This window comes from Perissodus microlepis, chromosome 12, assembly GCF_051167445.1.
Source record: "Perissodus microlepis isolate ML-2025 ecotype Zambia chromosome 12, ASM5116744v1, whole genome shotgun sequence".
NCBI lineage: Eukaryota > Metazoa > Chordata > Actinopteri > Cichliformes > Cichlidae > Perissodus > Perissodus microlepis.
This window is the reverse complement of record NC_140472.1, coordinates 18,601,387-18,803,627: the sequence shown is the minus strand read 5'-3', so window position 1 is coordinate 18,803,627 and position 202,241 is coordinate 18,601,387. Positions and strand designations below refer to the sequence as shown.

General features: G+C 40.7%; 19 protein-coding genes, 1 long non-coding RNA gene and 1 other non-coding gene across 30 annotated transcripts; 8 read left to right on the top strand and 13 right to left on the bottom strand.

The window, feature by feature from the left end:
• Positions 1-12,341: 12,341 nt before the first annotated feature.
• Positions 12,342-15,026, top strand: ficd (FIC domain protein adenylyltransferase). The gene is made up of 2 exons (XM_084946188.1): positions 12,342-12,941; positions 13,484-15,026. Exons 1-2 carry the CDS (start codon positions 12,671-12,673, stop codon positions 14,563-14,565), a joined length of 1,353 nt encoding a protein of 450 aa, XP_084802314.1. The 5' UTR covers positions 12,342-12,670; the 3' UTR covers positions 14,566-15,026.
• A 7-nt stretch (positions 15,027-15,033) lies between these two features.
• Positions 15,034-26,991, bottom strand: sart3 (spliceosome associated factor 3, U4/U6 recycling protein). Its single transcript, XM_084946185.1, has 19 exons — positions 26,703-26,991; positions 25,252-25,378; positions 25,056-25,160; positions 24,787-24,971; positions 23,393-23,498; positions 22,912-23,036; positions 22,659-22,814; positions 22,390-22,528; positions 21,332-21,439; positions 21,138-21,215; positions 20,993-21,051; positions 20,550-20,659; positions 18,780-18,892; positions 18,596-18,672; positions 18,335-18,506; positions 17,781-18,241; positions 17,409-17,561; positions 17,106-17,293; positions 15,034-16,985 (listed from the first exon to the last, which is right to left on the bottom strand). Exons 1-19 carry the CDS (start codon positions 26,901-26,903, stop codon positions 16,799-16,801), a joined length of 2,850 nt encoding a protein of 949 aa, XP_084802311.1. The 5' UTR covers positions 26,904-26,991; the 3' UTR covers positions 15,034-16,798.
• A 27-nt stretch (positions 26,992-27,018) lies between these two features.
• On the top strand, positions 27,019-30,919 carry iscua (iron-sulfur cluster assembly enzyme a). The gene is made up of 5 exons (XM_084946189.1): positions 27,019-27,225; positions 27,392-27,505; positions 27,586-27,696; positions 27,806-27,884; positions 30,365-30,919. Exons 1-5 carry the CDS (start codon positions 27,124-27,126, stop codon positions 30,451-30,453), a joined length of 495 nt encoding a protein of 164 aa, XP_084802315.1. The 5' UTR covers positions 27,019-27,123; the 3' UTR covers positions 30,454-30,919.
• Positions 30,916-32,309, bottom strand: tmem119a (transmembrane protein 119a). The gene has a single exon (XM_084946186.1). It carries the CDS (start codon positions 32,307-32,309, stop codon positions 30,945-30,947), a length of 1,365 nt encoding a protein of 454 aa, XP_084802312.1. The 3' UTR covers positions 30,916-30,944.
• Positions 32,310-35,277: 2,968 nt separating this feature from the next.
• Positions 35,278-41,935, bottom strand: LOC146376159 (uncharacterized). The gene is made up of 2 exons (XM_084945666.1): positions 40,366-41,935; positions 35,278-38,438 (listed from the first exon to the last, which is right to left on the bottom strand). The coding sequence occupies exon 2, from the start codon at positions 38,422-38,424 to the stop codon at positions 37,663-37,665; it is 762 nt and encodes a 253-aa protein (XP_084801792.1). The 5' UTR covers positions 38,425-38,438; positions 40,366-41,935; the 3' UTR covers positions 35,278-37,662.
• Positions 41,936-42,030: 95 nt separating this feature from the next.
• Positions 42,031-81,915, bottom strand: LOC146376158 (coronin-1C-A). 2 transcript variants are annotated; one of them, XM_084945663.1, is made up of 13 exons: positions 81,863-81,915; positions 80,616-80,703; positions 75,609-77,586; positions 61,049-61,245; positions 51,560-51,682; positions 48,825-48,954; positions 48,539-48,720; positions 47,072-47,191; positions 46,627-46,731; positions 46,364-46,509; positions 46,101-46,158; positions 45,735-45,977; positions 42,031-44,619 (listed from the first exon to the last, which is right to left on the bottom strand). In XM_084945663.1, exons 3-13 carry the CDS (start codon positions 77,578-77,580, stop codon positions 44,500-44,502), a joined length of 3,396 nt encoding a protein of 1,131 aa, XP_084801789.1. In that variant the 5' UTR covers positions 77,581-77,586; positions 80,616-80,703; positions 81,863-81,915; the 3' UTR covers positions 42,031-44,499. The 2 variants fall into 2 exon arrangements, with proteins under 2 accessions (XP_084801789.1, XP_084801790.1); XM_084945664.1 differs by lacking the exons at positions 75,609-77,586; positions 80,616-80,703; positions 81,863-81,915 and adding an exon at positions 74,278-74,422.
• A 2,032-nt stretch (positions 81,916-83,947) lies between these two features.
• Positions 83,948-104,219, bottom strand: ssh1a (slingshot protein phosphatase 1a). 2 transcript variants are annotated; one of them, XM_084947494.1, is made up of 15 exons: positions 104,119-104,219; positions 102,117-102,154; positions 94,704-94,804; positions 92,587-92,651; positions 91,950-92,071; positions 91,463-91,531; positions 91,227-91,292; positions 90,750-90,944; positions 90,548-90,641; positions 89,503-89,631; positions 89,259-89,305; positions 88,993-89,139; positions 87,481-87,681; positions 86,711-87,383; positions 83,948-86,601 (listed from the first exon to the last, which is right to left on the bottom strand). In XM_084947494.1, exons 1-15 carry the CDS (start codon positions 104,197-104,199, stop codon positions 85,495-85,497), a joined length of 3,135 nt encoding a protein of 1,044 aa, XP_084803620.1. In that variant the 5' UTR covers positions 104,200-104,219; the 3' UTR covers positions 83,948-85,494. The 2 variants fall into 2 exon arrangements, with proteins under 2 accessions (XP_084803620.1, XP_084803621.1); XM_084947495.1 differs by lacking the exons at positions 102,117-102,154; positions 104,119-104,219 and adding an exon at positions 96,941-97,210.
• On the top strand, positions 103,342-116,929 carry LOC146376156 (D-amino-acid oxidase-like). Of its 3 annotated transcripts, none has more exons than XM_084947502.1 (12): positions 103,342-103,445; positions 104,955-105,716; positions 106,242-106,437; positions 106,534-106,648; positions 110,996-111,072; positions 111,527-111,592; positions 111,956-112,010; positions 112,566-112,670; positions 112,754-112,836; positions 113,110-113,227; positions 113,469-113,567; positions 113,650-116,929. In XM_084947502.1, the coding sequence occupies exons 3-12, from the start codon at positions 106,244-106,246 to the stop codon at positions 113,773-113,775; spliced, it is 1,038 nt and encodes a 345-aa protein (XP_084803628.1). In that variant the 5' UTR covers positions 103,342-103,445; positions 104,955-105,716; positions 106,242-106,243; the 3' UTR covers positions 113,776-116,929. The 3 variants fall into 3 exon arrangements, with proteins under 3 accessions (XP_084803628.1, XP_084803626.1, XP_084803627.1); XM_084947500.1 differs by having other exon boundaries at positions 106,237-106,437; XM_084947501.1 differs by lacking the exon at positions 103,342-103,445 and adding an exon at positions 104,158-104,246 and having other exon boundaries at positions 106,237-106,437.
• On the bottom strand, positions 114,110-120,390 carry svopa (SV2 related protein a). Its single transcript, XM_084947496.1, has 16 exons — positions 120,274-120,390; positions 118,994-119,151; positions 118,798-118,883; positions 118,608-118,706; positions 118,110-118,181; positions 117,821-117,945; positions 117,661-117,724; positions 117,456-117,581; positions 117,225-117,353; positions 117,041-117,114; positions 116,852-116,928; positions 116,624-116,728; positions 116,227-116,338; positions 116,055-116,136; positions 115,859-115,948; positions 114,110-115,767 (listed from the first exon to the last, which is right to left on the bottom strand). The coding sequence occupies exons 1-16, from the start codon at positions 120,318-120,320 to the stop codon at positions 115,555-115,557; spliced, it is 1,659 nt and encodes a 552-aa protein (XP_084803622.1). The 5' UTR covers positions 120,321-120,390; the 3' UTR covers positions 114,110-115,554.
• An 8-nt stretch (positions 120,391-120,398) lies between these two features.
• On the top strand, positions 120,399-128,855 carry usp30 (ubiquitin specific peptidase 30). 2 transcript variants are annotated; one of them, XM_084947497.1, is made up of 14 exons: positions 120,399-120,485; positions 122,084-122,240; positions 123,342-123,451; positions 123,543-123,716; positions 123,810-123,913; positions 124,238-124,336; positions 124,561-124,606; positions 124,692-124,786; positions 124,887-124,946; positions 125,035-125,121; positions 125,310-125,390; positions 125,522-125,744; positions 125,863-125,971; positions 126,981-128,855. In XM_084947497.1, the coding sequence occupies exons 2-14, from the start codon at positions 122,170-122,172 to the stop codon at positions 127,231-127,233; spliced, it is 1,512 nt and encodes a 503-aa protein (XP_084803623.1). In that variant the 5' UTR covers positions 120,399-120,485; positions 122,084-122,169; the 3' UTR covers positions 127,234-128,855. The 2 variants fall into 2 exon arrangements, with proteins under 2 accessions (XP_084803623.1, XP_084803625.1); XM_084947499.1 differs by lacking the exons at positions 120,399-120,485; positions 122,084-122,240 and adding an exon at positions 122,298-122,517.
• Positions 128,856-129,858: 1,003 nt separating this feature from the next.
• alkbh2 (alkB homolog 2, alpha-ketoglutarate dependent dioxygenase) lies at positions 129,859-132,939 on the bottom strand. Of its 2 annotated transcripts, none has more exons than XM_084947504.1 (4): positions 132,705-132,939; positions 130,738-131,034; positions 130,466-130,664; positions 129,859-130,382 (listed from the first exon to the last, which is right to left on the bottom strand). In XM_084947504.1, exons 2-4 carry the CDS (start codon positions 131,015-131,017, stop codon positions 130,046-130,048), a joined length of 816 nt encoding a protein of 271 aa, XP_084803630.1. In that variant the 5' UTR covers positions 131,018-131,034; positions 132,705-132,939; the 3' UTR covers positions 129,859-130,045. The 2 variants fall into 2 exon arrangements, with proteins under 2 accessions (XP_084803630.1, XP_084803631.1); XM_084947505.1 differs by lacking the exon at positions 132,705-132,939 and adding an exon at positions 131,513-132,243.
• Positions 132,325-136,013, top strand: unga (uracil DNA glycosylase a). Its single transcript, XM_084947503.1, has 7 exons — positions 132,325-132,603; positions 132,934-133,134; positions 133,218-133,313; positions 133,832-133,929; positions 134,109-134,197; positions 134,332-134,510; positions 134,587-136,013. Exons 1-7 carry the CDS (start codon positions 132,379-132,381, stop codon positions 134,725-134,727), a joined length of 1,029 nt encoding a protein of 342 aa, XP_084803629.1. The 5' UTR covers positions 132,325-132,378; the 3' UTR covers positions 134,728-136,013.
• Positions 136,014-136,193: 180 nt separating this feature from the next.
• On the top strand, positions 136,194-138,862 carry pxmp2 (peroxisomal membrane protein 2). Its single transcript, XM_084947506.1, has 5 exons — positions 136,194-136,377; positions 136,717-136,839; positions 137,040-137,202; positions 137,975-138,094; positions 138,198-138,862. The coding sequence occupies exons 1-5, from the start codon at positions 136,268-136,270 to the stop codon at positions 138,264-138,266; spliced, it is 585 nt and encodes a 194-aa protein (XP_084803632.1). The 5' UTR covers positions 136,194-136,267; the 3' UTR covers positions 138,267-138,862.
• Positions 138,776-142,364, bottom strand: LOC146376150 (polyubiquitin-like). Its single transcript, XM_084946780.1, has 2 exons — positions 142,352-142,364; positions 138,776-139,257 (listed from the first exon to the last, which is right to left on the bottom strand). Exons 1-2 carry the CDS (start codon positions 142,362-142,364, stop codon positions 138,896-138,898), a joined length of 375 nt encoding a protein of 124 aa, XP_084802906.1. The 3' UTR covers positions 138,776-138,895.
• A 541-nt stretch (positions 142,365-142,905) lies between these two features.
• Positions 142,906-144,521, top strand: LOC146376149 (uncharacterized). The gene is made up of 2 exons (XR_014801765.1): positions 142,906-143,771; positions 143,954-144,521. It is a non-coding gene; the product is annotated as an uncharacterized LOC146376149 (long non-coding RNA).
• A 2,771-nt stretch (positions 144,522-147,292) lies between these two features.
• Positions 147,293-149,230, bottom strand: LOC146376148 (polyubiquitin-like). 2 transcript variants are annotated; one of them, XM_084947242.1, is made up of 2 exons: positions 148,114-149,230; positions 147,293-148,031 (listed from the first exon to the last, which is right to left on the bottom strand). In XM_084947242.1, exon 2 carries the CDS (start codon positions 148,017-148,019, stop codon positions 147,546-147,548), a length of 474 nt encoding a protein of 157 aa, XP_084803368.1. In that variant the 5' UTR covers positions 148,020-148,031; positions 148,114-149,230; the 3' UTR covers positions 147,293-147,545. The 2 variants fall into 2 exon arrangements, with proteins under 2 accessions (XP_084803368.1, XP_084803367.1); XM_084947241.1 differs by having other exon boundaries at positions 147,293-149,024; positions 149,117-149,228.
• A 2,385-nt stretch (positions 149,231-151,615) lies between these two features.
• LOC146376147 (polyubiquitin-like) lies at positions 151,616-152,567 on the bottom strand. The gene is made up of 2 exons (XM_084947236.1): positions 152,455-152,567; positions 151,616-152,361 (listed from the first exon to the last, which is right to left on the bottom strand). Exon 2 carries the CDS (start codon positions 152,347-152,349, stop codon positions 151,885-151,887), a length of 465 nt encoding a protein of 154 aa, XP_084803362.1. The 5' UTR covers positions 152,350-152,361; positions 152,455-152,567; the 3' UTR covers positions 151,616-151,884.
• Positions 152,568-155,186: 2,619 nt separating this feature from the next.
• On the bottom strand, positions 155,187-156,396 carry LOC146376146 (polyubiquitin-like). The gene is made up of 2 exons (XM_084945337.1): positions 156,026-156,396; positions 155,187-155,932 (listed from the first exon to the last, which is right to left on the bottom strand). Exon 2 carries the CDS (start codon positions 155,918-155,920, stop codon positions 155,456-155,458), a length of 465 nt encoding a protein of 154 aa, XP_084801463.1. The 5' UTR covers positions 155,921-155,932; positions 156,026-156,396; the 3' UTR covers positions 155,187-155,455.
• A 1,022-nt stretch (positions 156,397-157,418) lies between these two features.
• On the bottom strand, positions 157,419-161,373 carry gatc (glutamyl-tRNA amidotransferase subunit C). The gene is made up of 5 exons (XM_084945336.1): positions 160,784-161,373; positions 159,393-159,443; positions 158,761-158,930; positions 157,837-157,940; positions 157,419-157,670 (listed from the first exon to the last, which is right to left on the bottom strand). The coding sequence occupies exons 1-5, from the start codon at positions 160,973-160,975 to the stop codon at positions 157,609-157,611; spliced, it is 579 nt and encodes a 192-aa protein (XP_084801462.1). The 5' UTR covers positions 160,976-161,373; the 3' UTR covers positions 157,419-157,608.
• trnak-uuu (transfer RNA lysine (anticodon UUU)) lies at positions 161,357-161,429 on the top strand. The gene has a single exon. It is a non-coding gene; the product is annotated as a tRNA-Lys (tRNA).
• A 1,223-nt stretch (positions 161,430-162,652) lies between these two features.
• sgsm1a (small G protein signaling modulator 1a) lies at positions 162,653-199,340 on the bottom strand. Of its 3 annotated transcripts, XM_084945335.1 has the most exons (26): positions 199,224-199,329; positions 199,040-199,083; positions 187,231-187,306; positions 179,055-179,217; positions 178,614-178,766; positions 178,456-178,523; positions 177,543-177,688; positions 175,730-175,867; positions 175,266-175,390; positions 174,328-174,395; positions 174,081-174,244; positions 173,552-173,687; positions 173,324-173,467; positions 172,702-172,831; positions 172,162-172,226; positions 171,454-171,599; positions 170,908-171,036; positions 170,640-170,822; positions 170,356-170,421; positions 169,070-170,131; positions 168,852-168,976; positions 167,147-167,229; positions 166,899-167,008; positions 166,692-166,788; positions 166,186-166,353; positions 162,653-164,202 (listed from the first exon to the last, which is right to left on the bottom strand). In XM_084945335.1, the coding sequence occupies exons 1-26, from the start codon at positions 199,240-199,242 to the stop codon at positions 164,114-164,116; spliced, it is 3,897 nt and encodes a 1,298-aa protein (XP_084801461.1). In that variant the 5' UTR covers positions 199,243-199,329; the 3' UTR covers positions 162,653-164,113. The 3 variants fall into 3 exon arrangements, 2 of the variants coding, with proteins under 2 accessions (XP_084801461.1, XP_084801460.1); XM_084945334.1 differs by lacking the exon at positions 173,324-173,467 and having other exon boundaries at positions 199,224-199,326; XR_014801778.1 differs by lacking the exons at positions 162,653-164,202; positions 166,899-167,008; positions 167,147-167,229; positions 173,324-173,467 and having other exon boundaries at positions 166,238-166,353; positions 199,224-199,340.
• Between the last annotated feature and the right edge of the window lie 2,901 nt (positions 199,341-202,241).

Genomic DNA, 202,241 nt, shown 5'->3' with positions numbered 1-202,241 from the left:
ATTTTATTGTGTGCAGTTAGCTATGATTTTTAAATTGAGTCCTGATGATGATTTAATGTTTCTGGAAGTATTTTGATTTTCATTACACCCTTCAAACTCTTCTATGGCTTTTTCTTCATCTTCCTCCTTTTGTCATTTATTTTATAAAGAGGTCTATAAATTAAAATCATACTGAGCACAGAGAAAAGAAGAAGTCATCAAAATCAATCAAGTTCAGCCGTAAACTTCCCGTGACAGTGCATGTAAACTTGTCTTTTTATTATTTAAACCGATGTAATTAGTCCAGACAAGCTAAATCTCATCATACTTTATTGATTTTGGTTTATATAGCTACACCAGTCATGAAAGTGGAAATGATCCAGAGCCCTTTAAAATAAACTGAGTTGACGTCAAAAGAAGCTCCACATGCGATTGTTTTTCTTTCCTCTGTGGTTTATGAAGATAAACATCTTCATACATGGAGATCGCCCTCAGGAGGATTACAGCTGGCAGCTTACCAACTGTAGTGTGCACAGATGGACCAACAAGACCCAGAGGTAAATCTTTCCATTAAAAGCCTCTTGTTCATTCAGACCAAAAGAAGAACTCACACAGCTGTCTGTCCTTAAGACAAGAGACTACAGAACCTTCAGCACAAACAGAGAAAAAAGCTCAAAATGCATGAAAAGAAAAGCCTGCTTCCACTTTACTGACCTGTTGCTTTGACCTCTTTGTTTTAAGAGAAAAATACACCTTTCAAGCCGAGCTGATGCCACTTGGCAGGTCAGTCTCTGTGTGACCAGAAGTGGACCATCAGACCCATAAACAGCTTCAGGAAAGTGTCATTTTGTATTGCATCACCATATATTCTGTGACAACAGAACACACTTATGGCGATATAGATGCTGTTTTTTGTTTATTTTAATCTCTAAATGAAGGACTTTGGGTTATTTTCACTATGGGTCACACTGGAAAATGATCATAACATCAGTATACAGTTTACTTACATCCATAATTATGTCTCATGTACAATTTGGTCCAAAAAAAAGTCCTCAACACTGCACTGCTGGGTGCCAGTTTAGTTCAGTGGAAGAGCAGGCGACTATATGACGTACGGCCCGAGTTTAAGTCTGATCCGTGGCCCTGTCATGCATGTCTTCCCTTCTCTCTCCCCACTTTGCTGTCTAGCTACATTGTCTCTATCCAAAAACAAGGCTAAAAGCTGCTGGCAGTCAAATTAATCACAAACAGGTAAAATAGTAGCAGGTAACTGTGGTCATCAGTAAGCTCTAGGTCTGTGTGACTGAAGCCTTAACTAGCTTGTTAGCTTACAGGGGCAAAGGTGCATCTTTTTGGGCATCACAGCTACAACTAAATTAACCAAAACTGATACAAAAATTTGTAAAGTACTAGATTTGCCCCTCACCAGCCCACTCTGTCAGAAATCTTTTGTTTAGCAGATTACAAAGAAATCTGTATGCTGCTCAGTTAGAGACTGTTTTCTTCCCAGTAATGATGCTTGTAATCTCTGTGTCACAACATTGTTCTACTCAAATTGTAAGAGTATATAAGTCACACTATTCTAATCGATATGTGACACAATATAAATTGTTTTCACTAAAGGTCGGCTAAGTAATCACTTGCAAGTTCTAATGCTAAACTTTCTTCAGTTTGCAGCTGGGTTCAAGTCTGTTTGTGCTACGAAGTGTGCAGAAAATGAAGCTCTGGCACTCTGATTCCAAACTGCAGGACTTTAAAATGCGAAGCTGGCGGGAAATGGATGGAAAGGAAGATGCCGCTGGCTGTTTGTTTTTGTTTAATATGATGAAATCAGCCTCCAGATGGGATCCTAGAATGATTACCATATGGGCCCACAGTGATTTATGAGACTCGTTGGCGCTGAATGCCTCGGTAGCTCAGATTCCACCTGCCGTCAACACAGACTGATCACTCTGTCATATGAAGGAGGCAGTGATGTGTACATTTCTTTGAGATGTCAAAGAGTGTGTTAAAGTGAAATAAACCTATTTTATCTACATGGCAAATGACACATTTTCACAGATTCTGATGAGTCTAATAACCATGCAAGCAGATGCAAGTTAATGAATTTTTGACAAAAGTAGCGATAGATAAACTTAATAGCGCTTAACAATAAAAGTCATCTGGTTTTATTTGCCGGGGTTCAGAAAAGAAAACAAATTACAGCCTTCTCTGCAGTGAGCCAACTATCCATATGTTAATTTATTTACTTTATTTCGTTTTCTGCAGAGCAAACAATACACAGACAAAATATTGGGCCACACCTCTTAACCTTTGTGGTGCAGCTAGTCATACGGTCTGCTTTTACCAACATTTTTGAAAGAATGGGTGATTTTAAAGAACTTACTAAACTTGAGAGAGATGCTGTAATAGGATGCTGCTGATGCAACAGGTCAGTTTGTGAAACGTCTTCCCTTCTAGATGTTCCACAATCATCTGTAACTGGTATTAATGCAACGTGGAAGTATTTTGAAACCAGAAATAAGTGTCAGAGTGGGAGTCAAGGACTGCTGAGGTGCATAGTGTGTAAAAGTTTGTTTGCTGGTTCTGTATAACTGTATACTGGGAGCTTCATGGGATAGTTTTCTATGGCTGAGCAGCTCCTCTTTTCTCCCTACACTGTATATTATACAAATCACCTCAGGGCATTATTTACATTTGGATCAAACTCTGACTATACATGAAACATGGTGACAGATCTGATTACTGACTTGTTGGTGATACCAGGGGGCTTTCCTTGGGTGTTACTATTAATGGATTTCAAATGATACACCCACCCTTAAAAACAAAGCCATCCCTACTTGAGCTGTGTAAAGACCTCCACCAAGTGTGTGATTTAGTTTCCCTTGTCACAAAATCATCACCCTGCATTGGAAAATCCTTCTAATATCTAGAAAAGCAGCTAAAGGCAAGCGCCTTCAGGCGAGCGCACAAAATCAAAGGTTGTCATCCAGTAGGATTGTCTTATATTTAATCAGGTTATAAGGTGCTCTAATTTTATTTTGTACCCATCTGTGTATTACCAAAGTAACCAAAACAAGTCACCAGCCAGTCATTTCTTGGTGGGTGAAGGAAATAATGAGCAGCTCATGGTTCCCGAGTCATCACTGTGTGCATTTGACAGAGCTAGTGGCTCGCTCACCCACGCCTCTGAACAACACAGGCCAATGTGGAAGTGCAATAATAAGTGAAATAGCAAGAACTGCCTCAGGGAGGGCCATCGTAATAGCTGTCCCTCAACAGAGACCCAATTATTTTGGTCCCCCGTCTTTCTCGCCAGATCATTCACTCACCTATTGACTCTGCTCAGTTCCTCAAGCTGGTGCAGGACCTGACATGCTGATACATGAAGCTGGTACATAATGCATGACTGTTATCCAAAGGGATATGTTACTGACGAGCAAACAAATATGAGTGTTTAACACAATCAAAGATACCAGCAAGACCATCAGTCAGATGCAAAGACAGAAGACCAATGGTACAGCATTTACACGGCAACATAGCACATTATCTATTTTGTCCAGACATTCATGGAGGGAGCATCTTTGTGAAATTCTTTGCGATTGGAAGAAACAGGACAGGCAGACAAGAATGCAAACTGAATAAATCATGAACGCCGCTTTAGGCAAAATGTCACGAGGAAGATGCACACACACTCTTCACTATTGTATTTACAACTCAGTTATTCAGTAAAATTAATCATCTACAATTCCCTCGGTTACTGTACGGGTACCATGCAAGTTCACTCAGTTAACTCACAGTTTGTGGGGCAGCTTATTCAGAAAGATCATATCAGCAGCAGTATGATACCAGGAAGTGTTTATAGTATTTGCAGCACAGTTAACAACCACACAGAAGAAAAGGGCTGGGTGGAGCAATAACACCTTAAAGAGGCAACCTTACTGTAAATTGTGCAAAATGGTTTTAATGCATGGGTATTGTCATGTATGAGTGTGGCTGAACTACGAAATCCGCTTCGCTGTATTAAGAAAAAAGCATCAGGGACAGAAAAAGAAATGCAAAGCCAGAAAACCAATGCATGTAAAATTTTCTCATATATTGTATTTAGAATTGTTGAACGCTGAATATAATGATGACAGTGCAGCTGATTTCTGTACATTATGCGGTTTGCATGTAAATAAGTGAACAATATAAACAGGGAGTCGTTGTTGTTATAGTTTTAAAAGTGTCATTATTGGTTTCTTGTCTCCTGTGTGAAACCTCTCCACTAAAACCTCAACAGAGACAAAGGCAAAACATTCGTATGAAGTCGAGGGGTCTGTAAAGCTCATTTTCTGCATATGTTTTAGTCTGATTTTCTTCATTTCGTGGAGGTGTTTGTGGACATGTTAAGGGCAGCCAAACACAGCTCTCTGTCCTCTATCTTGTCACCTGAGGGGAAAAACACACATCCTGACCTCCCAAATCGTCTTGCAGAAGCACTTGTCATTCTGCCACCGAGAGTCGATCCTGCAGTGACATGGGTATTTCGGATGCTGACATCTAAGGGCAGTTGTTGCTCTCAGTGTGGCTCTCCTGCACACTCTCATACATATTGAGACCCCCTCATCCCTGCCTGCTGAACCATCCATACTCCAGAGATTGCAAAGAGCGCCACCATCGCTCTCCCCCTCTGACTCCCTAACGAGATCCTCTATCTCTGACACCCAGCTCTGTCACCCAGAACAAAGCCTCGCCTCAGACAGAAAAGCAAGCAGACTGACTGCTCCACAGAGGCTGGATGGAGAAGAGCGAACCGTTAGGGGAAGAGGCACAGTGCTTGTGCTAGAGGGATTTATTTCCTGCCCTGACAGGTTGCTTTTTTTCCAGGTGGGCAGATGGATTTTCTACCTCTAGAAGCACAGTTCTAGCCAGCAGCAGAAAGACAGCGTGTTATTTTAATAGTGTATGACAGGTCATCTCTGGAGTGTACTTTAAGTTAACATGTCAGCTGGTGTGAAGATCATGCTGATGCTCGTAGCAACCTGTGAATAAACAACATTTGTTTTGTTCTGCACAGAGAATAATATGAAAGCTTGTAAAAAAAAAAAAAATGCCGCATAGACATTAAACATTAATTAAAACATTGCTATAAGAGATAAAAGCATATGACAGGAATGCATTAAAGACACCTAACTAATCCCAAAGGCACAAGGCTTTTAAGGCAGTTAATAACAGAATTAGCACTCATCAATGATTTTAACTGCAGACTCGTGTGGTTTTTATCTGCTCTCACAGCTGAGAGGGTTAGCTCATGTCAGCATGTGTCAGATGGGCATAAAGCAAGTCCACAATATGACCTGGAGTGCATTCATCTCATGCCATCATTTATCCTTCATCAGTTACTCATTCTGCCATATTTGGCCTGACTTTTGAGCTAAAGGGGAGTCAAGAAAACCATTTTTGTGAACATTTCAGATGGAGAAAGGGCCAATATGTCACCATTTTGATGCCTGTCTGTGTTGTCGCCAGCTGAACTGAATTCAAGAATGGAGGGAGGTACACTGAAGTCGCTTTAGCCTCTACACATTCTCTTAAGTCTTGATTTAAGGAAAAAAAAAAAGATATAGTTGATTCTACTAGTTGCCCCAGCTTTGTGGGGGATCTTTGACTTTGAAGACTGTAAATAGCATCTTACATACTTGGATTTCCAGGAAGCATCAGCATTTCCTATCACTTAAAGTGTAAAAATGATGAGTGCTACACTCCTTTAATGCAACAGCGAGCACCTTTTCGTGATCATCTTGAATGCTCATGTCTGTCAAATGCTGTCAGTTTATAACTGAGATTTTATGTTATTAATTTTTGGTCTCCATGACAAAGTTATCGATGACATCAGCTTTACATCACTACAGATGTTTAGTTATCATCCAGAGTCAAAGATTACACATTGTTTTCTGAGATTTTGCAGGAATCTGTGTTTAGGTAAACTGTAACATGTTAAATCACTGGCCTGCTTCATGTTAACTTTGATTATTCGAGCCAATTTTGTACATCAGTGTACTGTCACACGAGGTGACAATTTATTGTCACACCTTGTGTCTTACTTGTGCTGCTGTCATACCCAGAGATTCACTTCCAATGGTTGAGTCAATAACTGAAGGGAACTCAGAGAAGATTATTCGCTGCATTCATCAGTAAGGTAAAGAAGTCAATCATCCATGCACTAAAACTGAAATAAATAAATATGGTAAATGGCCTGTATTTGTATAGCGCTTTATTAGTCCCTAAGGACCCCAAAGCGCTTTACACATCCAGTCATCCACCCATTCACACACACATTCACACACTGGTGATGGCAAGCTACATTGTAGCCACAGCCACCCTAATAATTGAGGATCTCTGAATAACAACAAAAGGCAGACACAGACAGACCAACTTGTAGATGTGACAGTAAAGCAAGTGCCAAGAGTGGCTCCAGAGATAAATGAGAACAACCAGATACAGCTCATTTCACAAACCATTCGGAAACGAAGTGTGTTATCCAATGGAATTATTCCAGAGCTAGTGTCTTATTAATTTTAATCCACCGAGAGAAGCAGAGCTCTACTGTCATCACAGAATATATATATATGAAAGCGGCAGGAAGTCTTCAGGTCTGGAAAGGGAAGGTAATTTCTTTGAATGGCCAATAGGAGGCGACTTATTTGATAATAGAAGAAATCTCTGGGAAAATGACCCATTTGTTTTTATTTATACCCTAAATGAATGCATTAGTTATGATCTTGTGACCTCACATGCTCGTTTCATGGTTTATTTAATAAACCAGTAATTTGTTCAATTTGTAAATTATTGTCAGATTTAGAATGAAAACTGAAGACAAAGCAAGGCCAGATAAGGACGTAGCTACGATGACAGTGACAAGCCGCTATTCGTCGTGGGCATGAATGTCATGATCATTTTGGGCTTTAAGTTTTGGAACTGTGTTTTTTCCAGTTTATATATGACTGTACAGCAGACATCTTTATTAAGAACTGGGAGAACAAGTTTGAATTTATTTTGGACTTTTTCTAAAGCACACAGGGTCAAAACAGAAAGGCTCAAATATATGCAAACAGTCACTCATCGTAATAAGTGGTGCTGAAGGTTTGACAATATATCTTACTCTTTAGTGATTGTGATTGACTGAAATTCGTAGTTTCTGTTTGCATAAAAAGGATTTGCTTGACAGTGCTCGTTGGATTAACCAATATACAGTGGCTTGCAAAAGTATTCGGCCCCCTTGAACTTTCCCACATTTTGTCACATTACAGCCACAAACATGAAAAAGTCCTGTTGTGCTCTCAAGAGGACATCTTGCGCCTTCTTTTTCTATTGCTGCCACATTTATGTGAGTTGGGCTAACAGAGCACAGGGACTTTCTTCTCGAAATGATGAGGATTATTTTTTGCAGATATTATGGTTCTGTAGCTAAACTAACTTTTATTCGGTTTCCTTTGTAGTGGACAGCAGGATTTACTACCTTACAGTTTCAATCCGTGCCCATACTTGAGCAAGCACAGGGCACAATGAGATAGCAGGGATTTTACTCAAAATAGTGGAAGGAGAGTCGGTGGCTGTCAGATGTGGTGGAGGAAGAACAGACATTAGAGCAGGAAGATGAAAGCACAAAGGAGGATATACCAGCTTTTGAGGTGGCATGTTATAAGATTTTTCTTTTTTTAATGCAGGGCTCTGAAGTTTTTAGGCAATACAATTTCTAGAAAGGGAAGAAGGAGCCTTTTCACTTGAATTCACACACACGCACAAAAACACACTTCAGTTTAAAATGTAATTTCTTCTTTTATTCTGTTGATTTCTATAATTAATAATATATATGTTAAAGGTGCATTATCTGCTGTCTTTATCAATTACATTTAAATGAGGTTGGGGTTTTCTTTTTTGCATGAAACATGAAATCAGGACAACACTGGCAACAAACCACAGAGACAGCTGCTCCTCTGATTACATCAAACAGGAAATAAGCAACCAGGTTTTAGAAAACATCCTTGAGCACATCAGTGTTCGCGGCATGACTCAGATAACCTATGATCCAAATTTAGTAGTTCCAGGTTATAGCTGATTCAGTAAGTCAGGACAGATTCTTTAAGATTAGGCAGTCCATCAAAGTAACAAATGCACTTGATGTCTTTGATAAGGTTGGAACAAGCCCTTCTGGATGGTGAGTCCTCTCATAAGCACAGTGCAACATGCCACATCATTCTGCTGACACCATGGACGGATGATTTCCTTCACAGGCTGCTGAGTAATCAAAATCCCAACACTTCATTACCCTGGTTTACACTATGCTGCTTACCCATAATGTACTTAGGTGACATCATTTTCTCCCAGCTTAGGCTTCTTAAAAGCTGGAAATGTCCTCCTCCAGGCTTTCACCTTCCTGCTCCACTGTCTGGCCCTCTAAGTATTACTCCACTTGCACCGTGCTGAGAAAACTCCTGTCTTCCACCCTCTGTCATACATCCATTACCTAACAACCCAGGTTTAGTTGAGTGTTAGATGTGGAGAATGGAGAGTGTTCTCTTCATCTAAATGTTTTAATGTTCATAAAAATAAAATTAAAAAATGTCCAGAAATTCACAGAAAAAAGAAACAATATCCATAACATCACTTTATTCTGTAATAAAACAGGACCTGATGTCCATTAACAGGGACAGAAGATAAAAAATAATAATAACTATTCTATTCTACGCTGTAGCATGTTTCTTTCAAAGACAATACTTAAATAATCTAACAATGAAATATAAAAACATTTTTTCTTCTGCGTTTCAGGAAGATATGAGGGTGCGGTGCCTTTTTCTCAGTGAGGCCCGCCCTTCGCTTGTAAGGTCTCATTCTTCAAAACCAAAAAGGCGATGGCCAAAACACCATCTGGGTCTCAAAAAAGGGAGTTGACAAACCACAAGGTGTCACCAGTTACGTCGCTGCGCCGATGTCTGTTAAACCAATATGCAGTTTCGAAGTAAGTGAATATGAAATACGCAGCTGGTAACTGCAGCCATAGACAAAGTAGCTGAACCCTCAGCAGCGTGGTGCTTCTGGGAAGCTCACTTTGAAGTCAGATAACTACAGAAGCTGCTTCACTTAACCCTCGCTGATTGCTGCCAAGGCTGATTGAGGCAGGCTGTGATTTTGGCTCTAGTGATGCTTGTGCTTTAGTACCTTAGATTTTGGCCATGATGCACTATTTGACCATGAGTGAAAAGTGCTCGGAGGGACCTTGTGTGCTTCTCCACAGCCATACTTCACATATTATTGATGGCAGGTTCTTTTGAGCCAAATACCAAAAATACATTTGGTGCAATTAAAGTTAAGTTTAAAAACAAAAAGGTGCCACAGCAGGTGTATTTGCACCAATCACAGCTCATCACTGGGAGAATACTGATTAAATATTTTCCCAAGTTTTCTATCTTTCTTCCTCTCTTTTCTCCAGTCAGACTCTCAGAGAAGACATGGCGACATAAATACACCCTTTACAACTATACCCTCCTATTTGCATTGAGAAGTCTGCATGAATAACACAGGTAAAGAAATAATGCAAGTCAAGCAAGCTCCATTATCCTCCAAGGCGAAATTGCTGTGGGTCAGAACAACAAAGGCTCTGTGGTGGGAAATGATGTTAGTGTGCAGCTGCAGAAAAGGGTGCAGCGAATTCAAAACCTCAGATTTCAGACGGACCTTAGAATGGCTGCTAATTCATAACCTCCCCTGAGATACCTGTGGTGAGAGTGTGTTGCTGCAGAGTTACAGGCTGTGTGTGAATACCAGCTATTTAGAGCTGATAGCCCGCCATGGCCATCTGCTGAAGATATGCCTAATAGTGTTGGCGTTGGCGCGCAGCCAGAAATATATCCTCAGCACCTCAAGCTGTCCACAGCAGGTGGTAATCTCTCTAAAAGCCATTTTACTATAAACAGAGGATGCACATTAAGCTTTAAAAGACATATATAAAGCCTAATAGAATGGCAGTGATGTGAAGGACAAAGAGATAAACAGATGAGAAGGATTACTAAAATGTCACTAGAGAAAGAAGCTGAGGATGTTACTCTTGGTTTATACAAGCATGGGTTCCTTTTTTTGTTATATTCAAAGACTTGGTAGCAATGGCTTTGAATCCTGATCATAGTGATTTTGAGGCCAAGAGCGCTGCTGCAGTCTTTAGAGGATATGCTGGACAGAGACCGAGTTGTTTGCGTAAAAAGCAATGCTGCCCTCATCTGTTTGTTTGGGAGTTTACATTCTGCTGGCAGAAGAAGGGCAAATGGAGGTGAAGTGTGTCTTTTAAATATTGGTCTATTTATTTCCTAGAACCCGAGAAATCCCAGTTTATGGTCACAGGTGGAGGAATTGAAAGTAGCTTCCTGTTATGACCAGAAGCAGTGCAAGAGCTGGCAGTCAGGTTTGGGATTGAAACGGGCAAATCCAGGTGTTAGACTAAAAAGAAACAGTGTAATTACCAAAGAAAACTAGATGTACATCTCCTCATGGTGATTGCATTTTGCTTGATATGCCTGCTTATTATGAGAAGACCCGATGAAGTGGGTGCATTACAAATTTGGAAAGGAGAATTGTTTTATTTTGGGTTTAGAAGAGCTGCAGCTGTACAAACAGATGTATCTAAGACGACTGCTGCTGTGGGGACAAGTACACCCTTACTGGTTCCAAAGCAAAAGGGATAGGTAACAACCAGGTGCTGCTCATCAAATGCATTTGATTCATTTATCTTCGGCAAGTGTGAGCATAAATGCAGAATTTCTGGCAGTTTTATTGCTCTGGAGCATTTAGGTGTGTGTTAACATGATGCTACGATCTTCCCAGGAACATCCAAGCAAATTCATCCCAAATGTCCTTTAGACAGACGAGACAAAAGAGGAGATGTTTTGCTATGTAGAGAGGTGATGATTTGGGTTTGTTTTGCAGCCACAGCACCTGGATACCTTGAAGCCAAAGTAAAATGTGAGGCCATCAGTCAAACAGCTAAAGCTTGGCTGATACTAAATCACGCAACAGGACAATGATCCCAGGCACAGCAGCAAATATACAAGAGAATGGCTGAAAAAAATAATAATCAAGATGTTGCAATGGCCCAGACTAGGTGGTTAAGAGAGCTGTGTATAAACGAATACCACAAACCTCAATGAACTGAAGCAGCACTGTGGAGAAGAATGAGACAAATTTCACCCACAACAAAGTGAGAGACTGATGAAGTCATACAGAAAATGATTACATTGGTTGTTGCTGCTAACAGTGGTTCTACAACCCCATAAATTATAGGGAGTATTTAGTGTTTCACAGGAATGCACCATGATGATGATGATGGTTACAGAGTGCTTTGACAACTTCCTTTTTCACCGGACTGTATGTTGTTTACCCTGACTTGTCAAATCAAAATGATCTTTTGTTGTGTTTATGTCTCAAACACTGCAAAATTGCATGAATGAATATAACCTGAAATTTAAAAAAAAAAAAAAAAAGTTTCATATTTGAACAGAATGAGCTATATTCAGAGTTTGACAGTGAAATACTTAAACTTACTTACTTAAAAAATATATATATTTTTCTAAATGTGGAAAAATGCTGTGCCCGCCCAGATCCTGCAAACATGATCTGTGAAATTACTCTGTTTGCACCTGTAGGTAGATTTGGTCTGCATTAGGTGAGTCTTTCACTCTCATTGGCTTTTAAAATGTAAAAAATATTTACATATTAATAGATTCTGGGTCTTCTGAAGAGAGGACGAGGCACCGATAAGGATGGAAGTGAGTTGTTTTTTTTTCTTTCTTCGATTACAGGTCAAAGCAAAGGAGATTGTATAAGAAGAGCAAGAGGGCACTAAAATATTAAGGGAGAGATCCACAATGATGGTCGAAGTATATACCGCAGGGGGGCGTTTTAAACCCTTATTTTGCAGCAAAGAAATAAACTTTTGTGAATTTTTAAAAATCTAATTTGTGTGGAGATTCTAAACATGTAGCTTGAGATCCCACTGAACACAGAAATGAACGCTAATTTATATAATGCTTTCAAATAACTACAAAATAAGTACCCAGTTGTGTTTCAAGATTTCTCTACAGCCTTGATTTTTGGCAATAGAGGGGCTTTAAATAGGATTTGTTTCTTCTTTTACAAGTTTAAAATACCCCATAACTAAAAAATAAATTAGATTACATTAGATACCTACTGATTACATAATGTCGCTCTTCTCCCTGAAAGGTAAAACTCGGGGAAAAGGTTTCCATGACTCAGCCAATCAGGGACGGCTACGAAACGAGAGTTGTATTGCTGTATTTTCACCCAATCGGCTCTGCCCTTCAATACACTTCGGACCAATGATATTCGAGGATGTTCAAACGTTGAGCCTAAGGAAGTTGGTGATGTGTGTATTATGTGTACAGCTGTTCCGACTCTGACAAAAAGCCAGCCGCCGTTTGGTCGTTAAGTTAGCTTAAGGTTTAGAGCCTCCGTTTGTAGCTAAAGGTAGCTTGCTTCCTAACTTACGGGCGTTAAAAGTTGTCTCGTTTAGTTGATCTCTCGCGGCAGCTGCCATGCTGCTCGTTTTCCTCCTGTTCGCCACCTTTCGGGTCTCCATGCTGGAGTGAAATTAGATGGGGGGCATTACACCAGAAGATGGAGGATTTAACCAGGGGTCCTCATGGCTGCTGTGAAGGTGTGGAGTTACTACAGCGCCCGTGTCCTAGGAGGATGGGGCCCGCTGCTTTGCATCGCCCTCGGCTCACTCGTGGCGCTCCTGATGCCCATGGTTGGGGTGGAGGATCAGTGCTGTGCCTCCCTGAGAGGCATCGCTCTGCTCCGCTGCCAGCTGTGGGGAAGTCCACAGCAGCATCCAGCTGTGCAATCCACCAGCCTCACCGTCCCCTTCACTGCTCTTGATCTGCTGCCTCAGAGGCCCAAGCCGACCAAAGGTACACTCACGTTATTTACTGACTGTGGAGGTCAGCTTAGTGCCATATGCAGAACAATGTTAACCATATGTCGAGAAAGAAGGCCCGTGTGAACTCATCTAGGGCTTAATTTAACAAATTTATAGAGAAAACTGCGTTCCCTTTATCGCTTTCAAGCTCTGATCGTATTGGTTTTTCCTGTATGTTGGGATCTCTGAATGATGGCATTGTGAAGACGTCAGCTTGTAATTCTCCAAATCCTCTGCAAATTGTAGGTATTTTCACACTGTTTTCTAACTGTGAAGACCAGCGAACTGTTAAGGAAAAAAAGGAAGCACATCAACTAAATGTAAAAATAACAAATTTGCGGCTTCAGTGTTGTAAATTGAATATTAGTTCCCTGAATGATTTCTGAAGTTGTTGAAAATTCTAGTTCATCCAAGTGTAATAACGTTTTTTTTTAAATTAATTAACTTATTTATTTATTCATATTTTGTCATGACATGACCTGCTGTTTTACTGCATCTTCACTGCTCACCCTGTCAATCATGTCGTGATTGCAGAGATGGAGCTGGAGGCCAAAGCTGCACTGCAGTTGGCTCAGGAGATGAAGAAACTTGGGAAGAGGGAGAAGGCTCACAAGCTGCTGGTGCATGCACTTAGCATGAACCCAGACTTCGTGGATGCCCTGACGGAGCTGGGGACCATTTTAGAGGAGGAGAAGGATGTCGTCCAGGCAGATCACCTGTACACCAAGGCCCTGGCCATCTCACCGTGCAACGAGAGAGCTCTGGTTAGCCGAGACCGGACCCTTCCCCTGGTGGAAGAGATCGATCAGCGTTACTTCAGCATCATCGACAGTAAAGTGCGCCAGCTTATGTCCATTCCTAAAGGGAACTCTGCATTCCGCCGAGTGATGGAGGAGACCTACTACCACCACATCTACCACACCGTGGCCATCGAAGGCAGCACGCTCACGCTGTCAGAGATTCGTCATATCATTGAGACGCGTTACGCCGTCCCCGGAAAGAGCCTGCAGGAGCAGAACGAGGCGATCGGGGTGGATGCGGCCATGAAGTACATCAACACGACGCTGTTGTCCAGATCAGGAGCCATCACCGTCAACGACATCCTGGAGATCCACCGGCGGGTGCTTGGCTACGTAGACCCCGTGGAGGGAGGGAGGCTGCGCACCAATCAGGTGTTTGTGGGCCACCACATCCCTCCTCACCCTCGGGACCTGCAGAGACACATGCAGGAACTCGTTCAGTGGCTCAACTCCGACGAGGCGCTGCAGCTTCACCCCGTGGAATACGCTGCACTCGCCCACTATAAACTGGTGTACATACACCCATTTGTTGACGGCAACGGACGTACGTCACGGCTGCTCATGAACCTCGTGCTCATGCAAGCGAGATACCCACCAATTACTATCCGCAAGGAACAACGGGCTGAATACTACGCCGCTCTGGACACAGCCAACGAGGGTGATGTGCGGCCCTTCATCCGCTTTATAGCCAAATGTACAGAAATAACTTTGGACACGTTGTTGATTTCTACTACGGAGCACGCCGTAGGGCTGCCAGGAGCAGGCCAGGACCAGACCTGTTTCGACTGCAAGCAGACCATCCCATTCCACAACTGAGCATAGGGTAGGGATACAGGAGCATGGCAACACTGGCATGCAAACATAGATGTCACTTCATTTCAGAGCTCCATCATAAAATGTGAATTCCTTTGTCCACATCATGCCCGTCATTCCCTCCTCACAGTTTGGATTCTGTGCCTGCTGAATTCATCAGCCTGCTTCAGGAAGGTGAACTGAAATTTGCTTTTTGTCGTGTCAGGTTTGCTTTACCACACCCTAATTTTCCTACGCAATGAAAAGTCGCGTTGTGGGAGAGTTTAGGTGTTTTAATTCTCCATCATATTACGAAGAGGAAACAAAACAAGATTTCTGTTGGACTTGAATCTTCAGTTTCAACTGCGGATGTGCACGGTGAACATTTAGTTCTTTGACATAAAGATGATGTCTCCAGACACTGTAATGCACTTTCCTGTATTTTCTTATTTATTTTAAAATAAAAGTGGTTTATAATGAGCAAAGTCGGGCATCATTTGTATGACTTTATTAAAACAAGTTTCAGACCAGAAAAGAAGGGAGGGAAAAGAAACATGACATGATTTCAAAGAATGAAAGTGAAAAAGCACAAAAATAAATACTGAGATTAAACAAACAAAAAATAGCCTTTTATTATTTACCTCTATTCCAAATGTAAAACACTGACTATAGAAATTATACAAACAGCGATGCACATAATACAACCTTTTTAGTATAGACAAAACAGAAGGTGACTTCTACAACTTCAACTTTTTTTTCTCCTTTTTTTTTTTTTTAAATTAGGCCACTGCGGTGAGAGCAATACATACAGCTTGTATTACATGTTTTGAAAACTTAAGATTCATCACAAACTATGCTGACCTTTTTTTTTTTTTTTTTTTTTTTAAACGCGTTTACCGAGTATCATGTACACAAACAGAATTTTATTAATGTGTAAAACAAGACAAGTGGACAGCCGATCGACCCCCTGAAACATGGGATTACTGAAATGGGAACTGCATAGATTCTGACCATCCTCTTGTTTTTCCAGAGAGTGACGTCGACTCTAAAGAAAACCAAACCGCACTTATAAAAACAGCTCGAGTTTATATTCACACTTTTTTTTTTTTTACTACTTCTTTCAATATTAAGTGTTAGAGTGCTGCAAGTGGCTCTTTTTTACTAAATAATCTGCTGTGGTAATTTTCGCTAAGGGTTAACATCAAATAATCTGAAAGCCAATTAAAAATTCGCCAATGTAGACAAAACTAATGACTGAAAACTGTCTGGAAGGACAAAACCTTTCTTCTTTCTGAGTGATAGACTACAGGCTCACGAAGCCCACGTGAAGCCAGGTGTTTCCTGCCATCAAAGCACTTCAGAATCGCCAGCTTCCTGCTTATGTGCACCCTCTTAAATTTCAGGCAGGTACCCTTTGTTCCTCTTTAAACGTGACTGACGTTCTCCACCTGAACAGACGGGCCACGCACGGAAACAAATAAAAAATATAAGCAGGGTTACTTAAAACAGATTTGTGAACACTTTAACTCAAGCATCAGCTGTGTGCTGCAGGACAGCAGCTTTCACACTGTCTTAAAAGGTCTTGTTTTTTTGTTGACGGTAGCTTTAGAGGTCTCTATAGCATAATAATACTGGACATTAGTAGTCGACGGTGACTCAGTGATGATGTTACATAAAAAATAATGAATCAGCTGTACTAGAAGGTCAGGAAATAAAACGATTTCGGCTCCTTAAAAACATCTGGAGAGTGTCTTTTCATCACTAGCACATCCAACATTATGTACACACACCGACTATATTACACCACGTCCAAACTTTTGCATATACCTATTTAAAACAACATTCACAAGTTTGGCTGTCTTGAATATTTAAAAAAATACTCTCCCATATGCTTCTGTTAAAATCCCTTACAGTGCACAACAACAACAACAAAAGAGAAAAACAAAAAAAGGAAACTTTGCAACAATTTTAGATACAGTATATTTACACACAAATATGATACACTTTTAATAAAACATCCTGGCTGCCATCTTCAAAACACACCCATCAAAAACAATCCGAAACGCTCTTTGAAAAGGGCTCGTGATGGGGATTTAAGGCAACCTCGCAGAACGGATGGTGAGAGCATGACCGGGATTAAAGGGACATCAGGTAACCGGTTACGAAAAAGAAAAAAAAATTAATCAAGGACATCCATTTGTAAGGACACAAGATGGCTTTCAGTGTGAAGGCGGTCGTCACGCTCTTGCCTGTCTTCTCACATGTTGAGGAGCATCTTGGCAAAGTCTGAATTTGACAACTGCTTCGGCTCTCCGGCTGCATTTCCTGCTGCGCTGGCTGGCTCTCCGTCCGCAGCGCTCCCGTTCTCCACTTTCCCGGCGGGCACGGATTGTCGGTGCAGGGAACGAGGGAGCATGGAGAGCTGGGTGCGTCCTTTCCCTCTCCTGGAAAAAAAAAAGGAAAACAGTCGAATTTGTTTCCTGTCTTTATTACCAATATATGTCTGGGAATCAGGGAAGAGCAATTGCAAACATTTTGTGGGAGAAACATTTTGGGAAACTTACGCTCCGTACACCTGGCGAGGCATCGCGTCTCCCGTGGGCCTGCTCGACCCAGGCTTATCTATCGTGTTTCTGCGAGGAGGGTTGCTTATAGCAACAGAGATTTTGTTGCCCTCCACTTCTATGCCGTCCATTTTCAGCACTGCCTGAGAGGCCTGGGTTTCATCTGCAAACTCAACATATGCCAGACCCTGCAGAGCCACACAGCATAAGAGGGTTAACACACCAACAACTTCGCCCTGCGTGTGGGTCGAAGGCAGCGATCACTAGCTCGATCATCTCACCGCTGTGCTCTTTATTCCTCACCTTGGGTTTTCCTGAGCGATACGTGACCAAACGAACTTCTTTGACGGTGCCGTGATTTTTGCAGATTTCCGCCAGCTGCTCCTTAGTGCACGAGAACGGCAGTCCAGAGATGAAAATTTTGTGTTTCTCCATCATCGTGTTGTATTTAAACACCTACAAGGACATAAGCGTGAAGATATCACTTTGCACTGCATGCTCCAATCATGTTAGCCAAGCTGGATGAAAAACTAATTGAATTGAGGAATCACAATATTTTAGCCCCTACAATAATAATCTTGGACTGGGTGAAGTGGCATTGATAGCTGTATTAACTAAATAAAAATGATGAGGCGTCTAAGTTCAACACAAATGCAGGAACTGAACCACGCTTACCTTAAAGTCAGGGTTTTTGTTTTTGTCGACACAGGGTGACACAAACACGGGCCTGCCCTCCACGTCCCGTCGGTCCAGCTTCAGGGCTTCAGGGACTGACACTGGGGATTCAAACTGTATATAACCGTAGCCTCTGAAGCTTCCTTTACCAGTAAAGATCGGGCGAATCTGCTTGATTGGACCACAGGTCTCAAACAGCGTCCTGAGTTTCGCCTCTGGCTCCTCCAGGGTGTACGCCAGATTGCTGACGAACACGCTGCTGTTGTCATTTCGAAGCTCCGGGTTGTCTTCGTTCTGCCTGTGGGCAGATGGAGCTGCTGCTGCTGCTCCTTGTGGGGCTTTTTTAGTAGCAGGCGGAGCAGGCTTATATCCAGGGGGCGTGGCCTTTCCAAAGAGTCCAGTCTCTGTCTCCATGTACTCATCTGTGGGTTGGTCAGCATTTCCTCGGTGCCTTTTAGGACCTTGTTATGTCACAGAGAAACAAAAAGTTAGAATCACACTTAGTTTTGGTTAAAAAAAAATAATTAGTCCATCAGCTAAGGAGCCTATTTCACCTGCGTCCTCATTCCATTCATCTTGATAATCGTCCTGTTCTGCTTTCCTCTTCTCCCCAGCTCGCGTTCCCTTCTGGACCTTCTTCTGAGCCTTCTTTTCTACCTTGGCTTTCCGCCGCTGCTCAGCTCTCTCGTCCTCTTGCCGAGCCAGGTTGGCTTCTTTCTCAGCTGCCTAACAGATGGTCAGAACATGGTAACATTAGCCAAAGGCAGCCAAACGATACACCTGGCCAGTGCAGTACTGCTGACAAGAGCTCCTACCTTCGCTCGCTGTTCATTAATCCTGTTCAGCCGGGTCTCTGTCTTCTGCACGGCGAAGTCCCAGTCCTCCAGAGAACCTGTAGGTGGGAACGTGTAGTATAAAGCCATACTGTGTCAAATTCTCCCTTTTCTTAAAAATAATGATTTATAATGAATTTATAATATTTTTTAGTTTGAGGCTCACCTTCCACTCTCTCAAAGCTGAGCAGGACTTCACATACATGCTCTGGGTAGTCTGAGGTGCACTGAACTGCTCTGTGGAGAGCTTTTCGACAGTGAATCGAGTCCCCGTATGACCTGAAGATTAAAAAAAAAGCAAAAACCATCAAGCACACCCATTTTTTTAGTTAGTTAGAAAGTTTTTCCCAGTCAGGCATGTCCCGTCTAACTCGCACACTGAAAATTCCAATTACACTGACATGTACTGCATGTGTGTACTGTGAGTGTGCAGTCAACATGTTGACTGTGAAACGATGTGCAGTCAAATACATTTGGACAAACTGCCGGTAAATTCACTGCTTTCCATTCAAGAAAAGACAAACCCGTGAATGCATTTATTTATTTTACAGTATTGTCCAAAAGTCTTGAGCCACCTTCTTAATATTTTGCTCAGAAATTGAGAAATAGGCACAGCAATTTAATAAAACAATAAAACAACTTGACAGCCTCACATCCACTGAGACCATTTCGGATAAGGCTTCAGTAAACAGTAGATGAGCCAGATCTCTCAGGTCTTTGCTGCATTCGTTCCTACGTCTTCGTGACGTGACTTTCAGATGCTGTTCATCTGCTCTGCGTAGTTTTTTTAAGCCCGACACTTTTTCTGTTGTCATCCACTTGTCCAGTTTCATTGTTTTTTTAAGGGCACACGTGTTGAGATATGCCAAGTTCTAGCTTGTTGGAAATCACCTTGTTTGTCTGTGCAAAATTCTTACTTTGTAACTTTCAAATTGTGTTATATTTGGTTCTTTTCATAGATTGAAATAACGCTTCAACAACAAAAAGACATTCTTCTGAATATGGTCCGCTAAATAGTCTGGACTGAAAATGAGCGAGTGATGGGATAGTGATGGGATTTCCGGCTCTTTTTAGAGAACCGGCTCTTTCGGCTCCCAACCGGCTCTTCAGGTCGTTTTGTTGCTTTAATTAATTTATTATTAACAACAATATAAAATTATGCACAAAAGGAATTACTAGTGTAAAAAAAAAAAAACCCTGTGGTTTTATTTATACATATTTATATATAAATATATACGGTGGCCCCTAGAGACAAAACACGTCCAAGCTCCAAAGCACATTTCTAGCGTTAACTGAACTTTTAAAACAGAGCTACTTAAATTACACAATTGAAAGCATGTGTGTATTGTTTGTGTATTTATACACAGGCACTCATATATATTCAGATAATTTAAAAAATGTTCATTTACCTGTTACTACCACACACCAAATCCGGTCGTTGGTACTTGCTGGCTTATGTAGCCACTAGGTAACAAAAGCTCAACACTGCGCCCAGCATCCTGGAGCACTTCTGTTGTGTTTTGTACGTGTTTTGGAGTTTGTACGTGCTTTGTCTCTAGGGGCCACCGTAAATATACTTGTATTTATTCACTCCACATAAAATGTAATAAAGTGAGAGAAGGAAAAAAAAAAAAACACGACTCCCAATAAGGAGCCGGCTCGCGTCGTTCACGTCAAAGAGTCGGCTCTAAGAGCCGTTTCGTTCGCGACCGACACATCACTAATGTCCAAAGAGAGTCTTTGAAAGACCTTCAGGAAACCCGGAGACTGCTTTACAAATGACTACAAGAAAGTCTGACTCCTTGGTAGCAATATATAAAGAAATGAGTGGTGGGCTTGAGACCTTTGCACAACAATGTAGGGTGTATATATTGTATAATGCACTACTTAGAAGTAAATGAAGACGAGACAAAGACAAAGTCACAGACTCACAAACCTTTCCAGGTTGTAGTACTCGAGCCACATGTTGGCATACTTGGCGTTTCCTTTTGTCATGATGCTGTCCCACAGTTCTCTGGCCTTCTGCATGTTCTTGCAGTGAAGCGCCTGACAAAGAAAAGGAAACATCTATATGACAAACACAATAACTACTGTATCCAAGTTGTCAGTGAGAACGCCTTTACCCTCCATCTCATTACAAAGAGGGTAAAGGTGATTTTTACAAGTGATTCTACTGTGACTCAAACATGTCTGTAGGAAACTGTGGAGCTATATTAACTCTTTATTTAAGACCTAATTTAAATAAAGAAGCTTACTTCTTTTGTTACGTGATTTGACCTGGCTCATTCTACTGTGCTAACTGATTTACTCGCCACAATTCAACAACACTACTACACACTGCACGCTCCTGAAAACGGTTGTCATAGTAACACCGCTTACCTCTATCCGTGCCCAGATCTGCATGATGATACAAGAAGGATCGCCACTTTCACCAAACCCTATAGTGACAAAGGAAGGTGAATAATGTGAAAACTAAACCAGGACGAGAAGACAGCAAAAACAGATGTCGGTGCCGTCTGCTTACGCTCTTCGACATCGTGTTTCATGTAGTCCAGAGATCGAGAGAAGGCTGCTCGTAACTCCTCTAACTCTTTGCTTGACTCTGCAAAAAAAAACAAAAAAAAAAACACAAGGTAACACATCATCAAATAAATTATTTGAGTTGTGTTTTGTTTTTTTCTGACATACAAAACGTTCATGACACAAAACCGCTCTCACCTTTACTGAAATCCACGCGTCTCCTCAAGTAGTCGAGGTACGCCTGCCAAATTTCCACGTAATCGGTAGCCTGAATGAAGCCTGCATTTAGTGCCTTCTCAAAGACGTCTGCGTGGAAGACAAAAGAGAATAATACACATCAGACGACAACATTTCTCTATAAGGTCGTTAGTATTTTCAATAAATTCGAGGTGGTTTTAAAATGAATGAAAGACGAGCACACGTCTTTCATTATCCTTTATAATGCTAATGATTTAATATCAAGGTAAAATTCAGGATGTGTTTGGTTTCATCTGTTGCCTGTTTTATGACTCTTTATGGGCTACAGTGGTAGACATTAACCATAAAAGCCATAATAAATCAGATTAGGATAGTCAGGTTTTTTTCAGAAAACAAAGAAATAACTATACTGCAAGTTAAAATAAAATATTTCCCCACCTCACATCGTAAATATGCTGTATTTTTCAGGGAGCAGGCCATATTATGGACTAATTTTGCCTTTTTGTCATCACATTTAATATAAATGTGATAAGGACTGGTCTCCCTTAGCAACTTCCAAGAAAAAATAAACACAAAAATGTGCAGGCCTACGTGATCTTATAATGATGGAGCCAAGTCCATCCAATCATTTTTTTAAACTCTTACATACTTGGAAGTCAGGCAAGGTTAAGAAAGGTTACATTTTTCCACATTTCATTAGTCATACAGCTCAATCTTTTTAAACTCGAACATAGTTTGTTTATTCTGCTTTGTGGTTTCATTAACTAAGTTAATATTCATCCTGTGTTAGTAATTGCTTCCACAAATACTTGTGAATTCTGTTTATAATAAATGAAATAAACAAAATAATCACTTATAATGAGAACAATTATCTTTTTGTCTCTAAAACCAATGCACATCCATTCAGAATGAACGCAAATTAAATTGTACTGAAAAATCACATCAATCTTTTTCAGTCGTATTTGTTATGAAGAAAAAAAAGGAGTTCAAATAGTTTCAATATTGAAAGCAGCGGGCGCTCTTGCGTGAACAGCTTCGAGCTGTGCTCGTGTTCTTACCTGACACGGTCTGATGGTCGGCTCCGTGCCTCTCCAGAGCAAGCAGGTAGCTCTTCCACAGTCCCATGGTCCAGGGGCAGTTCCTGACTGCACGTTCATGAGTGGAGAGAACCAAGTCTTTGAACTTCAGCTGACGATCCTGACGATCACAGAAAGAAAAATAGTTAAAAATGGTTAAAACAGTCTGAACAAAGAACGAGATGAACAGCAAGGTTTTATACATTAGACGGGGTGTGTGTGTGTGTGTGTGTGTGTGACCAATAACTCACGAGGTATGTGGTGTATTTGGCCCACATGTCTGGCACCAGGCAGTTCTCTGACAGAGCACGCTCAAAGGTTATCTGGATCCGTGCTGGGTCGCCCTCCTTTAGTTCAAAGTCGATGTAGGCCTGATATTCTGCTAACTTGGGAGTTTCTGCTACCATCTGCAGCAAAACAACAGCAGCGTTCACAAAAACGATCAACATCATTTAAAAACATTACAGAGAACGAATGGACATCATATTTAGCAAAGTGCATTACCAGTGCCTCCTCAAACGGTTTGCACTTCTCCATCTGCTGCACAGCTTTCTTGTACTGATGCATAACCGTCTCAGGGACGCCATGTTCGGACCACTCCTCATATTCTGCGTAGGTGCCTTCCATGTCTACAAAGCAGCAGAGCACAGTTATCACAGATTTTACATTTACATCACACCGTCGATAGTCATTTTTCAGTTTATGTTCTACTTTATCTGTTGCTTCATTTAAATTTAGAGGTTCAAATGTTTCAGAAACAGCACGGCTCTCCACTCAGAGAAAAACAACACGATACCAAACCATCCGGTTACCTCTCCAGTAAACTAATGAGGAGTGCACTCGTCACTCTGACACGTTAATTTTATCCTAAAAGCCAGCGTCATCATTTTCTTTAAACTGGGTAATTTCTGACATATGGCTCTCGCAACAGGAATCTGTCTCATTTTACAGCAACCAGTCTGGCCAGAAGACACGTCATGCTTACCCATTAAAGGGATGGCCAACTGTCGGCGAAACAGTGTATGGATTCGCTCGAGCTGGGTCTTCAGCATCTCTTGTTCCTCACGGCTGGGAATCCTGCCAGGGGGAGGCTGAGAGGAAAGCCAGCAGAGAACATGGGTGTTAAAGCACAAGCCATTCGGTTAAACATGGAAAGAATTCAAGTCAGCAATCTGAACTGAAGAAGTGTTATATTTGACATCATTAACATGGAAACAAAATTATTTCCACTAGCTTTTAATTTCTAAGACAATGGTTGAAACAATATGGCATATGTACTAGGGCTGCCACGATTAGTCGACTAGTCACGATTACGTCGACTATCAAAATCGTCGACGACTGATTTAATAGTCGACGCGTCGTTTGAAGCTTTGTAAGATCACAAAAGCCGCAGGAATAAGTAGTAGGATTTAAGAGTGTAATAACGGACTGAAACAGAAGATGGCAGCACTGCATGTACAAGGATGTCAGCTGCCGTTAAATCCCGAAGAAGAAGAAGTAGCTCTGTCCCAGAATTCATAGCGCAGCCCAGCTCAGTTTCCAACAATGGCGGCAGCTACTTAGTTTTACTATTACTCTTATTATTCTTTCTGGGTCACAAAATAAACGTTTAACATATTTTCAGGCGAGAATGTAACTGTGTAAATCTCAAATATCTGCTCAGTTTATCAAGACACCACATACTTTCAAAAGCTCCGACGTTTTCGGAGACGTCTGTTACCCACTAGCTCGATAGCTAGCCGGGGGCAAGGCTCACTAGAGCCCGTGAGAACACCGGACTCCCGGCAAATCGTTTTCAAACCCACCGCCGTCTTTCGCTACTCAGGTTAAACATGATATATAAGTCATTTAGAGAACTTAAAAATGTTATTGTTTCGCTTTTTTTTAGTATTTTATTTGTTCCTGAGTAAATCGGTTTGGCTGAGATTAAAGTTATAGTTTTTACACAGCTGAATAAACGTCAAGCAGACAACAGATTATCAGAAGTGTGAGATGCTCGAGAATATACTCCGATGTCCCGTTGTATTTTAGATAGCAAGGAGTTTATTAAACTTCACCGAAACAATCTGCAAATTTCATTAAAATTTAATAAACTATCATCTTGTCTTTATTTTTAGTTAGCACATACCTTAAACACTTAAAGCTGTAAGCTAATGATAGTTATATGAGAGCAGATGCATGCTGGTGCAATAAGCTGTACGTTTTACATCCAATGGATGCATGATATGATTAGTCGACTAATCGCAAAAATAATCGGTGACTAGTCGACTATGAAAATAATCGTTTGTGGCAGCCCTAATATGTACACAATCAATACAAAAACACAAATATAGCTTATGTGTGAATGATGAACTCTGTCCTAATGACGGGCGCACAAACCTGTACTGTGGACAGGATGGCGTTCTCAAACTCTCTGTACGCCTCCCACACCATCTGTCCCTTGGTCATGTGAAGCCCCACTGCTGTCACCGCCCTCTCAAAGATGGATCTCACCCTGTCGATTCCGCCTGGTGAGCCCATACCGCCGATCGAGTACTGTGCGTACTCAAGCCAGATATCGGGGCCTGTGTGTGTAAAGTTAAATGTTAGGATTGTGTAATTACTAATCATCAGGCCGGAAGGTGGTGGCGATGGTGTTGCGCACTCACAGATATAGTCTTTAACAGCTCTCTCAAACAGCTCATATACTTTCTCTCGGTTTGGCTCCTCCTCAGTCAGACGGATTTCATCCTTGAGCCAATCCAGCCAGATCTCTGGGGGATTAAACAAAACAAGGTTTCAGTTGTAAATAATGCAGAGCCGCTTATTCCTCCAACCCCAGAAGCATGTTAGCCGTGCACCGACCTTCAGTGAGAGGGAAAAGCTCACTCATTTTCTGCCTCGCCTTTCGCAGGCGGAAAAGTTCCCCCTCTTGCTTTAGCAGCTTGATAAGATCCACATGGCAGTTGTAGTCGAAAGCGTTGATGGACAGCTGAGGAGTTACACAAAGATGAAGAAGAAATGAGATCTGTGACAATGCACTTCAGGGGTTTTGTAGGCACAAAATCATAATCGGTTGGCATGTAAAATCTACTTTAAGCTGTTCTTGCATTCACAAGAGGTCGCCACAGCAGGTAGCTCCGCATATTTGATTTGGCCGAATTTTTACCCTTCATGACGCAACCTCTCCCAGGATCGCACCAGGGATCTTTTGATTCTTAGGTGAACACATAAAACAGCTACAATTGGTTTGCATGTAGGAAAAGTGTGTTACCTTATTTAACATATCTCTATGAATTTAAAAATATTTTTATGAAGCTTGTTGGCAGGCCAAGATCTCTTTGGTGAAAATACAAATCTGTTATATGCAAAAAAAATCCCTGCACACAGTGTATACTAAATAATCCATGCTTTCTTTTATGTGTTTACCTCTAATTTATTACCACCACAAAAGAAAATAAAGTTCACTTATAATTCATCTAATGAACCATGAGAGTTCTCTTTAAAGAGTAATAGCATTGTTTTTGTTGTTCTTTATTATTAACAGCTGCAAGACTACAAACTAAAAAACTAAACCCAATCCTTCATGAGAGCATGTGTTTATATTTTGTTGAGTTGTTTGTTGAAAATTCGGGTAGTTTCGTGGGTTGTAGTTTGATCTGTTGGACATTTGTGCTACGTCAGTGAGACTGAATATTTAAAACATATCTCTGTATATAGCACACTACAGTCAGCAGTACCACACACTGATGCTCGCAGAGGGACTCGTGTACAGTCATGCAGTTGGATCTATATTTGAGTGTATTTGTAGGTTGCAGGAGAGCTACACCTACCACACATTCAACTCAGCGCAACACCAGCGACGCTGCAGAAGCACTCTCCGTACTTAAGACTACAGCAGATTCAATGTTATGTGAAGGGGTCAAACCCACTGATCACGTGACGCCCATTAAAGTTAGCACAGCGTGTACTGTTTTTGTTTGTACTGTACTTTCTTTCTAACCCAAACTAAACGCTGGGATCCCACCGTAGACTGAGACTGCAACAAAAAAGGCGCGTGTGACTACGAGGCACGCGAACTATTAGCCTCGCACATTAGCAAGGCAGCTAATCACGACAGCTATATAAATGACGTGGTTGTATATTTAGATGTTTTGGTTAACGAAAGCTACCAACGCCACGTATATTTTCTGCCTTTACTCTACCATGTCATGACGGAGGAGTTCACAGCTTTAATGCTGCCAACCCGATTGTGGCTGGCCGTGTTTACCACCCATTCATTCTCATTAGCCCCTCGGCTAACGCTGGCTAATTACCTGCTCCTCAAGTCGCTGGATCTCGGCTTCATTTTCTTTCTCGTCCTCCGACGAATCGTCCTCCTCGTCTTCGTCTGAATTTTCCACTCCCATGCCTTCCTCCTCTTCTTCGTCCGATTCCATCTCCCTCTCCTCCATCCCTGCATCTTCCTCCTCCATATCTTGCAACTGCGTTTGCTCTGCGTTGCTTGACGCTGCCATGTTGGAAAGCCTATCTGCCTGGTAACAGCCTGCTAGCAGCCAGCGGGACGACGAGAGGCGGAGCCTGTCAACACGGGTCACCGTCTAACCCCGCCCGTGGCCGCTAGTAGGCGCTCTCTGGTTGTGTAAAACCTTCTTCTCTCATTTGTTTGTCAACACAAGCCGTTCGTGCTTCCTCGTGTTCACTCGTTGATTTCCGTTCGCAGTTGGTGCTGGAAACATGGCGAACGTCTGCCTACGAAGCTCCTCGTCCTTGCTGCTGTTTTTCAGCAAGAGGATTTTCAAACCGGAGCTGAGCGCTGTCTGCTTGTACCACAAAAAGGTAACCGAGTGAAAATGCGTCCAAACCCTCTGACGTCACCTTGCTTAGATAGAGTTAGCTGACATTTTTTTGTTGTTGTCACTGGTAACACTGCCCTGTCTGTCAGCTGCTCCACCAACAGATCAGAGATATATATGTTTTCTGATAAGTGTGACCTCTCCCTAAGGTTGTGGACCACTATGAAAACCCGAGAAACGTGGGCTCCCTGGACAAAAACTCCAAAAATGTGGGGACTGGATTGGTGGGTGCACCGGCATGCGGTGATGTTATGAAACTTCAGGTAAGCTGGAAGCCAGCAGCAGAAACCAATGTATTGTCATGTCTTTGAAATTCCGATGTTTGACTCTGTGCTGTTTGCAGATCCAAGTGGATGAAAATGGAAAGATCGTCGATGCAAAGTTCAAAACATTTGGCTGCGGATCGGCCATTGCTTCCAGTTCTCTAGCAACAGAGTGGGTGAAGGGGAAGTCGGTATGTTAAATTACCAAACAAAGCACAGGCAACCAAAAAATGGACCCTAAAAGTGCTGTTTTCTCCGCTTTATTGTAAAGGATCTCATGAATCTGCTTTTACCCTGCAGGTTGACGATGCTCTGAAGATCAAGAACACAGACATTGCCAAAGAACTCTGCCTTCCTCCAGTCAAGCTTCACTGCTCAAGTAAGTTCACAGTCGTTATTAACACCTCTTAAGACATGGGTGTCAGAATATATATCATATATCAAATATAAAGTCTGGGGGGCAGAATCGACCCAGCAAAAACTTCAGTCCGGCCCACTGGAAGACTTTGGAAAATGTGAATTGTATTTTCATTTCAAGTTTTGTAGCTTTTCCTAATAGAAGGATCTCCACTGTGGCCATTCATATTAAACCAAAGTATTTTAGGTCAGTTAATAAAAAGAGACAGTAATTTCTTACCATTTAAGCACAAAGGGTCATGCTGACCGATTTCTTTAATTCAATATGGCAGTATTTCCTAATCGTGTAGAAAACCTGAGAAATATGATTCAAACTGGGTTTTTTTTTCTTACATTAAGCTATCTCAGGGATTAAATATGTAGTTAAACAGCTTAACAACAAAAAAGGGGAGTTTCCCTGGTCCAGCCCACTTAAGATCAAAATGTGCTGTTAAGTGTCCAAAATAGCTTCAGGACCATGCACACCATTTCCCCCCCGCAAACAAATTCTTTCTCTTGCTCTGTTTGAAAGCACATACATTTATGCTTTCAGATCAGGTGTTTCCTGTAATAAATCATATAATTTCAGCTAGGGCTGGGCGATATGACCCAAAATTCATATGTCGATATTTTTTAGCTGGATGGCAATATAAGATATATATCTCGATATTTTTTAAAGCCATAAAGTAAGAACAAAAAGAGAGTTCTTAGTCAAAGCTGTGTCCCAGAGTGTCACACAGGCACTTTTATTAACATACAGCATAGATGTACATGGGGAAAAAAAACTACTCAAAAATAAATTATGAGCATTTAGTAAATAATGCTCCATGAATAAAAGAAAACTATGTTGTTTTTGTGCATAACAAAGCTCACAATTGTGCAGTCAAAATGTAAACTAAAAGATGCTGAGCATAATAACATAGGCAGATTTCACAGGTGCTCTGTTCCCAACTTCTACTGCGTGACTGACAGCCTTGAGTTTGAAATCCGCTTCGTAACCACGTGTCTTAACAGGTGCAATTTATGGTCCTTATACACACACAATACGGTAATATTACGTTGAAGCACACTACGTATTACTCCGCGAGGCTCCTCAGTAGCCATAATGCTCCCGACAATCCATCGAGCGGTGCAGCTCCGTAGCTTACCAAAGTCGTACTAAAACATTTTTTTGACAGATTGCTGAGCGCTGTGTACCACATAAAATCGGTTCGCGGTCATCAAGCACAACCAGAATTCATACATAAGGCGGGCTGTCGATTTTTGAGAAAATGAAAGGATTTTAGGCTGTGCAGATGGCGTTAGCGTGGTTAGCTCGTTAACACGTTGACGCCTTCCAGCCCCACGCACGGGGCGATGCGCAGTAACTCGTTAACGGAGATTTGCCGTGTTCATCTTGTCGCTGCCTGCAGGTGAAGCGATGGGGAGGAGGGGGAGAGACAAAAGTGGACGAAAGAGAGGCAAACTTGTGGCTCCACAACTATAATTATAATGTAACATAGACTGTATCGATATAAAGGATATTGTCACATCTTATATCTCGTATAAAAATATATCGATTTTTTTTTTTTTTTTTTTTTTTTTTAAACTCGATATATCGCCCAGCCCTAATTTCAGCCATGGGGATGATAAAATCCACTGCGTTCTTGCGATACTGGATTTTATGAAAATTTTAGCTGTACCTGTGTTGTCTTTGTGATATTTAACAGTGTTATGAAATTACATGTACAATAAATATATCTCTCAACAGTGTGGGCTCTCTCTGGGTACTCTGGTTTCCTTCCACAGTCCAAACACACGTTACAGTTGTGGTCAGATGTTTACATTCACTCATCATTGGCATGAATCTCGTGGTAATTTGGGGCTTTTAATGGTTTCTTTGAACTGTTGTATTTCCGGGGTGGAATGATTGTACAGGATACATCTTTAATGGCTTGATGAGTTCATAGCAGGCTTGAGCCTCAGCAGTTCCTGAGTTGTTTCTGAACATCTTAAACAATTCCCTCTCATCTAAGGGTGACAGTTTGGGTCTTCTTCCAGACTTTGACAAAAACACAGTTACCAGACCCCGTGTGTATACTTTTAACCCTGTGTGAGAATCAGAGAAAGTCCATAATAAATTCAGTAGAACAGTTCAAAGAAATCATTAAAAGTCCCCTAATACTATGTCAGCCCTCCCCACGATAAGTGTAAACTTCTGACCACATCTATAGGTTAACTGATGATGGTGTGAATAGCTCTGTTTCTATGTCTTAGCCATGCAACAGATTGGCGACCTCTTCATGGTGTAACCCGTCTTTATGGAAGATTGAATGAATGAATGAATGAATGACTGTGTTAATCACACCTACATAATGATTATATGAAATCAAATCACCCAGTTATCATGAACTGAATGCTTTTTGTTTTCCAAATTATGCTCATAGTGGCTCTAAAATCTTCTCTCTTTTTTTTTTTTTTCAGTGCTTGCAGAAGATGCCATAAAAGCAGCACTGTCAGACTACCGGCTAAAGCAACAGGACAAGGAGGAACATGTTAAAGCCAGCAATTAATGTTTTTATTCACTGACTATAATAATAGATTTATCCTATTGTTGGATATCGTGCCTCTCCTAGTGCCAGAGCAGTGCAGACAGGTTGCTGTAATCACATCGCATCGGATCTTGCATCCATTGGGGAATTCTCCACAGGTGTGGGTCCCATATTGTTCAAGTGTTAATAGCGTTTATGGATTCTTTGCTTTTATCACACAATCAGAATTGTTTAATTAACAATGGGTTCATGGTGAAGCTTAACACTTTAATACACAGAGCATTAAAGACATCTTTAAGCAGGGATGTGGGTTTGTAGTTTTATTTTTTTGGCTTTGAGGCTCTTTCTGGCTCACTTGTGAGACAATGTAGGTCCCAGATGAAAGACTTGGTATGAGAATGTCAACAGTTAAAGTTTACATACAAAAAAAAGTTCAGAAAATTTGTATGCGGTGCTTTGCTTACTGTGAATAAACAGATTAAAAGACTTCAGTGTCTGTGTGTGTGTAAATGTCATCCTGCTGATCCTGAATCAGCAGGAGCCACCCTCTGCTGACGCACGAGCACCTTTTTCAGCACGAGCAGCACTGCCAGCATTACGAGAGCCACTAACACACACAGCACAACGAGCAGAGAGACTATCGCTGCAGAGGCCTGCTGAGTGAACGGCTGTGGGACGAGAGTGGGCGCGAGTGCATCTCTATGTGTGGAAAGCAAGAACTGTGTCCCCTCAGCAGGGGTTACGTTACTCTGAGGGTATCGAGCTGTAATGTTGTCTCTGCACCTCTGTTCCTCCTCAGGGAGAGAAGTAGTAGTCTTTAAATGGAAGGGGCTGACTGACTGACTGTTATTTAGGGATAAACACTCCTCATAGGTAAGAGTCTCTAAAGAGTAGTGCAAGACACGCGTCTTGGAAGAGTCTTGATTACTGTTTAGAGCTTCAGAAAGCAGTCCATTAGTGGTTAGTTTTGATATTTTCTCTGCTGGCTGCGCTGTTAGCATCCTCACCTGTGCAGAGCTGAGGTCACGTTCGTGTGTCCTGTCATTTGGCTTCAGGACACGAGGACAGATGGCCACGACAGAGAGATTCAGAAGCAGACGGTGGGCGAGATGATCAGGCTCTGTGCACACAATGTCTGTGGCCATCTTAAGCCTACCACTCAGCAGCCAGCGGTACAGATACAGAATGTCACACTCGCACACCCACAGGTTGTTGGTGAGGTCCACAGATCTGAGACGTGGCAGGCTGTCAAAGGCGCTCTCTGGGACTGACCGTAGGCAGTTGCTGTTGATCTTCAGGACCTGCAGGTTGACCAGGGCAGACAGTGAGGGCAGGTCCAAGGCAGAGATGCAGTTTTCTGAAAGATCTAAGTGGATCAGTGATGGTGGAAGACTCATGGGGAGACTGGTAAGCCTGTTCCCCTTCAGTGTCAGGACCTGCAGCTTGTGGAGACCCTGAAGTGCCCCGGGCTGGATGGCACGAATACGGTTGTCCTCTAAGTCCAGGTGAGTGAGGTTTCCCAGCTGCCTCAGGACACCTGAGGTGATGTAAGTAATGCGGTTTTCTTGCAGCTGCAGGGACTCCAGGCTGGGAGGCAGGCCACGAGGGAAGCGGGCTAGCAGATTGTGACTGAGGCTGAGCTCCTGGAGGCCAGAGAAGGGCCAGAGCTGGTGGTCCACATTACAGAGCTGGTTTCTGGCCACAGATAGAGCTGAGGTACTGAGAGGAACCGAGCGAGGGAGTGACCTCAGGCCTAGTGACTCACACAGAACCAGAAATCCTGGGCAGCAGCACCCAGTAGGACAGGGAGACACTGCAAGGCAGGCTAGAGGACAGATGCAGAGAGCCAGCAGGACACCACATCTGCACCAAAGCATGACTCACTGCAAGAATAATGCAGGAAAGACGAGAAGTTAGATGAATTTAGAGGATGTGGTTCTTCTAAAAGTTCTATAAAGGAAGGGGTATAATGTTATAATATGGCTTAATTAACGGTTAATAAGCAGCTGAAAGATCCCTGGTTTGATCCAGGAAGGACAGACAAATTCCACTGGGGCTGCATCAGGAAGTGCATCTGACATAGAAACTCTGCCAAAACAAACACGTGGAGCCACCTGCTGTGGTAATCCCGTGTGGATAAGGAAACAGCCAAAAGCAGCTTTATTAAAGGTTAATGAACCATTTATTAATACCAGTACTCCACCAGCACACTCTGGTACATATAATGACCTTATGGAAAAGAGCTGCAGAGTGTAAAACCCATTCATGGAATTGCCAAAGCTATTTATAAAGCCACTTCTTACGTCTTAAAACCCCATGATAAGGTGTGACTTGTTATAAAGTGATGCCAAAGAGTGAAAGCTGCCTCACTTACCATTCTTCTTTCTGTGTATTATCTGCTCCTCCAAAGAGACAGGCAGGGGTGCTTTCCCATGCTCCCTACATGATCGACTGTCCCTCTAAAGATAACCGGCGTTGCTGATAATTCCAGGCAGATGCTCATCAAAGTTTAATGACAGCCTTAAGGAGCTCTATTACCTGTTCTTGATCATCTTCTCCATCCGAACTGACCAAGAAGTCCTTTTGTTTGTCAGCTGTTTTATGATGAACAGGCCGAAAATACAAAAGACATTCAGAAAAAAAAAAAAATGGTATGAAAAAAAGGATGTCCTAAATATTCTCCTGTTGGAGCCCAGCTAAGGTGGAGGTTATTAGTGACTTTAGTGAAGATGTGCTACAAGGTTTGCATCTTTCTGGAAGGAAGAGTGAAAGTAAGGGGCTAGCATTTTCTCGAATTATTTAGCACCTCATTGATAAAAGAGCAGGGAATCTGAGCCCGGTGTAAGGCTCTGTCTGGGCTCACGTTTCAGCCACCACATGGTTACACTTGCTTTTCAGCTGGTGCGCTATCATGTCCTGTTTGATCTTTGGCAGTTTGACCTACTTAAGACCTGAAAGGAGTTTTATGTTTGAGGATTAAAAAAACATTCTTATGAATTTTCTACATTTTTTAAACAGATTTCAGATGGCATCATGATTTATCCATGTCACACTGGAAATAAGATATTAAAATACACAACTGAAAGAGTTGCACTGTTCATACAGCATCAATATTTCATTACTTGCTCAAAATATGGAACAAAAGGGATTCGACTTTTTATAATTCTAATGGGAACAAATCAGGGTCCCCAGGATTTGTATAAACAATACATGAGCTCTTGTTTTGTGCCAAAGGGTCCGTATGTATCTGGATTACTGCTATTTAAATATTAAACAATTCTGTACAGTTGCCAGCAAAGGACAAAGGGGGCTCTCGTCATCTCCAGGCTCGAGTACCTTCTTCTGCAGTCCTGCGAGGTGATGGTGCCAGCGGCTTCATCCCGGCCAATCAGAAAGCTCTGGCAGTGTTTTTTTTTCTTTTGCAGATCAGGGGTTTGAACTGTTAAAAGAGAAGACAGCCTATATCATCACAGAGCAGATATCACAGATCTGGCATTTCGGTAATTACCTTAAAATAGTTACCAGTGATTTCTGTGTGGACGCAGGTCAAAATTACAGATTCCCAAGTGGAACATAATGTGCACGTTGAGATTGTCCTCTTTTTTTTCCGAGACCTTCCTCGCCTTTTCTAATTGTAGGTTTCCACAGGGTTGTATCTGTGCTTCATTTGGCGTAGCTTCAGCCATTTACGCTGCTACATTTACGGCACTCAGAGACATCTTTTTTGAAAGCTTTATTAAATATAAGCAAAACAAAACGGTCTTTTTGTAAACAATTCAAGTGTCAAAAAAGAAAGCAACTGTGGTTGAGGTTAGGCGGAAAACAGTATGTCAGCATGACAAAAGCATTGGCACATAATTCAGGCTTAGATTAGATGCTCAAGGTCATTAACTTAACAACAGGACAGAGTAATTTAATCAAAGAAAATCAGATAAGAGAGACAAATATGCATCTGTCAAGCCTATACACGTAAGCTAAACATGCCAACTGTCTATCCTTCTACTCACATTTCAAACTTTTACACTTAAAATAAAAAAAGCATAATTTATCGTATACATAAATGCACTAACTATTTAAAAGAAAAACATTTGTTTTCTACTGCCTACTTTTTTATACATTTGCCCATTGAGAGCAGGTCAAAGGTATTAGCCGAATAAATATGTACAGTCATCGTACAAAGAAAGTGCCTCTTTCAGTTCAAGACAGTTCAGAACAGCATCCTGTGACATATTACAACATGTCATTGATTTAACAAAGACTAAGCTGAAACGCAGAAGCAGTGTGTGAAAACTAAGTCCACCCTTCCATTATGAAGTAAGGGGGTAACTAACAGCCAGGTACTGCTGATCAAATGCATTTGATTAACTAATCATTTGATTAACTAATCATTGATTAACTAATCATTGATTAACTAATCATTGGCAGGTGTGAGCACCTTTATAAAATCAGAGGTTTGTAGGTCTGTGGTATTCAGGTGTGTTGACACAATGCTGAGGATGAAAGACATCAGCAACAGTCATCAGTGTGGGAAAGGTCATAAGGTCATTTCCAAACAAACTGAACTCCATCACTCTACAGTGAGAAATATAATTCACAAGTGTCCCAGCAAATTCACCACAAGGTCCCCGTCCCTAAGATCTACAGCTCAGACTGTGCAGGCCTCAGTTAGCATGTTAAATGTTAAAGTTCATGACAAAACAATTATCAAAGAAAAGACTTAACAAATGTGGCTTATTTGGAAGGGTTGCCAGTAGAGTTACATCTGATTAAACCACAAGACCAAAGCAGACATGTGTGGTCACCAGAGATGGGCAGTAACGCGTTACAAGTAATGCGTTACTGTAATCTGATTACTTTTTTCAAGTAACGAGTAAAGTAAGGGATTACTATTGCAAAAACGGTAAATAGATTACCGTTACTTTGCCGTAGGAACGCTGCGTTACTGCGTTACTAAAACCGTGATTTTTTGCGAGAATGTCTCATGACAGTGACGTAAGCGAGTGCCACGTGCGTGACAACAGCTGTGTGCAGATCAACAATGGATCATATATCGAGTGCGGGAGAGAGTATGACCCTGCAGCGTTTAAAGTGTGGAAGTACTGACCTTATTTTGAGTTTGATTCCATAAAAAGTGACAAAAACATTAGTGTCCGTTGTGCCTGGGAAGAAAACTTCTTTTTACACCGAAAAACCCCCTAAACAAGCTCCGAGTGCGCAACGACGTAATGGGAAATTCACAGAGAAACTCGCGGATTCTTCAACTGACCGCTGCGGCACACCTGCACCAGAGCACCCCTCCGCCTACGCCACTCCTGCTATACGGGTGAAAATAGAGCAACAGGACCGCTAGTCTTTGATTTTATTTATTTTCTGCTGTGTTTTACTTGCATCTATTTGAAAGACTGAGTGTAAAAACAAAAAATATTTTATTTCATGTGCTGGAATGTGCAGAAAATAGGTTTAAATGTTAAACTAATTTCTTCAAGTCAGAGAATGGTGCATATAATTAAATTTTTGCTTGATGCATAAAGTTAAAAGCTTAAAACTAATAAAACAAGTTTTAAAAAGAGATTTTTCCATTTGATTACATTTTGTATGATGGATTATGCAGAAAAAGTAGAATTGGGCTGACAGATCTATCGCTTTATCACCTATTCAGATTGTAAATCGTGTTTTTAAAAAGTAACTAAGTAACTAAGTAATTAATTACTTTTGAAAATAAGTAATCAGTAAAGTAACGGGATTACTTTTTTGGGGAAGTAATCAGTAATTAGTTACTGATTACTTTTTTCAAGTAACTTGACCAACACTGGTGGTCACTGTGCACGGCACCGTGTTTGGGGAAAACTGAACACAGCATATCAGCACAAACACTTCATAACAACTGTCAAGCACGTTGGTTGCAGCCACTGTGCCCACCATGAACTCCTCTGCATACCAAAGTATTGTTGAGTCTAATGTGAGACCATCTGTCTGACAGCTTACGCTCGGCCTAAATTTGGTTATACATCAGGACAATGATCCCAAACACAACATCGAATCTACAACAGAATGATTCTTTTCTTTTTCAGACAGAGCGTTGCAATGGTTCAGCCAAATTTCAGATCTCAGCTCGATTGTAAAGCTGCAGGCCAAATACCCGCAAACCTCAATGAACTGAAGCACTGCAGTAAAGAAGAATGGACCAAACTTCCTCCACAATGACGCGTGAGACTCGTAAAGTCATTCAGAAAACAATGACTTGATTATCGCTGCTAAAGGAGCGAACTTAATGTTTCACACTCTGCTTCTGCATTTTGGTCTGCAGTTTTTCATTTTAAGACCTGATTCTTTAATATGTCCTGATACGTGAAACCTTAGAACTGAAACACACTGTGATCTCTTTTTACCATGACATGCAGTACACATAGTAGATTTGTGGTAATTTATACAGCCTTTATTCAGACACCTAAAAATAACACAGTTAAAAATGTTTTTTTTTGTTTATACATTTTGGTTTTTAAAATAAAATATGATATCATGTGAAACTTAACAACCCGATGCAAACAAAATGAAGTAAATATAACTGTAAATATAAAGAGAAAGTTTTGCTACTTATCACGTCAAGTTTACTGACATTTCACTTTTATAGCAAAAATTTAGAGCAACACCGAACGTGTTGCTCTAAATGACGGATCCAGATGTTTTCACTCCAGCAGGACATAATGAGGAGATTCCTTTGGACAGGTATGTGGAATAATACTTTATTTTAGTTCCCTTTGAAAGTGTTATTCACAGGAAAAGAATACTTATTATATAAAGTTTTACTGCCTCAGTAGCACAGTGGTGTTATGTTTTTTTCAGTAATTACAGGAAAAAGAAAAATCATGTGCTTGCCGTGTCAAGTTAAAGTTGTTTTCGGCACATGAAGACAAAGTGGCCATTAAAAGGGTCTCGGTATGCTGCTATCTTTCCTCATGCCTGCTTATCAATCAAACAATTTGAGCTGTACCATTTGGAAACTTTTCAGTAACCAGTGATTCGGGTAATTATCCTCTTCACTGTATATTTAAATCTAGATCTTAGACTTTAATGATGGGTAATTTTTCTTCATGAGGCATGACTTCACTTAAATATAGACCTATTTCCCTCTGTAAGGCTATTCTAATGAAAACACATTTTGAGGACCCATTTTGCCTTTGCCCGTTTCTGATCTTGTTTAAAAAGCGAGAAAAAGCCCACCACAGTGATCTAGTGGTGGCCTTTTTTCAGATGGCAGGTGCAGACTGGCTGACTGGAGCTAGAGCTGGAGCTGGTGCTGGGACTGGAGCTCTGCTGAACCTCCTCCCTGTGCTTCACCTTCTCTTTGTGTTTTGGTTCCTCTCTCCGCTTTTCCACTGCCTCTGTATCTCTGACCTTTCTGACCTCCTGTCGAGGTGATGACCGGACGTCTCTCCCTCTCTCTCCCACCAGCGCCTTGGAGGGCATCCGCAGGTTCTTCGGGGAGGACATGCTCTGAGTCTGGACCCTCTTGACGTGATCGACGGCGTACGGTTTCTCCTGCAGGTCACTTGAATCCTTGCGTCCTCCGGCTTTATCGGCCGTATACTTCCTGGGTGGATGAGGTAGGGGCTTATATGCCTCCAGCTTGCGCTTGTGACTCATTGCAGAGGCACAGCAGATGATGAAGACCATGACGATGAGAAGAGAGGTCACCACGATGATGATGAGCATATTCTCCTGCAGGAAGTCCACTACTCGGGTCAGGACGTAGTCCTTCAGACGGATCATGGTGGTGGTTATGGTGTTGGTGAGAGTGGGACCCCCGGTAGCAGCGGTAACGTGAACAGGCGCGCGGGTGGAGAAAGACACCGGGAAAAGGAGCTCCAGCTCGGCTTCATCTCCGCTGCCGTCCATGGATATGTTGTAGAACAGAGGTGTGGCGTGACACACAGAGCAGCACAGCGAGAGCAGGGTCACACAGGAGACCTGAAACACCAAGTGAGACTTCATCTTCTCTTTGAGTCCTGCAGAAACAACAAGAGGATGCTTTTAATTTCAGGCAGCACATAGACTCGAAGTCACTGAAAGAATAAAGTTGATTGTTAGGTGAAAAGATTTGGGACTGCCTTTCTCAACTTTAATATCTGATCAGAAGGCATGTGGTCCTGTCTTGGGTAAGATTTTTGACGTGCACGTTTCTGGTTGTACTGTCTCTGTTGGCAAGTGTTGTGCACACGTGTAGTGCTCTGTTGGCTATTTTATTTTTAATCTAACATTGCATCAGAGCTGGAAACTGAGGAAAAAAGCCAGCTTGGCTTCATTCTGATGGATGACAATGTGCCCAACAGCTCCTCTAAAACAGCTCTAAATCTTGTTGGTTTCATCCTCACACATTAGGAAGACATAAAATGTAATAGCTTTAGTTTTAATGTGGTCTGACTGTTTCCCTTAAGACCAGCAGCCTGTTGCAGAGACTCCTGGTTTTCAGGTGCTGGTAGGACAAAAGCCTCACTGTTGCTACTCTTTATCTTAAGCTGCTCACTCCCCTAAATATTTACCGTATCACATCTCAAGTGTGACTGGTATCCATCTTGACCCGGGTTTTTCATTTGCTGCCTCTCTCTCTCCTGCACCAGATCTATTTTAGCAGACAGCAGAGTAGCCATTACTTACTCGGGGTGGAGACAGTGAGTTTGGAGCTGGAGGCCTTATAATTTGTAAAGCAGAGGGAGGCCACCCATCCACCACACCAAAGCCAGGAGGAAACTGTATTCTAAAGCGAGCACAGAGGCGTGGGAGACCTGCGGCTCTCGCCTCTATATTTACGCTGGGCAGCAGCTGCTGTTCACCAGCCCACAGCAGCACAGTCTCACTGAGGATATTTCTGCTTCCAGGAAAAGCTGCATTTACACCATGACTGAGTGAAACCTCCTAGCTTGCTCAGTGTTACATTTCTCCATCCTTTTCTTTTTGGCTTCCTCTCACTGAGAAGATTTAACCGAAACCAGTGAGTCTGTTAGCTCTGCAAACCTGTTTAACTCTTTAACCCAGTCTGTAATTACACAGTGCTAAGCTGTAAAGACAAGCTCCCCTTCCCAGTGTGGTCAAACATACAGCATGTACTGTGCTGCACCAGATGGCGGGCTGGGTCTCCATCCTTGAATGTACAGCTCTAGGACGGCCCTGCCCCTTAAGTCCCCATAATTACAGCTAAAATTACATTTCCTGTATTTCACTAGAGGGTCACCCTTACCTTCAGCTCAAAGCCTTCTAATTTGTGACATTTTAAAGCTTTTATAAACTTAATTACATGAAAAAACTTTGAACGTGCAGAGCCATATTTCACACATATACCTATCTCACATTCAGCCTGATGACCCAGTGTGCAGCAACTTACTAAACAAATGTTAGACCATCTCAAATATTTCTTGACATACAATTGTGGCTACCTGGTACACAGTGCAGATTCAAGGTTAGACATTTAGATCTTTTTTTTAAGGAAGTATTCAGAAGAAAATAATCCATAAATAAGTCGTGCATTCAAAACTACAGAAGTATTTAAGAACTGTACCAACGATCCCTTTAACTTTTGCTGCAATATTACTACTATTACAGTTGCATGTTGAGCAGTTTTCCCTTGCAGTGAGTATATTATAGCACAAGATTATCAGCATAGTTTAATCTGTAGTGATGCATCACATGATTTACAGTTGGATTATGTGAAAAGTTTGCAACATTTGAATCTCTGACATAAAATAGTTGAACCGAATGTACTTTTGCACATTCAAAAGTACATTCAGACTTCATTTATTTCTTCATCACTATTCGTTTCACCACTAGTGAAACGAATGTATAAAAGTACAACGTATGAAAGGTCAAACATCCTGAAAATATTTGGCTTCTCTTTAACCTTGAACTTAATTTCACTACAAATGTAAAATGTATACTTACAGGATGTGCTGGCCTCGGCTTCTCTTCTGTGCAGCACAAAGCAGTGAGTAAGACTGCAGAAAGAGGGAGGAAAAGGGGGAGACGAGACAAGACAAGACGGACAGACAAGAAAGTAAGAGTGGAAGACAGTTTCCGAGGATTCGCCCTCCCTGCTGACTTGTGCCGACTTGTTTTACTGAGCTCTTAAAAGTATCCTCACCTCAAACTCATGTCCAGCCCTCCATCTTCAGGTTCTCCTCCCTCTTTTTCTTTCTGAACTTTCTATCTTCCAACAACCCAATTCTTGGTAAGTTCATGTAGCTGGCCATGTGGGACCAGATTTATTTTATCATACATATGTTTTTTTGAGAAACATTTGATCTGAGCATGGTGATACTTCACACTAACAGGACAAAAGATACACGGGATGCTCTACAAATAGAAACAGTCTTTATTTGCAACGAAAGGCTAATTTGCCACAGTATGTGCTTGTCCATTCACAGTCTGACTGACAGATACAACCTTAGCCTCAGTGTTTATCTTTAAAACAAATATGTTGCAGTTGGTGCATGTTAGTCCCAAGTTCTTCGGAAAAGGGTATTTCTATTCTTGGTGGGGCGAGTTCCACAACTTTTTTTTGGCCTACACTGAATACTCTCTAATTACGTTCCTGCTGATTACAGCCTGTCTCTGCAGGGCATACAAGACCAGTACAGGGAGAAAGCACTCTTTTCATCCTGAAACACATGTACAGAGCAAATATATGAACTAAATGGACTTTTAGGAGCACTGGATAACTGTTTAACTTGCAGGGCATTTATTTAAGGGTGCTCGTGTTTCTCGTCTTGTTACACAGTACTGCGTAAAAGTGTCAATTATAGTTTTTTTTTTCTTTCCAGGGAGCCAAACCTTTCTTATAGTGGTCTTAAGAAATACTTTCTGAAGGCCATTTTCTGGAAATCTTTCAGTTTTCTTTAGACATTGGCTGCTTTTTCATTCATTTTCAGTCCAGTTCTTGTACCCGTCCATTTTCACAGGAATGTTTTTCTTTTTTAAGCCACTTAACACTGACCTATGAATCATCCATGCATTAAAAAAAGGCACCAGTGTTGTGTCTGCACATAACAAACAAAGAACCAAGTTCTATATTTAGCCACTTTGGAATAAAGTAGGTGTTATGAGAGGCTGGTAGTAACTATTTCTTTAGTTGAATCTGTAGAAAATGGTAAAGATTAAAGTGTGACAGGCACAAACTAGCATGTTTGCACCAACAAGGTGATTCCCAAAGAACTGTTGGCCAAAACCTGCACACATCTATGTGATTAAGAAACAGAAGAAAAAAAAATCTAGCAAAGACCTGACACAAGACGTGAGAGAAGATTTTTCCCTTCAGTTAGTCCATCTTAAGGATGGCTCATACCAAATATTGAGTTTCAAGCTATATTGAGTTTCAAGCTTGTTAGAACTGTATGAACTCAGAATTGACTTTTACTTTATTCAAATGATTAAAAAAAAAAAAAAAAATCACTGCAACTATTTTCCAAGCAACACAAAGAAATGAGAAATAACTCAAGACTTTTGGGAATGCAACCCAGTAATACAATAGTACCAAATAAAGTGTCCAGTGAGTGTTAAGGTATTGATCATTAATCGGTGTATTTGCTAATTAACAACTGAACAGTGAACTCATTTTAAAAATTCTTTATTAATTTTTCTTATAATCAATGGTTTGATATTTGAAGCAAGAATAATGAACAAAAATGCTGAGCAGACCTCCACACGAGGCTTTCATCCTGGTTCATTTTTCATCAGATTTTCTTTCTTGATAACCTCCGACGTAACGGAGGTTCTGCTTTTGTCATGATGGCAAGGTGCAAGGAACAAACAGGGGGAACGTTTAAAAATCCACCTCCCACACAAATACCCTCTTCAGCACATCCACAAAACAAAAGAAATGGGGAGGAAAAAAATACAGATATATGGTCACGTTATTTACACAGTTCTCACTCATTTTCTAGACCTCAATTACAAACATACATCTATCTTTCAACACATTTTTTATTTTTCCACCTACAGTGTCCCTTTGGATCTCTATAAGCTACTACTCAAAACTCCGCTCTTGTGCCAACAGTGCTAACCCAGAGAGTGGCAGTCTCATATAAAAGATATGGCAGTATGACCAGTGTCAGCCAAACATGCATCACACTCTACATTTCCTGTCACTAATATTCTCAGATTATTGATGACTCAGCTAACAGATTCCTGGTTTTACATCATTTTACATTTTAAGCTTGTACCCCAGAGGAAAGTGTCACAGCGTCAGGGGCACAATGTGTTTTGACAAACCCTGACAAAGTAATGCTGCCTGGTGAACTTTATTATGGACTGGCAGGACTTCATGATGTCACACAGTACGTAAGAAACTGAGTCCTTTGAATTTTGTACTGAGTATAGCACCTCAAAATGGGTTTAAACTCCAGGCACCTCGCCTCCATTTATTCCACAAAACTACTCACAGAACAGTCGACCTACAAAGAAACTAAATAAAACACTTCCAGGGTCACCTCTATGGCACTTTCAGGTCTTTACAGTGGTAACATTTATTAAAGGCAAACAACAGATTGAACCATTACCCGTCTCAGCTTCCCACAGGGAAACAATCTTTAAAAAAAAAAAAAAAAAACAAAACACAACAACTCAGGTTGAAAAATATGATCCATTTTCAAATTTGACTGCACTAAACTGGACCATCTGAGAAATAGCCAAGATGTGGAAGTGCTAAGAGGGATGTAGAAACAGCTGGAACAAGAAACAGGATTTAATTGAACATTGAAGCAATAACCCAACTACTTACTTCTTCTGAATTAAAAGGAAAACTCTGTAGTGGAAAGTCTACAGTGGCTGGTACCTAAAAGGCCAGAGACATGAGGACCCAGATTAGGTCTTTGAGGTCTAGCCAGCTTTAACATCACATGTTTAAAAGCAGTCAAGTAGCTGCGGGATTATTTGATGTCATTTTAGAAAACTTTCTTTTGTGCTTGTACAGAAAACGCAGACATCAGATGGCAAAGCAAACAAAAGAGCAGTGACAAAAAAATAAGCCCACTGCACTTGACTACAGTGATGTGCTGAGAATCCCCCGGATAACCAAACAATCGGGTTGGAGTTTTTCCTTGCAGAAAGAATGAAAATGCAAAAGCTCGTCTTTCCATGGGCACCACATAAAGAATCCCAACAACCAAGCAGTGCAACTGAGTCACCGCAGTGAGTGTGTTTTTCCCCCTCATACCAAGAACAGCCAATAGGAATTGTGGAATGTGTCACTTTCTTGAATAAGTGCAGAGTGCATGTTGGTAAAGCAAGGTAGAAAGGAATGCATGTTTACTTGGACTATTACGTCCACAGTCGGAATGATGGAAAAGCGACAGGAATGAAAGGAAACAGCAGAGGCGAAGTGTGGATTTCTGCAGCTTCAACAAAGACAGCAAGAATTAGTCACTTAAGGTTGTGTCTGAGTGTTTGGTGTCAGCTGTGGCAACCTGCAATGTATTTTCTTTGAACTACAAATTTAATCTGTCAGTCTCTCTTTCAGAACCATCCAATTAAATTATTTTAATTTCATAGTGCATCACTGATTTTGTTTCTGTACTTTAAAAAAAATACTGTTAAGGAAGTGTAAACAAAAGTCCAGATTTGGCAATGTCTTAATTTTGGAGAAGGGCAAACACCAAACACTGAGGCCTACTTATAAAACATGATGCTATACAATGATAAATTGGGGGGTGGGGGGCTGTTGACATGGTTTTCTTGATCATTATTCTAAAATGCAAAGAATTATGTAAGATCTTTTTATACAAGTAGACACGATTTAAAAAAAAAAAAAAAAAAAAAAGACTGCCATAGAATAAAAGGAATAGTCCTTTGCCACCAAAAAGGAAGTATTTTCTACTAAATCTGCCACATGTTCTTCTTATTCCACCTGTTTTAAACTGAGGGTTGGGAGCTGGCTAAGAAAAAGTTCATCTGGAATGTTGCTAGGGATCTTTGCTAGGCAGACGAAACACTGTCATTGAGATAGGCAGTGAGTGTTCCCGCCCACCCCCACCCCCAGCCAGTGGAGCGTCCTGAATTGTAGCGGGTTGGGCAAAAGGGTCCTTAAATGGCAAGTTTGGACATCTGCTCTTCAAGTTGGACGATTCGCTTTTCTTGACTGCTGATCATGTCCTTGAGGGACTTGATTTCTTTCAAGATCTCCTCCAGCTTGGCTTCAGATTTCTGTGAGAGATACGAGAAACAAAAGTGAGACTTAATGGGCTTTTAACCATCTTTATGAAAATACAGCTACAGTCACTTTTAAAATGAGGTAAACCTAAGGTGGGTCCCTTAGTAGTACGCCTTGAAACCCGTGGGTCAAAGACACTTCCAGGAATTTTAAGCTGGTTTTGCACACACTGAACTTAATGACTGCACCCATGAATAGGGCAGATCATAGAAAGATGCATTCACAAGGAGTGAGAGTCTAGTTAAATCCACTCCCTAACAGATTGTGGCAGGTTTAGTTTATTTAAATTCAACTTTTACCTTAAGATCAAAAAAATCAAAAAACAAGTTTCTTCATTATTAAAGTTTGATGAATCCATTATTTACTGCTCAAGTTAAAATGTTAATCTGGATCTACACTGACCAAAATTTGCTGGTTATTAATTTTCTTCTTTTGTTTTCGTCATAATCTAACAGCTTTAAGTCAAGTGTCCTTAAACCAAAAGCTTCATTTCCCCTAGCAAGAATGACCTTAAAGCAGACTACTCTCTGATCTGTGCTACATGTAAGGCCCTTTGGGACAACATCCCAAGTTTTGTTTTAAATCAAGTGTGGTAGGATCTGGCAGTCTGAGGGTTAACATCTTTCAACACCACTGGAGCCCAGTGGGCTATGATTACAGAGCAGACCTTCACAGAGACACATGGGCTGGGACCAAGGCTGTGTTGTGGGTGAGGTGCTGCTGGACGCCCAGGAGCAGGCGCCCAGAGCAGCAGAAGACCTCTCCCTCTGTGGACCAGAGTGGGACGAGTAACATTTACAAACCACCTCATCTAAGTTTGGCAGCAATCTGCCATGACTAAAAAAAAAAAAAATGTAACGCTAGGAGTCCCAGACAGCCACCTGCAAGGAGATGAGACAGTGGCATAGCATGACCTACATGCAGAGACCTCAACATATACAGTGTAAGACTGAAATAAGGCATCTCAATCTACTGTTTAATCTAATCATGCAAAATAAACAACTGTTAAAAAACAACCTTACTCCTTAACACTACACTTCTGAGACTGAGTGACAACGTACTGTTAAACCGATTTTAACTGGACACACTGATGAAAGCAAACACTCACAATTGATGGAGCTGGGTGGGAGGACTTGTTGGAAGAGCTCGACTTCTCTGAGTTCTTGGTGACCTTGTTGTCCAACATGTTCTTTTTGACCACTTTGAATTCACGGTTCTTGCCCGGGACGTAGCCATTCTTCAGAGAGATGAGAATGGGGTCTCCATTCTTACCATCAAACCACTCCTCAGCCTCCAAAGCAGGATCTGGACCAGCTGTGTCTGGGTACAAGTCGTCCTGGAACAGGTCCGACTGACAGGAGAGAATAGAGCAATAAGTTGTGAGGAAAAGAGAACTTGTGAATGTGGTGCTTGTGATTTAAAGAGTAGAGGTCTAAAAGATGCTGCAAAGTAGCATGTTAGGGCGAGTACTCACCTTTCTAGGCACAGTCATCACAATAGGCTCACACTTTCTTTCATGCAGTTTATAGAACCTGCAACATAAAAAGTCTGGTGTTACTCACAGTTCAATACATCATTACACAATAAAAACAACAGCAGTTTCCTGTGGATTATTGTATCGCGGTTACAGTTTGCCTCCTAGTGGTCAATCAATGAACTCCACATTAGAGATGATGGAATAAAAACAAAACGATTTCTGGTTTCAGAGATGATGATTTAGGACCAGTCTTGGGTTACCTTGCAATTTCACACTTATTGACATCGAGGCCCCTCTTTGGCATGTAGCCCATACCCCTCTGGGGCTCCTTGCTGGCAAAGGTGTTCAGGAAGTGAACATAGGGAGCCTCGTCTGTGATTTCAAAGTAACGGATGCTGCTGTCTCCCTATCAGGATATAAACAAGTGTTTTATTTCTAATGTGTGCAAATTTAAATTGAGACATTAAGCTTTGTGTTAGAACAATGCTTGATTTGATTATTGGGTGCTTAGAAGGAAACGCACCTTTCCACAGAGGTAAACGACATTGGTGTCTGGGTCATAGAAGGGCAGAAGCACTCCATTGCTGGTGTCCATCTCATTGACAGTCATTGGCTCCTCCAAGTTTTGCTTAAAACAAAAACAGAAGAAAGATTAATTTGAGGCAATACTGTTCAAAAACATTAAAACACAGCTTTACATACCAAGTCCATAATGAGGCAAACTGAAGTGCTACAGGTGTGCAAATAGATCTTTAATCAACTGTGAAGCACTTATAACTCACACAAGTTTATCATTACAACAGCAATGATCAGTAACAAACCTTATAGTGATCGGGCGACCCTGAACCCTCCCTTAATCATGCGAATGGGGGATTCCCACGATGCACTGAGCATTTCTTCTTCACCCACTCGCATTGTGTTCATACACCACTCTGCATTTCATCATTAGTTATTGTGAAGCAGCTTACCGTATTCCAGAGAGCTAGCTGCCTCTCACTCATGCGACTGAAGCCAGTGGTGAGGATGTTTCCATCACTAAGGAAAATGGCCCTCATGGGGCGAGCGCCCTCGTGGGCCTTCTCTTTCTCCTGTGAAATAGAGGTTAATGGTTAGCCCTGCGAGTCCGTGTTACTGCCTTATCTGCAGTTCATCATGTTCGTTTCTGCTGAGGTCAGAGGTAGGAACACTCACAAACCTGCTTACTGGTGTGATCATTTAATCAGACAACCATCAGGCAGACGTGAAATAATACGCAGAGCACAAGTCTGAATGAAGATTTTTGATGTTTTATGAAAGGAAAATTCTGGCATGGGTGATTTTAAATGTGGCATGAATGTATCAGAAATATTCAGCATTTCTGATACTGATGGGATTTTCACCACAACAGCCTCCAAAGTTTCATCAGAACAGCTTAAACAAAACTCCACTAAGCACAGTTCTGCACTGATTCAATGTGAGCAGCTGAAGATTGGAAAAACATGGTTTGGTGTGATGTTTCTCAGTTTTAGTTCTGCCAAGGAAGGCTCAGGCTTTGGTTATAAACTCCAGGAATCTACAAATCCCAGGATGAATCCTTGGCTTTTAGGGACAAGGAAAGATTTTGTATGATTCCAACAGAGCATGTTTGGAACGTACGGAACAGGAGAATCAAAGCATTAAATCAGAAGCTGTCAGAATGACGTAATGCAATCATGTCAACACTGGAGCACAATCTCAAAGGGAGGATTTCAGCATCTTGCCCAATCCATGCCACAAAGAACTGAAACTGCTGTGAGATCAAAGGGAAGCCTGACCCAGCATCAACAGGGATGTCACAATACCAGAAATCTAAGAGGCTGACGATGATACAAGCAAACACCACTTTAATTCTACAACACTATCAATCAAGTTAACGCATTTAAACATAACCTCTTATTTAACAAAAACAAACCAAAACAAAAACCAAACCACTTTCCGACACTTCTTGCATTCTGGTTTTTGGTGGTCTATGTTATATCATTAACCTGATAAACTAACTCAAATGCAATGCTGGCTGCACTCTGTCTTTTTTCCCCTCCGACATTCACAGCAAAATTTGAATGCATCTGTACTTGTTATTAAACTTTAGGTGCTGTTACTGCCCTATTTTCTCAGGTGCTTAAAGCAGCCAAGGCACATTGTGTACATTTTTACAACACCTTGGTAACAAATTACCGTTTCCCATGACAGTCCTTGGTCTGAATCCAAACTAAAACTGGTAAGCTTATGCAGTCATAATTCAGACTCACAGCTAACAACAATTTTAAGGGAACAATGTTACCAAACCGGGGTTTACTAGTCTCTCTACTTCCAAATCAAAAATCCCTGCACCTGAATTCATATTTACCTTTTAAATACTTCAGATACAGTTCAATATAAAAACAGAAAATATGATCATTTATTTGCAAACTACTTACTCCAACAATCTCCTGCTTGCGGGGGTCAATAACACGGATGGACTTGTCCTTGCAGGCAGTGCAGATAAGGCTTCCATTGCGGTTCCAGCACACATTGTAAATGACATCAGGATGCATGTCCTCCAGGTTGATCATGGCCTCACCGGTGCCCACATTCCAGATGATTATCTGGTTATCACAACCTGGTGACAGATGAAGGTAATGGTGAGGTTTGTGTTCAATCTGATCATCAAGTTTTGAAGGCAGCATTGTTTTATAGATTTGGAAACACTGCCAGAGCTCTTACCTGCACTAAGGAGGATGTTTCGTGCTGTTGGATGCCATGTGATGATGCCCACACGCTTGGAGTGACCCTCCAATATCACCACTGGCTCAGACATGGAAGTGACTAGGCCATTCTCCGGAATCTGCCACACCTGTAAAGAGACCAGGAAGTCAGAAACTGAGAGCAGACAGTAAAAATTCTCTGAAGTATGAAAAAAAAAAAATATTCTAAAGGATTTCATGATGATTATGCTGAACACAGTCTAGCAATTAAAATGATTACTGGATCTAAACTGTAATTACAAAAAGGAACCAGAGGGGGGCAGCAATCACTAAGAATTCACAGCATGTTCCTTATTGACTGATACACACAGTTAGACTAAGCAAAATATAGTTACACAGGAAACTCATGAACAATGATGGGAATAACGGCGTTACAAGTATCTGCATTACTAAATGCGTTACTTTTTTCAGTAACGAGTAAACTAATTACTATTTCTATTGTTACAACGCCGTTACCGTTACTAACAAGAAAATGCGGTGCAGTTGCGTTACTATTGTTCACACCTGGAGCTAAAGGAGCAAAACAATCACACGAGTGCTGCTGTTTGACTGAGGAAGAATAAAGTAGTCGTGGTAAGCCAATCACATGACCACTTAAAGACAAAGCAACAAGGTGATATATACCAGTTTTTAAATTGTCCTGATAGGCCATGTGACAGATTTGTGACGTTTAGCGTTTGTGTAGTTAATGTGTTGTCTTGTGTAGTTAGTGTGTATTGTTGTGGGTAGTTTTGTGTTGTGTGTCAGAACAATGAGGTGACTGCTGTCTGCAGCTATCAGGCTGTGATGTTCTCCTTTATAGTGGACAGAAATTATTTTTTTGGAGTGGCACAAATAATTTGTGTGGCATCTTATTAAATGCAGAACAGCTGATTGTTATGAAAATAGTTTGAAATGGTTATTAAAAAGGGGTAAAAGGTAAACGGCTGTAAATAACTTTGTTGTTTGCAAAACTTGTGCATAGGATTTTAAAATTGACAATTTATATTTGCATTTAAAGTTATGAAATATGATTCAATAAACATGTTTGTGGTTGTTACAGTAAAAATATCACTTTTTCTACTCGGATTTTATGTTTCGTGTCTGATTTTAGATCAATTGTGTTCAGACACGTGAGGTTGTGCTGAAAAGGAAGATACCAAACAAGGCAAAGTAAATAGTTTTTAAAGGTAAAATGTGGAGGGAAAATCAAAAGTAGTGAAAAATGGCCAATTAAACCCTGGACCCCAGAGGGTTAAACGTTTTGTTTTTTTGTTTTTTGTTTTTTTAAGTAACGCAACAGTTACTTTAAGTAATTAATTACTTTTAGAATCCTGTAATTCAGTTACTAACTCACTTCTTCAAAAAATTAACTAACTAGTAACTATAATTAATTACCTTTTCAAAGTAAATTGCTCAACACTGCTCATGAACACACAATGATGCCCTTTATTGATCCCCAAAGGGAAACTCCTACTCTACATTTAACCCAGTATTCTCAGGAGCAGTGGCTAGCTACTGTAGAGCATAGGGAACTAGCTCCAGATGTAACCCATTGCCATGGTTTAGGGAACAATGACGAGAGAATTAAGCTAACATGTTTTTGGTCTCAGGAGAAATAACACCGACCAAAGGAAACCCACACAAACCCAGGAAGAACATGGAAACGTCACATGTTCAAAACCAGATGGGTTGAAAGCCGGGACCTTCAGCAGTGCCAAACCCAACTCAAATTTTAAGAGATATGCAGAAAAATGCAACATTATTACCCCACCTCAAAACCAGCTATTTAAGACTTCAGGATGTCAAGTACTGATTGGTTACTATTCACTAACACTATTTATAACATGATTACGTTGATTCATCTGATCTACTTTGTCAAAACACTGCTGCATGAAAAGAATTTGAGGTTAAATTTTTTCCTTACATTCTTTAGTGCTCGGTGCCTGGCACAGGCATCCTGTAAAGGTTGTCCTTTCAGAGGAATAGAATGGGTACGCCTAATGCAGCATTTTAAAAAGAAAATAAAGGCCACTCCAGCACATTTTAACATTAAATTAGCTTCGTTGATGTCCAGTGTGTACTCTGTGATAACAAAATCTATTCCTTAATCTACAATAAACGTTTTATGCCCTGCCTACGTTATAGTCCTACTTTACAGGCCTGCTGTGTACACGAGCCAACCCACTCTTACCAAATCTAAACTAAACATCACTGAGAGTCTATTTAGGTTGTGAAATTTGCCGTCACATGTTCTATGATATGAAGAGAGGAACCAGCAATAGTTCCTCTCTTCATGGCTCACACTTCTGCAAAACAAACCAAATAAATACTGCCTTGATTTAGCATGGGATTAACAGGAAGTCAGGCCTTTCAGGTGAGGAAGTGGCTGCCATCTAAACAGGCTGAAAGCCTATCCCAGCCTATTATATACCAAATAAGGACATATGGAGAAAAGTAAAACAGCAGCCTGAAAAAAGTCAGTGACCTCAGCTCAATAAATAGCTAAATCATTCCCCAGCTCTGATTCCTACAACACATATTTGAGCTTAATCTAATCCAGAGGGTGAGGCCTGCAACCATTCATGAGTAACCGCAGTCTTGCCTTTCGCAATAAGAGCATGTAGCCTCTTGCCTCTTATGATCTAAAGAATGTATGCTCCTGTTGACCCGAGGAGGTTTGAGTTTGGGTGTAATGGGTGAGGCGAGCCTTACCATCACGGTGCAGTCCTCTGAGCCGCTGGCAATGACCTGGTCATTGTGGGGGCACCAGTCAATGTCCAACACCGGGCCTGTGTGACCACACACTGTGGGGTAGGATTTATCAATGCGGCCCGTCTGTAAAAACACAGATAAACAACAGAGTAATAAGATTAGTCTTAGTCTAGAGAACATTATCCATGCTGGAGGAGCGAGTGTGTTTTGAAACAGGACAATTACAGGATGATCCTAAATCCTACCTGCAAAAAGCAGCTCATAGATCACACACAAACTCCAATCTAAAAAAGTACTTTGGATCTATCTATCTATCTATAAATAATTACTTAATGACTAATGCAGGCTGAAATGAGTTATATGTACATTTGCAGTGAAGGCAGCCTACCAGAGCAATTATGAATTTAAAACAAACAAACAAACAAACAAACAAACAAACAAACAAACAAACAAACAAAAAAACCTCAGACCCAATAAAACAATTTCAATTTTTTAAATTTGCAGAGTGGGGAAACCCCTCAAAACAAATGCATTTAAAGGTAACACTTAACCATCCTTGTGTACAGTTAATTACAGTTTGGTGAGAAAATACAAAGAACAAGATTAACTGTGCGGAGTCAGAGATTTCTTTTAATGGAAGAACCAAAAAACAAACTAGTTCAGCATCACTGAAATCAAATTTAAGATATTAAGTCACATTACATGGCTCAATAAAACAATTTAAGCATGAAAAATAAAACTAAACTGCTTAAAGCCAGCCTTGATTTATAACATCTCCATAGACAATAAAACAAACAAACAAAAACACTTGGGTTTTACTGCAATCTGAGTTTGTGTCTAAAACAAATTCTGATTAGATTAAGCTCCTGCTGGACCACCCATAGTAATTAAGGAAAGTTTCTAGTAGTGACGTCAGTAGACAGTAGAAACGTGCCAAGAGATTCTTAATTTTACAGCGCAGCAATTTACTTTTAAATAGTAGCCCCAGATCAAACATTACTAAGCTCTTTATACAAATCTGCTCACACGATTCTGACTATAAGGTTACAAATGAATTTCTAATGTATGCACTTGCACATCCTTAAAGTCATACTGCAGATGGATTTCACCTCTAAACCCTATGAGTCCAGAGAGACAGGTGATCTCTCTGCATGGTGAGGTGACCTATGCTCTAAAGCTTGGGTGACACACCCTAGTCTGTGCTGACTCCCTTGTGCCACTGCAGAGCCATAGAAATGATGTCACCTACTATGGAAATAGTCCCTCTGCTGCAGGCCTATTTAAAGCATCATGGCTCGTATAATACAAGGAGTCCCTCACTGCCCACAGCTATTCTGAATGGCTTGACACGAGCTACTAAATCCAAGAACCGTATATACTGTAATGAGTCAGTGAGTGCTGGCTGCAAGAGTCAGGACCACTGAGGCATTAAAGTAGACTGCAAATTGTACATGACAGACTTTAAATACATTAATTGTTTGGCTATAAAGCTTTTAAATATAAACATTTTACTTCTGATTCATAGCAAACAGATTTTGTTTTTATAAACTCTAATTATAACCACTATGAACCCTTAAACTCACACAGCCCATGAGATGGCACTTCAACCTAGCTGTTATTGCATACTTTTAATAACATGACTCATTTAAGAGGTCCACATTGATGCAAGTGTCTTCTGGGCCAGTCCAGAGCTGCAGTGGCTGCACATCCAAATATGCAAGCGTACATAACACAGTAATTGTCCCTGTGCTACGTGAAATATACCACGCTTGTACCCATGCTGTCACCTGACACAAAGCTGGGCTGTGACACACACTCCAAGCTTAGTGATCAAAGTCTGGTTTATGTGACAATGATCTGTGTGTGTGTGTGTGTGTGTGTGTGTGTGTGTGTGTGTGTGTGTGTGTGTGTGTGTGTGTGTGTGTGTGTGATAATAAAATCACAAGATCGTGCCAGCACCTTGCCCTACTGAACACACCCTCAAATCCACCCTGAAGCCTAGTGTACAATAAGCTGACTTTGACACTACTGTCAATAGGTTTCTGTGAGCTGCCAGCTTATATCACGTAACACTGCCATTACATTATGAAAATATACACCTCTCTTTGTTTAGTAACTTACATTCAATTGAGCCAGGATGTTTCTGTGCACATAATTTCATCACATGCTAATGTATATTAGCTCGCAGTTAAATGTATTCATGGACAAGACTTCCCAAAGGCAATAGGAACAGGATGTAAAGCAGGAAGGACATGGACTGATGACCAGGTGTTTCAACAGAAACTGCATAAACAAGTTTGGAAAAGAACAAACCGATCACACAGATAAGATAACCCAACAGTTCAGAGCCATTTGCATTTCACTTATTCTAGTACTATAGCATTCCAAAGAGGGCATGAAGACATTGTCCATATGTCTGTAGTATCAAGTTGGAAAACAATACACAGTAAATTAGTAATTGTAGCACACATTTCCCATCATGCTTCTCTTTAAAATGGTAATCTCATATTAAACATAGCCAAAGTTAAACAACAGGATACTTGCAAGTAATCCCTGTGAGCCAAACAAACTGCTCTAAACTCTTTTTTAGCATAGCTCTGGTAGCAGTTTGAACAACAACATCAAGCTACTTTATGTTCTGTTAGTGAGGGGTAGACAATGGGAAGAAAGCGGACTTAAAGGCAGGTGGCCTTACAGGAAGAACAGCCATAAGGGCTTGTTTCAGTGAAAGAATGAACTGAGCGGCTGCATCAAGGCCCAATAAGAGATAAACAATGATTATCTGCACAGGGAATCATGCAAGGCTACTAGAGTAGAGTCCAAAAACAAATATGTAGAGCTAAAAAATGAACAAAACTCTTTCAGACCTTCTGGTTTCCTTGTCCTAAGCTTCTGAAGTTAATAATAAATGTTGGTCTGATTATTCAAGACCTTGTATGTGATGAGAACGATTTTAAATTTCATTCTGGATTTAACAGGGAGCCAATGAAGAGAAGCCAGTATAAGAGAACTATGTTCTCTCCTTCTAGTCCCTGTCAGTATTCTTGCTGCAGCATTTTGAATCAATTGAGCCCTTTTAAATGATTTTTCTTACAACATCCTGATAATAACTTTACTACAAAGTTCTTTGCATATTATGACTCCTGTGTTCTGCTAAGCAAAAAGGATCAATCCATAAACATGTCGGCCCCTTTAGTCTCTGTTGCCCTTTCGCCTCCCGCCTGTGCTAACCGTTTTACAGCCTATGAGTCACGTCTGATCCTCGTCTTAGTGTGTTTTATGAAGAAACAGATACACACAGACCGAGCACCCCTCTGTGTTTGGGCCATACTGATTTGTTAAGTAGGGCTTAATTTGTACAACATACACTTGAGCATAATATGACCCCCTATGCTCTATGAGAGAATTTTGCCTATTTTTATTTATTTATTTATTTTAATAAATAGCACCTACTCTGCTCAACTCCACTCTACTCAGTTTTTAGTGTTTTACATTATGTGGTAGTACCTGGTAACAGGTGCGTGTTAGTATCTACAGAACTGGGCTTTCAAGCAAGCTGAGTCGAGCTGAAAATATAATGTCAGACTGCAGGCCACTGATTGGCCAAGGAGTGATGTCACTGGATGAATCACGAGAGCGACTCCTTCACAAGAATCAAACATAAACACAAAAAGCCATAGGTGCAGATACACATCGCGTCAATGTCATCCATTGTTGTGGTGTGGAGGTTTTAACTACAGATGACATGTTACAGTAAGAAATAGTTCTCAGATGGAACCAGAAGCATGAATACCAAACTCCAAAAGAGAAACTGATGTTTATATCTCATCATTTTTCTACTAACAGGATAAGTTAAATCCATACTTTATGCTCGAATCTACTGTGATATTTGTAGTCCCAATAACACTTCGACTAAACTCCCGAAAACCCAGGCATGGCAGAAGAGGCTGACAGTTCGACCAGAGAGCCAGGCGTTCTTCACATTCCACAACTCAGCCTCAAGCAGCTCTGTTATGAGTATGACTAATGAGAGCAAGTGGGCCGCTAGGGTGTCAAATGTAACACCCTTTGAGGTGTTAATGGTGTTTGTGTCTGATATACACAATTAGGAATTTCAGGGTCTGCAGAGCAAGCACAAGCGGCTTGCCTCAAGTCTGCAGAAAGTTATGATGGCATGATACACAAGTTCAGGAACGCAGCTGGCATGAAGCAGGGCATCAGTAATTGTGAGCATGGGAAATTAACAAGCACCAGTGGGATTGCCTGTGTATAGCAGTACACCTATTGTGTGCATCTTAAAAGTCTCATATTGTGAAAATGCATTGTTTTGTGGTTTTTCCCCCCACCTGGAGGCATAAAACAAAAGCTGTGAACATTTTTAATACGTTACTACTTTCATTCCTCCACTACATCTATATGCTCATCCACCTTTAAAAGCCATTTTCAACTTTCCACATTAAACTGCAGCTACTTGCAAATCTTCTGTTATTGGTTGCAAGAGTGAATAGAGATTCCTTGAGCCTCAATACAACTATCCATCCACCAATCCTTTCTACTGTGTATACAATTCAGGGTCAGAATACTCTGGGGGTCACTTTGCAAGAGGCAAGGCACACTGTGGACAGGACGCCAGTCTAATCACAGGGCTAACATTCATGCCCACATTAACACCTACAGCCAACATAGAATCAAAAACATACTATTCAACTCTTTGGATGGTGGGAGGAAGCAGAAGTAACCTCAGAGCTCACACAGTCACATGGAGAACATACAGACTCAACAAAGAAACCCCCCAGATGGTCAGCAGGTTTTTACCGGGAGCACTTCTGCCATGAAGCAAGAGCATTAACCACTTTATCATCCCATGACCTGCTTATTGGTTATTGCAACTGATTCAAATGCTCAATCAAGTGTGAACTCTGAAAGCTTGAAGAAAAAAAAAAAAAAAAAAAAATATCAATAGACTGGACATTTTCTCCACCTACACCATCTACTTCTAAAAATTCTTTTTACAGCCGATTTCCTCATTCCACTCTGCTTCGAGTCCCTGAAACTGCCTGCTTTCTATAGTTTGTGGCCTTCTGGCTCAGTACTGCATATATGAATGACAACTTTTATACTGGTTAAACAGATCATTTATTTTACACCATTTGCCTCATGAGAGACAGCAGTGAATTAGAAATTGTGCATTTGAGGCTTTAGAGAACTCTCTGCACTTTATTGCTGTTTTTACAGTAGACAAGGCATGCTTTAAAAAAAATTATATCTGCTAACTAGCAGTGCTCTGGCCCTTTCCTGCTGTCATACAGCAGGAACCCAACTCATTTCACGTGGCAGTTTTAAATACTACACAATACCATATCTTAGCAACAACATAAAGCCTCTGGTTCAGTTTGGGTTTGGGTATAGGTCAACAGATTATTCAAATTGCGACGTACATTGCCAGTAATCCCCAGCACCTTTGATCAGTAAATAACCCAACCTTTAGGCCCTGTGTATTCAGGCAGGTATAAGACCTTAACACCTCAGCAGAGGAGTGTACAGTGATAAGGCAACTTGTCCACACCTAAGCAAAAAAAAAAAAAGTCAGCATTTTGTGAGGAACAAGAAACTGCACCAGTATAAACCACGCCTACACGAGCAGCAAGCGACTGTGCTCACTGCTGAATACCTAACATGTCCATAACTACACTACAGACATTTGAATCCTTTGAGAGGAATGTCTGAGGCCTGGAAAACAACTGGTTGCATAGCAACAAGTAAGGCTGCAGAAAATAAGGGTGAATCACACCCGATGGATACAAAGCACAACACTGAAACATACACAAAAAAAAAAAAAAAAAGAAGAAAAAAAATGCATGAACGAGATTCCCTGAAGGCAAAAGAGGACATTCTTCTCATTCACACAAGGCCTGCACACCACACTTCCTCTCCTTGCAACTCAACATGTGATTCACACATGCACACCACTAACAGGGTCTTGCATGCATGCCGTCCAGTGCTAAGAGCTTCATGGAAATTTCCACTTTTGCAAGTCTCAGCCTATAAAGCTGAGGCGAGGAGCTAAGGTAGAGATAAACAGCTGAGGAGTAAGTAGCAACGGCGGCTCTGTTACACACGGAACATTATCCCAAGATTTACAACCTCCGAATGATAGGCCAGGAACAATGCAAAGCTGGCTGTAAACCAGAGCCGTATTTCACTGAACAGATTAAGCAAGCATACCTGTAGATAGTGTAGAGTTTATTATTAGATATTTTTGCAGCCAGCATCTTTGCAGCATCTTTGGTGACAGAGATTACTCAAATGAAAAATCAAAGCTTCCATTATCTTCTATTACGTCTAAACAGATATTTTACACCCCCTGAGGGATGGAGCAGAGTACATGCTGTGACAGAGTTCTGCACTTTTGGCTGAAAGCTGCTAAAACATATTTGGAATATATATGTTAAGTTGGTAATGCATTCAGATGTAGATAGATGAGAAATGGCTGCAAACTAAATAAATAGCTAAAAAAGATTTCTTTCTAAAGTTTTCTTTAAAGATTTGCTACTTAAAGAAAAAAAGAAGAAGCCAGGAGTTATACTGATTATCGCATTAAAATATTTAAATACGGCACTTGGATACAGTGAGTGACTCATTGACAGAAACAACATCTGACTCCAACCCAATTCTCTCATCTTGGCCGCTCTTCATATTTCGGCCTATCCCAGAATTCACATGTGTACTTACACTGCACGAAGCAGCCAATGGCAGGGCAGGGAGGAAATGGTCTTGGAAGCCTGTCAGGCAGGGAGCAGTGAATGACCATATATGGTAAAATCTGCAGTCAGCAGGACTGAGAGGCAGAAGCGGCAAAGGCAGAAGCAAAATGACCAAAGTGTGGGGAAAGACCCTGGATATCATGCACACCCAGTGCATTTTTGCATAAAGACACAGGAAGCAGCTACAAAGGCAGTAAAACCAAGTGAATATTAGACAGAGGAGAAATAACGTGTCACTGTAGAAATGCCCAAGGATTACTAACAGGCACAGGCTCAGCAGAGTGAATGAATGGTACCATTGATTTAAAACCCACACTCCAAATTTGATTTCTGTAAAGTGCTTAGAACATAAAGGTGTTGCTGGGTAAAAGTGTTTATTGAGCAGGATTTTTTTTATAACACTCCCATCATAGGATGAACAAATCAGATTTTGATTTAAAGGACTATAAATTAAAATCCACAGTAACAATTCACTCATCCTTTGCTCTTCGTTCGTGTTGACCAGAGAGGAGCCATCAGGATTTTTTCTTCCAATTACGAGCTAGCTGCTGTATTCACTTCTACAACTTCCTTCATATGGAAATCAGGGAATAAATTAGCAGGCATCCAGCTAAGAATGAGAAAGGGACAGATTGAAAGCATGAGGGAAGGGAATGACATGTGCAAAGCTAGACATCTGATCCCCTCTCTATAAATCTCATTTTTCTCTCAGGAACAGGCAACAATACTCGTGGCTGTGCTGAGTCAGGGCGGCCTGCCGCACTAACCCACAACCTAGTGAGTCACAAAAAAGAGCCACCCCCATGAGGTCAGGTCACAGATCTGAATTTTAGGTGATGCTTTTTATATACCCAAAAAAGCAATTTGAGGACAAAAGAAATATTGCTCCCCCCGTCTGTGGGCTTGCATGACAGTAACAAAGACAGTGCATAGTTACTTATAGCTTAATTACAAAGGGGGGGAGATTGCATCATCACACTTCTGCTGCACCCCCTCCCCCTCCCCATAAGTGGAGTAATGACAAAGGGCTGTACTGGGAGTAAGCATTGGGACAAAGGCCCAGAGCAGCTGGCTTCCCGTAGAGACTAGGAGCCACACAGCACAGGCAGATGGGTTAGCCGCACAGATGCACCCTCAAATTAGAAATCCAAAGGGGAGGGAGGTTGAAGACACTGAGGGGATGTGCACCCTTGCAAAAAAGTGGAATGAGACCCAAAAAACTAACTTAAGAGTTTTATCCACAAGGCAGAGCTGCATAAACGAGAACACAGAAAAACAGGCTTATTTACACAAAACTTAGTGTAATCCATTCATAACTGAGAAATAGCTTTTTCCATGTAGTCTTTTAGCAATGACGTTAAGTGTAGAGATCAACTCTTTAATACCAGTCCACTGCTCTGCAGTCTAGTCATACAATTTGCAAGAACAGACTTGTCCCACTTTTGAGACCTGCATTGCCAGCTGAGGCTATACTGAGATTTCCAGATGGACCTGCTTTGTCAGAAAAAAAAATCATTTGAGAATAGTAAGGTCATAAAGACTTGAAATAGAAGTTAAAAGGAAAAAAAATTAATAATTTAAGCTTAAATCTTTATGTTAGTTGTAGGTTCTAATAACTGTCTTTTCCCATTATGGTTATCTGTAAAACAGGTTTGGTGGCACAAATACATGTCAAAGTATCTTTAACATGCATACATTCAAATCATAACTAACATAATTCCCCTTTCAGCGCCAGGCCCTCAAAGCATGGGCTGCTCTATGAAGAAAAGACTCACATTTGAAGGACTAGTTTGTCAGGGTTACAAGAAAATACGTGGGAAGATCTGAAAGTCTCAATTGAGGAAACTGCCTAGAGGTTTTCGCTGTACAGAAAGACCTCACTGAAAACTTTTTTTTTTTTTTTTTTTTTTTAAATTCAGCAGTGAAAGTAGACTTTGTTCAGGAGACACACCATTACTGTACTGCAGCATGGCATGCAAAGGGAAGCTCAGTAGTACACAGACACAGAAAGAGGAGGACCCAGGAGGAGTGTGAACCGGTTCGAGCTTGCAGCCCACCTCCAGTACAAGCTTTGTATTGAATGAGGTGCTGAGAGGTGTTAAGCTGTGTGATGACAGGCCTAAGGATGCGGTCTCCAGTGCCAGGGCTAGCTCATATGACATGGCAGTGTAGTGGTGTACACTAATTACAGGTCCAGGGTAGATCTGTCAACAGCATTGCAGTGCTTATGTCACTCTATGTCAGGACCTGCTACTTGGCCACTGCCTGACGCTGACAAACAAACACAAGCAAGCAGCAATTCACCACTATCAAACATAACAGCAGCCAAGAGGTTTGTGGGACATGCCAGGACATTGGACCTCTATTGCGCCTTAACTGACCTAATTATGACACAAGGTAAAAACAAACGGGAGGCATGTACCCTGCTAATTTGTTTTCATCCAAAAACTCATCAACATGGAGGCAAGGATCAGGAGACCGTGTAGCTTGCATTGTACTTGCGTGGCTTGTGTGAAACAACCCACTGTTAAACATTAATCCAAAGGTTTATAGTTCAACTTTACATTCATATTACTCAAAATATAATCAGGGAGCACTGAAATCATGTAGTATGATAAAGAATACGATTTTTAAAAAGTGGATGCAACCATGCTTATACATTCAGTTCACTCCATTTGCACACCCCAGCCCAGTCCAAAGGGCGCACAACACATAATAAACTCACCTTGTGCAGAGGGAGGACGAGGAATGCTCCGCCACCGCTGGCCTCAATAATTAGGGCGACAAATTTGGGGTTCACTGCACAAAAGGCGCTGTCCCACGTGACCCTCGAGACCCGGATATCATCGTAGCACTGGTCATTCTTCACCGCCTGGCCGAAGACGTGACGGAATTTGCTCTGCCGTACAACTCGTCTCATATCTGCAGAAAAAAAGGCAGAGAGCACATTTATTTAAAGACACACTGTTGCCGTTGTGATGTTGAACCTATTCATTTCAGCAGAGGTTTGCACAAGCCGCAACTGCAATATGCACCAACACAAATGTAGAGTATGTGAACTAGTGAAAGCCTCGAGAGGGTGAGACACCCAACGAAAACGTTCAGCACATTTGTGATTACAGACTGAGAACATTAGAGATTTGATAAAAGTCTGAAGTTGTCGCTATGCACAGTCTCCTTGTATCTATTTGGTCCTCAGAAAGAGGAGTTTGTCACATGCATGTTTCAGATTGACAGATTTATCACCTTTTTTTAAATAATGTGAGGAGGCTACAGTGAAATACAATGGTGTGATTTCATGGTTTCGCTAATGTCAGGTAAGCACTTCCAAAGAGATACTGTGAAACAGAATGAAGTCTTTAAAATCTCATGAAACACAAACTATTTCCAATGGGTAACTGTAACCCCCGCCGCGCCTCCCAAATCTTCCATTGTGCCAAACATTAAACATCTGACATACTAACAGCATGTATCTGTGGCACACTTTTAGAAAGAGCCACTTCTAAGAGGGAAAAATAGGACATACCCAATCCAAACAAAAACAGACTCTGTGGCTGGTTCAGCTAAAATCTTTACCAAGACAACAATCTGTTGGCAGACAAAGGCACTCTGGAAAACATGCTCATTCAAAAGCTTCAAGTTCCACAGCTCTGCCTACAATAACAAACCACTTCCAAAGATAATGGAAAGCCATCCAACTTCAGACAAACAACTGAATGAGGTCCAATCTTACCAAAACCTATAGACAGGCAAACACTCTTGGGTGGGTTTCGGACTCCTTTATTCTATTTTTTTAATATTCCACATGGGAACAGTTTCAAAGCCTGAACCACCACGACTGAAGCACGGCACAGGATGTGGGACATGTTTTGAAGGTGGTTTTCCACTGTGTGCAGAGAGAGAAAGAGAGACTGGGAGAGAGGAGGAGAGTGAACGAGCAAGGAGGAAAGAGTGACTATGAGCGAGAAACACTTGTGTGGCATGTTTCCGACAGGACAAGGATCACAACACAAGCAGGAAGTTCGTCCTGTTGAGCAGTGGGAGTGTCCGAACAGCCCTTATCTACCGTAAAACAAGTATAGAATGTCATTAACTAGTAGAATGAATAAGTTATTATAAACCTAAAGAGGCTAATTTGTTCAAAAATGGAATTTTTAATCTCAAATTGTAATCTTGCTCAAAACAGGGGTTTGGAGGGGTCCTCCCTACATTTATCTGGTTCAGGAGTGCATTGGTGTAGGAAACTCAAACTTGATTAGTTCTGGAAAGAGCTGATCAACTACATTGAAGTCCTTCAAAGATAACCAAAGGTAATTATTCACAAAACCTTATATAATGAGCTGTAATTATTTTTCATGTGTGTCCAAAATGGAGAAGGAAAAAAAAAACAAAAAAATGGGGGGGTGGGGGGCGTTTTTCCAGTAATGCGATCACAATCTGGGTCAACACTTTACAGGAAAAACTTGTGATAGGCAAGCCTTGTTTGCGTACCTGTACAGCTTTGTTTGTCACATAGCTGCATGTCAGTAGAAACTGAAATCAGATGCCTCCCTGGAGGAAAATGTACTGACGACACCAAAATATGAGGCAGATTTGCACGCTTTTATTTGCCCGTAGCTCTTTTAATTACAGGTGAATAATTTTATTATTATTTTAATCTTGTCCTTTTTTATGCATCTCTTCTAACAAATACAAGGAAACCCTTGCACACATGAAAACACATATCACATGAAAGCCTACATGTGCCCTTAAACTCTCAACCAAGAGGTTTCTGTCATATTTCAGCCTGCTTAAAGATCAAAATGACTGGGTGTGCATCAGAAGTTAGTGAGGGTGGTTTGTGCCTATCCGACTACCCTTGGAAAAACCCGGAAATCATTCATATGGTCGTCAAACCCCATCTGTATTGATATATACTGAGGTGTCAAAACTTATCGTCAAGGGTACAGGGGAGGTCATCAAATGTTCTCTTTGTGGAGTTAAAGGAAATATTCTAAAGTCAAACTGACTGTACTTTATTCTGTGCAGAGAGATCAAAAACACATGAGTGGAAATAAACTATGTGCACCATATGAATTAGACAAATCAGACATGATGGCGTGACTGCTTGAGGTCAGGATATGGTATGAATATTGGAGTGAACAAAGAGTGCATAGCAGGTGTTTAGAGAGGGCTTAAACTCACTTTTTTTTGCTTTTTTGTGGTGGCAGTGATGATTGAGCATGTACATGATCACAAAAATGAATTCATACTTGGGTTTCCTGCATAGAAGGGGGGTTTTTTTTTGGGGGGGGGGATGTCAAAAGCATCGTTTTGGTGTGGTGAGTGACATGTTGCTTTTACTGTACAATTATGCTTACATGCATAGCAAAAACTTATACTACTAAACTAATATCCACTGTGAGCCTAAAAAAAAAAAATCTTGTAATATCATTTCATTTTAAATAAATTGCCCTCCATACAACATACTGGTGGGCAGCCTGCTTCTGCACAAATCAACACAACGAAGAAAACCTCCACTGATGGGTACACAGCATGACTGAGCTCCATTTAGTGACACAGCCAAAACTAAAGCCTCATCCACATAAACAGCAATTTATCCATCAAATCTGCTTTATTTCCACCACATCAGAGGTGAGATTAGTTTCACTTGCTATTTGGCCAACAGTTATTTCCCTGTGATCACTACAGAATTACACATGCCATGGCCCGTGTTACACTGCAGCTAGTCTGTTCTTGTAAGTACAATCCTCACGACACACGCCAACAGTCCCTGCTACGTAGTCTAAAGGCCATTTTGGTATTCGCAGCTGTCAAGACGTGCAAGATTGTGATGGTTTTAACAGCCATTTCAATGATAGATCAGTACAGGGGCCCAAAGAGTCCCAGACTGTGCAGAGGGAGATGTTGCAACACAACCAGACCAATCGGAAACTCCAAAACATGAGATGCAGCAGTGTCTTTGGAGTTTTACCTATGCTAACACTGTCAAGGTAAACCACTAAAGTTCAGGAATTACTTAAGCATTGCTGATACAAAGTGAAGCATTAGCTTATGGCTGATTCTTCACCTTAAATGTAAACTGGTGGATGATTTAAGGATGATTTAAGTGAAGTGAGTTTCTTTTGTTTGAAAAGTTGAAGCAAGCCTACCGATCAGGATAATCAGGTGCAGCTAAGTTTTGAAATACCAGAAGACAGAGTCCTTGCCACACTGTCATCAGCAAAACAAGCAGCAGAAAAGCCCAGTATTACATTACTGTTGTAATGCCCAGCTACTCAAAAGTGATGTAAATATTTTGAGAAAGAAGTGTTTGCACTACAAATGCTTAATGAAACCAGACTGATCCACTGTTTCCTAGATGGGATATGCAACCTTAATCACGAGGGATGGGCAGTGTACACGCTGCAGGTCCGAGCAGACTGGGTGGGGTGGCAGTTGATAATACAACACTGGGTCATGGTGAATAGGCCACGTTGTGTGGTAGTGACGTGTCCCAACAACATTTAATCAGGAAGACGGCACAGTTTCTAAAGAACTTTGAGCCTCCTATACTCACTGCAGACTAGAATTACATTTATTCCAGAAGTATTGCACTTGTATATAAAAAGCAAGACTCTCAGTAGTTTTGGACTACATTCAGACTCAAATTGAAATGCTCCAAACTCCAGACTTTCTCTAGTGATCAATTAATTAACAGTCAGTGGAAGCAACTCTCCAGCTGGGAGCCATTAAACAATAGGAAAATAGAAACAAAAGTGTAAGTCCATAATTAGAAGTGTGGCAGCCATTTGTGTTAGTTTGTTACAAGACAATGTGTGTGACAAATAAGTCGCATACTTCATGTACACGATTTATACATCAAGTCTGTTAATCACCAGTTATTTGTTATGTTTTCACTGCTATTATTCCTCTTCAGTTGTTTTGGGGGGGGTTTTGGCATTTCTACTCAGTTGTTTTGTGTAATGTGTAAAGAGGTACGTATTCCAGTGTCTCTGATCTCACTGAAGGGAAATGTCACCAGGGCCAAGCTCAGGTGTTGAAAAGAGGAAGGACAGAAAAGCAGCAGTAGTGTCACAGCTGAACTGAAAAGAAAAAGTTATCCAGCCATGCCATTTATTAAAGTAGAAAATCTGTTATGTCAGGTCCGTTTAGAACGCTGTCATCTGCTTGGTTCTAAATACACATATAAAGCAACCATGACCACACCAGTTTTCCTCATTTGGTAGCGCACATGGTGCTGAATGTGTTCAAACTCAAAGATTGATCATCTTATTTGCTCAAACTGCAAAAGTTAACACAAAAACAGAGAAGAACTCTCAAATAACAGCTTCTAAATAGTTAAATTGATTACAGCTTCAAACTGCAGATATTTAGTGTTAAGTGGCTCTGGCATGTAAAATCAGCGGGGCCTGTGTGTTCAGGCAGTAAAGGCTTGGCACTGGACTGACAGCTTCAGTCATACGTTAGTGATACGGAGACACTCCCAGGAGAAATGCTGTGTGTATTCAATGATAGCCTCCTGAGAGTTACAGTTCACTGATTCAGCCCCAAGTCAAGAAAAAATAAATAAATAAAAATCTTTTGGGCAAATAAGATGAAAGCAGACCCATGTACCTTATTGCCTCCTGAGCCAGCAGCACTGAGCCTGATGTGCAGAGACAGGAGGAGGGCCCACACCCCGAGGAAATTACCAACAGGAGTAGCACCAGTGTGACACAGATTTTAACATCCTTGTTTGTATTCCTCAACTGCACTCACATCTGACACTGTTAAGCAACTGAACAGTATTCCAGTCATGTGTAACCAGTATCAAACAACAGACAATACTACCTTTAGGAACAGCAGAGTTTCTAAAACCAAGGCTTCCCTTTGGGCCGGTGCTAGATTGGGCCCTCAGACTGAGGGACACTCCACTCTGCCGTGCTGGGCTATTTTGCTGTGCGGAAACCGATTTATCTTCTGCATATATTCTGTCACTCATCAATGACGAGAGCGGGTGACCACTGGCCAAGGAAATATAAATGGCCCCCTTTAATTTGTGTTATAAAACAGTCATCCACTGTGGCAGCACCTCAGTGACAGGAGACATCTCATGCTGCCACAGTCAGTTATGTTCACACATTTCAGTTAAAACATAGGGCACCTCAATCTGTCAACACCCATTTGTATTACAACCGGTTTCCCATTGACACAACTAACGTACAATGATATTACCAAACATAACTGCACTGTTGTAAAGACAGAGCTAAAGTAAAGAGTCTCTCTGTTATGGTGCTGAAACCCAAATATAACCTCTTGTGAATCAAATCAAAGCAACTCAAATCAAGAGTAAACAATATATCAGTTAAAAATCCACTTCCAGGCTCTATATGTTTTTAATCACTGTTTTCAGGGTGCAAAACTGCACTTGCTGCTTTGTGTTTTAGAGCGTGCTCGCTGCTTGGTGAGTAAGATGTGACATAACATGAAAATCCCAGCCACAAATCAGGATGAGCTGATGTTGGAGAGGGAGGGGCAGCGGAATTAGAGCGGAATCACAGACAGAGCCTAAACGGTCACCAACAGTCATTATGGAAAACTGCTGTATACTATATACTCTTATTAGCTGCATATGAATTACATCAACCTACTTTCTTTTCCATCAGCATGTCAACAGTAGGGGTGGGCCATATCATACCATTCACGGTAATACCGGTATAATGTTGGCCAACGATAAGAAAATGAAATATCGCGATAGAATATGGGTAAAACGCGCAAGCGCAGTGCATTTGTTTACATATGCACATGGCGGCGGAGAATGGGAAGGGCGAAAGCGGATCGTTGAATGAAACGGATGAACCAGAATTGGTTTGTAAAAATGCTGCAACTTCAGTGGTGTGGAACTGGTTTAGCTTTCGTCCCTCAGAATACACAACAAAACACTATTTCTGGTAGCACATGCTAGCGGGCCGTCGTTATTACGTTATTAGCTATTAGATTTTTGGAAAATAGGGCACACTTAAAATCAATCCTTTGATTTTTCTGAAAATCAACAGTGCCCCTTATAATCCCGCGTACCTTATTTATGAATTCTGGTTGTGTTTACTGACCTCGAAACGATTTTATGTGTTACACGGCACTCGAAAATCTGTCAAATGTTTTAGTACGACTTTGCTAAGCTACGAAGCCGCACCGCTTGATGGATTGTCGGAGCATTATGGCTATCGTATGCAGCAGCCTCGCGGCGTGATACGTACTGTGCTTCAACATAATATTACCGTATTGTGTGTGTATAACCTCTTTTTAAGTTTTGTGGATATGATACATAGTTATGCTGAGGATATTTCGGCCAATCTCCACTGGAAATGCCTTTTGGATAAACTGTCAGCAAGGAATTTGCATTTGCGCTGTTACATTTTTATATAACTTTAATGCACATAAAACAGCTGCTTGTTTAAGTGAAAATACATTATTAGTGCAAAAAAAACATCAAAGTTGTGGAGTTGTAAAGTATTTTGTCTAGTGTCAATTATATCGTCAGTTATATCGTTATCGCAAATTTTCAAATGCATATCGTGATAAATATTTTTGGTCATATCGCCCTGCTCTAGTCAACAGATATAAAGAAGTTAAAGTTTAACTACTTTTATTAGTTCTAAGATCATTTTAAATGAAGTTTAACACCAAACCAAGGACAGCAATATACATCAAAAATGAAAATATACTAATTTCATGTAAAGTTCTTAAATTACCAAATAGTGCCACCTTGTTAAACTCAGCCCAGGTCACTGCTAGCCATCCATGCAGGTTCACACTAATATGGTGGTAATATAGAGAGGAAGGTGCATGGGATTGTATTTGTGGTTAAAGAGTATCATATTGTACCTTTAGTAACAGTCAGTATAGGACAGACATTTCTTTCTCACACTCAAATTCCCCTCACACCACACACACCCACCCGCCAACGTCGCCTCATTGCTCTTCACACACTGACTGCCTTTTGCCTTTTGTCACCAAGACCGCATGAGACGCCACCTAAATCCCCTTCCTGTAACCAAGGCCACGGACCACTATTGTAATCAGAGTCCAGCTACATTCCAGCAATTTTTGAAACAATGAGATAACGTGCCTAGTTCTTTTTCTCCCCCCACCTCTCTCCGACCCCAATCTGTGCTTTCATTCGTAAGCATAGAAAACACTACACAGATAGTGTTTTAAGGAAAGCAGCTGTATTCTTTTACAGTTTGTAGACAAAATGAGAAGGACTGAGTGATAAAACTCTAAAAATAAATAAATAAATAAATAATTATAAAATGGCTTTCCTTGATTCTGCATATTGACTGTAACTGTTGTACATTGACTTCAATGGAAAATCTATAGAACTCATTCCACCCACATTTTGACAGACTACAATCCGCACTAAAGCAGCCACACATTTGCTAATATTCGAGTGCAGCCGTGGAAGCCAGCACATTAAGAGTGTGAGTGAGATAAAAGACCAAATGACTACAGATGATGACATTGATGAAAAGAAGGGTCAGAGGAATTATGTAGTGTTCAGATGTTTTAACCATTGTTAACCAATATTTGATCTGGCAAAACTTTACACTGGATGCTCTTCCTGACACAACCATCCCCATTTATCTAGGTTTGGGATTGGCACTAGGAATACACTGGCTTAATGCCCCTCCCAGCTGGAAGAAAGCCTGGAGAGGTGGAAGTATGCTTTGGAGAGAAGAGGAATTAAAGACCGCAAAAGCAAGACAGAACGTGTGTGAATGAGAAGGAGTAGAAGTAGTGAAGATAGAAGAGTTTAATCATCAAAAGCAATGGGGAATACACAAGAGGGATGAAGAAGAGAGTGCAGGTAGGGTGTAGACAAGTGTCAGGGGTGATTTGTGACAAAAGAATAATAATAATAATAATAATAATAATAGCATAGAATAATAGCAAGTTCAAAAATCAAAGCTGAGATGGTTTTGACATGTGCAGAGGACGGATGGTGGATAAATTGGACAAAATATATTGAAGAGTTGCCAGGCAGGAGAAAGGAAGACCACAAAGAAGTCATGGATTTAATGAAGGAGGACATGCAGAGGATTGGTGTAACAGAGGAAGATGATAGGCATGGTATGAGATCAATATGATTCTCGGTGGTGACTCCCTGAAGGAAGGAGCTAAAACCAGGAGGAGGAGACAGTTTAAGTGTGACAAAGGCTACTTTCACACTGCAGGCGAAAGCGCATCAAATCCGATTTTTTTGGACCCTATGCGACCCATATCCGATCATGGTATGACAGTGTGAACGGCACAAGTACGATATTTTCAAATCCGATCTGGGTCACTTTCATATGTGGTACTGAATCCGATACATATCCGATGTTTTAGAAAGCGACTACTGTTTGAACGGTCATGTCGCATTAAATTCGTCTTTTACGTCACTGACACAAGACCGATGCCAATTATCAGCGCCGGAGAAGACATCGCGAACGCTTCCTGGCCATCCAGTGTAGATGTCAGTGAAACTGTTGGGAAGACAACGTTGGAGAAACGTGAACATTTTATTTGTACTGTATAATCTGCAGATTCTGACAGAAATCTGCAACTATCCTTTGAAGCACCGCTCCTCTAAAACAGCAATAAGGATAATTATTAGGTTAACTACATTATTATGTAAATAACAAAATAACTTAAAGCAAAAATTGGGAAACGTAAAGTCCGAAGTCTTTATATTAAGGGCCATCAGTCAAACAATACTGTTTGCTCTGGGTCTAAACAGAGCGCGTTGTGTGTGACATCTTCTTTTGCGCATGCGGGCCTCTTTGAGCGTTCACGCTAGAGCGCGTTTGCTGTCGCATTTTATTTGTAGTGTGAACAAGCAGACAAAAAAATCGGAATTGAGAATTAACACCTGCAGTGTGAACGTAGCCAAAGAAGCAGAGCAGCTTGCACTGCATACTCTACCTTTTTTCCACAAAGGCATGTAAATACATGTAGACGCCAGTACAGGGAGTCAAAAATGTTGGATTTAAGTAACCAACCCTCGATGCCTACTACCTACTGGCCATAAACAATTCTCTCAGACAGCACATTCCCAGCTATCTGAACAGCTGTGCCATACTTCACTACCAAACCAGACTTGTGCTCTGAGCCATATATGAGCCTCACTGCCCACTTCACTGGAGCAGTACTGTTCTTGAATCTATTAAAAACAATTGAAAAAAATGAAATGATACAGTACCTATCTTTTTGCTTTTTAAGATATTATTTTCTGTTATTTTGCTCGTGTTGTTTTGTAAAACGTTTTTGAATTACCGTGACAAGATTTTTTTCCATATTGCTCAGCCATAGAAATATATTTAGATTTATGACCCAAGAGCAGCACAGAACTAATTACTAGCTGCGATCACATACCTCAGATCCTATGTTTAATATGTTTAATAAAAAACTGACACTGCCTGTTTTCCAACTTCCTCGTTTCATAAGAGAAAAAAAACGACTCCTTAAAGCCAGACATAAGAAACAAATGTGTCAGAAAACGTCCGCGTGTTCAACGTGAGACTGGCCATGCCTCAGAGTGCTCAAGCTTAGCCCTTCATCCAAACTCTTTATCACTTTCTGCTCTATAAGACTTTAAGGACTAAATCCCAAACTTCTTATCCTACTTAGAAGTCAAGGTTTAACAGGAACCACTTTAAAGTCTTAGAAAATTACTCACAACAGGAAAAACCCTAGTTTGTGTTGGTGTTCGTGTGTAGGATTACATTTATCTGTGTGGACATTTTCCTTTTCCCATGAGACAATCTGCATGATAAGCCAAATGAAAAGCAGACAAAAAGTCAAAACCTGCTTATTCCTCAACTCAGAAAAGAAAATCTGCTCAATATTACCGCCTCAGTGTACAAAGCATATTCCTTCCTTCTTCCTGATTAGATACTTCCCCTCCCCCACTGACTAATGCACAAACCACCACTTCATTTCAACAGATGTTGTAAGTGGTGGTGGGAAAGACCAATGGATAAAACAGTATTAGTGTAACTGCACCTGCTTAAACTGCTCATCTACAGTTCATTACAAACGTAAAGAAGATGACTAACAAAAAGTGGACTGCGGATTTAACTTCATTCTTCAGCACAAGAAAAAAAATAAACTTTATGCCAAACATATCAGGACAAAACAGAAAGGGTATTTAGATGCCGAACTGACTACTGGCTTGTTTTCATAACATGGTCTTTGTTATGGACGCAACTTGTCTGAGCAATGGGGACTAACGCAATTAGCAGCATAGATTTAGCCAGCTGTCCCTTTTCTTATCTACTAGTCCAGTCTAAACAAGCAAATGCACGACTGCACTAAGCAGGTAGTTAATCACATGTATCTGTGCTCAGATTTTAAAAAAAGAAATTTATTGATTATGTAGGAACTGAGATAACATCTTGCATAGACAGGACAGAGGCATGTAAGCGAATGGAGTCTTTGATGCAGAGGCCAAATCGATGACTCAATGTTTAGCTTCTTTCCACATGACACTGATGATGTCCAAGCATCTAACATACACATAAGGCCAAAGTCTTGGACTAGTCCACCAACTAGAGGATTTGTTTTGCAAGGGGGGGGGTACTCCAATAGGAGCACACGGAGGACGCTGTGTTTGGTGCAGTGTTTTCATGATAAGATAAACTGCAAAAGAGGCCTGCAGTCCATAATCTAATCTAAAAACCAATCTGAAAATTTACTACATAACACTTTGTGGCATGTGCTGGTCCTTGGCCAGGGACAGCTACCAGTAAGTCATACCACGGAAAATATATGCTTCCTATTTCAGTTTCATGATTTTCTCTCTACACCTTTCTGCAGTGCATGGATGCCACAGAAGATTAGATGAAATGGAAGCAATGGCTTTTTCTGTTTTTTGTATGACTTGTTGCATTTTAGCTTGTTTATTTTGGTCTTCCTGTGCTGAAAGTAGGTTTGCCTACCCTAATGCAGGCACTAAAAAGACTCCACAAGTGGGATTTTAATAACCTTAACACTTCCTACTTTCTGCCCTCTGGACAAGCAAAAAAGAAGAACCGTGTAAAGGTTTCTTCAGTCCGAAAGTGCTTATTCTGTATTTCCCTGAAAAGCCACAACTACTTGTGAAAAAAGAAGAAAAAAAATCCACCAGATGGGAAGTGCTTGATTTAAAGAAGTCAACACTAATTAAATAAATGTAACGGACATGCTGGATACCATATAACTTTCATGTAATTCACAATATTTGAAATTCACTTGAAAGTTCACCACAGCCCACACGAGAGCGCCTTGCAGCAGCTGATAGGAACAAACACTCCCTCACATCTTATGCTCAGTTTCCCTCTGCTTCCTGACCCACTTCCTCTCTCAGCCCAGCCATAGGAAGGCAGGCTATCCACTTCTCAAGACCGTGTGCTGCAGCACAACAGGCAGAAGTTGATGTGTCTGGAATGGCAAACAAGTCTTAACACAGCTGTAGAGCTGTAGTACTGCTGACCTCAGGGTCGCTCTGTCAGCCTTCACCTGCTTTTGTGACCCCAGCATGATTCGCACATGGGGAGAAGGGGGGACCCTCCTTCAACTGCAGAGCTAATTACACATAGGAGCTGAGTAACCTAGTTCAAGACAGGGGCCAAGTATGTAAGTCATGCTGCCCTTTTGGCACACTAACCACAGTCATTACAATTCAAATTACCCTATTGTCATAAACAAGCAAATGAGCCAGTGGTGGCGCACAGACACAGCGATTACACAAAAGAGTGTTTGGGAATTCATGCAGCCACTAGTGACTCTTTACGGAGACTACTTATGACTGCCAAATGGGAATAAAGGAGACAGCACTGAGTATTTAATTATCTCCATAAAACCTTCAGATTTGGAGTCAACAATTGTAATAAATCATTTCCAATGGTGGTATTGGTTTGATTGCTTTCAATCACTTTAAAAGAACAAAAACAAATCATCTCTAGTTCAGGCGTTTGCTTTTCTCTGTTCAGTGCACCTGTTTATTGAATATGTACTGGCCATATAATGAAGTCAAAAAGAAAGATCTTGGCTTGAGAAGCTGCATTTGTGAAACGCAGTTATGTTCCTGTCCACCCCCCACCCCCCAAAAAACACCCTCATTCATTAATGGCAACACCCATTTAATTACATCTGTGGTCCAGTTGTGGGCAGTTTAATTAAGATATTGAGGCAATAAACCGTTTTTGACTGCAAGCCAAACAACACTTGCATTTAATATACAGCTCTCCACGTATGATGAAGCAGAGGCGGTTTGGTGATGGTGGAAGAAGGGGGGGGACGCAGTAATCTATGCAACTGGGAGGTGCATCCACTTTCATGCTTTGACTCCTTCCCATTTCCCTTCCATAACACTGTGTTAGTGGGTCAGTTCTGAACCTAGCAGCATTTGCGTGAATACAATGGACTCGAAGAGGGTAATTTACTGTATGTGCGAATGAAAGACTTAACATTTGGATATTTTTTCGAGCCCATTGTTCAGTTTGAAAGAGACTACAATGACGCCAGCAGTGAATGCCAGGGGGCAGGGCGCGGTTGCACCTCGGCGTATGTGGGTCTACCGTTTGGGAGATAAGTTTTCCTGCCGCACTATGGCTAGCTACCCCACCCCGATCCATAACGTACAAACGGCACATTCCCTCCCTCTAAACCCAAGAGCCAAAGGAACAAAAATCATCTTTGTCTATGGGCTAGAAAGTTTTTCAGCAATGTCAGTTAACTGCCGCTAAAGGTTAGTGCTAGCTTTACCGAGAAAAAAAAAATGTTCCCATTACACAGACTGTCCCGATTCATTTTAGCTAGCGCATGCACTTTCGTGTCTGGACTGCTGTAGTTGGGTGTAGGGGAAAAAAACGAAGATCGCCGCAACCAATTTAAGAGAGCGAAGCAGAAAAACGAAATATTCTTAAATAATCTACATCATCTTTAACCTACCTTCTGAGAGGAAAATGCAAGTATCTCCGAAAGCCGAATGAAAAAGCACAAAACCCAACTCGTATCCCAACTGATTTCTCCTCCCTCTGCCGGAGCCGCTGCTGCGCTGACACGAGCCGCTCTCTCTGTGTGCTCTTTCCCCTCTCCGACACAGGCCCCGCCCCTCCGCTGCTTTGGCGAGCGCTGCGTGGATTACTTTCTTTGAAGGACACAGCCCACAGCCAATCACAAGCATAGACCTCACACCTCCTTTCTTCAGGTTCCCACTTACTGAAAATTACTCCTAAACTGTGTGTTTATGGCAGCTTCATACCATTTTAATCTCCATTGCACGCCGTTATGTCCTCCTGTTATCCATTTACTACATACTGGTTATTATATACATATTTTTCTACAACCATATGTTTAGAAAAAGCACAATTTCACTACCCATTTAGATGAACTGCCAAATGCAAGTCCTTCATGATCCAGGAGGATTTCATAATATGGCATAAGGCTGAGGCAAAAATAGCTGGATAGTCTGGCTTTATGCATGCACATCCAGTTGTAAGTGAGTGGGGGCAAGCTGGCTGATACTATTAGAAGGATATATACACACACAAGGCATGTGGCTAAGTTGGCTAACAAAGTTGGATTAAATTTCTTAGGCTTTTTCCAACATCAATAAGCAAAAAGTGTGATTCAGGATGAAGCAACACTAATACCTGCTTAGTAAATACTGAAATTACATTTCACATCTCCATAAGAACACATGTACCCCAAGTGTAAAACAGCACCACGAGATGGCGGTATTTCACAAATCCAGAGATTCCCTACACTAGAAAACAGCCGTGGTCTATCAGGCATCCTTTCCCAACATTTTAGGGGTAATATGCCAGAAAAACTTCAATAAACACGGACATTGATTCATTTTCCTGCTATCCTGGTACTCCCAGTTAATTTGATGCTGCAGTAAATGGAGTATTGCACAAAAGTCTTAGTCTTGTTTTAGTTCTGTTTTTTTGCACAATACTCAGCTGAATCAGTTCCCAGTTCATTCTGCAACAAGAATGATGACCTCTAAAAAATTACCAGGGTAATAAGCAGTCCTGCAACAAATGATGGCTTTAAAAAAAAATGTGCACCCGTACACCAAAAAGAAGTGGTGCTGCTTCAAATATAAGTACCAAATATTTCATTTCTGATTTATCCCGTATTTATCCCATATGAAGCCATGTATGAAAAGCAATTTGCATTAATATTTAAAGATCTTTGATTTTAGGCTTAGATTTAGCCTCCTTACACTCTGCAAAGTACTATGTATGTTACAGTGTAGATTTCAAATTACTTACCTTTTCTCATTGATGGCTTCCTCTCGATGGGCTTCTCAGGGGTTTTCTGAGCAGAATCAAAAGCCGCCTTCATCTGTGCCACCTTCACGGACTGGTTCTGCTCATCCGACTTGAGCTCAGCTAGCTTTGGCCGCTCCTGGTGCTGCAGCTTTTCATGCAGCTGAACTGTCTCCTTTATGAGTTCAGAGACGGGCCTTGATCGGGGAGTGCCCAGGGACTTGTTTCTCTCTGAGATAGAGTCATCATCATCGTCTTTGCCAGGTTTTTTTGCAGTATCTTCTGGAATCTTGTTTTCTGTGTTAAGCGTCATATGAGCATCCTTCCTCATGCTGACTGAGACTTGGTGGATTTCTTCTGAGGTAACCTTAGCACCTGAACTCGAGACTGAGCCAGCATCTGCAGCTAGTGCAACAGTTTTCTTCAGGGACTCTTTTCTCCTGACCGACTGACTATCTGCCTTTTCAGAGTCAGATAACTGTGGGTTGCTTTTGCTCTCGGCATCACTTCTTATCTTCAGAGGAGGTCTCAGAGTACTGGTGTCTGTCTTTTGCCCATCATTCTTTGTAGGTGGAGACAGAGAGGAAGGTGCAGATTCCTCACCACTCACTTCACTTTTTTCATGTGAAACAGCTGATTGTAAATCATCCGAGCCTACACCCTCAGAGAGGCCTATATCTGCCTTTATCTTCACATCCTGCTTGTTTGAAGCATCAGTTGAGTCTATGTCTTCAGCTCTGAAATCACGTGATTTTGGGCATGAGCTCTCAAAACAAAGCAAATCTGAAGCTGCACTGTGAGTAGAGACTGCTTGTTTCACATCCAGGTCTTTACTGGTGTAATCTTTTGTTGCATACTCTGCTTTATGCTTATTGTGTATCCCATCTGCAGAGGAGGACAAAATCCCCTTTATATCACTTTCTGAAAGATCAATCCAATCACCAGGCGATGCTAATGCTGAACTGTCAAGGACCTCCTTTGCACTTACATCTACAGGAACATCTGAGGTGTCCTTGCAGTCAGTATAAACTTCTTTTATTTTAGAAAGGGATGGTGTTGCCTCCTTTTTATTCCTCTTAAGCAGCTTCTCCAAAATAGAGCTGGGTTCAGTGGAAACTGGATTCATGTCAGCTGTATCCACTTGTGAATAAGCCCTTGCCAACTCTCTTTGGTCATCGGTGGCAGCTTCATGTTTTGTTTTACTTTCTGCGCTCTCCTTTGAAGGTCTACAGTGAATGGTATCACTCACGTCCGATAAAGGCGCTCTCTGAAGGCTGTTTTTCAAAGGATGCTGGGGTTGAGGTGGGGGCGGTTCTTTCCCCTCACTCAAGCGGCCCACTGTTCCCGCGCAAATCTTAATATCCTCATTCTCAACTTTATGCATCATGGTTTCATTCAGATCCTGAAAGTGCAGAGACTCACTTCCTGCATGAGCTCCAAATCTGCTGCTCGTCTGCATCATAGATCCCCGTTCAGAGATGTGAAAAGAGCTTGCGTCCTCTGGGTTTTCACCTTGGTTCTCCTCATGTGGTAAGATTTCCTCTGCCAGATACTCCATCTTGATCTTTTTCTCACTCTTGATCTGACTGAACCGCTTACGAGCTCTTGCACTTTCCACAGTTTTCAAACTGCTCTTGCAGTCCTTGTCCGTCTCATGTGGGACCAGTGGAGCAGTCCTCCCTCCTCCTCCTCCTTCCTCCTTTCCTGCAACCCCTCCCTGTCTCACCTCTCTTGCAGCAGCAGAACTCTCCCACACATTCATGTGCTCCTTACTAGAAGGTGTTGTTGGCTCCTGATCCTGAAACTCTGGCTTTACCCCGGTGTTACTGCCCTCGTCTTCACATAATGTTTCTCCCTCTATGACATCACCTGCATGACTGCTCACACATTCAGAGTCATGGCTGGGCTTTGTCTCCTCCGATCCTTCACTGAAACCTTGCTCTCCTCCTTCCACTTTGTCTAGATTCTGTCCCATGATGGTCTGTGGAGAAAGACACGATGTTAATCTCACAACAGTCGACCAAATCCTCCTTCAATCACACACTGAAAACTGAAATAAACAAAAACAGTGAAAACAGAGGAGGAAGTGAGCAGACACTGTGCAGCACATTGCAAACACTCATAGTCACACGGGCCATTTTCATGGAGGTGGTTAATTGCCCACCTTATTACTTTAACTGCAATAGTATAGTCCCTGTTGACTATTTAATGCACTTCCAATGTCTGGGCCAGCTTGACTTTAAGTCAAATTACATTTGCAACATTAAGCAGTGAGCTCTCCTGTGAATTTCCATACTTTGTTTTTCGATCGATCAGTAATCCAGTAAATGTATGAATCAGGGTTTTTTTTGTTTGTTTGTTCTTGTTTTTTTGAGCATCACAGATGATGAACTGTTACTTGCAGTCTGTCTCAAAAGCATGTAATTAGTTCACATTTCTTTAGCTGAATTTAGCAAAAATGTTAAAGATTACATAGTTCATCAGGCACTAAATAATATTTCTCAAAGACCTACTAGCTGAAAACTTGGCATATCTCAGCATGGTGTGCAATGTGTGCTTAAAAACATCTGAGGAAACAGCAGATGTGCAGTATCTAAGAGTCATGTCCTCAAAAAATAGAAAAAGAGTCCAGCCCTTTAGTTGATGCATCTACAAGTCATGGTACAACAGTGAGTGTCTACAGCTATCTGTAAGACACGGGCGGAGCTCTGCCATGGATTGCAGCTGCATTTCAGGCTACTTTCACACTGCAGGCGAAAGCGCATCAAATCCGATTTTTTTGACCCTATGCGACCCATATCCGATCATGGTATGACAGTGTGAACTGCACAAATCCGATATTTTCAAATCCGATCTGGGTTACTTTCGTATGTGGTACTGAATCCGATACATATCCGATGTTTTAGAAAGCGACTGCTGTTTGAACGGTCATGTCGCATTAAATCCGTCTTTTACGTCACTGACACAAGACAGACGCCAATTATCAGCGCCGGAGAAGCGCCCGAGAAGACATCGCGAACGCTTCCTGGCCATCCAGTGTAGATGTCAGTGAAACTGTTGGGAAGACAACGTTGGAGAAACGTGAACATTTTATTTGTACTGTATAATCTGCAGATTCTGACAGAAATCTGCAACTATCCTTTGAAGCACCGCTCCTCTAAAACAGCAATAAGGATAATTATTAGGTTATCTACATTATTATGTAAATAACAAAATAACTTAAAGCAAAAATTGGGAAACGTAAAGTCCGAAGTCTTTATATTAAGGGCCATCAGTCAAACAATACTGTTTGCTCTGGGTCTAAACAGAGCGCGTTGTGTGTGACGTCTTCTTTTGCGCATGCGGGCCGCTTTGAGCGTTCACGCTAGAGCGCGTTTGCTGTCGCATTTTATTTGTAGTGTGAACAAGCAGACAAAAAAATCGGATTTGATCAAAAAATCGGAATTGAGCATTAAGTCCTGCAGTGTGAACGTAGCCTCAGTCAGTGGTGCTGGACATCTTGTCAAAATTGATGAAATTAAGAACGCAAAAGTATCTTCAGATTTTGATCCACCAAACAATACCATCTGCCATCTTATTGCCAACAGCTTAATTTTTCCATCTTGACAGTTTTACTGGATAGAAGAAAGAAAAAAACAAAACAAAAACCCACACACATTGTGGAAAACTATCAGCCATGGATTGGTCTCCCCAGAGCCCTGACATCAACATTGTTAAAGCATGTGAGATTATGTTGACAGAGAACGGAAGAAAAAGCAACAGACATCGAAAGAAGAGCTTCAGAGTTCAGGCCGTACTGAAGAACAAAGGTGGTCATAGCAGATATTGACTTTCAAGGTCAATAGAACTGTACAAACACTGTTTTTTGCTTTTTATACTGTGCAGCTCTGCAGATGTTTCAATAAACTGCTCCACCTATTTCCAGTTTTCCCAGAAGAATACAAAGATATGGTGGGTGGCTAGAGACTTCAGCACAGTGCTGCATGTTAAATGTAGGGAGATGTGTATATTAATTTAACTGAGGGTCTGTGTTGTATATCAGCAGGCTTCTCCAGAGAAACATTATCCTCCACAGCTGACTGCAGTTATTGCTCTTACAAATATGATGGAGGTGTCATTGCTGCTTATGAAGATAAATGGTCAGAAAATATTACAGCCTTAGCAAGAGGAGGTAAAATGAACTATTATTAAGCCAAGCATGGGGGGGGGGGGGGGGGGGATTACAATTACGCTGAAGAGATAAACCTTTCCATGAGTGTGTCTAATTGTTTAATGGGTTACTACCCACCAAACTGCAGCAGTAAGCAGAGAAAATGGTTAAATACAATGAACAATGATCTGGACACGGAGTCTGTTTCCCGTCTACGGCCTCATCATCCATCTGTGTGACAACATATGACTGCTCTTGTCTTATCATCTGACAGGCCTGCATGCTGGCCAGAGACATGTTGAAAGGGGCTAATGCTATCACAAGGCAATGGTGGCATAACTCTGTGGAGAAGCTGTGATAATGAAAGAGAGTGCAGATGTGCATGATAGCACACATAAAAGGCAGAAGGAGATGTGAGGACATCAAGTGAAAACAAGTGACACGTCTGCTTTCCTTCACGTCATGCGGCCTAGTCAGGTTGAAGCCAGTGTCGTAGCTCAGTGGAATTCACATTCACAGATTATCCTCCACCTACTCTCTCACTCATTGTAGGGAACCCCTTCCCTTAAGGCATTTCATCCATGCTAACAACAATTCGTGAATTATCCGGTCTCATCCCTCCTGAATGCCCAAAGCCCATCACTTGATCCCCATGTGCTCTGTTGCTCCAGCATACTCAGACATCCAGGAATTCAAAACCAGTGAGGCACAAACCAAAGTTTCAGCATGTGGAAAATACACAACTTACTGTTTCCCTAAGCTTTGATAAGCACAAGAGAGCAACAAGCCTAGCTTGCTGCTCCCAAAATACACTGGGCGTAATATTAAATATCTTATTATATGTTGCAGCTGACACTTACCAGTTAGACGTTGTAGCCAAGTCGATCGCTCCTCGCTCAGGACTGACAGAGTGCTCTTTGTTGGTTGTTTGGTGATGATCGGTCCTCCCTCAAATAAACCAGCAACAGGAGCCTTATATTACATCAATGTGATGTCACAGCACATTTGACTAATAAGATCAGGGGGCGCTTGGACTTGTAGATTTACTTTTTGCTGTCTTGGAGATGTAAAATTAAATATCTCTAACACTGTTTGGACACACGGTTTATGAAGAACAGAAATATTCGATCAGAAACAGAAATCATCAATCATCACTGGGGGAGGACAGTCAGCAGCACTGTGTAATTGCAACAATGGATATGTATATTCAATGGCCACTTCATTGGGTATGCCTGTTCAGCAAAAACATCTAACCAGCAAATCACATCGCTTGCAGACATGACATGCTGAAGTTTGAACTGAGCATCAGAATCAGGAAGAAAGGTGATTTAAGCGACTTTAGAGGTGATATTGTTGTTGGTGCCAGAGTTTAAAAAACTCAGTTGTCTGGTTCAAAATGCCTTGTTGATGTCAGAGGTCAGAGGAGACGGTAAATCAATTAACCACTGGTTGCAACCAAAGTATAACTTCAACCAAACCGTGTCGATTATTTTATGAGCACAGTGGATAACGTGTCATGTCACAAAGCTCAAACTGACTTCTTAAACATGACACTGAGTTCACTGTACTCACATGGCCTTCACAGTCACCAGATCTTAATCCAATAGAGCACTTTGGGATGTGATGCAACAGGAGAGTCAATATGCACCAAAATCTCGGAGAAATGTTTCGAACATCTTGTAGAATTAAGACAACCTGTGGGGGGAGGGGCCACCCTGGTGCTAGCATGGTGTCACTAATAAAGTGGCCAGTTTGTGTATATTTGAAAACAACAGCTTCAGTGGAAATGACAAATACAAGTAGGTGAGAACAAAGACATGACACAAGGCAGACAAGCCACACTAGCAAATATAGAAAATGACTTAGTTTGTGCTTCAATATGAATCTGTGTGATCAGGGTGAAACACAGGCCTACTGTAGGACACAGGCAGGACTCTTGCTAGTTTACTCATTTCAACCCACTTGGAGGGTGATTACGTTTGCTAACTGTGTTAAAGTCCAACCAATTGAGGCTGTGGATTAAACGTGTAATGCTGTTGGGTTTTTAAACAATTTTCTTTTGGATTTAATTCCAAATCCTTGCATGTATTTTTCTTTAATTGTTTACCTTTTGTCCGTGTCTTCTGTGTTTCCTCGCGTCTTCCTCTGTTTGTCGTGTCTTAATTATGGCCGCTTCCCCTTTTAATTTGGTGATTGCTTTTCCTTGTGCGCTTCTTTCCTCCTGCTTTTGAATACATTTCTTGAGTTTGGTTTAGTTTAGTTTAGTTTTATTCACCTCCTTCTGCTAGATAAAAAAAAAGTTGATTCGTGTTTTTACTTGTGTTAACATTTTTTATAATTTAAATAATAAAAAAAAATGTGTGTGTGTGTGGGGGGGGCGTGGGGGGGGAATCTGAACTTCCTCGGAGTCTTACCCAAGTGTTACGAGCTTAGCATTTTTTTTACACCTCTGTCCAGCAGTTAAGAAAAGCAGGGTTGTTGTTTTTTTATGTTGTGTCTGGGATAAACCGTGAGCATTTGTATGCCCAGGGGAGCGGGATATTATCTGAAAACAGCTCTGGCCATTTCTTTTGTTTGCGCTTGGTTACTGGAGTAACGTCCCAAACAGGATGTGTCCTCAGATAATAAAACAAAAGTGGAGGTGCTGCAGCCAAGAATTCACCGGCAGACGAAGGGGAAGAGGGGCCCGTCCACACCCACCGGCTGCTTACTGAAAGCTACTGTGCCGACAGACAGGCAGCCAGTGTTCTTATAAGCCGGTGTGTTTGAGTTTATAAAGGTCACTTTGAATCTAATCTCGAAAAAACCCCCAATCTGTTACTAGTTTAACGCGATGTTTTACTCGAAGCAGGCTTTTTTTTTTTTTTAGCAGATTAATGCGCCTGTTTACAACTGTTTAACAGGTTACATCAGGGGACTAGTCATTCATTTCACATCCGTTGACAAACCAGTCCAAGTAGAAATGGGTTTTATTCACACACACACACGATATAAAACTGCAGCTTAGCCACCTCACTTCCTCACCACACGCTATTCTGTGCACAGGAGCAGCATTCATACACACGGTCACGCAGGCCTGGAGAAACAGGAGTCTAAGTTAACTCATGCTCTGATGTCATGCAAACACTGACGGGAAGCCAGATGTTATATAACCTGGCTGTTAGAAAATATTTCCTCTGCCAAAACGTACAGATGAGGGCACAATCATGATGTAATGTCAGGGCGCACACTCCATCACAGTGGATTCGTGTATTTCGTTATTATGTCTGAATATCTGTGCCGGACAGTTCGAACATTCATTAAGATTATTCCAGCTGTTTGTGTTTACCAAAACATTTCAAAGACTAAAACCTTTTATTTATTACAAGTTCAAAAACTTATTTTTCCATTTGCCATCCATCCACATTGTTTGTAATTTGAAAATGAAAAAAAAAATAGAGATACTGACTGGGCACGACAGAGAAAAAATTAGTTATAAAATGCAAGGAAACGGAAATAATCGCAAAACAATAAAATACAAAAGAAAAGAAAAAAAACGTTTTGGTTTTTAAATGCAAAAGAACGTGGAATAAAAACTTATTCCACAGGTACGTGTTGTTTTGAATCTGTAAATTAAGTTGGATTAAGTTACCCAGTCAGGGTTACCATAGCTGATAATCATGTATATTATGGCTCAAAATGTTATATTTTTCCTCCAAGGAACCACTTTGCTGTATTGTTTTGAAAGTGGTCTTGAGAACAACTTGGTGAAAAAATGATTTTCAATCGTATTTTTGGCAGTTTATTACTAGCAGCTTGTCACAAAACCAGCAAATTTGTTCCCACTTTAGTTGAATCTATGAAAAATGTCAGACACATAGACAAGTCTTTTTACACAAAGACGACTTAAAATGATAAGAAAGGTGTTCATACCAAGTATTAACGTTAAAGCTGGTTAGAATTATTCAAACTCCATTTTTGCTTTATAGACTGTATTTCCATGTGTGTTATTTTGTATTGTTGTTGTATGTTATTTTTCCATTTACTTTATCTTCATGAACCAGTTCTTAACTGTTGGGGGCTCAGTTTTGAGACGACTGTCGGTCCCCTCTGGCATTTGACCTCGAATTGCAATGTTTGGATCTTTTACAAAATCCTGAGTAACTCTTCAGTTTTGAAATAATTATGCTCAGAGAGGGAAGAGCAAAAGCAATTATGTAAAAGAAATGTTTATTTCCATAATTAACACATACAGTACAGTATCTTTACCAACATAAAAAGTGCAATATGCATTCAAACTACAGCAATGTACAGTACAAAAATTACTGCATACTTAAATATAAAAAGAAAATGGTTACCAAACCATGAAGTAACCTACTGTGATCGCTGTCACGTCAGTGTGACAAAAGCTTCAGAACTCATTAATGATATGAGTGTAAAAGCTTAACAGCTATGAGCCCGGTGACTCCAACGAGTCTCTTTTGTTTCTCCCAAAAGGTGCAAAACAGATGTGACAGCATTTAAATATGTACGTGATTGACGTTATGATTCACATGTTTTATACAGCTTCAACGGCATTTCCAATTTAAGACAGCCAAAATTTAAAAACTTAAAAAAACCCAACAACAACAAAAACACTTTGGTCTTTCACATTGGAAAAAAAAAAAAAAAAATAGTAAAAAATGTTGTGAGCTAAAAATGTTGGCAACCCTTAAATAATTTTAAGGTAAAGAATGTTGTAATGTTTTCTGTTGTTTTGTCAAGAATGTTCAGCTAACTTTAGCTGTCATAAATCCCCAGTTTCTGTCACGCTTTATGATTTTCAGCCATGTAGTGTGACTCCACACTCCGCTCTCCCAAGAACAGTGAACATTGTAGGGAATGATGAGGTTAATAACATTACTCCAATGTTATTTTGGAAGATAGCTTGTTGTGTACCAGTATTCACTCATAAAAAAGCAGTGCAAAGGAACAACAAACTCAGAAATGTTTCTGTTTGTTGAGAACAGTGAGCGTGCCTCTGGCAAAAAGTTACCTCTTCTCTCTACTCTCATCCCATTCACTCACTCAGGGACTAACACATAGTAAATGCATTAACACAGTACACTTCTGCATTAAAATGGATTTAAAAACCAAACTGATTTCCTCACTTTAACTAGACATCAGCAACTGAACTGACTTAAACTCTTGCTTGGCGTTCATGTGAGCAAAAGCTCCATGAACACAACATGAGGTAACCATTAATTTTACAACCCGCTAGCATCTTAAACATAAACCGTGTGGTAAACAACTATGTTTATTCAACAGTTTGCTTTATGTGAAATTCTTTGAGGGAATCAAGTTCATCAATGTAGGCTACCACTTTGTACCCGACAGATAAAAATAAGATAAGTGCCAGTGGACACCAAATTAAAGGTTACAGATCACCGTACCGTCTCGTTCTGCGGACGAACACACAGCTCTGTGCCTCTGGTCTCGTAGGTAAGGCACTTGTTTGTCCATAAATCAAACAACTTAGAGGTGAACTGATGGCTTTACACACTTCTCAGATACAGCAATATGACTTTCATCACTGTGAACAGCAGTTTGAAAAACAATGTGGCAAAGGAGAGCATACACTCCTTATAACAACAGTTGGCTTTCTTTTTATTTTCTCAGACTCGACCCTTTCCCGTTTCCAGAATCTGTACAACCTTCTTCAGCCCCGCAGGGTGACAGAAGAGGGGATGAGTGGACCGTACACAGCCTCCACTTGATTTGTCAGCTTCTAGGTTCACCTGGTCGTGCCCTCTCTGGAGTGTGCAAGTCCTTGCGGGGCCGGGATAGCGCAGAGGTGGTCGGGGAGTCCCAGTCCAAGCTGGGGTCTGGCTCTGGCGACAGTGAGAGGAGCAGGAGTGTTCCTGCATCTGAGGAGCAGACTGAACACAGGTCCTCGGAGGACAGGTTGAGGCTGCCCAACTTGGCCAGCGAGTTGGACCGCTTCAGCCTCGAGGGCACAGTAAGGCCTGCTAGCCGCATGCGGGTCTCGATCTCCTGTGCCCTCTGACGTACGAGGCCAGGCTTCCCCCTCACGCTCCTCAGGCTGTCGCTGCTGGAGCTGCGTGTCAAGGTGGAGCCGTGAGGCGAGGAGGTGGGTGTAAGCAGCCCAGACCCCACCACCCCCAACAAGGCTTCATTGGTCAGTGGCACCACCAGTGGCTCTAACCGCACTTGGCATGGCGTTGAAGATTTAGCGAAGTCGCCGGAAAACTCCTCGTCCTCCTCAGTGTGAAAGGGACTCTTTTGGGACATTTGGCATCCGTGCAAAGGCTTCAGAGAGTTCAGGCTTTCCTGAGATAAACCCGCAAGTCTCTCTAGTCTCTCTGCACGGCGGCGGACCAACCCAGATTGTCGCAGCTGTAAAAGGGTCTCCTGTTGTTGGCCAAGGTAGCAAGCCACTGCAGGCTTGTCTTCCTCAGAATCGATCTTCATCAGCTCAGGGAGAGCCTCTGAGGCACTAGCAGACTGACTCTCATCAAGCTCAGTCTTTACTTCAGAGAACTCCCCATTATGCTCAGGCTCTACTAACTGCAGTGATTCTCCAAGCTGTTCCTCTCTTTCAAGTGGAGCCTTGGTTGGGGAGGCAGCACAGTTGGCACAGTCACACAGAGGCCCACAGGGGCACCGCAGTCCCACTGAGGATCTGAGGCCTTCAGATGAGGTATGGGACTGTAGGAATGAAGCACTTGGGACTTCGGGAGGAGTCAGGTTAAGGCAACGCTTAGAAGCCAAGTTTGGAGAATCTCGTTTCAGATAAGACTTGGTCTGTTCACACCAAGGCAGTGGCGTAGAAGCATCAGCTGGAAGAAGGATGGAGGAAGCTTTTTCCTAAATAAAGACGGCACAGAAAAACAAATGCAACAAGCAACAGTTATTTATGCAAATATTTAGCATTTTCAGTCTGAAATATGGGCTAAACATCATTTTTCAAACTTACATTGTAGCTGCGTGGAGTGCTGAAATGGTTGTTATTGTTGGAATTTTCATTGAGACTTGCCAGGTCCATCCCATTACCCTCTACTTCGACATCTTGCGTTTCACCACCGCCTCCATCATCTGGCTGCATTAATACCTCCATCTCTGCCTCCTCCTTTTGCACGTCCTCCTCATCCTCCTCCTCCACTGTGCTGAATTCCAGCCTCAGACGCAGCTCCTCAAGGGGCTCCGGACCGCGACTGCAGGTCTGGGCCGCAGTCCCCTCTGCCGTTGGCCCAAAGTGGGGGAGCGGCAAGCCCTCACGGCCATCAAAGGCCTCGTCATCCAGCAGCGCATCCCTTTCCACATCCTCAATTTCTATAAAGACCTTCTCCATGCCGAGAAGGGGAGGGCCGCGCACAGGTGTTGATGGTTCACTGTCCAGCGCAGAGTCAGAGAGACGGCGGAAGTAATAGTTGTTGTAGGCTGGGTCGTTCTCCAGGGGAACAGTCCTGCATGGGGAGGGGCACGCTGCACCTTTATCAGATAGTGCTTCCTCACAGCAGGGAGACATTCCTGGATCTGGAGTCAGGATGCCTCCCTCCTCTCCTCTGCAGCACCGAGCCATTCCCTGCTGTCCCTCGGCCATCTCACAGTCTCCGTCTGGATGCCAGAGCTTGTTGTGCCGTTGTTTACTGAAAACAGAGAGAGACCAAACACAAGTTTAAAAAAAGCTTAAAGAGTTCACCTAAGAGAAGACAATTTATGCATAGATCAATCGAGGGATTATACCTGGCATCCAAAATGCCTTCGTATTCTGCCAGCTGTCTCATGAAAGCTGGGTTGGGTCGCGTGATGCTCCTCTTTTGCTTGACAAAGTTATAAGCTTTCTCTAGCGACCAGCCGTACTCCTTCATGGCATAAGCGATGACGGTGGAGGCAGACCGACTGACACCCATCTTGCAGTGAACGAGACACTTGGAGCGGTTCTTTCTGTGGGAAGGAATACATGCACATTTTTATAAAACACACATAAACATCGATTAGCAATGAAAATAACCACATAAACTACAAACTTTCCTTTTCCACATTTGCCTTCGTCTCATCTGAAAAACTGTTGAGGTTGGATAGTAGATTAAAAACAAAAGAGGCATCTGAGGACTAATTTTCTTAATAAGTAAACCAGACTCATTCTATTACTCGATTCAGCTGTTTTGTGAAAGGAATGATCCAAAGTAAAACAGAAAATGCTGGAACGGTTTTACTCTTATTAAGCAATATTTTGGAACACACACGTGATAAAATAATCAGATGTGAGGTTTGTTTTCTCAATTGTTTACTTTGTTCTCTCCTTGCTGCTCCTTCTCTCACTCCCAAAATCTCTCTTTTTCACTTGTGGCCTCAGCTTATGGACTTGAGCACCTCCCCAACACTTAAACTGGTGGATCCCTTTATTTCCCCACTGTGTGAACTTTACCAAAGCAAATTTTGTGTTAATCAGCACTTCAAGAACCTGCCTGGCTGGTTCAAGTGTTGTCAGAAAATATGATCCCTAAAGCAGGAAGTTAAGCTGGAATTCTGTTTTTCTGCTACATAACAGAGTCACTGGGCCATTCGTTAACTACACCTGTTCAACTTCTTTTTAACACAAATATCTAAACATTCAATCACATGGGAACACCTCAATGGCTTTTAGTCATTTAGACATGGTCATGACAACCTGCTGAAGTTTAAACTGAGCATCAGAATTGGGGAGAAAGGCAGTTTAAGTGAACGTGGCATGGTTGTTTGTGCCAGACAGGCTTGTGGTGGTGGTGCAATAGTATGAAGGATATTTGCTACCAGCCGAACACTAAACTCCACAGCCTACCTGAGTATTACATAAAACAGTGGGGCCATCTTATGACAGCTGCTTCCAGCAGGATAATCCAAGAGAGCACCTTTGGGCTGTGGTGGAACAGGGGAGTCGCATCATCTGCTGCGTGATGCTATCATGTCAATATGGACCAAAATCTCTGAGGAATGTTTCCTTGTTGAATTTACGGCATAAAGAATTTTAGGCAGTTCTGACTGCAAAAGGGGATCTGACCTAGTATTAGCAATGTGTGCCTAATGAATGAGTAAGTGTATGTACTACAACCTTGAAGTTACCAAGTGGGGTCATTTATGACCTCAGCTGTATATTTATATGTACTAATGCGTTACTTCACTAAAATACTAGCTTTGTTGACAGTAAGTCTCTAGTGATGATGACATACAGATAGTTATATCATCAACATGTTTTCTGTTCCACTCAGGACTCACTTTGCTTTAACAATGAAGTTATATGTGTCGTTCCAGTGAGCAAGCAGGTCGGTGGCCTCTTCATCGTAGACGCGTATGTTGTGATAACTGAATGTGCCTGGAAAGAAGTTGTCTATTTCTCGGGTTACATTGAGTATATAGGCCACCCTGGGGAGGAAAGATAACATGAACTCATCAACAGCATTCTTTCTTGCTCAAATCATAATGAAAATATGTTTTTTTTTTATGTGGATATCTGAGCTTCTCTATTATCTAAAATAAATCACCCTGACTCTTGCAGCTCCTCCAAATTAGATGCATTCCATTCAGAGCCCTAAAAAACAAAATGAGAGAAAATAATGTTTAGACTGGGTATATTTTCAAATCTGATTTTAAAGGCAAGATTACTTTAACACTAATGTTCCTTTGGGGTAGAACAGAAAAGGAATCTTTTTATCTCAGCTACTCGCAGGAAACAACAGATGTAGCAGATGTTTCTGTCAATGTAAGAGACAGCATTAGTTTTCCCACCAGGTAGACATGGTCAAAGATGAGGGTGGCTTTGTCCATCTGACCCAGGATCAACAGCATCTCATTATCAATGAACTCTTTGTATTCCTTAAGGTTGCAGTTCATGTGTTGCTCCAACTCTGTACGGATCTGAACAAAAAACACACAGCATGACTTATGTGTGAAGGGCAATAAACACACATTTAAGTGATCTCTTTTAACAAGTTAGTGCATTGATTTTTATTTCATCAAGTGACCTACTAAAACAAAGGACAGGGGCTATTCAAAACATCTTTTATCTTGCAAGCTAGACAGTCAAAAATTTACATTAAGAAATGGCAGTTAAAGCAATAATATGGAGGTATTGACAACATCTGAAAGACTATTAACACTTTCAGATACAACTGCCCATCTGCTGGGTGAAACCTAAGCAGAATATTGACCTTCATATAACTGCAAAGGAGCTGCAGGAAGGTTTAGCTGACACAAGTGGCACTGCACCTCTCTACTCTGCAGCACTGATGCAGAAACAGGATCTACATCTAAAAAGGAAATCCTACCTGCAACCTCATCACAGAAGACTAAAGCATTGCGCTTGGGTAAGCCCAATTCACTGTATCCGTTTGTTGATGAAGAGACTACAGTGACCAAATTTAAGTAAAAAACAAATCCAATCTAGAGCTCAACAAGCACAAAGTGTATGGAGTGGCATTCAGAGTTTCCTAAACAGAAAATCTGCAGGGAGACTTTATGCTATATGGTAAAAAGTGAATAAAAACCTAAATCAAGAATAGAAAAGATAAATGGTGTAAAGAGGGGTTAGTAACAACTAACTTAGTAGGATAGCCAAATGCTATAATTTAAGTTAATGAGAAAAAAATAGGATGCATGTTTAGATGTTTGCTTAGTAGTTCTTTTCACTTCCAAAGCAAGAAATTTGCACAGGCGTGCCCAAGTATTTCCATAAATAATGATAAATCTTTAAAGAATAAAATTTAAAGGAAGCCTTTCAAAACTAAACCACATGAAATGGAAAGTAAATGACTTTTTTTTTTTTTTTTAAAACCTGTTTGGAGGTGACGTTCTCAAGGTCCTGGCACGTCATGATGCTTCTGAGTTTTGCTTTAATAAGGCACTCTGTCCTCTCTCTCTCTGAAGGCCTGCAAAAGATGATGTCTCATGAAACTCTCAGCACTTGTTAAAGACAGCTGCTCCAAAAAAATCTGAACCCATTTCAACAAAATTTAAGTTGGACCGCGTTTACTGACTTGTCGACAAACATGGTGGGTGAGTCTGGTCGTGTGGTCTCCAAGTCCTTCATGGCATTCCACTCGTTGATGCAGCTCTGGTCTGAAGCAATGCAGCTCTCATAGTAGCCCATCCAGGTGAGAGCCATTCCTCCAGGGAAATAGTTATACCTGCGTGAAACCTCACATGCTTTGTGCAGAACCTGCAGGGCTGACCTAGATGGTTGTTGAATAGGAAAATAAAGAATTGATAGTTTGATTCTCTTTAATGATGAAAAAAATAATAATAAAATAAAATCACATGATTGTGTTGTTTACAGTTTGGCCTTGTGCACTTTTGTGCACATATGTCTTTATGCCAGTAGGTGGCATATTGAGCACTGCCTCAGCCTGCACCATTGCAGCAGAGTCTGTCTATTAGGGGATTTATTGTTGTGTGCCATGAAAGTCAACTGTAGCAGCCAGCCACTGTGACTCCGGGGGTTGATCATTACTCACCACATAGCCTGCACTGACACGGGTTTGAAGACATGAGTCCGACCTGCCGTGTTCACAGTAAAACCCCTGAGGAGCAAATAAAACAGATGGTTACTATGTGTTCATCTCAAGTGTCAGGGATGGATGCAAAAAAAAAAAAAAAAGCAGCACGATAATGCTCCAGCTGTGGCCTCTGTCCTTAAAACAAGGGTCATAAAGAAAGAATTTAAAAAAGAAAAAAAAAACCCCAAACTCACCCATCTCCATCCAAGTGGATCTTTGTATCGCTCCACAGAGGTAGCACCATGCCTATCGAACAGCTTTTACTGGAAAAGTAGAATAAAAAAGGCAAAAAAGGGGAATGAAAGAACAATGTCTACATGGACTTTTAATCAGAGAATGAAAAACACTTCCTACTGTTGTTACAAGAAAAAAATACAAGAAATTTGTATTTTGTTTAAAACTACTAGCTTCACAGGTAACGCCATGCCTCCAACAGAGAAATGGTAACATTTAAATGTCAACTGTTTTAAGGTACAAAGGTTTGAGCTTGTGTGTTGCTAGAAACAAGGACATATTTTAAGCTTCAGTCAGAGTGGTGCAGGTGAGTGCTATCTACATTCACAAGTACATATTGTATAAATTATTTCATCTGTCTTGTTCAGAATAAACACAAAGTAAATAAAAATATCAAGTCTTAAATGGAGCTTAGCCTTTAAGAATATTAAACTCTACATGTTTTACCAATCTTTGTTGGTGAAGTCGATTCCCAGAAGGATGTTCTCCTCTGTGTCTTGTCGCCCACTGGTGTACACCACCACCATGTACCGCACACGATCTGACCATGCACTCTCCAGCCGTACCGCCTGCACAAGACACAAACAGTGGAAATCAAAGTGTTTCATCCAGGTTATAAAATTTCAAAACACTAATTTAAGTATTTATATAAGAATTAAAATGTAAACATTGTGTTAACTGCCTTCACACAGGCAGAAAACTTCAATTGCACATAAAAGCTAATGCACAGGAGAAGCAAGAAAATTCTGGTAAACTGCTTTTCTGTCCAACAAAGTGTCGCACGCTTGATGCAACAGGTTAGCTGAGTGCTCAGGATGTGTGCGGGCACATAGGTGGTAAACATAAAGTGGGTAACACATACACCCCTATGCTATGGAAACATGTTGTAATGCTCTCCTGAGTATGTTCAAACCTGCCCTTGTGAGCTAATAACTACAGTGAGCAAATAAGCATCCTGATTACACAATAAAATGCATTCTGGAGGGTTTGTTAGTCACTGGTCTCACTGTGTGTGTGTGTGTGTGTGTGTGTGTGTATATATATTTCCATCTAGATGTATGAACAGATTTAAGCTGCCTCTTACCAGTTTGATTCTGTCCTCTGATCGAAGAATGTTTATCATCACCTGCAGGTGTTGAGGTAAGTCACCTGTTGAGGTGGTGACAGTTATTATAAATGTTCATCACCATACACACATTTGTAGTTTGAAAACAATAAGGAGAATTAAGGAGAATAAAAAGCAAGCACAGTGGCTTATTAAATGCACTGCTGCAGGATACTGAAGGTAAGTGAAATTAGGCTGCTCCCTAGTGTTTAACATCAAGGCCAAAACTAATACCTGCTCCTGGAAAAACGAACAGATCACCTGCTCAGTGATTCTTATCAGCTGACAAAACGTGAACTGACAATGAAATTGCATGCACAAATTTATCTAACCACAACAACTCAAGAACTTGTCTTGGCTCCTTTTATATCACTGAGTGATCTATCTGCCAAGACATGTCAGTGGAGCTGGATAATAAAACAGGGCGTGAAGATGGACCAGCAGTTGATAGAGAGCCAGCTATTTTGAAATATGTCACAACAGGTCAGCAGAAACAAACTGACATCCTGACTGGTTTAACTTACAGATACTGGCATGAGACAAGGTAAAAGACTCTTTCTGGCAGTGTCATATCATTTCTCTGCTCTGATTTTTGGGCCAGGCTTAAACTATATACATTATATTTAAAACCTACAAATAAAAAAAAAGAGGAGGATCAACACTATATTGAAGGTATTCTAAAGCTCCTCCACCAAGTTATTGTTTTCAGCGCTAAAACATTACTCTGAATTTATTTAACAGACCCTGTTTATGCTTTGGGTTCATTCTTCATAGCTGTTAGAAATAAATCCTCAGAAAACTATTCACATGCTGTGGATCAAAGTCAAGTGAGTTCCTAACACTAACAGCTGCAAGTTACCAGTCATACTCAACACATAAATGCACTGTATTCATTGTTTTGTTAGTCTAGTTTAAACTAGTTCAACTTAAAGTCTTCACTTAAACCACTGAGCCTGGAGAGAAGTTAACAACAACCAAACAGCTCACTCATATGTAAAGTCAAACATGTCACAGCCACATAAATATTGTCTCCCAGATTGCAGAGCATTGTATTTTTAATGTCATGGTTATTTCCACAAAACTGGTTGATGAGACCAAAATATTTTATTCCCACAGAGCAGTTGTTCTTCCCTTCTTCTCATGCACGTTTTGCATGAATCCCTCTCACTGTTCTGCACTTTTCTTTTCTTAAAGGCCAGAGTTACTGGGAAATTACACAAGTATTTCCATAGTAAAATGTGTTTGAGGACAAAGTAGGACCTTCAAATATGTGGGTTACCTGACAAAGTGGCTGGCAGCATAGACCAAGCTGCCAGCCGCAGCCAGCACTTGCCAAGTGACTTGGCAGTGCTTCAACTGTTGGCTAGTGTTAAAGACCCATAATGTCATTGGACTGACTCGTAAGCCTTATGTCTTTAAAGCTATAATTGTGTCTTTCAAAAGTGATTAAGATACATGCAAGTTCAGTTCAACTTGTAACGAAACCTCTGACTTTAATCAATAGAAAATCAATTACAGATAAATCACTAGTTTAAGTTCAAACAGGCCTCACAGGAGTGTAACCATAAATGAGAGACTTAAAGCAATTTGCATAATGGTTCTATTTTTACAATATCCAAATTCCATTATTCTACTGCAATATAATGGTATTGTGGCATTAATTTACACAAAGAACCACAAACTCGGTTTCACATAAAAAATTAAACTTGAATAATTTTGTTTATCTTGCTTGAGCTAAAATGATGAAAAACTACCAAACAAAGTCACAAAAGGGAAATCTGAGTACAACTGTTTATAGTTACTAGGTAAAGTTAACACAAGCAAAGTAGTTCAAATGATAAGGCCCTCCTTTAATCGTCAGCAGAAGTTTTGTCCACAGTGCTAACATACGCTGGATTTAAGCACTAATCTGCCTAAGCTACACGTCTGGAACATGCTTATCAACGAGGCAGCCTCCATTCTCCACACCTCAGCCGCAAACATCTGCTGCAGTGTTAGGAAGTTTACCAGCTAACCTGGATGAGAAGTCTAATGAAGAGATTCACAAGCTCATGAGTTCAGTTTGGGTGAATGACGTGGGTATTGTAGTGTCTCACCTGCATGTTTGTGATGAGGATGTGCTTTCTGGCCCTGGTGACTGCTTCCCTGCTGCAGAAAGAGAGCAGCACCCTTCACCATGAAGAAGCTCTCACTCAGGCTGCAAACAAATGAGAGGAAAGTCAGGGGTTACACATCTTTAGAAAAGACACACTGTGCGTAAACCACAACTCAGCAGAGCAACAGCTCAGGTTGCTCTTTGGAAAACTCAACCAAACAGTGGGACACGAGACAAATGAATTTTTTTTTTTTTTTTATAAACAGGATGCTTCTGTTCAGTTGGAAACATCCAACGAGGTGACAATAAATCCTGGTTGTCTGCTGCGGGCGAATTACCTCAACAGCTGAGTGGAAAAGCCCAGCTGCCACGTTACAGGGCCAGACGTCAGGTCTGCAGCCGCTATGAATCAAGCTTTGATCCTGAATGCTTATCTGTCTTTTTTCTGCTGCACTCAGATTTGACCTGTCAGGACTCCACTGTCTTGGTATAATGCAGCACAGGCCCAAATAACTGACCAAACTGCAGCTGTTTGCGGCGCTTAACCTCCACAAAGACCGAAAAGCAGCAATTACTACGTCACACCTGCTTGTAAAAATCCATGAGTTTTTCAGGTTAGGCTTTGGACGTGTCAACAGACGACACAAGTATGAAGGCGCAAAAAAAAAAAAATAAGTGAAGTGTTTCCTCCGGGCTGAATTCAATCATTCCATTTCACTGAAAAACAATGTCAACGCATTCATAAATCTACAGTACCTGGCAGCTGCGTGGAACACACGCATCACGTATTCTGTGTGTGCACTCTGGCAAACCAGGACATCTTTGAAAAAACAAAATCCTAACATGTACTAAAGAAGTGCCTGCCTGTAAATACGGTCATCAGGAAATCACTGTTTTCAAGTTGTGTGAGCTTAGAAAGCAACACTGGCATCAGTTTATGATTATGAAAGAAAAGAAAAAATATTTTGCATCTCAAGTTTGCACAAGTTTAATGAAAAGAATTGAGATGAAATCACACTTCCAGGGGAAACTGCCGATTACTGCAGTGGCTCCTAAGGTTGCCTCAGAGAAAAACTCAAATATGAATTATTATCATAAATGTCCTCATCTGAATTAAATCAACTACTGCACATTTTTATATCCAGCTCTGGAATTCCTCTCCCAAACAGCCCTCTCTGATCATACTTTCACAACCCACATACACAAGAGCAGGCCTGGCTCAAAACAGATGATTTTGTGGGAACAAAGGATTTCGTTTTGTACACCTCACAATAAACTCCGGCCGCCCCCAGCAGCACAGCAAAAAAGTTTCAGTGACAAAGTATGGGGGTGGACACCTCTCAACAAGAGCTTTTTGTCTCACTTTGGAGGATTTTTGTTTCACTGTGTTCTCTGCTTGGGATTTATTACGCTGTCAGGAAGGTCTACTGTCAGGGAACGACTATATGTGCCAAAAGTGGCAATACCAAGAGCAAGAGCAGAGCAACAGCCCCATTATTGCTCAGCAATTTGCACAACATCCATGCTGCCTTCATTTTCTAAGTTGTAATCCAACTGTAAGTTCACTGATCTTAACCTGTGATACTAGATAACTTCTAGCAAAAAAAACAAAAACCAAAAGTGCACTCTGGTGAAATTTGAGAATCTGTGAAACTTGTCCTCGTGTAAAATCAAGAGCTGTCCCGCAGCTTAACGATCACACTCAGACATCCTAATTGAACCTACTGTCTCTTACCCTGCTATCAGCTTCTCCACAAACACTATGGCTAAAAATACATCTGGTATCAAAGCAAAACAAAAAAAACCAAAAGACTATGAAAGAAAAGCTCGCCAGATAGCCAAAATGATTCAGCTAGAATGTGGAGTGCTGTACCCACACCTTATTTACATCATAGTGAAAAGATCACAGTGAAAAAGTCACAAGAGCACAGCTACTAACAGAATGATGGTGAATCCAAGATTTTGGAATCGCATAACTCCTTTTAACTGATGTTCATTATCTCATATCAGCAGGAAAAGTCCTAAAACCAACTTAGTCTGTTGATCTGAAAAGACGCCACGGCATCTGTTAGAATAGAATCCAGCCAATCTTCAACAACTTATACTGACAGATTTTATTAAAAGTTAGAATCTACCAAGTTGTTTCAAAAGCCAATTAAAAATCTAACCACTATCATATCAGTGAAGGATTTCATTCTTAGCTGTTTAAATCCCATTTAGAAGTTAAACTTAACTTACATGCGGTTTATCTCACTCTGGGTCAACACTGCATTCTTCACAAAATAAGGTAGCATCTTCATCATGGCCTCCTCAATGGCTTCTACAACCAGATACATCCTGTTAACCCGAACCAGACACACGCGTCTCCTGCACGAGGTAACCCCTCTTGGTCAGCCTCCAGAAACAGCGAAGGAGCAAAGCAAGAGAAGAATGGTGGCTACAGCACTCTTGAGTGACAGACTGACTGACAGCCTGTACTCATCTGCGCTGCTCAGTAGAGAAGTGCCGCCTGTTCAGATGCCACTCCCTCTGTTTCACCTCCTCCTCCTCCCTCATGTGAGCGTCTCTTTGTGCAAGTCAGCCTTCTTCCTGCAGGGACATAGTGCAGCCTCCACCCGTTGCCTCAGGCTCACACAACCAGTCTCCCTCGTCTCCCAGTCTGTCCTGTCTCTATCACACACTTTTGCAGTGTTCCACTGAGCTCTGTTACAATTAAGATATTCCAGTATCACTCAAAGTGCAGATCTCCAGTATGAAATCTGTGTCAGCTGAGAATGACAAAGTTAAAGAGAGGTGGTTTCTTCCTTAGCTAATGCAGAACATTTATCTCCAGGATGTTGTGTTGCTAAAACCATGTCTGCAAAACGACAGAAAAGCAGGGGAAAAGCAAAACCACTTGAAAGACAAAAAAGCAGACTGAGGAATTTTGGCTTGAAACTCCCTAATGGGATGTCTCCATGCCACATTATAGGTCAACAGAATCCAAGGTAGTTCCTCCAGGCTGCTTGACACATGGGCCAAGCATGGCTGGATAGGACAGTAAGAACTGGCAACGTCCCAAAACTCCTAAATCTCATTATACGCAGGCTTATAAGGGAGGGATTATCTTGGCTCTTTCCTTAAAGTGGCCAGTGCTGGTTCTCACTCATTCACATGAACCACAAACAAACAACATTGTGTTATATTGTTGGAGATTACAAGAGGTGAAAACAAGCATATCTTCTATGTCTAATATGTCAGCAAGGACTATTGCTTTTAAATGCAGGTAAAGAAGGAAAATATGGAACTGAAATTAAATACAATGAGGCCATTATAGTTCACAACAATTGGTGAAACGTGCAGCCACATGGTAGCCTAGGCTATAACTTTCCTTTGCACTTTCTCTTTCTCACCAAGCATTTAACCCCCCACACGTATACAATGAAGCGGCACAACTGTGTTAATCTGAGAGGATTGGCTAACAGACACTAACAATAGCTCTGCGACACGGATAACAAGATAGCCCTCCTTTTCTCCTCAACAATGGGACATCGTCTGTAACACCCGTGGTTACTAGCAGGTGCTGTACTCTACAAACTGCTCTGTGGCAGTCCAGGTGAAACCCTAAACAGCTTGATGTGCCAGGTGCAGGAAGCAGAAGCGTAGACCTGAACATAGGAACTTATTCTGCATTTAAGGTCAAGCTTTAGAAGCAACAGGTAGGAATAAAGGCATGTCATTTAATTAAGGTGTAGGCTGTTCCTATAAAAGTGTCCAGGTGGACCTGAATGGGGCCAAGCAGGACCAGTTGTCTGCTAAAGCACTGCTCTGAGTCACCAGGTGAGCTGCTATGTTAGAAAGGTACTCTGGACTAGACTGAGCACTCACAAAGAGGCTACACAGAGGCTGTAACCAGGCGGGTTTATCCACGGTCTTAGAGTGTTTTGCACACAGCAGCACAATAAGGGGAAAAAAGCCTCCTCTCGGGGCTGTCAGTTGCATAATGCTGGCATTTTTCTCACTGACACCACTGAAAGCAGTAAAGAGAGGGAGGGGCCAGACATGGAGGAACAGACCTCCTCGGGTATCTGTGGAGTTTTGAAGGGCCTGAACAGGAAACAAATAACGTCATCGTGTTACAGAGAAAAATAAACCCGGATCTGGTGATTCTACTGTAGTTTGTTCTGCCCCCCCCCCCCCCCCCAAAAAAAAAAAAAAAAAAGAGTAAAAGTATTTACTTTCTGGACAATAAAAGTACAAGTATACTAGTGCCTGTGGACAACCTCATCTACCAGTCCTTCATCTCACTATCTGTGCTGTGCTTTCTTTCTCTAACGCACACATTAACACACATTTTTGTCCAATTCTGTGTCTTGCCCACCTCTGCTGTGTACAAGGTGGTAAAATGAAATCATTCCTTGGTTTAGCGCCACAGACACCTGCATGATGTTTATGTTGGCCCAAATCAACCCCTCCAATTCGTCATCATTATCGAGGTGGGCCAGGAACAGCGAGCACAAATACTCCCAGTTGGCAGATGCACAGCTGTCAATTAACAGATGCAACTACATATCTACCGCAGAAGATAAGCAGTCTTATCTGAAGAGAAATGTGCCTGTCAAGTAAAAGACAACTTACTACGCCTTACTATAAACATGAATTTACTGGCATTTTAACCACAGAATGTTATCTTACAGACTCCTCAAAAAATGAAAGAAATCTTGAGGCATGCCAGCACTCGCATCACACATAGATCATTCCCTCACACATGCATTGCTTGGGGACACAGCACAGAAGATTGCATAACTCCAAAAGAAACTAAGCTCTTAAAATGATGAATGTGCACACATCATCCAAAGTGAATAATAAGAAATCAGGGAATCAAGTTTATGAGAACAAAGAACTTTCAACAGGAGAAAAGAGAAATCTGTCAATATTAGTGACACACAAAGACCGGCTTTCTCTGTTTCACCGTCTTGACAAGTTTATTTTGTACATGGGACTAAGCTGTTACAAAAGTTATTGTATTGATTTGTTGTGAAATAAAAAGTCTGCCTGTGCTTTGAGATTCAGTTTGGCTGAGTTCATTTTTCAAAATACAACTGTTACAGTCATTGCATTTAATGTTTTAAACCTTCACATCTTGCACAGTTATTGGAAGAAAACTTTTTTTTAAAAATTGCTTCATGTTTTCTCTGTCAAAAATATTTACACATCTACATCAACATAAACTCAAAGAGCCTAAAACAGTGCATTTGCATTAATGTTACAAAAAGAATAAAATAACACACGATAAAGGGACAATTACTCTATTTTGAAAAAACACACCTCTTTCTCTCTCTCTCTCTCTCAAGCTGCCCCAGGGACTCAGAACAAACTTTTGGAAGAAAACTGAGTTTATTACTGAACACAGCTGAGTCATAGAACTTGTAATGCATGAATCCCTTATCCAAAGATAACAAACCAAACATATTCAGCTTGGGAGTATTCACAAATTTGAATGCTCAAAACACAAGTTACTAGAGCCAAGTGGTTTCTTGAAATCATTGACTGTTCTAAAAATGCACTCTTGTTCTTGTTATAAGATCAGGAACACAAAGGGAAACCCACTTCAGACTGAAAAGAACAGATTACAACAATTATGGCTGCTGTACATTATAGTCATGTCAGATTTCTCATATTCCTACATAATATAAAGACATAATATATATGATGCATTATTAGATACACCTGACATAGTTACTATGACCTGTAAAAGTTTAAACTGAGCATCAAAATGGAAAGAAAGCAGGCTGGTCAGAGTATTTCAGAAACTGCTGATCTACTGGGATTTTCCCACGCAGCCATCTTTAGGGTTTACCAGTGAGCGACAGCTGTCTGAGCAAAAATGCCTTGTTTATGCCAGAGTAGAATGGCGAGTCTGCTTTGATACAACAGAAAAGAAGAGTAACTAAAAAAAGCGCTTGCTGCAACCAAAGTATGTAGAAGAGCATCTCCAAATGCACAACACGTTGAACGTTGAAGCAGATAAGCAACAGTAGCAGACGACTACACCAGATGCCATTTCTGGCAGCTAAGAACAGGAAACTGAATCTACAGGCTCACCAAAATTAGACCTCAATTTTGGTAGTGCAATCTTTAAGCACTTTGGTCTCCTTAGTCCATTGAGCATTGTTTAAATGCCACAGTCTACCTGAGTATGGATGCTGACCATGTCCATCCCTTTGTGACCACACTGTTCCCATCTTCTGATGGCTGCTTCCATCAGAATAACACACCATGTCATGAAGCTCAAAAAGTCTCAAACTGGTTTCTTTAAAATGACAATGAGTTCACTGTGCTCAAATGGCTTACAGTGTCACTAGATCTTAATCCAACTGAGCACCTTTGAGATGTAGTGGAACAGGAAATTCACGTCATGACTGTGCCAACAAATCATCATCAACTGTGTGATGATGCCAGTGTGGACCAAAGTCTCTGAGGAATGTTTTCAGCACCTTGCTGAATCTGTGCCACGTAGAATTAAGACAGTTCTCCAACCTGGTACTGGCACAGTAATGGCAACTAACAAAGTGGCTACTGAGTGTACATGACACATCCATCCGAACAGACTAGAGCAGTGGTTCTTAACCTTGTTGGAGGTACCGAACCCCACCAGTTTCATATGCACATTCACTGAACCCCTCTTTACTGAAAAATAAAATGTGATTTTTTTCACATTCGAGACATGATATGTTTTTTTTACTGGTGCACAAAATGAGCCGTGCATGTGACGGCGGAAGGTCTGCCGAACCCCTGAGACCGACTCACCGAACCCCTAGGGTTCGATCAAACCCAGGTTAAGAACCACTGGACTAGAGAGTCAGTAAGCATTTTTTTTTTTTATCTACACTCATTAAACACTGCTTAATAATTTGCTTGCTGTCAAATACTTAAAAAAAATGCTGATATTGTGTGTTTTTAATAAGTAAAAAGATCAAATCCTAAATGTTAAGTTTTTTTTTCAATCTATGCCACACACACACACACACACACACAGTCTGTTAAACAGCAAAAAAGAAAAGCTGTGGGAACGCCAAGTGACTCAGATAATGACGCGCAGTCCAAGAACACGTTGATCGGTCTAAGTGCTGATAAATAAACAGACATAATTGTCAACATATTACATGATAGACTACTAGGAACAGCATGTTTTTTTTGTTTGGGTTTTTGTTTTTTACAGTTGGCTTTTAAGAACTGTAGACTTTAGTCAGACACACATCCACACGCTTTTTATGACCCTGACAATCAGGTGTGCTCATTCACCGATAGCGCCTTGTTTGCCAATATTCCAGGTTTTACTAAATGACTCAAAGGCAGATGCAGACAGTCAGTTGATAACACCTGTGTGGTACCATATCACAGAAAGCTTAAGCTAAATTTGAAGTAAACTTACCTCAGATTTACTCGCCGTTCATCTTCACTCCCAAAATCCTGCAACAGAGATAACAGAAAAGATTTATACCATACTGAAATCATTTCAACTGCACTGTTACTGCTATAGCAGAACTATAGTCTTGCCTGTATTTTACGTTAAGCACTCTGATAAATGTATGCAAAAAACAAGCAGCAATGGAGGTGCTATACATTCAGCATCTACATTTTGGAAGATGAACATACAGAGATACTAAATTTTGATATAAAGCATACTTTCTAGGGTTACCACCACTACAGCTACTCATGTGATCAAATGATCTGTAAGAAAGCTGTACAACTTCAAACACCTATTCTTAACCGTATCAATAATGGCTCACCACAGCAGGATTGTAGGGATGCTAGGGTAGAGTTTGATTGAAAACATGACTCTGAAGTAAATGCCAGGGTAGTCAAGGTACATGTTTTACCTTCATTTTAAAGGCAGCCACACCACCAAGAGAAGCTTACAAGGTGTAAGAGTAGATAAGACTCTAAAGTTCATCAATATTTTGAAACATGTTGTTCCAAAGACGATTTTTCTTGTCACAGTGAAGGTGCATTAAAGTACTGGCAATGGGACTCAGTTGATGCTGAATGTAACAAACATTCAGCTAAAAGGAAAAATAAAAATGAGGAGTACCATTCGTAGGGAGGATGGAAGGAAATCATTTTGCACGGGCTTCCACAAAGCAATGCACAGCGAGCTGAGTGTCTTTATTATTGTGCATAAGTATGAAAATAACCTCACACATTAGCTGCCTCATGCCTTCATACCAGTGTCTCCTGCCTCCCTGTTTACCTCAGTTCTCCTTCCTCCCCTTCCTACAGTAGTCCTCCTCCACCCCACCCACCCCTCATGAGCAGATGACATCATAGCTGCAGCAGATTTCTGCCAGCTTTATCTGTCACACATAAACAGCCGTCAGGCAACAATGACATACAGGACAGGACCAAAAAAAATCCCCTTTAGAAAAAGGAGACAATCTACTTGCACTAACTAACGTGTCACCATATTTATGAGTACAAAATAAGGTAGAAATAAGAAGTATTTCAGCCTATCCTTACCTAACACAGCTCACACACTTCTGGTTGTAAATAAAGCCAGCTATAGATAGTAATTCTAGTTTCTGTTACAGGCAGAGAGCAGCACAAGGTAAGCTTCTCTGCCTATAGCTGGTAGTTAGCGCCCCCATCTGGTAACGAATAACTACTTAAACAGCAAAGGGAACTTATTTTGAATGGCTTAAACCATTACTTCTTCTCAGTGAAAGTATGCAGAAAACTCAAACCGTGATTATCTACTGTTACAGTTAAGTATTAACAATTTCAGTTGTCGTCGTATGTGTCTGTTTGCCAGGAATATGGTATTTTCCCATGCTTAATCGCACGACCAACAACACAGCACAATGGAAATTAGAATAGCGATAATCTGTGTGTAACTGTTTCCAATTTGATTTCTGTAATAGATATTTTATGGTCAAGTCCGCCGAGTCAAAACATCCACACAGCTTTAGTGTCAGTAAATTAATGCAAATATAGCAGCAGTGCATTAAGCTCCCTGACAGTGCTGTGTACTTGATATATTTAAGAAAAACGTTCATTTTTAATGTCAGCCACTCACATCATAAACAGCTAACGTTAATGTTAGCCACAGCTCTTATCATTTATGAGGCACTTGTCAAACTAAGCTAACGTTAGCTCTTTAAAATGGACACCTGGCCAATTGAACAGGTGTGGCGTTTCTTTAATATTATTAAATAACAAAAAAAGATTTCACAGACTAATTGGAATAAGCGATAGTCAGCTACAACTCTCTGTAACGAAAACGTTTGCTAGCTACCATGAGCTAACAGCCTAGCATAACTAACTAGCTAATTCAGCCTCAATCAGCAGGCCTTCCTCTGGCAGCATCTCCCTCATCCTCACTCTGACACCACCACAACGGAGCATTGAAGCTTTGCTTCACTCGGCACCAAACTCACCTCCCCCGCGGTCGTAGTTGCTGTGCTGGCGGTGGAAGCGGCGCTCGGGGTCGGGGACCGCTGCAGAGTAACCAACGCCATGGCTGGGAGCTGAGGATGATGATGCACCGGCCGGCCGCTCTGGCCTGGTGAGCTGCAGCTAGCTGCTGGGCTAACGATACATACAGCTGACAGAGAGACTGATGATTGGAGGGAACCGAGCCGAGTTATCCTTTCAGGCAGGGCCCCCGGTGAAGGAAGTTATGCCTTCAATCCATCCCGGCGACACTTCTTTTGTAATTATGTAGTCATAATATAACTGCTAAACCTATGAATAATAGTGACATCACGGCAACTGACATGTACAGCAGCCTGTTTGTATGCGACCTTTAAACGAGGCAATTCAGGTTTACATAACAGGCTATTTACAACAGGATAGAAAACACAAATAAGGCTATGTAAAACCACACTCGTGGGTAGGAACAAAATGTAAAAATCGCGAAAGAAAGAAATATTCAAAAAGCTTTACATATATACGAAAAATAAGCAATGTCTGAAATATGTTTCTACTATTTTGTTCAGAAGTAGGCGTGACTTGACTCATAATAATGTGCAAAATGCGACCCAAAGTACAATAACAATTTCATTATTATTATTATTGTTGTTATTGCTGTTCTGACTGCTTTTATAATAATGAATCAATATAATGGCATATCTGAATATACTTAAAGTGTTGCTTCTGCGTGTGTGTGTGTGTCCCCGTCAATCTGTGTTGAGGTGTGGCTTCATGAGACAGCAATGGCAATTTTAATTTTATTGCTTTATTTTATTAACGTATCCTTTTTGCTTTACACCAGGTAATGTATTTCTGACTGTCGGTGGATTATCCTGATACTGATGGATATGCAGAACAGGACAGAACTTGCCAGAGAATCTGCCCTTTTTTTTTAAACATTTCTTCATTATTAACGAAATCTCTGATTTTAATTCAGCACATTAAAGTTTTTGAAATGAAATGACAATGATCCCAAACACACTGCCAATGCAGTAAAAAGAGACCGGGATAGAAAACACTACCAGTCATGGATTGGCCTCCCAGGAGCTCGGACCTCAACATTATTGAAGCAGTGTGGGATCATGTAAACAGAGAACACAACAAAAGGCAGCCAACATCCAAAGAAGAGCTTTGAATGTCCTTCAAAATGCCTGGAGTACTATTCCTGAAGATTAATTAAAGAAATGACAAGAAAACTGACCAAGACAGTTCCGACTGTGTTGAAGAATAAAAGTGGTGATAGCAAATACTGACTTTCAGATTCGTTGGAACTGTACAAACTATGTTTTTGTCTTATATGCTGTATTTCTGTGTAAGGGTCAAGAGTTTTGGACAACACTGTGACTGCCATCGTTGCAGTCCTTTTAATTATCAGGCGAGATCGACAGAACATTTTCTCAGTAGGTTGATTGCGGTTTAAACTATACACCGTGAACGCGTCTTGCGCTCTACGTGCCTGCAATCTCCGCCTTGCTAGCAAGAGAGAGGCGGTCCAGTTAGAAGTCGGAGCTGAAACACTTTTGCTTTTTAACTCTGCCCAAAGCGGTGGAAAACCAGAGTGAAGGTAAGGCGAAACTTATTTGTATTCTATAAAGTGGACTATGCTGACAGCACGTGCGTCTGATCCCTCTAACCATGCTGCTTTTACTCAAGTTTCAGTAACTAAGTTGTTACTTCTCAGATGGATTCTTTGTTTCACCAGATCTCAGTGTTACGTAATACTGTACTCTTAATAATAACCATGTGGAAGCACAAGTTCTGCACAGCTGTAGCTCACCCCTCAGTTATGCAGCAGGTTTGATCAGTGGAGATAGGTTGTTTAAGGTCTTTATTGTAATTTCTGTTATAGATACTGCATACGCACATGTAATGATTGACTTAAAATGTTGAAATATTTTACATTTTATTTAAATATTTCATTAACATATAACTTATTCTCAACCTTGAGCAAATAGACAAAAAAAGAAGAAGAAGAAGAAAATCGTTTTAATGTTAATATTGAATCCAGTCTTACTCAATCTGCTGGTTAATGGTTATGTTTGATTCCTTCATGGGTTAGTGAGTCTCACTGTGTCTCATGTTAGTGCAGACATGCGGGTGGCAGTGATTGGGGCAGGAGTGATTGGCCTGTCAACAGCTCAGAGCATCTATGAGCACTATCACTCTATTGTCAGTCCGCTGACCATCGAGGTGTATGCAGACAAGTTCACTCCACTGACCACTAGTGATGGAGCAGCCGGCTTCTGGCAGCCTTATCTGTATGATAAGGGCAACGTTCAGGAGACGTGAGTGTGTTTTATTTAACTTTCCTTTAGATTTTAGTTTTTATCTACAAACATTACTATTGCTACATTATTCCCATATGTGTCCTTGACATTTAGAAAATGGAATAAAGAGACATTTGACTACTTGCTCAGCTTTCTCAAGTCACCTGAGTCCATAAAAATGGGAATATTCCTTGAGTCTGGCTACAACCTTTGCAGTGAACCCGCACCAGTGAGTACTGCTTCTTTTTTTTTTTTTGGAACTACACTTTTTTTTAATCTCAAAAATAAGATTTATTCTTATTAGGGAACATTTTACAGCCAAGAACATAGGTGTGTGTATATTTGGTTAAAGTGCAACATCAAGCAACTCATTCACAAATTTATTGCATTTTGGGGCAATATCTACACTAAACAAAGTCCAGTTGCTCTGAAGTAGAGCTTTATTCAGCCACATAAATGATTGTTGAATGCACTGGTTGGAAACTTTAAAGACAGAGGCCCCACTAAGGGTTGTTTTTACACTCAGAATCAGGGTTAATTGGGATTCTGTGTACTAACGCCACAGACATTTCTAGCAAATAATGAGAAAAACTTGCAGGAAAATTGCTTTGCACATGATTAAGACTGTGGAAGCTGTATAATTATTCTAGAAATACAAGAAAGCACAAATATGCAAATTCTGAACTCTTGTAACAAAGTGGATGACATCCCATAGTACGTACAAAACATTCAGGAATGCACGCGTAAACTCCTCCGGTATGTAGTAAGGACCCTGTCACACTGCAGTTCTGAAAATATGGAATATGGAAATATTCAGCTGTCTGCTCGAGTGGTCTGACAGTTACGAATGGAGATGGACTTATACAGATGTGGTCAGAAGTTTACTTACACTCATCAGATTCTTGTCATACCACAGCTTTACCAAAAGTTTAAATTGGGTAAAAAACAGTTAGTTGCAGAGATCCACATTAGCAGATGATAAAAAGAAACACAAAATACAGAAATTACAAGAAAGCTTGCATTTGGGTGTTTAATGATTTCTTTCAACTGTTCCCTTTTTAGTGCGGAATGATTGTAAAGCATCTTTGATGACTTTAAAAAACAAAAATTGGGTGCTCAAGTTTGGATTTATTTTAGATGTTCTATAATCTGCACACAGTCAAAACTAAACATACAGACTCAAATATTTACATACATTAACTTTAACTTCACCTTGAATCAACAGCTAGGTGGTTGAATCTTGGACACATGTGGGTGTTACAACAGGACGATGATCCCAAACACAAACACACATCAGAACTGTTTTTTTTGTAATGAATAAAGCAGACTAACATTACAAAAACCAACCAATTTAAACAAGCTTGTTGATGGCTACCCAAAAACATCTGGTGAGGTGCCACTTACTAATGGACATTTAACCAAAAATCAGTGGTGGCTAATGTATATGTATGAGACTACAGGGAGTGCAGAATTATTAGGCAAGTTGTATTTTTGAGGAATAATTTTATTATTGAACAACAACCATGTTCTCAATGAACCCAAAAAACTCATTAATATCAAAGCTGAATGTTTTTGGAAGTAGTTTTTAGTTTGTTTTTAGTTTTAGCTATTTTAGGGGGATATCTGTGTGTGCAGGTGACTATTACTGTGCATAATTATTAGGCAACTTAACAAAAAACAAATATATACCCATTTCAATTATTTATTTTTACCAGTGAAACCAATATAACATCTCCACATTCACAAATATACATTTCTGACATTCAAAAACAAAACAAAAACAAATCAGCGACCAATATAGCCACCTTTCTTTGCAAGGACACTCAAAAGCCTGCCATCCATGGATTCTGTCAGTGTTTTGATCTGTTCACCATCAACATTGCGTGCAGCAGCAACCACAGCCTCCCAGACACTGTTCAGAGAGGTGTACTGTTTTCCCTCCTTGTAAATCTCACATTTGATGATGGACCACAGGTTCTCAATGGGGTTCAGATCAGGTGAACAAGGAGGCCATGTCATTAGTTTTTCTTCTTTTATACCCTTTCTTGCCAGCCACGCTGTGGAGTACTTGGACGCGTGTGATGGAGCATTGTCCTGCATGAAAATCATGTTTTTCTTGAAGGATGCAGACTTCTTCCTGTACCACTGCTAGAAGAAGGTGTCTTCCAGAAACTGGCAGTAGGACTGGGAGTTGAGCTTGACTCCATCCTCAACCCGAAAAGGCCCCACAAGCTCATCTTTGATGATACCAGCCCAAACCAGTACTCCACCTCCACCTTGCTGGCGTCTGAGTCGGACTGGAGCTCTCTGCCCTTTACCAATCCAGCCACGGGCCCATCCATCTGGCCCATCAAGACTCACTCTCATTTCATCAGTCCATAAAACCTTAGAAAAATCAGTCTTGAGATATTTCTTGGCCCAGTCTTGACATTTCAGCTTGTGTGTCTTGTTCAGTGGTGGTCGTCTATCAGCCTTTCTTACCTTGGCCATGTCTCTGAGTATCGCACACCTTGTGCTTTTGGGCACTCCAGTGATGTTGCAGCTCTGAAATATGGCCAAACTGGTGGCAAGTGGCATCTTGGCAGCTGCACGCTTGACTTTTCTCAGGTCATGGGCGGTTATTTTGCGCCTTGGTTTTTCCACACGCTTCTTGCGACCCTGTTGACTATTTTGAATGAAACGCTTGATTGTTCGATGATCACGCTTCAGAAGCTTTGCAATTTTGAGACTGCTGCATCCCTCTGCAAGATATCTCACTATTTTTGACTTTTCTGAGCCTGTCAAGTCCTTCTTTTGACCCATTTTGCCAAAGGAAAGGAAGTTGCCTAATAATTATGCACACCTGATATAGGGTGTTGATGTCATTAGACCACACCCCTTCTCATTACAGCGATGCACATCACCTAATATGCTTAATTGGTAGTAGGCTTTCGAGCCTATACAGTTTGGAGTAAGACAACATGCATGAAGAGGATGATGTGGACAAAATACTCATTTGCCTAGTAATTCTGCACTCCCTGTATATGTATAGTTTTGATGCTGTGTGAATTAAAGGAAATCCTAAATGAATTCAAACTTGTGCACCAAATTCTTGTTTTATTTTTTTAAGTCATTAAACATGCTGTACAATCATTCCACTCCAGAAAACAACAGTTCAAAGACATCATTAACATTGATGTACATCCATGGCCATGATGAGTGGATGTAAGCTTGAGAACACAACTGTATATTAGCCGGCACTGACATTGTTGAGTGATTTCTGCATGTTTGCAAGTAAGATCATGCAGTGGGCTCTTTTTATCTGTTGTGTCACATTAGTTTAGTGCCGGTTAAAAGTTCACAGGTCAAGCGATGAAACTGGAAGACTTTCAAACACTTATTTTTTCATATTCTTATTTTATCTTAACTCTTAACTTGCTATGCTAAAAGCTTAGCATAGCAAAACAGAAATAGAAAGCCGTAGAACCAATCCAAGTTGGCACAATGCAGAGTTACAATAGTGATGCAAAACTCAAGTATATGTCCAGTATCGGGTTCAGTGCACTCTGGAAATTCTTTTGTGAATTTCATGTGTTACAATAAATCTGCTCTTAGCAGCAGAAAGCATTTCATTGAGCTTTCTCTTGCAACATGAAGTAACATACATTTCTTTTAGTTGTAGTCATGCCTACATCAAAAGCCTATTTGTCATGAATGGAAATGGCTCGTATCTCATTAGAGCAGCCAAATAATCCAAAGTACAATCAGGCTAATTCTGTGTTATTTAGGAAACCGGGTAATTACGTCAACCACAAAACTGCCTGTACTGGTACTGATGGTGATCCTTCACTGTTACCACAGTGTCCTGTATTGTTCCATATTAGGAAAACGGAAACCAATATTGTACCATAAAGTTTCACTGCAATCTATGCAAGATGTCAAATATTAATAATATACACGATAGAGCAACTCTGTTTAGTTGGCAGGGCTTATTCCCAACGTTAATTTGGCACTTCATAAAAAAAAGTGGTTATCCTCAGATATTCTTGTAGCAAATGTGGCTGAGGAAGTTAGTAAATAACCAGGAGCTGATGAAACCCCATCTAACCCAGAAACACTTATTAACATATTAACTTCTATGAGAGTGTGTACTGAGAAATCTGACAACAAAAAAATGTTTCTTTCAACTCGATTCCTAATCTTTAGGGAGTTTGTATGCATTAAGCTATTACTAAGTAGTTCACAGGATGACTGACTTTCATAATGTAATAGCACTGAGAGGAATGTGTGACACAGACATGTGTTTGAGTCATAACCAGAGTGAAGAGTCAGCTGACTCGATATCACCAAGACAGCCCATGCATTAGCAGCCCAGATATAACATGGTAAAGACAAGCGGGTTTTCAAGATGCACTTAAGTTACTTTCTCTGTTGAAGATCTCTTTATTGAAGATAAAAACCCAAACAAAATATCAGTGTTTGGCCACACAAAGCTCAAAGTTTCACAGTGGATACATCCTCTATAATGATGTGATTTGGTGACTGTGACACCCATAAGATTGCCCTCTCACTGCCTGTGGCTTGTTTTTGGTTGCAGGATCCCTCGTTTAAGGACAGCGTTCTCGGCTTCAGGCAGCTCACAGAGCGAGAGCTGCAGATTTTTCCTGGATACAAGTAAGCTCTTTCTGAAAAACGCCAATGAAAGACAAGACACAAATGAACAAATAGTTAGCCACATACATGAAATAATTACAACCCCCCCCCCCCCCCCCCAAAAAAAAAAAAACCCAACTGGATTGTTTATTTAAATGTCTGACAAAATTAAAAAGAACAAATTTAATATAAATGTGAATATATGAGTTTTAAGTTGTACCATTTTTGCGACATCTGGCATTTGTAACCCTAACAGGGTTAGGGTTGTAAGTCACACTGAGGATGTTGACTCATGTTTCAAATAACATAAAATCATGTTTAGTTTGATAAACATGAATTTAAAAATGCTAAACGTGTGAATTTCACTGTATTACAAGCGTCCCACTAAAAGTTACCAGTATTTTTTGTGATTGAATGGACAATGTTGCACAACCAGCAGTTTTAGTGAAACATTTGCTTCTTATCATTTGTTCAGGTATGGGTGGTTCAACACTGCTCTCATGATAGAGGGTAAAACATACTTACCTTGGCTTATGGAGTGGTGAGTGATCACCTAACTGACTTCTCATGTTGTATCAGTATTGATTTATTTAGTCCAACCTCCTGAGTTAGCTTTAAAATTCCCAAAGTATTTGACAGTGTTTGAGATCAGTTGTTTTTATATTTTACCTTTAACATAAGACCATATCGTGTTTACAATTTTATAATGTTGTCTGATATATATGCTATACCTGGTGGACTGAAATGATCCCACAATACTGAGTAACGTATACTTGAGACTTCATCCTATTATGTATTAGTAATAAGAGTAATAAACATGTAGTCTTCATTAGGTTCTTGTGTGTTTAGCATTGATGCTCCTTAATATAAAAGGTTTTCTAGTGCACAGTGTTTTTATTTGCAGGTTGCGAAAAAGGGGAGTGAAATTTTATCACAGGAAAATAAAGTCCTTCAAGGAGGTTAGTGAAAGTTTTCAGTGTATTGTGCTTGCAAGTTCTTTATAATTCACCGGACACTTTATTAGGCACACCTTCTAATCTGACTTAATTCATCATGGGATAGATTCAGCGAGGTGCTGGAAACATTGCTCAGAGATTTAGGTTCATGTTGACATCATTTCTTGTAGCTGTCTGGTCTCTCTCCTCTGACCACAGGCATTTTCACCCAAAGAACAGCTGCTCACTGCATAGTTTCTCCTTTTCTGAACATTTTCTGCAGTGTGGGAAAATCCCAGTAGGTCAGCAGTTTCTGAAATACTCAGACCAGCTGGTCTCCCATTAACAACCACACCACACGTTCAAAGTCACTTAAGTTACTTTATTTACTCATCATGATGCCTGGTTTGAACTTCAGCTGGTCGTCTTTAATGGTGTTTTGCTGACTTATGCCCAGTCTGTACTATATTAACATTTATTACTGAATGTTGTAATGTTTTACAGCCTCCAGACAAGTTGAGCAAAAGTTATCTGTCACCATGTTTGTTATCTCCTATCATCCTTGACTTTTTTTTTTAGCTGGCTGAAACCGGAGCAGATGTGATCATAAACTGCAGTGGGATGTGGTCAGGCCAACTGCAGCCAGATCCAGACCTGAAACCAGGCCGTGGCCAGATATTGAAGGTGAGAATATACAGGGCTGTGTGCATGTACTGCACAAGAGATAAAGGAATGACGGAATGAACGGGTGTTTGTTTGTATTTCAGGTCGATGCTCCCTGGCTGAAGCACTGGATTATTACCCACGATTTCACCAAAGGAACATACAATTCACCATATATCATTCCAGGGTAGTATAAGTAACATGCCACACTGATAAGCACTGAACTGCAGAACCACACAGCTGTTGACTTATAGTATTACTACATTTGCAGTTAGAGGATTTTATATATTTCACCTTAAAAAAAAGTTTTTAAATGTAGTAGCTCTAGTAGTTACTCTCTGTAGTTCAGTCACTATGTTAACAGCTGCAGCACTTTTTCGTATTGATTTGGGGTTGGAGTACAATGAAGACAGAAAGCAAGAGCTGTTTTTATCAGTGTGCAAAACATTTGTGTCTGCAGGAGTCGTCTTGTGACGCTTGGTGGCGTTTTCCAGTTGGGAAACTGGAGTGAACAGAATAGCTCTGTCGACCATAAAGAAATCTGGGAAAAAGCTTGTCAGCTTGAGCCTAGTCTCAAGGTACGATAATTTCAGCAAGGCCATAAAAAGATATGATGAGTCAAGTGTGATTAATTATTTACAGTAAGTGTTCTGTGGTGCTGAAGTTTTTAACATTTTTCATTTTATATATTTAGACCTCATTCTAAAAAGATGTAACTAAGTGTCAAATTTTCCGTTTCTGAGTTACCTTTATTATTATGTATTTGTTTATTTATTTTCAGTTCTGAAAAGCTTTCATCTCTTTGTTCTCTAATCTCAGCATGCCAGGATAGTCGACGACTGGTCTGGCCTCAGGCCAGTTCGCAGCAAAGTCCGACTGGAGAGGGAAGCCATATGGTCTGGTGAAACCCCCATAGAGGTATCCTTTTAAGATCTAAGTAGCGGAACTGTAAATACATATTTCTGCTATTAATTGTCTAAAATACTGTGGCATTATTCAGGTGATACACAACTATGGCCACGGAGGTTTCGGACTCACCATTCACCGAGGCTGTGCCGAGGAAGCGGCGAGGCTCTTTGGTCAGATCGTGGAACAAAAAGGCAAAGGTCCAAAAGCTCGCTTGTGAATTGGTGTGCAGAAGTAACGATTGATGCTCTTTTTTTTCAAATGTCAGCATCAGTGCATATATTGCTCCTAGCCTCCACTAATTTAATATTAAACATCATTTTCAAACAATCTCATGCACCTGCAAAGTTAAGGACAAGCCCACCATTGTTAATTAAACAATGGCACATATGTAAGACAATCGTGCTGAAATCTATTTGAGATTTGGATAATTTGAGAAGCACTTTTTATGTATAAATTGTACATATTTTTGTGAATTTATAGTGCACTAAATGCAAGATTTACAACGAATTTAAAATATTTAACTAATAAATTAATAAGAACACGACAGTTGCTTGTCTTTGAAAGATAATTTACTACAGTATCATACACATTTACATCCAGTGCGTTGACAAGGATCTGTGCACACAGACACGTAATGCAGCTCTTCATCTCAAACACAGGTAAGGTAACAGGTAACAGCTCATCAGACCTATACTCGTTAATCTCTGTATTTATTTATTTTTTTTAAACAAAACTTCCCTCAGTCCATCTCCTCGTCACCTCTGTTACAAACAAAAGCAAAGACAACAACTAAACCAGGTATTGATACATTATTTACAGAACGCAACATCCCGCTGTGGACATTCGGAAACGCAGCATCAAAGTCTGCTGAAGTAGGGCACGAGATGCATCAAAGTCTATAGATTATGACACCACATACATGTGTGAATGTTTTTGTATTTTTAAATTATGTAAACCTTGCTAACTAGGCTCAGTCAGCTTTGGATGTTGAGAAACTGCTCAGATTTAAATGATCAAACACTTTAATGTTAACGTAAATACAGGATCTGTGGAGCGTGTTTGTGCTGTAAATATGAGAAGTTATTATCTTACTGATGTTAATATCTTCTGGTGAAGGTTTCAACAGATCCCTCAGCTTGCTATAAAGAATCTGTCCTGATAATGATCAAGAGATGAGGTGGTATTTTCAATGTTACCTGCATTTTCCATGGGTCTTTACCGTGTTAAAATGTGAACTAATACTGACACAAGAACAACACATACAACACAAGAGTTCAAAAGGATGCTCAGTGTATGAAAGCTAGTGACTTCCTTTCACCTCTCGCGGCTGAAACTTAAATAACCCCACACCCTTTTCATTCAGATGCCCTGTTGTTTTGATTGTGTGGGTTTTCCTTCAATCTATCAATGCTCTGTTTTAAAAAATAAAGACGAGTGTGATTAGTGTATTTCAGCAGGCAAATTGTGCGCACAGGATAATGCTGTTCCTTACATATGTATCTACGCCCACTACGTTAGCAGAAGCAGCTTTCTCATAGGTTTAAGAGTAGGTCTCTCGACCACAAGCTAAATAGGTAGTTTTAAGGCTTTTTGAAAAGAAGATAGTTGTTTGACCTTACGCTATCCCTTTTGCTTCTCTTGGATTAGAAAAGCTTGATTAAAATACTTTGGTTGAAGTATTAGAATTCTCTCTTCACGATTTTCCTCCCCCATTCACTCTCACACTCATGTAGGTCATTTGGTCTTTCTTGATTACCCTGTGTGCAGTTATACAGTGGCAAACTTGTGAGAGCAATGGTGTTTAAAAGACTAAAAGTACAATGACATGTACATGTAACTACTGTGTTGCCTGGCTCCCAGCCACTGCGGTGACTAAACTGAAGATCATAGAAGGGGGGCAAAGATGAACACAGAGAGCTGGTTTTGTTGTCTTCCCTCGCCTTGCTTCTCTTCTTCACTGTGGTCTCCTCTCAGCTGCACTGCAGCTGACGCATCCTCAGCCCTGGGAGCCGGAGCTGGAGTCAGGGACTCCTCCAGCGCTGTGGGAAGAGGCCCTACCCATCATCTCCTGTCCCCACTCACGGTGGCTGGACTCCTGCAGGCCGCGGCCTGTCGTCTCAATTGGCAGCGCGCAGGAGGCGATGGCCGCGAAGAGGCAACAGCAGCAGTACACTGACAGAGCCAGGTACACCGAGGACTCCAGCATCACCTGCAGGATGAAGCCCATGGACAATCACAATGTGTGACACTAACACTCTGACATTTTTGTGCTGTGTTGTCATGGGAAAACAAAGTGTTACCTGGGCAACAAACGGAGTTATTAGGGCACCAACCCTGGCCATTCCACTGCTTGTTCCCAATCCTAAAGCTCTGGTCGCTGTTGGGTATACCTGCAGAGTTTCAGAAATACATAGGAGGCTGCCCATTTTCTAATTCTGCCCTGCAAATGTGTTTTACACAGTAGGAGCAAAACCGCTCACTGTGTAGATATCTTACCTCTGGAGTGTACACATAGGCTGCCTGAAACCCTCCTGCAATAAATGCTCTGGCGATGAATATCAACACTGTCATGGAGGCTCTGCAGGGGATAAATCAGTATCAGTAAATGGACAGCATTACTAATTCTTAAAGTATTTAAAAGCCTGATTATGGCCAGTTGTGCCTTTACCTCCCAACACAGCCATAGAGTGGAATAATACACAGAGAGAAAACGAAGAAACACAGTGCCATGGTCTTCCTCCTTCCCAATCGATCGATAGCCCACAGCGTCACCAGCAGTCCTGTACAACATCAGCATACTCAGACCCCTAAATCAAACTGCATGCTCTCACATAGTAGAAAAAATGCAGGTGCAGCCAATCATATTGAGACACCAAAATGAGTGCCTGCATGAGTGTATGAAAAAACAACAACAATAGAACAATAATTGAAGCAAGAAGAGAGGAGGCATTTATATTAATGCATAATAACCAGCAGGTGGTCATATTTGTGCATAATTTCGAGCAGAATTTGCTTAGTTTTTAATATATTGAACAACAAATTTATGAAAGCTTAGCGATGTGTACCTGGGAATTCAGATAACGTAGTCCACAGCAGGTCTTTGTAGTCGTCAGAATTCAGGTATTTACACTCTAAGCTGCATCTGAGCTCCTCCTTATTACCTTTGGACACTAGAGGGAGTTACACCAAACAGGATGCTTCAAATCCAGCACTCAGCCTACTGTCTGTGATGCTTTTTGCAAAAACATAACCACCATAAAGTGTGTGAGGCCCTCTATCAGCATCTGACTCACTTCCACATGCGCCTCCCTCCTGAAACAGCTCTGTGGTGAGCAGCACCAGCCCATAGTAAGAGAAAGCATTCGCAAACCTGCAGGAAGAGACACAGATCAATTCATGCTGATTTGCTTTAGGTAAATCACTGGACAATGAAAACGCAAGGTTTTCGAGAAAGAGGAAGACATTATCAATTGCTAATTTACCAAATAAACCACAGCAGGACTGTGGTCCAGCGGAAGTGAGATGAAAATAAGTCTCGAATCTTCCCACGATCTTCCTAATAAAAAAAAACAGCCATAAAAAAACCCTCAGAAGACAAATGGCAGTATGATAGAGGGTACTTAATGTACACAAAGCATTTAGAGTTTTTGCAGATGCACACCGCACCTGTCTGGCGGCAATCAGTTTTCCCAGTGGCATGGGTGCTCCGTTCTCAGTGGCAATGCGCTTCAGTGTGTTCAGAGCCTTTTCCTGATTCCCGGTCAGCACGTCGTATCGAGCACTCTCTGGCAGCCACTGCTCCCACCCACCAAAAAACAAAAGAAAAATTAGGTTGATAAAGCTGTAATCTCTCATGCTTCAAATTGTAGAGCAGCTCAAGACTGCTAACATACTTACAAAGCACAGAATGGCAAAAATGAAGAGAGGAATGGTAGAAAGTCCGAGCAGCCAGCGCCAGCCCAGAGTGGGCATCACCAGGATCGCTAAGAGGACCTCAAATACAGTGCCCAGTGCCCAAAATATCTACGACAGCAGCAAATGCAGGTTTTAGGGCTGAGAAGGTTTAAGTGCTGAAATGATATAAGATTTGTGCACTTCATACCTCAATAAGCAAGATGCATGTGGCTCTGGACTTCATAGGCAGAAACTCAGCATACAGCGTCACCCTTACAAAAAGAGGCACTTTATTATGAACCCAATCGCCATACATTACAATTTGATTGTTTTTTTGCTTTGTTTTTTCAAGATGAAGGGTTACTCACGACTGAGGTGCCCCTCCAATGCCGAAGCCCACCAGTGCACGGAGGACAAGGATCCAGCCGTAAATAGGTGCAAAAGCACTCATCAGGCCGTAGAACATCGTCCACAGAACACTCAGCTTCAGACCCTGCATGTGTATACAATCAAGACATAATACACTGCTAAATAAATAAATAAGCAAAATCTCACTCTGGCATAATGAAGCGGCTCACTCCTGTTGTCTAGTATGTACTAAGAAACCCTAACTCTGTAAATCATTTGGACCTCTGACTGAATGCTATTAGAACTTACTGTCTTTCTGCCGTATTTGTCAGATATGTTCCCCCAAAGAGAAGAGCTGATCATCATCCCGATGAACACTGCCTGTATCAAGAAGAAAGAAAAAAAAACAGAAAAAAATCAAGTGCCAGTCAGATTGCAGCCAAAAGTTGTCCGACGTAGCATGCAAATCCTCTTATACACTGTTCTTAAACTGTTGGTAGTATTTGGTTTTTTTGGTTGAGCCACAAAAATGTGAATGTTTAGTGTCTTTAGTAAGTGAACCTTAATTTCCTTGTTTGAATGATATTCTGTATTTCACTCTGACTCTAAATATGACTTTCAGATTCATTAAGGTTGCAAAGATTCAGCACATATCTGAAGTGTGCTCAGGTCTTCTTTTCTTCTCCATTTGCTGGCTCCGTTTTAATCCAAGCACAAAATCATCCCTGGGAACTCGATCAATAACTGACAGGACGGTCATATTGCACTGCAAGAGGAGGACTTTCACAGACATAAGAGAGACATTACCGATGTAAGCAGTGCCACTTCCAGGCTGGGCAGTCTCCATTCACAGTGGAGCTGTGGAGCTAAGATGCTGAGGATCATCATCTCCATAGCATCAGCCATCTGAAAACACACAAAGATACTCAGTGAATTCATATGCAGTTGTCATAATTACTTTGTATGGTGCTTATTTAAATGAAAGAGCAGTTCTCACCCAGGATAGGCCAGTGAGGATGGAGAGTTTCCACTGAAATGTCCCAAAGCCTATGGCTTCTACGGCATCTTCCACCATGAATGTGTCTGAGAGAATGAGGGCGTGCAGCAAGATTGTACTTGAGTCTGAGCCCAGGAGGAAAATGTAAGACCTTAAAACAGCTGTCTGAGAGAAATGAAGCCATGCCATACTGTACCATCAGTCGGATTAGCAAACTCTCGAGGTACTGGAGCTCCCTCAGTGAGCGCCACAGCCTCCAGATCAGTCTGCTCTGCAATCCTTGCATCCTGCTCTCTGCTCTCAAGATCTTCCTCTGAGCGTGTGCTCTCACCTGTGCGACGGAAGCGGACAACACTACAAAAAACATAAAGAAGAGGATAGAGTATATCTTATCCTAAGCTCAGGAGAATGAACTTATCTGCAATAAGGCAGGTCACAGGAGTTTCATAAGACTGGTGTCAGAGCAATGCTGAGTGCAAATGAGAGTCAGAGGCTGTTGCCTTGGTGATATGAGCTTTTCCTGGCTTTGATTTTGTGTATGGGTGATATTATTCTCCAATGGGGAAACCATATCAGGCCAGCAGACAGGTTGGCACACTCCACTTCACTGCCAGACAAGCTTTTAAAGGCTAAGAGATGCACATGTGAAGGATGGAAGGGATACTCTTCTTCTACATGCAGATAATTGATAGTTTGCTCAGGCTGAAAGACTAAAAAAGAACACGGAGAGTGGGACGTCTTAATCACTGTAATTACATAACATAGCCTGCTTGCAGTGGAAAGTAGCCTATCAGTATTACAGATGAGTTTGTGAGATTTCCGGGGAGGTCTGTGTTCCCCTGTAAACACTATAATTTCCCCTTTCAATCTCTCTGGTAAGAAATGCACACACGGGAGTAGGTAGTTATGGTGCAGTGGACTGCTCTGACATGTTTACCTTCCCTTTGAAACAAAAATAAAATGTGATTTTAATTTTTTTAGCAGGATTCTGAAAGGAGACTCCTAAATATCTCTCACTAAGGCTAAGCTAGACTGTCATGGGCCAGCCTTAACGCATGTGCAGCAGGGCTGTGATAAATTGTCTTATGGCAGTAAACATAGTAAAAAAAAAGAAAAAGAAAATCATGTTTAACCCCCCCAAAAAACTTATTAAGCTTAGAAATCACAGCCAATCTGCTTCCGGTAAATAAATAGTTTCTTGGGAAGATACTACGCCTGTAAACAAAATGCCTCCAGTAGCGGAGACAGAAGACGCGGTGTTATTGTTCTTTGTTTCTCTTCTGTCTGGGAACACATGTGTGGATAATAAAACTGCACGATCGGTGCTTTCGAGCAGCTTCAGGCTATCTGTGGTCCAGGGAGCTAATCAAAGGCGACGCGAAGCCGTCAGAGGGCGATGCGTCGGACAATCACGCAAAGCCGGGAGGAGAAAACACACAGAAAAAGGCGTTGGTGTGCAGACTGCACCGTACTCACGGCAGCTGTCTCAGCTGGAACAGATCATCGTCCATTTTGGTGTTCATTGGCCGACGGTCCGTTTGGCATCATCGCCGTTTACATGGTCACGACGGGCTGCGATTTCAGCACCGAGGAGAGCGATCTGCTCCGGGTGTCAGTCGACAGCCAATGAGAGGCTGCCCTGCGCGAGTCACAGCGCGAGACTCTCGGAAAGGCATGAGCTCAGGAGGGTATGAGACCGCATGACTGCTGATTACACGAGCCAACACATGACGAGTTATCAACACTGACGCTGGAAACCAGACCGGGAAGCGCACAACACAGATGAATCGGAATTTTTAAAGCTGTAACGTGAAAGTTATTGAAAGAACACCCAGAAGCGAGTGTACGAGTGGGGTTGAAACTATTAGTACAACTCGATGCAAGTTTGCTATATAATAATAATAATAATAATAATAATAATAATAATAATAATAATAATAGGGGTTAGGAAACCTGGTAGAAGCTTTCCCTTTTACGCTTTTAGAGTCACATAGCTTTCGTGTCAGAACCGGCAGTCTTTAAAAAGGGCACTAGTGTTTCCAAGTACTTTTTTGTCTTCATTTTGAGCGCTATACCAGTTTTCTGTTTAAAAGAGTCCAACAAACATCCTTTTTTTAAAATCTACACTCTTGCTTGGTAACTGCACTCGTGTGCTTTCTTTGAGATAAATGGAAGTTTCTTTGGCATTTTGTTTTCTAAGCCAATGAATTTCACATACACTCACGGAAAAGTCACGTTACGGCAGCAAAGTGGACAGTGCAGAACAAATAGATGCGGTATAACTTATGACAATAGTGCTATACAGAAAACCTATACACTGTACAAGGTATGAGATTTTCAATTTATATATATCATACAATATGAAGCTTAGTAGCAGCAAAAAGGGACGTTTGATGCAGAGGCTGTGTGTTTACAGCAGGAAAGGTGGAGTGTTTCACCCGTGCTCCAATCATCAGTAGAAAAGGCTACACTTCTGAAGAGACTAGCTCCTAGAGTTGCAATACAATCAAAGCCAGAGAGTTTGAAAACTGTGAAGGACTTCGTTTTATACATGTCCCCTCTTTTGCAGGTGCAACTATATATATGAAAAAATAGAAGCTGAAATTTAGATTAAAAAACAAAATTAAACAAAGCAATAAAACAAAATAACAAAGCGCGGATACGTGTTTATCCGTCCACTTGAAATGAAAATATGACAATGGAAAAGATTACTTACCTTATGGCTCTGGCCCTATACCAGAGGGTAAGCCAATCCTTTACTTTCCTCGTGTGTCATGTGTAAAACAAGTGAGGGGCAGTGTGAGGCAGGGCACAAGTTCCTGAAATTCCCGTAAAAGCCACTTAGGGAGTTTACAGGCCAAATTTTATTGTCTTTCTTCTGAAAAAAACAAAAACAAAAAAAACAAACATCTGATCTCGTAGGTGCTTACGGCCATTACAACGTTGTAAAAACATGAAAAAAAAGAAGAGATGGGAGAAAATAATTGAAATAAGACCTATGGAAATTTGGAAGGCTTGCACGGTGTTTTGATGGGTTAATTTCTTTTCCAAGTGTGAAACCTCTCGTTTTGTTCTACAAAATGTTTTGGTGAACTTGAAAAAAACGGTTTTGAGTTTCAGCTTGAAGTGTGATTTTAAAAGATTTGTGAAATGTAAAGAATTTTGTGGTTTTATTCTGTTTTCTTAAAGAGTCTGATGAAAGCACAACAACTGAAAAACTAATTCAGAATCAAATCAAAACCAACGCATCAGTGCTTCAAGCCCTACTTTTTTCTTACGACCGCAGGTAATGACGTTACAGGCGTGCCACTCTTCTTTGGGTCCGTCCTGAAACACACCATCAACCATTGAGAGTTCCGCAGAAGGAGCAGGATGTTGTGGTGCAGAGCAAAAAGCTCTGATAAGCTTGTTCGGGAGTTTCTTGGCACTGGACCCGTAATCAGGTAAATCCTCACCACCTGGCACAAAACAGCTTAATTGCAGGTGCACGCGGAAGGAAGAAGCGCGGTCGCGATGCCGCCGCCGTCGTAGGCTTTGGTTGGACCCAAAATGAAACATGCGCAGACTCGCTGTCTGGTTTAATGCCACAGTTAGTAAGCCTGCTACAGGAGATATGCACTGATATTAATGAGGTATAGACTGTATTTGAACATAGAAGCGTCATGCTTATTGATGGAGGATACGTAGGGGCCAGAGGGTAGCCTTACCTCGGAGCTCTCGGTAAGTTAGCCACTACAGCTAAACCTAGCGTGTATGTCCTGTTATGTGAACTGGGTCGTGTTTACTTACTGATAAAGATGGGGTAATTAGTAACGCCAGGGACTTTTAATTTTTTTTTAACCCACATAATGTTTGTATTGAAGCCGCAAACATCAGTTCAGGCAGTTCAACTGAAGCTTTATCAGAGCAGATGTCGGTGGAGGTTTTGTTTGATGTGATCGAGTCTCGTCGTGTCCTCGTTTACTCCAGATTAACTAATTGGATGTCGGGTTAGTAGATCATAGAGTGGAATTGTTGTGCCCGTTGTTTTGTCTGTGCGGTCTGAGGGGAGAACATCTTACAAATTATAAATATATTTATATACTCAAATTCGAGGACGACTTATACCAGTGTGACATGTAAGAAAAAGTGGGATTGATGAATAAAAGTTTAATAAAAAACAGTTTGGAAGAATAAACTTTATGACAGAGCTGCTGTTTAATTATATTTCACAGCTGTAGTCTGTAAAGTGTTTGGTGGTATATTAGAGACCTAATATTAATTTTTGGCTTGAACCTTTATCATATTTTGTTTCAACTCCGAGCTGATCGCTTTTATTGGGTGCCAAAAATTTAGTGATGCAAGATATGGTGGCCAAAAAACAACAAAACACACACACACACACACACCTCCATCATCAATACAACTATCGGTCTATATATATTTAAATGTTACTCTCATGCCTATCCTTTCTGTCCTACTTTTTTTTTTTAATCCTCCCCCCATGTCTGATCCCTTGCTGTGTTTTGTTGATAGGAATATGTTGTTGTTGTTGTTGTTTTTAGAAACAAGATGATAAAGAACTGGGGCGTCATTGGTGGGATAGCTGCTGCGATTGCAGCTGGAGTATACGTTTTGTGGGGTCCAATCACAGAGCGAAAGAAAAGAAAGAGAGGTAAGAGCTGTTGTGACCGTGTGGCGCACACATTATATTTATGGCACTGTTTACATTGCAGCAAACTACAGTGACTCGTGGTTCCCTGCAGGTATGGCACCAGGTCTTTTAAACTTGGGGAACACCTGCTTTCTGAACTCGTTGCTTCAGGGCTTAGCAGCATGTCCGTCGTTCATCAGGTGGCTGGAGAAGTTTGCAGCTCTGCCTTCAATCCAGTCCTGCAAAGACAACCAGCTATCCACGACACTGCTCCAGCTTCTCAAAGGTACATAAAACCAGTGTGTCATATAAGCACAGTGTACTGGACATGCTGAGTTCCTCTGAAATTTTCACATGGAGGTTGTTTCTGCACTGACAGCGCTATCCAGTGATGAGCCAGGTGAGGATGATGTTCTTGATGCTGGATGTCTCCTGGATGTCCTCAGACTGTACAGATGGCACATCAGCTCATTTGAAGAGCAGGTTAGTCAGTATTATTGCTGATATTGTTTTTATTTCAAATGAATAGTGCAGTGCACTAGTACTTTTCCTCATTGACCCAATCTCACACACATTCAGCAACTTAATCTGCCTCTAGGCTTTTTTTTTTTTTTTTTTTTAAACATTCACATACACTGTCACTCTGAGGGATAAATTGGGGGCAACTCAGCGTTCATTATCTTCTTCTAGGATATGTCCACATGCAGACTGGAGGAGCAGTGGATCGATCCACCAGCTTTAGATTTGTATACAATTTGCTCATCCACCTCATAACTGTTGTGTGGTTGTTGGTTCATCCCTTCGTAGGATGCACATGAGCTGTTTCATGTCCTTACATCTTCTCTGGAAGAGGAGCGAGATCGTCAGCCCAAAGTCACAAATCTGTTTGATATGCACTCCCTTGAGGTAATTCATTTTTCTCGCTATTTCTCTTGCATGTTGCATCCATTCCGATACACTCTGTAGAGTCTTCTAGAACAATGAAGCACAATTGTAATCTGGAGTTTGTAGGCCATAATAATCCAAAGATTGCCTCCTACACTCTAAAAATCTCAGTTGGTCTCTGTGCTGTTGAAGTATCAGAAATATGTGTCTAGTTATTCTTTGTGTGTGTGCTTATTTTATACCAGAGTCTCCCAGATCAAGATGAGAAAACTATGACATGCAGAAGCCGAGGTGAGAAGGAGTAGAAATCATAGAACCTAGATGATAAAACCAAAACAAAGTTGTATTTCATTTGAGTGAAATTCTCATTTGGCAGCTCCCCTTCATCCAATACCAAGTCCGTGGAAGTTTCAGCATCCGTTTCATGGTCGGTTAACAAGCAACATGTTCTGCAAGCGCTGCGAGCTACAGGTGAGTTTTTTGTTTGTTTTTTCTTTTTGAGGAAAAAAATGGAAAATTACTGTTCGTCTTCTTTCAGGATGTGATTTTATACCTCTGCTTTCATTTTTAGAGTCCAGTGCGGTACGACTCGTTTGATAGTCTTTCCCTGTCCATTCCTTTACCTCAGTGGGTAAGTGAAATGTATCTTGTGCTGTGTACACAACAGTATATTTCATGGTTGCTCTGTTTGTTATAATATGACTTGTGCTTGTTCTCAGGGGCGGCCGATCTCTCTAGATCAGTGTCTTCAGCACTTTATCTCTTCGGAAACCATCAAAGAAGTGGAGTGTGAAAACTGCACCAAGGTAAACTGACTTCCATATCAGTGCCAAGCTAAACTGTGGCAATCCTCTCGTTAAATGATTTACTCAGTGAAAGATTTGAAGTGAGGAGGTCGCCTGAAGAGGAACAAAAGGTCCAGTTGTTTCTTTCACAGGTGTATTATTTGCTGATTTTATGTATAAATTTTAAGTTTTTGATCATTTTTCCTCAGCTTCAACAAGCAACCACAATAAATGGACCAGTTGTAGAAAGCCAAAGGACGACATTTGTTAAACAGCTAAAACTGGGGAAGGTAAGTAGTCTCTTTTGGTTAAGCATTAATAACCTAAGTATTTATTTTCCTTTTAGGAACTCTGTACATGGCAAAAGCTAGTACTTACCCAGCTTGAGGTTGAAGGGTAAATGATTGGCAGTCTTTGTTAGCTCCCCCAGTGCCTTTGCATCCATTTGCAAAGATTGACGTGGTCGAGTGAAGGAACCCCCATCAAACGACAGGAGCATGTGCAGTTTGCAGAGTATCTATCAATGGACCATTACAAACACAACACTTCCACACAGAGGAGTCAGCGGCTCAGATGCACTGCAAAATCCATAAAGGCTGAAAGCAGAGACGATTCAGTAGAAAAACCCTCTGCCAATGGCACCGGTATGTTGGAGTTCTTGCATCTGTATTATTATTATTATTATTATTATTATTATTATTATTATTATTATTATTATTCAGTTTATTATTATTCATGCATTTATTGTATTTCGTGTTTCAGATTCAGAGCATCATAACAACAACAAACCTTTTTCTAATGGAACTTGTTCATCGGTCCTCCTTCACACTTCTGGTGTGAACCCACAGCTCAGCCTCACATATGACTACAGGTAATCAATAAGGAACTTGCATATATCAGGGTATTCAGTGGTGATCTGGTAATTGAAATCCCTTTTTCCGCATTGGCAGAATTAGCAGATCTCAATGTGTCTACAGATTTTTATTTTTTTCTAGTAGAGCTAAAACCAACACATATGGAAAAGTACTGGGCCACCTACACATTACACCCACAGGAGCTGCTCAGCTGTGGAAACTCCTACCATGAAGCTCCCGGCAAACAGTTTTTGTGCTGATGTTAATGCCAGAGGAGGTTTGGCGCTGCCACTGTGGATTACATTTACACAGTATGCACTTCGCTGACTGACTCCGCTCTGTAATTTTATGTGGTCTGTCATTTTGTGGCTGTGTAGCTGTGGTTCTTGAACACATCCACTTTGCAATAATACCACTTTTGGTAGAATATCTAGAAGAAGCATCGTATTACAGCTGTACCCTCGAGTTCAATGAGCTCTTTAGAACAACCCGTTCTTTGCCAAATGTTTGTAAAGGCAAACTGCATTGCTAGGTGATTGCCATCCCATTGCCATAGATTTACAAAAATCAAACAGTTCAAAGATTAAGCGCAGTGGCCCAACACGTTTGTCCCTATAGCGTGTATTAAACTTAACAAGCCTTTCTACTGAAAGCTAAACTATCACGAAGCAGAAGAGTTTCATTGTTTAAACGCCAAGTTACCCAAAGGAAATCTACAGCTTCGTCTTAGACCTCTTTTTGCTCTCATACACCTACACTAAGTACTATACAAGAAGAACCCAGTATCCCTATATTATATTTAAACAACATTGATACCATTACCAGCATTTCTATTTGATAACATTCAAAACAGTAACTTTCATTGTTTCTGACATTCATTGTCTGTCACAACCTTATTAACGAACACACCAGTGAAAATCAACCAAAACAAAGACTGCATCCAAAAATCGTGCATGCAGATTGTTCCACACAGGGTGTAAGCGAGGACTGATCATAAACCACGTGTATTTGTCCCGTTCCTTCCAGTTCTACAGAGTACCTTTTCCAGCTCACGGCGGTGCTGGTTCATCACGGTGACATGCACTCAGGACATTTCGTCACCTACCGCCGCAGCCCCTCCTCATCTCGCAGCTCTTCGCCCTTCAGCTGCCAGTGGCTGTGGGTGTCAGACGATTCGGTACGCAAAGCCAGCCTGCACGAGGTGCTGTCTTCCAACGCTTACATGCTCTTTTACGAGAGAGTTCGAAGGCTTGGCCTCTCTCTGCAGTCAGAGCAGTAACCAAAGGCTCGCAGCCTGAATGACTTCTGCCTTTCCAGTCATACTGTCACACTCGATGTGGCAGGGGACAGCACGGTTACCAACAGGTGGCTTTGTGAACATGACACCAGAGAAGAAAGCCATCCTAGAGTTGTCTTAGGGTGTAGTGTGATGTGTTGTGGACACCTTGCCTGCTGCTCTGCTCCAGAGGAGGAGCTTTTTAATCCCAAAGATAATAAAACTGCAGGATTTTTGTGTTATCGGTAAGCTACTTTTTCTTTGACATGTAATAATTTATGTAACACCTCGACTTCTACCAGATAAAGAAAGAGGAACATTAAACGCTGCATCGGCCACAACATTAAAAACCACTGACAAGCAAAATGAGTAATGGTTGTCATCACGGGTGCAGTGATCTGCTGGAAAACCTATGGGTCATGGTATATGGATGCTACTTTGGTACACTCCACTCCACCCACCTAAAGATTGTTGCATCCCAAGCAATGGCACTCTGTGGCAGTATCCTCCTCCAGCAGTATATTTTCCCCAACCCCAATGGAAAAAAAACCCCACCTCCGTGTGTGTGTGTGTGTGTGTGTGTGTGTGTGTGTGTGTGTGTGTGTGTGTGTGTGTGTGTGTGAATGGATGAATGAGGCTTGACTGTAAAGCGGTTTGAGTAGTCAGTAGGACTAGAAAAGCTCTAAATAAATGCAGTCCACTTACCATATTTCCAGCTTCCAAATTCCCCAAATCCTGATCTGATGGAGAGGCTTCATCCTGCAAGCAAGCAGATTAAACAAACGGCAAAATGATTTTGGTGACACCACAATATTAGACTGGTGGTTTTACTGTTGTGGCTTATTGGTGCAGTCGATGCCAAGATAATAACCCTACAAACTGCGGTTCACATTGAAAGCGTACAGTGTTTAGGCTGGCTCAAAAGTTGGCTAGAGGTGTGGCTTCTGGTGTTTAAATGTGAATACACCCTAGGCTGCTTCAAGGTGTTCCTATTATTTTGTCCATTGCCTTCAAGTGGCTCATTAGGACTTGTCAGTGATTATATTTGGGAGCTGTTGCATATTCTGAAAAGTCACAAAGGTGGAATTATCCTTGACTCCGGTTCTCTTTGTCAGATGTAGTTTGCCTAATCCTTCTCAGCAGTGTATGTAAACCCAGAGCAGCAGTAATGTTTCTATTGACACGGTTTCTGTTTGATTATTTCTGCTGTTTCCAGTGCACCTAACTCTATCATGATTTATAGAACTGCACGTTTGTGGTTTAAGTGCCATATTGTCTTAAATGCCCGAGATTTTAAACACTTGGAACCATGAGTGCTACAATTAATGTGAATGGGGCCCCTCCTTGAAATGTGACACATCACAGCCAGTTGACATGCTGTGGGTGTTTTTAAACCGGTTAATAAGAGACGTGCCCTTAGTTATGCCTGCTGCAGATTGCTGTAGTCATCCTGTTGTTTATAATTAATAATGTGTAACTTTTGACCAACGAGGTCAAAATGAGCAGTGATCTGGTGCAAGACTGCTTAATTTTTGCAGTTTGTACTGGTGTATATTCATGTGAGAGTGTATTTGTGTGCAGTCTGTAAGGTGATCGTTTTCAGGTATTAAAAGCATTAAAAATGGTCTTTAGAGTGTTTTATTAAAGCAAGAACATTTTTTTTGGTACGTTTAAGAGATTGTTAAATAAGCTTATGTTAATCACCCCATTATTTAAGTGTCTTTAACTGAAATACAGTTAATTTGAAAACTGCACAATTTGCAAGAGGTTTAAAAGTATACTTGTTACTGGTATACCAAAGGCAGCAAATCTTTTATCTGATCAAATGTTCACCCTAATCAAACTGCTGATCTACTTGGGCCTTTCCCACACAATCATCTCTGAGGTTTACAGAGTGTGGTCTGAAAAGGAAAATACCCAGTGAGCTGCAGTTCTAAGTGCCAGAGTCAGAGAAGACGGTCCAGACTGCCTCCAGCTGATCTGAAAGCAACCGTAACTCAACCACTTGTTACAACCAAGGCATGCAGAAGAGCATCTCTGAATGCTGGAACTGCAAAGCAGATGGGCTACAGCAGCAGGAGACCACACTGGGTGCTACTCCTTTCAGCTAACAATAGAAAATTGAGGCTACAATTGGTATAGTCTTACCAAAATTTGCCATCTAATGATTGTGGCAGCAATCTAATAGAGCACCTTTGGGATGTGGCGGCGAACAGAAAATTTGCATCATGGATCTAAAACAACTACATGATGCTATCATGTCAACATGGACCAAAATATCTGGGGACTACTCTGAAGGTAAAAGGGGTCCAACCTAATAAATTGGCGAGTGTATATAACCTTGGAATCTGACAACTCTGGAACATAAAAAAAAGCTCCTGTATCAACAAATATTTCCATATCCAGGGAACAAACTGATGCTGAAGTCATGCACCCCCCTCTCATACCCATTAAGCCCATTAAAGAGAAGTCTGATTAAAGCAGTCTACATTTGGACCAACCTCACAATCCACTAAGAAGTACATTTTCATTGTTTACAGGCCTTTCCTTTAAATGCAACCCAGCGACCTTTTACTTTCCAGAGCTGCTAGAGTACAGCAGCAGTCCAATCAATGAGAACAAACAATCTCACAAGTCAACTGTTTACATTTATTGATCTGAAGTCTTTGCCTTCTTTTCGAACAGAAACATGAATATGAGTTGACTAAAGTTAAATGCTGATTCACTGAAAAAAATAAATAAGAGTCTTCCTCCAGAGTGTCAAGTTGCTTAAACTGGAGCTGTGCTGTTAGTGGCTGTGCACATGGCCATGTCCCTAACTTACACCCGGCTTTGGCTTGCTCTCACGCTTGCTGTCCAGCAGAATGCGCCTGAATGTGAGGTTAATACGAGGCAGGAGGATCTTCTTGCGGACAGGGAGGCTGTGGTACCAGAAGGTGTTGGTCGGCGGGTTCATGAGGAGCAGGCTTCCGTGAGCGAGCTCCAGCTTCACAGGTTCAATTTGTCGGCGGCTCTGCTTTCCTCGCGAGTCTCTGTGTTTGAAGAAGAAGTCCCGCGCTGCTCCCAGAGAGACCGACGCGATGGGACAGCGGGGGTCCAGCTCCTTCTCGTCGTCACGGTGCTCGCCCATGTGATCCTGCCCATCTTTGTACCTGATGGAGAAAAGTGTGTTGATCAGTAAAACCTCCAAATCTCAAAACTGTGACATTTACAGCTTGCATCAGTCATTTCTCACCTGTTGACCAAGACAAAGTTGAATGTCTGTCCTGTCGTTTTAGTGACAGTGTCTCGAATGTATTCCAAAGTTGGAGTCCATGGGCAGGCTATACGCCTCACCCCAGAATAAGTGTACGTTAGGCCTGCGTCTCCATACGTGGCCTGCTTTCTCGGTATGTTGCACACCTTTCCATACACCTGGACCTTTGACTCTTCACCTGGAACAAGCGCAACAGTTAAAATGCACTGCGACTTCTGCTCATAACTTTAAAGAAAACAGGGTTGATGTACCTGTTGCATACACCACCTCCTCCTCCAGCTGTGTAAAAAGGCAGTCTGCCTCCTCTTTAGAGAAAAGCAGTGCATAATCACAGTCTAGTCCCTCTGCTTCTATTTTTTGCCAGGGAACGGGATTGGAGAACTCTGCAAAGGCTGTATCCTCATCATCTTCAGAGTCTTCCTCCTTTATTTTCTCGTCTCTTTCCTGTTTAATCTTTTTTCTTGGACTTCCTGCTGGAGTGTCACTGGTGCAGCGACGTTTGTTCCGATCCTGAATCACAAACTTTTCCATTGGTGGATTTTTAATACCTGAGTGATCGAAAGAGGAAACATTAGCATTCTTCAAAGATTTTGGTCCATATTAACATGACAGCATCACACAGTTGCTGCAGTCTGCTGCACATCCATGATATGAATCTCCTGTTCCAACACATTCCAAAGGTGCTCTACTAGATTCAAATCTGATGACTGTGGAGACCATTTGGTAACAGTGAACTCATTGGCATGTTCAAGAAACCAGTTTGAGATTATCTTAGGTTTGTGGCATGGTGTGTTATCCTGCTTGAACCAGGCATCAGAAGATAGATTCACTGTTGGGACAGACATGGTCAGCATCAATGCTCAGCAAAGCTGTGGGGTTTAAACAATGCTCAGTTAGTAGTAAGTGTGCCTGTGAGTGTACCAAGAAAATATCCTCCACAGCATTACACCACCTGCAGCCTGGACCTTTGATACAAAGCAGGACTGATCATTGCTTCATGCTCTTTACTCCATATTCTGACCCTACCATCTGAATGTTGCAGCAGAAATCCAGACTTATCAGACCAGGCAGCGTTTTTCTAATGTTCTAATGATCTTTATCCAATTTTGGTGGACACTGCATCCTCGCTTGCTGTAGCCCGTTTGCGTCAAGCTTCAGCTGTTGTGAGCAAGTGTTAATGTGACTTCCTGTAGCCTTCCTATGAGCTGGAAGTAGTCTGGTCATTGTCTTCTGACATCAACAAGGCATTCTCGTCCACTGAGCTTCTGCTCACTGGATATTTTTCTTTTCTTCAGACCATCCTCTGTAAACACTAAAGATGGGTGTGTGGTCAAATCCCAGCAAATCAGCAGTTTATGAAATACTCAGAACAACCCGTCTGTCACCAAAAACCATGCCACGTTCACCTTTTTCCCCACCATGATGCTCAGTTTGGACTTCAACAGGTCTTCCTCGCTATGTCTGCATTTCTAAATGCACAAAAATTCTATTATGTGACGCAACTGGCCGACCTGCATTATGGGCAGTTGACCCGGTATACCTAACAAAGTGGCCGGTGAGTGCATGTTTAGTTTACCGGAAAGAAGAACAGCTGAAAATCTGCTCAGTTATTTTGCATGAAAAATGACTCAAAACTGATTTAAATAGGAGGCTTTCTGGTCATCATTACGTGGACGTTTTGTTTCGTTCTACAAACACCTTAAACAACAACAATAAAAAAAATCCCTAAAAACGTCAGACAGACACTTTTTTTATTCATGTAAATAGACGCTTATCCTTATGCTAGGTGCTGCACGCTTACTTTTAACAACATAAAACACCAAACAGTAGTGTGTCTTGAACACCCCTCAGCTCATTAACATATCTCTGTGCCGTCACTGTTTAGGCGCCAAATGTGTTATTCCCACTTGGGGAGATTTGGGTTTCGGAGCAGCAGACTGCTGTTTTATTCTCATTCCGGGTATTTTTTTGAACTCTCTTGGTTTACAGCAGGTTACCACCGCAGTGTTTTAGACAAAATGATTGGACAGAAGACTATTAACTCATTTTTTTCGCCAGTTTCGAAGAAGAGGACTTCTACGGAGTTAATTGAATCCGAGGAGGATGCAAACGAGCCGGTGAGTGTCATTTCTTTTTTAAAACAGTTTAAATTTTAAGAGTTAAATATGTACCTTATAATTTTTATATTAGCTTGTTGGCATGTATCTAAAAAACTTACAGTGGAGTCATGAGCGTTTCAGACACTGGGAGATTTGTAGTTTCCCGCGACGCGTTCGCGTACTCCAAGCTGCGTTCAAAGCCACCGCTGTGTTGTTGGTGTTCAGCGTGACACTCGCAGCGCGACTATGTTTCCACCGCTTTGTCGACACTTTTTGAAGCCGTTTAGACCCCTGGCTGTCCGCTTCTCACCAGTTCTATGTGTTTCTCAATACATTAAAATTATCCAGAAAAAGCAGAAGGGCTGTGGGGTGGAGACGGAGCAGAGCAGCCCACGCCCTGCCCCTCTGTCCCCGGAGCAGCTGGACAAGATCGCCCGCAACAAGAAAGCGGCGCTGGAGAGACTCTCTTCCGTTCAAACACCACCAGGGTTCGGGGAGAGCTGGAGGAAGGCACTGTCGGCTGAGTTTGGAAAGCCGTACTTCAAACAAGTGAGAAGAGGAGGAGACGGGATACTGCACACTGTGTCTCTGTTGTTTTGAACAGTTATAGTGACTTCACATCTCTCCCACAGCTGACGAGTTTTGTTTGTGAAGAGAGGAAACGCCACACAGTTTACCCACCTGCTGAACATGTATTTACCTGGACACAGATGTGTGACATCCGAGATGTAAGTGTGTAAACTGACAATCGATGCCATGCTTCAGCTTCAGTGACAGTTGTTGTTAGACGTAGACATAGACTTTGTTTCATCCAACAGTGGGGAAATTCACTTGTTACAGTTTTTTTTTTTTTTTTGCTGTTATTATATTTGTAGATGTACATAAAGGGCAGTGGGAGTGATAATGATACACATGTATTTTTAGACTGTATTTATTCTGTGTGTATACTGTACAGTGTGACTGTTGTCGGGATGAAGGAACAGTCTGCTGCTCGAGAAGCTGCTCAGGGCCTCCACAGTCTTATGCACGGGGTGTTGTCCATAGTCGACATTAGTTTGGCTAACGTCCTCGTCTCACCCACTTCCTCTATGGGGTCTAGGGGACTATGCAGGACCGAGCCAACCCTCTCTGTGCTGCCATCTCCCCAGCAGACAACTGCATAAAAAATTTCCTGTGTGATGTATTATCTGAGGTGTCCTTTAGTCTGTCACAGTCGCCTAACCCAAACGTGTGTCTACAATTCCAGGTAAAAGTGGTGGTCCTTGGCCAGGATCCATATCACGGTCCTAACCAAGCTCATGGATTGTGCTTCAGTGTGAAGAGACCGGTGCCTCCTCCCCCAAGGTTTGAAGCCCTTTCACTACCTCTGATGGGGAAAAAACACATATAAATGGCTTTCTTCATGCCATTTCTTCTTTCTTCTTCTGTGAATGAATAACTTTCATACCTGCTTGTTCCCTGTGTTGGAAATTCGTGAGTTAATTGAAATCAGTGCTGTTGAGTCAGATCCTTTTCATTTCCAGCTTGGAGAACATGTTCAAAGAGCTGAGCTCTGACATCAAAGGCTTCCAGCACCCGGGACATGGAGATCTGACTGGATGGGCCCAACAAGGTACTGGAAAAAAAACAAAACAAAAAACCCATTTTGTTAAATGTTTAATCATAGTTCCACAATAAGAGAGCTGCAACAAACCTGCTCTCCTCCTCCTTTTTTTTTTTTTTTTTTTTTTTGACCTTGCTCATCAGGAGTGCTGTTGCTCAACGCTGTGCTGACTGTCCGAGCGCACCAGGCCAACTCCCACAAAGACCAAGGCTGGGAGGCGTTCACTGACGCCGTGGTGCAGTGGCTCAGCAAAAACCTGGAGGGCCTCATCTTCATGCTGTGGGGATCATATGCTCAGAAGAAAGGAGCTGCTATAGACAGGGTCAGTTGTTTTAATCCAGGCTCATTCAGCTTTATAATGTGTTTTCATACTAAGTTTTCTCTCTGTGTGTTTATAGAAACGTCACCACGTCTTGCAGGCTGTTCATCCGTCTCCCCTGTCTGCTCATCGGGGGTTTTTTGGGTGCAGACACTTCTCAAAGGCCAACGAGCTGCTACAAAAATCTGGAAAGTCTCCCATTGACTGGAAAGCACTTTGAATTCTAGTTTTCTAGCATGTGTTCAACTACAGACCAAAACACCCATAAGCTTTCCTGCAACCTGTTTTTGCATCTTCTTAGTATTGGCAGCTTTTTCTGTATAGTTTTTTTGAAAGCCTTTTGGCTAAAGCTTACTGTTGAACTGCATATCTTTGTATGCACATAACAGTTTCCATGTTGTAAATATGTTTTGTACACTATTGCTCTTTTTTAGGTTAAACAACAAAGTTCCTTTTTTGTTTTTACTTTTTTACATAAATGTTGGGTTAATTAAAGTGATTCCAAAAGGCAGATATACTGTTTTAATGCCTGGCATGTTGACTACCTCTGATGTCTGTAACACTGAGTTCTGTTAGGTCTGCTGTTGAATAAGGGTAGTTTTTTTTTTTTTTTTTCCTCACAGTAATTTAAAGTAGTTCATAGTTTTGTAAACTATTAAATTGAAAAATAATCTGAGGGACCAACTAAAACTATTTTCTCCTAAATGGGGTGTAAGTAGAAGTATAAAGTAGCATACATCAACTATAAATCAACATTGTGCTTTCATACTTAGATGGGTACACTTTTGGGTTTAACCTAGCCAAAAAAACCAAACTGCTTTTAAACTTTAACATAAAGTAGTCAGAGTCATTGTAATGTTCTTGTTACAGGTTAGCTGTGTCTAATATAACCAAAAATTATATGATATAAATGTTTATAATATCTGTTGTACATTTATAGGTCTACTCCGATCTATAAATCTGTAATGCACATGTGAAGGTTGTAGACTGGAAAACTGAGATGTGCTGTGGAAACTGAATACTTTTTAAGAAGAAACATTTTTTAAATTTCTTGATTCATGCTCAATCACCTTGCTGTGAGGGCCCATGCTAACTAGTGCTGACCAAAAGAGGTCACATTGCAGATTAATTTAATAATTTTCTTTCTAATAATAATAATCATAGAAAGAAGAAAGTATATAGTTTCCCTTGCTGTGTATTTATTCACCACTCTGCATTTAATGATCAGTTATTAATAATCTCGGGGCCCAACCAGTCACGGCTAATGTCCGTCCCTCTATGAGCCTGGTTATGCTGAAGGTTTCTTCCTGTTAAAAGGTAGTTTTTCTTTCTTTCTTTTATTTTATGTTCTTCAAGTTTATGGAACATTTATGCACCATACACCAAAAAAAATACAGACCTTAACTAATTTAATTACATGTACATTTCCCATGTAGCATACACGCAATTTAAAATATTAAATCTGGTCGAATGAAATGTACTTGATTGATATATATTTAGTTTATACCAAGGGTGATTAATTATTTACTAAATAAACATTTTATTTTACGTATTTCAACTGCATTTTACTCAAAATTATTGCTTAATGGTGGATGGTGAAATTAAGGTGAATTTTTTTTTTTCTTTCCTTTCTTTTTCATGCTCGTTTCCGAACTGTTTCGGATGTAGACGTCAATGCATGGCGCCACCAGTGACGCAATGACGTCGACAGGAAGCGAGGCGGTAGTGGTAGTAATATTCACACAGGTAGAAAACTGAGAATGCCCGTGCAGAGCCTCCCCGTGCGGGACTCCTCCGTACATTTCAGGTTACTCCAGCAGTACCTGGTCCTCCTGAAGAAATACCCCATCCTGACTAAATCTGTAACCAGGTCAGTACACGTCGCGTTTCTGCACTTTGACAGTGTTGCAAGTTAGAAGCTCCCATTTACTGACAGCCAAACTACTGTACTGTAGTCAGGTTTCTTGGGACGTTTATTACACTGTAACTAAGAAAAGTGTTTTTATCGGTGTTTTGTTTCCTGCTCGTATTCAGGTCCTTTAAGACTTTGTTTGCATTGAACGCACACTCATTTTGTCACAGCACTGCTTTTAGCCAATCAGCATCTGTCCTGAAAACCTCCCCCACTAAGTCTTTTGCAAGTGGACTATTGATACTTATTGACAGTTGTTTGTGTGTGTGTGTGTGTGTGTGTCCTTTGTATTTTCAGTGGCATCCTCTCTGCTTTAGGAAACCTTCTGTCTCAGTTTGTGGAGGCGAGAAAAAAAGCCCAGAAGGGAGCTCCTGTCAGTAATATCGATGCAGCTGGAGCTGCACGCTATGCCATTTATGGGTGAGATCCAGTAAAGAAAGCAGACTGAGCACTGACTTGTTTTAAGGCTTCAGGTCTGTGATTGTGATGTTGTTCCAGTTAGACTCTGATAAAACTAATCGAACACTGTCCAATGTTATTGGTGTCTGTGATAACACAGTTATGTGATGACATTTAGATGTTCTTCTGCTATTCATATTTGCCCTTGTTGTGTGTTTCAGGTTGCTTATTACAGGACCCGTGAGCCACTTGTTTTACCAGCTGATGGAAGTATGGATTCCCACCACAGATCAGTTTTGTGTAGTCAAACGTCTGCTGCTGGACCGGCTTATTTTTGCCCCAGGCTTTCTGCTCCTTTTCTACTTTGTAATGAACATCCTGGAGGTGGGTCATCTCAGACACCATTGCTTTCAAATTAGCTCAGTATAGAGGGACACCTGCTCTCTAATGCAAAAAAAGTCATGTCAAAACTGAGGCAGCAGAGGCCCTCACCTCATTTAATTATTTCTTAATTTATCAAAACAACTCACACAACTTAGGAGTCCAGTTTTGCTTATTCATTGCACTGGAATGGTGTTTAAGCCTAGTTGTTGTGGTTCAATGAACAACAATTTATTATGCAAAAAAAATAAATCGAAGTATATGTCACATTTGAGATTTCTATAACTTATACACACCATTGCCAGTATCTTAACAAGCTTTAATGCCATACATATGTCCTAACATTGGACTGGCACTATGATGTACACTCATTGGCCAATTTATTAGGGACACCTTGCTAATATTGAGCTGGATCTACTTTTGTCTTCAGAACTGTCTTGATTTTTTTTTATGGCACAGAAGGTGCCGGAGACATTCCTCAGAGATTTTTGTCTGTAGTGACATGATGGCATCACACAGATTCTGCAGATTTGTTGGTTGCACGTCTCCAATTCCACTGCATCCCCATAGGTGCTCTATTCGATTGAGATCTGGTGATTGTGGAGGCCATTTCAGTACAGTGAACTCCTTTTCATGCTCATCTGACACCAATAACCTGGCAAAGTACCCGATTCAACCTGGACATTTACCATAGTATTAATTATCATGTCCACGATATAAAGATTTTATATATAAGCATGTAATATGACTGTAACCACTTTAAACTGTCCCTTAGGCTAAAGGATGGACTGATTTTGAAAAGAAGATGAGAAGAAGTTATTGGACCGCTTTGAAGATGAACTGGAAAGTTTGGACCCCTTTCCAGTTCATAAACATCAACTTTGTCCCTGTTCAGGTACACATTTCACTTCATTTCATCAGACAATGAGTTATTTTCTGTCGCCACATGTAATTAATTTCTTCTCGCCTTCTGTTTCTGTGTACATTTCTGGTTTCAGTTCCGAGTGCTGTTTGCCAACATGATCGCCTTATTTTGGTATGCCTACCTTGCATCTGTGAGAAAATGATGCTACCAAGACGTCTCCAGAGAAAACACATCTTCAGGAAACAGTTTTGGCATATTTGTAAATGCCTAAAAACTGAGATCATACAACAGACTGTTACGTTTACTGCCGTAAATCTGTGCCTAATCTGGTCACTAATTTTCACATACACAAGCGCTTGTGATTAAATTTAAAGTGGACTGAAACCATTACCACATGTTGCTGTAACATTTTAAATACTCGACTTGAAATTTATATCTTAACAGTGTAAGATCTAATAAACTATTACTTTATATGACTGAGAGTCTCTCATAAACATTGAGAATGACAGCCCCACCTTCCTGAGCTGACACAGGCAGAGGAAATGTGAAGGGACGTAGGCTCCTGTTGTTAACTTTATTCTTTGTAATAAGTACAGTTAACATGTATTTGTCATGACAGAATCACCAACGTGTTGATTTGTATGAGTTACTTATCTGTTGTGCCAAAAGAAAACAGATTTGCAAACTGTTTAATGAACCCATATTGTACGGTCTATGGGAATGTTCTTGTTTTTCCAAAATAAAAGCACTAATAAATATGATAAATGAGATAAGTCAAGCTTATAAAATTAAATAACATACATGGGTTTTCTGAACCATTTTAAAGTGTCCTCAGCCTCCTCTCAGGCGCAACATCATGCAGACGGTGCTGTGGTTTCTGACGTTGTAGTCCTCCAGTTTGCCATCCTGCATCTGTCGGCCTTCATGAATGAGGCTCTGCTGGCTCGCTGGCACCCCCTCTCTTTTCTCGACTCTGTTCTTAAAGTTGCTCACAGTCTCGCTGGGTTGGATGTCATAGGTGCTCAGCTGTCCCTTATCATTTCTGAGGAACACCTGGGTAGGAGCAGATGGAGGACGCTCGGTGACCAGCAGGGACACCCGGGAGCCGTGCTGTAAGCCGTAGTAGCTGATGGGTTTGGAGTCGTCGTTGGGATGACCGTTCAGAAAATCCAGTTTCTGCGTCTGAGGGTCGACTCCCAAAATAGTCCATTAGGAAACACACACACACACACACACTGGGGAAAAATGACTTTTCAGTTCTTTATCAGCTTCCTACCTTGTGATGACGTTTTCACTTCAAGTCTTCAAACGTGGAAACGTAAATGATGCTCGAGCAGCAGCAGCAGCAGCTAAGTTGAAGGGCTCAGCCTTTATATACACTCTGCCTCAGCTGATCCACAGCCTCACACTCACCTAAGGTTCGTTTTCCCTCTCTGCCATAACAACTTTCAGTTTCTATTGTCTAAGCATGACTTGGCTCTAATGCTGTAATTAAAAAGCCTTTCCGTCACAAAATCTAGACTTAAGAAAAATGCCTGCATGACCTGCAGAATCTCTTTATCATATTAGGTGTCCACAATTGTCACTTAAAGTCGAACTTTATGCTTTCTCACTCTTGAAAGTGATTACATCCTTGCATTACATACTTAAGTTTTTCTGTGGCACAAGGACTGTTACAGATGAACCTGCATACTGGGTTTTGCTGGGTAATATGACCAAGATACAGCCAGAGGTTGGCCATAAGATAGACTTCTCCTCTTCAGCTGCCCAAAAAAAGGCTCTCAATCAAAACATAAACAGACAATCTGTAGTGACAGGTACAAGAAGCCGTCCTCAAAACAGAAAAATTCCACCTGCTACTGTGGAGGAGTTGGATCAACTGATGGGAAAATATTTTTCCAAGCATAGTTCTGTTCTGAATAAACCATAATGTTTTAATTTAGGGGGGCCTGTAAATAATTTGCATTTACTGATTGTGTACTTACTAATTACCACTGTTCAAAAGTTGAATAAAGAAACAAACAAATGTTTACCTATTTTTAATTAAAACCACTTTATAGAACATCACATCAGTTACAATGTAGAATCAGTGTCATGTATAGTTTACAAATGACAAAATGTTCACATAAAATGATGACAGCATTTCTATAATATCACCCACTACTAGCATTCTGTAATTTACTGTCTCTTTTGAAAATGTTTCACTGCATATACAGCACAAGACTTTTAGGAGTATTTAACAAGAGCATTTTCCCCTGGTTTTACTACCACACTGGGGCACATGTTCACCAAAACGCAGCAAACCTTTGCCATCTTATCCAGGAGGGTCACCTTTTCACCCTCACATGGAAGAAGTAATCTGATTGGCATGGTGGTATGTAGCATGTAGTATGTATGTAGCATGGTATGTAGCATGTACAAAGATTTCGTAGTGCCCCATGTGTAGTGTTGGAACCCAGTCAGGATTTGTTTCATTCATTTCATAGGCTGGTTTGCTGCAATAATGCCAAATAATTAGCAACTTCATGTTTGTTCTAATTTGCTATGACCTCAGAGCGCATTGAAAATAAAAAGAGTAATATGAACTTATTTAGAACTTACCAGAATGAAAATACTGAAGCACACCAACAGATATCTGTGGATGGTAGAGAACTGAATATCAGCTCGTCTCACAGCTGCTATCCAGGCTAGACGCCTTCTTTTGGTAACATCCAACACATAAGCTCCCTCATGATGCTTCCAGGTGAGGAAACAATGAAAAGAGAGCCCGTTTTCAAGCTTATTCCCTTGCCGGTAGTGCAATCTAACATTACAACCGACCACACAGCAAGCATTTGTTTGGCCTGCTAATATGGCGCCTCAACCAAAAATCCTGGCTACGCCCCATCCGGTAAGATCACGCTCCAGAGCCCTATTAACGTACGGATCTAGAAAGAAGACGCTGCATTTTTAACTCTGAGGGAGATGGAGAATGAGCCTATTTCCAAAAAAAGTGGAGTGTGTTCCTTTAAGTACTATATTGTATATATTGTCAAAAACTAAAGTGTACATAGCAGTTGTTGTATCTTGTTTACTGTATCACTGACAGATAATTTCAAAGTCAAGTGAACGCTACATTATAGTGAGATATTGTGTAATGTGAAATACTGTAAGCAAATAAATAAACTGCCTAATTCTTGCTAAACCTTTGACTCTGTTTTATTTAATCCAACTGTTTTGCAGATGAACATAAAACATGTTGTTACTTTTAGTATTATTATTATCATCATCATCATCATTGTTGCACTAAATACATTTTAAATAAAGGATACTTTGATATACATTCTACTGTAAGGTTGGAAATGTGTTTTCTTCACTCTGAAATATCTTTTGAAATGCATTTTGGTTTGAAAAAAATATATTTTCAATTTCAAAAATATATTTTTTTGAGCATCACAAATACAACATATATTTACCATATATTTGAAATATATTTTGGCCAGGAAAAATGTATTCTTTTACCGTATGGGCGTGCTGCCCCTAGTTAAAATATTTTACTCATATTTCTAGGAATACAGGACTATTGCAGTTCTTAAAGCATAGACAGACAAAATGAGAGCATTTTGCTTATATTTTTTAAGGGGGATGGACGTTAACATAGATATTTAGCCATAACACTACAATATATTCCCCACAAATCAAAGTCCAACATTTTCTTTATTTAGTTTTAATCAGGAAACAAAAAACGGGAGTAAAAATAATAATCTATTGCTCCTAAAACAGTAACAGTTATAATATTCATCTAGCATTGCATATAGTATTTTTACAACTGCAAGCATTGCTGGAAACGTTGCCTCACACACTCAGTTAGGTATGCTTATGTCCACATCACTATCCAGCAACATTTGTCACCAACAAATGGACACAGCTGGAAGGAAGACAGAAACAGCTGCTAAACATTTTTCAACCCTTTTTTCCTAGAATTCTATGATTTCTTCCAAAATCATGCTCACATTCCCACTGCTACCTGGTTTTGTAATTATATGCTTTGTTCAATTGTCACCATGTAATGTATTATGATAAAGTCAGGCACAGGCTGTTTGCAGAAGTGGTTAAAGGATAGGTTAACAAATCGTTAGAAGTACTGAACAAAGTGATGGTAATTTATATGAGAATACTGTTACAGATATATGCTGATTAATGATTAATTGATTATCTGCCATTACTACCTCCTGCCATGCAGATGAAAAACAAAACACTTTCTGTGTGATAACTGAAAGTGTTTTGTAATAACTGTCTTTCACTTACAGCACAGAGGCATATCTGACTGGAAGAACGCTGTGTACAGTGGTTGTGTGACTGGAGGAGCTATAGGCTTTTGCGGTATGTAACTTACTTTATTAACTTACATTACAGCAAATTTATGCATTTTGTCCACGTGTTTATTTTTCTGTTTTGCAGCTGGTCGGAAGGCTGGTGTTTATTCTCTGCTGCAATTAAACATGACTTGCGGTGAAGCTCTATGGAGTGGCTCGATGGACAAAAACATAAATATTACACATGTGGCCCAGAGAAAGAAGACTCGCGTTGTGAGTTTGCTAACCCTGATGTTTCCCTGCACATCAACGATTGCTGTTAAAGCAGAATTGAAGTGTACTGTTCAAACACAGGGATTTTAAGTGGCACCACAGTGGGTTAAAACAAACAAACAAACATAAAAAAAGACATGTCGGTTTTTCCTGTGACTTTCATATTGTGGACAGTTAGAGCAAGGAATACCAATTTCTCATGGTGAATCTTCAAAGACAGAGCACACATATCTCTGCTGTGGTTGTGTGAGCATCACAAATACAACACTTATACAGACTTGTATATAACTACCAACTCTCCAGCCATGTTGATGGATTGCCTATATTGGCTGGAAATATTCATTTCCAGAGAAAAGACACAGACAGACTCTGCTTACAGGATGTGATGTGACAACACTAATGAAATATTGATGTGTCATATTTGTCCAAGGCGTATTTCATTGTTATGGGAAAAGAGAATATTAAAATCATGATGACCAATTGGAGTGGTGATTTCTATGACTTTGTATATATAATTTGGAATGTTGTACAAATGTAGGCCAATAAGAAATATATGATATCATTTCATTCTTTTCAAAGGTTTATTTGCATGACGCACAGACAGACACAATTGAAAGGTACAAATGTGTTGTGCATGAAACGAATTCAAACGTGCTGCAGATGTGTGTCACAAGTTGATCTGGCTGTAGGCTGTGGCACTTGGCCAGAGGTGGCGCTGGTTGACTCAAGTCCATGTTAGTGCACAAAGTAAACTGCTCGCTTTAGTTGTGAAGCAAAAACGCTGAAACCGGAGAAATAAAGCGTGCGAGGGGAACGATAACGACGACAAGAGTCTCCCGATCGTTTACTCTTGCTGTCATGTGAACAACATCGGCGTGGTGTTAATTGTTTGCTGTTTTCGCGATCGCGTCGCGCATGAGGATATCACCAGTTAAACTCGCCACATTTTTAAACATTTTGTTGTTCAACAGCATCAAGACTGACGGAGTGTGTTTGAGATAACCTCACAAGTGTCACAGATTACACATTTGGCGTTTTTTTTTGCTGGCTTGTCGGTAGCAGCTCCTGAAACGCAAGTCTGCCACACATCTGTTCGACCAACGCCAGTTGATCTAAACGCCAGTAGATCTGGAACACCGGTAAGTCCGCTATTTTTTATGGAAACTTGCATTTCTTTTATGTTTACGGTAAGTTATAGACTCTAAGACGCTCCTGGACTTAGCTGAAATTACACGAGGCTGAATAGTTCATTCAACTCTTACTTTAGGGTAAATGTTAGCTGCGCGGTAGCCAGCATCTAATGCATTACGCCCATTTCTAGTGTTTTCAAAGGGCTACACCTGATGACGGCGACACTAGCAATTCGTGTTATAAATCCAGATGCCCCTGCACATCGTCAGCAGGCCGGGTGAGAAGTATGGTCTTCACCAAACCTCCACAGGAGCTGCTCAACCGAGTCGCTGCCTTCACTCAGGCACAGACGGTATCCACGCGCCTTCACGTCTGCAGTGCCCGGTGGTGCTTTCCGTGGCTCGTTACAAACGATGTGACATATATGAAGTCGTAAGTGTATCGTGTATTTAATATCGTACTAGGCAGATTTACTGCACTACCATTTACTACACATTTACCTGTGTATGGCTATTGTCAGTAAATGTTGCTCATCGTAAACTTTCTTTAAGTGTGTAACATTCACAATGATACTGTTGATGGTAACGTGTATGATTCCAGCGTACCTGACAGGCACTATTGACTTTTTGTACACAGTTGATTATGTAAAGCCCCTCGCATTGGATTCATAATCAAGTTCACTGATTGACTACCCTGCAGTGCTGTTTTCCTGTATTCCTGTTTCATCCACTTTAATAAAGTGTCCTGTGTTATAGTAACAGTGAGTTGTGGATTCACTTAATGAATGCCTAAGTTGGGCTTTAATCTGCCTTAGACTTACTGGTCTTCTTTGAATCAGCACCACAATAATCGTAAGGGCACTGACAAAACATACAAGTATAAATAAATAAAATCTATTGAACGAGAAATATGTTTGATATGTTTTTATTAAGTTGCACACAAATAGCATTCTCTGCCAACAGGCTCAGAAGACAAAACTATGTAGAAACTGTGGAGGCAAATTTCTTTTCTCTTGTATTAATCACGTGTTTAATCATATCACATTAGTTATAGTAATATCACTTTCTCACTTTACGAGCACTCCCATCACCAGTTTACATGCATGTGGAATGTTAACACAGTGAGGCCATTGTAATGGGAGACGTTAAACAGATAGTGGGATGATCCTAGTGTTTCACTGGGATGCTCTCTCCACATTGCAATGTGTTTATTAAACCCACTTCAAATCAAGCTCACTGGGTGTGTTGCAGGTTATTGTTAAAATTTCCATAACAAAACACATAACAGACCGGAACCACAGAAGCAATGTGTACAAGCAGGTGGCAAACACAAGTTTTTGAAGTATTTGTACAACACATGCCTCTGCAACAGCTTCAGTGTTTCCTGGAATTGATTCGGAAACAATAACAAAGCTATTATCTATCTGTTATGACAGTCAAATTTCCCCCAAATAGTCTTGGTTGAGGTCGAGTGACTGTGAAAGGTATATGATCACAACATTTTCATAATGAACTATTCAGTGACCCATCTTCAAATATTTTGTCACAGGACAAACATAATCTCTCATAGCATCTTTGTCGTGATTTTACAACTCTTTGACCTTTGACAAGTGGACCCTAACATGGCAGCAAAGTGCAACAATGTCTCTTCGTGTACGGGTTAAGAGTTCAGGGTATGCATTTAATTTCTTGCATGTCTGTAAATGACTAGTACAATGGTATGAATAATCCTTCACATTTTACCAGTATAAAAGTAAAACAATTACATCGTCTCATCGGGGCAACCTAAAAGACTCCTTTTATGGCTAGTCTTTGCACATCATAATAACACAGAAGAGAAGAAAGCAATTCATTCTCGATTGCTGTTAATTCCAGGGGATTTTCCAACCTGTTTTGGTTCAAAAGAGCCAAAGGAAAATCCTCATCAGTGTTAGAGTGACAACTACATGCTTTTATTGCATGTGCACTGATAATGCTTACTGTCCTGTCATTGTAAGCCAGTCAAAATACATAAATAACACATTGTGATCATGCTGAAGACCACAGATGGCAGTCCAGGTGTCCCGCACTTAGACTGACTCGAGTCAGTCTAAGTGCGGGACATTGTCTTAAAAAGTGGGACAAGGAATAGAAATGCTGTACAAACCCACATAAAGAGGGGCATCTGGTCACCTGGGTTGGCCTATAATAGATGTATTGGGGTCAAAACCACTGAAGGATTTTAAAAATAATTCTGTGCTGAACTGGGAAACAAAGAAGTGACTTCAGTAATCAAAGAAGTGACTTCAGTAATCAAAGAAGTGACTTCAGTAATGGCAACAATAGTTATTCATTTGTGTTTTAAAGGTAATACTGTTGGTTATATTTGCGGGCACACACATCACACTGTGGACTCTGTGGAGAACAAATTGCGTTAGATACCACGAAATACGTTTAAAATTCGTTGGCATGCCAAGCAAAGAGCCCTTTAAAGTGAAATGCTGTTTATTTGCCATCTGACGATATCATGTGGAGTTGCGTCCTGCCACCTGTAGGGGCGCTGTTTTGGAAACCCCCATATGCGTCATATGCTCGTCAAATGATCGTTTGGAGGTTGATCAAAACAACCTCTTGATACCTGACCAAACAGGTTTATCCACTAAGTGGGGGATGAACAGCTGGGAAACAGCTGCTGACAGGATTACCAGGCAAAAATCAGTCTAATTTTAGTTGACTGTACTTTTTTAGACATGATTTACAGGGAAACAAAACAGAAAGGGTAGAACAGAGATGGGTGCACTGTGATAAGGGATTGTCATGGTGACCAACAATGCGGTGCCGAAATGATCCTCGGTAGAAATGAGGGTCTCAAAGTCTGCTAAGAAAAAAAACCCCTTACCATTACATCACCACCACTCTCAACCCTTCACACTAGACGGGTTGGAGCCATGCTTTCATATTTATGCCAATCCTGACTTTACCGGCTGAATATCACAGCAAACATCGAGATTCAGACCAGTTGTCCAATAAAAACTCCAGTGTTGCTGAGCCTGTGTGAACTATGATCAGTTTCCTGTTCTCAGCTGACAGGACTGACACCTCCTGCACCTCGGTTGCATACCACCTAACAGCAACAAACGTAGATCACCTTTCTTCCCCATTCTGATGTTCGGTTTCAACTTCAGCAGGCGTTACTGGCCCTACCTATTTAAATGCACCTATATGCAGCTTGTGATCGGAAGTTCAGATATTTTTGTTTACGAGCAGCTGAACAGATGTACCTAGTAAATTGGATAGTCAGTCTTTATCTTCCTGTTTCTCTCTCTGTTGCCTGTCAACAATAAAAAAAAAAGACTAAAGCAACTACAAAAAATAAAAAATAAAAATGCTGCTATAACATTTTAAATACTCAACTGGAATTATATATATTTTAAAATTTATCTAGTAAAATACATTAGTTTATATGACTGAGAGTCTCATAAACTTTAAGAATGACAGTCCCCCTCCCTCCCTTCTTGAGCTGTCACGGACACAGGAAATGCGAAGAGACATAAACTTCTATTGGAAACTTTATTCTCTGTAATCAGTGCAGGTAACATGTATTTGTCATGACAGAGTCCATAAAATGCTGATTTGTATGAATTACAGTTGTTCGTTGTGCCAAATGAAAACACAGATTTGCTAACTTGTTACAGAACACATAATGAGAACAGTGAATAAAAAAAAAAATACAAGATTAGTCAAACTTATTAAGATTCTATAGTATACATTTTTTTCTGGTGTATGAATCATGTTAAAAAGTCCTCAGCCTCCTCTCAGACGGAAAAACATGTAGATGGTGCTGTGGTTTCTGACGTTGTAGTCCTCCAGTTTGCCATCCTGCATCTCCCGGCCTTCATGAATGAGCCTCTGCTGGCTCGCTGGCACCCCCTCTCTTTTCTCGACTCTGTTCTTGAAGTTGCTCACAGTCTCGTCGAGCCTGATGTCATAGGTGCTGGAGTGTTCCTTTTCATTTCTGAGGAACACCTGGATGGGAGCAGGCGGAGGAGGCTCGGTGACCAGCAGGGACACCTGGGAGCCGTGCTGTAAGCCGTAGTAGCTGATGGGTTTGGAGTCGTCGTTGAGAGAGGTCCTCTGGCCGTTTATGAAAACCAGTTTCTGCGTCTGAGGGTCGACTCCCAGTTTCTCGTAGATTTTTATTTTCAGAGAGCCAACTGTGTCCTCTGGGTTCACGGTCAGAGTGTGGGACTCACCCAGCATATTAATAGTTATATCCATGTTGGTTGTAGTCTGAAAGAATTCAAAATAGTCCATTAGAAAACACACACACACTGGGGAAAAATGACTTTTCAGTTCTTTATCAGCTTCCTACCTTGTGATGACTTTTTCACTTCAAGTCTTCAAACGTGGAAACGTAAATGATGCTCGAGCAGCAGCAGCAGCAGCTAAGTTGAAGGGCTCAGCCTTTATATACACTCTGCCTCAGCTGATCCACAGCCTCACACTCACCTAAGGTTCGTTTTCCCTCTCTGCCATAACAACTTTCAGTTTCTATTGTCTAAGCATGACTTGGCTCTAATGCTGTAATTAAAAAGCCTTTCCGTCACAAAATCTAGACTTAAGAAAAATGCCTGGCCTGTGGAGTCAGTCTAAGTGCGGGACATTGTCTCAAAAAGTGGGACAAGGAATAGAAATGCTGTACAAACCCATATAAAGAGGGGCATCTGGTCACCTGGGTAGGCCTATAATAGATGTATTGGGGGTCAAAACCACTGAAGGATTTTAAAAATAATTCTGTGCTGAACTGGGAAACAAAGAAGTGACTTCAGTAATGGCAACAATAGTTATTCATTTTTGTTTTAAAGGTAATACTGTTGGTTATATTTGCGGGCACACACATCACACTGTGGACTCTGTGGAGAACAAATTGCGTTAGATACCACGAAATACGTTTAAAATTCGTTGGCATGCCAAGCAAAGAGCCCTTTAAAGTGAAATGCTGTTTATTTGCCATCTGACGATATCATGTGGAGTTGCGTCCTGCCACCTGTAGGGGCGCTGTTTTGGAAACCCCCATATGCGTCATATGCTCGTCAAATGATCGTTTGGAGGTTGATCAAAACAACCTCTTGATACCTGACCAAACAGGTTTATCCACTAAGTCTGAGGGTCGACTCCCAGTTTTTCGTAGATTTTCAGAGATTCAACTGTGTCCTGTGGGTTCACCCTCAGGTTAAGGGACTCACCCACCATAGTGATAGTTATATCCATGTTGACTGTAGTCTGAAAGAATTAAAAAATTGTTCTTTAAATTACACCCCCTCAGAACAAAAAGAGTTTTCTGTTATTTCTCGCAGGCTCGCCCAGCTTCCTACCTTGCGATGGATTATCGAGGCAAAACAAACTTCTTCGGAAATTTGAAGTCTTCAGTCGTGTTTAGGTAAACAATAATGCTCACACAACAGCTGATCAGCGCCCGCCCACTCACTTAAGATTCGTTTTTGAACTCTGATGTAATAACTTTCGGTTTCTAGTGTCCAAACATCACGCAGTGCTATGGTGCTTTTGGTATTTTGATCAGAGACTATCCTTCTTTATAAACAAAACAAAACAAAACACGACCAACCTACAAAGGGCGTGTTAGGTTAAGAAATATGGAAATCCCGATTTTTTCAGATCTCTCTTTTGGTAACTCGGAATCAAATAAAGTATGATTCTGTTTAATTTTGAACACAAAGATATGCAAACTATTTATGAACATTTCCTTTTCGCTTTATTCTACTGGATGTGTTGCTAACTATCAGCGGATTATTTCAATACTGGAGAAAACTTCTGACTGTATATGTGCACTGAGACACACACACACACACACACACACACACACACACACACACACACACTGTGAAAATAAAACTGATTTGAGTCTACTTTTGAATGTACAGACAGTTGTAACTGACCTCAGGTCAGCGGGAAGCTTGTTCCAAAGACGACAGTAATGTCAGCACCCTCAGGACTCTTAATGGTGAATTCCCTTTCAGTAATGTGTATGTAAGGACTGGCTGCTGCATTCTGAACATGCTGAAGTCTTCCTACTCAGGATTTGGATAGTCTTGCCAATTTATTGGATTAAATTCTGTTATAAATGCAAATGTTAACTAGCTACTGCTAACAACACTCCAGTGTCAAACCACACTTCTGCAGCAGTGTAATATAAAGAGCCTTGGATATTAGTACATTTATTGCTGATGTAGCTCCTTTGAATTGAGGAGATTGGCATCAGCCACAATGTTTCATTTTCACTTATTAATTTATTGTTTCACAATGTTTGCTGCCAGTGATATATGCAGGAACAGACATCACATATATGATATAGTAGAGTCTGTGGGGGACTAAATTATGTAAAATTCCTACATTGTATTGATGTCACACCAGAAATGTTCTTTTTAAGATCTGAATTACATGGAAACACAACAGAATGGTCAGAACAGAAGATTGGTACTGTGGTCATAAAGGGATGGACATGGACAGCAACAGTATTTAGTTAATCTGTGGTGACTAAATGATGTTCGGCAGTAATAAGGGTCTCAAAGTATGCTAAGAAAATATCTCCCACTAAACTAGCAGTAACAGCTTGAACTGTTCATACAAGGAAATATTGATCCATGTTATATCATTAACACCAAATTCTGACTCTGCCATCTGAATGTTGCAGCAGAAATAGAGACTCAGCCTTCCATTGTCTAATTTTAGTGAACATGTGTGAATTATAGCCTCAGTGTCCTGTTTTTTACTGACAGGATTGATACCCGGTGTGGTCTTCTGCTGATGTAGTCCTTCTGGCTCGATGAGCTGTGTGTTCATAGTTCTTCTGCATTAGATATTTGAGTTAATGAACAGCTGAACAGTAGCCCAGTGAGTGTTTGTATCTCTCTCACTCACTTAAATCACTTTTCTTCCACATTCTAATGCTCACTTTGAACTTCGGGAGGCCACCTTGACCAGATCTACAAGGTTTAAATGTAGATATTCAGTTCAATCCCATCTAATTGCTGCTGTGTGCTTAGCTGGTTAGTTATGAGCAATAATGCGCAGTCGAGTGGTGTACCTAATAATGTGGCCACTGAATATATTTCTTTCTCACACTCTGTGGCCTACCAGTGATTAAACACCAAATACTCTAAAATATTCAGCTTATGCTGATTTTTCAGAAAGTAAGAAGAGAATAGTTTTGCTCACATTTTTCGAAATCCTCCAAGTTTGTAAAATTAAATATGAAGATAAATCTTCAGGAAACATCTCGTATATAAATGTATCTAACTGTAATAAAAGTCAGATAACTGAGATAATACAACAGACTTTTATGTTTATTGTAAATCTGCTTAATCTGATCAATGATTTTCACATACAGAAACTATTGTGATTAACACTTAAACAGTGGACTGGCACCATTACATCATGCTGTTGTAACACTTGAAATACTCGACTTGGAAATTAAATATTAGATATTTTTTTTCTCTCTCTGTGGCCTACCGATGACTAAATATCAAATGTCCAAATACTCTAAAATATTCAGTTTACGGTGATATTTTAGAAAGTAACTTCTCGTTAAATTAAATTTTAAGACAAATCTTCAGGAAACAGCTTAATCTGACTACTATTGTGATTAACACTTCAACAGTGAACTGGGGCCTTTACATGTTGTAACACTTGAAATACTCGACTTGGAAATATGACTGAGTCTCTTATAAACATTGTAATGGGGATTTTAGGAACTACTTTTAATGGGGCCCGTTTGTCTTGTGATCTTCGCGATATAGCTACAGCCCCACCCCCCGAGCTGACACAGACACAGGAAATGTGAAAAAGACATAAACTTCCGTTAGAAACTTTATTTTCTGGATTCAGTGCAGTTAACATGAATTTGTCATGACAGAATCCATAACACAGTGGTTTGTATGACTTAAACACAAACTTTAACACAGAATGGTTACTGAACACAGATGGTGCAATCTGGAGGAATGTTTTTTTTTCTTCAAAATAAAAGCACTAATAAATTAAAAAAATATATACAAGATTGGTCGATATCATTAAAATTAAATAACATAAATGGGCTTCCTGGTGTATGAATCATGTTAAAGTGTCCTCAGCCTCCTCTCAGACGTAAAGTCAACTCGATGGTGCTGTGGTTTCTGACGTTGTAGTCCTCCAGTTTGCCACCCTGCATCTCCCGGCCTTGGTGAATGAGCCTCTGCTGGCTCGCTGGCACCCCCTCTCTTTTCTCGACTCTGTTCTTGAAGTTGCTCACAGTCTCGTCGAGCCTGATGTCGTAGGTGCTCGTTTGTCCCTTTTCATTTCTGAGGAACACCTGGGTCGGAGGAGGCTCGGTGACCAGCAGGGACACCTGGGAGCCGTGCTGTAAGCCGTAGTAGCTGATGGGTTTGGAGTCGTCGCTGAGAGAGGTCTTCTGGCCGTTTATGAAAACCAGCCTCTGCCTCTGGGGGTCGACTCCCAGCATGCTCTGGATTTTTATTTTCAGAGAGCCAACTGTGTCCTGTGGGTTCACCCTCACGGTGTGGGACCCACTCACCATAGTGATAGTTATATCCATGTTGGCTGTAGTCTGAAAGAATACAAAAATAGTTCCTTATAATACAAACGCTCAGGAAATAAAAGACTTTTCAGTTATTTCTCACAGGCTTGCTCAGTTTCCTACCTTGCGATGGCTTATCGAGGCAAAACAAACTTCTCCGGAAACTTGAAGTCTTCAGTCGTGCTCAGGTAAACAATGATGCTCACACAACAGCTGAGCGGAAAGCTTCAGCTCAGCTCTTTATATACTCTCCCGCTCAGCTGATCAGCGCCCGCCCACTCACTTAAGATTCGTTTTTCATCTCTGCTGTAACAACTTTCGGTTTCTAGTCTCCAAACATCACGCTGCAGTGCTATGGTGCTTGGGGTGGTTTGATCAGAGACTATCCTTCCTTAAAAACAAAACAAAACACAATTCGACCAACCTACAAATTAAGCCACGTGCAGCGGTCGTGCGTCAAAGGGCGTGTTCGGTTAAGAAATATGGAAATGTCGATTTTTGAGATCTCTCAGATTGAAATAAATTATGAATTTGTTTCATTTTGAACACAAAGATATGCATTTTTTTTTAAATTAACATTTCCTTTTTGCTGTATACCACTGGATTGCTAACTATCAGCAGATTACTTCAAAAATGAAAAAAACTTCTGTCTGTATAGGTGCACCGAGGCAGCAATGTTCAAGCAACAGAACTTGACCGAGAATCAGCACATTTGTAAGATTTCTTCATTGTTACTGGAGTTTATGAGAGCTATATGTCCAATGAAACTTAGCACAGAGAACTGTTCTTAGTTAATGCGGTGCATCGAATTTTTCCATAATTAAATGTTAATGGTAATTTTATTTATATGGCAAATGTCACAGCAATAAAGTCAATGTGCTTAACATAAAAGATATCATAGACATCATAGGCATCCTATGATGCCGTGGACACACACACACACACACACACACACTGTGAAACACTGATTTGAGTCTGCTTTTGAATACGCACACAGTTGTAACTGACCTCAGGTCAGCGGGAAGCTTGTTCCAATGACGACAGTAATGTCAGCACCGTCAGCACTCTTCATGGTGAATTCACTTCCAGTCATTCTGTGCTGAAATGGAAGTTATAGTGATGTCAGTACTGGGTAATGTGTATGTAAGGACTGGCTGCTGCATTCTGAACATGCTGAAGTCTTCCTACTCAGGATTTGGATAGTCTTGCCAATTTAATGGATTAAATTCTTATATAAATGCAAATGTTAACTAGCTACTGCTAACAATACTCCAGTGTCAAACCACACTTCTGCAGCAGTGTAATATAAAGAGCCTTGGATATTAGTAAATATATCCTTTGAATTGAGGAGACGGGCATCAGCCACAATATTTAATTTTGAGTTATTAATTTATTGTTTCAAAAATTTTTGCTTTCACTCATAAATGCAGGAACACACATCAGATCACATATATGATATAGTAAAGTCTGTGAGGGACTAAAATGTGTAAAATTCCTATAGTGTATTGAATTTTGCAGCAGAAATAGCGACTCAGTCTTCCATTGTCTAATTTTAGTGAACGTGTGAACTATAGCCTCAGTGTCCTGTTTTTTACTGACAGGCTTGGACCCGGTGTGGTCTTCTGCTGCTGTAGTCCTTCTGGTTCGATGAGCTGTGTGTTCATAGTTCTTCTGCATACCTTGGTTATAAAGATGGGTTGTTTGAGTCACTGTTTCCTTCTTATCAGCTCAAAGCATGTTGATCATGTTTAGATGTAGTGACCTACTGCTATGTGACTGGCTGTTTAGATATTTGAGTTAATGAACAGCTGAATAGGAGCCCATTGAGTGTTTGTATCTCTCTTGATCTTTCAATGTGTAGTCTATCACTGACTAAATGATTTTTCAGAAAGGACAGCAAGGAAATGTGTCAATTTTAAATGTTTATATCAGAGAATATTTTTCCGTGTTTTTCCTTAAATGGTTTAAGTTCTGTTTGCTGACTCTCTTCCATTAGACCCTGACTTAGTCTTCCAAAATCTAAGCTCTAAGTTTGTGAAATTAGTATTGTTATTATAATATTTTGTATTTAACAGGATGAACACTAGTTTAATGTCCAATAAACTTGCATAGCCAGTAGAAAAGCCTATCTGGCACCAACAAACATACCATGTTTAAAATCACTTTTCTTCCACATTCTGATGCTCACTTTGAACTTCAGCAGGTCACTTTGACCAGATCTACAAGTTTTAAATGTAGATATGCAGTTTAATTCAATCTAATTGCTGCCGTGTGTTTGGTTCATTAGTTACTAGCAATAATACACCGTTGAGCTGTGTACCTAATAATGTGGCCACTGAATATATTTCTTTCTCACACTCTGTGGCCTACCAGTGACTAAACACCAAATACTCTAAAATATTCAGTTTATGGTGATTTTTCAGAAAGTAAGAAGAGAATAGTTTTTTTTTGGAAATCCTCCAAGTTTGTAAAATTAAATATGAAGATAAATCTTCAGGAAACATCTCGTATATAAATGTATCTAACTGTAATAAAAAAGCCAGATAACTGAGATAATACAACAGACTGTTATGTTTATTGTAAATCTGCTTAATCTGATCAATGATTTTCACATACAGAAACTATTGTGATTAACACTTAAACAGTGGACTGGCACCATTACATCATGCTGTTGTAACACTTGAAATACTCGACTTGGAAATTTATATGACTGAGAGTCTCTTATAAACACTGAAACTGTGATTTTAGAACTACTTTTAATGGGACCCGTTTGTCTTGTGATCTGTACGACGTACAGCCCCCCCTCCCCCCCTCCCCAGCTGACACAGACACAGGAAATGTTAAGACACACAAACTTCTGTTAGAAACTTTATTGTTTGTATTTAGTCCGGTTAACATGTATTTGTCATGACAGAATCCATAACACAGTGGTTTGTGTGACTTAAACACAAACTTTAACACAGAATGGTTACTGAACACAGATGGTGCAATCTGGAGGAATGTTTTTTTTTCTTCAAAATAAAAGCACTAATAAATTAAAAAAATATATACAAGATTGGTCGATATCATTAAAATTAAATAACATAAATGGGCTTCCTGGTGTATGAATCATGTTAAAGTGTCCTCAGCCTCCTCTCAGACGTAAAGTCAACTCGATGGTGCTGTGGTTTCTGACGTTGTAGTCCTCCAGTTTGCCACCCTGCATCTCCCGGCCTTGGTGAATGAGCCTCTGCTGGCTCGCTGGCACCCCCTCTCTTTTCTCGACTCTGTTCTTGAAGTTGCTCACAGTCTCGTCGAGCCTGATGTCGTAGGTGCTCGTTTGTCCCTTTTCATTTCTGAGGAACACCTGGGTCGGAGGAGGCTCGGTGACCAGCAGGGACACCTGGGAGCCGTGCTGTAAGCCGTAGTAGCTGATGGGTTTGGAGTCGTCGTTGAGAGGGGTCTTCTGGCCGTTTATGAAAACCAGCCTCTGCCTCTGGGGGTCGACTCCCAGCATGCTCTGGATTTTTATTTTCAGAGAGCCAACTGTGTCCTGTGGGTTCACCCTCACGGTGTGGGACCCACTCACCATAGTGATAGTTATATCCATGTTGGCTGTAGTCTGAAAGAATACAAAAATAGTTCCTTATAATACAAACGCTCAGGAAATAAAAGACTTTTCAGTTATTTCTCACAGGCTTGCTCAGTTTCCTACCTTGCGATGGCTTATCGAGGCAAAACAAACTTCTCCGGAAACTTGAAGTCTTCAGTCGTGCTCAGGTAAACAATGATGCTCACACAACAGCTGAGCGGAAAGCTTCAGCTCAGCTCTTTATATACTCTCCCGCTCAGCTGATCAGCGCCCGCCCACTCACTTAAGATTCGTTTTCCATCTCTGCTGTTATAAGTTTCGGTTTCTAGTCTCCAGTACTGACTAATGGCGCGATGCTTACAGCATTACAGTTGTATTGATCAACACACCCCGTGACGCGTTTATGAACATATAACCTAACAGGTTTATCAGCCAGGTAGGGGAAAACCGCTGGAAAACATCCACTGATACAAATCATAGGGAAAAGCTGCTCTATTTTTAGCAACCTGTACTTTTTTGGGGGTGTGGATTGTATGGAATCAAAACAGAAAGGAAAAGAAGCCATTATGCATTGATTAATATTGTTACAATAGATAAAGAGATCATCGTGTAAATCATAAATCAAGTGTGATAGAAAAAATACTTTAAATAAAGTAAAACACCTGGAGGCAAAGTCCTGTTCTAGATGAGAATCAAAGTACTTGACGCATTAAAATGTCTCATGTGACTGTTATATACACTCACTCTCCGATTTATTGGGTACCCCTTGTTATTTCCTGGTTGTACCCCTTTTGGCTTCAGAGCTGCCTTTGTAGTTCTTTGTAGCACAGACTCAAGGTTTTGGAAACACGCCTCAGAAATTTATAGTTAATGCAGTTTTGCTGGATGATTGCCTTAATGAGTAGTTGAAAAGGCATACCTAATTAAATGGCCAGTGAGAGTATGCATATTGCTTTTTCGAAAGCAGGGGTATCAAACATGTGGCCAAAGGGTCAGGACCACCCACCAGGTGGTTCAGTTTGGTCCACTGAATGGCTTTGCATACAGGTTATTATACATTAGGTTCACTGGTGTGGCCCAGATGAGAGGAAACTGGGCTTTATGTGGCCCATGAGCCAAATTATATTTGACACTAATGACCTAGAATAAAAATCATCACAGCTTTAATCATAGGGGGAAAAAAAACACAACAGTTTCTAAACAGTTCGAATAATTTAGCTGTTTAGAGCCATGTTTACTGGACATGCAAATCTTAATATGTAAAGTATTTAGAACTTCCCAGTAAATGTACTGGAATTAAGATTTAATTACACAAAAAACAAAAATATTCAACTACAAGAATCTCAAACTGTCCTTAAGTACAGTTAATTTTATTCACTGCAGATCAAAATAATGTACTACCTTTGACCTCAGTGTCCTCATAGAGGCTGTAAATAAACCGTCCACTCACTATTTCCATAAAACGATACTGAAACTAAACAAAACATGGGCGGCAAATGAAAGTGAGAAACACAACTTGTACAAGTTTTTTTTATTTTCCTGTTGCAGAAAAAATGTGAAAACACACACATCACACCATGTTTATGACTGTAGTAATGCAGTCAAGCTGGCCTCAACCGGCAGATCAGACACATACAGCAGCTCTTAAACGACACTTTCAGTCTTCAAAAAACGTAATAAATATCAAGGCTATAGATTTATACACATCAAAACTCTGAGTTTTTCAGCATGGCAGTCCTCTCCTCCCTCTTAGGTAGAGGAATATTTCCTGTGGTAAGAAAACAAGCAATAGTTAAGGATCCTGCAGGTACACAATGAATAAGATATTAAATATATTGGGTAATTTTATTAATTTCTCTGCTCATTAATCCAGTCATACCATTTTAAAATCAACACTAATTTACAGAACCACAAGAAATTTTGGTTTTTATTACCTGGTGGTGCCACAAAATATTCTTCAACTGTGCTTTTTGAGAGCTGAAGCAGTTTTTCAGCACAGTCACCCTCCATCACAGCATCCTCCCTCAGGTACAAAACCCTGATTGTGCAGGGATAAAACACAATGAGACGACAAAAATGTGCTTCATTCAATTTTAACTGCATTTTCCCATCTCAACTAAGGCTTAGACATAAGAAAAAACAGCAACTACATTTACACGGACCTTGATATTCACATTAATACAGAATATAATACTATGTATGAACACCTCAATCATAAAAACCAGGCACAGATTCAAATATCATTTGGTTTCAGCGTAGTGGTGTAAGCATAAACCCCTCTCCCCCCAAAAAACAATTGAAAAAGAAGCTGAATTCTTTTCATCTGTGCATTCCCCACTGCTCTGCATTCTTTCTCTACAGTCATGTCCCAAACGTGTGGGGATATACGCTTCTGCACTTTCCAAAAAGCATCAAAATGACATCAATTACTGCAGTGAAATGTCAATGCATACCACATATGGACAAAAGTACTGTGCTACCTACACTTTATGCTTCTTTGCAATTATAAACCAATGCCATAAAGCTCCTGGATCACAGTTTTTGTGCTGATGTTAATGCCAGAGCAGGTTTGGAGCACTGCAGTTACAGCCTCATTTTACTTTTTAACTCTCCATACCATTTACAGTGGGTTGTGGAATAGATTGACTGAGATGTAAGACTGAGCAAGACAAATGCATCACACTGTCACTGATTAGGTCCATTTGCTCATGGAAACACTATAACATATTGAATCAGAATCAGATTACATTTGAATATCTTAGCCATAATCTTTAATCAGCATTGAAGCTAATACGTGCAAGTGAACACAGCCATTCATTTCTTGACAGGTGTATACCTGACATCAACCCCAGCCATACCTGTCCTCCAGAACTGAATCCATCGGTTCAACCCCTGTTGTGTCAACGACATGAAGCTGGTCTGCAAACCGTATGGCTTTTTCCAAACAGGCCAGTCCCTGTTTGGTGCGAAAATCCACCAAAGCCAGTCGCTCCAGTTTGTCCACCAGGTCAGCAGGGATATGGGCAGGCTGTTAGATAAATGGTGTATTGCTTAGAAATGTATGGGTGACAGCTTACTTCAACCATCACTTAAATATGTCCAGTACTCTACATAATCATTGAATAAAGTCATCAATCATTTATTCTCAGCCAACTTTATAATGACCAAGTTTTTTCATCAAGTTATTTTCCCCTTTGAAGAGTTTAGCTGTCTGTCACTGCTACACAGCTTTATCATATCCAAGCTAATTTTGTATGACATTGTTTTGATGTCATACAAAACTCTAAACCCTCATGGCAACAAATAACTCACTGAAAAAAAAAAGTGGGATCTCCCCACTATCAACTAAACTGACATTAGGGAGGTGTTCAATGGCCAGTATCCTAAAGATGAATGACTGAAATCTGTCAGCTAAATATCTAACATCTACTGTGGATTTCCAGACATTCAGTCATGACTGTACTGTGCTGTGCTGTGTTAAGGGGATTACCGGAGGAAGCTGGTCCTCTGGTACTGGTTCCCATGTTGCCACCTTTGGTATCTGGAGAAGAGACAACCTGGTAACAAGACTGAGCCACTGATCAATAGAAGATGCTGCTATATTGGATATAGTGAGGGTAGCAAAAACTAAGTATATTTACTCAAATGCTGTAGTAAAGTAGTTTCTGAGATAACTGTACTTTATACCCCCACTTTCAGGGGTAAATATTACATTTTTAATATTTATGTTGACATCTCTAGTTATTAGTTACTTTTAGTATGTGACCCTCCTCATATGAAGACACTACATTTAGAATTTTCTGTGTGTAAATGACAGGAAGACAGGTGTACCAGTGAAGCTGCAAGAAGCAGAGGTAGTGAAGGTAGATGTGTTTAAACACCTGGGGTCAACCAAAACAATAGACAGTGCACAAGCGGCAGGTGAAGAAGAGAGTGCAGGCCGGGTGAAGTGGGTGGAGAGGAGTGTCAGGGGTAATTTGTGACAGGACAGCAGCAAGAGTGAAAGGGAAGCTCCTGTGATGTATGGTTTGTAGATGTTGGCACTGACAAAAAGTCAGGAACTCAAGCTGGAGGTATCAGAGTAGATGATGTTAAGATTATGTTAGGACCAGGATGGGCAGGATTAGAAATGAGTACAGCTGAGGTTGAGCAGTTTGGAGACCAAGTCAGAGATGCAATGCTGAGATGGTTTGGACATGTACAGAGAAGAGATAGTGGATAAACTGGACACAGGATGTTGAATAAAAAAAAGGGTAAGACTACAGAGAAGGTTCACAGATACACTGAAAGAGAACATACAGAGGTTTGGTGTGATAGAGGAGGATGCGAAGGATAAGGTGAGATGGAGGGAGATGAACTGCCTAAAGGGAGCAGCAGAAAGAAGAAGACAGTTCATTCTGATTAGTGGTGTTTTATACTTTGTCAAGCAATGTGGACTTTATTGTGTTATACTACAAAATATGCTCATTATCCCCATGCCAGGGGATAAAATACAAACAAACTGTAACTGACAACTTTCTGGTCCAACAGGAATTTTAGTTTATAGTTATCAGGTCCAACTAATCCCAAATAGCTAGGATAAATTAAAATCACATCGCAAAGAAAAGATCTCTGGATCTAAGGAGCTTAAAATACTGTGCAACTTTCAAACTTTGTGACCTCTGACCTCTCATGTTGACTGCGCCACCAAATAGCGGTAGCTTTCCTGCAGACTTAATGTTGAAATGATCAGCTATATCGTCACAAACCACGCTTCAGTTTTAATCGGCATGTCTCAATTAGAGGCGCTAACCCAGAGCCCTTCTCTAACACTTCAGCCACGTTTTAATGCTAATGCGTTGCACTTAATCAGGACTTTTACTTGTGACACATGTACTGTACCTTCTGGTTAAGTGGTTGAGAGCTGAGCCGACGCGTTGTAGTTGCGCTGTGGCTCTGCGGCCAGCTGATTCTCTTGCTGTTTAGGATTGTTATTGAATATCCATCATTGGGTAGCAGGCTAAATAACATCCGAGGTATTTTTACCGACACGCCACGGAATGTACGCGAAGCAGCGAGGCTAAACACGGACATTTTCAGCACAGCTAGCTGCCAGTCAGCTATGTCTAAGATGTAGTAGAAAAATTAAGCATTTCCCTTCTAGTCTAGTTTCACTAGGAAGGTAAGCTCCAGGCTAACCTAGCTTCACATGCTATAGCTAGCTAAGGACCTGCTGTAGCTAGCAGGAAGAACGAGAGGAAGCGAGAGTTTGAAATCTGAACGTACTTCCTTGTTGGCACCGCCACACTTATTTTCTTTAGTTTATAAGGAATGAGGGTTTTAAGCCTGTTACACGTATAACACAGCTTAATAGATGCAAGGCTTAAATTATAACAATTTTAAAATACGAAAACGAATTAGACCTCAGTATAATTTTGAGTTACGTTCCGACAGCCGTGTATCTTCGCATCGAGCGCCCGGATAGCTCAGTCGGTAGAGCATCAGACTTTTAATCTGAGGGTCCAGGGTTCAAGTCCCTGTTCGGGCGTCAATTTTTGTTTCCAGTTTTCAAACTACTCAAAATACATACCAACCCTGCTGACACAATAGCGGCGTTCTTTATCCTGTAAGGGGGCAAACGCGCTGAGAAGCTCGCTTTAGAAAATGAATGCAAGGAAGCTGATTTCCACTAAGGTGTAATTCTTGACTTTAAAATATGTACAGAGTCTCTTGACAAAATAAGTCACAATTTAATCACCACCACAAATGTCACCCTCAGGAAAAAAAAGAGCTCTTTCATTTGTAAAAACTTTCATGTGAAGTGAAAGTACACTTTCTTTCATTTTTAAGGGTTTTAGTATCAAGGACAGGGAGTAATGAAGACTTAATTGAATCCTTAATAAGTTCTAAAGTTATCTAGGTCACAAGATGACATATTACACACTGATTCATTATTAGCCAATCAAATGCAAATTGGAAAGCGTGAGCACCTCTGTAAAAGAAGAAGCTTTGGCAGTTTGGAGCATTTAAGTGTGTTAACATAATACCAAGCAGCAAATGTTAATCTGGGAAATCAGTTAAATCAGTCTGGGAAGGGTTATAAAGCAGTTTGAACACAGTTTGAAGTCAGTCATTCTATAGTGAGAAAGTTGTTGTCTTCACCAAGAGTCATCGTCCCAGCAAATTCAATGCAACTGTGCAATGTAACAAAAGGACTGAACATCTATCACTTGTTTGGAGGAGTTGAAGAAACCTCCAGAAGTCTTCTGGAACAATTTCCTTTGGACATGTCTGCTTTCATGCCTGGCCATAATGCACAGCACCATGTTTGATGAAAACCAAAAACACAGCATATCAACACAGCCACCTCAAACCAACTGGAGATGAATATAAATAAAACGAATGCCTCCAAACCTCCAAACCTCATAGCTGAAGCAATGTTGTGAAGAAACAAGTGGGCCAAAATGCCTCGATTACTTCATGTTTTTGCTGCTGGTTCAAAACCTGTTGAATGACAGAGTGTATTTAGTTTTTCACACTGCTGCTGCTGCTTTTTGGCTTAGTAAGAAAAGAAATTAGACCCTGCTAGGGAGCGGGTGATTTATTTTATTAAGTCCTGATACATAAAACCTATTTAAAGGGTAATTTCTTTTTCACATGACTTCCTGAATCTTGATTTTTGTTTTCTTACTAATGAACAGAGCCCTGTTGGTGTTTCTGCTTAATCAGCCCCCTTCACTTTGATTATATTTAGTAAAATGCACATTACAATTATGGAAAAATAATGATTCCATTTTATTTTTTTATTATTAGAACATATACCATTTAATATATTGTATATATGACCTAAGTATAGAATTTGATTGTTTTACAATACACATTTAGAACTGGCCACAAAATAAAAATATCAGATTTACAAACAAAGCAGCATCCGAAAGAAAGAAATGGATGAATGAATAAATAAATAAATACTTTGGCATAAATGTTACAATAAATTAAAACAGGCTTTCTGACAGCATTTAGCATTCACAAAGAAACACCAAGATTAAATGCAGCTCATCCTACCACACCCTTGAAACAACACTTGAAAGTTTTAGGCTTTAAATGATGAGTATACGTCTGTCGAATCTGCCAAAAAACTAAAAAATGCACTTTTAAAAATCTGCCATACGGTAACTTTCATTCTCAGCTCTCTGCTTAAACCATCCTCACACTGAATAATCATATGATCTCCGCTTTTCAGCTAAAATTAACATTTAAAACAGGCACCGGACGATACAGGACAACACAAGGGAAAAAAATCAAGATGAGTAATCACAATTTACAAAGTTCACACTCGGTTCACTGGATAAATAAAAAAAAAAAAAGAAGTTAATCAATCCAAGCTTGTTTCTTTACACGAATCTCTGCTAAGACATCAATCGGTAACATAAATGTCAGATTATGATTTTACAAGATAATTTATTTCCAATAATTCAAACACGTTTTCTTCTCCCGGTACACCACAGTTAACACACATAACAAATAAAGACATACTATTTGGCAGACGAGGCAGTTCAAGAACACTGGAAACACCGTTGGCTAAACCAATAACGTGGTGCTAAAAGCTGAATCATCCTGAACACTGTGTGTGAAACGTAGCTGGACTGGGTTACACTTTGGGCTCCAAGCCAGTGCCCTGAATCAGTCTGTAAAAATTACTTTTGCTTTAGGGTGTAAAGCATATTAAAAGTCTGCAGACATTCTTTCCTTCATTAGAATAAGAGGATAACTGTATCTCTTTAATAGCTCTATCTTGTAGACGAAAAATAATCAATATAAACTATTATCACAATGTATTTTTCCCATAAATATAGTCTCTGGTTGAATTCAGTTCTGCTTTTTGGTTTGAAGTGTGCAGCTAAAACCATCTTTATCTGAAAATATTAAGTGCACTCGGACTAAAGTTGACACTTGAGGGATTTCTGAGAAAAAAAAGAGAAATATTTGGAAATTAAACAGCTTTACATTTGTTTTCACTTCAACGTACTGACAAATGTTAAGCGTAATATTCTCATACACCTGCCGACAACACAAACAACATCGAATAACATATAAGGATATAGTCAGTAAGGCTCATAGCAGCAAAATGATTGTAAAGGCTTCATGTATGTGTGAGAGCGTGCGTTCTTCTCTTGTGCTGCTACAGCCGGTCACACTTTGCTCGGAAGGAAAAGAAGACAAACAGCACAATCACTTGTTCTCTATCAGCATCTGCACCTTGCACACAAGATCTCTGGCCAGGGTCAAAATCTGCTTGATGTTGTGACGCTCCGCCATTTCTGAAAGGCACAAACAAACAACAGCTTGAACATTTTTACCCACGCAAGATTGCACAGATTGTCTCTGTAATTGTCCGTATCTGTGATATTGCAACTTTTTGAAAACATGCTCAGAAAACTGTTTACACAGATTTACACTCGCAGTCATCCATAACAGACTCTGCATTTCATGCTCTAATTAAAAGTTTTTGTGGACATGACATTGTAAGTTCATGCTGGCAAGCAAATAATATCTCTGACTCATTTACATAATTGTATTCAGCTGCTCATAATTCAGTCTAAAGCTATTTTTACCTGAAAATTAGCCTCACTCCTCCTTAACCCTGGCTATATTTTTTTTTAAATTAAATTTTCACCTGAAAATATGTCAGTAACACCTACAAAACTACGAGGCCACGATGCCAGCCTTGCTCTCTGTGGATAAGACAAACCTGTGGGAGCGTTTTGAAATACAATATGAATCTTTAGTGAGCCAGAGTAGGAGTTGGAAACTATTTACTGTCAGTAAATAATGTTTTAAACCTCAAGAGGGAGCAATCCAGTCTCAAGATTCATTGTTTTAGCTGCAGAAGTTTATATTGAGCAGTGTTGCTCTGTTGTGGGACTTACTGCCCTTGCATGAATGTACATGGACAGTCTGAGGGCAGTGAAAGCCCAGCAGGCACAGAACAGAGCAGGCATCAAGGACAAAGCACTGATTAAGTCAAACACAATGTGTAAAAGACAATCTCAGGTTGAGGAGTGCTGCAACAGTAACTGTAGGCAGTGTGCAACAATCTCAATAACAGTGCCTATATTTGATTTGCCATTTGGATGTGTAAAAGGAGATATCAGCTGTGGCATCAGTTGATGTGTGCAGGCGCTGGAATCAGCTGCTGTCACTGGGATTTTGGGCTGAGTGTAAGTTCATCGCCTGCCTGAATGTTCTGCTCCACAGAAATGGAGCAAAACATGCTACAGCTATTTTAGTCAAAGCAGCACTCTGAGGCTTATTCACTGAATATCACGCTTGGCAACCCTCGAAAAATGATGCATGGTTTCAAATACTGCCTGGTCCTGATACAGGGACCTGGAGGGGTGAAAAGGTTGAGTCTCACAAGAAACTCTCCTGGTAAAACATGAGACACGAGACTTCAGCATGAGACAAACAGGGTTTTGAAAACTGGATGGGAGAGGCTGCAATATTACAACATCTAATCTATTGTATGAGTCAGGCTGTTAAAATGGTGATCTCTATAATGTAGCTGCTTCTTCAGTGTCTTTAAGATACAGAGCTAAAATTAATCTGCTGTAGTATACAGGCTGAATAGTAATACAATAACAAATAGATTAACTTTAATAAGTAAAATATCAAACATAAGGCTAGAGGGCCAGAATTGGCCCAGCAAAGACTTAAATTTGGTCGACTGGACGGTTCTGGAAAATGTGAAGGAAGGCATAAATTTTCTACTCCTTGATTTTTATGAAATGCAAGGTATGGCTATTGTACCAATTTGAAAATCCAACGATGCTTGGAGTTATTGAGTTCAGAGAGTTGGATGTCCAGACTGCAATGACTGCGTGCCCGACGGGCTGATGACAATAAAAACTTTATATTTCATAATTATAGGACAGGCTGGGAAATAAGCTACTGGAGGCTTTTCTGTAATTTTACACATTTATCATGTAGAAACACTAAATGTTGAAATTGGAGTTCTTTTTCATATATTAAGACATCTCAGGGATTAAATGTTTAATTTAATGTCTTTACACTGACAGAAATGGAAGTTTCACTGTCTGGAGGATAAAAAAAAAAAATCTATCTGCAGTATTAGAACAAGGCAAAACAGAGTAATGTAATCAGAGTAGCATAATGTTAATATAAAACCTCATTAAACCAGATAGTTACTAGATTAATGTTGGTTTTGAAACTTGTTCTTGTTTTATTGTGCCAAATAGTCTTGCACAGTAATGTATATGTGAACTTCAGCTTCAAGGCTTTACCGTTGAAGAACTTAATGATGTCAGTGAAGTCCATGTTATTCTCCAGGATGATGTCCCTGTACACCTCCACCAGCGCCAGTGCAATGAAGAGGACAAAGTGACTGGAAGAGACATGCTTTGCTGCCCAGATGGTTTCCCAGACTGCAAACACGTCATCATAGACCAGCTCTGCAAGACAAAGCGCCCAAACAAAAGCTGAACTGCAGCGGCGTTCGGAGGTTTGGGTGGGAGGTGAGTTCGTGGAGCTTTCAGTGGATAGAGGAGACGATGCAGATACAGCAAATACGATAATAGAAAGTACGGCTAAACTATGGCAAACCCTCATTCTAAAGTACTGTGAATCGTAAATCCAGAACATTTAACGATCATTCATGCAAAATCTCCTCCAGCTGAACCTGCTGCTAACAAGCTGGCAGATTGTTTGGTATTTTATCCACAAGCAAGGTTTAAAGAGAGGAATCTTCTCTAATTGGTGCAAACTGTGTCAGGCTATGCTGTCACTTTACCTCGCTTGAAGTCTAGGAGAAACCAGCGGTAGCAGAAATAGAAGTGGGTGTAGTCTCCATTCTGGTGCATTAGCTCAAACAGCTCACAATCCAGGATCTATACCGAGAGACGGTCAAAGTAAATTAAATAATTATAAATAAAATTAAGACAGCAATTGTGTGAGAAAAACGTGAAGAAGAAATGGGGGTTTGTAGATGCTGTGTGACCTGGATTAGTGAGCGCATGTTTGCAAAGTGAGTGTCCATAGCTCCTCCGTGTGGAAAGTTTTGATTCATTCTCTTCATGAGTTCAGTGAAACAGCTGAAAGCCATGGCCTCTGACAGGACAGAGAGAGGAAGTGGGAGTGAAAAATCGAGTGGGCAAACTCTTCTCTGCTGTTACATCAAATACTGTAAAAATACACCAAGTGTCAAAGAGGAGGTAAAATAAATAGTGAGTCAGTGTGTTGACTCACCATCATCCAGAATGACTAGAAGTGGAGCCAGCAGGTCGCACATTCCCTGCACATAACCGATGTCAAGGTGCCTCCAGATATAGCTGTAAATATACAACCAAGAGAAGTGAACTTGACTCCACTTGGCTGCTTTTCTCTCTGAGCTGCACTAATGTCAACAGCTGTTTCCACACTCAAGTTGTAACATATAATAATCACCGTTTTTAGGACAACTACTCTGCAAAAGACTTGATCATATATTTTTCTCGGAAATTGGGGAAAAGGTGGAGATTTATTGAAATGTGGAAATACAGCATATGGAGTAAAAACAGGGTTTGCACAGTTCTTACAAGCTTGCTGGACAGCGTTATTCTTCAGCATAGCCTGAACTCTCTTAGGCAACCTGTGTTGTAATTTTTAAAGTAGTTTTCAGGAATAGTTCTCCAGGCTTCTTAGAAGACATTCAAGCTTTTCTTTGGATGTTTGCTGCCTTTTATTCTGTTTTCAGTATGCTCATATTCAGTATGCTTCGGATCACTGTCATGATGAAAAATGAAGCCACTGCAAATCAAATACTTTCCAGTTGGTATTTTTTTGGTGAATTACAAACTGATGGTACTTTTCTGTGTTCATGATTCCATCAGTTTTTCATAATTTCATAATTCCAGCACCACTGGCCCAACTATGAAAAGCCCTTCTACCTTGTTTTACAGAAGGCTGTAGACACTCACTGTTCTACCTCTCTCCTGACCTCCTCTGCATATATTGATTGATATTAGGTTAGTGTTAAGGATCTTAACGAGTAAAGAAAAAATAAAAAAAAAAAATAGAAAAAAACCCCCCAAAACACAAAAATATTTAACTGTTGCTCAAAAAAAAGTTCTGGCTTCTTTGGAGCAAAATATAAAGAAATGATGTGTGACTCAAGACTTTCGCACAGTACTGTATGTTCTTCCTCCAAAACGTGTTATTCTTTGTAATTAGGGCTGCTAAAACTGTAAATATATATATTTTGTATAAGAAGGGCTTAGAAAGGTGTAGATGAGTGGCTCATCGTGAGTGAAGGCATAAAGAAAATAAAGATGTAATCTGCTGTTTAAGAAAACATCTTTTTTGTGTGTTTTCTTATTTTCAACTAGTTACAAGAAAGAAAAAAAAAGTTAGGCATGTACAATAGAAGCAGACATAAAAACTAGAAAATGCAACTGGAGGGAGAAAGAATGTGTAGCCTGTTAGCTCAACTGGCTATAAAAACATTTCAGATCAAAGTCATTTCTGCTGCACTGTTGGATTTTCTTTCCTTGGGTTACATCTTAGTGTTGTGATCACTTGTATTCCTGGCTTCGTAGTGTTATTGTGTCGGAAAATTGACAAAGGAAGCTCTCAATTGAATCTGAGTGAGTCATTCAGCTCTTGAAAAAAAGAATTGCCCGCTGCTTTGTCTTATTGGTGTTCATCTTTTCACGGCGTTTAAATATGATCACAGTTATATATGACGTTTATAGAGCATTTATGTAGTTTATTTAAGCCTAAACAGAGACAAATCCTCCACTCTTCTTCTATATCTTTTTCACCGTAAGAGCTCTCTTCAGGAGTAAAATGCTTAACTAATGACATCACTTTTTTCAAGATTTTGTCAAATCTTAACAGCCAATAATGACGAGAAACTCACGTTTCCTTTCCATTTTCCTTTTATTACCCTTGAGTGTTGCTCTCAGTGTTTTACCTGCACATGATGTTGCGTAGTTTCTCCAGGTTGGCAGGAGTAAAGTACCAGTAGTTTCTATCACAGCGCTGGACGTCCTTTTCAATGCGGTGCAGATTCAGTGTATACAGGTCCAAAAGTTCTTGCTGAAATAGATGAAATGATACTTATGTTTAAAACATAGTTACGGTCATTTGAGTTTATTTAATGTAAATTAATTTCATATGATATTATCATACAGAGAAAGGACTCCCAGTTGACACTTGAGAGGTCACTTGGTTCTTTGTGTTTTCAGATGCAGCCAGAGAGTCAAAGGGAGGGTAAAGGCTCTCCATCTCCGGCTCCGACAGGTTGGACTCTGTGCCCTCTGGACTGAGCTTTCTTTGTTCCTCCTTCTGCCTGAGCTCTACGTGAGGGGGCGAGTTCTCAGAGGAAGACGAGGTTTCACAATGTCCTTTCCTGCTCCAAGGCACCATGGAAACTTTGGCTTTGGGGATCTCCTCCATTTCTATAGCTGAGGGAGACTCATCTGACTCAGTCATGATGTGAGGCTCATCTTTCTGAGTGGCACTGTAGGCTTCTCTTGCTTTCACCACTCTGGTGTCTGCTGAGAGAGTGAGATTTTCCATTTCAGGAGCCCCGGGACCTTTGAATATTTTCTCTTTCCCTCCTGTCACTAAAACCTCTTTACTCGTCTTTGATTCGTCCACTTCCTCCATCTTTTCCACATTCGCTTCTTCGGGTTTCAATGCTTTTGCCGCTTCTAGTGTCTCTAAAGATTGGTTACCTTTAATGTTCCTATCGAGGCTTTTATCTTCAAGCTTTGTCCCAGCTGCTTTAACAGCTTGTGACTCCTCGATATTATCTTTCATTTCAGGCTTTAAACTTGTCTTTTTCGTGTCTATTTTATCACCTGTTTCTGCAGCATGTTTTGAAGTTTTGGTCACATCGGAGGCTTTCTCTTTCTCCACCCTTTTGTCCTTCACTTCACCTTGCACCTGGCCATCCTTTTCAATTGACTGACCTTCGCTCTCTCCTCCTGCAGGCTTGACAGAGCTCTGTGACGCCTGAGGGACAGCTGCAGGTCTCGGGGTTGTATCTTGTGCAGCGCTGTCCTCTGTGCTGAAGGAGCCGTCCGACAGGCCAGAGGTGATGGAGAAGTTGCGAGAGGAAGGATGTCCAGAGTCAGGAGAGCTCGTCCCGTTCTGCAGAGCTCCATTGGGCAGCTTTGGCACCTGTTTGGTTTCTCCATTCTTGGGCTCCATCTCAATCTGGTCCACCTCCTCTACAGACTCAAACACCTGAAAGAACAAGCCAAAGGGAAGCAGGCTACTCCAGGGGAAGGGTTGGAAGGATGTAAAGAACTAGCAGGAGAGAAGGTAGCAGTGAGGAGTTTTGGTTCAAAATGCTGAGATCAAACGGACAGAGCGACAGAAATGGATGATAGAAATGCAACATTATCTTCACCATCTTTAAAAGACCAAAAGACTAATTTGACATCCAAATATTGCTGAGTTTGTGATACCTGTGTGCTGCTGCTGGAATCACTCTGCAGGCGAGCCAAACTCTGCCTGTCTGAGCTCTGGGAGGACTGTGATCGGAGAATAAAAGGCATGTGTGGGAAAAAGAGTATAAAAAAGCACAATTCAAGCTCCAAAAGTGTAGAACTGGCATTAATGTTTAATTCTCCATCTTCTCTGTCATTGTACCTGGATGAATTACTAGTTTGGGTCACAACATACACTGGTCTACACTGAAGGTTACTGTGTTTTTCCTTTGAGTCTGCATGTGTACGCGTTGCTGTTTTACCTCATTGCTCACAGTTGAATCGTGATGCTTCATCTTCTGACTGTAACTGTCCATGCTTGCACCTGAGGAGCACTTCGCCAAAGCCGCAGCGTGCTGCTCCTTCTCTCGCTGGCGGACAATCTCCTCACAGCTGAGCCACTCCCCCATGGTCTGCTGGTAGCACACTCTGACCTGATCATCCACCTGCATGAAAAAGTAAAGGATGAAGGATCAGCGTTTAGGTGGAAAAGGCTTCTGGTTCAAAACCATAAGCATAGAAACTACAAACCTCCTTTCTCTCAGCCTCTGACATACCAAACTGGTAATGACCCAGCAGAAAAGGCCACACCTCTTTCCTCAGTGATGGGTCCACACCACCAAAGTACACCAGGCGCAGCAGCTCCTGCTCCTTGTAGGCCTAAAGAAACAAGACAGGCAGTTGATTAACTGCATATGTAAATAGTTCATCACTGCTTCAAAACAACAGAGGCCACAGGCTGCTGGTGCTGAAATAGTTACTTCAGTGTCAACTGGTTTATTAAGAACTATCCAGTTTGCAGTGCTTGGCTAATAAACTATTCTTTTATTTTTAATTCAGACTCTCTTTGACTCCAGCAAATATAACAGATGTTAAAAATAAGTTTGAGATTTATAGAGCCATTAGTCGCCTGTCATGCACACTGTCGAGAGACTAATAGTGTGAACCACTTCTTAGGAGAGGATTGATATTAATATGAAGACTGACTGAGTGATGGGGGATGCTGCTTGTGTGTGTGAACAGAAAAAAGGTAATATTAAGTTTGTGTTGCAGTAAAGGGATGTCAGAGGTGCTTACTGTGCAGTCTTTGAGGAAAGTCTGCCACACGTCTGCGGTGAGGCCTCCGGAGGCGGCACAGGGCACGTCGGGCGCCACAATGGTGTGATTTACGAGAGCTGAGAGGTGCGTACGCACTGTAGAAAGGTGACGGCAGTATGCCAGCCCTGGTTGACAATGCAGTTTGTTATTGAAGAAGCTAAAGCACGCCATAAAATACGTTTTCAAATTGAATGTGAAGGGATTTTTCAGGGTATACACTACGGCTCAGTCACACTGGAGTAAAAATAGGACGGCAACCTCGCTGTGATGAGGAACAATCAGTGGTTGACCGGTGAACGCATTTAATTTCTTTGCTGTTAGTGACCGGCTGCAAAGACTTGCGGCGATGCCCAGAGGTTGAGCTTGCAGCTTTTAATTGCAAAGTGATTGCACAGGTCACTGCGTAGGAGGCAAGCTGTGTCCTAACAATCGTAGTCTGATTCAGTGAGTAGTTTTCTCATATGAATTTGTGATTTCTGCTGATTTATGAGTGAAGGTCATTACGCACTGAGTGCGATGCAAAAAAGCGACATGAAATTCAGAATTGTAAGATCCAAACCTGTTGTGTAATGTATAGACATACCGAACACAAAATTTGCCCACAAAAGATGTGAAAAAAATGAAGTCAACATCGTCATGCAACCATCTTTTTCCCTAGTGTGACTGCAGCATTAAGCATTTACATACAGCCATAAAATGCCCTGGAGATGATCTGATACTTCATGTTGTCACATAGCAGCTTCAGAGGAGTCCTGCAGAAAGACACAGCACACATTAGTATGCAGAGAAAACACAGACAGCTATACACTATCATTAGACCAATTATTAAGTGCAGGTAATTCATATTCTCTTGTATATATGATATCCTCTATCTAATGTAGAGTTCATTACTGTGTCGGGGCTGACCTTTTATAAAATGATAAACTGTTATGCTGCCATATAGAACAAATTAGCCAGCAGCCTGTCTTCTTTCCACAGCTCTCTACCATTTTATCTGCACAGCTTATCACCAATTCTCCCAACACGTTCTCATTTCACTGAGGTAAATGTCACACAATTGTCTTCTGGGTAATTGCTGGGTTCTTGTATCTTGCTTCCATCCCCAGTTTCCTCTGTATTGCAGAGGTTGTCAGGTGCGTCAGGTGAATCACAGCAGCCTTCAGGAGCTTCACAGTTCCCCGGTCGTAACACAGCTCTGTCTATCTTGGGGCGTGTTTTATCTCTCACCTCTCATGGTTGCACCCCTTGGGTGTCGCCGCTTCAGAGAAGCTCCCCTGAGAGCAGGAGGAACACGAGGACTTCCTGAGAGTGGGATGCCACATCTTAGCTCCCGGATCCATCAGATCTGGAGGAGTCACTGCAGCACGCACACAAACACGCGCCATCATAATCACTTTAGAGCAGCATACTGCCGAGGCTTTCGAGAACAGTTATATTTGCACTATTTTTGCTGAAACACAATTATGCTGATCACTAGTGACCTGCTTATGCTCGATTCCTGTAAGAGCAAAGAAAAGGCGCACAAACAGAAGCATTTACGATACTATGATAATCGTGAAGAATGAAGCCATCGTGTTTGATTACATTAATATAGGGAGGAAGTTAAATTAAGCAAACGCCTTTCTCAATTCGGTTGCCATGTTTGATTAGTTGTCCACTGTTCGCCTGATTAAAGGCTATTGTGTCGTGGTGCAGTAAAAGAGGTGTGAAGCATTGTGGCTTTATTGACACGGCACACCAATAAACATTTCCTGAGGCACAGGACAGGGCAGGAGGATATTAGACGCAAGGAATTAAAGCAAGGCAAAGCTGACAGATGGACAGACGAGCCAAAGTGTGACAGTGTTACAGCTGCTTCCTGTGAGTGAGGGGGATTCTTCAGGACAGCTGCAGGACTGCCTGGGTACGACCAGGGTCCCTGTTTTGGTAGGGCACTTTCCAATCGGTTGGAAGGACAGGGATGAAGTCAGATGGGGAGGATGAGTTACAGTCACTGTAACAAACAATCGGCAACATTTTTATCAAAATGCAACAGCAGGGAGAAGCCCCTGGGCCCTGCTTATGTCTGGTGACTCACCAAACTCTGACTGACTGTTTGGAAAGAGGATTCGGAAGACATAGTCCGTGGCCTCGTCCTCCTCCTTATCGGAGACCGAGTCTGAGGATCCAGATCCCTGAGGAACCCTCTTTCGTAGCTTAGGAAACACCTTTCCCTGCAACAAGAAAAATAACTAATGGCAATGACAAATACGCTGAACCGCTAAAGCCCAGAAAAGCCACCCCTTTGAAGATGAACCTGTTTAGTGTCTGTATGATTAAGCCTATTAATAGTGGCTGAACATGCGTGGGTGGTTCTCTTTATTCAGTTCAGTTAAAGAAACATTAACAAAGCCATTCAAGGTCTAAGCAGACACTAATCCACACTCCTTCACCAGTATCTCTCCACACAATGCTTTAAAGAGGCTGTGCATCCATTTCTTTCAAATCCAGATGTCTTTTCTTTATTGATTTATTGATCAGAGGAGACTGAAGCACACTTTAGCTCTTTTGTGTGGAAGAACACTAGAATAAATGATGCGTGCTGTGGGAGAGCCCTCCGTGCTGACCTTTCCCCTCTGCGACCAGAGTGGAGGATCAAGCTGGCCGTGGGGAAGGAGGCCATTCTCAAGGCAGGAGAGGAACTGGAGCAAATGACCTCCTTTGGGGAAGCGAAGTGGAGGTCTTTGGATCCCGTCTTGACTGACCAGCACTGCCGTCCCCCCACTGTCCACTACGAGGTAAACAGCAGATGTAACAGATCAACAGTAATAACCTGCAAACCCAGAGTTACACTAGTGATACAATTTCACCCACCTTGCTGATGACAATGCAAATAAACTATCTCCTCTAGAGGGATTGTCATGGCATAGTCCCAGTAAACGCTGAAAAATATGGAGACAAAATGCTGTGACCCAGACTAGTCTAACCACTGGATACTAGATAACAGCGACACACAAACCAATTGTAAATATTTATGTAAATCAATTATTTTACAGCTGCCAGAAAAAAGTAGTTGGAACAATCAATTCATTTGGAGAGAGAAAACACCTCACAGGTATGACATGATTTACGAGTTCGACAGGTGTCTTTTACAGTGTCTCAGTCAATAAACCATCTGCTGGATGCTGGTGTGTGAATATCAGCCTCATCAGATCAGCACCATTTATTCAGTGAGCCCTTGAGCAGCGCACAAACACACTGCATTATTCAGTAACAGCCGAGTGTTAGACAAACAACACAGCGGAGAAGAAATAATGTGCTGCTTACACGTCTGTGTGGAGGCAATTTACATGCTAAGATCAATCAATCAAATCTTTTTTTAAATATATAAGTAACAAGTTTTAATACACATAAAGAACAAATAAACATGAAGTCATTGAAAGTTATCCTCTTCACACGAGAAAAGAAACAAAACCAAATGTTGAACATTTCCTCTTTGAAAAGGAGTATTAATTCCTACCCAGCTCATCTTATATATCTGTTCACAATCTAATACAGATATATGCTATAAATAAATATGCCTGTCTAATACACAGATTCATGTTATTTTAATATATATGGTTTTATAAACAGATCTATAATTTAACTACACCTATACAAAATTATTGCTTTTTTTATAATAGTTACTATAGTTAAAATAATTATAATGACATATTAAAGTATGTGTCACGATAGAAGTTGGTATTATAAAAGTATTTCCAACATTTTACATAATGATTCAGAGTTATTTTTACAGATAGGTAAATTTGCACCTGCGTTCATACTCCAAGTCTCCCACAGAGCCGTTCATGAGCTGATTGGGCGTCCACTTTAGTGTCATGAGTTCAGCAGTCTGGTGCAGAGACAGGTAACCTGGAATAGCCTCCATATCGTCCCTCTGAAAGAGCCACAGGGATTCAACTGAGGTTATGTTTGTAGGTAATAATAAATAAATGTAATAAATAATGCAAATTTTATCCACGGTTTACCCTGATAACACATAAAAGCAAAGCATTTATTAGTTTTGTGTGAAAAAGACAAAAAAAGAAGGAAGTGAAGATGTGTGCATTCACATTATATCACAGTGATGTGAGAAAAAATCTGCTAGAGCGCTTTGATGACAACATAATACGTAGAGCAGCTTTTATCCAGGACTTCAATGTAACAGGATATACGTCAGGTTTTAAAGATTTTATCTCACAGCTATATAAATGCTGAAGTGGACCGAGACGGTTACCGGTTGTACGAGCACGTTGTTCTTGCCAAACAGTAGTGTCGCCCTGTTGTTCTGATGCAGCGACTCCACATATTCACGAGCTGATGGTGAGGGGGAGGGGCGCTCATCCATGCTGCTGCTGGAGTGCCGCTTCTGGATCTAGACACACACACACACACACACACACACACACACACACACACACACACACACACACACACACACAATATATAAAATCAGATCAAAAACTCATGACTTACATTTATTCATTCATGTGCACCAATGCAGTTTCAGTCGTTCCCGATGTCAAAAACCAGTCTGATTTTGCTTGGAGCACACAAACGCATCCGTAAGCACCGCGGCGTACAGGACAGGCCAAGTTGACCTGGTTCGCTCTTAACTTGGGAACTAAATAAATGTGATTCTCTGCAATACACTCTGTTCTTTCTCCTGGGACACACTGAGCTCCACTCATTGCAGCAATCTTAGCGAGGCCTCCAGACAGATAAACAGCATCTCAGAAGGGAACGTAACTGATAAGTCTGCCGAAGCTAATATCAGCTCATAGCTCAGCATAAATGAACACTATACATGTGCAGAGAAAAAACAAAAGACGCCTGAAACTAACTCTGCTTTCACATCTGCTGAAAAATACAGCTTTTATTGTTTTGGATATGTTTACTTTAGAAATTTGCAGCAGAAAATGTGGTTTGACAGGAACAAATGACCATGAAATCTAAGTAAAATTTACATTTATGTTCTTTGGGAGCTGTAAAAGAAATACACAAGTGCAGACGCTTATAGATGGAGTGGAAATGGAAAGAGTTAATGAAAATACGTTCCTTGGATTGACAATAGAGGATAAAAACACCTGGAAATCTCATACATGACATATACATAACAAAGGCTCAAGAAGCATTTCAGTACTGAGTGAACTGGACCACAAACCACTCCATGTTCTCTACTCTCCACTGGTTTTAGCATGTTTGTATTACTGTGCAGAGGTCTGGAACTATACTTATCAATACTGCAAAAAAAAAAAGGCCATACAGATAATCCATAATACTGATTATAGAGATCATTTAAACCCACTATTCCCAAAATCAAATAAATTTATGAATTTCACTGATCTGAGTCATCGCAATAAACAGCCTAACTCCCTGACAATATTTTGTCTGGTTTCTTTAGGGGGCACCACAGCAGCTCACCTGCCTCCATCTCCCCCTATCCCTAACATCCTCCTCTGTCAGATGATCCCTCTGTATGTCCTCGTTCACTCCATCCATAAATCTTCTGTTTTCCTCCTGCCTGGAAGCTTGATATTCAACTTCTGTTTGTCCACCATTCCTCCTCTGCACATGTAAACACCATCTCAGCCTTGCTCTCAACTTTGTCTTTAAGCTGCTCAATCTGCTCACCTCTCTGATGTCCTCATGACCAGGATGGATCTCAACATCTTCAGCTCAGCCCCCTGACGTTGTCAGTGCTATCGTCTGAAAACCATACTTTTGTCACAAATCACTCCTGATACTCGTCTCCATCCACTCCACCTCTGTCCACTGTCTTCTTCACCTCTCTGGTCCATTGTCAGTTGCTTTGGATGGTTGACCCTGGATATTTAAACTCATCCACCTTCACTGTTACACCTCTCACTGTCTCCCTCTCACTCACACACGCCTCTACTGACATTCATTGTTCTTCTCTCCAGAGCATACCTCCACCTTTCCAAGCTCTCTTCCACCTGAACCCTACTCTCACCATGGATCACAATGTCATCTGTAAACATCATAGTCCACAGAGACTCAACAAATAACAAACAACAAATAACACTTACACACAGCGCGGGCCTCTTAGTAGGAGAATCCTGCCTGCAGAGGCCACCGTGGATACGATGTCGTTGTACTAACTCGTCAGCAGACGGGTCTGTCCAGAAGTGGTCAGCTGTCTTCATCTTTGTGTATTCCAATGCACAAGGTCCAACTGTTGAACAGTTTTGTTAAGCAACAATCTCTATGAAAATCAAGCATTAAACACGTTGTGTAATAAATAAAAGACAGAAGAGTGACTTTATGCATGTCCAATCATCCAGGTAAGGAAATCCCAGAAAGCTGATCCTGTTGATTAACAGACTCAAGTTGCTGGGAAAGACTGAACTGAATTTATTAATCTATTTATTAATCTATCACTGGAAAGTATGAAGGTCCTTGCAATCCCTCAATGCAAGCCGTCTTGTCTAGAGTGTATATTGTCTAGGACCTGTCAAGCAAAAATCAACTGAAAAAAAGTAATAAAACAAAAATAAAATGGCAGAAACATTTTTTTTTGCTGCTGTCCTGTCTTGTTATTCAGTTCAAGGCCCCTTAGATTGATACTTTGACTCTCTTGGTTGGGGATAAGGGGACAAGCATGCAAGCATATTGAAAGAGACAGGGAGCACTTCTGCCTCCAGTGAAAACAATTTTCACTGTTCACTGGTGGGAAACAACTGCGGGACTATGCCTGTGTTGCTGCACAGCAGATGTCAACAGGTTAACATCTCAGCAGTTTAGCATTTGGTCACGAGGACAAGTTGAAAGAACATAAAGAGCAAAGAACAGTTTCCTTGCTTGGACAATGAGTAAATATAAGAAATGGTCTTGTAAGAAAGGGCGGGATAACATAACGTCCTTGTTCTGCCTACTTTTCCCCTAGGTCATAATCTTAAATCTTCATAAATGATATTAAACCACTACTGTTGGTATAATTACCCAACAGAGATGCGAGGATGGGTCCATCTACAGGGTCCATGAGAACAGCTTCTTTTTCGTAGTATTTACTGAAAGACAAATATGAAAGGGGAATTATGCGGGAAGACAGAAATCTTGTAACCCATTTGGACAAGATGCTGTTTCCCATCTCAAATTACCTGCTGTTCTCCACCAGGTAGAGGACGATCTTGTCTAGCACCTTTTCAAAAAGAGCCGTCCGTATCCACAGGTTCTTGACTACAGGCGGGCTGAGGCTGGGCAGTCGGGGCAACTTGCGAATGCTGTCTTGACTTTGCAAGCTTTGACTTCGTCTGCAGAAGGGAAAGAGTTATATTCTTAGGAAGTAGACGTGTTTTTAAAACTCCTGAAGCAAAACCCCATCTGCATAAAACAAATACAGTGGCATAAGTAACTCATGAATAAAAATGCCTATAAACATGAATTATTTAGAAGCTTTTCATCATAAAAATAAACCCCAGCCCTTCAGAGAGACAGTCATTTGTTTTCAGTGCTTTCGCTGGAACAACAAACAGGCTTTGGTGCAAGCTTTGAAGTCTGCTGTGATGTGTGATATGAGCTGTGATGTGTGCGTCTCGCACTTTGTCTCAATGATCTGCTCGAGCTCCTGGGCCTTCCTGCACAGCTCCTCAGCTGGGGGAAAGCTTTTCCCCACCTTGGTGAAGAGTGCCGCGATCTTGTTGCTACGTAGAAAGCCTGCCGCTCGCCGCTTCAGCCCATGAAGGACACACGCCTCCACTGCAGCTGTGTGTACAAAAGCACGATGTCATTATTAGGGCGCACTGATTAATAAGGTATGTCAGAAAAGCATAACAACACAGGACACGTGAATCCATCATAACAACAAAATCATCAAACCCCACAGAGAGACGGGCAAAATGTAAAGCAGAAAATGCTTCTGTGGCACAAAATTTTAAGTTTAATGTTATTTTTTTATTATGTTAGCAAAACTCATTTTACTTTAAATAGCAGAAAATATTATGTTAGCATTTTTAAATCAGCCGGGACAGTAAAAATATAAAAAGAAAGCTCACATGTTAAGTTGTTTTACATAATTTTCTATTTACACGTCACATGGACGCACAGGCAGATTATGATGGATATCTGACATTTAAAACAAGAAATGTGTGGGCAGTATACTCTGCACCTAAAGCTTTCACATAAGAGTAACTTTACCTACAGCTGCATTAAATATTACCACGACTTTGATCGGCAATGACTAATGCAATTTTGACATCACCCAGAAATGTGTTTGGTAACACAAAATATTATCTTATGGGTAGCTTTTATCATTCATTCTCATTCAGCCTAGCAGTTAGCTGACAAATAATGTGGCTTGTTGCGCAGTTAATTGCACTAACAGTACCTTCAACACCTTAAATTTGGGCTCCAAATTTGGTGTGAAATTGTTCTTTTGTATGTTACTTGGCAAATAATGAGCAGGCATTCGTGGATCCCCCTTGTTAATGAAGTTTGTGTTAGCTGAAATATCGTCACTGGCCATTTATTTTTATACCTGGCTAGTGGATTGGACATTTATGATGTGAATCTCCCGATCCGCCACATCTCAAATGTGCACTATGCTATTGAGATGTGGTGACTGTGGAGGCCATTTGAGTACAACTCATCGTCTTATTTAACAACCATTTTCAGGTGATTCGAGCTTTGTCTTCTTGCTGGGAGCAGCCATTAAATGATGGGCACACTTTGGTCATAAAGGGATGGACATGGTCAGAAACAATATTCACTGGTGGTGATTAAACAACGCTTGGCTGATGCTAAGGGAGCCAAAAGTGTGCCGAGAAAATATATCCCCCACACCTTCACAGCACCACTAGCCTGAACCATTGATACAAGGCAGGATGGATCCATGTCTCCACGTTGTTCATACCACTTTCTGCCCCTACCACCCGGATGCCACAGCAGGAATAGCGACTCATCAGACCATCAACCTTATCAATCTTCTTTCAATCACCTTTCTTGTGATGGTCAATCTGAATTTCAGCAGGTCATCTCTACATGGCTAAATGCACTGAGCTACTACCATGTGATTGGTTCTCTGTTCTGTTTTAGTTTTACATATCGAAGGAGAAAACCAAGATGACCGTTCTAAAGCTCAAGTTTCTAAGCTGTACTCCACAACATAGAAGTTACTTTAATAAGTTAATACTGTGTATTTGTATAGTCTACATGTATGTATGTTTAGTGCATTTACACTGTAGAGATCTAGCATCTGTCATGTGACCTGTTTGTTTTCTTATTTGATGAATGACCATTTGCTAAACTGTTTCCCTGGTCACAATACACTGTTAAATATGCCAAACCATCAGATAATCTTCCAGTTTACCCAGTAAGCGGCCCACAAGTTAAAGGCATGTGGACACACTTGCACAGTCACTTGACCGTGGCAAAGAATAAGACACCCCCCGTTCCCTTTCAGGTCTACGTGGCAGCGCCTGGAGCTGTGTTGACATTTGAGTTCTCTTTCAGGACTAATCCCGTAGCTCTGTTCACATGGGTTCAGGGGGAAGGCTGGGGTTGCCATGGCAACTCACGAGAGAGCGAGATGAGCAGAGGGAGGGAGGGCCAGCGCCGAATCATCGGCATCATGATCGTTATCTTTCCACCATCTTCACCCCACTAAACACTGTCACTCTTTCCTTCACCCCACCCCTTTTTATGGACTTTCTCTGTCACTGTTAAAATCTGGTTTACAAGATTTTATTCCAGCACAGGCATTAAAAGGCTCAGTTTTCCCCACCCTGAACATTTTTTTGCTAATTATCCCTCACATCTTTCTAAGGGCAACACGCTGAATGTCATGACTATATTAAAAGGCCTCCAAATATACTTCATGCCCTTTACCCTTTCACCATTTCAGCTAAGTCGTCTCCGATGCCAAACTTCCACAAAACCTCTACACTTTTGTGGAAGTTACTACTGATCTACCAAGCTTATGTCACAATCTCTGCAGCATCACTTAAATTAAATCCTCTGAAATTACAACCAACATCTGTGGCAGAAGTACTCATAGTTTTAGAAAAAGGGAAACCTGTTACTCACTTTTTTCAATACTGGAATTTCAACTTCTTTAGTGAAGTGAATAGTTTTATCTGAACTATTTAATGCAATTACAATCACAAAAATCATGTAGTGTGAAGAAAATGAGCATCACATGCACGGATTCAGTCCCTAATGGTGAAAACAGCTAATACAGAAAATTGCCTCTAATCATCCTGTATCTGTGGCAACTGAGTGCATTAGGAGACTCTTGGCAGTGACACAGCTGAACAACACTTCGTCCAAGGCATTTGTGTTGTGGATCTCAGCAAATGAACGGGAGAGAGAGTCTGTGGGAATGAGTCAGCACGAGGTTCTAAAAAGTTATTAGCAGCCCAATTTCAGTAAGATTTGAGTTTTAAAACAGAGTTGCTAGTGAAATATTTAGAGCAGAATGTGTTTTTTCCCCTTTATTTCTGTCACATAAATAATATCACACCACGAATGCTCGTATTAAACATCTCCAATAATGACGTAACCCCTGTTAACTTCAGCCTCCTCCTCTCTGCTCACTTTTAGGCATTTTTCTTTCTACTGTGTGTGTGTCACCATATCCCTGATATGGAAATCGTAGACACCTAACTCTGGCTGTAAGCTGAAAAAGAATACCCACCTGCCGATCTAACCTTCTTTTTGAGAACAGGAGTCAGTCAGAGAACAACTGCCTGAAGGGAAGGGGAGGGAAGCTAAAATAGCTTTTTTTGGACAGTGAATGAACCGAGAAGGGTGCATTAACGGTAAACATAAGACATATGAGCATTATTTTGAACTGTGAATCATGCAAAGCTAGTCTTAGGGTCCAAGGATAATCTTTTATGTGATACTGCTGGCCTGACTGCTCATTACACTGTGCTTCTTTAAAACTGTATGGCAACAAAACAGTGTATGTGCGCTCAAAATACTTCTTCCACTACCAACGGCAAAAGTGGAGGACACTTGTTGACAATCTTACTTTAGCTTCAGGAAGTATTTCTAACAGCAAAAATCCAATGAAGTGTTTCAGATCTGTTCACTACCATTAACTATACCCCATCATTCAGGAGCTTATAGAATCACCTTTAGCAGCGATAACTCTCTCCCACATCTAGGGCTGTGCGATATGACCAAAATCTCATATCCCGATATAACAATTCTATCGTCAGATAACGATATAAATCACAAAAATGTAACATTTTTGTAAATTCTGTGGGGTCTCGACTTGTGTGAAGTGTTTCTAGCTGCGCGTCATGTAGCTGGAGTCGAGTGTTTTAACAGATGCATGAAACTATACATTTTTAGACATAAGTTGTAACGGCTGCTGTTTTCTTTGTGAGTATTTATTACACAGCGTGCTGCGGGGAAAAACCTGTTCTAACGTTTGAGTCTAAGGTTTATTTTTTAGCACCTGGCGGCTCTTTTTTACTTCTCATCCGTCTCATCTGCTCTTTCACGTGATTCAGTTTATTTTGAAAAGTCTCAACAGGATCTTGAGCTTTATTGTGAAAGGTTAACATAAACAAGCAGACACGCGATGGTGCTACCGTCGTCGTTGCTAACCACAACGCAAAAAACAGGCGCTTGTCCGTCTGTAGTGGTTATATAAAATATAAGAGAAAGAGAGAACTTATTTATAATAACTTAAATTAATATAGCCACTACAGTGACCATCAAAACGGTGAAAAAATATTGCCGTAAACAGCTTATTTTGTGACACCACGAAACAAACAATAGCGTAAAATGAAACGATAGACGTTTTTATATCGTCATCCGATATATATCGTTATATCGAACAGCCCTACCCACATCATGGTGGAGGAGTTTTTCGGCATTCTTCTTTACACCTTTGCTTCAGTTCATTGGTGTTTGTGGCATTCGTTTATGTAAAGCTCTTTTACGGTAGCATTATAGCATTTCAGTCAGGATGAGGTCTGGACTTTGTAATGTTTTTTTAGAGAGAGAACAGATAGCCCTTCCAAACGAATCATAGTTGTTCAGTCATTTTCTAATTGTGTGGTCATGAACTTTAACATTTAACATGCTAACTGGTGCCTGTAGAGTCTGAGATGTAGCTCTTAGGTTTCTCTGATTACACAGCCTGACTTTGGGGGAATACCTGCTGAGAGGCCACTCCTGGGAAGATGTCTGTTTTGAATATTTTCCACTTGTGAATAATATTTCTTACTGTAGTATGATAGACTTCAAATTGTTTGGAAATAGATGAGAACCAACAGTTGTTCCTCATAAAACTGCCAAGCCCTTTGATTTTATAGAGGTGCTCACATTTGCTGATGATAATTTATTTTAATGGTACAGTGTTCAAAAGCATTTTATCTTTATTATGACATTTTTTTTTTTTAAAATTCAAGTGAACAGCTTTTGCATTCCCTCTGCACTAACAGCATTTTAGCCTCTGCCTGGGCAGCTCATCACACTAGCTTGGGCTTTGGAACTTAATTGCTCCCCAGTGAGCAAGCTGGGTTTTTTCTCCCATCTTCCACTCACTCTCACTCTCTGTATAGACCACATCTGAAAGACATGTAGTAGCAGGAGCCCCTACCCTCCAAAAAACAACAACCCAGAGATGAGAGGGTCATCCTGCTGCTGAATTGCCACTGGTACTGGTATGACAGCAGTAGATGAAAGATGTACCTCAGACAGAACAGCAGCTATTAAATCAGGCTATTAGATGATCCAACAGATAATGTCCACAGTGCAGGCTGAGACTGTTGAAATGAAACATGAAAGCACCGCCGGAAACACATAAAAGGCACAACCCTCCCCCCACAACACTGAGAGGTATTAAAGAAGTCTTTTAGCTGCACTGTAACAAAAATCTGAGCTCTGTGACAAATTATTTTCATAACCCTCCTGCAGAAAAATAAAACTACAAAAAAGAGATTTGGGGTAAGCTGATTACTGGATGGGAAGGATGTCCAACATTATTCACTTATGGTTGTTAAATAGGTTCAAGCTGTGCTGCAAATTCTTTTCCTACTATGATAATAACCCAAACAGGCTCTACACGGACATTATGAGGGAGTGAGCTTACATAAGAACCCAAAAAGGAAACAACATTGATTTCTAAATCAGCTTATTTTTGATTTTACATACCTCTAAATGAATTTCTTCAAACAATGACACTAAGAGGTAAGTCACTGTTTCTGCAGCGTCTAATTTGCTTTTCCTTCTTTGATATTAGTCTGATCCAATTAGTCTGAGCAATGCAAGTGCGCAATTACAAGCCTATAGACAACACCAGTTTCTCTTTATTATCACTGGTACACCTCCTTGCACATTTTTTTAATACAGTAGTAGAATTATATCATTTACGCCACAGGCCTTTTTTAATGGGATATTTTGCTTATTTAATCCTTTTCCCTACTTAATTCTCTTCCCTAGTCTGAGTATTTACAGCCTCCGGGCATGTAAAATGAAGCCAGTGTGGGTGTGCCGCATGCAGTTCCTCTAGTGGCCACACAAGGCACGCGCTAAAGTGGAAAAAAGTCAAGTCAAAGTCAAGAATCCAATGTGAAAAAGCTTATCTTTAAATCATCAAAAGGATGTTTTTGTCTCTATAGATAGGTTTCTCCTTCTTTAGGTTGGGCTTAATCTGTTTATAATTCATCAAGTTGGGCAACTGGCTTAAGAGTGTGGAAATTATCCTTTCATGGTCTATGGGAGTGTCATGACACAGGCAGCTGAAACCTTCTGGTGTCCGCTAGGCTTCACCTCTGTTAACTGGAGTCACTGAACTGGACTTCTCTGCTACATTTGTGCTGTTGGTGCTTTTGAAGCATTTTCAGTTAAATTATCTGACAAGTAATATGGCACAGACTTTTTGCTCCAGTTTTGGTGATTCAAATTTTAGTCTTTTGTTAGTCTCATCGCTAATTAATTTCTCTGTGTTGCAGTCGTACAGTTCATGGATGCAGCTTGCTACCCAGATTTGCTGATGACACCACCTTCTTTTCCAAATATGGCCACTGCTGGTTTATAAAACAAAAACAAAACATAACCATGGCCAAAATGCCAATGCTTGAGTCCAATGGGTGATGTCACGCTGGTGATGTCCATCTTTTAAATACAGTCTATGGTATTAGCAGCTCTGTCTATCCCTTTATTAGTTGTTATTCTGTCACATGCCTTATTTTCTGCCAGTGTTCAGCTTTATTCATGGTTTGATTCCCCGAGCTTCAGAGTAACTTCTTCTTATTTTTTTTTACTTAACCTGTGTGTTTTGTGACATTTTAAAAAACCCATAAATACGCATAAGTTGCTTTGTCCTGGCCTAACCAATCATCCCAAGAGTCAGAGTTTAGGTTCTAATCTGAACACCATTAGAAATTATTTATTTCACATTAATAATGATGGTCTGTGTTACGCCATGCCTTTTCCCCCCCAACAGTCTTTGTCTTTGCACACAGCTAGTAAAAATATCACCTTTTCTGCAAGCTGAGAGTCATTTTATTCACACTTAAATCCACAAATATATCTTGTTATTGATTACAGCTCTGGTCTGAGCCAGACATCCGATGAGCATGACCACCTGCATGTGGGCAGTGTGTTTCTCGCACTAATCATACTGCAATCCAGAAGTGTGATTTGGAGGCAAGAACAAAAACACTTGGTAAAGGACTGAACTTTAAATATCTCTTATTTGCACTGAACAATAAATATATTCTTGTGCTAAAAGTGTGTCACTGCCTGCTGTTAATGCAGTAGGCATTGACGCACTCATCCACCATACACCATCTCTCCTTGTGGAAAAACTAATTCTATAACATAGACCAATGGATAATTTCTTTGTAACAACCAAATTTTCTTTGAATGTACTGAACATCTCACTGTTATCAATAACTCTACATGAGAATATTGATTAATTTAATATTAATTAAAGAAATTAAATTCAGTTAGTGGCATTGGAATGAGTGTAAATAGAATAGAATAATTCTTTAATTGTCCCACAAGGGGAAATTTGGTTGTAACAGCAGCAAAAAGACACAAATACAAACAGAACAGGACACAGGGCATAGAACAGAAGCACTCAAAATCTTTACAGATTTACATCATGGACAATAGTTACCAAAACAATACTGTACAGTTATTAAAATTAAAGTACAGATAAGTGGCAAACCCAGGTTGTAGTGTGCAAACAGAGCAGGATACTGAAAGATGTTTAAATAGTAAGAATATTTAGAATAACTTGAAAAGTACAGGTTGCGTATCGTACCTGTGCATTAAAAGTAGACATGTAACTTCCGATAAATTAGTATATATAAATTGAGAAACGTAATGTGCAAGTTATAACAGTAGTAGCTGTGTGGTTGAAAAAAGCAGAAAAAAGCAAAAAAGCAGAAAAAAGTGCAATGAAGTGGCTTAATGGTTAAGAGAAGTATCACTGCGATTGCTTTGTTTTTAATTTTGTCCTGTAATCAATAAATGACTTGTGAGATATAAGCAAGTATGATTTGTGTGAAGTAATTTTGAGCAAGGCATCATGTATAATTGATAATATTTTAATGGTTGAAATTAATCATGAGTTTTAGGCCACTTTTAAGAGAAATGTAAGATCAGGTTGTATAGTTAGACATTCAGAGCGAAAGATAAACAAGATAAAGAGTTCTGAGTAACTTGACTGAAATAAGCTGACATTAAGCCTTTCCAGCATTGCAGAATTACTTGGAGAGCAAAAGCTTCACGATTTGTTTGATTACTCACCACAAAAGGACACAATATGGCTGCTGTCTTCGTGGACAAATTTCCTGGTGACAGCTTCTTCCATAATCTGCTTCACCTGTCAATGACATGGCAGATTTTGGGTGACTCATTCATTAATATACCACAACAGGCAAAATTTGGTGGCACAGGAAGATAAATATATATTTCAAATCTAATGTAATTTTGTGCATAAAAATGAGCTCAGTGAAGAACTGGGGTTTGAAATTAAGGGCGGGGGGGGGGGGGAGAAGACACTGATGAAGGAAGAATGCATGTTAAGTTGGTGGATGAGTCACCAGCTCTCATCTCAAACTACTGGGAAATGAAGGAGATATATTTGGGTGTGGAAGGAGAAAAGGGAAGGGATGGGAGTTCATCACAAACCCTTGTTTCTTACTTTTCACATCCAAATGAATCAAAGCCCAACTTGTTTTTTAAATAAGGATAGAGAGGGTCAGACATCAGAAATGGTTATTATTTAGGTTTTGTCATCACTGGGATCTGTGCCTCTCTCTGATCACATGCCAACAGCTACAGTTAGAGCCATAGGATTTTGGACAATGACACATTTTTTATAGTTGTGAACCACCACAGTGGAATTAAAAAAAAAAATCAATCAACAGACTGATGTGCAGACTTTTGGCTTTTAATCGATTTTAACAAAAGCATTGCATTAGCTGCTTAAGAATAGCAACATGTTCTACACATACATGTTATCAAGGGAAGTATGGACATTTGTCTGACACCTGGTTTCATGACCAAGTGAGGCCTGTTGCCTCGTTATTCCACAATGCATTAAGTAGACAGATGACCCCGGGTTGACTAAACTTGCAATTGGTAGCTGTTCACTGGAACTCTCAATATGAGGTCCAAATGAGGGAGGCCATCATCAGGCTGTAACTACTGGTTACACTCAGGAAGAAGGAGGCCAGATTAGACTTTGTCAGAAAACATCTAAACCAGCCTGCACGGTTCAGAACAAATATTTGGTCAGATGAAATCAGGATGAATCAGCTCATGATCTGACACCACATTATCTGTCAAACATGGTGGAGGCTTCGGCACGCACTGTATGTCTTCCAGTCGAAGCAGGTCACTACTGTTTATTGAACATGTGACTGCTGATAGAAGCAGTCTATAAAGATGAATTCAGAAGTGTACAGGGCTATACCCTCTGCTCAGATCAGACAAATGCTGCAGAAATGAACAGACAACACTGCACAGTGCAAATAAAGAGCAGCCAAAAGCAGACTGCAAAAGCAACCCAAGGTTTTCTCAAGGGAAATAAAATATTCTTTAATGGCCAAATCAGTCACCTGTTTCAGTCAAACAGAACATGATTGCCAAAGGCCAGAAAAACCCACAAACAAGCAACAACTGCAGTAGGTGGTTGCAGAAAAGGTATAACATAACAGTTAAAGGGAGGAAACAGAATTTGGTGATGTCCCTGTCTTTCTAGACTTCAGGTAGTCTTTGACTGCAAAGGATTTTCATCCAATTATTAAAATAATCCTTTTTAAAATGATGTTAGCTTGTTTAATTACTTTTGATCTTCTGAAAGTAGGGAACTGTGGGTAAAAATAGTTGTAATTCCAAACCATTTACTGCTAAGATTTTTGTTAAAGCTAAAAGTCTGCATATCGATCACATAAAGATTGTATCCACTGTGGAGGTGCACAGAGGCAAAACTACAAAAAAAGGTAAGTAGTCAGATAGTATAAGGCACTAACTGTATAGCCAATAGTTAAGATGATTGGGTGTATCAGATGCTCTGGTGGCTATGGAGACATCCTACTGTGTGGGCACTGGTCTGCAATATGCATGGAAAGTATCAAGCCCTGGACACGGCCACACAGATAGCTGTAATTTCCTGTTGAAATGAGTCTGTCCACAACGACCATATTACACTGCCAGGTTCACCCACTACACACAAAGACATTGACTTACGGACACACACACACAAACACAGACACACACACACACACACACACACACACACACACACACACACACACACACACACACACACACACACTCCTTCTCCAGCACACTAACTCTATATTTCGGTGGCATGGGCAAATATTTTCTCTGTGTGGCACTTCTGCAACTGCAAGGCAATGAAATTTACAGCGTGATCATAATATTTTCCACTAGATAAAGTTCTATCTTCAGATTGGATTTTCCACTATGGCACAATTAAATTGATTAATAATTTAATTACTAGTTTACGCACTATACATAAATGGATTATGCCACCTGTATTTTGATCTCACATTTACTGTAAGAAAACAGAGATAATTAAATCACTTCAGGTCCATTTGGCATTCAGATCTTTATTTAAGCAAGCATGAGCTGTTAAAATATGACAGTACTTAAAGGCTGGCTATTATCTAACTATTACTACTGGCCAGAGATGGGCAGTAACGCGTTACAAGTAACGCGTTACTGTAATCTGATTACTTTTTTTTCAGGTAACGAGTAAAGTAAGGGATTACTATTGCAAAAACGGTAATTAGATTACCGTTACTTTCCCGTAGGAACGCTGCGTTACTGCGTTACTAAAACCGTGATTTTTTTGCAAGAATGTCTCATGACAGTGACGTAAGCGAGTGCGACGTTCGTGACAACAGCTGTGTGCTGATCAACAGTGCATCATATATCGAGTGCGGGAGAGAGTATGAGCGTGCAGCGTTTAAAGCTTGGAAGTACTGACCTTATTTTGAGTTTGATTCCATAAAAAGTGACAAAAACATTAGTGTCCGTTGTGCGTGGGAAGAAAACTTCTTTTTAAAGCGAAACCCCCCCCTAAACTTCCAAGCAAGCACCGGCAACGACGTAATGGGAAACTCACAGAGAAACTCGCGGATTCTTCCACTGACCGCCGCGGCATACCTGCACCAGGGTAAACCTCCGCCTATGCTACTCCTGCTTTACAGGTGAAAATAGAGCAACAGGACCGCTAGTCTTTGATGTTATTTATTTTCTGCTGTGTTTTACTTGCATCTATTTGAAAGAGTGAGTGTAAACACACAAAAAAGATATATTTTATGTGCTGGAATGTGCAGAAAATAAGTTTAAATGTTAAACAAATTTCTTCCAGTCAGAGAATGTTGCATATAATTTAATTTTTGCTTGATGCATAAAGTTAAAAGGTTAAAACTAATAAAACAAGTTTTAAAAAGAGACTTTTCCATTTGATTACATTTTGTATGATGGATTATGCAGAAAAAGTAGAATTGGGCTGAAAGATCTATCGCTTTATCACCTATTCAGGTTGTAAATCGTGTTTTTAAAAAGTAACTAAGTAACTAAGTAATTAATTACTTTTGAAAATAAGTAATCAGTAAAGTAACGGGATTACTTTTTTGGGGGAGTAATCGGTAATTAGTTACTGATTACTTTTTTCAAGTAACTTGACCAACACTGCTACTGGCTATGAGAAATTTAAGTACTGCTGTTAATCAAGATGACAGTAATTTTAGCTACCTTACTGTTGATATTTATTCTAAGCATAGCATCTGACGTTTATGTTTATTGTTCATTTATAAAATGCTAATCTAGTTCTCAAACAAATGAGGTAAAAAGTGTTAACCTCTCACTTAAATTTGATTTTAAGTGAGAGGTTAACTATAATAACTGAAAAGTACTTAAATTTTATACTTGAATAAAGTTACTCAGACATTTGACAGACATTAATACTGTGCAAAAATCTTGAGTCACCCACCACGTCTTTATATTTTGCTTGGAAAAGGCTTTCCACAAGATTTAGGAGTATGTTTATGGGAATTTTTGACTATTCTTCTAGAAGCTGCAGGCAAGCACAATGACCAAGCACAATGTAATTATTCAGATCCTGTGGTGAACTCAAACACTGATATTGGACAAGAAGGCCTAACTCATAGTCTCTGCTTTAATTCATCCCAGAGGTGTTCTGTTGGGTTGGACTCTGTGCAGGCCAGTCAAGTTCTTCCACACCAAGCTCCCTTATACATGTCTTTGTGGACCTTGCTTTGTGCACATGTGCAGTCGTGTTGGAACATCCCCAAGCTCTCTACACACTTCTCTTGAGCTAATCTGAAGGCCACATGAAGTTTGGAGGTCTGTAGCGATTGACTCTGCAGAAAGCTGGCAACCCCTGGGCACTATGCACCTCAGCATCCGCTGACCCCGCTCTGTGTTACGTGGCCTTCTACTTCATGGCTGAGTTGCTGTCATTCCCAGTCACTGTCACTTTGTTATAATACCACTAACAGTTGACTGTGGAATATTTAGTAGCGAGGCCTGGACTTGTTGCAGAGGTGGCATCCTATCACAATACCATGTTGGAATTCACTGACCTCCTGAGAGCGTCCCATTCTTTCACAAATGTTTGTAGAAGCAGTCTGCATGCCTCGGTGTTTGATTCTATACACCTGTGGCCATGGAAGTGATTTGAACAGCTGAATTCAATGATTTGGATGGGTGAGTGAATACTTTTGGCAATATAGTGTACAACACTGCATTTCCTACCCCTATTTTTAAGACGGAGACTACAGGCACGAAAATGTAACAGATGCACAAACACTGCTAAGAAAATCTGCCAACTGAGCTCTCACTGTTTATGCAAGATGACAAATTAAATCCACAAATCTTTTTTTTTTTTCTAAATACTTGGACGACAAATGAACCCATTAGACATTAGACAGCAGTCATTACTCAAACTTGGACTGTTTGCATCAGTAGCATTGTTTTCTTTAGCATCAACAGAAATGATTCACACTGCCGACACGCCAGAGAAAGTGGCAGTCACTGTGATGCACACCAGCTCCGTTAATGATTATATAAAAGCCTGCGTTCACGCAAACACACACAAACGCTTAAAACACAGAGGGCTTTTATATGCACCAGTTTTCTTTCTCAGTGCATCTGACACACAGAAAACTGACTGCTAACTTGAGGAAGCACCCTCCTCCTCCTCATCTCTCTCGTCTGGGCTACAGATCAGGCCTCTGAGGAATTTATATGGTAAAACGTCTAAGCACAGACAACCTACAGGTTTCTATGGAGACGTCACGAGTCTCACAGTGGATCACTTCCGCCAAAAGGACGCGCAAACATTCATTCATCTCTGAAATAAGAGGCTGAATGCGGCTCTCCGACAGCCACTATTAATATCTAGATGCGCCGTGTTGTCGTCATCTTGTTACTCTGGCATCAATAAAGCAGAAATACCACCCAGACTTTACTTTTTAAAGTAACCATATGTGCTACAATATCACCCAAGAAACAATATATTCTCACTGAGATTTAAGAAAAAACTGAAAATTTAGAGAAAAAAATGATTCATTTCATCAGCAAAGCACGATGAGTCTGCTTGAAGGCAACAGCATGAGTGATAAAGGATCTTTTGAGTATTCCAATTAACTCCTCCAAGAGCAGAGAAAGGAAATAAGAGGGAGAGAGAAAGCTTCTTGCATTAAAATCTCCGTCCTACATTATTCATAATCACTAAGTCTAATGCTGAATGAAGGGAGCGCACAATAAAAAAAATAATTACTGTTATTCATGTTAATCTACGGCACACGGAGCTGCAGTTCTCTTATAAAGAGGTCCAGCTGAATCATGATTCCATTATGTGAATTACAGCTTAATACCGAATGAAAAGAGTGATCAGCTGTAAAAATGGCAGAGAATGTGATGCCACCATAAAGGTCAATATAACCAAAACACAGCCCAAAATAGTTCCAAGGTACTCTAACCACAGGGTGGCTTTTCTAAAACTTCTTTCTGATGACGGCACCTTTACGAGGACGCTGTGGGATTTTGAAGCGCTGATTGTACAGTGTCAATATTCAGTCTTGACATGAAATTTACACGACGTATCATTCGAGGTCGAGACAGGACAGCTTTAGAGGAAGCAGGGCCCTCCATTCACATAACATGGTCCAGTTTGTGCAGATTTGCCTCAACTGCCATACTAAACAGCATGAAGTACTGTAGTTCAGTTTGATTATAAGCAGTGTAGCAGCAGTGCACCTCAGCAAAGCCAGGTAATCCTATCCTATCGATTTAAAAGTGTCACAAGGGCTACTTTCAAAAAAGAAAGGAAGATTTGGGATGTTGTGCAAAATGTAAATAAAACCAGAACGCACATTTCCAAATGTCATGAACTGACATTTTGTTCACAAACGAACATGGAAAACATCAAATCTTTAAACTGAGACATTTTACTATTTCATATATAATATTTGCTCATTTTGAACTGTTGTCTCTCTCTGGGTGCTCCGGCCTCCTCCCACAATCCAAACACAGGCAGTTAATGGGGTTAGGTGAACTGGTGATTCAAAATTGCCCATAGGTGTGAATGTGAGTTGACTGGTTGTCTGTTTCTCTGTGTTAGCCCTGCGACAGACTGACAACCTGTCCAGGATGTAAACCACCTCTCGCCCTATGGCCGTTGGGACAGCCGCCAGCCTCCCCGTGACCCTGAATTGGCTAAACAGAAGAAAATGGATGGATGGATGTTGTCCCATTCTTGAATGAAATAGCATTCTAACTGCTCAGCTGTCCTGGGCCTTCTTTGTTATACTTTTGGTTAAAGGTCAGGATTGCATGGAGTGCAGGAGGCAATGCTGCTGTAACAGCTGCTATGTGTGGTTTAGCATTGTCTTGGTGAAATGTGGATGGCCTTCCCTGGAAAAAAAAAGTCATCTGGATGGAGGCATATGTTCCTTTAATAAGTCACCTTTATACACCTTTCAGCATTGATGGTGCATTTTCCAGATATGCAAGCTGCCAATTTCAGAAGCGCTAATGCACCCACATACCATCAGACACGCAGGCTTTTGAACTGAGAGCTGAAAATAAATCGGATGGTCCATAAAGATTTTTACATTTTGACTTCTCTGACCACAGAAGAGTTTTCCAGTTTGCCTTAGTCTGTTTTTTATGAGCTTTGTCCCAGAGAAGATGGCAGCATTATTATGGATTATGCTTATATATGACTTCTTTGCGTCACAGAGCTGTAACCTGCATTTGTGGATGGCACGGTGAACTGTGCTCACAGACAGTGATTTCTGTAAGTGTTCCTGAGCCCCTGCAGTGACTTCCACAACAGAAATGTTCTGTTTTTAATGTGGTGCTGCCAGACAGCCAGAAAATCACGTGCATCCAATATTGATTTTCATCATTGTCCCTTGCACACAGAGAGTTCTCCAGATTTTCCGATCTGTTGATGATTTTATGTATCGTATACGATGGGATATAAAGAGTCTTCACAATGTTACATTGAGGAAAATTATTCTGAAAGTTTTCCACAATTTCTTTTTGCAGATTCATGAACCTCTGCCTACTGAGAAGCTTTACCGCTCTAAAATGCTCTTTTTATATCCAATCATCTTCCTGACCTGCTGCCAGTCAAACGAATTAGTTTCAATTACCATTTACGTTTCCAGCTTTTCGTTGCCCCTGTAGAATTTTTGACGCGTGTCAAAATGAGCTAATATTTTTTCATGAGAAAGTTAAATATAAATATAACATAGATATCTTTTCTATGTTCTACTGAAAATAATACATGGTTTCATGAGATTTGCAGGTCATTACATTTTACACAGCATCCTAACTTTTTTTGGAATTGAGATGCTAGTTTTTAATGAAACAATCTCAGAAATATTAGTTTCTAATACAATAATAATATCTGATGTTTTCCCTGCATTTGTCCCTGCAAAATGAATGTATCAGCCCTGGATTAGTGCTGTAGCCACTCCATAATCTGCTTTGTATCTAGTAGCTGCTCACTACTGAGTCAGAGTCTCCGTCTTGCAACGTCTGTAAAGAACTGGTTCTTGTACAAATCCCTGAGACCAGGAGTATACGCACAAGCAATCAACACAACACGATGAAATTCACAGACCTCCACTGTGTTTGCTGCACAAACAGTTAAAGTGAAAAATCTCTATAAACAGAGTCAATCTCTGTCTATTCAGTTTGACTACCTGCAAAAGTTCTCACTTTGATTCATTTGCTTTTTTCTCCTCAAAATGTAATTAAGCCAAGGCCAAAGCTCTATTTAGCAATTTCAAAGAAAGTACTCCGGATGTGCATAAATATTTACTAGATTCTTCCCTTGACCGCGCTCTACCTCTCCACCTAGTTTTATGAAATTCAGCTTGGTAGTTTTTGTGCAATCTCGTATATAGACAGGAGGAACTCAAGACCCAACAGTAAAATATTAAACAGGAAACTAAATGACACAGCTCTTCAGTTTCTCTCCCTCTCTCTATTGCCCCTTCTCTCCTTTAGCAAACACAGGTGTGTATTTCTGTTTGTGTGCATGTGCACGTGCACACGTGATTTTCAAGAAGGTGGAGGGAGCAGCACGATCAGAGCAAAATGCAGCCAGACAGAGTGGGGCTCTGTATCAAAGCTGAGGCAAATAAGATTTCTCATTTAAAACAATTTTGCGCCAGAAGGCAATTCAGCTGTCACAGACGTCCTGCGCTCTCTGGATAATGGCCCACATCCAGGTATATTTGAGCAGACTGATGGCACAAAACCAGCTGGGCAAGGAGAGTGTGAGAACACACAGCATAGAGTCACCATATGGCACGGCCCACACTGAGTAATAAAAACCATAAACTGATGTGAAAATGGCACAAACAACAACAACAATATCTATCTTTCCTTTCAGGGAGTGAAGAAGTAGATACAGCTTTTTCAAAAATCAACAGATTTAATAGATGTAGCAAAAAAAAAAAAAACACCTAAAAACCTCTGAATAAGTTTCCACTATCTCTGATTTTGGCCACTCTTCAGCTGAAAAATGTTGAAGGATGTCTCAATTTAGCTTTTATTAGACTCCTCTAAATCCATCAGTTTCTCCTGATTGAGACATTCCTTAGTGGATTTCTATTGTGATCAGAATCTTTATCCTGCTGAAAGCTCCATTTCTGGCTCAGGTTCAGTTTTTGGATAGACTGACCCAGAACTCTGTGATATGATGCTGAATTCATAGTTGACTAAATGACTGTAGGCTGCATGAAATAAACCCAAACTATAACATTTCCATTTCCAATCAAAGTTGGAATGAGGACCTTCTCCTAAAAGATGTTTTTGTTGTGAACCAAACATATCTGCTGTACCGGGTACTTGGGCTTCCTCCCTCCATCCAGAAACAAGCATGTTGGGTTAACTGGTGATTCTAAATGGCTTTTGGCTGTGATCTAGATAAAGTGCTTTAAGTGGTTTGAATGGTGGGTGAAACTAGAAAAGCGCTACATAAATACAACACATTACATTATTGATATTGTGGCCAAACAAACATATGTGTATATGTTCCCATTCCTAATGATCTGGTCTTTGGCTGCTTTGTAAAACAGTAGCTTAGCTTTGATGCTATTTTTGGACAGCAAAGGCTTTTCCTGACAAAATTCCACACAGGCTACATTTCTGATTGCTCTGATTGTAGATATATGCATTTTGACACTAGGCTCTGTAAGACTGTCAGCGCGTCGTGCAAAGACATTTTGAGTTTCTGAGGCTTCTTTTTGCATCTAAGGTCCTGCCTGTGGGCTAAATTTGCTGGAGGGCAAAGTGAAATGTTTAACATCTAACAGTTTTCCTTGCAAATAATTCAAATATCTTTTTAAATCACTTGCACTTAGACATTCATCGGCACAGAGAACCTCAGATGTCAAAGATTTTAAAAGGACCTCCTTTACAAGCTTCCGATCACTGCCAGGATCAGTGATCCTTTTTTAATTATGAAAATGTTTTTAAAAAATGTAAATTGTATGTGTCATTTGTTTGCCCATCAGCTCAGTGTGTATCCTTATCGAATAAGGTAAAAAAGAAAGTAACACTTTCCACTCTTCTTTTTTCTTTTCAGATTCTTACATCATTAAAAATGCTGATCTTCATTAAAAAGCTGTCTGAGAATAAAGTCGCTGCTACGCTAACAAAGAGCCCCAGTGAATGAATCTTTGAGAGGCCTTATGCACACAGAGAGCATATTTAATCATGGGAAGGGTCTGCTCTCCACAGATAAACACTGGAGAAGCAGAGGAAAACAAATCAGGCCACCGCCTCTACACTCTTCCTTTCACAACATTCAGGATGTGATGATTTAAAGGAATAAAGCTCAGTAGAGCATGAGGTAATTAGAGAGGAAAGTTAAAAAAAAACATAAACATTTTTATCGAATGAAGGTTGAAAATGTCTCCATGCAACAATCAAGCAGCTGTTACTGTCCCTCTTCATCTGAATATTCTTTTAGAGACCAAAACCAACAAGACTCGGAGGGTTTGGGTTATATTAGAAAGGCGTGAATGACACTGAGAAAACCTACCCTGTACAAACAAAGGGCAACAAAAACGCTTAACTGTAAAGTATACACCACTACAGGACAATGGAAACACAATAAGGTAACACACAGCAGTCTGCTAACAGACATGCACCTGTCATCTATCTCCAATACACTGGATGTGCTTTCGTTTTAGATTTCAGCTGTCAAAATGTTATCGCTCTACTGTGAATATTTCAACGTGTCTCTGTTACGATAAATCAACTTCCTGTTGGGGAGTTTTAGTTTCCTGCCGGTCGAAGCGGAATTTAAATATGTTTGGGTGGACGCAAATACAACCCCAGAAGCTTGCTGCTGATTTAAATAAGGTTGCTATGTGTGAAAGAAAGGGTGTTATTACTTTAAGGAAGCTGCTGAGATTTAATACATGTTTTAAAAAAAGAAGCAAAGTGGGGGAAAAATGGTGCCACTCTTGATTACCTTCAGCATCTATATGAAAGGAGGCTCTTCGCAAAGGCACGGCCCATCAGTTTGGACATCTCACAACATGTTCACTTCCATCATGCTTCCACCATCAAGGCAAAGGTTTAGCCAACATGCCAATAGATACTATCTATTTTCAACCTTTCCCCTCCATGACTGGTGACATGTAGGACATTTGGCTCTCGGACTTTAGAATTTCACCTGCAGTTTACTTTAATACTTACTGAGCTGAATGTAGCGTGCCTGCTTATCTTCAAGACTGTATAGGGGAGTGTTGGCGGCACAATCACCTCGACCGTTCATCATAATCTAATGAAACTCTATAACCTTACTAAGGCATTCATTTTGTGGAACAAAGGGCTTAACACTATGAACCATAAAAACATTAGCTAATCTAATAACACCTTCCTCCAAACAGATGCTCCTGCAGGTCGAGCTTTGCATCCCCGCACCAGCCTCATTAACACAGGCTTTATGTAACAGTCTAAACAGTCATTATCATGTCAGTGACATTTATGGAAGCTTTCATATACACAAAACTCATTACACACACACACACACACACACACACACACACACACACACACACAGTTTGAGTCTAGAATCACCAAATGGTTTGGCAGAAGGCTGATGGTTTGCTGTGCCATAAACACAACAAACACTGGCTAAAGACAATCTGCTTCCTTCGTGCTGCTTCTCCACCCAAATAATTAGTGAGGTGCAGCACTACATCATTCATGCTGAGAACAGACCTTAGCAAATTAACCAACCATAAACTGTTACTGGACTTTAATAACTATTATTAGTATTCTACTTTTTCTCCCTTACTATCAGCTTGTTTCCTGGTGTTTTTCTGGCTGAGGTACAGATGAGCACCACAGGCACACATCTGTAATCATCACCAGGAAACAGCGGACACGGTGCCAGCCAGTCTTTGTTAGGGATCACCTGGCAAGCCTCTTCGAGCACAGGCTGAACTGCAGAGCTTCATACGAACCAACATGTTTGTTTTTCCGACTCGATAACTGCTGAGCTGAAAACACCCACCTCCTTTTTGACGGTGCGCAGCAGCCGCTGACGGGTCTCTGCCTCTGAAACACAAATAAACCAAACAGCGCATCTTTACTTTCTGACACGACTCAACTTTCTCCGCGTTCCCAAACAGAGCCAAATGTTACTTAAATACATTTAAACAACAGATGATTACTAAAAAATGTTCTTTTGCTCCCACCTGCCATGATTGTTGCCATGGATCCTGTCTCCTGTCTGAACGCAGAACCCTCCCATCAGCTGCTTGTACAATGTGGATCACGACTCCACCTCCACCGAGCACACGCCTCTTAAAGACACGCTGCGCTCCCTCCGGGAACGGGTCAGAACCAGGGGAGAGAAATAAATGTTCACCGAAAGACAGCTTTCTAGCCTTAAAATCGGAGTGGACTATATTATTTACGGATACAACCCGTATGGATACAACGTATTACAAACGCTCTTTAGTTACAAGAAATCTTAGCGACAATCTGACTCAAGGATAGTAAAAAATAATTTGGTTTAACCGAGATTTTAGATGAAATCTATTACTGAAATTAAGACATGACTAAAACATATCAGAGCTTCGTGTTTGCGTAAATTTATCAGATGGGGAAATCTTTTGTCCTTACGCCATCTTGTGGTCAAAATGTAGAAGAACGGTTAAATTAAGATACCAAACAAAACTAAACTAAAATTTAATTAAATTCTGGGTAAAAATTATTATATAAAAATCAGTTATTAACATAATAAACAAATAAAATAAAATAAAATTCGTTGATTAACCGTAACTACTAAAATAATAACTAACTAACTAACTAACTAAATTAATGAATAAATAAATAAAAACAAAAGGGGCAAAAGAGAATAAAAAGAAATAAAATAAAATATATATGAAGATCCATTCTTCCCCTCATACTGCTCTACTACATGTCAAACCAGATATGACTCTTGATTATTTAAATTAAATTAAAAATAAAAAAGCTTGAAAAACTGCGTCCTTCTGCAACAGAAAATCCCCACAAAGAGTTATAACTCACACTGTCCAGAAGATGGCGACTGTGTAATATATATTTATACCCAGTGATTAGAAGAAAAAGAACCAGCAGGTCCATATGGATCACCATTTTTCACCTTTTATTTAAATTTTGCACTTACTTTATTTTTTTCTCATAGCATCCAACTCAGAACACATTAGAGAAACCTGCAAAGTGAGTTGGAGAACCACAATAGACTTGAGTGAACTATAGAGTGGGAGATCTTAAGGCCATGAGTCCAGCCACGCCTGGAGGACTGAGCTGTCAGGTGAATCAGGTGGTGAAAGGATGGAGTGATAACACAAGATGACAGACTGAGGGGACTGAGGGGTGCAGGGTTGGGCCCCTTTCTCCCCCCACGCTGTTTTTCCTCACAAGCATCCTCTTTAACCCAGGATTCCCCGGCTGGGGTGACTCACACCTTTAGTTAATGTCAGGTAATAGGATGTCGTGTTAAGTGTCATAACAGGACTTCTGCCTGAGTAAACGGCACAGCACACCAAACTCCTCACCAACTATCCTCTGCCTAATTAGCAATGTTTGTCTTTAGACCACAGCTCAACGCACACAAACATCAACACTCCACATTTATTTGCAGCCTTTTAGCGTAATGCTGTTCTGTATAGGAAGAAAAATGTATTTAAAAAATGGACAGGTTCCTATGAATCACAACAAGGTGCAAGTGGACAGGTCAAATAACAAATAACAGGGGTTGCAATAAAACTTGATTTAAATACATTTCGATGTAAATATACAAAACAGATGAAAAAGGTTAAATTTAGGGACTTCGTTATTTTCTAAATGACAACAACTCAAAGGAATTTTAAACCACACCAACACCAGCTTTAGAAATAACAATGCTGTGTCATACAGGCCTCTTTGCCTGTCAGCAGAGCCTCTGGCAGAAGCCAACATGCACATGTCGATGCGTGATTAGAGTCGACGTGCTCTAACAGACACCAGGGCATGTGAGGGAGGCTCCTGTCAGTCTGATGCTCTTCTGCACATGTATGCCAATGCAGATTGACAGGTTTGTATGTCTGAGAAGGCCAGTAATGTATGGTTTGTTGCTATGTTATTGGCCCTCAGGGGCCCCTACACCTCGGCTGGATAACCACAGCCTTTCCCTCCCAGCTTTTCCCCATCCTAGCTCTGACAATAATATTATCACTTGTATTATAACTTTCTCTGCCTCTCCCTCTCTGTCTATTACCCGGAGAGGCGCTAACTTGAAGGGGAAATAATCTATATTCTTCTTTGCTTCTCCTTTGATGTCCATTTAGCAGGAAAGGGCCAAAACAACAGTTATTAAACAATCCTTCTGCACAGCACGTTGCCCCAGCTTCAGGTGGGGAAGCTGGGCAGTAAACCATGTGACACCAGGCCAGACAGTGTGGCTGCAACTTGGTTCTTAAGTGACAATTTTATGATATTACTGGATGTCTCCTGTCCTATCCTGTGTCATATCCATTTCCCAAAGTAACTTCATTTGATGCACTCTCTCCGCTCACAGACCTACATGACCATGGCTCTCTGACTATCCAGTTAGTAGCCTTTTCAAACTACTCAGTGTTAAAAGCGGTAGATTTGATTACAAGTTCATTTTATTAGGTTTCCCTAATCAGTGCAGTTAAGCTACTGTGATTCTATTTTGCTGTCTTCACCAAACTATATGATGCCACAGGACCAGCAAACCAAGATGGTCCAAGGTGCTGTTTATGGCTTTCTGTATTAAATCTGTGGAAGTTCAAACTGACCGACTGCACACTAGTTAAAATTACTGTTACACTGTGTCAGAAGCCTGTTGTTTGATTTAATCTTTCACTCATGTTTCAGCTGTAAGATGTTGAAATCAATTTTCCTTGGCCTTTTTGCAAAAATAAAGACACTGATACCCCCAGAAAATGAGGATCATAATGTACCAATTCATCCAAATTCAGTCTTTATATTCTAAAGTTTGAGTTTCAGGCGACAACAAATTCTAGTTCATATTGATAAAAAGAGAAAATATGAGGTTGCAGAGTTTTGAATTTAGATGGTGTGATGTGCAAGAGATGACTTACACAGCGAAACTTCAACATTCACTTTACTGCACATCATGATGCGTTCAGGGGAAAGGAGTTAAAAAAAATGCGAGTAAAGCTGCAATCCCATCAGTCTTTGCTGCTGGTGAAATTCAACCG

What these genes read in the sequence shown, in the direction of transcription:
- ficd (XM_084946188.1), top strand. Translation starts at nt 12,671, where the DNA reads ATGGCTGCTGTGAAGGTGTGGAGTTACTACAGCGCCCGTGTCCTAGGA. An exon ending in GAGGCCCAAGCCGACCAAAG is followed by an intron (nt 12,942 to 13,483) that starts GTACACTCACGT and finishes TCGTGATTGCAG; the next exon opens with AGATGGAGCTGGAGGCCAAA.
- sart3 (XM_084946185.1), bottom strand. Translation starts at nt 26,903, where the DNA reads ATGGCAGCGTCAAGCAACGCAGAGCAAACGCAGTTGCAAGATATGGAG. An exon ending in ACGCGTGGATTTCAGTAAAG is followed by an intron (nt 21,216 to 21,331) that starts GTGAGAGCGGTT and finishes TTTTTTTTGCAG; the next exon opens with AGTCAAGCAAAGAGTTAGAG. An exon ending in GAGTACTACAACCTGGAAAG is followed by an intron (nt 18,893 to 20,549) that starts GTTTGTGAGTCT and finishes TTTAATCTTCAG; the next exon opens with GTCATACGGGGACTCGATTC.
- iscua (XM_084946189.1), top strand. Translation starts at nt 27,124, where the DNA reads ATGGCGAACGTCTGCCTACGAAGCTCCTCGTCCTTGCTGCTGTTTTTC. An exon ending in TCTGCTTGTACCACAAAAAG is followed by an intron (nt 27,226 to 27,391) that starts GTAACCGAGTGA and finishes CCTCTCCCTAAG; the next exon opens with GTTGTGGACCACTATGAAAA. An exon ending in AGTGGGTGAAGGGGAAGTCG is followed by an intron (nt 27,697 to 27,805) that starts GTATGTTAAATT and finishes TTTACCCTGCAG; the next exon opens with GTTGACGATGCTCTGAAGAT.
- tmem119a (XM_084946186.1), bottom strand. Translation starts at nt 32,309, where the DNA reads ATGCTTTGGTGCAGATGTGGTGTCCTGCTGGCTCTCTGCATCTGTCCT.
- LOC146376159 (XM_084945666.1), bottom strand. Translation starts at nt 38,424, where the DNA reads ATGAAGTCTCACTTGGTGTTTCAGGTCTCCTGTGTGACCCTGCTCTCG.
- LOC146376158 (XM_084945663.1), bottom strand. Translation starts at nt 77,580, where the DNA reads ATGGGACAGAATCTAGACAAAGTGGAAGGAGGAGAGCAAGGTTTCAGT. An exon ending in GAAGCCATCAATGAGAAAAG is followed by an intron (nt 61,246 to 75,608) that starts GTAAGTAATTTG and finishes TTTTTTCTGCAG; the next exon opens with ATATGAGACGAGTTGTACGG. An exon ending in AGCTAGCTCTCTGGAATACG is followed by an intron (nt 46,732 to 47,071) that starts GTAAGCTGCTTC and finishes TTTTGTTTTAAG; the next exon opens with CAAAACTTGGAGGAGCCAAT.
- ssh1a (XM_084947494.1), bottom strand. Translation starts at nt 104,199, where the DNA reads ATGGCGTTGGTTACTCTGCAGCGGTCCCCGACCCCGAGCGCCGCTTCC. An exon ending in GACTTCACCAACAAAGATTG is followed by an intron (nt 91,532 to 91,949) that starts GTAAAACATGTA and finishes CTACTTTTCCAG; the next exon opens with TAAAAGCTGTTCGATAGGCA. An exon ending in GCACTCCACGCAGCTACAAT is followed by an intron (nt 86,602 to 86,710) that starts GTAAGTTTGAAA and finishes GTCTTTATTTAG; the next exon opens with GAAAAAGCTTCCTCCATCCT.
- LOC146376156 (XM_084947502.1), top strand. Translation starts at nt 106,244, where the DNA reads ATGCGGGTGGCAGTGATTGGGGCAGGAGTGATTGGCCTGTCAACAGCT. An exon ending in TTACCTTGGCTTATGGAGTG is followed by an intron (nt 111,593 to 111,955) that starts GTGAGTGATCAC and finishes TTTTATTTGCAG; the next exon opens with GTTGCGAAAAAGGGGAGTGA. An exon ending in GCCGTGGCCAGATATTGAAG is followed by an intron (nt 112,671 to 112,753) that starts GTGAGAATATAC and finishes TTTGTATTTCAG; the next exon opens with GTCGATGCTCCCTGGCTGAA.
- svopa (XM_084947496.1), bottom strand. Translation starts at nt 120,320, where the DNA reads ATGAACACCAAAATGGACGATGATCTGTTCCAGCTGAGACAGCTGCC. An exon ending in ACAAATACGGCAGAAAGACA is followed by an intron (nt 117,946 to 118,109) that starts GTAAGTTCTAAT and finishes ATACACATGCAG; the next exon opens with GGTCTGAAGCTGAGTGTTCT. An exon ending in TTTTTGCCATTCTGTGCTTT is followed by an intron (nt 117,354 to 117,455) that starts GTAAGTATGTTA and finishes GGGTGGGAGCAG; the next exon opens with TGGCTGCCAGAGAGTGCTCG.
- usp30 (XM_084947497.1), top strand. Translation starts at nt 122,170, where the DNA reads ATGTTGTGGTGCAGAGCAAAAAGCTCTGATAAGCTTGTTCGGGAGTTT. An exon ending in GCGAAAGAAAAGAAAGAGAG is followed by an intron (nt 123,452 to 123,542) that starts GTAAGAGCTGTT and finishes GGTTCCCTGCAG; the next exon opens with GTATGGCACCAGGTCTTTTA. An exon ending in TATGACATGCAGAAGCCGAG is followed by an intron (nt 124,607 to 124,691) that starts GTGAGAAGGAGT and finishes CTCATTTGGCAG; the next exon opens with CTCCCCTTCATCCAATACCA.
- alkbh2 (XM_084947504.1), bottom strand. Translation starts at nt 131,017, where the DNA reads ATGGAAAAGTTTGTGATTCAGGATCGGAACAAACGTCGCTGCACCAGT. An exon ending in GGAGGTGGTGTATGCAACAG is followed by an intron (nt 130,665 to 130,737) that starts GTACATCAACCC and finishes CGCTTGTTCCAG; the next exon opens with GTGAAGAGTCAAAGGTCCAG. An exon ending in AACTTTGTCTTGGTCAACAG is followed by an intron (nt 130,383 to 130,465) that starts GTGAGAAATGAC and finishes TTTCTCCATCAG; the next exon opens with GTACAAAGATGGGCAGGATC.
- unga (XM_084947503.1), top strand. Translation starts at nt 132,379, where the DNA reads ATGTGTTATTCCCACTTGGGGAGATTTGGGTTTCGGAGCAGCAGACTG. An exon ending in AGGAGGATGCAAACGAGCCG is followed by an intron (nt 132,604 to 132,933) that starts GTGAGTGTCATT and finishes AAAATTATCCAG; the next exon opens with AAAAAGCAGAAGGGCTGTGG. An exon ending in AAGGAGCTGCTATAGACAGG is followed by an intron (nt 134,511 to 134,586) that starts GTCAGTTGTTTT and finishes GTGTGTTTATAG; the next exon opens with AAACGTCACCACGTCTTGCA.
- pxmp2 (XM_084947506.1), top strand. Translation starts at nt 136,268, where the DNA reads ATGCCCGTGCAGAGCCTCCCCGTGCGGGACTCCTCCGTACATTTCAGG. An exon ending in GCACGCTATGCCATTTATGG is followed by an intron (nt 136,840 to 137,039) that starts GTGAGATCCAGT and finishes TGTGTGTTTCAG; the next exon opens with GTTGCTTATTACAGGACCCG. An exon ending in TCAACTTTGTCCCTGTTCAG is followed by an intron (nt 138,095 to 138,197) that starts GTACACATTTCA and finishes TTCTGGTTTCAG; the next exon opens with TTCCGAGTGCTGTTTGCCAA.
- LOC146376148 (XM_084947241.1), bottom strand. Translation starts at nt 148,055, where the DNA reads ATGGACTATTTTGAATTCTTTCAGACTACAACCAACATGGATATAACT.
- LOC146376147 (XM_084947236.1), bottom strand. Translation starts at nt 152,349, where the DNA reads ATGGATATAACTATCACTATGGTGAGTGGGTCCCACACCGTGAGGGTG.
- LOC146376146 (XM_084945337.1), bottom strand. Translation starts at nt 155,920, where the DNA reads ATGGATATAACTATCACTATGGTGAGTGGGTCCCACACCGTGAGGGTG.
- gatc (XM_084945336.1), bottom strand. Translation starts at nt 160,975, where the DNA reads ATGTCCGTGTTTAGCCTCGCTGCTTCGCGTACATTCCGTGGCGTGTCG. An exon ending in GATTCAGTTCTGGAGGACAG is followed by an intron (nt 157,941 to 158,760) that starts GTATGGCTGGGG and finishes CTGCACAATCAG; the next exon opens with GGTTTTGTACCTGAGGGAGG. An exon ending in ATATTTTGTGGCACCACCAG is followed by an intron (nt 157,671 to 157,836) that starts GTAATAAAAACC and finishes TTCTTACCACAG; the next exon opens with GAAATATTCCTCTACCTAAG.
- sgsm1a (XM_084945335.1), bottom strand. An exon ending in GACTTGGAGTATGAACGCAG is followed by an intron (nt 174,396 to 175,265) that starts GTGCAAATTTAC and finishes CATATTTTTCAG; the next exon opens with CGTTTACTGGGACTATGCCA. An exon ending in CTACGCAACATCATGTGCAG is followed by an intron (nt 167,230 to 168,851) that starts GTAAAACACTGA and finishes GTATATTTACAG; the next exon opens with CTATATCTGGAGGCACCTTG.